The sequence below is a fragment of the Platalea leucorodia genome (genome assembly GCF_965183815.1).
Source record: "Platalea leucorodia genome assembly, chromosome: 1".
Taxonomy (NCBI): Eukaryota; Metazoa; Chordata; class Aves; order Pelecaniformes; family Threskiornithidae; genus Platalea; species Platalea leucorodia.
The window spans coordinates 129,293,678-129,582,035 of NC_138823.1; the positions used below are offsets into that span (position 1 = coordinate 129,293,678).

General features: G+C 41.2%; 5 protein-coding genes across 12 annotated transcripts; 3 read left to right on the forward strand and 2 right to left on the reverse strand.

Annotated features, from left to right (window-relative positions):
- Positions 1–1,083: 1,083 nt before the first annotated feature.
- DAZL (deleted in azoospermia like) lies at positions 1,084–16,424 on the forward strand (the record flags this gene model as incomplete). The annotated part of the gene is made up of 11 exons (XM_082329438.1): positions 1,084–1,233; positions 5,175–5,309; positions 5,573–5,664; positions 7,024–7,075; positions 9,369–9,435; positions 9,772–9,905; positions 11,312–11,389; positions 12,249–12,299; positions 14,679–14,783; positions 15,504–15,602; positions 16,371–16,424. 11 exons carry the CDS (start codon positions 1,084–1,086, stop codon positions 16,422–16,424), a joined length of 1,017 nt encoding a protein of 338 aa, XP_082185564.1.
- A 21,028-nt stretch (positions 16,425–37,452) lies between these two features.
- RFTN1 (raftlin, lipid raft linker 1) lies at positions 37,453–142,284 on the forward strand. Its single transcript, XM_082309545.1, has 10 exons — positions 37,453–37,591; positions 47,981–48,136; positions 77,428–77,614; positions 90,650–90,758; positions 111,494–111,917; positions 115,886–116,089; positions 125,395–125,510; positions 136,285–136,388; positions 137,812–137,893; positions 141,249–142,284. Exons 2-10 carry the CDS (start codon positions 47,992–47,994, stop codon positions 141,684–141,686), a joined length of 1,809 nt encoding a protein of 602 aa, XP_082165671.1. The 5' UTR covers positions 37,453–37,591; positions 47,981–47,991; the 3' UTR covers positions 141,687–142,284.
- A 6,653-nt stretch (positions 142,285–148,937) lies between these two features.
- On the reverse strand, positions 148,938–168,121 carry OXNAD1 (oxidoreductase NAD binding domain containing 1). Of its 8 annotated transcripts, none has more exons than XM_082310584.1 (9): positions 168,028–168,121; positions 164,493–167,322; positions 163,579–163,741; positions 163,237–163,300; positions 159,685–159,791; positions 155,968–156,109; positions 152,884–153,126; positions 150,060–150,168; positions 148,938–149,402 (listed from the first exon to the last, which is right to left on the reverse strand). In XM_082310584.1, exons 3-9 carry the CDS (start codon positions 163,707–163,709, stop codon positions 149,248–149,250), a joined length of 951 nt encoding a protein of 316 aa, XP_082166710.1. In that variant the 5' UTR covers positions 163,710–163,741; positions 164,493–167,322; positions 168,028–168,121; the 3' UTR covers positions 148,938–149,247. The 8 variants fall into 8 exon arrangements, with proteins under 8 accessions (XP_082166710.1, XP_082166712.1, XP_082166711.1 ...); XM_082310586.1 differs by lacking the exon at positions 168,028–168,121 and having other exon boundaries at positions 164,493–165,374; positions 167,242–167,946; XM_082310585.1 differs by lacking the exon at positions 168,028–168,121 and having other exon boundaries at positions 164,493–167,151; positions 167,242–167,946.
- DPH3 (diphthamide biosynthesis 3) lies at positions 168,082–170,388 on the forward strand. Its single transcript, XM_082311312.1, has 3 exons — positions 168,082–168,282; positions 168,436–168,510; positions 169,013–170,388. The coding sequence occupies exons 1-3, from the start codon at positions 168,175–168,177 to the stop codon at positions 169,076–169,078; spliced, it is 249 nt and encodes an 82-aa protein (XP_082167438.1). The 5' UTR covers positions 168,082–168,174; the 3' UTR covers positions 169,079–170,388.
- A 15,255-nt stretch (positions 170,389–185,643) lies between these two features.
- GALNT15 (polypeptide N-acetylgalactosaminyltransferase 15) lies at positions 185,644–214,939 on the reverse strand (the record flags this gene model as incomplete). The annotated part of the gene is made up of 12 exons (XM_082306196.1): positions 185,644–185,926; positions 189,488–189,592; positions 190,546–190,686; positions 191,525–191,626; positions 192,724–192,855; positions 196,556–196,750; positions 197,533–197,650; positions 198,258–198,425; positions 206,984–207,188; positions 207,899–208,065; positions 213,441–213,986; positions 214,914–214,939. The coding sequence occupies 12 exons, from the start codon at positions 214,937–214,939 to the stop codon at positions 185,861–185,863; spliced, it is 1,971 nt and encodes a 656-aa protein (XP_082162322.1). The 3' UTR covers positions 185,644–185,860.
- Between the last annotated feature and the right edge of the window lie 73,419 nt (positions 214,940–288,358).

Sequence of the window (288,358 nt, forward strand, 5' to 3'; positions counted from 1 at the left end):
TGAAAGGCGGGAGGGGGCGAGCCCCCAGAGCGCCCCGCAGACCGCGCCGCTGCCGCTGCCTGAGGGCGGCGAGGGCGGGTGTGGCCTTTCCCCGCCCCTTCCCACTTGGGGCTACTTAAGGAGAAGAGCGGTAACCAAGAGGAGCTGCCTTTCTCCACCGTTTAAAAAAAAAAAAAAAAGAAAAAAAAAAAAAAAAAAAGGACTGTCCGGTGTTTGTGTTCTCAGAAAAGTTCGCGTTGTTTTTGTTCTAAAGGCCTCGTTTATTTTTAAGTCTGTGGGCCCTGCCTCAGCTTCGGTGAATGATGGTGAGTGGAGGAGGGATGAAGGGAGCCATGGTCGGCGCGGTGGGAAGTGGGGTGAAGGGGGTGCGCTTGAACGCCGAGCCACGGGGCGGCTTGCTGCTGGGGCTGTAGTGGCTGGCTTGGGTCTTCCCGAGCAAAGAACTACTTTTGCTTGTGCTTAGGAACGGGGGTGCCCGCGGCTGCGGTAGTGTCGCCTTGTAACGCAGTGAGGGCTGCGCCGCTGCTTGGGCTGAACCCCTGAGGGTGACTGTCATTTTTAAATAACTTTTTTAAAGTCTTAAGAGGAGGTGAGGGATTAAGGTCAGGGAGGGCACACTGCAAGTAAAAGGTCCGGGGCTTCTGTGGGGGGAAAGCGTCAGGGCTGGCAGCCGTCGGCGCCGTGGTGTGGGGAGGACTTCGGGGCAGGAGGCGCTTCACACCATGGGCGGCCATTTTGTGCAGCCCTACCACATGGCGCCGTGCCCCACCGCCGGGCTCTCCCCGCTCTGCGCATGGCCTGCCCCGGCAGGCCGAGCCCACGCAGGCGCCGCGGCTAGGGGCGGTCGGCGCTGGCCGGCTCCGTCGGTCCTCACCTTGCGTGCCCAGCCCCGCTTGCAGTTAGGGTCAGGCTGGAACCTGGGCGTCGGGGACTTGGAAACAGCTTCCGTTGCCCTCGGGGGGGGCGGCTCCCCTCGCCCCCAGATCTCTTGGGAAGCGTGAAGCCCCCTTCCCCCGCGCCTCGTCTGGCGCCGAGGCCGTGAGGCCGGCCAGGTGCGAAGCCCGCAGGACGTGAGGCCGTGAAATGGCTGCGGGGCGGCGGCCCCGTAACGCGCTCGCCTCAGGTTCCCCGTTCGTTTTTCCTACCTGCCGGGAAAAGGCTTCGCGTGGTCCGCTGCGGACTCCATGTGGTCGGTGGGAGTCACTGCCGGCGCTCGCGCCTTGCTCCTTCACCGTGCGAGTTGCTCTTTCTTCCTCGGGAATTTTTTATTTGAAAAATGGGATTTGTGACTGTAACCCAGACATTTAAGCAGCAACATAAAAGCGGGGTATTTTGTTGTTTTTGTTGGCTTGGCTTTTTTGTTTTGTTTTGTGGTTTTTTTTTCGTTTTTTTTTTTGTTAAAGTTAAGCCTTGAAAGTCGCAGCCGTTAGCGTGCGAGTACTTGACTGATGGCTCCACCTGCTGCCGAGTGGGAAGGCGACGTTGTGCTCCCTGCAGCGGGAGCCATGTTCTTTCTCTAGGTGGTGTGCTGTCATGGTAACCGGTGCCTGCCCACAGAGAGTCTGCCCAGCGGGGCATCTGCCAGGAGCTGTACATTTTTAAATTTAAACGTAAAATGTTTAATACTTATTTTAAAGTGTGCGAGGACAGGGAGAAGCCTGAGAAATCAGGGACTTGTACTTCTGTGGCCAAAATGAAAGTGAAGGTTTTCCTCCCCTAGATGTGCACAAGACCGAGTGATGTTTGTAACCCACTTGAGTAGCTAGGTATTTCCACCACCTGGCTTTTTTCCACCTTTTTTATTTTTCTTTTTTTCCAAAAATCTTAAGAAGCCTCATGACTACTGTACTCAAGGGGTTAATGCAGTTTCCTGGCATCAACTTAAACTTGATGCTTGCTGGAATAATGCAAAGAGCAAAATGATGAAATTTAACTTGTGATGAGACAAAGGAAAAAAGCTTTTAATTTCAATAAGCTGAAAAACTTGAATAAGTCCTAAGTTCCCCGACGTCTAGAAATTTGATTTTAAAGATACTACATGAGATGGATAGACAAATCAACCCCACTTAGGGTATTTTTGAAGGGTTGGGTCACTTCAGCTGATGCTGTAGTTTCAGGGTAGCCAATTCATCAACTTTAGGATTTTCCAGATTTTTGAAAACTTCAGGTGGCTTAGACTTTGGACACCGATTCAGCAGCAGTGTGAGTTCTTTGCCCATGCTGTATGTAGAAGTACAATCGTTTACATAATGCTATGTATTAGCATTATGTAATACATAATTACTAGTATTCTTAAGGATCTCCTGTTTGCTAGTAAAATAACTATCGCACGTTGCGCTGGTAAAATAACTTGGCTTTAGATAGGGCAGGACTTTTTTTGAATTGGCAAAAGTTTTGCATTGTAGTACTGAAGATTTGAAAAGTTAACTTTTGAAAGATTTTGTTTCCTGTCCCTGTACTATGAGACTCTTCCACTGCATTTTTCAATAACTGCTCCTTTTCAAGTTCTAAATAAGTGTATTAACAGATTTTAAAGCTTGTTTTTGATGTTGACTAACTTGTCAGAATGCCCAAGTAGCCTGTTTTACTCTCTTTTAGATATTAAATGTGTAAAAGCATTAAATAAGTGTATTTTCATTGAAAATTGTGTTCTGCCTCATTAGTGAAATGAACTCTGCGCTTCCATGGCAGCCAAGGCCATATATGACTTGCATAGGAACAGTATCTGTATGCCTACCTGCTTCCTTGCGCTGGTTCTGGCACTTGTTGGATGCCTCTGCTGTGAGCTGTTTCCTGTTCTGGGTTGCCAGAGAACTTGCACAGCAAAGTGAATGCTTCTCTTTTAGCCTCGTTCACTGAAACAGATCCAGAAAGAAGTAGAAGCCAACCGTTAGGTCAGCTTAAGGTTGCTGTGGAGTTGCAGTCTCAGATTTGCTGGGGGTGCAGCCAAAGAAGTGGTCTCCTGCTCACCTTCTGCTTCATTTTTGCCCTTGTTGTGTTCTTAGGCTAGCACAAGTGTTTCTGTAATGGCAGAATGAGCTTGGATCAGAAGTGGATGTGTCTGAAAAGCACTACAAAAATTTTCTCCTGTGAAATGTAGGATTGACTTCCTTGGGCAGTGGTGTTCTGGGACAGGAGGAGGGAAGGGGGAGAGCTACCCTTCTGTTTACAGCAGAAATGTTCTATTACACAATCTTTACTACCATGGAACAGGGGAAGTTGTGGTCTCCAACTTCACTGGAGGGTAGAGGGAGTTCTTAGAGGATAAAGGGAAAGGAATGACTTGTAACTTTTATTGAGAATTTGCAATAGGAAGCATAGTCAGTGAGTAAGTTGAGTGTAGGCAACGGTGTCTGGAGTGATGAAACCAGATTCTGTCTAAGGTATAGCTTCATGAAATGGTTTTGAACTGAATGGATGCTTCGTGCTTCTCAGAAGAAGCAGCTAAGCCTCCCGCATCTCCATTTCCTCTTCTGCATCCACTGATCCTGAGGTGGATCTGCTGCTTGTCTGATAGTATAGTAAGCTGATTCAGTTCTGTACAATAGCAGAATACTAATTGGGTGAAAAACTGCTCACTTCATGTTAATCTTCCTGCCAAATTGAGTTGAGCCAGCTTAATTTGAACTGACAAGTGTTAGAACTTGTGCAGAGGAGGTGCAGGAAAAGAGATGGGGTAAACCCTTTCTGGCTTTTAGTAATGGTGTGTTGTTAATTAGGTTCAGTCACACTGAAATCATATTTGGAGGGCTGAATTCTAGTTTTGGCTTTGTTTAATTGCTGGGCAAATCATGTGCCACATGTATAGTTTGGTTCTTGTAATTTTCTCATGCCCTTACTGGGTGTCCAGTTTGAATGAGTACTCAACACGCACAGCTGCGGTTTAAATGTTGATTAAAGATGAAAACTGTTACATTGAAAAATTGGATGCTACCTATTGCAAATTATTAGATTTCAAATTGCCAGATAACTTTGACTAAATTGAAGTTTGGAATATCTAAAGTAGGGACAATGCCACACCAGTTGAATTCTAAGGAAAAGCTTATTAATGTTTTGAAGTGCATTAATATAGAGGGATGAGTAGCACTGAACTGCTCAGAGCGGTTCTTACCATCCAGGCAAAGCATGGCACATTAGCTAGTACCATTCATTCAGGAGAGTAGAAGACAAGATGGGCTAGAGTTGGCGATGCCCATGATGCTTATGCTGTATTTTGGTTCTTGTAAATACCTTTGTAAAACACACTTCCACCCTTATGCAGGAACACATCTTTGCTAGCATTAGTAACAAGAAATGGAACTTCATGTGGTCTGTTTATCCGAACAAAATACTGAATTACTGTTTGTTTAAGGAGCATCGTATCTTCCTCTGTGCTGAGTGAACCCATAACTCCCTAGGTTGTGACAAAATGCTTTGGGACCAAAAGGGTGCTTTTGAAGCCTGGGTGTGCAAAGCGCATCATGACTGTAGTTGCTCTATAATCTTAAGATTCTTTGCAGTTCTTCTGTACCTGCAGCGCATGCTTAAGGTCCTGCTTGGTGCAGACAACTCAGAAACAAGTTTGTAGTCGTTCATATTCCTGTTGTAGTTTAATCAACGAAATCTTTTTTCTGAGAAGATTAATAATGTGAATATTCCATCAAGGTCTGATTTCCCTTCTTACTGCTAACTTGCAGTATATCCCTGTTACCTGTGCTCTAAGACTGTTTGTAAGCTTACTCACATCTCAAGTATTTAAAGCTTTTGACAAGGAAGATGATGGAATTTGTTCTATTGGATAATCAATTTACAGTAAATTGTATCTTTAAAGAATTTAATTTCTTGCTTATATATGAAAGGAATTTGGTAAAGTTATGAAATGAATTATTTTGGCGTTCTCACTGGTTGTCTGGTAATAGCAACACTGGTCATGAAGCTTCATATAGTCAGATAGGGCTACTTAAAGTAGCCTAGGTTAGGTGTAGATTTTAATTTTTAAAGCTTCTTAGAATAATTACATCAGCTTTTTTCCAATTAATGGTCTATTTGCAGCAAGTACTTCCTTTAAGTAACTGGAAAGGTGCTATTGAAATTCATTGTCCCATGCTGTATCCATAGGAAGATGCAGGCGTTTTAGTATCTTAGTGTACTATAATAATTTGACTGAAATATGTATTTCTGTTTAAATTTTTCAGTCTGCAAATGTGGAGGCCCAGTGTGCAGGTGTCTCGGAGGATAATACCCGTTTGTCAACAACCAGTCAAGGATATGTTTTACCAGAAGGAAAAATCATGCCAAACACAGTCTTTGTTGGTGGAATTGATATAAGGGTATTTATATACTTTTAATTGTTTAAGATAGGTATAGGGCACTTCAGTGGGAAGGAAATGGAAATTTAACTCCTGTTTTTTTTTTTTAATGTGTGTTTTTACCAATCTTAAGGTATTGCAGTGTCATGAGAGAATTTTCCACAGGTGAATAACTTTAGTTCTTATGGTAGTAGAAGATGGCTTTAAAAATGGTACTGGGTGCTTTAAATCAGTTCTAAACAGTTGAATGTGTTTGAAGAAGTTTAAGACTTTGTTTCTTTTAGATGAATGAAGCAGAAATTCGGAGTTTCTTCGAACGATATGGTACTGTAAAAGAGGTGAAAATAATCACTGACAGAACTGGTGTTTCCAAAGGGTGAGTAGGACATGGATAGTTGTTCTAAGTTGCTGCTTACATCTACATAATACTGTTATAGATGATATGCGCAGCTACTTAGCAACACACTTGTCATGCTTAAGCCTTAACACTAGCTACAGTTTTCTGTTGTGGTGAATTAACACTATGAAACCTGTAAATCTCAATTACCCCTAAATCTGTATTACAAAGAATAGCCTGATTTTTTTACTTCAGTCTATCTCTTCAGGGAGAAGAGAGTTATTGTCACTTAACCAGTGGAAACAAAGCTTGAAACTTGTGTTAGGCTTATGCAGACAGTTCTATCATAGGACTCTTCTGATGGCTAGAGTAGTTAACAGCAACAATATGGAGGGAGTTCAGGGTGGTTAAGAGAAGGGGTTTATTAAAGGCAATGGGACTGCTCTCTTTGACACGTGGTGATAAGTTTTAGAGAAAACAACTAAACTCATTGGGGTGAAAAGTGAAACTAAGTAAGTGAACGAAGTTGAAGCAAGGGAAATTCCCATTGGATATATAGAAAAATTCTGAATTGTCTGTAATGAAATGCTTAAATGTAGGACTGTAGCTTGTTGAGTTCTGGGGAAACTCTCCCAGGATTGAAGTTATCCCTGTTTTGAGAAGGAGGCTTTGCCTTCTGGAGGTTCCTTCAGCCCAATTTTTTCAAAGATCCCATGAGTAGATCCTAAGAAGTCATGTTTTTTACTTGGGCATATGTAGTAATGCAGGAGCTGGAAATATGTTTTATTTACTCATATCCCTTGCTAGTCTTCGTGGTGAATTCTGATGTGCAATTAGCCAGTGTATGTTCTGAGTATTGATAATGAATTGGCATGCTCCATTGATTGACACAACTGTTCCCATAGTGCTCTGAAATTATCTTCATTTTAGAGACTAGATAAACTTGGGGGTCAGTGAAATAAATTGAAAAACCTCTTCAAGGATCACTTCTCCCACTGGTGTTGCTGTTTCTATAATGCTTGCTTTCATCCATCTGTAGTAAATACAGAATTTGATAATTCAGATCTTAACACTTGAAGTCTTTTTTACTTTCTCAGTTAGTAATATCAACAATAGTGCTTATTTTGAGTAGCTGAAATAGAAGAATAGCCCTTAGGTCTATTTCGTATTATTCTAGAATCTGGCTTTGAATTCCTTTCATCGGGCCTAGTAGTATATACTGCCAGTTAGCAGTAAATGTTTTTTCATGCTGAATTATAAACTAATGTCCTGCTTGATACTTTTGATGTGCAACATAATGTACCTGTCATATATGCTGTTAATTGGTCAGTTCAAAATAATTTAACTAACAGGCAAATCAAAATCTGGTTACTGAATAACCTGTTTTTTTCTTTTCAGGTATGGCTTTGTATCTTTCCTGGACAACGTGGATGTTCAAAAAATAGTAGAAGTAAGCTCTTTGTCTAAATTATCTGAAGAAATTGATATATGAAGGCTGGAGACGTGGTCAGGGGAAACCAAGTCATGCATTCTGTAGAGTAAATGAGGACAAGGGAAGTCTAGGGCTACCCAAAAAGTAAACTTGCTAAAATCTCTACTGGTGGTAGAATGTTTGTATATTTACTTAAGTAAGAAACAAAATTAATTTTAGCCTTAGTGTGCTTCAGTATCTCATGTTACTGTATTTCTGGTCCTTCTCATTCATGTGCTTGAAAGCCTCATGTGTGGTTTTGGTTGCTTCTCATTCATATATGTGCTTGAAAGCCTCGTGTATTTTTGGCTGGTTGCTTTCTCTAGCGGATGATTGTCATAGAACCCTTGTGCTTGTGGCAGGTACATAGACCTGTCAGCATTATTATTGGGAATAACAGTAACATAGAAAACAGCATTAGTGGTGTTTTGTTTGGGGTTTTTTTGGTTGTTTTTTTTTTTTTTTTTAACTTAAGTCTTAGGAGTTGAAGTATGTGTTTCTTTCTTGAAGTATTTGTGTGTTTGGATGTTACCTGGAGTGCCAGCCTCCTTGACTATAAGATGATATAAGGCCTTTTCTAAGCCTCCTTGACTATAAGATGCAGCTGTTCACATGTCATATGGTTTTCCTGTAGTGCGCACTGGAGATAAAGGGGTAGAACTGCTACAGCCCTCCTGCTCTTAGAGTTCAGTATCAGAGAAATTGTAAATGTCAGTGCTACAACCAAATCTGTTACTTGGTTTTGGTAGACTTCAGCAGGTCACAAACCACTGACAAAGCTTTTTGTTTCCCCCTCCTTCTCCCAAACCTGAGTGCAGTAAGTGTGAAAATAAAAATGTATTGAAATAGTTCCCTCTCTGAAGTCTTTGCCTCACAAAACTCCTGTGTCTCTGGAGGATGAACAGTCTTTCATTTGTTTCTGAAGCTCTCAGATAGGGAAGTAGATCTGAAAGACAAATACAGGTAAATGTGCCAGGCACAAATTTAGCGTTCTGTGATATGATCAGATGTGTTTACTGGCTGTCCAGCTCCTTAAGGGGGAAGAGAACACGTTTGAACAAAGTGGAGAGCAGTGAAACTCAAGAAGCAGGAGATTCTTGATTCTCGCCAAAAGATTTCAAAAGCTTGCTGTTCTTTAACTGTCAGGGTATGCTGACAAAAATACTGCTGTATTGAGCAACAGACTTTATCTGAAATACTTTCTTTTTTACCATGGGTTACATTTATTGTACTAGATCAGTGCTTGCTGTGAGGCAACAATCTCTGTCACGACCTCTTGAGTGGCACTGTCATTAGAGCCATGTACGTTGCTGATGTTGTGTGCATTTCTTCAAAACTGCAAGCCCTCAGTGTATTAATATAGTACTCACTGATGTGACTTTGTATACCAGAGGTCTTGGAAGACCCAGAGGTATATGGCAGATTTTCTTTTCAGTGCAAATTTCAGGTGTACAGGCAGTAGAAATTACTGAGTTGTCAGGGAGAAGCATATCCAGATAGAAATCATCTTACAAAGCTGTTGGCTTTTGGAGGGGATGGAAAAAGGGAAAAAATGAACATCTGCATTTTAGAGCTCAAGTGATAAGCAGACATCACCTCAGTAAACCATTTCAGGCATTACCTGTACTGAGTGGTTACAATGTTTTCTGTAGTCTGTGTGCTGCATAGATGCTTTGGCCAAAAAAGTTGTGAAATACCAGCATGTTTGTTGGAGATTCTGAAGGAACATAGGCAAAAATTTCTCTAGAGAGAGTACAGTAACATTCAGGTAAACAGTAGTGCTTAGGCAGCCTTCCATTTCCTTTAATATTAAGGTGGACAGCTTCTAGCATGTTATGTGAAGCCTATTAGGAAGTTTGTGAGAAGGAAGGTAAGTGGCGATGTAAATAGGGTTTCAAGGGAACCTAGACTGTGGTCACTCTGCATTCATATCCTTACCGAGGCAAGAATAGTTCTAATCTCTGTATAAAACCAGAAGGCTGACAGTCACCGATATGTAGTTGCAAACTACTAGTAGTGCATGTTGCTATTAAGGCAAGCGATGTATAATAGGTTTGGAGAGTCAATGAGTAGGCAAACTGGGTGTGCTGAGAATGTTGTAGGAAACTAAAGGTAAAAGGCATAAGGTATTGAGGTGGGAGAGGAGAATGGAGGCTGTTGAGCCTGTATGTGAGTTGATACTGTGGTGTAGAAGCAGAGTACAGTCTCTTTAAAATCAAACCAACCACCCACCTCGGTGATTCTGCAGCTTACAGAATAACCTGTCTTTCAGTCACAAATCAACTTCCATGGCAAAAAGCTGAAACTGGGGCCAGCAATTAGAAAGCAACAAAACTTGTGTAAGTATATATAAACAAATCTGTTCATATTACAAGTATATATTACAAATTTGGTTTTTTTCTTAATTATACATTAACATCCTTGCAAGTACTTTTTATCTGATGTAATATATATTTTAGAATTAAACTTCAGTTCTGAATTTTATGACCTCGCTACTTGTGTGATGCTGTACAGTTTTGATAATAAAACTCAGGTTGGTAGCACAATACAACACAGTTAATGCTGAGTTAATTTTAAGAGTCCCAACACGGTTTATTTGCAGCTTGAATTCAGATTACTAATGAAATACATGTGAAAATGTCTTAATACTTTATTTTTCTTTGCTTTAAAACAAGGTTCTTATGTGCATCCCAGGCCATTAGTCTTCAATCCTCCTGCACCACAGTTCCATAGTGTATGGGGTAATCAAAATGCAGAGACGTATATGCAGCCTCCAGCTGTAATGAGCCCAGTAACGCAGTATGTTCAGGTGAGGCTGTTCATGCCACTGATTTTGAATCATAATTAAATACTTTTGAAGGTGCAAGCACATACAACTTCAGGAATATGTATTGAGATTCCGGTCTTCTCTTACCCACTTGTTTTCATATTCCCTTCCCCAGTAAGGAGCACCCAATTTCAAACCACTTTAAAGGAAGGCCAACAACCTTGAAAATTCATTCAGTGATGTGATCTCTTTCTCAAAATAAAAAGTATCTCCCTGTCTTTTGTTTTATAAAAGTTGTTGAAGGTGGAGCTAAGATTTAATTATTTAACAGTTCTTCAGTGATCTTGTTACTTGTCACAGATGCACTTCACAAATCAAATGCATCTGGATATTTACTATACTGCTACCCTGCCTCAGAATAAACCACAAATTTTAGAATGTATTTTTTTAAACAAGTATGGAATGTTCCATACTTTTTTTTTTCCTCCCTGCTCCTAGCCAAACAAATTCTTGTTTCTGAATTGCTGTTGTGTCTTTGTAAGAACACTGTGTTACGGCATCTGCTGTTAACAGCTGTGACCAGTACAGCATGCCTACAGGACATCACTTCAGTACTTCAGATAAGAATTCTTACTGAGGTGTAGGCAGAGTACTTCTGGCCTTGTTATGAGTCCTGTACTGTGAATAGAAGGCTTTTGGGTTATGGTCTCTTGCTGTATTAACCCTATATTATGCAGCAATGCAACAGGGCAGTATTAATTGCAAACTGATTCTGTTTTGTGTATTTTTCTTAAGCAAATGAAGGTGAGCAAACTGCAGTGACTTGCAGAATTTTTTTTTCCCCTAAGGCAGAAAGTTTGATAGTAGTACTCTTGCTGATTCTCTTAAATTTATTGGGAGAGTGAAGTAATGTAGGAGGAACTAATTCTCTTAAATGCTGGAAAGTGCCTTTAACTATTCTCTGAAGAAGCTGAGAAGGTTCCAGGTTAATGTTGTCTTAAAATGCTTGCAGGGAAGAAATTCTGGGAAACTGTCTGAATTGTAATACTTAGCTTGCTTGCCTTTGGCTCCAAGAAACTGATCTTCAGGCTGTAGTCCATTATTTTCTGGTTGGTCTGTTTCAGGTCTCCTTTAGAAAGTTTATGGGATGAGTTGTACTTGTGAAATGACTTAAAGATAAGCTACAAGCAGATGTGGGATTTTTAGACATGTAATACACTTTAGAATCCCACTTTCTTGAGAATTTTAGTGCCTGAAGTGTGGAAGCCCAATGGGAAATCTGTAAAGGTTGCTTTTAAATAATGAAGCTAGTCTGAAACAGGAATTGAAGTAACAATGTGACTATGTATTTCTAAAAATGTGCTCCTGGCTTTATAAATAACCTTTACAAATATCATACTTTTTATCCTGCTTCAAACTTGCATTTTGAAAAAAGCTTTATTTTGCAGACATATCCATATAGTTCACCAGCGTTATTGATCCAGCAGCAAGTTCCTGTAGGATATCAGCCAGCCTACAACTATCAGGTATGTAATTCTTTAGTAGCAGCAAAAAGGCTGTTTGATACCTGATAAAACTGGAATGGGATGAACAGTGTTAATTGGAGTCTGATCTTTCTGTGTTTCTTTCTGTGAATTCTACTTCCTTTCAGCTCCTGCTTCACAGAAATCAAAAGTAAAAACAAAAGTAGTGATATTTTATTCTAGTGCAATGAAAATCGTTGAATAACTTAGCATACTCTTTTTTTGCTTAATTTTTAAAAAATACGCAATGAAAATAACTTCCAAATTAGCAAAAAGTACATGGATCAGTGGTACTTTTCCTTGTAGGAAGGAGTTTTGCATTCGTACATGCTATAGTGTAGGTAGTTGATGTTAGTTACTTAATCACTGAGTCTGATAAGACTATATAAATATAGGACGTATATAGAGAGGGAATGTGCTCTTGAGCTCTAAAAACATCTGGGAAGGCACTTAGCTGATAGTGATTTTTGAACTCATAAGTGAAATGTGTGGGTAAGTCCTCTTATTGAAACTAAACTAAAGTAGTTCAGTAACTGGAAGTAACTAGAAGTTTGAGTGTGGCTGCTGTGATTCCCCTTATTTTCCTCATCTTTAGAGATCTTATTTTTTTAAATTTTTTTTTTTTAAAACTTGGAATGAGAAGAGGAAGGAGGTGGTTTAAATTTGTGGTAAGGATGACCTCATGCTAAACGCTGTGAAGTATATGTGAAAAAGCTATCTTGCTGGACAGAAGACTGTAAACTACTGTTTAATGAAAAATCCAGACATGAAATGTTATAAATGGTGGCTCTTAAAGAGCAGTTACCTGCCTGTGTTGGAAATGAATGAATAAAAGCTGGTTCTTGTCCAATTCTTGTTTAAGGTTCAACCACAATGGCTTGCTGGGGAGCAAAGAAATTATGTTATGCCTCCGGTAAGTCTACAAAGTTAAACTTCTGGAACTTTTGTCTTCTCAATTAGCACACTGTTTTGACAGCTTGATACTTTAAGAAAATCAAACTGTTGTTTGACTGGGTCTGTATGTAATCTGGTCTATACAAATCTGTAGCTGCTGACAGAGTAGGTAATTGTTCAGGATTTCCTGCTGACATGGTGCTTTTTTAGGAGCTGCCTGGCAGAACAGAACTACCTGTTTTATGGTGTTACTTCATACATTCTGGTCATGGAATTCTGGAATTTTAACATTAACAGAATTGGTTTTTATGAAAAATTGAAGGAAAAGTATGTGGTGACCTGATGCACAATCCTGACTTAAGATCTGTGCAATACTACTGCTTATTGTTCCAATTTTTTTTAAACTCAGAAAGCCTCAAAATATTCTGCTTTGCAAATACTCTTTTTTTTTGGCTCCTTTCAACAGCTTTTTTAAATGATTTGCTAGGCTGCTACAGACTGTGGATGGTGCTGATGGCTTCTAAAGAAATTACTTGCTTTCTGTGACTTTACAAAAGTGACACCCGTAAGACAGAAAGAAACATTGTTTATTTCTTTAACGGTGTTGGAACTTAAACTTGCATCCTAGATGCTTTAGTGTTCTTTGTGTATAATCTTGTATTTGTTGAGTACAGTTTCTATGAAGTGTTTAAAAGCTGTAATATTTAATTTTCTTCTGAACGGTATTCTTTCAAGCTGATTCCCAGCAGATGTCTGTAGAACGCGTGGAAGGTAAATGGGGAAAAATGAAGAAAATGGAACTTTGTGCATATATATTGCTGCCTGCATGTGTCTGACAGTTCTGTCTCTCTTCATATTAGAAGAATACTTTATTCCTCACTTCCAGTCATGTGTGCTAAGCTTTACTTTCAGCTTCTCAGCAGAGAAGCAGCCATTCTCTTTTCATGGAAAGTCTGTATTTGTTAGTGAGAATTGCCTTTGCTTTAATGGGGGAAGAAACAGACTCGAAAGAGTTCAGAAGTCACTGAAATACTGAATACCCCGTTGGATTGGAATAATTTTTGTGGAATAACATCCACAAATATGATACAGCCGCAGTATATCACTTAACAATTAAATGGTGGCAAGCCGAAGAGTTTTTAGAGTAAGTGTGCATGGCGGTTTTCATTAGACATTTTAGGCTTGATTATATGAGCAGACAGCTTTTCTAGAACTCTCTCAGTTAAGCAATGTTAAGTATCATTCTTTACAGACTTAAAAGAGGACGGGCACATAAGGAGATAGGAAACTTCATCCTTCAGTCGCTGCTTTATACCTATGTATTTATTTGGTGGATAATGGCAATTTCCATTTACAAATGGAATGCCCCAGTTGTGATGAGGTCAGATATGATACGCCTTTTGATGGTTAGGGATGGTGTTCAGAAAGGAATAGTCTGCTAACACAGTAGGCTTCCGTATCTCCCAGTATTGTCAGCTTGAAATGACAGTTTCAGTGTTCAAGGGCTTTTGGGAGTGTTAGGTGGTACAACGTGTGGTTGCTGCGTATAATCACAAATAACATCCTTAACAATGATGTTGGAAGAAACTGAAAACTACTGTCAAGACTGGGTAAATTTGACTACTTTGAGAGCAGGGGAAAAAAAGAAGCTTTGTCCCTGAAAAGTGAGAATGCTTAACCCTGCTTTTGAGATCCTGGTAAAATTGGCTGTAAAAGCTGCTAATCCTCTCTGGAAGCATCTGGAAGGATGTTTCTATAAAGAGTAACTGCTTAATCAGCTTCTTTGCTATTGTAATTAAACTCTGCACTGGGTTGTCAATTGCAACATTGCACTGTAAGCAGAGGGAAGTGGAGAGAGTTTTAAAAAAGCTGTAAAATGATTTGTGCTTTTCTAGACCTTTTTACGTCTTAAAAAATTTAGTATATTGGCATGAAGGAAGCTTCAAACAAGAAAGGAACTGTATGGAGAAAAGCAGCTTCTTGGAAGGCCAGTGATAGTAGACGTTTTGCTTCCCTTTCTTTTTTCATTTGATTTTTTTAGTGCTTAATCTCTTGAAGTTACCTGCTGGTTGTCTCGAATTCTCAGTGAATGCCTTCATTGCTCAATATGCTTGACAGCAAAAGCCATACATGGAGGAAGTAGGTTGAGGAGCTAACTCTCCAAGAGTGATTACAGTGGGGAGAAAAGACGTTTATTAAATATATCCTTTTTGGAAGGAAGTAAAACTGTCTTAATAAAACAGATCAGGATACGGTATTTCCCCCACTCATGAAACTTTTGATAAAGTGTGAAGATAAAGTCAGCATAGCTTATGGATAGGTGAGGACCAATGACAACACAACTGTGCATGTTTTCCCAGTGTTACTGAAACACTGCAATATTCAAAAAACTATACAGGTTTATACTTCAGTAAGCTATCACTGCACTGAGGATCCAGAATTTGTACAGACAGAATGTGCTGTTCCAGAGCCCACGCAGTCGTCTACCAACAGTCCACAAAAGGTAAGTGCTTTCTCAGAACTTTAATGTTTTTGTCATAAATCCTATTCGCAGAAATCTGCACATGAGGATTATGTGGCTTGATGAAGAGGGCCACTGACCAGTACCGTAGAAATTAAGGTTATAGTTGCTGCTTTAGCCAGATGCTCAATCCACTGTGTCTGATTGCTGTGTACAACTTCGAAAGCCTCACATGTTTCCTTGAAACTATTAGTGCTTGTCTGTAGTGCTGAGGGTGGTATAAAATGTGTGTTCTGCTTCATTAAGTACAACAGTGTTTATAAGTGACACGGCTTTACTTAATCTGCTGAGAATTACAGGGGAAATTGTAGGTACTAAAAAAGCAGGTTAGGTAGCACTGCCTGCTATCTTATGCAGATTTATTTTTAGCTTCAAACATGTGAATTGGTAACGTTTTACTCCCTTCACTTTCTTTTGTGGAAGGTGACCCCAGTTTGGCCAACAGTTGGCTCTGAATTCAGTTTTCTAAAGGAGACTTCAAGAACTGGTATGTCACTGGTCAGAACTGTTATGTTGTAACTAACATCTAAGGGTGATAATGAGTTACCAAGATTTAAAAAAAAGACAAAGAGCTCAGGAAATGTAAGGCAGTTGAGAGGAATCCTGAATGCAAAGTAAACCCTGTGATGTACCCATATTGCTAGTAGTGGGCTAACTGAGAACATTAGTATTGTTATAGATGCACCTATAACTGTATTTCAGAAGTCTGTGGACAGGAGCATACAAACAGTAGTATCCTGTCTGTTTAATCCTGAGAACCGTCTGAGGAACACCTTTGTATCCCAGGAAGACTACTTTAAGGTATGTAGTGAAAGCAAAATTAAATCCCTAAAACACAGCTAACCTACAATTTGTTCACCTGCAGGATACCATAAAGATGAAGAGATTAATATCTGGAATGCCATTTGAATTTTTTTTTCTTGTATGTGCTCTGAGATGTATAGTTGTAGTTGCCTCTCAGTTGCTTAATGCTGGAAACAAGTGCTGAAATTGGATTCAGTGGATTTAATACAAGACTGCATAAAAAACAATTGCTGAACAGTCAGCTCACGGACACTTAGAGCGTAAGACTGGCTAATCATTTCTTAATGACAAATTGCTGAAAGTGCAGTAGGTTACTCCCTAGTTTGGATAGAGGATGTTAAGTTTGAGCATTGGTAGTCTTTACACCAGTTAAGTACCCACTGTGGGTGGTGGCTCTTCATATTTTGTGTAAAATGTCTACGCTTTAACCAATAAACTGTAGTCCAGGTTGGTAGCTGGTCATTGTATTTTTGCTTTATTGTGTTCAGTCTTTGTAGTATTGCAGTTTCGGATTACATTCCATGTGCTGTTTAATTTCTGTTGTTTATTAATGTTATATTTAAGACTTTGCTTCTTTTTTTTTTTTTAAAAACAGACATGAACTAGGCACATGTACTCTGAAGCAGGAATACAGAAGCTGTATTTATCAGTTTTGGAGGGGGGTGGATAGAGTACAGAATGTCTTGAGACACTTTTCATGAAACTTCAGTTGCTTTATTCTGATTATCTAGAAAAAAACCTTTTTTTTTCCCTGTCCTATTTTAGGAGAGGAAGGCGCATCACTTCAGAAAAGGAAGAGCAGTACTCAAAAGTGTTTGATCAACAAAGACTTTAAAGTATCTAAACTCATTAACTTGATGTTGCTGCAGTTCAGTTTAGCACTATATGCAGTGTCACCTTTTTCAAAAAGTTGCTTCAAGTTGAAATTTCTGTTTCTGTTCTACCTGTTCCAATACAGTTGTTTTTGCTTGAGTGGTTTGAAGTTGTAAGAGTTGACAAAGTTCCAGTTTTTAATTGTTTGCATGCTTCCCCTGATAACTAACTGGAATGTTAAAGAGTTAATATGGGAAAAACAGTCTTGATTTGTTCAGTGCATGTGGATTTTCTTCTGAGCTTTAAGGTACAGTTTGCATGTTACACTTAGTTTTTCTTAAACCACAATTTAAGTGACTTAACACTGACCACTTACCTCTTGCAGTTTAAAAATGGAAACAGTTATTTGCCCAAGAGGTTGTATTTTAAAACCGAGCTCTTAATCAGTGGAACAGAAGATGTCAAGTTGTAACTCAGCTGAAGCCCTTTAAGTCCTGCTTGTCTTTAGACTACGTAATCAATGTGGTTATGTTCATTAATGACAGTTTATGTACCTGCAGTCTTGAGCATCACTATTAGTTTTGGGAAAGTAATTAAGAGAATCCTAAAATTCCTATATGTAACTTAAGATGCAAGAATGTAATTAGCTGTATTGGCTACTCAGTAGAGTATGCTTTTTTACTTGGAAAATTTTAGCAATACCTGTATGTTAAAATTGTGACAAAATACTGCATTTCAAATATGCCTTTGTTATGTGATGCAAACTGTTAATCAAAGAGTATCTGTAAGCCTATTTTAATAATTATGTAGATTTTAGTTGTGTGTTTTGAAACAATTAAAATAAATTTTTATTTTGACTTGGCTTCCCAAACTTCTAGTGATGTACTAATATAATACTAGAGTTAATTTTAAGCTACCTTGAGAAAGGCATACAGATTTGTTAAATCTATTGAAGGTATTACCCTATATGAGTATTCCTGTTACTACAAATTCATAGTAACAAACTTCATTTTGTAGTAGTTATTAGCTGCGGTTTTGAAAGAGTAGAATTGAGAACTGTGTTCAGTCTTGTATGTGTGTTGGGTCCTAGTCTGCTTTTCTTCTCCTACTCCCAACACCTCAATCTCTCCAGGCTAAAAAGGAAATTATGCCTCTCTTGTTGAGGATGTATACATGCGTTTGAATAGGATTGCATGTGCTGCTTTAAATTTCCAGAAGGTTTAGAAGTGGTGATGGCTAGCAAAAGGCTTACTTCACTAACATCTACTTGTGGGTATATAAAGACAGGGGAACTGAGTTGCTACAGACCTGGACATTTAAGGTAATATAGCTGCAGCATGAAAAGTGTCCAAGGACTGCTTCTCGGGAGTGGAATTTTATTAATTGGAGGGCGGCGGGGAGGATTAGAAATGATTATAGGTTTTGGAATCACTTTATGCAGAATTGTACCAATGTTCTGATAGCATAAATTGACCTGGAAAAGCAAAGCTGTAAATCTCTTCTTTGCTTAGACTATTCCATGTCACTAAAGATACTGTGTTAAGTGTTCCCGTAATAACAATTTGCTATGTCTTTCTCAGACTACTGTTTTAAAGATAGTAGCTTGATTATACTTCACTTCTGTGTTACCAGCTTCTTTGTGTTTTGTTTGTTGTTGTTTGTTTTTTTTTTTAAATCTTACACAGTTGAACTCATTTTTTTAAAAAAGAAATCCGGAGTTTTCTGAATATCAGGACCCTTTCCTTTGCAACTTTACCTAAACAGCCTACTCGGGCTGTTAAAGCTGTGATGTCAGTTTATTGATAAAGGTAATTGTTTCTTTGCAAATGCAGATTTCATTTTGGCTTAATGTTCTAGTTGGCTTGATTGCCCTGGGACGTATTGGAGGCTTTATGCTGTAGCGATAAGAAAACAGGAAGTGCCTATGTGTAGCTCTCATTGAAGAGTCTCAACACCAAAAGAAGAGATAAAACAAGATATCTACATAGAGTGCATATTTTATGTTTATTTGACCAAGTGTTACCCATAGGACCATCTGGTGAGCGAGTTGATTGTTCAGTATGTTTGAAATGGTGATGCTAGATATGAACTGTTCTTGCAAGCATGCTGAGAAGGCTTATCACAGTGAAATGCATAGCCCAGGCCTTATGAGTGCCATTTATTTTCTCTTCCATTAGATCATGTTGTGCTGGTTTTGTTAGCCATTTCTCACCCGTAGGAAACTAATTTTTTTATTCCCATCTGGGAATTGTACATTTTGTGGCATATGCCAGTAAAAGTAACAAGTTATAACTAAGAACATGCATTTTTAATGTTCTTTTGAAGTACCCTATAAGCATAACACAAAAACAGTAGGTAAATCTTTTTTGTGTTGCATTCAGAAAGTTGAAACATCTGTTTAACATGGCTGTAGCTGAAGGCATTTCCAAAATAGGTGCACAATTGGAGCTTCTTGCAAATTTGTACCTCTTGTATTATCAAATCAAGTGGACCGTGTTAATTGTGAACTAGTAGGCAGTAGTGAGTTCTTGTGGATCTGCCTTCGCTTGCACAGAGTACACACATTCTGTGTGGGACCCAAAAGCATGCAAGTCTCCTTAAATAGTAAGACAGCTTTTTGTCAAAAGAAACAATTGTTTAGACAAGATAGAAAAATACAATGCATTTACTTGGTATTACAGAGCTATGACACTTGCTTGTTCTATGGTTCTTACCTGAAGTGTCCCAGTGAGCTGCTTGGTGCTGTGGCCTTTTCATACTTTTTTACAAGCTTTGCCACCTGACAGACTTATTCTTGGAATGAGACAGCCAGCCAGATGGTATTGTTGGATCTCCATTAGAATCATTGTCTGGCACAGACACTAATTTCCTGTCAAAATGGAAATATTTTTTTTTCCTTCTAGGTATTTGTGTGCTAAACCAAGATGCTAAATTCTGTCTCGCATTAAGGTGATCTGATCCTTGAATGCTACAAAGAAACAAAAGGATTTTCCCTTAATTGTGTTTCACAGGGTTTTCTTTTGCATGCCTTAATAGAACAGATTTTTTTTTAAGTCCTCTAACAGGTATATAGTCTATATTACTTGCAGGAATGACTTGGTAGACCAGTGTTTTAGGATAGGTACTGTATAATTTAAAAGCTTTAATGTCTGCCACTTTCAATGCAGCTGAGAGAGTTTAAAAAAAAAAAAAGATAATCTAGGCTATAAAGAGTAAGCATCAGGGCTTCTTCAGATAAAAAGAAAAAGCTTAAGTAGCTTTACAACCTAGATGGATTCTTACTTTATACTTTTTCATTCCTACTGTGAAGCTTGGGGTGAACTTCACTTTAAACTTTCTTGAAGTAGGGGGAGGGGAAAAATACACTTTCACTGTAACTTTTTTTTTTAAAGAAAGAAGGCACCAGCTGAGTTTACAAAGGCCGTTGTATTGCCCCAGTGACTGTTCTGGCTTCAGCTACTGTGAATAAATTCAAAGGTTGTTTTTGTTAGTTTGTTTTTTTTTCCCAGTAGTGTGGACTTCTGTATACTTGGTGCTCAAGACAAACATGAAAAAGGGTTATTCATTCTTATAGCTTAAAGGAGGCTCTAGTAAGTACAGTAATGAAGAGGACAGGTTTTATATTTAAAAATGTTACTGTAAAATATGATGTCAGAGCTGAAAATAAGTTTATCTACACAGTAACTGTTTTAGGACTAGCAGCACAATTAAAATCACAAAAACTCTCTCATAACCTCTGAATACATAGTCCAGTAAAGATGCATGCTGCAGTCAGTCAATATATTTCTGATATAGTGGAATATCAGAGGTACTGCTTCTAAGACCGTACTCTACCGATGGGTCTGCAACACTCCTCTTACTCTTCTTGGGGGGTGTGTGTGTGTAATTGTGCCCTCTAAGCTTCTAGCTGTTAACCTGTTCCTATTAGTACTTCTGTAAGTCAGATGTTCAAATTTCAGTGTATTGTTTGAACTACCAAGGAGGCTGCTTTCCTTTTCCCCTACCCCGTTCAAGATAAGTCTGGCCTTATCCTCTATATCCACTCTGTCTTAAATTCAGAGGGATAATGTTTTACTGAGTGGTGCCTTTTTTTGGCTAGAACAAACCTAACCAAATGTTCTTCCTCTTTATTTTGTGCTGGTTCCTTTAGTACACTATGAATGAGTATTTAAAGAATTCTTAAAATTCTTGTAAAGTCTTCCTAGAACAATTTAGGACTAGAACCACCAGTTAATAGAGGTCATTCACTTGTTTCTGTGGGAAAAATTGGTGCTTAGAATTGTAAAATCATAGAGTAGTTTGGGTTGGAAGGGACCTTTAAAGGTCATCTGGTCCAACGCCTCCAACTGGCAGGGACATCTACAACTAGATCAGGTTGCTCAGAGCCCCATCCAACCTGACCTTGAATGTTTCCAGGGATGGGGCATCTACCACCTCTCTGGGCAACCTGTTCCAGTATTTCACCACCCTCCATTGTAAAAAATGTCTTCCTTATACCTAGTCTGAATCTCCCCTCTTTTAGTTAAAACCATTACCCCTTGTCCTATCACAACAGGCGCTACTAAAAAGTTTGTCCCCATCTTTCTCGTAAGCCCCCTTTAAGTACTGAAAGGCTGCAATAAGGTCTCCCCAGAGCCTTCTCTTCTCCAGGCTGAACAACCCCAACTCTCTCAGCCTTTCCTCATAAGTGCTCCATCCCTCTGATCGTTTTTGTGTCCCTCCTCTGGACCTGCTCCAACAGGTCCATGTCTTTCCTGTGCTGAGGACTCCAGAGCTGGATGCAGGACTGCAGGTGGGGTCTCACCAGAGCAGGGTAGAGGGGCAGAATCGCCTCATTTGAGGGGAGGGGGGAGTTTTGGCCTGTAGCAGTTCATAGGGTCGTACATAGCTGAGCTGTGCAGCCATCCAGTTCTTGCCATAAGCTGGCTTTAAACTGTAGAAAGCAGTTAAATGATTAAAATGGGATTAATAGCTCCTGTGCATCATAAGCAAGATAAATGATGTCTGTCTTAAAATATGCAAAGGGGATCCTATATGCACATGGTGGAGTAATCTTTTAGGAATGTGCTTGTAATTGGGATGGGCTCACACTTCCACCTCTGGCTCTTAGGAGGATATTGAGGCAGGTCATAGAATATGCATTGGTGTGAGGCTGTATACTAAACCATAGAATCATTTAGGTTGGGAAATAACTTTAAAGATCATCAAGTCTAACTGTTGACCTAGCACTGCCAAGTCCACTGCTAAACCACCCTATCTCCATGTCTTTTTAAATACCTTCAGGGATGGGGACTCAGCCACTTCTGTGGGCAGCCTGTTCTATCCTATCCTAGCCTGACTATCCTTTCAGTGAAGAAGTTTTTCCTAACACGCCATTCTAAACCTCCCCTGGCGCAGCTTGAGGGATGTTTTCTCTTGCCCTATTGCTACTTGGGAGAAGAGACCATCTGCCACCTGGCTACAACCTCCTTTCAGGCAGTTGTAGAGAGCAATAAGGTCTCCCTCCTTTTCTCCAGGCTAAACAACCCCAGCTCCCTCAGCCGCTCCTCCTACGACTTGTGCCCTAGACCCTTCCCCAGCTTTGTTGCCCTTCTCTGGACACGCTCCAGCACCTCAATGTCCTTCTTGGAGTGAGGGGCCCAAACCTGAACACAGTACTTGAGGCGTGGCCTCACCAGTGCTGAGTACAGGGAGACGATCACCTCCCTGGTCCTGCTGGCCACACTATTCCTGATACAAGCCAGGATGCTATTGGCCTTCTTGGCCACCTGGACACACTGCTGGCTCATATTCAGCTGGCTGTTGATCAGCACCCCAGGTCCTTTTCTGCCAGGCAGCTCTCCAGCCACTCCTCCCCCAGCCTGTAGCGTTGCATGGGGTTGTTGTGACCCAAGTGCAGGACGTGGCACTGAGCCTTGTTGAACCTCATACAAGCGGCTTTGGCCTGTCCAAATCCCTCTGTAGAGCCTTCCTACCTTCAGGCAGATCAATGTTCCTGCCCATCTTGGTGTTGTCTGCAAACTTTCTGAGGGTGCACTTGATCCCTTCATCCAGATCATTGATAAAGATATTAAACAGAAATGGCCCCAACACTGAACCCTGGGGAACACCACTGGATTTACCTCTGTTCACCACCACTCTTTGGGCCCGGCCATCCGGCCAGTTTTTTACCCAGCAAAGTGTATGCCTGTCCAAGCCATGAGCAACCAGTTTTTCCAGGAGAATGCTGTGGGAAATGGTGTCAAAGGCTTTAATAAATTCTAGGTAGACAACATCCCCAGCCTTTCCCTCATGTGCTAAGCAGGTCACCTTGTCATAGAAGATCAAGTTAGTCAAGCAGGACCTGCCTTTCATAAACTCATGCTGGCTGAGCCTGATCCCCCGGTTGTCCTACATGCTGTGTGGTGGTACTCAGGATGATCTGCTCCATAACCTTTCCTGGCACTGAGGTCAGACTGACAGGCCTGTAGGTCCCCAGATCCTCTTTCCACATTTGCTAACCTCCAGTCAGCTGGGACCTTCCCAGTTAGCCAGGGCTGCTGATGAATGATGGAAAGTGTCTCAGTCAGCACCCCCACCACCTCCCTTAGTACCCTTGGGTGCATCCCATCCAACCCCACAGACTCTGTGTGTGTCTAAGTGGTGTAGCAGGTTGCTGACCATTTCCCCTTGGATTATGGGGGCTTCATTCTGCTCCCCATCCCTGTCTCCCAGCTCAGGGGGCTGGGTACCTGGAGAACAACTGGTCTGACTTAAAAGACTAAGGCAAAGGTGGCATTAAGGACCTCAGCCTTTTCCTCATGCTTTGTCACTATGTTTCCCCCCACATCCAATGAAGGATGGAGATTCTCCTTACCCCTCCTTTTGTTGCTAATGTATTTGTAGAAACATTTTTCATTGTGTTTTATGGCAGTAGCCAGATGAAGTTCTGGTTGGGCTTTGGCCCTTCTAATTTTCTTCCTGCACAGCTTTGTGACATACCCTTAAAGTATCTTCCTTTCTCTTACACACCTACTAGGGTGGAAATCTCTGAAGGCAGTATCTTTAATTACTGTGAGAAAATGCTCTTCAGACTTCTCAGGATTTGTAGAACAATACCCCGTTAGCACTGAGCAGCTGCCCTGTGATTTGCAGGTGGGTTTCAAGTCCGCTACAGATGGCGTTTTCACTGTAGCCATAAGAGGGCTCTCACGTTCAGTGCTACATGGAAAGATCATCTGTAGTTCAGAGATGTCGAACAGCAATTAAGCTGAAAACATCATTGCTCAATGTATGTATATATAGCATATAGACAAAACCTACATTGTGAATTGGATTTCCCTTACTGTCCCTTAAGTTAAGGCTGTTAATTACCTTTATTTTGAGTAAATATGCAGAATTGATTTGCTTACAATACCAGAGTAAAAATTTTTTTAAAAAGGAAAAAGAAGTATTTTACATTTTTTTGGCTGTTTTGCTTGTGCAGATAAAAGTTACCAATACAGCACCAAATGTTAGGAATGCTAATTGAGGTTGCTTGCTTAGTGCTCCTGATTCTACTCTCATTAGAATAGAGAACTTTATACACAGTTAAGCAACTTATTTGCTAAATCTCTTCTAAGGAAAAGTGTTGCAACAACAGATCTTTATTGAGACACTTCCTGGGAATGCTGGACTTCATCTATTTTTGACAGGGAAATAAGTCTGTGTGGCCTTTCTATTTGAATATTACAATACCTTTCATAAAACGTAACTTGTCAGTTGCGGTTTTCTCACTGTTGCAGTGGCTATTCCCTGACTTAGGAGACAGCCAGATGCAGAAATATTTGTTAGCTTAGGCGGTCTGGTAGTTTCATTAATTGGAAGTGCAATTCTGTTAACAGGTTTTAAAAACAGATTTTTCAAGGTAAGATAAAAAGGATCAATGGTGGTGGAGTTTCAGAAATGGTATTTTAGTGCTGTGTTGCCCGGTAGTAAATTGTGAAGTCTGGGCTGGTTAGTTTTGTTTTGCCGTGGTTTCTGGGGGCTTGGTAAGGTGCAGGGCACTTAAGAGTGCTAGGCTATGAGAGGACGAGGAGCTGCTCTGCTGTGTGATAATTCACACCAAAGCATGCTTTCTAACACTGGACAGTACTAAACATGTCTACTGTGGTGAAGGAAGCCTGAATATGGATTTTTGATTTCTCTTGCTACATGTAACTTGATTGTATTTGTTCAGCTTCTAATAACAGTCTTTTAGGCAGTTGATTCCATGTGGTAATATCTGCAAGAGATTCAGGAGGCTCGAGCTGGGGAGTCAGTGGATTGAAATAGAAGATAATCCTGGAGCTGGCAGCTTGGCAAATCCTTGTATATCCAGGGAGAGAACGTTTTCTAGGTTCCTGTGTAAATTCAGGGCCACTGCAGACACATTTTGTGTCTTGGTATAGCTGAGTAAGTGTCTACTGACTCAGTGTCCCTGAGCTTGGGGAGATGGACATGACAGGCAGGCGTATCTGCTTCTGAAACGTCCCTTTTTAATGCTTTTTCAAATTATTAAGCAGGTCCTAAACTCAGGCCAGCACTAACTGCAAGCAGAGCTCCTTTGACCAAGTGAGGTTTGGTTACTCAGTAAGCAGTAGGCTGTACTCATTCTTTAAAATAAGCTAAACTTTAAAATTGTTCTTTCAAACAGCATTCTCAAATAAATGAGACTGAAATATTTTTACATTATAATCCTTGACTTCTGTCTTTTCTCCTAGACTCTTTGATCCATTTTTGAGAAACTACACCTGAATATAACATAGCCCAGCAGGGTGACTGAGCGGGGTGCAGCTGAAGGCGTAATAGTTCTTACAGACTAAAGATACATGAGGAGTTCACTGTTTTTGTAGTATTTCTTATTCACGTTATGCTTTGTAACATTTCAGTGTGATCAGTCTGGATGGATATTAAAAATCCTAGACAAACGTCTGTTTTATAACCATCGAGGTTCTATTTCTGTATGTTAATCTTCACACTGTGGTGGACCCAGCTGTGCAGTCCGTCTTCTACATAGAATTGTACCAGTTGCCATGACAGCGTATAGCTACCTACTGGTGACAGAATAATAGGCATGTGACTTCTTTGATAACTGTCACAATGTAATTTAGTCATCAGCCAGCAGGTGGGGCATTAAGCTAACAAAAACCCACCAAATATTGTAATTTAAAAAACGTTTCTCTTGTGGAACACTACAGTCTGTCCTTTTTACAATAAAAACTGTCCATCGCAGAATGTAGCAGTTCTTATTGTAGGCTAAGTAATTTCTTCATTAAAAAATACAGCTGTAGGAAATGCGATGAAACCACTTTGTAGATTACCAAAGGTTGTGTTACAGTGCGTGATGGGTTTGGCAGAAAGGCAGGGTTTGTTAGCAGGTTTGACGCTGGTTCTGAGTATATTGTCAGGACAGACCTGGGCACTCCATAGGAAAGCAGCACAGGGAAGTTTAAACCACTGATGTATTCCGTAGCTGAAAAATTCTTGTCAGCTTATTCATAACTCTTTTCAGTTCCTCTTCTCATTTTTACAGTGCTTACAAATCAAATCCTTAAATTAACTTGACAGTATTTCAAAGGGATATAAGTCAGAAAAGGCTTTAGTCCTCCTTTCTGCTTTAAGGTAAGTCTTGTTTATTCTACAATCCCGAGAATTTGAGAAATACAAAATAGTAAAAAGCGTGTAGTGATACTTAAATCTCAGTGTATTCTGAATGTACTCATTTAGCCTTCTTCTCTTTTCCCTTTTTTACAGAGGTAAGGTTGAGATGAATAAGAACGTGGACCACTTCTTTAAACTGAATACTCATTCTGGATCTCTCTGTTCTCGTAAATGGAATGCAGTAATTGGCAATGGATGGGAACTCAGCTATGTGGTTTACCTTTGCTACCAGTGCTTAGTGTTACCTGCTATTTTCAGTATTTCCTAGGACCAGATCCTTCTAGGTTGGTTGGAGGAGGGGAGAGGGTTATGTAGCAGAAATTGTGGATAACTTAATTTTCAGTTGCTGTGTCTGCTTCCCCTAGGGAATTATGAGCTCTCTGAAATGTTTGCTTTCTTGGGTGACATTTTCCAATATAAATGACACTTTATGACAGGATATTATGAAGCCAACATTGAACAGACTAAAAAGAAAAAAAAGAGTTAGGGTTCACTTACATATTTGCTTACCTTGTTATTATAGAAGCACCACTGAAGAAGTGAAAAATAATTAAGTATTATTTTGCCAAGTTCCTACATTTGGTGGTGACCCTTAAACAATCTGAGTTAAGAACTGCTTTACTTGTCCAGATCAAGATTTGTCTAGTTCAGTATTGTAGGTCATTGTTGGAAACCTGTCTGTAAATGGAAAAGTAAAAAGGCAAGAAAATAGGTCCTCAAGAACATGCTCAGCTTCTAGCAGCTTGTGCCTCAGGATTTCTGAGCTAGAGGTTGTCTTTGATCCTTCGTTTATATATATATTGAATGGAGTAACACGGCAGGCTGTACTAGAGTATTTTGCCACAATGTCGTAGAATGCAGTTTTAAATAACAGGAATTATATTTGCTGTATGAGTCCAATATGTTTTCATCCTTGCCTTTATGGACTTGGTAATGCTTTAACCTAAATAACAATCCATTAACTTGTAACAAAGCTGTTACTTTAAAAAAAAAAAATCAAACCATAAAGCAAACTTCTTTCATAGACCATCAGGATTCTTTAACCGATTTTCTGCCATACTTGGTGTTCTGAAAATAATTTAAATTCTGTATAAAAAAAAGAAAACCAACCCTGTGATGGAACTGCCTAAAAAGGAGGCAGTAGTAGATAATACTATGTATTTATACCTAGAGCTCTCCAGAAGTACTCGGTATTCATTGTGAATATGGTAGTTTCAAGTGTGTATACAAGCTGCCTAACCAGCCAAAAATATCCTGTATGCAGAATTAGAAGCAGCTCCTGAGGCCATAGGTTGTGCCCAGACAAGCTAAATTAGGGAAGTTCTAGCGTATATGATAAAGTACTGTCTGAATAAGATTCTTGTAACAAACGTAGGGGACATACATAGCTAATGCTGACTCTCTCTGCATCCTGAAGCTTTGAGATCTTGGTGACAGATCCTGTTACAGCTATTGGTGTGGTCTCTTAATCCAAGTGGCAGGGGTCTGTGTTTTGGCAGCAGATGATGTATTATCTCAAATCAGCCTGTTTGGCTTGTAACGTGCAACTTCAGAAACTATTCATGTTTCTGTGTCTGCTCCTTCACATATGTACAAGCTAAGGATGAAACAGAATTGTATTATAGTACTGTTAATTATTTTGGAAAGAATGCTTTTCAATTTGGAAAGCAGAAATCTCAAACCTAATTTGAGACAGAATTCTGTCTTAGTTTAAGCATAGGAGTGGTTAAGAGGATTGTTGGCTGAAATGTCTCTGTTAAGTGCCCCTTGCAAGGCACTGGGCTAGAAGTGGGAAGCAGACACGATTTTTGTCTTGCCTTATTCAAGAGCAAAGTTCATTTTACTTTGGTCTGAATTAAATAACATGGTGAGTTAAACTTCAGTCTCTTTGGCCTGTTAGGAAAGTTAAGTTTGAAAACTTGATTTTTGTGATATTTAATTTCAAGAATCTTGTTACCTGCTCTTTTATCCTGTGTGCTGCACTTTGTACCTCGTGATCAAGAGAAGGCGGAGCTAGCAGGGCAAATGCAGTTGCTGTGACTAGTCACAAATGCCAAATTCTTACTGTATTTGTTACCTATGACAACAAGGGTATGCTTTAAATACAACGTACTTAACTGTAAGGTCAAGGATGAAACTTAATGTTTTTATTTTTCAATACTGTTCCCTAAGTGCATTGCATAGCAGAATAAGATTTCTAAAGACTTGAAGCAAGTTTTGTACTTTACCATCCTAGAAAACTAAAATAGTGCAGAAAATTCTAGCTTTTGCTGTTACACTAAGTTAGTCAACAAATCTTTGTTCACTAGGATAAGTGTACAGATAACATCAGACAAGCTTATGTTTTATTGTATCTGTATGGAAATGCTATTGAGTGTAGAGTCCACATTTACCTTGTTCTAACACTAGTCACTTTGTTAACAAATTTGTCATGTGTTCAAGCAGCTTTTCTTCAACACTGTTGGCTTTCTGTCTCTGGTGTCAAAGATTATAAAGTTCTGCATGCTGAAATCACTTTCGTAATGGAACTGCCTAGATCAGTATGGTTTTATACTTTTCAAAATCTGAAACTAATGCATAGCTCCTCCACTCACGCTTTTCTCTTGAGAACTGAGTCTCTTTGGAGGAGGCTAGTCCTGTCCTGAACTGATACTTCTAGTTAGATCTAGTATAGAAAGTGCTTTTTGATACTCATTCTTTATGCTGCTGCTTAGGAATCTGGGTTAGATCCTGTACTAGAATACTCATGAACCAGTGGTCCTTGTCCATATTCTCTCTTGACAAGCTTTTATCTTATTAGGTATACCTGATCTAGTTACACAACAAAGATATCTGAGAAGAGGCTTGCCCATTTTACTGTGGAGGGTAAAGCGCTGTCTGAAGACATTTAGGCCTGGGTAGTTTAAAGATTAACTTAGAGGTGGGTAGTTCAGTCCAAGGTGATGATACTTGTGTATAAAACCTATTAATGCACTCAGAATACACAGTTTATGTACAATTCGTCTGAGATCCTAAGTTTGGGAAAAGGATTAATTCATTACAACTTACTTTCTCATTCAGGAAGTGGTGGGCTTTTTTTGATGTGCTTTGCTTTTGCTTTTTTTTGTTGTTGGTTTTTTTTGTTGTTGTTGTCAAACTAGCTTGGAGGTGCATCTACTGTGTAGGCACGAGTTTAGTTTGCCATATTCAGCAATGATTTCCTTAGGTGTGGTAGGGATAAGTTATTTTTCACCTGCAGACAGGAATCTGTACATCTTATTTCTGCTGAGCAGGTGAATTTCTCATTATTGGAGAATCGGCTGTGCATTTTTAACTGTGGTGCAGGATGTACAAATTTTTTCTGCATACTTGCTGATAAAGATCTTGACTTTAAAAGAGGATTTCCAGAGTTTCTGTATTTATCTTTAGGTTCTCTTTTGCCACAAATTGATAAATAGTTGCTTGAGACTCTTCAGTCCTTTATCCTGATTGTATTACATGTGCAGATACTTCCAAGGGTGCTGTATATTAGGGTGTATTCACAGACCACCTAGACTCAAGGCACTTTGCCCCTATTATTATCACTCAGTGTGACATTATGTACCTTGTACTGAATGCATTGGGTGTCTGTGCAGCTGTACAACCTCTTTCCTAAGTTTGGGACTTTGTCAAAGCTTGCTTGAATACATCAACAATTCTGCATTTCTGAGATACTAATTCTAGTGTAAACCGGACTCTACATATCAGTGTCTTGTCATTTTCTTTGTAATACTGTTCCCTGGGAACTAGAGTTGGATTTGAGTTCTGCACATCCATTGAAACTGCTACAGATCTGATCTATGTGTGACGAAGAAGCCTTAAATGTCTTCAGTTAACTTGCAGAGAAGTCCCTGATACCAAACAAATTTGATGTCATTCTCCTTTACCAGAGCTCAGACTGAGGCCTGAGGGGCATGTAAAGGATCACAGCTGCCATGGGATGTATTTTTTTCCAAGGGTCTTAACACTTTTTCCTGTTAGACTAGTAAAGTGACTTTTGAATTGGGGGAACTGATCCTTGACTAGAAAGTCTTAGATTGTGATACAGCTTTTAACTTCATGAACTTAATCTACTTCGATGATACAGATTCTACTGTAAGTTCCCATACCAAGTTGCTATTGCTTCTCTCCTTGCACTACGCAGAAGTGTTTTTTTCTGTAGGTTGGGAAACTGTACTTACCAAATCTACTGATTTTTAGATCATTGCCTTAAGTATGGAACTTCCTGGGATTGTATTTCTGTAGTGTTTATTAAGATGGAAATGAGGCAAACTCTTCCCACAGGTTAATACCAATAGGGCTAGAATCAAGTGCTCATGACTGAGGATGCAGTGACCCATTCTAGTCTTTTGCCTGGTCTAGTCACTGTTTGTGCCATTGGAACAGCTGGGCTGCTGCAAATTTGTGGAATAGTTTTTCTGGGGTGTAGCTTACTTATCCATCTACTAAAAAGGTAATAGTGTTTCATACTTACTAAAAATTTCATTAATCTTTTTGCATTATTTAAAGTGCCTGGGTGTCTAGTCCTTATTCATATTGGTGAAATTTATTCAAATGAGAATCTCAGTTGACCTCATTAGTACAGTAGGGCACCAGGTATCTGGTAGGTGGAAATCTTAAACATCAAAAGTTCTGAGAATTGCTTTCCCTTCTATGTGAATTAGAAATTGAAAAATGCATTGATTGGTTATAGTGCTCTATTGAACTACTGGAATGTTTAAGAAACAGAAATATGTATGAATAGATATCTAACTCCTTACTGATGGTACTGAGTAGTGTTTAGTCTGGATATCCAAAGAAAGGAAGAAGCAGATATTCCAGCTCCTTCAGAAATTCAGCGTTTCTTGTTAACATTAAGTCTTACAACCTTCTGTACTGGCTTATTACTAGCTGACCTTTTATATAGGGTTTTCACTTGCAGGTTGTTGAAGCACCTTACAGAAATGAATAACTATATGCTTTTTTTTGCTTCTGAGAACAGAGATGCAAGAGCAACAGCTTGGGGAATGCCACCTGAAACAGGTCATAGCTTCTCTAATACTTGGTTAGATTGGCCCTTTTGGGGCATCTCCTGTTTCTGAAGGTTCTTCTACAGCTTGGATTTAACAGAAATGATACAGTTTTCACATTCTCATTTCATTAATAATTTTAATCAAATGTGTACTGAAACACTGAAGAAAGGTAAAATAAATAGGGATGAATTAAATAGATTCTCAGTAATTATGTAGCCACAGCTTTCCTCTTACTCCTACAGAGGCATATCCTATCGGATATTGATCGAGTCAAAATTACTTGCACATAATGTTATATAACTATGTCTAGTCTTGAGAAATCTATGGCCGTAAGTGTATTTTAAGTTTCAAGATGATAGAAACCAGCTTTCAGAAAGAGTTTCCAAAATAGAAAATTGATCCTTAATTATACCTAGCCTCTGCAGCTCCCTCGTAGGTGCCTACAGATGGGCAATAGAAGCACTTACATAACAAAAGATAAAAAAAAATAGTCCTGTACCATTAAAACGCTGTAGTGGAAGGACTCATCTTAGTTACTCTTCTTATCTTTACAATCTCATAGAATATGAGCTAGTTTTTATAACTAATTGGGCCAAAATTGTGACCCAGTCTGAGTACATAAGCGTGCATCGGCTGCTGGCTCGCTCTCCCTATTCTGGAACCCTGGGGAGGCAAAACCAGCTGCTGCTTCTGAGCCAAGGTCAGATTATGCCCTGCTGCTGGGGCCGAAGGGGTTACACCACCACCATAACCAGCAACAGGGACTGGTACAATTCTCTCTTTAGCAGCAGTATGGACCTGACTTCTGTCTCCATAGCTTTCTATTCTGTCTTGGTTCCTTCTGTGATTTGGAAGTAGTTTTCTTGTTATTTCTGAGAAGCTGTGGCCTAGTTCTCGGTAACACCTGCTGAAATGAGCAAAGTATGCTAGATGACTCGTCTATCTCAAATGGAGTCAAGTTTTTCTCATTTAGGCTTTTCTTTCATATTTTGTCTTGTTAATAAAAATCTCAGTAGATACTAAACATGCTTTTGTGCATGGTAGGTAAATAACAGCTAATTTTCTTTACTGATATTTTTGTGTCTGTTTCTGATTAAGTTACTTCTGATTAAATTTTTGCTGAATCCTGTTGATTGTGATGTTGCAGGTGTCTGTTGCTTTTTGACAAAAAGGAAACACATGTTGTTCTAAATTAGCTTTAAATATTTTTTTCATACTACTGTGAAAACTAGGAAATTGGGATGTGGTTAACTTGAATGCTGAAGTGAATGTAGTATTTCACTTTGTAGTGAAAATAATGGTAACTGGCATTATACCAAGTTTTATACAAAAAATAAATGGCTTACACTTATGTGGATCTTTCCAATTAGTTGTTCAAAAAGGCTTGGGAAAAACCAAGCAAGGGGTTATCTACTGGCATCACTAGAAACACCTTGCATGAGAGAGAAATGCTGTGCATGTGATTTCTTGCTGCTTTTCACAATGTGTCACCTTCTCTGCTTATGCCAAAGTAAGTACAGATATTTGGCAAAGCAGAATTCGTCAATGCCCTACCAGTAGCAATTTACACCTACTTTGAACTTGCCTTACCCAGCTGCACCCGGCACTACAAAGTGCAAATGGAAAACGTGATCACTCCTGCTTGTGATCTGCAGGTTGTAGAGCTCTGCACTGCTAAATGTGTGGATTTATGAGAGAGATTACACTGGCTAGAAACAGAAATAAAATGTATCAAAGTACTTTTTAACTACTAAGGTAAACTAATATTCCCTAATGGAGTGTCTAAGGGCAACATTGTACTGTTGATTAAAACAGTAAGGTCCTTCAGTTGTTTATACTTAAGTGGTTGTTAGAGCTGTATTTTACTATTTAATTACCAAGTCACTCGTGTTTTGCAGTAGTTTATTGTTCTGAGGGAGGGGGGTGTGTATATGCACGCATTTATATATATGTTTATTATATATGTTTATTGTTTAGGTTTTTTCAAGTTCATCAGATTTCTCTTGGGAAGAATGTTGCTTCTTTGTAGAGTATCACATGAAATACCTGTTAGAATAAGTTCTAGATCTTACCAAATCAAATCTGTACCAAAATGGTTCTGAAAGAGCCAAATAGTCTCCAAATATGGCAACAGTGCATATGTTTGGGTTTTTTTAAAGAATGAACACTAGCGAGCCAGTGTGGAATGCTGCAGTTTCTCACAGTGGTAGTCTAGAAACAATAGTTTAGATGTACAGCATCAACTGAGATTGTATGCTGGGCTTCAGCTTGCATGCCTTGATACTAGGTACTTGAACCATCTTTGTTTTCTTGAATTTCAATGTAGACACACCTAAATAGGTGATAGTAGAGGTATCCTATCCTGGTAATTAAACTGCTGCTTCTGTAATATACTTCTGTAGTCAGAGAAAAACACCTTTATGTCAAAAATCCTATGGAGCAAATTTTTAATTCAAATTTGTCTTTCTTAAAAAGTGCAGAAATGTCTTAATGGGTTATATATTTAACACTGGCGTAGAGGAATGCCAGGTTGAAATTGTTGTGTCAAAACACCTCATATCTGATAGCTCTCAGTTTGCAGACATGTCTGATAGTTACTGGCTGTGAAGTGAGCAGTGGAAAGATGGTTTGTAGGGCCTGGGTCTGTGCTGTGTGACCCACTGTAAAGATTAATTTGAAACACTTTCCATCTGTACAGGACCGTTACTGCATAGCAATCTATGGTCATCCAGGAATGTTGTTTTCTTAGTGTTGATGTCCCCTTCTGTATCCGAGAAGGCTTTGCACCAGCAAAAGTCTTTAATGTTGTCAGACATCCTTTCAGTTCAACCCCTGAGGCGTAGATCTGCAAATCCTATGGTGTCGGCAAGGTCTGGTGCCCAGGATGCTCCTTCTGGAGCCGTCTATGACCCGATGTGTTTATAAGACAGGGAAGGCTGCACTTTCACTTCTTCCCTACACACTTAGCAATCCTTCCCCATATGCTTTAACAGAAGTATCAGAAAAACAGCTCAATTACATGGCACCCTGATGTGACTGCATGCTGCTTTCTCACACAGTTGGAAAGCCAGAGAAACTAATGAGTGGAGGAAAAATGATGGAGGACAAGGAAAGAGGAAAAACTGTGTAAATAATTAAAAGAAATGGAGAGGAAAAATCAAAACACACAAAAGGAAATAGGAAAAAAAAGAGATGCGTAAAGTCACCACAGAAAATGCACTGCTGGTGTTTGCTTCATATTTCAGCACTGGTAAAGAAGTAACTTCATTTCCTCACTTCCAATGTTCTGGTGTTACGCTTTTGGCTACTGACTACTAGCTAATGCTGATAGTTGTGCTTTAAGAGGACTTGAATGCGGACAGAGGCCATTCTGGGGAAATTTTCGTGTTCCCTGGTGGCACTTGAGGGAAAAGTGGAGGGACTACTTTCAAATAGATTCCATCCATCACAATACCAGCCTTAAATACAAAAATATTCTGCAGTTAGGAAGGAATTGAGGTACTAATGTAGTGTTTGCTTATATATTTTTACATCATTTAATTTGGTTTATGTACCTACACAGTAGGGAGAGATTCTTAAGTGGACAAAGGGTAGCAAATGTGGTTGTGTCTGCTGGGCACAAGGGCTTCAAGCAGTTTCAGTATTAATCAAGGGTGTTTTAGCAGTTGCTGAACAGGTTTCTGGCCTAATAGGGGGAAGTACACAATGAAGGTGGCAAGCAAAGTTCCAGACTTGGTCCACAAGCATGACATTTGGGATGGGTACACGTTTTTCTGGAGAGACAGGGAAGATGAGGCTGGAGGGTTGCCCCCTCTAAGAAGAGTACCTGGAATGTGTGGAGCTCTTGGATGGATGACAGGCTGGTTGAGAACAGTAAGGATCAAAGGAGAGGCTACTGAGGGTGACATGTTGGTGGATTACAGACCAGCTACTCATGATGAAGGTTGATTAAATTAGCAAGTCAGTAACATCTATGGGTCACAGATCCTGATTCTTGGAGAGGAGCTAATCTCCCTGAAAACTGGAAGGGTAACATGGTGGGATGCAAGCAGTCCAGCAGATTCCAGGAAGCTTCCTTGGTAGAGATACTGAATGGGCCAACCAGGGGTGTTGCACAAATGGATGTCCACTAACAAGGAAGAATTGTTCAGGAATATGATAATAGCAACCGTGGCTGTAGTCATGATCATACAGTGGAGCTCAAGATCCTGAAGGGAGTGAGGAAGGCAAGTCCTTGGACTTCGGAGAGCAAACTTTGGCTTAGTTGGGGAACTGGTAAATGGGATGCCATGGGAGGCAGCTCTGAAAGGTGGAGGGAGCATAGGAAGGCTGGCAGGTCTTTAAGGCGGACCTTTTCCCTATGCAAGAGTGGCGCATCCAAATAGGATAACAAGTTTATTAATTGGGACACCAGCTAAGCTAAACAGGGAACACCTGAGTGAACTTCCTTAAAAAACTTACCATGGTGGAAGCAAGAACAGGTTATGGCAAAGGAGTTATTAGAAATGTTGCCCAGCTATGTTAACAGTAGGAGGCTGAACAAGGAACGTGTAGGCCTGTTGTTGCATGTGAGCACCGGTAAGGCCAATGTACTCAGAGCTGCCTTTGCCTCAGCCTTCCTGCCTGCTTAGAGGCAAGGTTTGAGCAAGTGAAGAACTACCAGAAATGGATGAGGATCAAGACAGGGAGTCCTGAGAACTTGGCCTGTGCAAATCTGAGACCAGCTGGACTGTGTGAGGGTGCTGGGAAGAGCTGGCTGATGCCTTGAGAGCAGTTGCTCTCTGTACTTTTTAGAGTGGGGTGAGGAGGGTCCACAACAAGTAAAGCAAGGCAAATGTTGCACCCATTTTCTGAAAAGGCCAGAAGGACAATTTGGGGAACCATGAGGAAATCAGTCCCTGGGAAAATCATTGAGTCCCATTGGAACAGACTTGCTTTTGTGCATTTCATGTGTCTGGAAAGGGTGCCATCATGCCTCACCAACTGTTTGCCTTCTATGATAAAATGGCTGCATTTGTAGGCATGGGGATGGTAGTGGATGCCATGGCAACTTTAGTAAGGTGCTTGGCACTGGCTCCCGTGCTATTTTTGTGTGTGCTTAGGATTCTGTAGTCTGGGTGGGTGGACAGCTAGATGGGTAAAAAGCTCATTGAGTGGTTTGGCTCAGACGGTTGCAGTTTAATGGGTCACACTTTGCCTGGAGGGCAGTAGCAAGTGGAGGCCTATTGTATTTAACATCTTTTTCAAGGACCTGGAGGAGATGACGGGATCCACTGTTGCCACGTTTGCACATTGACCCCATCCTGGGGCTGCAGTTGACAAGCTTCAGGGCTGGGCTGCTGTCCAGAAGGACGTGGGCAGGCTCATGGAAGAGGCCAGCATGAACTTTTTAAAATTTAACAAGGACAAACATCCTGCCTCTGGGAAGGGGAGGCACCTTGCACAGATCCAGACTGGCAACTGCCTGTCTGGGTAGCAGCTCTGTTGCAAAGGCTGCGGGCATGTTGGTAGGCAGCAAGCTGACCATAGCCAACAAAGATAACAGCATGCCAGTACCTTGGAAAGAGTGATTATCCTCTTCTATTTAGCACTCATTAGGGCTCTTCTAGACCACATACCCTGTCCATGTGTGTCACCCCCCATCCTGTGACGAGAAACTTGTTGACAAGCTGGAACCAGCTCAGTGGAGGGCCACCAAGGCCAGGGCTGGAGCACGCGTCCTGCAAGGAGAGGCTGAGGCAGCTGAGCTTGTTTGACCTGGAGAAGGGGGGGCTTGCCACCATCTAAGGGAGGATGAGAGGCTGAAAGGAGAGGTTCAGGCTCTGTGTAGGAGGAGGACGGTTCTGCTGCGGGGAGCCCAGGTCTGGCTCGACGGCGTGGGGCTGAAAGCACCGAGGCAGAGCCCTCGCCGGCCTGGGGCGGAGGGGAAGGGCGCAAAGCTGCAGCCCGGGGGAGCGCCGGGTGTGCGGGGCGGGGTGGGGGCCGGGGCGGGCAGTGCGTGAGGGACTTCCAGCCCCGGCCGGCGGGCGGAGCAATCCCCCTTCGGGCCGCGTCGGTAGCGTAGGCGGGAAGCGCCGCTGCCCCTCTCCCTCCCTCGCCGCGGCTCCCGCTGGGCGCGGGGCTCGGCCCCGCAGCTCGGAGGAAGAGGAAGTGGCCGCGGCCCCAGGCCGCCCGGGCGCGGCGCGGCGCGGAGCGGAGCTGCCCGGCGCGGCCCCGCGGAGGCGCCTCCCCGCTCCGTGCCGCCGCCCCCGGGGCTGCGCGGCACAAACTTTCTGCCGGGCAGCGGGGCCGTGTGGCGGCGCGGCGCTGCCCCGGCACCTCCCTGTCGTGGAGCCGAGGGGGGAGCGGCCCCGGAGCGCGGCGGGCGGGCACGGGCGGCAGCCAGAGGAGGAGGAGGAAGCGCTGTCAGCGAGGCCGGCCGTCTCCGCCCGCCGGGCATCCTTCAGCACCGCCGGGCTGCGCTTCGCCCGCCGCCTGTCCCAGGTACCGCCGCGCACTCGCCCGGCCCGGCCCGGCGGGCAAACTTGGCGGGAGGGGGCTCCGGGGCCGGTCGGGGGTCGCTGCCGGGCAGGGTCGGCGCGGCAGAGCGGGGAAAGCGGCTGCGGGGCTCTGACTCCTCTTGATCCTCTGGCTCCTGAAGTTCGGAGCGGGGCCCGGGCTAGCCGGCGCGCCCGGCTTTGGAGGGGCTGCCGGAGGCTTCCACGGGGCCGCGGGGGGAGGCGCTCCCTCCCGCCCTCTCCCCAAGCGGATTTCGGTTTGCGCAGCGCCGATAAACCGCTGCTCCGAAGGGGGCGGCGGTCCCGCCCGCCTCGGTCCTGCCGTTTGCCGAGGGGCCGGTGCGCGGCCGCGCGCGCTGGCCGTTAGGCCTGGGAAGGCGGCGGGGCCGGCGGGCGGCGCCGTCCTGTCAGGCGGTGAGGAGACCCCCGGGCTCCGCCGGGGCGCTGGCGGGGGCCGGGGGCGGCATTGCTGAAAATCGCTTCCAGCCGGCGCGGTTATTCGTGTCCAGCCGACGCCGCGGCGAGGCAGAGCCGGGAAAGGAGGGGAGCTGTGAGGGGAGCCGGGCGGCTGCCTGCCTGCCTGCCTGCGCGCCCAGCCCGTCACATGCCGGGCACCTGGAGGCGGCAGCACCGCGACGTGCCATCGGGCGGCTAGCTGGGGTTTGGGGTTTTACAGTTACTTTCAAAGGCTGGGCTGGATATTGCCTTTTTAAGTCCGCGACGCTGTTGTAGCACGTTTTAATTACAACATAAGGAGAGGTAGCACGACTATGGGTCAGTAGTTAGATATCTGAGCGTGAAATACATCTCTCTTGTCTATTCCTGTCAGAGCAACTACCTCTCACAGCCTGTGTATTTCTGGAAAAGGGGAATTTGGTTGGAGGGACTTTTAGAGCTCTTCTTTGATATTTCCAACTTGGTCAAATAATTAATGGGAGACATTCGTTCTCCGTTGCGATGGAGCCCGCTTCCCTCCGGAGCGCTGCCAGCTGGGAGCAGGTGAAGGAGCTGAGCCAGGGGCTGCGGTGTGGCAGGACAGGGAGCGGTGCCGGAGCCGTCTCCTGGTCCTGGGAGGGGCGGCTGTTGTGCTGAAGTGACTGTTGGATGTAAAATAATAAAACTGTAACTCTACCCGACAAAACGTTCTTTAATGTTTTCAGCCAAAGTTTGGAAGCTACGGTATGATTGTATACCGCTTCTATTTTTATTTCCGTAAAAATAAATAGGAGGATAACTAACATTGTCAAGATATAACTGATCTCCAGTTTACAAGGGGAAATTTTTTTGTACATCTGCTTTTATGTTTTATTTTTAATGAATCCAATCCATTTCAGCTTCTGGTATTGAATAATAAGTTGCTGGCAATAACCCTCTCTTTCACAACACTGGTGGTCACATTGTGTATTTAATTTCTGTTTTTTCTAAGAAAAAAAATAGTCTCAGAATGAAGGGTTATTTCAGGAATCTAACTTAACCTCAAGTTAGTTACATTAGGCAAGGGGCTTTCCGCTGCTTGAATGCTGGCATTCCCCTGGTCTGAGGGCGAGAATGTAGCATGAAATGAGTATATACAGCTGTGATTAAATACCTAGGGGAGTTCTGAGCTGTGGTACCGGGAAACGCAGATACCATATTGGGTATAATGAAGTGGCCTTAGAATCTGTGGTGGAAAAGCTGAAAGGCTGAAGCCATAGCCTTTCGAACAATAAAAATCAAAATCAATGAAATCTGTATTTTTATTTTTTCAAAATAATTTTAAAAACCCACATTACCCTTATTCCATCCCCGTACTTCACGTGAGATCCCACAGCTTCACACCTGGCTCCAATGGTCCACTTTACCTTTTGCCCCAAATCGGTTGGCCAGGGTTTTACTCTATGGCAAACTAGCAAAAGACAGTAAGCATAGGACTGTCAGGTCTGTCTAGCTTTGTGTTTTGCCATGGGTTTACTCACTGTCCTTGAAGCTACTGGGCATACATTGCAATATGCATCTGTTTTTCATGTCTGTTTTCTGTGGGTTCAGAGTGGCGTGGGATAAACTTTAAAGGAAAGTTGCATTCCTATCTGATGTTCTTATATATGCTTCTGTCGGGTCCGTTCAGTCTTTAATTTGCTAGACAATAAATGTTAGCTCCTATAGTTTCCCTTTAAGTTCTTGAGAGTAGTTCTCTAGTCCTTAGCATCTCAGTAATCTCCTGTCTTCACGTAGAGACATCTTGCTTGAACATTTGCAGCCGTGGTATTTCAGAAGAAATTTTACCAGTACTTTGTCCAACAATATTAACGCTTCTTTATCTTGACCAGAAATACCCTGCCTAAGAGTATTTTGTAGAAATGTGTGGTACCATCTGAGTCTTGTGCTGTACTGAAAGACAGCATCACGGTATTACTAAGTACTAAAAATCTTTTGGATGAGCATTATAGGGTGATGTGGGTGGGGTAAGGAACAAGGGTCTCTCACCAGCCTACTGTCGCTCAGATTGCTCCCCAACACCAGCACAACGCTCGCCTTAGTCCTCCACCAGTTCTCTCTGATCCTGTTTGCTTTTCTTCCTCCCGCCCTCTTGCCCACGTGCACACAGACGCGCACCAGCTTTGTTTCCCTAGAGAGGGTTAAGGGCAGCTGGTGGCAGCCCCTGGTTATGGGCAGGGAGCCTGCAGAGGTAGCCCGCCGACCTGCAGGCCCAGGGACAGCGCAGAGGAAAGTAGGAGTGTGTTATGCAGGGCAGCGGCGTTGAGCCCAAGACTAGTGTTGTGAACACCATAATAAAAACAACAGCACCTAATAATACTTCGTTGAAATCATGTTGTCGCTGTGGTGTGCTATTTGATGTACTGCATGCTAGGGCTGTGCCTTCTTTGTGACTTGTGAATAAGACCTATCGGGTTAGTCTGTTCTGACTTTACTGAATCCATATGGTATTTATCCATGTATTATTTTGTTTTCTTCCTAAAGCCTAGCAAACTCTTGAGGCTAGACTAGCAATTGTCTTAATTGGCCAAATTACGTTTTCCTCCTTTTTTCATGTAGGCAGTACATTTTCTTGTCTCCCAGGGAGATGGTACCAAACCCGATGCAATAGTTAGTTTTTTAAATTCTAGCAAATGGATCTGCAGTTCGTCATGACAGGTCTTCCAGAGTTCTTGGTATGAGTCCAAATTAGTCCGCCTGATTTGCGTTCTGCTTCCGTTTAGTTGTGGTATCTTTGGCCTGTCTAACTGGGCTTGACTTCTGGCACATTTCACTCTATGCTGGTGTTTCTTGATCCGAGACTGTAGTTTCCTCTGCTGAGCTTTTTTTTCCCTGTCCCTTGAAAGCTCTCTGCTTATTCTACCTTTCCTTCTTTATTAGGTAATTCATCTCGCTGGGTCTGGAAACCTTCTTATGAATTCTCTTGTCACTTCCTTGGGTTACAAATTCTGCAGATATTCATATTGTAGTTTAAACATGTTCCAGACCTCCCCTGTGCTCACGTCCTCCAACTTTTCATTCCTGTTCATCTCACTAATGAGTTCCCTTAGTTTTTGAGATTTGCCTTTTGAAATTGAAAACCTTAATTGCAGATTTTCTTGGGTTGCTCTACCGTTTAATTTAAATAAAATCAATCATAAAGAATAAATCTGGGATTATTCTTTCATCAACCTTTCTATAAGCAGAGATTTAGTTATCAGCTGCAAGTCTACAATCCTGATGGTGCTAGTCAAATTGGTAAGTATACGGTGAAAAAATTGGTCAGTCATGACATCCAGCAATAGATAGGACTGATTTATGGTAATTGTTCTTTGTATTTTCAAAATAAGTCTTTCAGAATCTTTCCGATTACTTGGTAAACGTTAGTTACTTAAACACCTGATCCCTCCCCACAAATAAAAATTATTGCGGTATTTATTGAATATATGCTTACATAGTTACCTGTATGGCAATACTCTTGGAAAAAGACCAAGCAGGTATCTCTTGGTAAGGAATTTCCCTCTTGATGGTGTAATCTCACAAAAAGCTTTATCAGTGGCAAGCCAGGGTGGGAAAAATGGGGATATGTCAGGAGCACGGCTCTATTCTGGGAACCTATAAAGGATCATCCTAGCATACTATGCTCCTTTGTTTACCTGCACACCCAGTTTCTCAGGTCTGGTGCTTTTAATCCTCTGCTTCGGTTATGCTTCTCTGCCTGATGTTTTTTTTGCCTTGTTATTCCTCTTCTGCTTCATTGCTTTAACTATGCTAGGAAAGGGACTCGTCCGTAATTTGCAAGCTCTCTCAGGGTTTGTTTAGAGCTGAGTAGGGGACTAAACACTCTGGCGTTTTGTAGGCTGGGAAGGATGCAAGAATTAAGTGACCACATGCCAGCAAGTGAACTGAGCTGAGCATGAAGTGCTTATTATTTTGAAAATGGAAAGGTCAGGATTGCAGGAGTGAGGGTTTAAGAAAATAAGTGCGTCTCATTACTGCACAACAAACGTGAAGTCCTGTAATTATTTGTAAAAGCCTTCTAGCATCCCTGTGAGGTAGCTAAGTATTACCCATGGAAGGAAGAACCAGGATGAAAGGACTTAACGAAAATCAAGAGAGAAAACCTATTAATACATTGCAGTTCTCTTGTTTTGCTGCTGCACTCGCCAGTAGGAACACCGTATTCCATAATTTTGTGCAAGGAACTTTAACAGTAACTTATGATATGTATTTTAAGAAATAAATTAATTCATGATAAAGCTTACAAAAGGAGGTCACTAGTTCTGGACAATAAACATTTAAAATGTGTTAATGCAAGCAAGCTTGTTCTCACTAATTGTGCTTAAAAACAAGCTGACAGTAGCATAATCTGCCTGTACAGCACGTTTTCGTTGGATGCCGTTATAAATATTAAAATCACCTTGTTTCTATTTCAGGTGGTAGTGTATTGCACTTACATGTGTATTAGATGATGTTTGAATATTCAGTCTAATGCTATATGCTTAGCAATTGACTCCAGTACTACACGTATTTAAAAGAATTGTTTAGCAAGTCTTTTCAAATCATCCCTGTGAGTAGTCATTGACACAATGCTTTCTGTAATATTGATATAGTTGAAATAAACTGTTTAGCCAATATATACTTAGTTGATAAACATCCCTTAAATTACTTAGCCTAGTAATCTATTCAAGCTTCCATTAGCCATGTGGTTCTGTTATGTTTCAGTGTAATTTTCATTATTATTCCTTGGAGATAAATTGTTATGGAGTTCCATGAAAGGAGGGGGTGATACATCAGAAAATTAGCTCTGTCTGTTCCCAAAAAAGCCCCAAACAAAAAAATCAGATAGAAGGCAGGTTTTTTTTTCTTCTCTTCTTTGTGCCCTTTTCCTGCTGAAAAATAATCCTGGGGCCTGAGCTGCTATTATCAAGAAAATAAGTTGTTAGCTACATGATAATTCTTTTATGCTTGTTGTTGTTCTTTGCAAATTCTGAACTTGTTGTATTTCATGTATTTCGAACACAAGCTAGTGAAGTGAGAAAGCAAACCCAAGCTGCAGAGCGTATTTTAACAAAGCCTAGGTTCAGAGATGATGAGTTGAAAACTTGCTAGATGTCTAAATGAGCTATAAAAATTCCTGTATTTTATTCAAGAAACACTCATTTTCACGGATCACAGAGGTGCTTAAAAATGGAAATGCTGTTTTTTTTTCCTTTGCTGAGTACAACTTGTTGTGATTTTTTGTTTTTCATGGCAAAGGACAGTACCAGTTTCAATAAAACTTGCAGCAGGAAGAAGCATTCAGGGGCAGGTCATTTGCCATGCTGGGGTGGGCTTCTCTCCTGTTCCTCCAGATACGCCCCAGAGCTCCTCTACTCTTAAAATATACGACAAAGGACGGTAACGGGGAGGAGGAGGTGGCTCCAACAGGCTTATTCTGTGGCTTGCAAATTGGGCGTTTGCTTGGGATGTACAAAACCTGGGTTAAATTTTTGAACTCAGTTTGCAGAAGAAAGCTGCTCGTTTCCTAACCAGTGGAGGCCTTTGTTGCCATTCACAAGACAAATGTAGGAATTAATTGACTGTAGGCTTTGCTGTTGTTCTGCAACTCATCACAGCTTCCATTTTTGATGTTTCACAAAATTAAAATGAGATATAGACTAAGAAAAAAACGCATCTATTGTTAGATCTGGGTTTCAGTTCTAGTTTTATCATCACATGGCTGAACACAAGAACAATTTTAGAGATTATGAAGATCACAGAGCACGCATGAGACTAATTCGCAATGTAAGTGCCTTTGTGGACAGAATTAGTTTTTCCAGCACGTGTAGCTGTAAGAGCCCATAGCTAAATCTTAATTTTAGTTCTTCATTAGATGTTACTTTTTCTCTCACTCAAGGTGTTTCTTGTAAGTATGGAACTAGTGAGTTGATAATTTTTACATTAATGAAAAAGGGAAAGCTTGTCTTAGAACCTACTGCAATGCAAAAAATATTTGAAAATTTTGCAGTGTTTCTGAGGAATTGTTTTTTAATTTACTCTGCTAAAAAGTGAGTATTAGTGATAATATCTTGTTTTAATACTGAACTAAAAAAAGTAGAATTCACATGTGGTTATAGAAAGCCAGGATAAATATATGCAGTACAGTAACCTTAAGCATCCTGTATAGCAAAACAATATACCTGCTGAAAAAGAGGATTGAAGTGGGTTTAGATTACTTTGAATGCATCAATGATGAACATTTCTTACAGCACTCTTTGATAACTTTGATGTAGAAAATAAGGAAGGTGAATAATGTCCTGTTGACAACTAGATTTGTAACTGAAAAGCAAGGAGACATTTTCAGACGAGGATGGAAAGACTCTGAACAGCACTAACTTTGCTGCAAAGGAAAGGAAGGAAGAAGGTAGTAACTAATGTTAAAAGTCTTTGGAAGGTTATAAAGCAAGCTGTCCCAGTAGCAGGTTTGGGGGGTAACATTGAGCAGAATTCGGTGACTCAGTGATTACTTGTAATACACACATCATCAGTATCTTTGAGAAGACTTTAAGTATTCATACATCTCTGGAATTTTTTTAATATTTAAACTCCTGTATTAAAGTAGGAACTTTATTTCTTAAGATTTATTTTCTACTGCTGAAGCACTTGCATCCTAATTACTGTGGAAAAGATTGTGATGTTATGAAACGTATTTTTTCTGTTGATGCCTCATTTTTATTCCAGTGAAAACATCCTTTCCCTATGTGCGCTTTAGTAACATAAATATAGTTGTCTATACTTAATGAAATGTGGGGAAATATTTTATCCTCAAGGATACTAATTGAAGTTTTAACCAAGCAGCAGGAAGGTGAAAATCAGTCTTCTGGTAAGCAGTCACTCAGTGAATTAATACAAAAACTGTATGTTTTCAGTCCAGTCCCAAGTGGGTGGGTATCTCCGTGCTGAATGACTTGTGGGTTGGCACTGTTTGTAGAGATCGCTACTTGCATGGGCAATGAGGGTGGACCAGTTTTCTCAAAAGGGCCAAGGAGATGGTTGCTAGAGAAGCACAGGAGAGTGTCCGTGGCTGCCGCTGGAAGAGCAGGCTTGTATTTTCTAGCACTTTCACCCCAATTTAGGAAAGAATGCAAAACTCTCTGTGATGTGAAATACTGAGTCCCCAAGGCCTCCTTCTGCAGTCATCACTGTCTGAAGAGTCCTGTGGATTTCAGACTCTTTGCATAACTAAGGGTTGCAGGCACTGCTGCTTAGTGACCTCTGAAATGGAATTTTTTTCCTTACGAAATGTCGTGCTGTATACTTATGATGTCGAAGAATTACTGGGCCATCGCTGAAACAAGAAATTTGATACACTGGCTAATGCTTATTGCTATCTTAGTTCCTCGCTCTACAATATATTAAAGTACAAGTATACTGCTAGATGTGTTCCACTACAGTCCATGGAAATACTCATAGTATCTTGTTAGGCTCATTAATATACAGTATATATTTATATATTAAAATAAATAACATTTTAGACCTAAGCTAATCATATTGCACGGGCAAAAGAAAGAAGCTACTGTATACATGAAAGAATAATCCTTTTTATTTTTTTTTTTTTTTTTTTTTACTTAATGGTAGTAGTTGTCATTACAAAAAAAAAAAAAAGTAGAAAGTATCATTTTGGGAACAGAAGAAGATCCGGAGGATTTTTAACCTCAAATACCAAAAGAAAAAAAAAACAAAACACCCAAAACCAAGCTTTCATTTATAGAAATTGTTAATATAAAGTAATTTTTACTTTTCTGTCAAAATAAGCAGGGAAAGGTGTTTTCTGTTGGATGAATCCCCCAAATATTTAAAGTTCAGGAACATGTATGACACCTTATCCATTTTTCTTGATGCTGCACGTCTTTCTAGGAAATGTTTTTTCTGCTTCCAGTTTCTGTGTGATCGAGTATTTACTATGGTATTTTTTTTAAGGTTTGATGTGTTGGTCAGTCCTATTTTGATGTATTTATTAGTGGCTTTGCAAAAAGGTGTAGGTGTGCACTTACAGATTCTGCAGATGATATGAAGGTGGGTGGCATTGCTGAGCCTGGAAAGACTTCCAGCTCTTCCAGGGGTGTGGGAGAATGGGGTGAGATTATTACTGAGTAGTAGAAATGCAAAGGAATACAGAAAAGTTACGGGAGATGAGTTGGAAACTCCTCAGCTGTCTTGGATAAAAATAAAAAGAGGTGGGTTCTTTGGCTATGGGGAAGCTGACAGTAAACTGTGAATGTGATTCAGCTGTGACTGATGATTTTAGGTGCAGTAGCCATGTTATTTGCAGCAGAGAGAGGAAAAAGCATCAATGTTATTTTAATAGGCCTTGTTAAGATCTCATTTTGAGCATATGGTCACCTGTGTTCACATAGAGAAATGAAAACAGGAGCGATGCAAATGAGAGTGAGTGGGGTGGTGGAGCAGAGATCCTGTCTTGTAAGTGGCAGGAAAGGACTTGAGTACATTTATTCTAGCAAAATACAGGAAGGGATTTGGTAACTGTTCATAGAAATGATTTCACAAGGAAATATGAGGGAGGGACAAAAGTTACAGCACAATATAAGTATAAACAAATTTCCACAAGTAGATTCTAAATACATTAGGGCTGGAAATTTGACTCACTCCCTGACCGTTTGGAGGCTGGAGCTGTGGCATAAGCTTACAAGCACATCTTTGGAGACAGGGAACCTGAACTAGTCTTTCATTCTCCACTTCAGGTTTATTAATTTTCAAGGTAAAGGCAGCCCTGGTCTGTGACTGAAGTTTTTCAGGTGCTCGTTGCTGTCTGTCAGAGGTTGCAGGGAGGCTGAAACACCCATCTTGGTGATGCTTCATGCAGCGCGTTTACACTGAATGGGTCCTGTGCCTCAAAGTGTCCAGGGTGGCCTGCAGGAGCCCCTCTTCATCACTGGATGTTTATTCTGCATTTTGCTCCCTGTCCCTTAAGCATGAGTTTCTCCGTGTAGGCGGAGGCAGGAAGTTGGGTGGGGTGTAATGAAAAACCTCAGGTGCCTAGCTGGTGTCCCTCTTTATCTTCTCATACTCACTGCTAGCTGAAATAATTTGCCTCAGTCCGAGCAGCATTGTTGAAGAGGAATGAGGGGATTTGGATCATATGAGTATTTTCACCAATTAAGTCTTCCATTCTTTCATACTCAGATGAGCCGTAATGTGGAGGATATTGAGTAACATTTAATGTGTAGCAGAAATGGTTGTTAGGAGTAATCCTTTAAAATGTTGTGGACTGGCAGCTTATTAAGGAGAACTAGATTTACCTAGTCCAGTTCTGTGGTTATGTGCCTCTTCTGGTTTGAAGACGACTTCTATAAAGTGCCATTATTTCTTGTGGATTACCTGAAAACATGAGGTAGAAGGAAATGAGGTAGTTTTCTAAATGCTGGTACTTGTCAGCAAACCTGCTTTTTCCATTGAATTACAAGTCTAGATATTAATTTGAATGTTACAAAGATCTGTGTAAAAGATAATACTATCTGCTCTCACAGTTAACTGCATATGCAGAAATTGTTATTAAGTTGTCAACCCTTATATTAGCAAGTTATTTTGCATTTTCAGCCACTTTTTATGATGGAATATGTGTCTTCCAGAGTATACTACTGAATACATGTGAAAGATGCAAAATACATGCATTAAACTGTCAATTTTCCAATAAAATAACAGCATGCCTGAGGATTGATATGAGTGGTAAATACTTCAGTTACTATCTGAGCATTTATTTAATTATACAATTTCATGTAGTTTGTAGGTAGCTTGTATTTAAAAAACTAAAAATCACCGCAATGTACTATTGTGTTGCATGAAACTGGAAAGAAAAAAACTAAAATTTAATGGTGTTCATGTATTTTCCCTTTTTCCTTCCCTTGCCTTTTTGTATCAGGAGCTGCTGAAATGGGTTGTGGATTGAACAAGCTAGAGAAGCATGATGAAAAACGACCTGGTAATATCTATTCAACTTTGAAGAGGCCCCAGGTAGAAACCAAGATAGATGTTTGCTATGAATATCAATTCCTCGACTTCACAACACTAAATGATAGTAAGTACACAGTATTTTTCTTTAGATTTTTTTTTTCTATTCAAGTTAACATGTTAATTGCTCCATAATGGTTTTTGAATAGTGTGTGTAATAGTTAAGTTTTTAAAATGTCTTTAGTTTCTTTAAGTAAATACTTTATCTTCAGTCATAATGCTGACATGCAGAGATCTTACTGAGAATTTTCCATAAATTTTTAACTTTATTTAACCGTAGAGCTAGTTGTAGGTTCTCAGATGTTTGGTTCTTTTATGCTGCCCCCCCCCCCCCCCCCGCCTTTTTTTTTTTCTTTTGGCTTACTCAAATGTGGACTTTTGTTTCCTTAATTTGCATTTTATCAATGTTTCATATGGTAAAGCAATTCAGGTCTGCCAGGTTATATACTTCACTGCTCTTTTTTCTTCCTCCCCTTCTGCTCCCTGTGCTCCCTCAGGAGTATTTTGAGAGGTTAATGTTTTCAGTTTTGCTAACTTACTTTAAATAACTCTTACATGGTTACAGATACTTATAGGTGCACCCATGTGGGTGGGAACAGGATAGTGGGAGACACTGGAGACCTAAAACATTAAAGGGGTGAAGGTCCAGTCTCATGCAATTTTTACCTTTTTTTTTTTTTTTTTTTTTTTTGGCTATCTGAAATAGTCTTGCTTTAATTCACATGACAATCCACAGACATTCCATTTCTTTCCTTCCTGATTGACACCAAGCGTCTCTGCCAGTATTGCTCACACCATCGCCTGTGCCCTCTTTCACTTCAAAATTAGCCTGTTCTACAAGCAATTACTCCTCACACCATTTGGAAATCTGAAGCTTGAGCAGAAGGCTGGGACCTGCTTCTTGCTATATATAAAACAACACAGTACCAAAATCTGTTACAGCTAGCTGGCAGGATGCCAGGTAGAGCCTCTGTGCTTTTGCCCTGCAGTGTGCTGCAACTTCTCTTGTTTTGCAAGTCAGGTCAAAGGAAAAGCCAAAGCGGTATGTCTCTCGCTGTGTGAGACAAAGAGCTGCTGGTATGTCGCTTGATGTGACACCTCCAGTGCAGTTCGGTATGTTCAGCCCAGAGTAATGTGAATTTGTTGTTTTTTAAAACTTGCTGCACGTGGACTTGAACTTCAAAAAAGGTGGAGGTTTGGAATAGGTGGTTGGACAGGAATGCTCTTTTGTAGGATATCTGGGAGCTGAGAAGTTTTGTCTTTGCAGACTTTTCTTAGTGCTTCTCTCCTGTACTTGTGGATTCTTATGTTTTTTGTTACACTAATTGGGATGTGCTGCAGTGGGAACAAATGAGAGAGGATTTGTTTTCATGTTTACGTATTGCAGTTTTTTCTACGTTTATTTATTTTTATTTCAAAGTGAATTGTTTGTCCTTTGATAGTTTGACAACTTTTACTGACATTGCACATTGTGTCATTAGTAAAAATGAATTAATATTGAGAACACTTCTATGGGCTTTTCTGGGATGCTCATCACTGTTCTGTCTGATTGCCTCATAAGCTTTAGTGTGTGCATTCTTCTGATACCTCATGAAATCTCATCTTTGTCACTGTATGGAGGAACAATCAGTACATGCGATAAAAATGTGACTTGCCTCAGGCACAGAGGATGTCTGGCACAGAGCAAAAAATTCAGCCCAGACTTTCCAAGTCTGATTAAATGGATAGGTTTGTTGTAAAGCATACTTGTACGTTTTTCTTACTCATCATAGATTGTTTTATTATGATTTTAGGAGGCATGATTTAAAGAGACTGTGAGTAGAAGTACTTTCATCAGATTCTTTGGCTTGCCAAAGAGCGTGAGCTATCCAGCTCCCATTGAGTTCTGCTTTGGCATCTTGTATCCCCATCACTCCGGTCTCTGAAGATGGTGGTGGGTAGGCAGATGAGGAGGGGAAGGAGCTCTTGCTCCTGCTCTTTTTCCTTAGTATCCTTAGTATCCCCCATGACTATGTGCTCGCAGGGTTGGCAGGGCAACAGCTTGTGGTAATGCAGCTCCCTCCCTATTCCTGTCACTGCCTGTATGAAGGCTCATGTCCCACTACGCAGTGTTATGACGTTCCAGGTTATTCTCAATGGTGACAGCATCACTGGTTCATTTATATTTTTGCTCAGAAATAACTTCTACAGATAACCAGAGTTAATGATGAGTTTCACCTATGCGGCTTCTAAAAATGAAATGCTCACAGCTGTGTAAAAAGTACATTTAGATTGTGAAGTCTGTCTTCTGTGAATCTACTTTAGCCCTTTCAGTGTGTGTATATATATACTGACATCATTTTTTCCACAGGTTTTCTGCTTCATTAGGTTTTTAGAATAAGCCAGGCTAAATTATGAGTGGCTACAGAGTATTTCATTGTATCCTTATTCTAGGCCTTATTTATAACACTAGTGAGCCTGGCTCTGAAGACAGGTACTCATTTTTCTCTGGGGCTTTTCTATAACGTTTACTGCTCTGGTCATTGTCTCTCTCACAAGTGTTTAATCTTAACAGTGAAAGGGATGTGATTATCTCTGTTTTGCAAGTGGGAGCTAATACACAGATTAGTGCCAGAAGTTTTCCAAGTCCTTAGTGTTTCTTCACGTGTTCCAAAAGCACCTCTTGTTGACTTTAGATGTAAATGTGGATACTGGTCATGTTTGCAGTTAGGAACTGCATGTATTCTCAGATCTGCTATCTAGATGATCAGAGATCACTTCCAGAATGTGATGTATGTTGTAACAGCAGTTTCACAGGCAGCTAGGTGGACGTAAGTTTTCTGCAGCTCTAGGTGGGGAGATATTGCTCCTCTCTCTCACCTCCTGTCAGCTCTATGAATTGATTTAACTCATGGATCTGGCAGAAGGCTATGCAGTCTTTTTGTTTGGTTATTCTCTGCCAGATCAGTGTCTTGTGGAAGGATCTGAAGAATGCTGGAGCTGGTAGAAGTGGTGGGAGTATGCAGTCAGGAAAAGAAAAAGGACCTTTAAATCAGCTTGCGCTGTTATGAACTCATTCCCTTAGCATCGCTCTGTTGAAAACAGGAATAAAATACTGTCCTGCTGGTCATTTCTCTGCTATCTTAGCCAGAAACTTCACTTTTCTTGCTTGCTGTCTTTGGTTACTTTTTCCCTTCTGGCATACACAGCTGAAGGAATGTAAGGCAATATGCTCCTTTATTATAAATTTTTATTCGTTTCCAAACTTGAGCCTTCCTCTGCACTGATGCAGAGGTCCAATGGAAAATAGTGTTTGATCATTTATTTAAGTACTGTATAAATAATGCATAGATGCAAAAGGCAGAATTAAAGTTGCAAGTGTAACCTTCATTATGATGCTTCCCAGTGTTACAGAATTGACGTACTTGGAAATAAAGTGTCTAGAGAAAGATTTCCCAGGCTTTCAAGGAAAGCAGGCTACGAAGAACCCATCAGTTTCCATCGTGTGCCACAACACTGATAAAATGCATGGTTCTTCAGAATTAAATTGGTTAGATTTGCCACTGTCCTTTACTTCTTGAGCAAGTGCGATAATTGATAGTAGCAAAGGGTTACCATCTAGCAGAGAATGGCACTTGAGGAATAAGGAGCACTTTGCTAAAGCATTTCAGAACCTTGAGGTGGGTGTGCTTGTTTTGACTTGTTAACTTTATAATGTCTCCTTATGAGCCTCACTTTTCTTGTTTCTGCTAAGGTGGCCTCTTCCAAGAAATCAGTCTGTCTTCAGTGTTGTCCCTTGATAAAGTCATCATGTACTCTGTTCTTTAGTCATCTGTACTGTCCAAAGCCTGTGGGCTGTGGCTCTTCCTCAGGTAAAATCACAACAGATATCACCTGAATTAAATTGATAAAATCATCACATATTTTTACTTGTCAGGAAGACATTAGTAGGTTTGTAAATTGGATGGCTCACTGCTGGGTCAGCAAAATGCCAGAGGAGGTGCAGAGGAAGAGCAGGGTCTTTCCCCTGTTGGCAGCAGTGAGCTGTTAGGTTGCCCTGACTGCAACATGTAGTGATGAGCACATTCCTGATGTGCTACAACATGTAGGAATACATGTACTACAACATGTAGTAGATGAGCACATTCCTGATGTGCTCATCCAGCTCCTGAACCCTACCTGCCTTGCTGTCAGCTCATTCCTTCACTGAGTCAGTCTCACTTGTCACTGTATGGTCTAGTCCTGCGTCATCTCCATCTTCAGCCAGTTTCCTCTGACAGGTTTCTACCCGCAGTCATTTCTTCTGCTGCTCCCCTGAGTCATTCTGTCTCAGAGTCCTGACGCTCCCAGTGGTGGCATGCAACAGGTGCAGGTAACACCTCCGAGAGGGTGCACACTTCTTTAACAACTTACTCTCAGTAGTTATAGCTGCAGTTTGAATGTTCTTGTAGTTCTCTGCTGGCTAATCCTTGCTTCAGAATTGCTCAACTGGCTGCCTTCTCACTGACTTCAAGACAATACAAATGCTAAGTGGCAATGATTGAACTTTATAACAATAAAAAATTTGAGGACAGTAAAAGGCAGCAGCATTAGATTAATGTTGCAGCAAACCTTTTGCTACAAAGGCAGAAGAGGCAAATTAGGGTCTATGTGTATGTACTTCAGGCCTTTACTGGAAAAAAACACAAAAAGATTATATCACCCCACCCCCCCTCCCCTGCCCCGAAAGTAAAAAAAAATGATGGTTGTCTTGTACCTCTCTTATCTCCAAGTTTTATTGGAAATAAGAGGTAAATGGTGAGTGAACCTGAGGAGGACATGTGCTGACAAATGGAATAGCCTTAATTTAAAGGAACCACGTTTTCAACAATGACTCCGTGGGGCAAGCTGGTTTGTTTTGTTTTGGTATTTCATTTGAAAGAGAAATATTTAGGTAATCTACATTCCTTTCCTGCTGTTATCTGATCTACTTATTTTGGAAAACTTCATTTGCAATGACAGGTCATACAGAAACTGAGCTCTCCTTCTTCATCCTTTGTTTCTTTTCTTCCACCTCTTTTCAGTTATGATGACCTTCTGAAAGAAACTGGGAATCTGATAGTTGTTTCTCTCTTCCCTTCTCCTTAGAATAGTGTAGAGTTTTTTGGTATTTAGTTGTTGTGCTTTTTTTTTTTTTTTGAACTGACTTGATTGGATATTTTTTTCCTTTGCTTTACATTCCTATAGTAATTCATTGGCCTGATGAGTTACGACAGGTTTTGGCCTTGAATAAAGTTGGCATGAAACATATGCTAGCCATGTGATGAGAATGAAATGGGGGTATAAATTTTTTTAAATGGGGAAAGGCTATACTCCGAACAAGCCGTTTGTGCTATAAAACCACTAAAATCCAGATGTTTTGACTGATGGAATGAAAAATAGCAATACTTCACATGTCCCAAAGAAGTTCTTGAGTTATAATGTGAATACAAGGACGTATGGTTTTTATCCTTATTGTCAAGAATTTCATTTGTCAAGATTCATATTGTCAAGAAAATAATTTAAAAAATAAAGTTCTTAGTTACATTTCAACATTTACACTATTTTTTGCTTAAGTGTTGTAAGTGGTGTTGTCTAAGGACATGTATTTTACCAGGACAATACTCCCAGTGTAACAAATGTACCACACGCAAAAAACCTTCTGATTTGAGGCATTTTTTATATGTATGTGTGTATATATATTTATGTGTATGCATATATATATATAGAATTTGAAAGTGTATCTATCTTTCATGTTCTGACAAGCTTCTGGATACTATACAATAATGTTTTGGAACCAGTTATACTGCTCAAAAATATTTGTTACAGTCTTATTACAACTGCTATGGCTGGGCTCTTGATTGATTTTTATTGCTTTTTTTTCTCATAAAGACACAAGTAATGTGTTAATGAACCTTTATAAAGGACATAATTATTATATTACAATCAGTAGGTAAAGAAACATTTCAGTATGGACATATTCTTAATTTGGGATTAAATTTCAGTTGTGTGTAGGCTTAAGTTAATAAAAACCCCTCCGTTTTCCCCTCAGAGGGGGGAAAGAAGTTGTCTAATTGGAACTTGGAAATGTTATGCACTGGGAAGTGTGTGAGTTGAGGATAGAGAGGGCATTTTTCCTATAGAATATATATGCAATTTTTTATGAGGAAATTCTGTTTGCTGCAGAACGTAGTATTTGTTTTTTACTTCAGTGCTTACCGTCTGTTCTCATCAGTAATTTTTATATTACATTAAGCAGTTATTTGTGCCTGGCTTCTGCTTTCTGTTTCTCTTCACCCTTCACTTAAAATAAAAAAAACCAACAACCAAACACCACCATCAAAAACAAACAAAAAACCCCTCAATTTTCTGAGCAAGTGGCTGTACATCTGAAAAAAGAACAAACCTTGCAGCCCTGCATTTGCAGGTGTTGTTATTTGATTTAAGACTAGTAAAAGCAATTGTTTCCCCATTGGTGAAGTTATTTAATTTCCTGTTTTCATTTCTGTAAGCAAAAGGACATAAATGAAATTAGCATTTGAGTTTTGTATTTCCAGTTGACCAGGTCTGTTGCCACCATTTTGTCCTCAGGAGTGATGAAATAAAATTAGCAAGGCAAAATACTGTTAGGTTATTAATGTGATGTGATAGCTTGAACCAGACGGTGTATATAGATCGTGTACAACAGACTAAAACATTGCTTCAGAGGAGATTAATATGTAACAGGTTCACAGCAGTAAGATGATGAGCAGAAGAGGCCAATGGGTTACTTCTGTGTAGCCCAGATTCTGCTAATGCTTCAGCTTTGTTTAAGCTTTGTCGTGTGCATATCCTATTCAACCTAGTTTGATTATATGCACTTGAAAATATACACACGATAAAAAGAATCAGCATAAGGAGTTTGCTGCATCTGGGCTTCAGTTCTCTCCATTAATACAGACATGGAGAAAGGAAATTTTTTGGCTTCTCTTGGTGTTTTGTTTCAAGTGAATTACAGTCTGTAGTAATATGTAACCCTTCAGGACTTGCCACTGTAAGTCGCAGCAAAATGAAACATTCATGCTGTAGCGGTTTATAAAACTTACTTGTGTGCCTTGGGAAACTTGCAGTTTGACATAAAAGGAGCATTCCATATGTTAGTAGTTTAATAAATGCAATAAATTACATCATAAATGTAATTGCTATAAAGAATTGTTAGGAATAATTTGAACTTCTTTACCGTGGTTGGCTTTTTAATAAAGATGCATAGCTTGAGTAAAATCTGTTAGACATATTCTAGTTTCTAAATAACAAGCTTTGCTTTCCATAATTATTGTATATAGATCCTTGTTACGGTTAACTGTATGCACACATTCTCTCTTCTATATGTTTAAGCATATCTGTACATCAGTAATGTGTGTAATAGATACGCACACATGTGTATTGTATATGCAGTTATATCATTGAAGGGGTAATTCATGAGGATATGAACATTCAGTCTCTTATGTTTTGCTTTATGGCTGCGCTGTACAACAAAGTACAAAGAGCTTTATTTAAAGTCCTATCATGACTGTGACAGAACTGGGAATAGGTCCTGGGCAGTCCAGTACTCTAGCAGCTAGATCATGGCCTTCAAAACACCCTTCTCACTGAATCTAAAGCAAGAAGCTGGTCAATATTATGAATTAAATTTCCTAGCCCATATCTTAACAGTTATATACCTGCAAAAAAAGCTGTACCTTTCGCATACTTTCAAATGGAAAAAAAAAATTGCTGGTATCGTCTGTCTTCTCAAGATCCAACTGAACTGTAGCACTGCTATTTTGTGTTAGAATAATACATTATAGGCTAGATGGAAGCTTAGGTACAACATGGTATGTGTATTAGAAGTTGCAAATATGTTAAAGAGCACGTGTATGATGTGTTTTGGAATGGTATTTTCAACCTCTGATTGGAAACAGTTTTCTTTTAGATGCTTTTATGGAATCTCACCCCAAATACATCTAGCAATGTAATAGCCACTTTTTCTACATGGATTCTGCATATGTAGTTGGGCAATGGGTGTGTGCAAATGAAAAATGGGCTAGGGAGGGAAGGAACATCTGCAGGATGTTTTCTATTTATGTGTGTTCCACATTGTGGAAAATATATGCGTGCTGCAACAGTCATGTTTGTGCTAACTTTCTGTCTGTACCCATTCTTAGACTGAAGAATGGGTAACTAATATTCCATTCTTACCATGCAGTCATTGATTGTATTTGCTGTGTTGGCTGAAGCTTCTTCTTAATGTAGTTATTGAATTCTTACAAGAGATGCATAGCATACATCACACGTACATGAGTGTTGTAATTCACTTGCATCATGGAAAAATAGTTACAGATCTGTCTAAAAAGAGCTCTGAACTTCCAAGAAACTTTTTCTTTCTATCAGCAGCTCAGGAATTGCACATGATCTTTCTGAGTGGCCCTGTCTTTTCTTTTGCCTCTGGCTTTGCACGTTTTTCCAGTCTTCATGTGGTTTTTATCCTCCTGATGCTGTTCAAGAGCCAAGGAGCTGAACTTGGCAGTCTGCAAGGCTGGTAGATGGGCATTTCTGATGGAATGGTGAAATTCTTCAAGCCACAGAGGCCTAATCCTGTTTTCTCAGAAACAAAACTTCCCCTGTGTTTAACTGGAACGGGAGATCACACAGTGGCTTGTAACTTTGAATAATAAATGCCTCATGGTTTTATTGTGGGAGAGAGGTGATTAGGAGCCATCTCTGCAGTAATCTACCTAGTCATTTTATGACTTGTGACTACAAATTCCTTGACATCAGCCAGATAAAAGATGATGTACAAAATCTGTGCAATATTTTAATTATAATGGAGTTCTTAATAATTGACTTTGTAAATAAGTGGTGGTGTTTGCCTAAAATCTCATCAAAATGAAAGGTTAATTCTGAGTGGAGGATAAGCCCTTTGACAGAAAATGGGAATTGTTGGTGTCAGCTGCTCTTGACTGTGAGAAGTTGCTTTTCTTAATCCTACTGAAAAGAAAACAGTGCGTAGATGTACCTTGATGGTGTGGGATTTTTTCTGCTTGCATTTGTTTTTCTAATCTTCCTATATGAAGAATAAAGAGTCTATATTGTGATGGAAACAGTGTGGACATTTAGCTATTTCACGTAACCTATAACGGTGTTTTGGTGGGTGAGACCCAAGGGTCCACATAGCTCAGCCCTGGCTGGTATTGGGCTGTGCGTACCTTAAGCCAGTAGCGTGGTGCAAGAGGAGTAGACAGCCAGGTCGGGGCAATTGCTTCTGGGGAGTTCACACTGCATTAAATGCATTTTGAGGGTTTTACTTTGGACAAGAGTTAGTGTCCTCCTGTACGCTGAACATCCCACTACGTGTGGCTCAGAGAAACCCGAAGGAAAGGTATCTAACAAATGTTTGCTTTCTGGCTTGCAAGCCCTTCTGGCAGCCACTTTAGGAGATGCCATTTTGTCCCAATGTCTGTCTCATGCAGATGACTGTAGATTTGCCTCTGCCAGGGATGCTTGTAAACAGATTTCACATGCAGAAACAAGTCTAATTTCTGTTCCTACTTATGTTCCTGGTTTGTTTTCTGTTCCTGCTTTTTCATACGTGCTACCATTGCACCTACTGCCTGACGACTTCTCTTGACTTTTTTGCCACTGGCCAAACAAAGATGGAGTTGAGGATGGAATGGCGAGCATCCTCCTCTAGCTGTGGCAGCTACTGTGTGAGCACACCCCAGGTGAGCTGACTCCCTCCTGCTTCCTCCCTGCTTTTGTCTGAGGGGGAAGACATGGACTGTGCTTTACTTTCTTGAGTTTTCACTCTTCTGTGTGCTCTGCCCTAGATCACTGGAGGGTATTATGGGTGTGGGACAAAAGGTTGGACTGGTAGGGCTAGTGGTTGCCCCTCTGCACTGAGGATAGTGCAGTGGGTCAGAACTTGCTGTTGTTACAAGCTACTGCCATGACTTTGCCATCTCTAGATGAAATTTTGAGAGTCCAAAACTGCTCTCACAGGTGTGGCTGTCACCCTATGGAGTCCCACGATTACAGTACCTGTTGGTTGGTGGCTAACCAGTTTGGGGAGGGAGGGCAAAATTTGCAGTGGGCAAAGTCATGATCGAGGTCTGCAATGCCATCCTCCAAACACTGTTCCAAACACTGCCCTTGCAGAGAGGTACAGCAGAGCTGAGTGTCTAGAAGCGAGGACATTCACTCTTCTCCTGGTGGCATTCGACCATTTATCCTTTTTAGGTGGGCATAGTTACTTTGTCTCTACCCTGACTCTCAATGCCTGTTTTGAATTTTTCTTCCTGTTGGCAGATGCCTTTGGCTGCTGGCTCAATGGCCCTCAGGAAACCTAACAGACTTAGGACTGAATTGTTCGCTAAGGAAAAGCATAGCTGAAAAGTAGCAGCAGCACACCATGCAGGAAAAGGGAGGGTTGAGGGAGAATCTTGTGCCCTGCTCTTCTGAGAAGTGACAAAGGAGGGAGAACTGACAAAGGGAAGAGTGGTGAAGTCTGTTCTGCTCCTGGCTTGGAGAGGAGGGACTTTTAAGGACAAGGAAGGGGGGTGGTACAGGCTGATTAAGTCCTGCAGTATGGAGATCAGCTCTCCCCTTTTCTCAACAAGGAAACAGGCTTCTCTCGTGGGAAGCATCTGTTCCTTCCCTGTTTTCCTTTTAGCTTGCAGAAGAAATGGCCTGCCAGTCCTGTTCCTAGGCTTTTGGCTGAAGCACCCCGTTCAGAGCAGGACCGTGCCCTGTCAGCTACTTGATAGGCTGTCAACACTCAGCTGACATGTCAGCTCATACGAAGTTCCAGAGGGTCTTCGTAGCCAGAATCCTTCAATCCTAGAAACTGCCTCCACACTCTTTCCCACAAAAAAATGCAGCAATCAAGATGTCTGTCAGCCTTGTGATGAGCTATAACATCTCTAGCCCAGGCTCCCTGCCATAGCTTTCCTGCTGCTGCTGCTGCACCCCAGAAAATGTGGGTGCTGTAGGCTTCTCAGCTGAAAAAGTGGAGTGGAAGGCACAGCTGCAGCTAAACAGCTAAAGAGAAATGGATCAGCAAAAGAGTTCAAGTAACACCTTTGCCAGCTTTATTTCTGGAGGAGACCAACATGGCCCAAAAGTCATAAGGAAGTGAAAAGCAAAGGAGGGAAAGTGGGATCTGGAACTTCTGGGGCAGGGGCAAAGACAGGGAAAAAGGGTGATGGGGTGCTGATATGGCCTACACCAGAAACATTCCCCAGTGGACCGGCATGTCCAGAGGATTAACTGGAGCAAAAACTAAACAGCAGAGCCCAGCTTGGGCATCTGGCACTGCATCTACAGTCATGGGAAGAACATGAGAGGTATGCACCCTGTCTGCAGGCTGCGTCCTGAAATGGGGAGAAAAAGCAAGTCTGTACCCAACATCCTTCCAGTAAACACCCCCCCACCCCACCCCCCCCCCCAATACAACGTGACTCATCCATGTTGTGGGCTCTCTGCAGAGGATCACACACACGGCTGAGAGGAGTCCCAGGAGCAGGACCATGTTGCTGCTGCTGCTCCCCTAAGGGGATATGTGACCAGGTGACTTTTCATGAGTGCGGAAGGGAAGGGAAGGGAAGGGCACTGCCCTGACGGCCTTTGCCACCTATTGCTATGTCTTCCACAGAGGTAGAACCATCCCGGCCTGGACCCGTGCTGTTGTAGGTCATGGGCATGGAGAGCCCGAACATTGTGCCTAGTGCCATGGTTGCGATGTTGGCCACTGTGTTCCCCTGTGTTTGGACAGGGAAGGGTCTTCACAGCAGCATCTCTCTGTGTCTGGAAGCCAAAGAGGGCTGTGTTAGTGCGACACTTCATACGCTCTGTTCACTTTGTTGCCAGGATAGATGTGGGCACTGGTGCATGGTGGGAAGAGGAGATAAGGTCTTCAGAAAGGAGGGGGCATCAAGAGAAGTAGAGCAGATAAAATAGGGAAAGAATATCAAGGGACAGGAGGAGCTGAACATACAAACTGAAAAACCTTGAGGGTGATGGGTGACAGTAAAAATGGAGGGACAAACATCATTTGACTTGTTAAGCAGGAAGAGAAGACATGGCATTGCATGAATTTTCAGTGTTTTGGGAGCCTTCCATTGCCAGAGGTGTGCCTTTTTGTTGTCTTGACATCAATGAAGCCCAGCAGGGACTGCACTGTCATTCTGACAAGATTTGCTGTCGAGTTCTGCCTGAATAAAACCCATGGTATTGTGCACGGGCAGGCACATGGTCTTGTACTGAAGAAGACAACTTACATTTCTGGGTTCAGATCCCTTTTGGGTCTTTCATGACAACTTGTTTTGTTTTTTGAATCTGAAAGTGACATGGAAAACCTCCCCTGAGTGCATTATAGACTTATTTCATTACTGAACAGGGAAAGGTTACTTTAAACTTTAAAATGCTATCATTTCTAGGAAAGATCAACATTCGATTTAAATTTTGTCTGAAGAATAACGTGAGAACATTTAGGTAGTTTAAATCTGTCATGTCTATTGTGCATGGAGACTGCAGGTTTTCTCATTTTCTTTGCCCAGTTCTGTAAATAGGTAGAATTGTTGCTTTAGCAACAAGCATAATTGTGACTGCAATTTAAATTAAGGTTATGAATATTGTACTCAGCAAAATAATGTCGTTTGCAAACCTTAATGATTGTGTCTCAAGTGTTAACTGTTCTTCAGGTTAGTCTTCTTACACCGTTTGCATGGGTTTTGTGTGCGAATGCCTGACCTGCATTTTCTTTACCTTGACTTCATATAGAGAGAGGCATTGATCCTATGTCCGTGATAGTGCAGTATCTACATGAGACCTTTGTTTGTGTTTTGTTTTTCAGTGCCCATATGTATGTGCACAAGTGACAGGTAGCCTAATAAGTGTTCTGTCTGCACAAGATATAAATGACTGCCAAGCAAAATCTCAAGTTGGGCCTGGTATAATGTACCTTTTTGCATTAGGTCTCAGTTTAATGCTGCATTCCAGGTGCTTCTGACACCTGCTTGCTGGTTCATGGCCAGTCTGCAGCAATTTCAGCACTCTTCAATGTAATTTCTTGGTGAAATACTGTTTGAATGTTACTGTCTTACAGCCATAACATATTACAAAACTGATACTGATTGATCCACGCCGCCAGATTGTGGCCTTCTCTTCAAGTGATGAGGCAGTCTGAAAAAATGTTCATGGCTCATGTGGAGGACAAGAACTTACTAGCATTTGCTGACCTCTGTGCTAGTCTTGCTTCCAGTTCCCAAGCTAGCTCCTTTGGCACTCGTGCAGGTATCTTGGCGAACCCCTGGCATGTGTTGTATATTTTTGCCCTGTATCTTAAACACTAAACACAAGTCTCAGTGACTTGGTTTCATCTTATTGCAGTCATACAAATGTGATATCCTGGACTTAAGAGGATTCCGGGTGACATAATTACTGCATGAAATTGCAGTTTGCTTTCTGTGACATAACTTGCACACCCAGCAAACTCTTGTTTTGTGTGCAGTCATGCTTTTGCAAATGATTTGATACTTGTGACACACTGTACTATATGATAAACTTAGGATCAGTAGCAGTGTGAGGGGGTTTCCCAGATATGAGGTGGCACATGAGAAATTTCAGCTGAGTCCGATGCTTACTCAGCTGCTGTAGCTAACTGGTATGGTTCTTACTGGTAAATGGTAACCCATGCATTGTGATAAGGTCTTGTACAAGAACTGCAAGTTTAAGGCTTTCCGGCCAGTTGATTTTTGCAAACCTTGCTTATTTCATATAAATGGAGCTTTGTTTAGTTGAAATTGTAAAGAACTCTCAGCTTCCTTCCTTTCCTTCTCCCCCCAAATAATCATCCTCTCAACTTGAGACTTGCGCTGATTAGCTACAGATTCTTCTTGAAAGAAACAGTCCTTTCAAGGGGAAGAGAATCTCATTAAGCCTTTGCTGTGAGCTGCAGCTCTTGATCAACACACGAAAGACAAGCTTGACAGTCATCAGGTGAGTTAAGAACTGCAAAAATATTGCCTGTCTCTGTTAAACAGTCATCAGTTGAAAGAGTTCATCTCAGTCTGATAATACAGAGGCTTTCGCGTACTACGTGGCACATAAAAAATTAAAGGCATCAAGGATGTGAGAAGTCCTAAAGATGCCGTGTGTTTCCAAATGAATTGATAAAAGGCCTTAAATCTGAAAGAGAATGAGGTATGAGGTTTACAAATAAATAAATGGAATTTTGAGAAAGTTAGAGATAAGCCGAGACGTGGTTACTGATGAAATATAAGTAAACAGCAGTCTACTGCTGTAGTTCCTTGGTTGCTAAGCCCTCTATTGGTGTTCTTTTATTTGAACAATTGTTTGCTGAATTTCTTAATAACAACTGATACAAGAATTGACAAATAGTGCTAAATTGCGTGGGTTAATTCACTAGTAATTATTGTATAGATTATTAGTAAGCAAAAAAAAATAGCATCTACTTTTATCTCAAATCACAAAACAAAAGAATGAAAAGAGAGTGACAGAATAAATGGTCTTTTGTTAAGTTATTGTCTCACAAAGTTTGGAACTGTGTCAGAATCGCTTTTTTGTTTTGGTTTGATTTTGTTGTTTATTTACTAAGGAATGCTCAGCTCAGATGCAGCATCTGTCTTTCTCTGCAGTCCTTCTTCTACCCGATTTTTCCAGCTGGGTTGAATGCCTTGATGAAGCCTTTCAAATGATCAAATAGATAAAATTGTACATATTCTGTGGGATTATTTTCATTGTTCTTCACCACATGTTCACTGAATAAAATACTTTATAATTCTAAGACTTTGTTGTCAAGCTGCACTCTTGCACTATTCGTTGGCTTTGTTTTTTGTTTAGTTTTTTTATTATAGTAAATTTGGGGGAAAAATTGGTCTGCTCGTCAACAGATACTTCCAGGGAACCCTTCCGGAACCATTGGTGGAAACTCAGACTATTTTATCAGTGATATTTCATTATTAGCCAGTAGCAGGTCTGGCCCTTCTTGACCTAAAAGGACTTAGAAATGATTCTCTGTTTTGCAGAATATGCTTGGGAATGGAGAAAAGTGAAAGTGTCTTGAACATGAGCTGTCATATGATTATGTCATGTGAGGCTGCTTGTGACCTCTCTTTGGGTTGCATTAGTAGGAACAGTGAGAAAACAGTATCAGCCAAGGCATAGAGGCACTGTGCTTTGCACGCTTTCTTGGGTTTGCTCCTGAGGTATTGCCCATGCTATCAGTGGCTGACAAGAATAATAGTGAGCAGTTCTGTTACTGTATGTTGGCTATGAATATGCATCATCGTACACCACTGTGCCACCTGTAACATTAATTTTATATTCCTTGTAAAGGGAACTAAGAAATCGAGCTGTTTATTTGCTTCTGTATTTTATTATTTAATCAGTAAGAATGCGCATTTATGAAACTAATTTTTTGATGTCACCAACCCGAAAGGGATCCTATCCAGGGGGTAGGGAATGGCTTAGGTCTTAAGATTGTCTGCATAATGCTTTTTAATTATCACCTTCATACCATGAAAGAATTCTGTCCCTGTTGGACAGGACATCTGTTACATCTTTATTGCATATACTTACTACTTTGGGATTAGATTATAACTTCCTTAACTCATTCTTTGGCAGCTTTGAAGGTAAGGTGTCTCTGCTTCTTGCCTTTTAATTTCCAATAAATGTTTTAGAGGCAGCAATTTTTCTGACAGAACTACACTGAGAAATAAAGGTAAAATTATGTCTTCTCATAAACATTTGGAGAAATACTCTGCTACTTTTTGCAAATGAAATTGCAACAACAACCATTTTATTGCAAAATAAAAAAAATATAATTTGACTTTGGTCATTCCGTTCTAATGATGCTTGAATTTGTGTCCATTTTCCCATGACCCATATTAAATAATACACTTGTATGCTATCAGTATTACTGTGTGGGAATTCTTCGCTTGAAAACAGAAACTGGCCACATTTTTCTGAAACGAGGGAGTTGGAGTTCAAATTCTGGAGAGTGACAGGAAAATTTGCTCTAAGCAAAAAAAGCAGCGTGTTTTGCCAAGGAAAACTTTTTTCTTTAGTAAATCCATCACCCATGCTCTAGCAGACTTGCTTAAAAAAACAAAACAGTACTTTTGGGAAGTGCTTTGTTAACTTTTAACAGCCTTTTCCACTACTCTTTGGCTTTCTATCAAGCGTTCTTGCCAAGTTGAAGTGATGTGGTGTGTTTGGCAGTGACATACTTCTTTTAGGTGCCAGTGGTGAGCTATTGCTTGCTAGTCGTTTTCAATATTCTGTGAAAGCCTTATCGCTGTTAAATACACCATTAGAGGTGTTACAGAAGGCAATATCCCATAGTACCTTTTGCAGGATTTTCTTTTAAGGTCTGTATTTTTGAAGGATTTTTTTTTTTTTTTTTTTTTCAGAGAGTTTGGAGGTGGTAGAGCAATGGGTTTTTCTGTTTTGTTTCTGAACTGGTTTCCTAGGGAAACGAGAGTTAAAAAAGGCTCACAGTCTGCCTGTTTCATTGCTCCAAATAATTATAACCGGACAGTTTCAAACCAATTTGCTAGAAATGTTTAAAGGCAATTAGGCTGCTTCTAATTTTGTGAAAGCTGGCAGTTGGGTAGAAGACGGAGACCTGCGTTGCTCAGGGAAAGGTGAGAAGAACTAAGCCACACGCACTCTCCTCAGTGACAGCTTGCTGGCCAGCGAGCCAGTGCATTGCTCCAACATAGCCACAGAATCGCTGTTTCTCATCGGTTTGAGGAATCCAAGGAGTGGGAAGAAAAGAGAAGGGAAATTTGAGGCTGTGGCAGCAGTGAGGTTGGAAAACAAAAGCCTCATCAGTGGGAATCACTCTTCGTTAGCTATGCTAATGGAAAAAAACTTGAGTAGGAATTTATATAATAGCACTATATATAGTGATACAGGTAGTAAAAAGTCAGCAAGAAGTGTTTTATCTAGTACTGATTTTAATCAGACCTTTAACCACCTTCGTGTACCAATAGAGCTGTCAAATTCAATAACATATTGACTGTAAAGTAGGTCCTCTTTGGTATTGCTGTAACTCTCCCTTACCTCATTTCTAAAGAACGTAATTGCCTAATTCATTGCAAAGATCCATTTGGTGGTTCTAGCTTCATATGTTCCAGAATTAGTTTTAGTTTATGTTGTCATTCTAAAAATCATATATGGGGCAATACATGGCTCTTCCACGTGCCAAATTGATCAGGAACTGTTGGGGAAATTGCTTGGTAGGGATTACTGCCACCTGTATTTTCGTACATTCCCACGCAAATCTTCGCATGTTAAGTATGTGTTTGCTCTGACAGTTGTAAGCAGTGAGGATTTGGATCACAAGATCTTCCTCTTCAGGCCTGTTTTGCCGCAAATATCAGAAAAGTTTTAGTTCCAACTGGATCTCTCCTTTCCATGGTACGGGGTAGCTGAGATCTCCAAGTACAACTCAACGGTGGCGTTGAGAGCGAGTCTTGTGAAGGTGGTACGAGATCTGCTGCAACAGTGAAACTTAAATCCTGCTTTTGTACAGACACAGACTCTTCAGATGAAATTCACATACCGTAACAGAGGTATTCTTACGATTTGCAATGTTGGGAATATATTCCCATTATCAATGCCGCTGAACAAAAAGTAGAAGTGTGGGGCAGGAGAGCTGAGAGGAATGGTAAATACTTTCTGGAGAATGTTTTGCATTTCGTTTTTCATTGCAGTTCCCCAAGCAGGCCTAAAAATTGGAAACAAAGACAGATCTAATTTACTTTTTATTCCTTTTTAAAACTTGGAGTTTTCCTGGATAGTTCGATGGAGTTAGGTGGATTGGTTTTGTTTCTGTTTATAATCTAACAGCTATTGTGTGTTCTGGGTCTTGTATAGGTGCCCATGGAAGTGTTTGCCTTAGGATCACTACAGGGTAACGTGTTTAAAAAAAATCCAAATGCATTGTCTTCCTTTCCTCTGAATTTAATTTACCTGCCCCTGAATATCTCCTGTTTATATTGAATTTCATCATGTAGCATTCTCTTACCCAACTTTCCGTTTCAAACATAACCAAACCTGGGGCCAAAGTCTAATTGAGAATATACCTTCAAGTAACACTGCTTGCCTAGGTATACAATACATGTTACATTTTTGGCTGCTTTAACATTTATTTAGTTTTGCCAGTAAAGCTGAAAACAATTTAACAGACATTTATGAAAAATTACAAGGTTTCCCAAATAGGGGAATTTGATTTAAAGGAGCACCAAAAGAACACGGAAACTTACACTTTATGTTCTCTTCCAAATGAAAAACACGCATAGTTTGGAAATGTCTTCTCTTTATCTAAAAAATAAAATATTTAAAGCCAGGAAAAAGATAAAAAGATGAAAGTCACTATGATACTTTATTTATTCTAATTTAAAATATTGTGTTTAGTATGTACCGTTGCCTTTTGAAGAAAAGGAATGTTATTGGTTGATGCAGTCAAGAAATGAGAACATCTGAACTAGGGCAATACATGGACTTTAGTGACAGGATTGGAAAAAAATCCATTTCTAGCTTTTAAAAAAAATCAAACAAAGTTGGCACACAGTATCATCCTAAATAAGATTTTACAAGAAGACTGAAAACACCTATTACAACAGAAGGGGAAAATGCATGTGAAACACTGGAGATTTAAAGTGAAAAGAAACAGAAACCAGCAGGTAACATTTGAATAAAGCCTTCAAGCGTTTATAAAGCTATCTGTCCTTTTCTGTATAGATACTGTAAAGTGCTATGTATAAAATACATACAGGCATGACCTGCCAGGAGGATTTTGGTTTCCCTGGAGACTATCAGTTCTCTGTTGCACAGGTTGGCTTGGGGAATAAGAGCTATCTTGATAAATCCAAACCTTTTCTTCCAGAGGTTATTGGATATGCCAGTGAATTTAGATCTTTGTGTTGAAAGCTGAATTTATAAAATGCAAACTTTTAAATGTTCTCTCTAATTTCCAGTTATTTCTCCTGGTGTATACTTATGATATGCAGCAATTATTTTCTGAATTGGGGGGAAAAAAACCTTTATTGTAATACTTGCATGGCAGTTTTACCTTCTTGTTTGTTTAAGTTGTGCCAAGTCTTTGATTTTAATCACAATTTTCAGTGTATCATGAAAAACGTGCATCAGATCATGGTGCATGTGTTCAGCCACAGTTACTACTGTTGAATTCTTTCTCCTCCCTTTTCCTTAAATGTTTTGAAATCCTCTTGACATTTTTCAGTTTGGAAACTAGGTTTCAATCAGTTTTATACTTACTAACTGTCTTGTGAATATGGAAAAAAAATCCTAATGTAATGCACGCAACCTATTTTGTTCATCTGTGCTTGATTAAGAATAAAAACAGTAATCTCAAGATTGTTCTCAGTTGGTTTGGATGGAAACTTGTAGATTGATATATGAACCTTTCTACTTTTTGACTCGAAGAGTCAGCACATGCAGCATTTTATTGACAATAGGATATAGTGATTTGGACAGCTTAGAAATGCTACAAATTCAATTTCAGAGGAGACTTTTCTCATACCATAAAATGAATAAATTCTGCATAATTTGGAACTTACTAAAGTAGGCAATTTTTTGTACTCTTCTGAGGATATTATGTGTGCTTTTCACAGTTCTTTTACTGCAGTCCAAGTTTGCTTATTGTAAAATTTGCAAAGAATCCAGTGTTACTTCTTTGTTATATTCTGGAGTTCTAAAATCTGAAATGAAAATTTGCCAGAAATATGGAAAGAACATCAAGATGAAGCATAAAACAGAGAGGAGCAGAGGAAAGGGAAAAGGAGGGGGTTATGCCAGGAAGAAAAGACATATATGTATTAAAAAGTAGGAGAGGGAGAGAATGAGAATATTCTGTAAGCTGCAGAGTTAGCTGTGACACTGCTCATGTTCATTAGTGTTGCTGCTAAGAAAAATGGCGAGCATATTAGCTAGAGGGGGGTCAAAGCAAAAAAGATGCATCAGCCCTCCAAATTTTATGATGCCACCAACTTCTAAGATATCAGAAGATCTCTTCAGTAAGTTTTACTTTTTTTTCCTCCTTGGGTAGCTCCTCCTTCCCTCCCTTTCAAAGTATTTGATTACTGGCTACTTGCTGTGAGAGGACATAACTTGCTGTGCCACTGGTGGAAGTGATGGGAAGTCCTATTTCACTACTACTTAAGCTGTTAAAATAAACAGCATACAGTGTTTGACTGTGGCAGCTAAAGTATTGCCATCAGGAGATTAACTTGGTGTCTAAAGGCTTTAGGGCAGGGAACCAGTACTATTTTGGGGGTTGGAAATAGATGTGAATTAACATTCTGGCCTTTCCTGTAGTTCGGAATTAACCCCTTCTCTCCTCTGTAATTCAATGTAATAATTGCCTTTTGGAGCTTGTACAGATAGCAAGTCTGTATAAATAAAATATTGCAACTTTGAACACTTTCTCCTTTTGGTTAGACATAATTGGAGTTTTCTTGGATTTGTGAAATGTAAATTATCTTTCTTGTCTGTGTTTGGTCTGCATCAGTTTAGGAAGTAGAACCAAGCAGGAGGGAGGGACAAATAAAAAAAATACCATTTTAAAGAGCTGCTCAAGTACAGAAGGGATAGGATTTGGTTCTTTTTTCTGTGCACAGTTTAAATGAGAAGTCCCTCCCCTTTTTAATATGTTTTCATTTTGCTTTTTGCACAGTCATTAACCCTTCTTGTGTCTAGTAGGTGGTCTTAATTTTGCCCATTTTGCATAATTCTGCCCACAAGCTAATATATGTAAGCTGTGAGTCATTTAAGAAGTGCTTGTCAATTTATTTAGGTAACTAAACTTCTGTTTAGTGCTTGTTTTTTCACTTAGTGGAGGTGATAGCCTGGGTATTTCCTTTTTTCTGAAATGCCAAAAATGAAACTATCCCATGTATCATCACATCATGTTTGTGGCAAACGTACCCACTTAAAATATCTATCGTATGCTTGCAAGATACAGAAATGAAACTTTGGACAACAAACAAGATAACTCAAAGATGCAATGAGATTAGACAATACTATTAGATGATGTTGTCTAATCTCATTGCATCTGTGAGTTATCTTAGTACTTTCTTGATTTGACTGAATACACATATCTACTATTTCCTAGAGGAAAGAAAAGAATGTTGGTGTATGTCTGTGTGTACATATACATATACGCACAAATGCATACATATCTATTTACATATCTATATACACATATTTATATACATACTTGCAAAGGGTATATATGCAGTTTCACAGTCTTTCTGTGTTTTTTCCCCTCTCTACCTTTGTAAGATACAGTGCTTTGCTTTTGAATATTTTTAAGTTCCATTATTACATTTTCACTAAAAGTAAACATTAGGACCTTATTGAACAGTCATGCTTCATTTAAAGTCCTGATTTCTCTTCCATATTTGTTCTTACTGTCTTTGATGGGGACATTTATTGTAGTCGTCTAGAAGATTGAAAGAAAAAACACTGAGAATGTCATTTAGCATAACCAAAAAAGCAATGTGATATATTAACATCCAGTGTCTTGCCTCTCCCGATGGCCTGAACAGTAATGCACCCCAACTGTCCATCTCATCTTCAAAATTAAGGGACCTCTGTATACACCTCATGGAAGCTCAAGCTCTATTAGAAAGGAAAAGAGACTATAGTACAGCTTGTATAGTTGTTACTCGAAATGCTTGAGCTTTTAACTCATTAAATTCTAGCATTAGTGTGTTTCAGGTAATTAAAGCTGTGTGATAGTGTCACAAGCACCATATATTTTCTGCTAGGTTAGTCGTACTGCTGTAGCGTTTGTTTGGTAGGTTTTAGTTCAGAAACAATTATTTGGAAGTCACAAAACTCTCCAAAATTCTGTTTACTGTTTTGTGTTCTTTAAGTTATGTTAATAGTGGGTTTGCCTTTATTTTCGTTGGAAGTACTCTGATTCTCTGATACGTTTTCGTTGTTGTTGACAAGAAACTATTTGTGGGTTGAATGAGGAAAGACCAGTTATAGTTAAGTGAGAGTAACATGACTGCATTATTTTGCCATGCAAACAATTTGTGCTGCGTAAAAGAGAGTTCCTTGGTGTTTGTAACAAAGAATGAAAATTTGCAATAAATGCCTTAGTATTTTTTTGTTTGAGATTGACACTGATTGGAAGTAACCGTTTTCTCCTAGGATCAGTCAACGAGTGTTTTGATAATATTCAAGTAACAGTTTGCTTTCTGCTCCTCAGAGAAACTATTCAGCCTTACCAAACCTTAATAGTTGGAAAGGATGATGATCTGGATTCCTTCAGCTGTTCCAAACCAACTGCTAAATAAGTCAGTGAAAAGTGCCTGAAAAACGTTCTTATTTATAGTACAGAGAGGGGATCTTTTCCAGACTGTGCTGCATCATTAGACAAAAGCCCACACTTCCCAATAGATTTTCACCCTGCACCTTCCTCTGGGTGAATTCTGATGTTCACCTGCCTCTCTGCAAGGAGTTGTGGTACCATTCAGCCCTCAGGGCTGGCACAGATAAACCCGATGACTTTGGCGAACCAAAGAGAGACCTGACAGGATGGTCCTTCATTTAGCAGTCAGTGTTCAGCTTCCAGAAACTAGCTGCTCGGAGCTGCACAGGTTTGTTTGTGCATCCTAATTGTCGTGAGTGTGCACCTTCTGTTGCTGCGATTGTACCATGTTTTAATGTAGGTGAAACTGCATCTTCTGACAGTAAACTTCCTAGTTAAATTTTTTTGACTGGCCCTAATGCAAAGACAATGTTTTGCTCTACCAGAACTTAGTCTGCTGTAGATTTGATTTCTTTAAATTAAATTAAATTTGCTGGAAAGGAATTAATATTAAATTAAGAAACAGCAGTCCTCATACTAAATAGAAGTGTGCTTGCTTTGGTATTCTACAAAATTATCAGGGCTGTTAATAAACAATTATAAACATGCTTGGGAAGTGCCCTGTGTGAAAGCATGGGAAATTTTGTGGACTCGTGCCAGATTTATGCGTTTGCTCACACACGTGCTCAGTGATATACTCTCTTCCCACATTATTGTCTCCATTCCTTGTTGCTGTTTAGTTTCCTGCCAGCAGACATGCAATTACGACCACCTTGGTGGGATGCGTGAGGCACGACAGAGCGAGCTAATGCCATTTTCCACAAGGCAGTCCCTAAAGGCGGGAGGTAAATAGCCAGATCTATTATAAAGCCCTGCAGGATGTCAGTGGGTGGTGTTAGGGTAATGGCTGTATTACCATATGACCATAATTTTGCTTGTACCTTGTTTTCATCTTACATGCTCGTCGCTATATCTGTTAAGGACTGTAGATGCTAATGCCTGGCCACTGTCCATATTCTTTCAGGTGGTCTCCTGCGTGCTCTGCAGAGTGCAGGAGGGAGATCGGAGTGCTTTAGAAGGACAGCAGCAAAAAATTCATGCTGGGTAGGGAGCTGTGTGGAAGTAGAGAGTAGGAGTGACTAAGTGTGTAGCGTGCCTGAATGTTTGCTCCTTTCTAGCTCACAGGCACGACCCTGCTCAGGGGCAGCTGCCTACCTTTGAGCCCACAGCAGGGAGAGGGAGAGCTGCGCTGCCGTTGCCCTTGCGGCCCTTCTGTTGGCCGCCTCCCTCTTCTGAGGGCTCTATAAGCCCTGAGCTCTTCTGGGGAGGAGACGTGGGGACATCGTCCTTCCCGTGGGTCACCTGGAGGAGCTGTAGCTTTGCAGAAGGGCCTGCAAGGTTTGTGGTGCTGGAAGGAGGAGGTGCGAGGAGGGGAACAAGTGACTGTAGCTCGCTGGCTCTGGATGACTTGAATGGGAATGGCTCACAGGAATGACCATGGGCTTGGGAATGGCCTCATCCTGTGCTTTGGAAAAAAAAAAAAAAAACCAACCCAGTTACGACTGTATTTCTTGCAGGATCTGAGCCTGCTGACGTGTGTTAGGTCTGATCAAATAGGAGTATTGTGCTTGCAGCTACCAGGGAACTGAGTTGCTGCATCACTTAATAGTCTGGGTCTGGTGAGTTTGCTGGTCTTCCTTTTTTTGTTTCAGACACCATTATACACCACATTTTGAGCATGTATTGACGGGAAGTGCCTTCTTCTGTACCCGGTATAGACAGAGAGCGCATACGATCCATGTACACACCAATTTGATCTTTGGTTGTTTTAATGGAAAGGAAAAAGGCTTACTTAATGTTTTATAATAAATTGGTGAACATTACTTTGAAAATGCAGATGAACGTGAAAAGTTTAAAAGGAGATGGAAACTAGTTAAAAGGAGTCCAATATTTTTGTGGAACACTTTCATGTGTAATGTGAACTGTCATTAAGGGCTCCATCAGTCTTAACAGCTGTGACTGGAGTAAGAGCATAAAAGCTTAATCGGGAAAACATGTTAAAAATGAAACCCAATAAATCCCAACTTTTAATTTGCTTTTTTTGAGTAAGCAAACTAAGTAAACACCTAACACAGGATAATAGAAATTCAGAGTAGAACTGTATGCTTATTCTTTTAAATAAAATATTAAGGGTAAGCACTGAGAAACTGGCCTAAATTTGACCGTGAATTTGACCATTTCAGTAACGAGAAATTAAATAAATGCCATTTTGGCATTTAACATTTTATTTTTCTTGGAGCGTAGCTATCATTCAAGTAGAAAGAAATTAAAAACCAATGAAGTTTGTTTTAGCTTTGTCATAAACGTAACTAGCAGGAAGGGAAAATTACTGCTTATCAAATAGGGTTAAAAGCATCTGATTCTGTTGAGTGTATATATTATAGAAAGACGTACTGTAGTTGATGCTTGTCTTTATTAAGCATGGGCTAATAGATGAATCCGTGCTTTATTTTATAAAGCATAATATACCTTTCTTATTTAAAAGTGTTGGGTTATAGCGTCTCAAAGGTACCCAAATCTACTGTTTTAATATAGAAAAATTAGCCTACTTGTTGTAGACAGTTGCTCTAACTGTCTTTTCTCTTAATATTTGATTGGGATACATCTACCTCTTTAGCATGGACCATAGCGCGGTTGTCGGAGGTCATACGAGATGCTTCAGTTTGAAGCTGGTCGGTGGCTGTTTGATCTCTGTGGTAGCGGTCCTGGATGATCCATTGGGAGCGAAAGCGGAGCTCCTTAACATAGGAGGAACCAGTTCTCCTAAATACCTGTCTCCCCGACCATATTTCTCAGCCTGCTTTCAGTCCCTCAGGATCCTTGTGGCAGACTGCACCACCTTCCTCTGTTTCCCATAAATTGCTTTTTGGAGCTGCAGAGATGACTCTTTTCAAATATACATGACTCAACCTGTAGATTTTTATGTCAACTCAATCCTTTCATTGATTTTTCTGTGGCAAGATGGGGACAGTGTGAGTGTTTGGTCAGGTTTTTCCATTAGCAGCAAAGAATGCACAAGTCCCTAGACCCAGGAAAGTCACCTTACAGGTCTCAGTTGTCTAACACAAACTTTCTTTTCTTTTTGAAAGATCTCTAAGCTGTAGTTTTCTGCATGTGTCTGAGCATTGCTGGAAGTGTTTTTAGCTTCAATTATCAGTCAGGCAACAAACTAATTTTCCTGGTAATCAATTCCAAAAGCAGCCAGCACTTCTATTTCCACTTTCAGTGTTAGCAAAATTGAAAAACACAGCATATGTCATTTACAAGTTTCTTACATGCTGGTCTAGATGCAGACAGAATAAACAAAGGAATCTTTTGAGGTCAGGTTGTGAAGTGCAACAATAAATAAGGAAACACAGAGCAGAATATAAAACTTAGAGCTAACTGCATTTCAAGAGCAACATGGAGACTGCTAAAAGAATTCAGCTTTATCTTTTGGCAAAATAGAGGCTTATAATAAGCACTAAAGTTACAGAAGATTTTTTTTTTTCATTTGCTCTTTTACCTTACACAAGTCCCTGTTGTACACAATTTTGATTTTCCTTTTTCTTTTGAAAGTGGCATGATTAGGTTTCTCTTTAACAAGTAAATCAAAAGTTTTAATGGATTTTATTGGCAGTTGTGTAGGGTTTTCTGAAAATGTTAGCGTTTTCCTAAGGTAAAGTAAGGAAAGATGAGATCAACAACTGGTTTTGTAAATTAGGCATTTTCAAGTAGGTTGAACTTGCAGATATGCACCTTAGAGGAATTAGCTGAAGAAATAATTCAAGTCTTACCATATAAGTTTGAAGACCGTTGAATGATGAATGTGACTCTTCAGAAAGGTGTGATGTCCTTTTTCAACCTACTTTTAAAGAGAACTGTGTGACTGTTAGTCTAACTTAATGCCCACAAAGATACTGGAGCAAATAACTTATAAAATATCCAGAGGATGATAAGTAGCAGGGATTTCTGGGGAGGAATTTGCGTCACACGAACCAGTCTGTCGGTGGGAGAGTAAGAACGCACAGCACAGGTCTGTAGACCCAGAAAGCTCATGTAGACCTTGTGGGCATCAGTTGTGTAACAGGAACTGTCCTGTCTTTTTGAAGGATCTCCAGTCCAAGGAGAAATTAGCAGTAGTTCAGCATCAAACTGAAAAGATGTATTGACTGTAAGGCTTAAAATGGTTCTGTCCAGAGTCTGTTAAAATTCACCATTTTCATTAACTGTTCCAGCAACAGACTGCTGAGTATGGTTATTGAGGCTTGCCAATCTGAACAGTGCTGTTTGCACTGTGGAGGTCAGACTCCAGAATGGCCCTTGAAAACTGAAAGAAAAAAACCCTAAAATTCACTAAGAGCAGGGACATTTGGCCCCTGTTAATTGTGGTGAAAAGAATATCTTTTTTTTATCCCCCCCCCCCCAAGTAACGTAAACTGACATGGAATGTATAATAAGCATGAAGGAGCTTTTCCATTCTACAAAGCAGTGATGAGGCTTGTGCTGGATCACTGTGGTGAGGGTTAGGTACTAGAAGAAAGATGTGGACCAATTGAAGAGAATCAGGAGAGAACCATCAAAAATTATTTTGAAATCCAGAAAACACAAGGGAACAAGAAACATGGAAAGGACTGAGTTTATACAGTCTAAAGAAGGTAAGATTAAGGCATGATGGGTATTGGGAATTGTAAAATGCTGATGCAGAAAAGAAATATTCTAGTGAGGAAGTAGCAATCTTGAATTTCAGAGAGGGAAATTTAGGCCAGGTGCTAGGAAAAGGTTTTTAATAGTAAGAATAGAGAAGTACTTAAACATGACTTACGGGGCTTGCGGAATCTCCATTACTAAAGGTTTTTAAAAATAGATGAGAAAACCTGTGAGAAATAGCTAAACTAGAACTGATCCTGCCTGTAGGTAATAGGGTGGACTAGCTGGATGATCCCTCCCAGCTCTGTTTTCTATTTCCTTTCTTTTTTAATCATCATGTGTACATCCCAAGGCTCCAATTACATGCGTTTTCACACCTTCCCCTCGTGCTTAGCTTTCAGGAGGAAGCAATCACTCTCCCATGTTAATGACTAGACTTTCTACTAGTTTTACCAAGGCATCCTCAGAAGAATCCAGATAGACAAGCATCATGTTTCGTAGATGATTGTTAAAAATTGGAGCACCATTACCAGAATTAACATTACCGAATACTGTTTAGTCATTCCATTGTATTCAAGTAAAACCCTCATTTAGAAGGATATTCTGGCTTTCATATTCTTTTAATTAATTAAACTATTTGCTGTGTCGTCTAAAATTTTTGGAGTCTCTGAGCCACAAGAGGGGAAAAGTAGTTCTGACATCTGGGCTTCTTTCCCCATTTTGATCCCCAGTAGGGTCCAGTATGTAACAGTCAGTTTTATTATTTATTATGCATTATTCCTTGGGGCATTTCTTTTTATGACTCTGAAGTGATTTGTATGCTGTTGTAGAAGGTAGAGCCCTATTGTCTGTCAATGTACACGTTGCTTGGGCTTGGATTTCTCATTTTATTTGCAAAAATAATAAAAATTCTGCATCTTATAGTTCTTGGTCAAAAAGTTCCATTATCCTCTTCTGGAACATGGTCTTATATGAAGAAAAAGCATACCAAGCACAGCTATTCTATTATTATTTAAATTATTCCTCTATATTATTGGTTTTGAATATTTATTAGTTTCTTGATAACCTCTTTCATTATTCATAAAGGGTAGCCATGCAGTTTGATGAAAAAAGCAGTACAATGAAACCTTATTTTGCATAGCTGGCGTCTTTCATAGAAACTATTCTCCAGTACTTTTTTTTTAACAAAGGCCTGCAAGGTGCTGGGAAGCTCCATCGTGTTTCTTGCAGCATCCCCTCCCTATTGGTTTCAGTGGGAGGGTAAACCATCCAGCACCTCACCAGCCTATATGCTCTAGCGTGGTTAGGGATGAAATAATAAATATCCCCCAAGAGAGATGGAAATGAAGAGGCAAAGGTCAGGAAAGAAAGATGCCTTTTCACATAAGATATGAAAAACATATGAAGAATTACTGACGTAGAGAGAAAGAGAATGGAAGGTTCTTTTCCGTGATTTATGGGATTTTCTTTTGAAGGCCACAAGACTCCAAGGAAATAAGGGCAATTGCTGTACTAACTGCAGTATCTGTGTGTATGGTGAGTGTCTGACAGGAGTCAGCATCCAGTGCTTCACAGGAAGGCATAAAACCCCACAGTAAGCAGATTGGGGAAGGATGAAGGTCTCATCCTTATCTCTAATATGTATAGGTTTGCTTAAACCCTGAGGTATAGCGTTTAGTGTCTGTTCTAAAAGGTTTCTCATCACTACAGGTATGCATTGCTCTTAGTGTTGTTGTTATCAGTAAACCTACAAATTACGCTTTAGACATATTGGTAGATATTTGGTCTCAACAGCATTTTGCATCAGTGATCTCTTAGTCTGATAATACAACTTTTGTGTAGATGGATGCTTCTGTGTTTTGCTTTTGAATTTGACATGTTCTACCTTCATTGACTACCCCTTTCTCTTGTTTTATATTTTTGACTCATGGCTTGCTCTCCTCAACTTGCATTACTATGACGGCTACTAAAACTTAGAATATCTTTTGACCGACTGCCTTGTTTTTATTAAATTCTTCACTTCATCTCTGCCAGACTATGTAGTGAATTTGGCATTTTAATTTATCTGACTTCTTGTTTAATTGCACCAGTCTCTTGTGTGATACAAGTCCTTCACCAAGACAGCCTACTTAAAATCTGAAATACAAAATAGGCCTCAGGAAAGGTCATTTTTTTTTCTTAATATTGTAGATCAGCGTGAAGCTTGCTTGACTCTGAAGAGCCTGGATTTTAAAAAACATGATAGTCTGGTGTAGGATTATTGACCAATTTCTTTTTGTTTCCAGCTGAGCTGCCAGGATCATCTGCAATCAAGCTCTCCTCTTTACGTGATCTTCCAGCTCAGCTGCAAGAATTGTACCAGCAGGGCTTCGTCTTGGCTGCTGTCCACCCTTTCGTGCAACCAACTGATGAAAAAGAGAAAACTCCCCAGGAACAAATTTTCAGGGCTGTGCTTATCAAGAAAACAGAAAGGTAAAGCACTTCCAGTGAACTGGGATAAAAATAGACAATGTGATTTCCTGCTGAGTTTTGACCTACATCAGGAAATTATAGCAGAGTTTACTGTGCAAGACTTGATTTTTTTATTTTTTATTTTTTTTTTTTTTGGTGGGCTTGAATAGGCTTAACATGTTCTTCATGTTTACAATTCATCTGCAGTTTGGCAGACGACTCGCAGAATAACAAGTTGAAATGTGCTCTGTATTTTGGGATGTGTTGTCATTAGAGGGAAACAAACAAGCCCTATGCCTGACAATTTGTGAGGATGATCCCATTGGTACCCTTCAAGAATTTATTAGATTAAATTAAGACAGAAATGTTTGCTTAGAAAAGGCATATTTAGATGGTTACAGTTAACGCAATTAATTCGAGAACTGTAGTACTAATGCATACTTAAATTTATCTGTAGACTTTAGGCCCTTCTTTCCTCTAAACAATACAAGTTCTTTTAATTTTTCAGTCAGTGCAAACTCTTTAAATAAAAAGATGACTCTCCTGCTTTATTCAGTCTCTTAAAATGTATTAAGAATATTTTACATAATCAAAGTCTGAAGATGAATAAACAAACAGGAATACTGTTCTTTTATGTTTTAATCTGATTAAAAAAAAAAAATCAATAGAATGTGCTGTTAAGTAGTCCAGAAGGAAATGAAAATCTGAATACTTAGGACATATATTTATGATTTTTAGTGATTTTAATGATTTAAAGCATAATTTAACATTATCTGACCACCCACAACTCTGCAGCTACCTGTGTTGTTGCAGCCGTTCTGTGCAGTTTTCCTACATTAGTTGCATTCCCCAGCCTGCCCCTTTTTACAGTGACCTGTACTGAAAGCTGGGGAATAATTAAACCTGATTTGCTGATCCTAGTCCCTCTCTTTGTGCTGATACTTGAAAGAAAGGGTGTAACTGTTTTAGACACCAGTTTAAAACTAAAGTAAAACAACCATTCAATTTGCTACAGCCTGGTACTCAATTGGTAGCAATTACAGACAGGGTTGAACTTCAGTTTGTGACCTAAGGAAAAAGTTTTGTGTGTCATTACCAAATATATGTAGGCATTAGGTGTCGCAGGCAATTTTAGCTTTTAAAATAACTCTCAATTTACCTTGACTTGCTTTTGGTTTTATTAATACAGAACTTCATACTAGCTTGCCTGATATTATTGTTTCAAGGGTTTCCGGTTTTATGGTCAAAACATAAGAAGTTTGGCTGAACAGTGGACTTCTTGAGTGATATTGGGCTGAGCTTGCCTGGTTTTGGGGTCTTGCTTTCCCTGCCTACAAAATACCCTGCTGCAAATAATGAAAGTATTTACATGCTTGAGTTTGCAACGTTAAGTAAGCGCTTAAGCACTTCTGCTGGTTTGGGGACCAAGGGTTCAGCATCTTCCAGGACTGAGCTGTAAGGCATGTCAGCGAAAAGCAGCATCCTTCTCAGCAGAACGACATGGTCTTCAAGCCAGAGTGCTCAGTGTGTCGCTGCTGTCTCGTACCGTATCCAGTAGTTTACATCTGTGCAGAATGATTGTGAAAGAGTACAAAATCTTAATTGCCTACTCACTCACTTGGGTGCCAGTGTTTCACACACTTTAGACAGCTGTAAATGACTGTACAAAATTGAAGACAGTAGAGAGTCTTGAACCAATTATATTTCCTTTTACATTCACACCCCATTTCTTTGCATTCCCTTATCTGTCATTTCTGACTGCCTAGGGAAGTGGAAGAGACTTGGTGCAGCGGTTAAAAACAGACAACTACCAGAAAGGGAAATGACATCAGTTTGGTGTTTCATGTAGTTTAAATGTTCCCGAGTTTGGCTGAGAGTATGGGAGAAGCTGCTTCCATAGCGTGTGGATGCAACGAATGTTTGCATTGCCAAGCGCAATGAAGAGGGATGGGTGTTGCACAGATTTCAGATGACCATGGCCTGCACAGAGCCCAGCTGTATTTGAACCGTGAGTTTATCCAATTCCACTAACAGCTGGGGAGAAAAAAATATGCAACAGTAGGAGAAAAAAAAGACATACTGTTTATTTTTTTAATTAACCTTTCTCATTACACTGCTGATAAAGAATAAATGATACTTTCTTCACTGAGGACTGTCAGGTCTCTGGCATCTGTAGGCTATCTCTGTATAAAACAGTTGAACTCTTGGGTAGAAGTTAAGGTCTGCTTAGGATACTTGTTGATCAGATGAGCGTTTATTTCTGTCGTAAGATTTTAGGAGTATAAGTAGTCCAGCTACAGTTGTAGGATCACTAGTAACACCATTTATGCTCTGAAGTACGAAGTGGTCCCTGCTGTTTTCTGTAACAGTGGTGCCAGGCGTTCATGGGGAGCCAAGGAGTCATAAAAAGCTCTGAACCTTGGTGTGGGGCCCACGCTTGGGCTTCCCGGGCACTTTCTGCAAAACACCTGAGGCTGTAGCTCCTTTCTTACTGCAGGTGTTTCAGCGCAGATGGCTCCAATGCTATACACTTCATCTGTCAGTTGTCTGGCAGGTACCAGGTATGTTTTTTCACTTTGCTATTTTTGCTACCTGAGTGGAACAGAAATAAAATTGTTGTATTAGTGCCTTTTTGGTACAGTAATGTCAATTCTGTGTGTGCAGAGACAGAACCGAACACTTGAATTAGTCTTTAATCAGTGTTGCACCTTTATATGTCAGTGTTACGTTTTAAAATGAATATCATTGACTCACATTTTGAGGGCTTAGTTTTATAGCACTGCCTCTCCAAAGGTAAGAAGAGCCTATACTAGCTGCAGCAGATGATGTGCGTCAGGAACTACAGGCTGCTGCTATTGCTGAGATTTGCAGTGCCTTAATTTGTTCAAGAATGAAATGGAAAAGGTAGTGCTTAGACATGTTATGCATTAAAACTCATGGGAAAAGTACCTATTAGTGTTATTCCTCCTATTTTGCCATTATCCTGGAGTTTTAAAATACTCAGTGTGAATTTGCAATGTCATTGTACATTTAAGGTGACTTTTAAAGTCAGTATGATAGTTTTGTGTTTAATCTCTACTGGTATCTCTGTGGCTTCATTAGCTATCTAATAATTTCTAGTAAATAAGGAAGTAGGAGTCATTCCTGGTCTAGGACATTTGTGGAAACGCATTCCTAACATATGGAAGCTGTAAATGTTGAAAAGCAAGTTTTGTCCCTTGGAAATGTTAGGGAGAATATGAAAGTAAAGGACAGATTTATTTTTTTTAAATCAACAATACAATTGTTTGCACTGCAAAGAGTGTCGTGTTCAGTTAAAGAAAATGGAGTAAATATAGGAGTGTTTAATTCTTTAGAGCCACTGGGCATGACGGTAGTCTACCAAGTAGCTGAAGGACTCTGCTCTCATTAAATTTAATATAATAAATTTGAGTATTTCTGTAGCACCTAATTGCATTGTGCACATTAACCAGTGAATTGGAAGTGGTTTGGAAGTTGAATAGCATAGAGTTGGATAAAGGAATAATAATTTTAATGCTCCTGTGAATTCTTTCTCTCTAAATTCCAATGGACTTCTTAATTAAAAAACAATTTACTGTTTTACTGTCTGTGCTGAGTTCTGAGATACTTGGGTTTCTCGGAGAAGGTATCTCCTAAAAAAAAAAAAAAATGCAGAGAAAAGTCTTCAAGCTCAGGTTTTTACAAGTTTTTTTGGTGGAAGTAGGGAAGGCTCCGGGTGTGAAGTGTAGCCCCTGGCCTGCTGGTTCACGTTGATTCACGCTTGAGAAAAGTTGATTCACACTGATTTACACTGGAAAACAAGAATCTCAGGAAAAGGGATATATGGTGGTACCCTGGAAAGCGCGAATGTGTGACAGCGGATCTCTCCTGGCGGGGAGAGACAGGGGAAGGTCTGTGCATTTGGGAGGTTCTGGCTAACCAAGATAAGGAGAGTAGCATGTATGTCACATTCCCCTGAGGAACAGAGATCATTAGTTCTTCGTATGTGTAATAACCTTTCTCTCTTTGCCCTTTTATTTCCATACGTGCTAGTTTTTAATATAGCAATCTCTGTTTAAGTGTCTTGTGTGCGTTACTATTTCAGACAGCTTGTCGCTGTTGCAGATAACCTGTTCCCTGCAAAGAAATCACGAAGTCAGCCCCTGAACAAAATTGTAACAAAATCATAGCACAAAGCTGCTTTAATTTATTCCCAGCTCCCTGTAGTGTGACACCCCTGTCTGGTATCTTAAAGTTTTGAAATTAAATGTCAATTAAAATGTTTCAGTTTCCCTTTCTAAATACTGTGCACCAGAAAGCAAGCTCCATTCTCTTCCACTAGGAAAGATACATGGTCTGGGCTCATAAATTGTCTGCTTACAATAGTTTTGACATGCTTGCAGATGCTCCCTTTCACCACAGTAGAGTGAAGCAGGGGATATAAATTGAATTCCAGAGAGGTCTTTCTCTCCATTGTTCCATCTATGTCTTAGGACATACCCGTCTACAGGTTTTGCCTCCCATCAGTAAAGCAATCAGCAGGGAAACGTTGCCATGCAGAAGGAGACTAAGTAGTATAATTTAAGAAAAATTTTTTGAGAGTAGACTTCTATGTTTACCTCAAACAACTTTGCAGCTGTTTTCCCTTTCTGTAAAATAATGAGGTGTCGGGTGTTTCAGTGATTCACTTGATGAAATGATTCTGATTCTATTTCTATAATTTCCCTATATCCATTAATCCTGATGAAATACAAACTTTCATCGCTTGGCCAAAAATAATTCTGTTTATCTGTAAAGGAATTCGACAGACTGAGTTCAAAAGTTTAATAGTAAACCAGGATTTTTACAGTTTCTTTTTTTTGCTGGTATGCAATGTTAATTCCAAGTTATTTCAATTAAAGGCATCTTCTGAGATATAGCTAAATTTTTGTGTTCTCTGTGTCATTTAAAGTCTGGGTTTACAGAAAATGTAGAAAATAGATCTATAGAAAGTCTGGATTTCTAGAAAATGTACAGTAGCGTGATGTAAATGCAAAAGATTGAAATGGCTTAAACATGCAATGTGAAATGACTTTAGCAAGACAGTAGTTGTTGTGTTGTTTCGTTGATGTTATGTTTGCATTTCCAGTTGTCAGTGTCCACTTGGTATTTGCTTAATTATGTTGACTGAAGGGGAAATTCTGATTTTTCACACCTGAAAGACCAACTTTTTCACTCTGTTTTTTTCCAGTCATACTAAACTCCCCTTTTAATAGCAGTCAACAGCCCTTCCCATGAAAGAAAGGAAAACTGTATTATACCAAGGAACTCATGAAGTATGAAAAGACATACTTGTGGGAAGAAGCAGCAGCCCCTGGAAGCATTACGCTTTGTGAAGTCTTGGTTTTATCCTCTGGCATTTGGATTTGCACATTTGCCTTCCGAAGGCAAAGGGAAATGTTTCTAAAAACATCCAGACAATTCATCAAATTTCCGATTCTTAGCTGTTTGAGACACCCTCTAGCCCCCAAAAGCTTTTCTTCTCTTCAAGCTTTTTTGATAGGCATTTAAAACAGGGGGTTCTTGCTCTGACTTTGTGTGGAATTCAGTGGAGAGAGCCTTGAGCCGTGACTAGTGCCTCTGTCCGGCAAGCCTGACTTTGACTTTCTGTGGATTTTTTTTCATTTTCCATGTGCAAATTTTTCATGCCAGATTTGACCTTCAGTGGCACATCACTGTATAAAACATGCGCAGTGGTCTTGAGCTTTCTTGGAGCACGCGCTCTGCCACATCAGCTGCATTCCCCACTCCGATGTCATTTGCAAACTTGACAAGAGCACAACTGGTCCCTTCCTCTGTGTCATCGATGAAGATGTTAAACATGACACGTCCCAGGTTGCAGGCCCCTGGGTGAGGACTCCAGTTGTCACTGGCCTCCAGACAGAGTGTCACCATTAACCATGGAACTGTTTTTTACTCATCTGGTTTTCCAGACTGTAGTACCCTAACTTGCATACAAGTATAGCGCAGGAGCCAGTGCCAAACCTCTTGCTAAAATTGCAATCAATGATAGCCACTGCCCTCCCTCCACACGTCCACAAATCCACTCATTTTAACAGCAGAGGCAATCAGGTTGGTCAAGTATGATTTTCCCTTGCTACATCCATGCTGACTGTTCCCAACCCTCTTCTCCTTCACGGGCCCTGAAATGTGCTACAAAAGATCTCTGCAGAAATATAGGAACTCCAGGCAAAGGTGTCTCACAATGATACAGTCTGACAAAAAATATCAGTAATCTTCTCCAGTGCTTCTGTGCTTGCTTGAGTTCTGGAAAGTAGATACTTTACATTGGTACAATATATTTTTAATTTAAATGTAAATGCATCTCTGTGTGTGTGTGTATCTGTTTGGTTTTCATGTAGGATTTAGGCTTGAAGATGGCAAATGTCTGACCTTGCCTTCATGAACATTAGGATCAAACATGTTTTGTGTGCAAATGCAGTGTGTGTTGCTCTCAGCAGGCTGATTTCAGCTTGCTGAAAAAATAATATTTATTCCATACTCAAGAGTCAACAGATATCTTCCTTTAGCTCAAGGGACAATGGCTTGAGTTTTTAAAGCTTGTTATTTGTTTCAAGTTCAAAGAAATACATATTTCCTCACAATAACTTTTAACATTGACCCAAAATAAATGTTCTTTCATCTGTATTCTCAAAATTATAAACACTTTACATTAAAGATGCCTATGTATCCATACATGCCTGAACTTTTCCCAAGAAGCTCTACATGCTGTCATTAAAAAGGTTTCTAAATTTTACTAGCAAATAATATATATTCCAGTGATAAGGTTTCCTATATAAGAAAATTCCAAGTAAATAAAATGCTTATGTAATAAGTTAAAAAGTTAAAACAGTTAAAAAAGTTTAAAAACAGTTTAAAAAGTTAAAACTGTTTTAACAGTTAAAAGTTAAAACAGTGTCACGTGGGTTAGAGATGAGGTTGTTATGATAGAATATACCTGCTTTTATTTTTATAAAAAATGGTGTGTTTGTTGGGTGGGCATCATAAAACCTGTGGGTTTTAATTGCTGCCTTCTTAGTTTTCAAATACTCTAGTTTTGCTAGATTTTTAACCTGGAATTATCCAGATACCAACTGCTCATGTTAATCACCTTGATGTGGTTGTATTTTTTTGTAACGTAGGTCAGTTTGTTATAAACGTACAGTTATATTTTGAATCTGCAATTTTAATCTTAAAACTGCACTTCTGTTCCTAGCATCATCTTAATCAAATGGTCATTTTAGAGCGTCTGCGCAGCTTACAAGTGTGCTTTTGGCTTTCTGAATTTACGGGCATGGAGAACTTCAGGAAGATTAAGACCAAATGTTGGCTCCCTCATTTCCTTCTTGTATCTGAAAAGGACTGGAAATCCAGTTTGTAACAGACACCAAGTTGTCAGCTTTAATAGTTACTGTGTAAGTTACTGGTACTCCACAGCTGGTAATGGTTTATCTACCATGAAATGGTGCTTAACTGCAAACAGCTGTACAGGAAATGACAACCTACTGAAACAACCATCGTAAAATATTTTTGGCCAGTGAACTTCCAATTATAAGTGAAAATCTTATTTGTTCTATGTATTTTCTTCTTCTTTAGGGGCACTAGGGCTCCCATTTAGGATTCAAGACATCACTCTTTTTAAGTCTGTGGTCCTCAGCCTTTTACGTATCAGTAACGCTTGAGGGTACCCTCTGCCCCTGCCCCGACGGGCCTGCAAATGCCGTCCCTCTGCACAGCACCAGGTAGACCTCTCAGCTCTTTGCCACCCCCTGGTAAGGTTAATCAATAAAGATAAATAAACAATGAGGTATATAACAAAGGAAGAAAAACAAATGAAAGCCCAGGGTCTGTAAGATACAGTGAAATTTTCTGTTGTGTCCACGATTAACCAGTGGTTATCCTCTCCTGGGGCAGTGGGCAGGAGGCTGCCCTTCCCCACTGTAGGTGAAGCGATGGCGTCGTTCGTGCTGTCCCTTCTATGCCCTGTTAGGTATGACAGAATGCGTTATAGTGAGTACAGGGTGTTGTGATGAATCGGGGTGTACCAGCTTCTCTGGTTCATCTTAGCTTCCAAGAAGGGTACAGCCTTACTGTGTCCAGGTGTGCTTCTTTCAGGGATGGGCCATTTTTAATTAACCCAGGGATTTTTTATTAGAGGAACAAAGGTAATAAGAAAACCTTGAAGGTTTGCAGCCAATGAAGGGAGGAAAATTCAGTTTTCCAACCTAAGAGGAGGAAGAGAAGAGGAAGAAATTGCTGACCGTACTTGCAGAGGAAAAGGAAGATATTTCAAACTGTCGGGGCTTACACATTTTTTGACTAAACTGGTCTCAGCATTTCTCTTTCTGTTGAGAAATACTTTATGATGGGAAAGTGGAAATTAACTTCACATAAAACCATTGCTTTAATTTTAAAGTATGTTATACATTGGAATCCCAGTAACTTCCTGTGCTATAAACCCGATAAGAAACTCCAGAGTATGGATTATTGGGTTATTTCTCGAACAACTGACATCAGCCCTTCTTCAGAAGAGAACAGGGGAATGCAAGTGCAAGGACAAGACTGAAGTCAGGAGACCTGAGGTCTGCTTTTGACTTTTCCTCTGACTTCTGTGATCCTGATAGATGTGCGTATTTTGGGGGTTCTAATTCAGCGTCTCTAATGAAAGTGGTCCTAAAAGTAGTCCCATTACAAGAATAAAACAAAAAATGTAATAATTTCTGTTCAGTGTAGAATTTACCTGTACCTATATTTAGCTACTACTCTATGGCTATACTAATAATATTCAAAGAGTTTAATGAGAGACTTTTATGATATTTATGAAATGCATTGTTTATTGTATAGAGGCTGGAAATAATTTCTTGCCCACCTGGATTTGCTCAGAAAATTATTTTTGCGGTCTGTGAAATCCACAGCTATTGATTATTTTCATGTGAAAAGCTATGGCTTTTGTTTTGTTTGTTTGGTTTTGACAGAATAATAGGCTCTTAAATGTTTCCTAAAAAGGTGAAAACTACCAGTATACACAAAGACTTGCCTTTAACATATATGGACATATTTTACTTGAAAGCATGGAAAAATATTTTTTGGTAATACAGAGTACTTCTGTTGGAAGATTTTAACTAAAGATTTTATGGCCTTTAGCAGGATCTGTTATGTGTGTTCTGTAAAATAATGTTCCTAACAGTGTGCAATGGTATTTGATGCGATTTCTTTCATGAGCCTTACTGCAGAGGTAGCTCTGAGACTCTTAGAGGAAGAATTCAGTGTCTCCTGTTTGCTTAAATATTTACAAGCAGCAAGTGTATTTCAAAGTAAGTGCTTGTTAAAGGAGGAAAAATAAACAGGTCATTTTAAAGAGTTGCAGTAAGAATCACTATATTTTTATGGATATAGTCTGTATCTCAGATAACTCGTACTCCTTTCAAAGAAGTTGGAAGTAGGTCCTCCAAAAACTGCACAAAATCAAAGTCCGGGGAGCTGTTGAGGGGGAGGAGAGGAATTAGGAGAGAATGGTTCAAGGGCCAACTTCCCTATTTCTTATACCTGTGTATAAACCTCACCAATATAGGGTGAAAAGAGTTTGTTTTTACAGAGAGCTAGTAGGTTTAAACATGAAAATGCAGTGTTTCTCATTCTTTTGGAGCTAGCAAGGTTTTATGGTTGTCACAGCAAAGTCTTTACAGCAGTGCTACGGTTCGCATGGAGACTTGAACACTATGTGAAGAACAGGGTTTGGTGAAAGAGTGGGCACAGGAAGGATTGCACCTCTGGGTTTGTCCCATTTTTTCCTGTTCATGGGCCTCATGTTAAATCATAGAATAGTTTGGGCTGGAAGGGACCTTTAAAGGTCATCTGGTCCAACACCTCTGCAACTGGCAGGGACATCTACAACTAGATCAGGTTGCTCAGAGCCCCATCCAACCTGACCTTGAATGTTTCCAGGGATGGGGCATCTACCACCTCTCTGGGCAACCCGTCCCAGTGTTTCACCACCCTCATTGTAAAAAATGTCTTCCTTATACCTAGTCTGAATCTCTCCTCTTTTAGTTTAAAACCATTACCCCTTGTCCTATCACAACAGGCGCTACTAAAAAGTTTGTCCCCATCGTTCTTGTAAGCCCCCTTTAAGTACTGAAAGGCTGCAGTAAGGTCTCCTCAGAGCCTTCTCTTCTCCAGGCTGAACAACCCCAACTCTCTCAGCCTTTCCTCATCGGAGAGGTGCTCCATCCCTCTGGTCGTTTTTGTGGCCTCCTCTGGACGCGCTTCAACAGGTCCCTGTTTTTCCTGTGCTGAGGACCCCAGAGCTGAAGGCAGTACTCCAGGTGGGGTCTCACCAGAGCAGAGTAGAGGGGCAGAATCACGTCCCTCGACCTGCTGACCACGCTTCTTTTGATGCAACCCAGGATACGGTTGGCTTTCTGGGCTGTGAGCGCCCATTGCTGGCTTGTGTCCAGCTTTTCATCTACCAGTACCCCCGAGTCCTTCTCCTCAGGGCTTCTCTCAATCCCTTCATCCCCCAGCCTGTCCTGATACCGGGGGTTGCCCTGACACAGATGCAGGACCTTGCCCTTGGCCTTGTTGAACCTCATGAGGTTCACACAGGCCCACTTCTCAAGCTTGTCCGGGTCCCTCTGGATGGCATCCTGTCCCTCAGGCGTGTCGACCGAACCGCTCAGCTTGGTGTCATCTGCATGTAAATAAGCATGGATAGTGTGGCACATTTCATTTTGGGGATTTGGTATCTTAACTTTGAATTTGAGCTGTATTATTTCAAAGTCTCCAGGCTGGGAGTATCGCTTCCTCAGCCAGGCTGGAAGGGGGCTGTGGTGAGGGCGGTGTGTTGCCCCGGCGAGGGAAGCATTTGGTCCTCACATTTGTAGAGGCTTGGTGTTGTCCCCCCCCAAAAATGGTATTGATTGTCTAAAAAGGGCTTGGTTCCTTACTGCCCATTTCTAGTAACCCACTTCTGGTTTGTTATTATACAACAACCAAAGCACTGGAGAATTGTGTTTGCTCTGTTTGATGTTGTATGGACTTAGCATTGCAATATCAAGTGGCAGTTTTGGTGGTTTATTGATTGCTAGAGCATTAGAGAGCTCATACTTACTTCTCTCTGGAACATGGCTAGATAACATCAGGGCTACATTTCCAGTTAGTCATATTCAGATTTTAGAAAAAAATGTAGGTGTAGCAGTACATACTCTAGCAGGGAGACTTTCTTAAGTTTATTTTCATTTTCTTGAATTCATTGAGTTCATCTGTGGCAGAAAATCTGCACAGAATAGATTATCTTATCTGGGACTTTATCTAGAAGAGCAAAAATGGTTGCCTGGAGCTCATGTGTTGTCCCTCACAAGATGATTTTTTTTTCCCCTCCACAAAGTTGTTCTTTGCTGCTTAAATGAATTTCTGTACGCCTGTTACAGAGGGGTGGTGGTAGATCACTTTTAGTCCCCCAATAATGATTTCTGTAAATCCTGTAAAGATCTTTGGAGAGTTTCCATGGACACCAATGTTTTGTTAAATTTTTTCTCTGGAGTCAAGAATCTGGACCACAAGTTATGAGAAGAACCCAGAAAGGAGGGGAAAAACAAGTAGGGAAAGGGCTTCAGTGTTCCCAAACCATCGTCTGGTACCGCCTGTCCCACGTATAAGTGAGATAAGAGAAATGAAGTGAGAGTATAGCCTGTGTGAAGGTGGGAGGATCAGACACAAAATACAATGTCATGTGATGCTTCAGAAAACTTCTGCAGTATTGCCTAGGAAACACACTGCCAGTTTGCAGTCAGCAGCCTACGCATCTCATGGCTCCGAGTAACTGTTAGCATCTCGGGAAAGCCCCTGGGACCATCTGTAGCTGAAACGTGTTTTACGTGTCACATAATCTCAGTCCCCAGAACAGGGCTTTTACACAGACTTGCTATTGCAAGCATGGCAAGCCTGCAAAGCCCTTGTTTTGTTGTTTTGCTGCTTCCTCAGCACTCTCGGTTCAAACTTCTGCACCTTTCTTCTTGTCCTGTAGGTACCCAGTGCATCAAGTGACTTCTGGCCAGGGTTAGTTCTTTGCTTCAAACTGGATCTTCTGATTCTCCTTATGGGATAACTTAACTACTCTGTTACTAATACCAAGAATTATAGGCCAGCTTTTATTTTTGTATATACTTCCATGTGTTCTCCTAAAGAACTGATAAAATAAATGATTCTCTAGATCTCCTCTATTCATCAGGCATATCAGTTTCCTTTCATGGGATTCTGGAGGAGAAGAAAACTGCCTTCAGTAGCACTGCTTTGCAGTGCGCACCTACGGACTGTTTCTCAAGATCCTTCAGGATAACTTCCAAACTTTCCCTTGGCATATTTTGACCGATATCATGTTTCCACAGCACTGATTCGTTCAGCAATGTATATGGCAGATGCCATATGCTTTGAATTATTTTAGGAGTTAGTGTCTTCTGAAAGAGAAGGGATTTCACACATAGCTTTATGTTTCTCAAAAACAAAGCATAAGGTAAGGCTGAAGGATAGACTACTTTGATTAGCCCTACATTTTAAAATGTTGAATTAGAATGCTGATAGATAAGAAAAGGGATTCCTTTAGTTACTGTCCATGAAACACACCCTACATCAGGCTGCCCTGTGGGGCCCAGAGCATCTGCAACCCACTGCATTGGAACCTGCTTTCTGCATATTCTGAGTTAGATCACCTGTGCATCTCCTTGGCGTTGGCCGTAGATGCCAGGCTGACAAAGTGTTTCTTGGACAGATGAAGAAATCTGCAAGTCCCCGAGGCATTCCACCATCCACAGTCATTGGTGTGATTTCCTTCCCTAGCAAATAGGTGAGATGCTGTAGCTGCCGCTTGTCAGAACTGTGTTGAGCTCAATGGAGTGAATGTGCTGGAACTGAATTTTTATCTGAAGGTTAGCTTTCCATGGGAAATATTTATAAAGGGGCTGTCTGAGTATCCAGTGTTAAGAACAGAAACTGATTCTTTTTTTCTGTCTGTCTCTTTAGGTCTCCCAAAGGTGATGTCCATAGTGAAGGATATGTCTTGGAGGTAGAGTGCTGCTCCTCTCTAAACCAACTTTCAGACAAAAAGGAGATACCTGATTTTATTAAGAAAGTGAGTAAAAAAAAAACCAAAACAAACCCCAAAACACAGTATGCTTTTATTTGCAGTATAATTACTGCTTCTAGTTCTGTCAGTCTGACGATAGAAATATGTATACATTTTGTGCAGTTGAAACACTGCACTAGAATCTGGTGTTTTGTAATTTTAAGTATCTGAAGAGAAATTATACTTACTGAGAGAAACAAGCTTTATCATATTATTATGAGAAAATTATTTGTAGTATCACAGGAGCATGGCCTCTCACAGATGATATCAACTAAGTTACCAACGTAGAAGACTCCTATAATGGTGTAAACATTTTAAGCTGAAACAATTTATATAATTTCCATTTTAGTGTCAAAATATCCTGTTGGATAGTACTGTAGCTAAAAGGCGTATTAACTCCTAGAATCCCCCAGATTAATCTAAGTTTGTTTCAGTATCGCATAATGTTAGCAGTTAGAGATAGTACTGGTAACCTAAATGCCTTTGTCATCCAGAATAGCATTGCTTTCAATAAACTTTTACATATACTGGGGAATTTGAAAAGAACCCTGCAAGTCTTAGTTTGTTGCCTCCTTTTTAAAATTATTTTTGGTGCTGTAATATTCTGCCAGACTGGAAATTAGCAGGTTATGTCCATTTTTGTGAAGACAGATTCATTGTGCATGTTTCAAATTTTGCAGCATCTGTTGTGTCCAATTGCACGTTATAAAACCTAGCATTAAATACTATATTTACTTAGCTACGTGGTATAAGAATAGTATGAGTAGGCATACTCCCCTAGCTTTAATCCATCTTGCAGTGATAATAGTTAAGAAAATCTTGTAGAAAAAAATTTTAGCACAGGCTATATGAGCTTGATAGGGACTCAGCTTGACAGACTGCACTCATGTTTGATCTTTCCTTTTTACAATGCATTGTAAAAACGATTACAAATAATGCAGCTATGACTATCTCATCATCGTCATCACACTTAAAGATATGTAAATTTTGGTATCAGAATAAACTGAAGTTTTCTGAACACTTAATAATCAAAAGTTTGAGTCTGAATTTTGTTTCAGGGTTTATTGTGTTATTGTACTTCCATTCTGATGCTATCTTCGATTATTTCAATATATTCACACTTAGGCAAAAACTGGTGTAGTTCTTGTGTATCAGTTTCAACATGTTTGATTTTGTTCTTCAGTTCTTTGAGTAAGAGTAGAAATATAGGCTTATCTGTCACAACTGGTAGCAAAATTTTACATCATTGCAACAGAAAATTTCTTTGCATTTGTAACTTCAGAAACAGTGTGGCTAACATGAAAACAAAATGACAATCCAGGAGTCAGCTTATTTCCATAAATATCCAATTCTGAGACTCTTTAGAATGCTTTTCTAGACATGGAAATGTTTCTGTTGGTAGAAGCCATTTGATTATGGGGTTATGAAGGTGCCTTTTTGAAATATAATAATTTAAATTTTAATAGCTAAAATGTATATTTACTGTTTCTCTGTAGGCTGAATATGTCGCTTATCCTCAGATGTTATTTGATGTAGAGGAATTTGAAGTTCTTTGAAGCTGTTGCTGTCAAGTGTGTGCTGTGTCACTGTCTATATCTGATGAAACACATTGTGAAAGTCTCAAGACTTTTATGTAAATCTAACTCAGGAAACAGGACTTGTTTGGGAGTAGGAATTAATTGTCATATTAACTAATTTGTCTGAGCAACAAAAATGTCCATTGCTTTTAAGGGCATATAAAACAGATGTTTACAAACAAAATAAATGAAAAATAAAGGATGTTCTTCAAAGAAAGTAGTTACAAAAAGCTGTTAGAGAGGGCAATTGCTTGCTTTCAAAAAAGAACAACCCTATAATTCTTCTCAAACTGTGGAATACAGTTGAAGTTAATAGAGTGTTGTAATTGAATAGGCAAATCCTTGATCACAGAGCTTTTCATAACAGAGGCTTTTAGCACAGGTTTACCATCTTACTGCATTTCAAATTACTATATTTTAAAAAAAAAAAAAAGATACCAAATAGAGTAGCCATATTTTCAAAACAAAATAACAAGTCAAAATTTTCTCCAACTGTGAATTTACTAGAAAAAATTTCTGTACCCTGAGAAAATGAATTTTATTATGCACTGCTGAGCAAGTATTGTTTACATGGAGTTTGAACAAGGGCGCAATTTTAATAACTTCTTTTCTCAATTGACGACTTGTTGCATTGAATATGTATGTCATATTGAATATTAACTGCTTGCTCCTGGCAAACACAAAACAATTTTGCAATGGCATACAGCATAGGTAATATCTTTTTTCTTTTTCTATAACTCCATATAAATGTTTAAGAGTAATGAAGTAGAAACAAGGAAGTTATTTCACCTGGAGAATGCTTCTTGCTCAGTGAAACAGAGTGCCTCAGTACAATGTTGGCTATAAAACATTTAAGAAATGCCAAAGACGACTCTTTGGTCAAACCTGTGTTCTGTTGCTGAGATCCTTCTGGGCTTTGGGAGTCTGTCCCAATTCTCCACTCTCTTCTGCACATTTTTGCCACCACCGTGGTTTCCGACCATGGTAAGAGCCGTGGAAGACAGGAGATAGTTAAGTATTGGGGACATAATGTTGTATGGGATACACCCTTCCTGTACCTTAAAATCACAATGTTCTGTTTGTTCTTTAACCAGTGTGGATCTAACACGGCTCAACGTGTCCTAAGGAGCTCAAAGTCCCATGGTGTCTTTGTCATGTAATTCCTAGGCAATGAAAGAAGTAACTTAGCTATTGTATATGTACTTTACTGCTGTATTGGTATTAGCACTCCTGTCTTTAGCTCTCAGGCAAAACAGAGATTAAAGATTTGCTCATCTGCTTTTTAATGAGCAAAGCTAACTTCTGATCACCGTGGCTCAGATCATTCTGAAGTTGTTGCAAGTCAGAGATGTTACTTCTAAGATGCTGTAGTTTGTAATACTTTGCCTTGTGTCTCATGTAAAATAGGATAGCCTTTAATTGCTTCCTTAGTTGCTCTTTATTTCTGTGTATCATGTTATCGTTTTTTTTTTTTCATCTGAGAGTGTTCTCCTGAATATGCTGAGACAAGTAAGGGAGGAGAAGCAAGGCTGACATCCCAAGAAGAGTTATTTTGGATATGTAGTTGTATATGAATGCCAAATGACCTTTGTTTTCCACATCAATCTGAGTTACGTGCTCTAGAAGAACTGTAACAGGCAGAAAGTTTTACTCCTATGTTCACATCTTTGCAGTGTTGGTGAAAGGTTAGGAAATGGAGGATAGTTTTTGTACCGTTTCTGCCCAGTTCTGACTTTTTAAAATTTAGGAATCACATCATTGTATCCTTGGTTGCCTGCTTAAGGCTCTGTCAGAAGGAAATTCTTGTATGTTAACTTTTTTCAGTTTGACTCCATTGCAGAGTTCATATTTCTTGTCCCTGTGGACTCATCCTTCCCTAGGGAAGTATGATAAGCACGGAAAAGCATGGTTTAAAAATGCAGCAGCTGAACTGAAATGCAAATGTAGGCATCTTCCTTTTGTGTTTTTTTACTAGTCAAGGACCTCTCCTTGTTGGTCTGTCCTTACTTGACTCAGAAATGAGGCTAATTTCTTCCAACAAACCTAAGGCCATACAGATGAATAATTGGTCTTGTGTTTTCAGAAGTGGGCCCATTCAGCTTGGAACACCGCTGTAATGCCTACCTTGTGACGAAATCTGCCGTATGAGACAGTGTCAGATCCGCTCATTGCTGTTCCCTCTGTTCATAGTCTTGGTGAACTTCAGTGAGCATACAGATGCCATCACCAGCACTAGCTCAAAAGCTGCCCATAACATGTCAGTCCCTTAAGTGGTCCTCTGAACAACTTCTGTAGTCCAGAGTACCCTAGAAATAATCTTGACTCCTGCAGGTGCAGTGACTTTGCCCTAAGTTTGTTGACATTTACTTTCTAGTAAGAGCATTGCTGGGTAAAGGAAATGATGGTACTTCTCAGACTTAAGTGAATGGGACCCCAGGGAGGAATATGCCAACAAAACACGTTGCAAAGACACTGCCACCCATGCACTTGTTCTCAAGTTGGCATCTGAAACAGTGACCACCAGTTCTCCCTGGTACAAAGGCAAGTTGCGTAAGGAATTGGACTGTTCTGAAAGAAAGGCCATACAATACTAGCACTTGTATGAAGAACTCACATTGTACATTGCTGAAAGGATCTACCATATTTGAGCCCTCTTGCCAGTTTTATGGAATATATGGTATCAACTGGTATTTACTGGATTTTTTTCTAAATGTCTTTCAAAAAAGAAAATGTTATCAGGAATAGAACTGGCACAAGGACTTAGTATGTTTCACGTGTTAGTTTATGCACTGGAAATTAGTACAGATTACTACCAACAAGTTTAAACTGTAGTTGAACTTACTCAGTGTACTCCTTAAAGGTGAGACATTTCTCGAGGGGTTCGAGAAATCTGCCCTCACTCCTTTGGAGGGAGCTGCAGGCAGGAGACTGGCTGAGTGGCTGGGTAGGGAACAGCTACACGCCCCAACCAACCACAGGTCAGTCTCACTGCATGTTTCTCCATATCAATGTTTTTTATCAAACTACTGAGATACTTCTTTTCCTGCTCTCTTGGTTTTTTCCCCTCCATTCATCTGTATCTGTTTTGGTGTTATCAAGATAACTGCTTAGTTCATGTGCATCATTTTCTGGAGAGTCATCTGGGTTATGGCTTGAATTGGTGAAGAATTTTTGTATTAGTATTGCTGTTAAAAAAACAGGTTAATTCTCCAGCTTCTTTTATGTTGCTAGGTGGAAGCAGGGTTGAGGTATTTAGGAGGACTTCAGTCTCCCATAAAATAAAAACTGAATGCCTATATGAATTTTCAAGAGCTTTTAAAATCTTTTCCATAGATGTTCCCAGTCAAGGGAGTGATTCAGCCCAGATTTGGCTCTTCACTTATTTCCTACATATTTACTCACATCAGAATGAGCATTTGTCTTACATGGTCAAAACAAGGGACTTCACATACCCATATAGTGTGTGAAAGCAATATTAAATGGTTTTGAGCTCTCAACTTCTGAGTTTTAGAACTCTCTTCAGCATCTAACAATGAAATGGCAAGAAGATGTGGAAGATGAGAAATGTGTCATAGGACAAATTTGTCCATAGTAGTATGTATTTTTTATATATATAATTATTTGTGTGTTTAACAGTATGACAAGCAAAGGAGAAGACAGAAGTCTGCAATTTCCTAGAAAAAATGAATGTGAAAATTACTAATCTTGTGATTTTTTTTTTTTTTTTTACTTTTATTTGTAATTGCTAAGAAAAATACTGGTTTTTATATAGCTGTTCCAGTATTCCTCACATTCTTGTCCCTTCTTGTTTGTCATTTCTTATTCATATCTTAATCTCTGCATTGAGATTTCTTTTTTAGAAGGAACAAAGAGATGCAGCTTATGTGTTCTGAAGAGCACTAGATTGTTGCTGGATTTCTTGACTCTGTTGCTGCAGTCTTAGAAGGATCTCTTCTGTGAAGCCTCTGATGGCTCTGTTGGTGCCAGGGTTCCTTAGATGGTTATTGAAATCCTAAGCATTGTTCTTTACTTTAGGTAAGTTTTAGCTGGCCTGTTCAGAAATTTCCTGCAGGGTATCCAGTCAGAGCAGGTGGCAGTAAAAGATAGAAGAGGGGAAAAATTGAGTCTTTAATATTGCTCAGAGGATCATTCTTCAAATGAATAAGCAGTTCAAATTTACTTATGTGGCTAGAAAATGACCCCTCCGGAGTACTGTTTATTACCTAGAATTACTTATCTAGATGTGATCTCAACCTCTTCTAAAATCATTTCCATCCTTAAAACAAACCCAAAAAATGCCACCCCAAAACCTTCACTCTCCAGGGTATTTGGAAAAGAACAATACAACATTTATTTCTTCAGCACATTGTAATGAAAACCATTGCTGAGCACTTAGCCGACTGCTTTGTTTTCTGCATGTTTTCAGTGCAAACAGAGCCCCTATTTTATTTTGAAGTATTTGGATCTTAGAAGTAGATACGGTCACGAAGCAGAAGTTGAAACTCAACATCAATGGTTCAGCTGTTTGTGATCTGCTGTGATAATATTTATTAAAGTTCATTTTGTTAATGTTTTGTAAGTGTACATATAACAAGAGATGGTAAAAAATAGCATATACTGTATTTTAAACAGCCTGGTGTGAAGGGAAACATCTGTTCCTGGTTAAGTTTCTTTCAACTTGTGTTCTTTTGACTAAGCCCTGTAAGAGTGCTGTTGATATATATCTTCCATGAACATTGCAAAACTATTTTCAGGACTCTCCCAGGAGCCTGGTTGTGCTTTTATAATCCTTTGCCCACAGCAGCTTTCAGATACCAAGATATCAGACAAAGATAAAAATAGATGTTCTAAAGTATGTAGTTGATGTTTTTAATGATCCCACTTCTGTCTGGTGGGAAAAATAACTTTTTTTTAAAAAATAACAATAAATATGATAATATTTTATACTGTGCTAAAATAAAATATGAGCAAATTGTTCAAATTGTAATTTTGGCTACAAGTAACAGATGGCTTGATGAAACAATGTGATTTTAAAAAAACACTCTTGGGTTTATATAAAGATAAAAGAACGTGTTCCCTGCAAATTAAATGTAAAGTCTGTTGAATTCTTAGTTTTTAAAATATTCCTGTTGTTCTGAACCTTTTGGATTTTTGTTTTCATTGCTTAGGACAGAGATGGACTAAACCAGTGTCCCAGTTTTGAGTCACATTAGTGGTAGTTGATCACAAATAAGTGACTTCTTTTCTCACGTTCTACAAAGAACACTGAATTGTGTTCATCCAGCTAAAATGGTTCTTAGATACAACACTCAACCATCCATTTCTATTTTCCCCTTGCTTATGTTCACTCATTAGTGTAGGACTTTCTCTCAAAAGATTCATGCACAAGACATGGTCTGCATTTTGAAAATGCCTGTTCTCTAGAGCAAGCACTTGGGACAGAGTTTCTACTGAGGTTTTTTTGACCGTGTATATCAAGTGTTTGGGTTGAGTGAGCATAGCTGGCTGCTCTGCAGCAGTTTATCCCAGGTCTAAAACAATTTTTAGGGAATATATCTTAAATGACATGGATAAATTCAGGATTTCTTTTCACAGTTTAGGGCAAGGATGGGAGGGCGCAGGTATGTTACATGGCTTTTGGGCAGATACCACAGTCACTGAACCTTTGTAGCCTGTGTCCAACAATGTTCGTACTTTGCCAGCTCTGTGAAGGAACAGATGCTAAAATAAGATAATAATTCGAGAAGAATCTTCGCACCCAAGACCACAGGGGATGAGACAGTGTGGTTTCAAGAGCTGTCATCTAGTGAGATGTGTTGAAGGGAACAAGTGTACTTGCACCACGCTGCACTACATGTTTAGTATGGTTATATTGTTTTCAGGAATGAATGTACAGCTAATGCAAGCTGAAGAGGAATTTCAAGTTGTTACTCTCATCCCTGCCTTGGCTCCAGTAGCAGGAGACATACAGCTTGCTGTAACTTAATATCTCTTGGCAGCACTGTCTTAAGAGCCTATCTTCTGTTTTATTCAGCATAGCAGTAAGTTGCAGTAGCAACTTGCTTCACCACATTTCTCCCTGTTCTGTTTGTAGCTTTCCGTTCCCTTTTGCAGAGGCTACTACCAACGAGCACGTTGTAAAACTGCAAAGCTTGCTTTCTTTTCCCTGTTCAGTGCCTTGTTATGCTCTACCACAAATGCAACAAGAGCTCACAGTGTCAAGTCAATGGTTCTGGTGAATGGACAGTGTACTGCAAAGGTGGAAAGGCAGCGTACATCTGTTTCTTCAAGAAACTGATTAGGTTTTAGTTTTTGGATTTGTTTTTGGACTCTTATTATCTTCTCTTGGATCTGTCAACTTCATTCTAATAGTCTTATCTAAAGTTTCCGAATGGTAAAATTCTGGTCAAGGTTTTCATTGGAAGTATTAATATAAACACTGTCAACAGCACTGCTTAAAGGACAGCTGTGGTTTGGGATTATGGTAACATTTTTCAAGGCATCGCCCCAGTGTTTTATCCCTGATGGCCTATTTTGTTGTAATTAACAGTGAAAATACTTGGTAATTTGAAAGCCTAAATGCAGACTGGGATTTGACTTTCTAAAAGCTATATTTATATTTACTTATATGAACATGAACTATCTATCTCAAATTCAGAATTGGTGAGTGTAAACTGGAAAAGGTTAAAAATGCATGGGAAGTACAGGCTTAAATGACAGAGCATCCTAGTCAGATAGGTTGCGTGGTTTGGAAATCTGCAAGTAGTGAAAAAGAGTCTCAGAGTAACAGGACAGAGAAATGATTAGCAGTTGCTGCTTTGCTGTTTGATTAGTAGAATTATCTTTTTTTGTAATGTAGTATTAGAGATGAAAAAATGCCAAAGTCAGAAAAGTTTTGAGTCGTTTAGAAAGAATTAAACCCCTCCTTCAGAACATTAGTTAAGGTCAGTTGGTTTTAAAATAAGCAGTAAACTCCTGATGACTATTGCTGTCGTCTCAGGAAGGAGCATGTGAGACCTACAGAAGATATCAGAGGCAAACTAGAAGCCTGTCTTCATTTTAAACATCTGTTTTCAGAAATGAAGAAGCTAGAAGGGGGATGTGCAGTATTTGTGATGAAACATGTACTACTAAATATTAATGAAGGAGGACACAGTTGGAAGACTGTAGTCTCGAACATCCTTTTCCAGTTCCAGCTCCTGGCATGCAGTACATAGCGCTCTCCTCAGACCACAAGGTCATGTTCTTTGCATGAAGATCCCTGGTCCTATGTCTGTTTTCAAAGGAGATTTGCTTGAATCTTTAAAAGAAGGTAGAAAAATACAGTGATCTTGTTTCTGGTGCGCATTATGAGATCTAATGCCTCCAACATTGTTCTTTTAAAAAGAACAACCAAATAGACAGACAGACAGACAAGCATTTCTTTTATTGGCTAAGACAGTTCATGCTTGGTTTAAATAGCTCTGAGCAAAATTAACCAGCTATTGTTTCAAAGGCCATATGTTTGGCCATCAGTAGGACTAAGTCGCGGTCTTTCCTTTAGTTCACTGCGGAGCTAACTAAATGCATCTGACCATCGAAAAATCAGCTCATTGCTACTAGAGAATGTTGTCCTTTCTCCAAGCGCATTTTTGCTATGTGTGCTCTTTGTAAATTGTTTCTGGTGTTTGTTTTTGTATTAGCAGCAGTCCCCTTTACTGGGTTGTTAAAACTTTGTTTCAGTACCTTGTTATATCATGGACCGTATAGCAAACCTGTTAATGAAATGTTCAGTCCTAATGCCTAGGTTTTGAAGGTGGTTTTTTTCCAGACCATCAGGAAGTGTAAGCTTTGAGACCATTTAGGACTGCTATAAACTGTAGTGCCCCGATGACATTAGTAAAACTGCTTTTCGTCTGGATGCATCCCAACAATGTCCAGCTCCTGCCATATAAGAGTCAAGAGAAATTCCTAACACTTGTCTTATTAAATAATTTGTTTGAAAATCCTTATCCAAGAGAGACGTCCTCATTAAATTGTTGTGCATTATTTCCCATGTTTATTGATGTGGGTGGAATACTGTCCTGAGCTTGTGGGAAGTGTTTGATTTGCTGTGTGCCATCCCATGGGAGAAATGTACAGAATCTCCCTGTAAGCAATTACCAAGGCTGACAAAAGTGTATGATTCTGTTCAGCATGGGATGTATATCCTTGAGCTTTTGTATTTATAAGTAGTACCATCATGCTTGCTATGAATAGGAGATTATTACGGAGCTGATAATGCAACGAGAAATGCAGAATCACAAACAATACGTGGACTGTGCAATGAACTTGCCAAGTGTATTTATTCTAAATAGGTTTGAAAAGAAAACCTGTATGTGGCTGTCCAAAATGAGCTTTCAAACCTGGAATCTCTGCACTTCTTTCATGGCTGTGAGGCCTATAGTTTAAAAACAAGTAGTTTCCAGAAAAGAGGATTGCATCATTCAGCCATACTGTTGCCAGGTGTGGTTTTACAGATCTTTAAATTAGACTGTCAGCCATTTTCTAATTAGGTAGGGAGCCTTCAAGAGAACCAGAAGTATTTAAAAAGATGGGACATAAATTTGCTACATCAGCATGATATTTAGTGACGCCGCTTTGTGCTGCTGCTGATTCCTTTTTTCCAAATGTGATATAAAAATAGCAGTCAGTCAGTTCTGAAATAAACAATAACACTTCACAAATGTTAAGAAATGTTAACACAAGTGCCCCAGCTAAAATTCAATTAAGGTAGTGACATCGGGGTTAGACGCGGTGCTTGTTCCTATTCCTGCTAGAGTTAGTGGGAGATTTGATATTTATTTCACAGATAGCAAATGCTAAATCTGTCATTTTTTTCCCCTCAGGGAAAATGCCAGGTTTCTAATCAAGCAAATTATAGGGATGACATTAAATTCTTTAACTGCCTCGGCCCTCTGTACACATGAATTTTCACTCCTTTAAGCAGGTTCTATTTTTAAACTGGCGTAAATCCAATTTGTTGCAAGCCAGTTATAAATGAATTTGGATATACCCACTTGGGGGTTTATCCAGATTGAAATAAATGAGTTAAGTTCTGCTTTTGTTGTTGAACAATAACGTCTTTTGTGATGGAGACCTGTTCTTGTATTTGTGGTTAATATCATCCAAGCAGCACTTTATGAGGCATCAAAAATGTTTCTGTTCCTATCTGGGGAAAGAACCAAAGAATTTTTTTTATTTTATTTTAAATTTTGTTGGAATTTCCCTTTTAAAAATTTCCCAAGATGTAAAGAGCAAGTATGTAGCATATTTAAAATACAAAAAAGGTCAGTAAAACAATTGAAATTAGTATGGCTCACCTAATGTAAGGGCATTTTTAATCTAGCTTTTTTTCTGATGTGGTAAGTGGTGGAGATGCAGTTGTTCTGCTTTTTATGCTTTTTCCTCTCATTTAGTCGTACAACGTAGCATGACAAGGACCTTTGTTAGTACTCTTTGTTAGTACTCTAAACTGGCACATAAAGACAAGTAATTGTAGTATTTTTCTGATCTGGAATATGTCCTGGGTGATCCTGTCAGAGTAGCATCGTGTTCTTCCCATTCAGTTGAGCTTTACCCCTGCTTTCTCCCATGGTGTTGCCCGCTTACTGATTCCCAGCACAGCATCTGCTAAGATATTTTCCCAAACGGCTGGAGCAGACATATCTGTCTGTGTGTACCAGCGCAGGGTGCCTCAAAGGGTCCAAAAACTGCAGGTGGCTGGTAGAAACAGCCCTTCTGCCCTGGGTACCTCCTGAGCATGACCTGTCTGGGTACTGAGGTTTGGGCTTGCTTAAGTCTGGGTTTGTGTTTTTTATAATTCAAATATTCAATATTTCAAATACAGGAAACAGGAAATGTGAATGCATACTGGATAGCATAATTCATTCTGGATGTGAAGGCAACTAAAGTTTTGTACGATTTAAGCTGTCAACAGGATGCTGAAAAAATCAAATTGTCTTTGTAGCTTGAAAATGTTCAGGCTTTATACTTTATTTATGATGAGAGCTAGCCTTTTCATGGTTTTGTGAAAAGTTGGACGGAAAGACTGTTTGTGTCTGCTGATACATCCCTTTGCTGTTCTGCAGCTTACGTTGCACTGTTGATATAACATTTCCTGCTAAATTGGCTTTATTGAAAATAATGAGATGCTTGGTTCTCCCTTATGGAATTGGGAAAAATTGAAGTATAGGTTTAAATAAGATTTTGTATTCTGTATACTACTGATTAACTTTTTGGGAAAGGGCCTTGAAGATACAGTCTTTTCCCAGTCTTTCTGCTAAACTATGAAGCTAATATGGCTTAGGCTATCGTTAAGTCTTTAGTTCCTCTTATTTCCATTGTAAGAACAAGAGCCTCAGAAGAAAAACCTCAGCATCAGGTATACCTTAGAACAAACATGTTTTTTTTGAGTGAGCCAAGGCTGTAAAACATTGCTACAATAGCTGTAAAAGATGCTCTCATCCAAATCACAACGTGGGAGAGTCTGGTATAGATTTACAAGCGGTCGTTATTGACCAGGACCAATAAAATTACTACATATGTACTATCCTCAAACTCTTTAACAGTTGCATACTACTTAAATTTCTATAATTACCTGCCCTGCAACCTACTAAACAAATGTAGTCATGTTTCTGTAGATTAGCAATAAGACATGAACTGAATTTGTAGCTCTATCGTTGACTGTATAAAAAAGTGTTTGCAAAGTTACAGCAGGGAGTCAGGACCATTAAGCATATTACGAATGCATCTATCATTGACATTCACTTAAACCTTTCTGAGCAAGCTAGTTACATGCTAACTTTCTTTCTAGGCAGATATTCATTTGATCAGGTGTCCTGGTTTTGGCTGGGATAGAGTTAGTTTTCTTCCTAGGAGCTGGTATAGTGCTGGGGTTTGGATTTAGTATGAGAATAATGTTGATACCACACAGATGTTGTAGTTGTTGCTAAGTAGTGCTTATGCTAGTCAAGGACTTTTCGGCTTCCCCTGCCCTGCCAGCGAGAAGCTGGGAGGGGGCACAGCCAGGACAGCTGACCCCGACTGGCCCAAGGGCTATTCCGTACCATATGACGTCATGTTCGGCATATAAACTGGGGGGAGTTGGCCGGGGGGCAGCGACCGCTGCTTGGGAACTGGCTGGGCATTGGTCACCAGGTGTTGACCAATAGCATTGTGCATCACTTATTTTGTATATTCTTTTATTATTATTGTTGTTGTTGTTATTTTCCCTTCCTTTGTGTCCTATTAAGCTGTCTTTATGTCAACCCACAAATTTTACTTTTTTTTCCCCGATTCTGTCCCCCATCTCAGTGGGGTGGGAGGGATGAGCAAATGGCAGTGTGGTGTTTAGCTGCCTGCTGAGATAAACAATAGTCCATTTGGCGCTCAGCGTGGGGCACAGAGGGTTGAAACAATGACAGATCTGACCGTGTTAAGGCAAATTTGTTACAAGCATTCATTATATTGGTTTAATAGTCGCTGGTCACGGTGTTGATTTATTTGCTGTCAGAATTGTCGTGCTTGCTCTCAGGGCCGAGTTATGTAATACCTTACCTGCAGTATATGTTCCCTGTTGTGCTGTTTATCACCCCTGGGAGCTGGATCAAGGTTGTCATTTTGCTGCATTGTGTAGCACTGGCTTATGATACGTTAAAATTACTGGTCGTGAGAGTAATCTGGTATTTATACTTGGCATTGCCATCATCTCCGTACCTCGGGAGCCACCTCTCAGAAAATATCAATAATAACACTCTACCTTTTCTCCTCGGAGAACCAGTCTATGGCGGAGACAGAGGAAGACACTTCCCCCCGCTCCTTCACCTTCCCTTTCTCCTTAAGGCTAGTTACAACAGCTCTTGAATATAATATCCTTGGGATGTTCAAACCAGCACGGTCCGATTGCTATTTCTCCTGAATGTGGTTCAGGTCTTGTTTAGGGCTAACCAACTATTTAAGAGTACCATCCAGAGATCTACCCCTGTGACGGGCACTGCGGGTACTCCAGCCCCCGCAACCGACACTGCGGCTACTCCAACCCTGGCATCAGGCACTGCGGCTGAACCTGAGAACCAACCCGTGCCAGTATCAGTTGCCCCTATACACAAGAAAGTCAGCTCGTTTAGTAAGTGATGAAGATGAACCAGGGCCATCATGAGAACAGGAGGAGGAAGAGGCGGAACCCATAAATGAGATGGTAACCACCCGATCCCTGTCCCTGAGTGAGCTGCAAGATATGCAAAAAGATTTCAGCCATCATCCAGGCAAGCACGTCATCACCTGGCTGCTCCAATGCTGGGATAACGGAGCCGGTAGCCTGGAATTAGAGGGTAGGGAAGCCAAGCAGCTGGGATCCCTTTCTAGGGAAGGGGGCATTGACAAAGCAATTGGAAAAGGGGCACAAGCCCTCAGTCTCTGGAGGCGACTCCGGTCAGGCGTGAAGGAAAGGTGTCCCTTCAAGGAAGGTGTTTATGTCATCCAGGCAAGTGGACCACCATGGAGAGAGGTATCCAGTACCTGAGGGAATTAGTCATGCTGGAGGTGATTTATGATGACCTGAACAATGAGCAGTTATCCAAAGATCCAGATGAAGTCGAGTGCACACAACCCATGTGGCGGAAGTTTGTACGGAGCGCACCATCATCCTATGCAAACTCATTGGCACTAATGACCTGGAAGGACGGAGAGGAACAAATGGTGGATGAATTGGCTGGCCAGCTCTGGCAATACAAAGACAGTCTCTCTTCCTCCCTATGGGCCTGCACCTTGGCTGTGGAAAAACTGTCCCGTGAAGTCCAGCAACTCAAAGAAGATATGCCCTACTCCCCACCTGTATGGACCAGTATCTCAGCTATTAGGAGTAAGCGTTTCTCTGCTTGAGAGAGAGGATATAGTAGGTACACACCATGGGCCACCCTGTGGTTTTCCCTGTGTGACCACAGAGAGGACACGAGGAGGTGGGATGCAAAATCTACCTCAACCCTAGAGGCACGGGTACGTGAGTTGCAAGGAAAAACAATCACAAAAGGGAGGTCTTCCAGGAAAGTTGCTGCTCCAGTTTCCAGTGAGCAGTTCCCCAGACAGAGTAGAAGGGCTGATTTTACTTCCAGTCTTAATAAAGGGACTTTTGATTTGCATTTACAAGAAGCAAGTAACGAATACTATGACCAGGACTAGAGGGGCCCTGCCTCCAGCCAGGTGGAGGAAAGGGACAACCGGGTTTACTGGACTGTGTGGATTTGATGGCCTGGCATGTCAGACCCCCAGGAGTATAAGGGTCTAGTGGACACCAGTGCATAGTGTACCCTCATGCCATCAAGCTATGAAGGGGCAGAACCCACCTGTATTTCTGGAGTGACAGGAGGATCCCAACAGCTGACTATTGGAGGCTGAAGTGAGCCTAACTGGGAATGAGTGGCAAAAGCACCCCATTGTGACTGGCCCAGAGGCTCCGTGCATCCGTGGCATAGACTACTTCAGGAAGAGGGTATTTCAAGGTCCCAAAGGGGTACTGGTGGGCTTTTGGCACAGCTGCCTTGGAGACAGAGGAAATTAAACAGCTGTCTACCCTGCCTGGTCTCTCGAAAGACCCTTCTGTTGTGGGGTTGCTGAGGGTCAAAGAACAACAGGTGCCAATCACTACCACAACGGTGCACCGGCAGCAATATTGCACCAAATGAGACTCCCTGATTCCCATCCATAAGCTGATTCGTTGACTGGAGAGCCAAGGAGTGATCAGCAAGACTTGCTCACCCCTAACAGTCCGGTATGGCCAGTGTGAAAGTCTAATGGAGAGTGGAGACTAACAGTAGACTATCGCGGTCTGAATGAAGTCACACGACCGCTGAGTGCTGGCATGCTGAACATGCTAAAAATTCAATATGAATTGGGAGTCAAAGGCAGCTAAGTGGTATGCCAAAATTGATATCGCTAATGCGTTTTTCTCAATCCCTTTGGCAGTGGAGTGCAGGCCACAGTTTGCTTTCACTTGGAGAGGCATCCAATACACCTGGAATCGACTGCCCCAGGGGTGGAAACACAGCCCCACCATTTGTCATGGTCCGATCCAGACGGCACTGGAACAGGGTAGGGCTCCGAACACCTGCAATACATTGATGACATCATCGTGTGGGGCAACACAGCAGAAGAGTCTTTTGAGAAAGGGAAGAAAATAGTCCAAATCCTCCTGAAAGCTGGTTTTACCATAAACCAAAGTAAGGTCAAGGGACCTGCACAGGAGATCCAGTTTTTCGGAATAAAATGGCAAGATGGAGGTAGTCAGATCCCAATGGATGTGATCAACAAAACAACAGCCATGTCTCCACCAACCAGCAAAAAGGAAACACAAGCTTTCTTAGGCATTGTGGGTTTTTGCAGAATGCATATTCCAAATTACAGCCTGATTGTAAGCCCTCTCTATCAAGTGACCCGGAAGAAGAACGATTTCAAATGGGGCCCTGAGCAACGACAAACCTTTGAACAAATTAAAGAGGAGATAGTTCATGCAGTAGCCCTTGGGCCAGTCCAGGCAGGACAAGATGTAAAAAATGCGCTCTACACCGCAGCCGGGGAGAATGGCCCTACCTGGAGCCTCTGGCAGAAACCAACAGGGGAGACTCAAGGTTGACCCCTAGGGTTTTGGAGTCGGGGATACAGAGGATCCGAAGCCCGCTATACTCCTACTGAAAAAGATATTGGCAGCATATGAAGGGGTTCGAACTGCTTTGGAAGGGGTTGGTACTGAAGCACAGCTCCTCTTGGCACCCTGACTGCCGGTGCTGGGCTGGATGTTCAAAGGGAGAGTCCCTGTACACAGCCTGCAACTGATGCTACATGGAGTAAGTGGGTCATGCTGACCACACAATGGGCTCAAATAGGAAACCCCAGTCACCCGGGAATCTTGGAATTGATTATGGACTGGCCAGAAGGCAAAGATGTAGGAATATCGCCAGAGGAGGAGGTGATGTGTGCTGAGGAGGCCCCACTGTATAATAAACTACCAGCAAATGAGAAGCAATATGCCCTGTTCGCTGATGGATCCTGTCATCTTGTGGGAAACCATCGGAGGTGGAAGGCTGCTCTGTGGAGTCCTGTACAAGTCGCAGAAACTGCTGAAGGAGAAGGTGTATCGAGTCAGTTTGCAGAGGTGAAAGCCATCCAGCTGGCTTTAGATATTGCTGAACGAGAAAAATGGCCAGTGCTTTATTTCTGTACTGACTCATGGATGGTGGCAAATGCCTTGTGGCGGTGGTTGCAGCAATGAAAGCAGAAGAACTGGCAGCACAGAGGCAAACCCATCTGGGCTGCCACATTGTGGCAAGATATTGCTTCCTGGGTAGAGAACCTGGTTATAAAAGTACATCACATAAATGATCACGTACCCAAGAGTCGGGCCACTGAAGAACATCAAAACAACCAGCAGGTGAATCAGGCTGGTAATACTGAAATGGCTCAGGTGGATCTGGACTGGCAACGTAAGGGTGAATTATTTAGAGCTCAGTGGGCCCATGACGCCTCAGGCCATCAAGGAAGTGATGCAACATATAGATGGGCTTGTGATCAAGGGGTGGACTTGACCATGGACACTATTGCACAGGTTTTCCGTGAATGCAAAACATGTGCTGCAATCCAGCAAGCCAAGGGGTTAAAGCCTCTCTGGTGTGGAGGACAATGGCTGAAATAAAATATGGGGAGGCCTGGCAGATTGATTATATTGCACGCCCACAAACCTGCCAAGGCAAGTGCTATGTGCTCACCATGGTGGAAGCAACCACTGGATGGCTGGAAACATATCCCGTGCCACCTCCAGGAACACTATCCTGGGCCTTGAAAAGCAAGTCCTATGGTGACATGGCACCCCAGAAAGAATTGAGTCAGACAACAGGACTCATTTCCAAAACAACCTCATAGACACCTGGGCCAAAGAGCATGGCATTGAGTAGGTATATCACATCCCGTATTGTGCACCAGCCTCTGGGAAAATCAAATGATACAGTGGACTGTTAAAGACTACACTGAGAGCAACAGGTGGTGGGATGTTCAAACACTGGGATACACATTTAGCAAAAGCCACCTGGTTAGTCAACAGTAGAGGATCTGCCAATAGAGCTGGCCCTGCCCAGTCAAAACTTTTATGTACTGTAGAAGGGGATAAAGTCCCTGTAGTGCACGTCAAAAATACGCTGGGGAAGACAGTCTGGGTTATTCCTGCCTCGGGCAAAGGCAAACCCATCCGTGGGATTGCTTTTGCTCAAGGACCTGGGTATACTTGGTGGGTGATGCGGGAGGATGGGGAATTCCGATGTGTATCTCAAGGGGATTTGATTTTGGGTGAGAATGGCCAATGAATTAAATTGTATGATGTTAATTGATATACAATACAGTCTATCATCCCTTCTGTGGTTGCTATGTGCCATATCAATGGTATTACTGTAAGAATCACCTAGATTAATGAAGGATGAACTTTGATGAAACTGAGCAAAGTGCAGCGATGATAGAAGCGGACAAGCGCAGCGATAATGGAACCAGAACTGGCTTCAGCTTGCAACAGTCCACCACCACACACCATCTCTCCTGCCCTGAAGGACTGTTATGACAGATGGACCCCAAAGTCATGGACTAAATGAACTCAATGAACATTGTATAGGCATGGCCCATAGACTAAGGGAATGATACCTGTGTGTATATATCAAAAGACAGGAAAGGTGGTGGTGATTAATTGGCATGTATTGAAAAGTGTGGGACCTGGGCATGACGTAGATGGTATTGAATAAGGGGTGGATATTGTCCTGGTTTTGGCTGGGATAGAGTTAATTTTCGTATCGTTAACTGTATAAAAAAGTGTTTACAAAGTTACAGCAGGGAGTCAGGACCATTAAGCATATTACGAATGCATCTATCATTGACATTCACTTAAACCTTTCTGAGCAAGCTAGTTACATGCTAACTTTCTTTCTAGGCAGATATTCATTTGATCAGGTGTCCTGGTTTTGGCTGGGATAGAGTTAGTTTTCTTCCTAGGAGCTGGTATAGTGCTGGGGTTTGGATTTAGTATGAGAATAATGTTGATACCACACAGATGTTGTAGTTGTTGCTAAGTAGTGCTTATGCTAGTCAAGGACTTTTCGGCTTCCCCTGCCCTGCCAGCGAGAAGCTGGGAGGGGGCACAGCCAGGACAGCTGACCCCGACTGGCCCAAGGGCTATTCCGTACCATATGACGTCATGTTCGGCATATAAACTGGGGGGAGTTGGCCGGGGGGCAGCGACCGCTGCTTGGGAACTGGCTGGGCATTGGTCACCAGGTGTTGACCAATTGCATTGTGATTCACTTATTTTGTATATTCTTTTATCATCCTCCTCCTCCTCATATTTTTCCCCCCCCTTCATTTTCTGTCCTATTAAATTGTCTTTATCTCAACCCATGAATTTTACCCTTTTCCCCGATTCTCTCTCCCATTCCACTGGGGCGGGGGGAGTAAGCGAACGGCATGGGGTGTTCAGCTGCCTGCCCGGTTAAACCACAACATCAGGATACTGCTAGTAGCATTTTTATTTGGAGGTTATTGTCCTTTTTAGCAATGAGCTTTAGTTAAGTCAGCATCTCATGTTCACCAGGCTAAACACCTGTGAAGACCGTTGCCTTGTTTACTGGAGAGCTCTGTTTAAGTTCCTGTGATCATGAAATCGAGGGTTAATTTAAGATGGAAAATATAATAGTGGTTTGAAAGAGGAAGTTCTTGTTGTTGATCAGGTATCATCTGTAGATTTGTGTGTTCAGAACAGCAACACGTTACCAGGAAGCAGATGATTCATTTAAAAAAAAAAAAAAAAAAATTCTGGGTAGGGAAGATGCAGAAATGAGCTTCCTATTAAATTTAAAAAAGAAAAAAAAAAGTTGTACCAAATTCTTCCTATTTACTTGCTATTGGGGAAAAAAAACGCCTGAACTGTTTCACGTAAGTTCATACTAAATTGAGCCTCGGAGAATAATTAAGACGCTTTAACTGTCTGGAATTACATGGTATGCAGAGAAAGTGAAATTATTTCTCCATTCTCAAGGCATTTATTTTTGAAATATTTATACATGTTTAGACTTTATTATATGAAGAGTGTACATTACATGGAAACCTTTCCTTTTCGGTGGGTGATTTTGGTAAATAAATCAGCAGACACTCATGTTTTTCACAGAAGTCTGGCTCTCGCTGCCGCTTCTCCTGGGTTTGAGGAGTGTGAGGCTGGTGACTGGAATGGAAGGTGCATCCGTAGTGCTTAGTCTGCCTGAAAGAGATTTCTGTTTCTGCTTCGTCTCAAACCTTCCTTAGTTAATTCTGGCTTTATCTAATTGTCATTACTACTAGCCCAATGCTTTTTTCTTAGGATCTTTTGTGATTTGATTCCTTCATTTTCCTCCTTTACCTAAAGTGTACAGGATTAATAATAGTGCCCCTTAGTTTCCATTCTTCTTCTTAGCTCATCTGTCTTCTCTCTTCTTAGAAGACGACTTCTTAAGAAGTCTCTCTTCTTAGCTCATCGTCGATGCCTTTTTCTATTCTGAGTTCTGTATCTTCCCAAAAGTGATACATTAAAATAGCTTTGCTTTTATGTACTCATTATGTGAAAGTTTGCCATTTGTGTTTCAATCCAAAATAGGACAAACAACAACTGTTGTTATAATGGTGCATGTAACAGAGAGAATTAATAAACTCCCTTGCATAAATGTCATAATCACACAGCTAATACAGCAGAAGATGTAATTTTAAGTCCCTGACTTCATAAGGTTGATACTAAAACTTTGTGTGAGTAATCTGACTTCTCATAATTTAGCATAAATAAAGGTTTCAAACAGATGCTTTATCCCTTGTGAAGAAATATGTAGGCGCACTCTTTCTCTCTCTCTCTCTCTCTTTCTCTCTCCCGCCCCCCCTTTTTTCCCTCCACTTTCACATTATTTCAGACGGTTTAGGGAACTTTTCATCCTGCTTCTCTAGAATGAAATTTTTAATGTAAATGTAACATGACAATTTCTTGTGGTAGTGGACAAAAGAAGCAAAATGACATGCTAGCTGCCTTGAAGGGTGCTATTTTCTGTATTTTTATTTAGCTAAGACAGCTTGACAGTTAAAAATCTAATCTTTGAATCGTAGATTCAAGATGCTGCAAGTCAAGGCTTGAAATTTGTTGGAATTATACCTCAGTACCATTCCCAAAAGAACTGTCTTGTCAGCGCTTCCCTGACACCCGCCAGTAACAACACTGTGCAATCAAGAGATGATAAAAATGTTTCAAATTACCCCAAGGATCATGCTTCACCGGATGGCGAGAAAATAGATGGCATTAACGGATGCAGTACTCCAGCACCAAGTGAGGAAAGTGCTGACCAATGTGTCACATCCAGGGAGGGCTGGAGAGGTGAAGGGCAGGCTACTGAAGAGCTGAATCTCAAGTCTGCGAAGCGAAACGAAGAACAGTTTCAACATGAGAACCCAAGTGTAAGAGAAGCAGCAGACAAGCCAAACGGACTTGCAGAGAACGAAACGCCAACACGATGCTTAAAACCACTTACTGGCAGTAAGTATTGTAGTGACCTCTCATATGTAAAAGCCAAGTTAAAATTGCCTCAATTATGTTCCCAGCTCCTTTGGGGGGTGGGGATGCGGGGGGTGCCTTACCACTGTAATAGTGAAGAAAAGATGCACCAAATGAGCCACTTAACCTGATTTCAACATGGTTACACAGTTCACGACGGCTAAGCTAAGTCAGATGGCAAATGAAGAGATGATATAAACGGGTGCAACTTCGTTATGGCCTGTTTGTATGCCTGAGTGTAAAGACTTATTTTTGTCTGCTGTTCAGCTGAATTGGTTCGTTTCTGTATTTGTTGCGATACCCTGAGAGCTCTTGATCTTTGTATCCTTTTTGTCCATTTGAATGAAAAGCCCTGCTAATCTGCTTGACAAGGTTTTGCAGCAATAGGAGGAGTGAGTCACAAAGCCTTATCGTAGTTAGCCCCTTTGTAGCAGGTGAACAGATAGCTGAAATTAAACCACATCAGGAATATATGTGGTCTGGACTCTGAAGTCTCCTGGTATCCTATAGTCAGGCTGGGGTCAGTGCAACAGTCTGAATTGTAATTACTGGAAAGCAGCAGTTATTTTTGTTAATGGCTCATGTTTGCCAGTTCATAATAAAGGTCCTCTTGCTAATGGAGCTCCTAATAATTTGCCTTCCAATTCTCATTTTTTTGTAAGATTATTCTTCATATACCAGTTTTCTTTCTTTCATTTCTTTGACATATTTCTCCTTAGGTGTGCTTTCCACTTTTAAATGTCATTTTATGCCATCAAAAACCAAAAGTCTCAGATGAGGTCTCAAAGTACCCTCCTTAAGGTGTTTGTTGCTCAGAAGTTACTTCATTAACAAGAATTGTACTTCAAAGTAGGGTGTAGGCCAGAGTAATTCAGAAAATGAAAAGTCATCAGAAAAAAATATTCTTGCCCCATTTCCAGTTCTTCCAAATATACTTCTTTCCTATATTTGCTTAAATCCTAGAAAACGGTGTGTATACTCATTTCTCTTACCACTTTGCTTACTTTCCTTACAAGCTACAAATCTACGTAAGGAAATTCCATCTACATTCCTTTCAGCTGGTACTGTCCTTGACTTTAATTTATCCCTGTTCTTTTTCTCTTACATAGATGCGGTCAAACAATCCTACCCCTTTGGGGATTTTGTATGTAGGACTGAGAATGACAGCATTGTACCCTCCTTGGACTATTGTCTTGGTTTCCGTTGCATTTTGGTGTAATTAGCTTCTTGCCATCAGATTTGAGTCACACTCTAGCAACCTTTCACCATACTTTCTTCAATTTTTATTGGGCAAGGGGGCAGCCAGATGTGGTCAAAGCATAGCTATTATTTGAAAAATTTGTTCTGGTTTACACTGGAATCTTACACATTATAAAACCTCTCTTAGTTTTATAGTTCTCAATTAGTTATCTCCAAGTCTAAGCAGACCAGTTCTTTCTCTTTTTATATACACTGTCTTTGAGAGAGTTAACCTAGCAAGTTTAATAAACTTTTTGATGCTATTCTTCTCCATACTGAAAAGTGGAAATCTTTTACTACAAGTAACCATGTTCTTAATATTTCTGCGTAATGTGAAGCTGATCACTTTCAATCTTCCCAACTTCTGTCTGCAACATCCCAGGATTTTATTACAGCTGCTGATTTGCCAGATAAGAGGTTTTATTTTAAAAATTCCTTTAGTTTCCTTATTTATCTTTCTTTATCTCAGTGCTTTTTGGCTGTATTTATTTCTCATACAGTTTTTTAATTGGTGAGTTATGCAAATACTTTCCAAGACTGAAGGTCTGAGAAGGCAGTTTTATGTGACAGTTCACCTACAGTAGGATTTTCCCCAATCTATTGCCTGTACAACATTGCTGATGTCGTTATTACTCTTGTATGAATTTTTGTTATTACAGCACTCCCTTTTCCTCCCATGGAAAATGTATTTCAGTCTTTGGCACCAGTTCTCCATCCTTCCTTGGGAACATGAAGATAGAAAGCATCAGGTGGTTTTTTTTTTTCCAGTTAGCCTACTTATTCCATAGGAAGTTACCACTCTTGAACTCCTCCTTCCCTACATAAACCTTCTGAAAAAAATATATTTCTTACTCTTTATGGAACCTTAATTTTGTTCTTTATTTCAGGCTTTATACTATTCAAGTGTTACTTTTATGCTGCTTCTTTTTTTTTTCTCTGAGTATTTTGTAGTGCTCATTCGCTTTCCCTTTTATTAATGGGCTCTTCAAAGAAGTGTTGAAAATTATTTGCCTGTGAACAAGGCACAGGTATTCCAATGGTATGTCCAAAAGTGCTGTGTTACCTAGAACCAAACTGAAGGTGTCTTTGTCCATGCTTGAGCCGTCAGGCTTGCTGGTGAAAACTGTTGTCAATAGTGACTTGAACAGTGGTTAGGACTGGTGTATTATACACTCAGTAATGGTGACAAACCAAGTCAACCACACGTTTTAAATGTGTGTTGTCAACAGCATGTTTTCACATACACCAAAAAGATCTCCATTTCCAACATGAGTATATTTTGGGGGTCAGAATCAAAACGACCATAGAAGTTTTCTGTGTGTGCTCTTCCTTCTAAACAAGTGATAAACAGCAAGAGGATTCATGTTAACAATTTATTCCTTTCTACGCTATTTGAATCATGGTTCATGTCTGAGATCATTAGATCTCTTTTTCATGTTTGGTTATATTGTGAGCTTCCTGCTCTCCAAGTGCTGCCAGTCTGTCTCTGAGCATCTCCCTTCTAATATTTTTTTCAATTTACACACTACTTCTTGCTCAGTGATGTTTGTTAGAGAGCAATCTTAACTTTTCTCTTGACATTTCTTTAATACTTGAGATTAGAATATACTAACTTGGAAACAAGAAGAGCTTATTGAATGAACGAGTTTCATATAATGACTTTACCTTTTATATTAATTTATTTTGGGAGAATTTTTGGCATTTGGAAGTAAATAGAAATTTTACCATTGATTTCCATGTCCATTAATAAGTAAAATAATAATGTCCAAAAATTTGTTATTGGTAATTTTACTGATGGTTGTACCCTTCTGAGAATTTGGAAGGTGTATCTGCACTTAGACTTGCTTCCAATTTTAGGGCTGTGAAAGCTCAGCTTTGCTGTCAACAATGACTTTTTTGTAATGGTAAGCTTACGTGAGCTGCTCCTATGATATACTAGAGGAGATACAGAGTCTAGAAAATGTTCTTATTTGTAAGACCCTTCACAATTCCACTTTCAAAATCCATTTGGTGTTGTGTTAATGTCTCACCTTGGCTCAGACCCAGAGTAAATCAATGAACCAGCTAGTATAGTCTCTACATTAATGGTTCATTGCGTTTTCTTTAGACGAGACTACTACTTGCTGGTTCCATGCCATTGTATTATCAGTATATCATTGATAATCAATATCATTGTATTACTAAGTTATTTAATACTTTAGTTTAATGGCCATGATCTACAAAATGCAGTTCCTCCTAAATTTGCAGTAAGATTTCATATTTGAACTGTCCTCAGTGTCATAGCTCTGGTAATAATTCATTCAGTAGAAAAATAAAGGTACGCTGTGCCTTAATTTTTAGTGATTTTGTGACTGCTACAGCACTTAAAGCAGTTTGTGGAGCATGTTTTCCTGTCTTGGTTTAGGCTGGTAACTCCAATAGGGGAGTTGTCCGTTAGTACTCAGGTATTACTGTCTTTAAATGTTTTATTATCAACAGTCAAGCCATTATTAGTAACAAATATTGTAACAGCAATCAAAATATCATATTGGGTTTTGGGACCCTACTGCGCTGGACACTGCAGAAATGTATTAAGGAGATAACCACATCGCAAAGTATTTTTTGGAGTTGCACAGTGTAATCAGGCAAGGGCAAACAGTGGGTTATACATTGTTTTAGCTGAAATATTATAATATGGTTGTTGCATTACTCCATTTTTTACTTTTTGGTAGAAGCAGAGATCTTCGCTCTCTTCAACAAGCCAAAAACCCCACAAAGATGCAGCCAATATTATACAGTCACTATCCCTATGAGGATCTCCAAGAATGGGCAGACTGTCAACAGCTTAGAAGCAAATTGGCTGGAGCACATGACAGATCACTTCAGGAAAGGAGGCTCATTGGTAAACGCCATCTTCAGCCTTGGAATGGTAAATGGTATGGAAATTACAGAAAGCATTATGCTGTGATTATTTTCCTTTCTCCTTTAATAGAGGTCATTATCTTTGAAGAGAAGACGTTTGGGAGGTGATTTAATATAGGCTTGGGGCAGATTTGGTTTAGATCAGCCTATTTCAGTGAAATGGAATGAAAGCACAGGAAATATTGTGGCATTTGAATAAGGAAAACAGATAATGTATTGTATTTTATAAACATACTAGAGATGTCCTGTAATTGCAGAAATACACAGAGTTAATAAACAGTACCAAGTAAAATGAATTAAACTAATAAGATTGTAAAGCAGATGACATAATTGGAAGAGTGGCTTTCCTTTTAGCTGTCCGGCGACACACTGCATCTGAGTGATTGCAGGTCAGTGTAAGGGCCCTCCAGTTTCATCTGGCCAACATGTAGCCAGTTACTCCCAGTTCTTGCAGAGACCCTTTCCACCTTGATGGTACAGTGTTTTACAAAATTGTCTTCTATGTTTGTTTAATCCTAGCTAATATGTTCATGTGAGTGATGGATAAATGTTGGTCTTAATTTAAGAAGAGAAGATTAAAAAACAGATTTTTGCATGTTGTGAAAATGTGGCACTGAATCCAGCTTAATACTGTAACCAGTCTGTACTACAGTTGTGGCCACCATGGTGTCTCTGAAGAGAAGCCTGCTGTACAAAGAAAGACTTTGGTGCATAGTAGGTATCTGAGAGACATAACCAAGGGACCATGGGAACAAACCAAGGGAAGTACTTGAACATAAAAATGTTGAAGTTACAGCCGGATTAATTTTACTGGAAAATTATGTGACTAGTATACTTCATGGTTAAAGTGCTTATGGATGAAGCTTTCACCTAATTTTGGTTTGTTTTGCATTCTTCAAAAGGAATGTGGTAACCCATAGATTGGCCACTGCTACTAAGAATAGTGGGTTTGTGCCTCAAAATTATACGGCAACTGCTTCCAGAGCATCTTCTTCCCATTTTGCTGCTGGTCAGAATTCCAGGACCCATGATAAAACACAGTAATATGAGCCAGTTCTGGTAGAAGTCAATCAGGAAATTAACAGGCAGTCCTAATTTTTCATTTTGCAGGCACGTAGCAAAAAAGGAAGGTCTAAAGTTCAGCTGATGGAATGCTTTTGCACAGCTTCCTGGAAGGCCTTGTAATTGCTAGTTAACTTGCTTAAAAACAAATGGTCATTTACTTTATGTGTATAAATTGCAACTCATAGAGGCAAATCTAATTGGCTCTATCAGGCTTAGTGCTTTCTTTAATAAAAACTGCTTATCAGTGCACTCTAAAATGCTTTAAACACAGCATTTTTCTGTTATTTAAACTTCTGAAGTTCATTTATGTAACAGAGGCCTGGACGAAGTTCATGTACTTGGATACCAGAGTGAGGAGTGCTGGATAACTGCCTGCAGACATAGATAAAGTAGACTAGAATGATGACAGCAAAGTTTCAACGCAAACAGAACAACGAATTGTATAAAAGTGGACAGATTCAGGATTACGTTAGATTAGAGATTGAAGATGAACAATTAATAATCATTTCTATTAGCATTTTGCAGTTAGAGGAAGAACACGTTTAGAAGTCAAAAAGCTCGGTTAAGGTTTCTAGAAGTGTGTTAATTAGAACACTTACGTTGAAACGCTGTGAACATGCCCATGTTATTAGAAGAACATTTGCTAAGAACATTTGCAAGTTGCTGTCAGTTGCAGTTAAATGTTTATGATTTAAATCCTAAAATTTTCCTATGCTGCAGGAAAATGGAACAGCTTTTTCACTCATACGCCAACCAGTATGAAACAACCCAGGGTAGGGAGGAGGGAGGAAAGAGGGGGCTGAGGGCTTTTCAGCTCCTTACTTTTTTCTAGTCTTTTATGGCAGCCTATGCAGCTCTTCATAGCTGGTCTGCTTATTCACTGATTAATCCTCTTCCAAATTAAGGTAATATTAGCATACTTTCTTTAATTGGTTATATCACATTTCTTTGTTCTGGGGGCTGGTTTTCTCTTTGGCTTAAAGTACAAATTCATTATTTTGCTTATTAGACTTAAAAGCAAGACTTCTTTTCCCCCTTGTCCTTGGAATGCCCAATGAAGTGAAGATTTCCAGATTGTCAGTAGTCATAAATCTGTTTCTTCCTTCTGCCAACAGTTTAATAATTAGTCTGTAAAAGAGTTTTAAAGTTCATTGATAACAATTGTTTCTTTTTGCTTATTGACCAGATAATTATAAACAGAAATATAACACAATTGCAAATTACAATATGTAAACCACGCAGAGTTACACCATACATTAAATGTATTCAGATTTTGCTAGTAAGTTAGAAACAGCGGCTTGCTCGGTCCTTGAATGTTCGTATGTTGACAAATAACAGTTATTTAAATCTGTAACTTGCTGGTGTTTTTCATCCAACTCATGTCACTGCTAATTCTGCCTGTAGTCCCAGGTGTAAACTGATCCTGCCTAGTGATCTAAAGTGATCATAGGACTTCACCCTTGCCTTCTTCTAGTGAGACGTGGAGACTGTAGCAGCAAGCTACAGATTAATACCACTGCAAATGGAAAGGATGTAACAGGTGGGGTCCCTTTCTTTCCTAGAACAGCAAGTCTCCAATCAGCAGTGTGAGAAGGGAGGAAAAGTCAAAGCTAAGGTTATATTTTGATGGCTTAACAGAGTAATCACAAGCCTGTGCATCTTTAGTTGTTTTGAGCTGCAGGTCTTTAAATGCCTGGCACTCTTGTATTTGTTTTACCTTTCTGCCTGTGAATTTTCCTGCCTTTCAAACTTAGAAAAAGCCAGCCAACCAACCAGAAGACATTGGCAGTACTTAAAGCAAATGAAACAAAATGTGAGTTGCTTGAAAGAGGAAAATAGGCAGGTTTTTAGAGGGTCAGATTGATTGTCTGTGTTATAATCACACTGCCTCTGACAGAGATGAACCAGTGGTGCATTTGACCAATTATAGTCACCTTATCCACTTCAGTGGCTGGGATTTTTATCATCCATATGGAATTATTTTTCTCTGTGTGTACTGAAGGTGAAAAGATTCAGGAGGAGGGAGGAATACACAAATGAAGCAAAGGCCAACATTCAGGTCGCATGCCACTTATGTGACAGCCACAGATAGCTCGTTTTCCTCATTGAGAGCAACAGCAGCCTAAAGGTTAGTTTCCTAGATAAGGGGGATTTGTAGTTCAAAGACAACAAGGGGAAAATTGTTGCCCACTAGGAAAGCTGTCATGGTAAAGTAAGAAATCTTTTCCCATATACTTCTTGTAAATCAGAAGCAAGAACATCAAAATAGCTTTTTGTCAACTGAGCTACATCAAATATTTATACAACCCAGTGAAAATAGCTTTTTGTGCACAGTAGGATGCCTTAATAAAAATGCAGTGGTAATGGAACATTTTCAGAGGAAGGACAGTGATTGTAACCTTTATGTTCAGAGCCCTTTCTTTAAGAAAGAGTGAAGTTATGTCCATTCAAGAATAGAGATTGGGAAATGATACCACAAACAGCAAAGTCAGAATGGTTTGTTTTATTGGCATTCCTTACTGCCCTGGTGCAAATGAACTAATGTTTGGAATTACTAAAGACCTTTTTAATGTAGGCTAAGTTCCAGAAGCTAAATCTGGTTAAACAAGAGATTACCAAAAGAGAATACAACTGCATCAGAATCAGTAAATACCTTGCATGAGAAACAGCAGAAACTGGAAAGACCAACTCACCATCTAAAGCTTTAGATGGCTGATATTTGTAGATAGGTTAGGTAAGATTCAGCTGAATAAATGTAGGCAGGGCAGACCCTGCAGGTATCTGCATATGAGTTGTCACCCAAAAGTGCTGTTGTAATCAATGGAGATCTACGCCTAGACCAACGTAGTCAGTAGGATTTGTGTTGTGATCCACCTCATCCTACATCAGATATCTGAAAGAGATCAGATAGATTGGAGTGTGTGATTTAGTGACAGCAGACCTAGATAAGACTGAAATACTCAGTGCCTCCTTTGCCTTAGTCTTCACTGACAAAGTCTTCAAGGCCTCTGAGCTTAGAGGCAAGGTTCAAAGAAGTGCAGGACTAGCAGCAGCGGATGAAGATGAAGACAGGGATTGCTTGAGTTCCTGAGACCAGATGGCCTGCATCCAAGGATGCTGGGAGCACTGGCTGATGTCATAAGAAGGCCACTTGTAGTCATCTTTGAAAGGTCATGGAGATCAGGGGAGTTTTCCAACACTTGAGAAAGGCAAAGGTTGTACCCGTCTTTAAAAAAAGGCCAAAAGGACAATCCAGGGACCCTACAGGGTGGTCAGGCTCACTTCATTCCCGGGTAAATCACTGAGTGAGTCCTCTTGGAACACATTTCTGGACACATGAAGGAGAAGAAAGTGATTGGGAACAGTCAGCATGGATTTAACAAGAGTAAAGCATACAGCTTCCTCACAAGGGGAAGAGGAGGGGCAGACACAGATCTCTTCTCCCTGGCAACCAATGATAGAATCCAAAGGAACAGCAGGAAGCTATGCCAGGGGAGGTTTAGGTTGGACATTAGGAAAATGTTCTTCACCCAGAGGGTGGTGGAGCACTGGAACAGGCTCCCCTGGGAGGCAGTCACAGCGCCAAGCCTGACAATATTCAAGAAGGATTTGGACAATGCCCTCAGACATATGGTGTGAATTTTGGGGTTGTCCTATGCAGGGACAGGAGTTGGACTGGGTGATCCATGTGGGTCCCTTCCAACTCAGGACATTCTGTGATTCTATGATTGATTGTCTTCTGTGATAAAATGACTGGATTTGTGGATGAAGGGAAAGCAGCAGATGTCATTTTGGGTAAATTCATCAAGGAAGTTTGACAGTGGCTCCCACAATATTTTTGTATCCAAGTTAGGACCCTGCACCCTAGATGGGAGGATAAGTAGACGAGTAAAAAACTGGTTGCGTGGCTAGGCTCAGAGGGTCATGGTTAATAGGTCACACTTTACCTGGAGTAACAAGTGGAGTACCACATAGGTCTGTCCTGGGACCTGTTGTGTTTAATAGCTTTATCAATGATGCAGAAGAGGCAACAGGGCTTGCTTTTGTCAAATTTGCAGATGATCCCATACTCAGGAGTGCAGTTGATGTGCTTCAGAACTGGGCTGCTGTCCAGAGGGACGTGGGCAGGCTGGAAGAACGTGCCAGCAGGAGCTTTTTGAAATTCCATGAGGACAAATGTCCTGCCTCTGGGAAGGGAGAGGCTTTTTCACTAATCCAGGCTGGGGACTGCCTGGCTGGATAGCAGCTCTGTTGAAAAGGTCCTGGGGGATGTTAGTAAGCTGAAGATGAACCAGCAGTATGCCCTGGCAGCGTACCAGGCTGTAACGACAAGAATATAGCCAGTAGATAAAAGACAGTGATTATCCTCCTCTACCTGGTGCTCATTAGATTGCATCTAGGCCACATACTGTGTCCAGTTTTGGGCCCTGCCCCAAAGGGGGCAAGGAAGATGTTGACAAACTGGAGCTAGTTTAGCAGAGGGCCAACAAAATAGTCAGTGGCTGGAGCACTTGTCCTGTAAGGAAAGACTGAAGGAGCTGGATTGGTTCAGCCTGGAGAAGGGACAGCTTTGGGGGACTTAACAGTGCCTGGCAGTGCCTATGAGGAGACCACCAAGAAGATGGATCCAGGCTCTTGACTGAAGTGTATGGTAGGAGGATGAGAAAAAATGTGCATAAATTGTAACGAGAGTTCCTGGTTGGATATAAAGAAAAACTTTTTCATCATGAAAACAGTCACGTTCTGGAAGAGGCTGCCCAGGAAGTTGTGCAGCCTCCATCCTTGGAGATTTTCAAGATGCAACTAGATAAGGCCCTGAGCAATTTGGTCTGCACTTGTATTGAACCTGCTTTGAGCAGGAGATTGGACTGGAGACCTCATGAGGTCCCCATCCACCTGCATTATTCTGTGATTCTATGAAACTGGGTACTGAATGAAATAATGCTTATTTCTCTCCATCAATTGTAAAGAGATCCTTGGATGACTAACTCAGCTGTAGACCTCTATATCGTAAATATCTAATGTTAGATTATGTGAATCTCACCTGGTGGGCCAGCTCTAGAACATGTGACTGTAGACCGAAGTTGCTGTAGACTCTAGAGCATCTGTGTGATAAAGGTATTGCAGATAGACTCAGTGCATCGGTCCATCTCCTTGCCCTTGCACACCGCGGTGTAAGCGTTTCCCTGAAATTCCTGCTGATCCTGACACCATAGTATGGGTTATGTGTGCCTTTTCTCCAAAATATGACCCTGTTAGCTCTGTTCGTGCTGCTTTCTCCTTTCCCCCAATTATTGTCAGCATCATAAATGCTTCACCTGCGAAGGAATTAATGATCCAATTATTCTTTCCTTTACCTCCCCCTTTCACCTGGAAGAGTAGTAGATGACCTGTAAAAAGGAAGATGTACAGCCAAGCTGTGAGAATTGGCAGACGTGCATTCATGGAACGAAAGTTTAAATGTTGTGGCACAGCAGGTAGAGAGGAGACTTGGTTATGGTTAAAGGGGAAAATCTTAATAAGCATCATCAACCAGTTTCTCCTACAGAGTTTTTCACAAGCATCACTTTCTTGAGCAGACACCAGTATGCAGCAGCTGTCTCTCCCTCGTCATTTTTCCCCTTTCCAGTTTTCTCCTTTTCTGTAGGTGTCTTTCCTGGCCAAAAAAGTAATGGATCTTAGGATTGACTGGATGTAGCCTTCAACAGTAATCATTGTACATCCAACAAGGAAGCACAATCAAGCTTATCTGCTGCCTGTAGGGTCTCACGAGCTCAGCTATTAGTTTCTAAAAGATTACATATGTGCCGTAGTGTTCACATATGTGGAAGCTGTGAACTGCATGAGTGGAATGCGCAGCAGAGTGAAACATAAAGGATGATTTACGAGTGAGTGTAAACACACGCATGCTGATTGTGTTTTGATCGCTTATTAATTAGCTGGCAAACGCGTGGGGCGAGCTCAAGCTGCAGTTGTGCCAACAGTGAGACACTGAATTTCATTAAGAGAATTCACGATACAGGAGGAGCGCGCCGGCGCTATATAAAGCTTCCTGGCAAGACCTGTGTGTCTCTGTCTAGTAGGGATCTATGGGTTTCTGCTTTCAGCCTTAGGTGCTGTCCTGTCATCCCTGCTTTGGAAAATTAAAGGGTCGTTTATACGTTGCGTATCCTGAAACAGATTTGGGTATGGGTTTGGGTGTTGGAATGTGATATATTGCACAGAACTTGAGGTGGTTCCTGCTTTGAAATGTAGTATCTAACAAAGTGCCATTTCTGAATTAAATATGATAATTAAATCCTGTAGCCATTTGTGTGTGGCAAGCTTGTTCTCTCTCTTTCTAACCTGTAACCCAGGTACTTAGTGATGTGGCCTGTTATTTCACAACAAAAATGTCTGTTCTCCTCACTTGGATGAGAAATCTATCTAGATGACAGGAGTTACTGCGTTGTAGTCCAGCTCATCCTCCTTGGAGCAATGTGTAATACTGGCTTGCTGTAGTGGTGAGGAGTCGTCTTCTCTCTTTATTCTAAACGGAGTTACAGGAAACCTGCCTGGGCAGACAGTCAGTGTGAAAGTAGACAGTGTATTTTTCTACTTTGAGTCTCCCAACAGAATCCCAAGGAGAGCCCCTAGTAAGTGGTTTACAACTTTTTTCCTTCACAACCGAACTAAAAAAAAAAAATTGCTGTGTTAGTTTAGATAGGAGTATTTGCATGTGCTCACTTACAACTTAATGACTTGATTGAAACTGCAGCAAGAGAGAGTGGTGGACTGTGCAAATAGAAGCAAAGGGGTGTGCAAATGCTTGACACCTGCAGCAACAGTCTTGCTACAGTGTGTTTGTAGACATAAGCCTCCAACTGCAGGAGTCTGGTTTGTTGTGGGCTTTGCCCACAACAAATTTATCATTTCCAGATAATAAATTTAATTTAGATCATATAATAACATCAAAAGATGTTGACTGAGATTGTGTCTGCAAGAGGTAAGCAGCCTCTTAATCCTCTTCACTGCCTCTTTTGTGAAAATTGGTTCTGAGTTTGATACATGTTTTCCCTTGGAGGCAGCAATGCGTTCCTGCTGGCATTTCTTGACTTCGTAACATCCACCAGGGAAAGCAGGAGGACCTGGTGAAACAGCTAAACAGACATCCAGAAGACTCTCCTGTCAGTTCAGTAATCTGTTGGTTTGGCATGTCTGGCTGCATTTCAAAAACATGTATCATACCAGTGCAAGGAACATAGTTTTCCTAAAAATGTAAAGAAACTACCATGCAAAATACAAGACTTCGGGAGGGGATGGGCGAGGTCTTTATAATAATCAGTCATACAGGGTAAATGTATTATTTAAACTAGAAAGGCTGAAAAACATGCTTTGTGACAATGTGAGAGGAGTTTTCTGTGTTCATAAAGAGTACAGTACTGCTTATTTACAGTTTTTCTAAATATAATTCTATTGCTTCATCATTCAGCTTATTTTAGCAAAGAAAGGTAAGTAATTTTTTTTCAGTTATTCTGATTCTGTTCTGTCATGGAGCTGACAAAACTTGAGTTCTTACGTTGGGAGTGATTGCTGATTATGGAGTATACGGCTAAGTTGAAGGAGAAAGTGCTGCTCAAGTAACTTTAATAGTATGTGTTGTCTGAAAAAAGGCTGAACGTGCTGGCAATGCAAATCAGAATAGAGAGCCACTAAACCAGATGGTCAAAATGCCTTCATACATTGATTAAATAGTTATGAATGTGTCTTTTCTTTCACACTGTTCAGATATGCCAGATCATCCTTAGTCCATGTAGATCACTGTAACTGCAACAGCTGATCCGTATGTGGGGTTCTGACTTGTGTGAATGAATGGGTAAAGTCATTAATATCAGCGTGCCTTCAAAAGCCCTTGAAAAGTTGACATAATGCACGGTCTTTAGCCCCCAAAGTGTGCATATAATTTGCAGTAGGTGAGCAGTACTGCTGAACTGAGGACTGAATTGCCTGCTCAGAATGGGAGAGCTGCATTTTTTGAGGACAAACTCTGGAATAACAGAGTGGACAGTAAGGTTTGCTATTAGAGAGTAGGATTGCTCTTAAAAACTGCTAGAGACATTAGTCTCATTCACTTAATAGAGCTGGACTATCAGAGGAAGGTCTGTGCCCTTTTTTATTAACATGCTTGGAAGAATTTGTTATTAATAAATTCAGATGCCTCACTACGTATGGGGTGTCTTCCATAAAGCTTACAGATAACCCTGTGTTTTCACAGATTCTTTACATGGGACAATGGATGGAGTATTTCTGTTTGAAGATGTTGCTGTGGAAGACAGTAAAACCATGCAGGGCTATGATGCAATTGTTGTAGAGCAGTGGACTGTCCTGAAGGTATGTGTGCAGTTTTTCTTCTTCGATTTTTTTGTAAATCGAAACACTCTAAGACCGTGAGGCAGACTCTCATGTACTGATCTGTGCTTGAACAGTGCCAGACAGCCAACTGAGGTAAAGGGATGCAATGTAACAGTTCACACCAGTTAACCACACTCTAGGTTTGTACGATGGACTTTTGATTTTGATAACCTCCATGCTTTGGGGGGGGGGGGGGGGGGTAGGAAATGTGAGTGATGGTGAGCAGTGAAACTCAAGGCTATCTGTCCCAAAAATACAGATGTCTGCTAGATTAACTATAAAGACGATCTCCATTGGTTGTCAGGGCAACATGATCACACAAGTCACTGTAGCATCGCAGTTCTAAAGAAGGCAGCCCTTTGGGTAGGCTTAGCTGCAGTAGGAACGCACAGATAATTTCATTTGCTTCTGTCTGACCTCCTTCATATGCTGAAAGAACTGTATATTCTGGATAGGTCCCTGTAAGCAAACCATGTGTGTCATAGATTGGCTTTTTACTGATTCAGTTTCTACTGATCCGAGCGTGCACTTAGATCAGTAGAAACTCTGTTTAGATCAGTCAGCACCGATCTTCCACAGCAAATTTGATACACAGGTGTTTGAAAAGCTGGGCTTTAAATTCTTTGTCACTTGAAGCAAAAAGATCATAGGGGAAAAAGAAGATACCATTGTGTAACTCTTAGAAGGTTTTTTGTTTGTTTGTTTTATTTGATTACTGTAGTCTGCCAGAAATAGATGTTGGAATATATTGTAAATGGTGTAAAATCCTAAGAAAGACAAGCAAGGCACACACATGCCAAAAGGATGGATTAAGGGAAAATGGGACAGATGCTGGACTAAATGTGTAAAATTCCAGGAGACTAGGATCAAGGATTTGCTTATTAGATGATGACTTTGTAGTGTAGCAAGAAATGGCCATATAATAATGGCTAGAAACTTCTTGAAGAACTTCTGAAGTGTCATGCGTTAATGGCAACTTTTCTTCCGCTAATGTGCATCTGAACAAACGGTTCCTATATTACATTTAATGTTACTTCAGTTATTACAGACTTGACTGTAAGTTCTTCATTTTTAGGGTCAAATTGTGGTGTTGCCACTCAGGAGCAAGGTTTTGGGATAATGACAGATGGTTTCATGAGTGCATTAGGTCAGTGCTGATCACGAAGGCAAATGTTAAGAAGCTTTAATGTTAACCATATGTTAAATACTGCTAGGAAAGAAATCGAGGGTGAAACAGCAAGCATATACTACTACATACTACTGTATAAGCCGTGGTTTGACAGCACCTTCTTTCAGAAGGTTATGTTAGCACTGTAAATGTTCAGAGAAGAGCAGCGAGGATGACCAGTGATACAGACAGCTTCCATATTAGGAAGACTTTACATGGTGTGTCCTTTCGGCCTGGAAAAGAGGAGAGTTGGAGGGAATGGAATAGGTAGAGGTCTCCTAAATCATGGGAGGCATGTAAATAGGGATTGACTGCCAGCTCTTCCAGTATAAGAACTAAGGGTTGTCAAATGGCACTAGTCAGGGCCAGGTGCAAAACAAACAAAAAGGAGATAATTCGGGTAATTCTTTATGCAGCTGGCAGCAGATCTGGGGAACTCCTTTCTGGAGAATGCTGTGGTTTCAAGAAGTTTAGATGGGTTCAGGTGGAAGCGATGTTGTTTTTTCCTCTAGTTTATCTGTCTCTGTGTTTTACAAGCATTTTAATTCAGATCAGGAGTGCATTTTTGAAGTGAACCCCCAGATCCTCCCCACTTAATATGCCTCACATCACGGAATGCTCTCATATTGCCCAGACTGGATTCCTTTCAGCAGAAACTAAACCAGATGTGCTGAGAGGAAGTACACAAAATATTTGGGGCAGGTATCCTGCATGCTTGCCTTGATATATATTACTCTTCCTTAGCTGTCACTTATAGCCCTGTTGGAGACAGCTTTCTGCGTTAAATGGATTCTTAGTCTGAACCAGTTTGGCTCTTAGACAACCAGTGAAAGGTTCTCTGTCTCAGTAGGGTATTGCAACAAAGTTATGCATAATGGCCCCTATGCACCTCTTAGTTTGCTCTGTGCGGACAGAAGAAGGTTTGTCTCAAGCTACATGACAAGGACAGCATCTGATAATGGGGATCTTGTGATGGCAGAGTGGTGACCACAACACTAGGACACAGCAGAAGAATATCTTCTAGAAGGGCCCCTTGAAGCATTAGAGCCCTGGTAGGTGGAGTATCATTTGCCTTCAGTTCTAGCAATTCTGTGCTGGAGACACAGCTGGTCAACAGATTAAGGAATCAACCTCCATCTGGTGTGTCAAGAGATGCCGAGTGCTGCACACCGTGTCTGTGTGAGGGCTAACATGGAGAATCTCTTGTTCCAGAGATAAGATTTGGTATGTGCAATTTCAGAAACTGACTGATAGCATATACACAGCTCGTCAGTATGATCAGATTATTCTCTGCTGTAATTTAAAATTTGAATGCTGTGTGTTCCCTGGCAATTTTGCTCTTCTGAGATCGAGTGCCCCTCTTTTGGGGATGTTATGACCATGTTACCCACCAACCTGAAAGTGGAAGCATATGGAGAAGAAAAAGCCTGCTGAAGGAAGGAGATTGAGGCATTGGGGAACTCTTGCAAGGGTCTTATGCATTTAGAGGAAGAGCAGAGCTGACCACCTCTGTTTTCTTCTCCTGACATTTAAATAACTGCCTGGGTATTTCATGCCTCATACTTTCTAAGACATAATAGGCATAGGTAGGTAGAGTCATCGAATGAAAGAAATACTGGAAGCCAGGGGATCTGTAGGCACTGGCCCAGTGTTGCACCCAGAAGACCAAGTTGCCTCTCTGTTAAACCCTGCCGGAATTCATCTTTATTTACCATAAACATGGAATAATGCAGTGGCAGAGGAAGGGACTGTAAAATGGGGGATGTAGAGGGAAGGAGAAAGAGTTCAGTAGTGACAGAAGATGTCCGAAAGCCAGTAAGGGCTTTGTTTCCATTATGCGTACTTCAAAATATAATTATCACAGACAGAGATCATTATGGAGCAGTGGAATGACTTATTAATATAGACTTACTTTTTTTTTTTCTTCTATAGGTTCAGCTCTGATCTAGAGTAACCTTTTCCATTTGTCCTTTTCATTGGTACCAAGGCAGTGGAAGAAGCCCTGATGGGCAGCATGACATAAATGTGTATAATAGATCCTTATTTTAAATTTGTGTTAGATTTGATTATCTGGATGGGCTACGGACTTGTTCAGATGTGGTCTGAGCTGAATGTAAATTTATGGTGCTGTATCCCAATTAAGAAGAAGAAACAAACAAAAGAATCCTAGCCACAGCAAAAGAAAGCTGCTTTAAAAAGGAAGGCATGCAACACATATCGATGCTCTTAGTAATAAAAAGAGAACCTTTCTAAATGAAAAGGTAAAGTTCTGCTGTTTAGCCATAAAGGCAAAAGAGAGGGGTTAGCACACCTTTTAACAGAGAAAGTGCTGCCTTTGTAATTGCTAAGGCTAATAGAGAAAACAAGCTGAACAGTGTGATGCACTCTCTGTGTGTGTAAAATGTCAGTTTGTAGAGGATGTAAAGCTCACAGCTGTCACAGTACGTGGTCCCGCCAAGCAGCAGACAGGATGTAATAGCTCTGAGTAATTTAACTCTTTCTTCTCAAAGTAGAGCTGTGGCATCCTCTGCAAATGACCACAGGACTTCTAATGACAAAATGCTGCTCTCATCCCTGTCACTTTAACTCTAAAAGTGTCAGGGCACATTATTTCGACCGCAGCCTCTGAGATCTAGCACTGAAACTTGTTTGATGGTTTTAATTCTGCTTGTGTAGGCAAATGTGGGTAGACAGCTCTGATTAATCAGAGCCTGCATGATTTCCCTCTCCCCAACTCTAATCTGTCACCTTCTCTTCCCCATTACCCAAGACAAAATAGCTAATGCTGTCTTTAAAGTTCAGTGCTATAACATTTATTTTAGATTTCTGCATTGTTCTGCTTCTGAAGCCTTGTTCATTCTGAAAATATTATCCTTAATTTACAGGTGTTTTCTCATTGAAAATTTTCAGCTGGTGATTCATCACTTTTTTATTTTCTGCTGTATCATACCTTTGGTGTATTGACATGAGTGAAAATCTCTAATACATCATGGTGTTGCCATTTCCCTGGCAGAACTGAATGGGGTCAGTGTCCACTGTAGACATGGTAAACCTTTAAAGTGCAACATATCAAAAGATTTAAAAAATTATCTCTGCTGAGCCTAGGTTGCAAGTTGCTTTAATGTAAGCCTTGAGACAAATTCCCTGGAAATGAGGATTTGATTTGTCTGTAAATCTGATTTAGGTCATACGTCAGTTAAGCTACGTTCCGCTGTCTCTAGCCATGGGAGAAAGGCCTGACCAGGTCAGCAAAGGAGCTGATGGCGATGGGCATGAAATGCAGTTGTGTATGTGACCCTCGGTACCACCCAAAGGACATATATGTTGCCTGGGTGTAATACTTCAGCATTTTGCCCCTTGTTGCTTTTCAGGAAAAGCTGAACAAAAACCTTCAGGAGCCTGTTATCTTCAACAAGTTTTCATTTCTTTCTTTTAAGTAAGATACAGAAGCAGCATGTATACATATATATTTGTCTACCGAATGCAGTAGACATATGCTTTATATAGGATTAAAATGCACAGGCTAATCTTTCTTTGGTTTTGTTGATAAATTCAGTAATAAAATCTAGCAATATGAATTTGGAACTTTCCTGGTAATTGCAGTATTGAACGTCTAGCAAAGCGAACACTTCTTCCATGTGAGTAAAGGGCACTTCAACTAAACAGGCAGAAAAGCACAGGATTTAAACCAGTCTGAATAAAAAAAAATCAATTCCTATCTGTCACGGTTTGCTTAGGTTTGTGACAAGATCAGAGATAAGAATTAGTTCTCTGCTCACCCGTAAAATCTTTCAGGAAAAAGCGAGCATACAAGATCTGAACTCTCCACTTAAGAACAAGCTGAGGAAAAGTATTTCAGTCCTCTTTTGCACTTCCTAAAAAACCACACAGGGCACAAGTCATGTTTCTTTTCCGCAGCAGGTCACCTTTAGCCATGCAGTAGTGCCCTGGCTAATGCGCCTCTTTGACGCCGTGCTGCTGCCAGGCAGGTTTGGGAGGGGCCTCAGCATTTTGGGGCACACGGGAAGCAGGCGCTGGGACCCTGTAAATCGCATACGCAGCCTGCACGTAAGTGAAGGGCAGTGCCAACGTTTGCTCTCCTACTGCCTGAACCGGTGGCAGTAGGCGGGCTGTGCTTCAGCTGCGTTTCTCTCATGGAAATAGATTATTAGTTCCATAGCAGTGGAGTGGTGCACAAAGCTATTTTGCAAAAGCCAACTTTTGTTTGAGAATAAATTATAACCAAAGGAAATTATGCTGGGGAAGCTGCGTGGAGGTGATTAAGCTGTGTGTGGTAAGGCACCCGGCAGTATACAAGTTCTCAGGTAGTGTTTTTCTATGTTGATTTTTTTCCCAAAAACAGTCGATGGACAAACAGTAGAATCAGTGCTCACCTTAAGGTACAGCGCACAAGTGTTGCAGGAATTGTGAAACTAAAGATGCCAGAGTTACTTAAGAAATTGTACTGATGGATTGCTAGATCACATTTATTTCTTGTGCTCCATGGCCAATTATGTGGAGTTGTCCTATCATGTGCACGTTGCCTGTGCAATAGTAAGTTTAACCCATTTCATAAGATGTTTCCATGCCTCCTTTGTGGAGAACCCTCCATGTCAACATGTTCACTTTGTGGAGCTTTTGCTACCTATCTTGTGCTTCTATAAATGCAAAATTGCAAATGTGCAAATGTGCTTCTGTGTTACAGGTGCAGGCGATAGCAGGAGCACTCAAATGTTTTTGTTAGTTTATATATATGCTAGAAAGTAGGATTTGCATGCACAGAATTCACTGAGAGAAGTGGGCTTTGTGGGCACAGGAGGGTTTTTTGGTTGTTTTTTATTTTACCCTAGACGTGGAGACAGGTGTGAATGCTACTCAGCAGCCTATGTGTGTATTGAAATTGTGACTGGATAAATCTGAATTGCAGAAGAACCATCTTAGCAGGATGCTACCCCGTATAGTGTTACAGCCTTATTATATTCTCAAAATATTTCACAGTGCATGAATTCACATATATTAAGTAATCATAAATAACTCCAAATTACATATGCCCAGAATAATGAGCAAAAAGCCTGTCTGTGGATTTATTTATTACTTTTTTTTCTACCAACTTTCCACTAGGGTCCCAATTTGGCAGCTAGTCTGTGTTGGTGAGTGACCCATCTGCTGTCAAAAGCCACTGGTGGTTTCTAAGGGTGCAGGAGCCGTCCCACACCCCTCAGCGAGACATCTAATGGGTGTGTAGCAAGTGTCTGCCAGCAAGGTGCTGTGGTGTATTGCACATGGAAATTTAGGAGCAGCTCAATACTAGAGGAGCATAGTCCAACTTTTATTGCTGAAACAGTCACGAAACTTCTCTTTTGCTTTCAAAAGTGTTTTTAATGGATCGATAACGTTATATTATTAGCAGAAAATACCTTTTGGAAGAAGTCTGAAAAGGAAAAAGGCGAATAATTCACAAATTTAGAGCTTGGATTTAGTCTCCTTGTCAGCTGTGTTACTGCAAACATAAAATATTTGCAGCGTGCTTTTCCCGGGTCATTCTCAGGCAGCCCATATATTCAGTTTCCCTCTTTTCCGCTGAGGTGCAAGTCCTGCCTTCGCCGCTTCCTCCTCCTCCCTTCAGTGCCCTCGGAGAAAGCTCTGGCTTCGGCAGCGGTGGGGACTGGTGACCAGCCCTGGCTGGGGGTGCACGTTGCCGCCCTCGCGGGCTCTCCCCTCTCTTTTTCGTAAGGAGCTGGGTTTGAACACACTGCTCCTTTTCCCCCACAAACAGTAGGTAACACTTTCAAAGCGACTCGTGTTTTTTACTTCCCCTCCTCTTTGCCATCTGTCTGTAGATCTTAGTACACAGTCTGTTAGGATTTGCCGATAAAGGTTTTATTAAGATGTATTTAATGGGATTTTCAATCTTCCACTCTTTAATCCATGTTGGAAAAAAATATTAAATAGTGACAATCCATAGCTGCCTTGTAACTAAATCACATTCGCTTAACCCAGGAAAGAATGATTTCTAAAGAACTTCTTTCTGTCTCACAAGAGCTTAGTAGTTGTCTTATTTATTATCTTGCTGTGGTTAAAATTGCCACAGTAGGAGGAAAAAAGAAAAGAAAAATTGTTAGTGTAGTTGTTTGTGTGGCTTGCCCTAGATATTATCATTATCATTTTTTAATCTTTTTTTTTTTTCCTAATGAGCAGAAGCAACTGTGAAAGGAGAAAATGCTGAAAACAAACAGTACAACTATAAATAAAATTAATTCTTTTCATGTGATGCAAGTCAAGGGAAAAACCTAGCTCAATATGCTCTGGCTTCTTGACACTCAAGGTGTGATCAGAGATTACTTATCATCCACAGGAGAGTGGGAAGCGAGTTAATTAAAATTTTCCACCCTTTCACTGAATGAAATGTCTCCCGGTTTGAGATGCATTATTTGAACACTTCTTTTTCAGTAGAGCTCTGGCACATACTTTCTACTGGTGTTCAAATCCAATATTTGCTAGCTAGAAAGAGCATTGCAATTTCATCTTATGGAACTCTTATGTTTGAAATTTTATTTCCATTGTCTCAAATAATAGTACATAAAATAATTTTAATTATTGTATTAAATATTAAAAGAACACAAGATGGCACTTTTCCTCTGCCCACATCCCCCAGCGTGTTGTTTGTTTAGAAGCATTTTTGCTTTGGAAAGCATTTAATATGACACCAATTAAAGGTCTGCATAACCGTGACTCCTGCTGGCACACAAATTCCAGTCGTGGGATAGGATTACAACCGATGATTCAGGAGGGGGAGGGAGAAGTAATTTCTTGTGGTCTTAAAGAAAGCTTCAATTATCTGTATTTGCAAGTAAAGCTTGAAGCCCATATGAATTACACCTGTTTATTCAGGAGTGACTCCTTTCTCTTGTCTATCATCTTCAAACGCAGCCAATTATTAGTAGTTCATTCCCCCCGGGACCCGGGGCAGAGGCGCGGTGTCTGACTCCAGCGAAGCGTCGTGCAGAGGCAGAGAGAGCTTGTTCAAGAGCATGTGGAGCTCGGGGGAGGCGTGCGCCTCTGCGTAATGTACACGCTTCCTTCCTCCAAACAGCCCAACACGCAGATTGTGGTGTCAGGTCCCAGCACATACGAAAAATAAGAGGTCACCTTTTTGTAACAGTTATACAGCACTCTTTCAGCAGTTTTTTACATTTCCAGGTTTTTTTTTTTTAATTTTTCTCTAAGCTTAATGGACTTCAATCTTAAATTTAATTTCTGATAACTTTACACTTTTGAACGTGCTTTACCTGCTCTTTTCCCTTCTGCCCACTGGAATTGTGAAATACATCATCCGCTGCAGATGGTGCTTAATCCTGACAAGTCAGACAGGTCCAAAGCCAGCCGTGTCTCGCCACTCGGAGCCTGCAGGGACGGTGGGCTGTGGCAGGAGTGACGGCGCATCCCTGAAACAATTTGGCTTCTGCAGCAGTCAAATGAGCTCTGCGTGGTATTGATGTCCTTCCTCATTGCCGTAATCTCCCTCGTGATTTTTGACGTTTGTTGCACATCCTGATGCACGGAGAAGGTTATCCTTGCTAATCGCCAACCTTAGGCAATGAATTCAAAATAGAAATCCTCTTTGCAACATAAGATGTCGCTTGGGGCACAAACAAGGTCTGCTGTGCCAGTCTTTCCTGACCTGCTAGTCTTCCACCCTCTAAATGAGTGAGCTCCTTCTGGTTTTCCCTCTACAAACACTGTTTGATGGAGGGAATGTTTTGGTCAGATCCTTTTATGTGTTCTTCCAGGCGCCTCACGGCAGGCTTGTGATGGTGGATGCTCCGACCTTATTCTTAATGCTCAAGTTGCATATTTTCATCTTTGTTTTTGGAAGGCATTGTTGACCAATCTCATAAATCTCAGTGTGTTATTAATGTGTTTTCTTGAGACATTAGCTCTTAAAGGCATCTAGATAATGTCACAATTATTGCATTACCCTTGGACACTCTATTTTAAAAACTGGAAAGAGGGTGGAAATATCCGTCTTGTGGAGGGAAAGGGGCGTCTGAGGAGACTCTGAATCTACCGTGATCACAGCTGTAGGGTAAGCCCTGATCGCTTCAGAGGACACGAGTCAAAGGCCACACGGTATCGCTCCCCCTCTTGCAGGGCATCTCTTTCCTCTCCTGGGGACAGCAGTTCTGGTCTGTACATGGTGATGTTGTAAAGTAGCAGTATCTCTCTAAGTCCCTGAAAGCCTCTGTACAGAAGTCAGAAGTGACATTAGTAGAGGAGCTGCTCTCTTGCGTGCATTTTCCGGAGTAGAGTTTTTAAACGTTCTCCTTTTTAAGCAGGAGTGATACAGCTTCTTCAGCTCTTTGCATTTGTAGTCATGATCAGGTTTTTAATAGGTATAGTCAGGCAGTCATTCAGTTATGAAGATATCAAGTGACCTAAATTACATTCGTTAGCAAAAAGGAATAGCCGAGACTGGATTTCACTAAAATACCTTGAAATAACTACAGCAGGATTTGGATTAGTTCTGATCAAATGACTATTTTATTACTGCGGAATAAATGGATTTTTTTGGAGCTGCGGAACTATTGTGCCTTACCCAGTGTTGAGAATTGGCAGTTAAAACTCCTCGCGTGCAAATGAAACCAGTATAAGTGCCTGAGCTTTTTGGCAGATATAATTGTTATTCCAAAGGGAGACAGCTATATTTGTAGAGACTAGTAGTTACCATTTGCCTGCTTTGTGTTTATTAGAATTAAAAACTAGTAAATATGCTCTAGCATCTATTTGTCAGATTACTGAAAGTCTTGGCAATTAGACACCTCACTGGAGCAATCTTTGTTAAAATCACCAGTGGTTCTTTCTGGGCGAATTACAGGGTTTGCCGTCCAGCAGAAAGGGCAGCAGCAGGGCTCTGCTGGGTAGATCGGCAGCTGGAGCCAGACTTCTGCACTGAAAAGCAACATGTTCGGTCTGGCCCACAGATTTCCTGATTCAAAGTAGCAAGGAAACGCTGCATATTTATGGTGATAAACGCAAGAGACCTGTACTTAGATTTTATTTTTGTTCTTGTTGGCTATTTTGCTTTTGATCCATCACGGCAGAGTAACCCGACTGATTTCAGTACAGATCTTCACAATTTACTCTGGCCTAGGCAAGAGCAGAATCCAAGCAAAGCAATGTTGTTGTTTTTTAACTACTTGAATATCATTTTACTTGGGAGGAGATAATTGATAAAATACAATGAATTTGTCCTGTCCTGGAATTATCTAAAGCTAGATGGATGACTCAGGCAGTGTAAAAAACAAGATCACAGATGTTTACCGTTTTAAACAAACTCATTTAACAGTTTGGGATGTAGGGGCGATCGGTCCTGCATCTCATGTTTTCAAACGTTTTCCTTCCTGCCTAGCTGAACATACAAAACGACCCACTTCACTACAAAACCCCTTTCTCCCTCCCAGAAAACCCACACATGTATTTTTTCTTGGGTTTTTTTTTGTTTGTTTGGGTTTTTGGGGTTTTTTTTTTTGTGTCAGACTGAATGTCGCGCTCCAAGTGATGATGCTGTTGATTTTCCTTTCCTAGGGAGTTGAAGTGCAGACAGATTATGTTCCGCTGCTGAATTCCCTTGCCGTGTATGGCTGGCAGCTGACGTGTGTCCTTCCTACTCCGATTGTGAAGACAAACAGGTAGGGAGGGGATGGGCACTGCCTTTCGGCCAGGGAAGTCGCATACGAGCACCACAGTCCCTACAAGCAATTCTCCGTGCAGTTAGCGTGGATTGCCTTGCATGCGCGCCGTAGCTGCCCTTGCAAACCCTGCTGCAGCCGTTCTCTCGGTTTTCGGAGCATCACGAGCTGCGTGGGGCAGGAAGCACGTGTCTGGCGGGCAAAACACTGCAAGGTGGCAGTGTGGTTTCAGCATAAATATTCTGGGTATTGTCTTCACCTCTCTGTAAACTCCTTGATTGTAAAATTCCTGCTCTGGATCTCCCAGTAACTCCTCTTAGACCAAAGACAAAACCTGTGATAACATTTAGAGTGAGATGCTGCCTATGTGAAGACAAGTAATTTTATTCTTAATCGATGTTTCTCTAATGCCGCTGGTATACATGGTCTAGCTGAGCAGAACCATGTGAGATTGGTGTATCGTTACTCTAGTAGCCTTATTTGCATATATAATCATTCTGCGGTCTACTTTGCTATTATTAAAATTCCGAGTTTTTAAATATAAATGCAAATCATATAAAAATACTCTTCATAACTGTGGTGAAAAATAATCATCCCACTTGTTAATCATGAAGATGGCGCATTCTGGATTTTCACTGGTCAGGAATATATTTATATCTACACCAATATAATCAGTCATGATTTTTTATCTTAAAAGAGTAAAAATACGCCCAGTTCTTTATGAGGTCTAGATGAAGACTACTCCTACACATAAAAGCCTAAAAAGTAAAGGCCATCTGTGCTGGGGGAAAAATGGTATTTAAGTTTTTCATATATGTTTAAATATAGGAATGAATGCAAAATCATAATTATGATTTGTAAGCCCTGTCTCTTAAAGGTAAATATAGTTTTCTTTCTCTCCTAGCTTTCTGTATCCCATTTTTAACTTCAGTAACACAGGTCAGGCTGATGTTGCAGAAGGGCACCCACCCACTCTAACCGCTGGTGACATTTGGTTGTGCCTCCTGCCATGCTGCAGGCCTGTATGGAGCACCCAGCCCCATTCCGGATCGGTGCCCCGGACGGGAGCGGGAGCGGGAGCACGCCGGTGTTGCTGAGACGCTGCTACACACAGGCACCAGGGCATTTGGGTTTCTTGCTTTTTTGTTCCAAACAATGTGTTCTGTGTTTACACACTAATGCTAAAACATTCAGCAAAAGTATGTCACAGGCTGACGGGCTCAATCAGGCCGAAGAGTTGCTCTTTTCCCTCCCCCAAATACCAGGCTGCTCAGAGACACTGGGGACAGGCAATGTTCAGGTCATTCTTCATTTTGTTCTTCTTTGACCTGCAGAAATAAATGACTGAGATGGATTTTCGCTTTGAATGATGCTGGATGTGAATTTAATTCATTCTCAGGAGTGTGCATTTGTTTCTTTTCAGGGAGGGGAATTTATCTACAAAGCAAATTGTATTTCTTCAGAGACCTTCTTTGCCCCAGAAAGCAAAGAAGAAAGAATCTAAGGTAAATAACCTTGAGTTCCTGGTTTCTTTGTTTTTTGTTGGCGGTATTTTAATATTGTAATTGATTTCCCATAGAAGTAAAAATGGCCTATGCAACATCTCTGTGCCACAGCAGCAAGACACAACGGAACTGTTCAAATGAAAGAAACAAAAAATGCTCAAATGATGTGAAAGCTCTTATATTTCATTCTCTGTTGAACTCACGGCAGCAGAAAAGACGTAGATTTCTTTTTACAGCCCAGCCATAAACCTCCACACATGACCTAAAGTTCTCTGCCCATACTCACTGCCTGCAAGGTGGAACCAATACTATTTTCTCTCACCCATTGCCTGTCTTTTCTATTTAAATTGCTCGCTCTTTCTTGCTACGTGTTTTGGTAAAGCCTAGCACAATGTAGGCCTGGTCTCGGCTGGTGTTTGTATCTGTTGTGTGAATGTTAATGATTTCTGCGAGAATTTAACCAAAAAAAGCCCCCTGAATCCAGCTAAATTATCCGAGAATGTAGCTGACAGCTAATGATGTACATACGTGGATACACATGTATTCCCATTTCCATTTTTAAATGTGTAGCTGTGGGAATCCCTGCCCAAACCTGTCACACCGTACAGCCGAGAGGGAAATACAAGGACTGGAAACTGGGAAAGTGCTGACCTTCCTATAGTACTCGAATTTGCCTTGCCCTTTCAGTATGCAGAGGGATCAGAAAAGCCAAGTGAAGTATGGAAAGGATCCCTGAAACCACATGATGAAGAGGTTGCTCATTAATACAGTCTCATTTTTGTTCTAGCTCCATGCACTTACATGAGTGCTGGCTAGCCAGATGTCACCTGAAGGAGTGGTGCGCCTGAGGCCCTGGAGAAGCTGAGCTAGAGTAGGAGATTGGAAATGCTAAGCAGAGCTGAGCACCAGGAGCATTTTACCCAACATTTTGGATAATTACAGATAGTTTTCATCTATACACCCCTCACTGGTTTGGAGCCAGGTTCTGTGAATGTTGTCTTTTAGATCCAGTGGAGACCAGAACAGTGTTTGAACTGACTGAAGTAGGAGAGAACCGCTGGGAGCACGACTGTGATTTAGGATTTACCCTCTCTCATTAGCAAAGCTGGAGCCCGGAGTATTCTGTGAACGTGTTACAAAGCCCATCTTTCTTGTTTTTTCTCTTTGTTGTCAGGTGATTAAAGGGATCTTGGGATGAGGGTTGGAGTGCCTGTATTTGGTCATTCTTTTCCTACCACTGTGTGTGGTTTTAATGGAAAGGGTGGGAACCAACAAGCAATTGTGTGACTTCAAATAGAGAAATTAGTGTGATACTGCGTTCTTGTATTATAATAACAAACGCATACCATCCAGATGACTCAAAACTTTGTTTAAATTTTTCATTCGGGGATATAAAAACTTACTTGACAATGTCTGGTTGACAAAACAAAGGATTTACTCGTTGGCAGTATTAAATATACAGACATATTTGAGGGCAAAAATTACTACAGCACATTTTCATACCAAAGGTCAAGGAAAAATGGGGTGCATTGTTTATAGTTATATGAAGAAATGTAAGACCAGTTCAACGTCTGTAAGTGGTGGCTGTGAGTCACTTCAAAGATGCCAAACCCGGCATTTGATTAAGTTGCTGAATATTCTGCACATACAAAGTCACAGGCTCTCAGGGGTTTTTTAACTTGTGACACGGCATGTCTAAAATGTTTACAGGTAACCCTCAGAGGAGGGAGATCGGCTGATAGGATTAAAAGGCCATTGCAGTGTTGGAAACTGATCCATCCTATCTGTGCACACCAACCAACTGCTGTTCAGTTTAGCCAGAGCAGAAAAGGAAACATGCAAGGAGTGGTACAACTTATTTTTCTCTTCAGTAAGACAGAAGTACTCTTATTAGTGCAATATTCAGTCAGTGATAGGTAATCGTGTTCATTCACTTTCTACAAAAGTGATGCTTATTTCAGCAGAAACTGGCTGTATGCATTTTTGTGAAACAATATAAACACCTGATTAAATATACATACATTTGCACATAACACACAGTCTCCTACAGTTTGATCTTTATCACATTTAGGGCCCTGATCTTACTTTCCATCAGAGAGCTTTGAGCTAAAGGGGAGTTGTGGGTGACCAGCACTTCTGCAAATGAAAGAGGAAAATATTCAGGTGTCTCTGAATTTTAAACAGTTGGGCTCTAGAACGGAGATGTTATCTTTCCTCTTTCTCTAAATTGTAGTATCTAAGTGAAAGATAGCTTCCTTTAAGTAAGACCAAGAAGAATTTTGTGAAAGTCAGTTTCTTTTTTTTTTTTTTTTTAGCAGGAGGAAAGAGCATTGCTCCATCTTTGTAATCTAATAAACTTAATAGGTTTCGAATGGCTTTTTGATTAAGGAATAAATAGCTAGATCAAAAATTAATGAACACGAGTCCTTCTTTTGACCACTTCAGCACAGACCTGGTTGCACTGGAAAAAATGACTTTTGGACCAGAGCTGAATTTGCTGAATGTCCTGGTGAGATTATTTATGCCATCCATACGTCGCCTCCTAACCCATCCCTGAGTTTCCATCAGCGTGGACACTGCCGACGAAATGGTTGTGCACATTCACATGTACTTAGCAAACTTGCGTAGGATGGCCCAGCAGCGGCTTGGAACATGGTCTGGCTTTCCTTGGGAAGGTCCATTTATTTTTTGAGAAATGAAGCAGATATATTAGTGGCATATTTGTCAGCCTTTATATACGTTCCACCTGTCGAGTCAGTATTTCAAGGTACTGCTAGTTCTCCTTTTTTTTTAAAATAGTAGTTAAAACAGTTCTTCTGAAATGGCAGCTGTGGTAAGTCTTGTGGCGAGTGCTGCAAGAGCCAGCTTCATGCTTTCTTATCAAAAAACATTCATACAAATGGTTTTGAATATTGTACTGTTTGGGTGTAGTCTTGGGTGCCGTGTTAGTTCTGCTGCTAACCTGGTGGAAAACGTTGGCATAGCGCCATAGGGTTGCTTCCTCCGTCTGCACTTGTGCTGCTTTGCACGTTCTTGCGTCGCGCACAGCGCAGGTTGGCTGCCAGGGTGCTGTAGGCCAGCGTAGCCTGTGGAGGGGAGCCTACGAGGCATGTGAACTAGCAGAAGCAGAGTGCGTCGCGGTCTCTTTTCTCTGTGTAATAGATAGATACGTGTAGGCACAAATGATCTGAAGCCGTCTGATTTAGTCACGCAATTTTTTTTAATCTTAGGTCTTTTTGGTCAAAGTAGTCTTTGAATTAAAATTAAATAATAAAAACATTTCTACTCAGGAAAGTAAATGTCCATGTGAAGGTTGTCTCTAATGGTCTTTAACATTTGGATCTCTTATTTGTAGTTTCACTGGAGGTTCTCCAAAGACGACATGCACAACAAACAAGTGAAGAAATCCACAAAGGCTAAATTAAGTACTAGGGAGAAGCAAATGGCAGAGGAGAAGCAGGAATTTGAAGTCACAGAGAACACAAGAAACTTGGAAGCGCAGCTCTCAACAGCAGCCAAGCCTGATCCAGAACAGCAGCTGGGTGATGTCATAGACTTGGGAGACGAGGTAGCTGGCACCAACGACAGAGGTACCCATCACGACGGGGCGTCAGAGGAAAAGTGTCCTGCCAGTTACGATATCGCTGCCAATGGCGCGCAGGTCTGCCTCGGCCAGAGTCCGCCTGGCTGCTGTGTGGATCAGGTAACGCAGGGGGCAGACGGTGCTCCGGTGTCGGACGGCTGCAATGGCAGCGACGGGGCAGGGCTGGACACGGGCTGCTCCTGCGAATAAGACCAACGCTTCAGGAATCCTGGGAGTCGCTGATACTTTGCCAAGACAAACGAACGGATTTTGCTAATCACCATCGCTAACTCCAGTGCTCAGTTCAGCATTTCTTTGGCATTGTACTTACTTTGCTCCTTAGCACACCGATACCGTGATGTTTTAAGTAACTACAGGGCCAGGGCTTTTTAACCCACAGAAATTCCATCCATTTTCCAGAGTGGGAAATGCCCTACGCTATCTCCTAGAGCTACACTTTAAATTAAAAAGTAGGGAAAGAAAACATACTTGGGTTTTTCTGGGACCGACTGTACCAAACTAGGTTTGTATCTAGGTCAGGGCAGACGTTCCACTTGGTCAGATTTTACTCTCTAATACTTTCTTGTCCACATATCTTTGCTGGAGAAGTTATTGTGCCATATGTTATTTTGTCATTAAGCGTGTAGTGACATGAAAATGGTATTTGGGCTTAAACAGGCTGAAATGGGAAAGCTTAGATAAGATGGCTGTTATCTGTATTTATCTCAAATAGCATACTTACTGAGGATACGCTCTTCTGAGTTTTATTAACTCTTGCAGATCTTTAAGCAATAAGCAAATCATGTGCCTATTTTAGGCACACCGGGTAAACGAACCCCATGGTAAATCTGTGTGAAGCAGCTGATTCCAATATAAAATGCGATTTCCTATTCACTCACATGTATGGTCTCTTGGCCAATCAACAGTTCCTCAATAGCTGGGGGGGCTTCAGAAGATAGAAAAATGGGCGGGGGGGGGGGGGGGGAGCAGGTAAAATTCATGTCTTTCAGTGGCTGTCTTCACTGAAATTGGAATTAGATGTTATCTCCTGACCCTTCTAAGTGATTTTGCATCACCTCCTCACTGGTAGAAATTACATTGTGGGAAAGAACTGAAATTGTACCCAAATAGCAGGGGTCAGTGGCCAACAAATGTCACTAAATGACCTTACAAAATGAAAATACCTTAATAGAGGGGCTTTTTTTATACAAGTAACCATATTTTGGGACTGGTACCTAATGGAATTCTGTAAAATTACCAACATTTTAATGTTTGGAGCTACATTAAAATATTTACAGGTGAATGTACATGTGTAATATAGTTTCTGTGCCGATGTTCTCCAAGTACTTCGGTGTTCTTAAAAATGTAGGAAGTAGTTGTTTCTCTCTTCTTAGCCGCCTTCATCCTTATTTAGAAATGGTCAAGTAGTCTGGCCACAAGGTGAGAAATACATGCTAAATTCCCCTGGTTTAGAAAAAGGAAGAGCTCCGTAAGTGATCTGCTGTTTTTTCCCTTGACTGATTTGTGCCTGATAATCTTCCTTAGTCTTCACATCAAAATGCTGTGCAAAGAACTATGTTCTGTATCAGATGTGCACCTAGGGTGGCTCGGAAGCATCTTCCATGCCTAAAAATTATACATGTGGCAGAACACTGCAGAGAAGGGAAAAATCATACCACTTTGAATATTCATCTAACTGGGACAACGGCACTCAAGTTTAAACCATTCGACTTCACGCACACAAAGCACGGTGGGATTTTTTTTCATTGATGAAAGAGTTTTTTATTTTGCATTCAGTGGTTTAACCACAGGACTAGAAGTGACTTCAATTTCTGGTGGTATTTTTCAATTCTTTCATTCTGTCTCTTGAAATGAGACTGACGTTCCAATAGCCTGGAAGATCTGTTGTTTCAATTGTTCGACTTAAATACGAGGTCTCTGCTCTGTACAGTTTTAAGTACTTGTTTGCAAATTTTATTAGCATAAGATCCTTCTACTGGTGGTTTCTATTTCAAGGACTAGCTTTGCATTAATCTTGTTTAAAAATATACTGTATTGAATGAACATTTTACTAGTAGAAAGTGTTGCAGTAGAAAGAACTCTCCAAATACTTTTGAACAGAAAGTGTTTATTGGCTTGCAATTTGACCTTGTTTAACTGGATCCCAACTGCTTACAAAACTAAAGAAAAATAAAAGGTCATGAGGAGATTTCTTATTTGTGGTACTTGCACAGCTGCCAGTAATTTGTCCCCGAAAGGAGGAACTCGGGGTCTCCAAGTGGCGATGAAGGGAAGCTCCTTACTACTGAATTAGCAGGAGTTACTAGTGCTAGAGAGCTGCTACGTGGTTTTCCGTCACCGGTCTGACAGAGCACGTAAGGGCCTGCGAGGAAGCTGCGCTTGGTTAAGTGAAAGCTTGATTTCAGGCTTTGTTCCTGTCAATGCTGGGGCGGCTCAGGGTGGGGAAGATTCGAAGAGAACACTCGTGTGTTTTCAGTTTACAAGGGGCAAACGGTTTTGGCCGTATGGTCACACAATCAGTTCCAGCTCGTGACTTTGAATTACTCCGGGTGAGTTCAGCCGCCTGCGGGCGCGCTTTCCCCGCGCCCCCGCCGCAGGTGAACTGGGAGAGCTGGCGGCGGCCCGCAGGCGGGTGATGGAGGGGCGAGGGCGGGGGAGGGCAGGCGCGGGGCGCAGCGGCAGGGCTCCCCCGCCGCTGCGCGCGTTGTGGGTCTCGGCTGCGTCGGCCACGCGGGGCTTGAAAAAGCGCGGCCACCAGAGCGGCCGAGGAGATCGCAGAAAGCCCTTGTCACCTGATTTGAAGCCTGAATGGAGACGAGAAGGGGCTGGGCCAGAGCTGAACTCCCGCGTCTGAAAGCCTGACCAACGCGGGAAGCAGGCCAGCAGCGGAGGGGCTGTCGGTGGGAGACGCTGAAGCGGGAGTCTGGCTGCAGGGGTGCGGCCCCCCTGTCCCCCCGAGAAGCCCCCGCGACTCTGAGCCCCCAGCTCCAGAGCAGGGTGCGTCACCCCCAGCAGAAGGTGGAGAGAGAAGCCAGGCCCTCTCCTTTCCCATGGAGAGCCGCCATTTTAAGCCCAACCTATTTTTTTTCCCAAAGCAGACGGAGTCTCCTGGTAAGGCTGCAAGCTAATGTTACTTCGCCTCTCTTGTAAGGGAAGGAGGGACCGGCAAGCATTGCCGGGAAGGAGCCGCTGCTCGGCGCTACCGCGTGTTACCGATGCCGGCTGGTGACAACGAAGCACTGCAGCACCCGCACGCGGCACTTTGGTGTATTTGAACGTGCAGGTGTCCTTGTTAGACCAACAGACCCCAGGTGCGTACGTCAGCCCCAAAAGTCTCCTCTCCCTGAGGGAGGAGCACGCGGGCTGCTCTGTCGGGAGCAGGAGTTACGCTGCTGGTGTTGGGAGCAGGGGGTTGCCTGAGCAAGACAAGAGTCGTTAAATGGGATGAGTTCCAAGGAGAAAATCCAGCTCAGGCAAGTAAGGAAATGTCAAAGGCTGAAGGAAGATGGCAGAGAGGAGCGGCTGAATTAAATGAAGGGATGGAAAAGGGGTTTTATATTGAAACAAACAGCGGGGGGCGGGGGTAGAGGGGTAGAGCTAAGATGGGTAGGAATTCCAAAATGTTGAAGCATCGTAATGAAAATAGTTTATGTAGAGTTTAGGATGGGTTAAATGCACAAACGATTTGACTGGCACTTCACCTTGCATAATTTCTTTGATTATTGGATCTGTGCACTTGAAAACAGTATAGTTGAAATAGCTCAAAGTAGCTTTACCATACGCATGGAAATGAAGCCAAGTACCAAACAATATACTACTTTCTTTTTTTTTTCTTTTCCCTAATTTGGCTCCTCTATCAGCCTCCGTTCCGGAGGTGAGCAGAGGAAGGGCTCTGCCTTTGGATACCCTGCTTGTTCTTTGTAGTGGCCGTGACTCCGTGCGCCTGCCTCAGGGAGCCAATTACAGGGCAGACATAAAGCACCAGCAGCTTTTCACGCAGGAATTTCATCCTCCCGGAACTGAAGAGCGTAAGAAGAGCAGATACTAATTTCTTGCTGATAGATGCCTCTCAAAAGTATGAGGAATGCCGGCTAACAACAGCAACGCACCTATGAATTAGGAGTTGTAGCTGCAGTTCCTGCGTCTCGGAGGCCGTTAGTGGAGATGTGCTTCTGGCTTTAAAAGGCGAGCCTCGCAAAAGCCTCCATCAGCAGAAGGGGGCCTGTGGCGCTGAACGCGGCAGCTGACTCTCATCAGTGCCTTACCTGTGCGCTGACGGGGGGAAAAAAGGCTTTAAGTGCTTTCTCTTATTCGCTCTAAAAGCACCCTACTAACTAAAATGATGTAATGATGATGGAATTGCCACTCTTTTCCAGTTAACCAATGCAAATCCTATAGGAATACTTCATTGTACCAGATGAGCACACAGCAAACTGGTAAAATACATGTCACAGGAAGAAGAAAAAGCTTCAGTCTAACGAGGCTGTAACACCGGGTAACTCACAAACCATCTCACCACGTTTAAATATAAATGTATATGTGGACACATATCTCACTCCTCATGTTTTGTTGCCAAAGAAAAGTAACTGTCAGTCTGCCTTTTCTCAAGTCGCTCCTTAGCTGATGGCACAAATGTAAGAGGAATAAACATTTTCTAAGATTACGCGTTAGGATTCGACAACGTGACGAGAATGTTTCTCCAACTCGGTAGCTGCTGAACAGCAGGGGTTGCTCGCTGTTCCCGCCAGCGTAGGCCAATACCACATTTATTTAATTACTTGTAGAGCATGTTTATATACGTTAATTTTCCTGGGTGTTTTTTTTCCCTCTTCACTTGTGGTGGTGTCGGATCCAATAACAGACTTTAAGGTGAAGCTGATGTTTCACTACAAGCCCACTAAACTCTAGAAAGAAGAGACTTCCAAAAGATTCTTAAGCGTCAGCGGGGAAAGGCTACGGAGGAAGGGGCTGGTACCGCCTTTCCCGGCGTCCTGGCTCAGGGACGGCCTTTACTGCCAGGCTCGGCATTACGGAGCGAAGGCGTTCTGAGCCCCGTGCCAGGAGAACTGTTCAAGGGAAGCAAGAACTTCTCGTTACCAGTAAGAGGTTACTGGTATTTGGGGGAGGGGAGGGAGGGGGTATGAAATTTTTTTTTTCCCCTCCATCTTTTGATGCAGCGTGCGCGTGTTTAATATTCCTCTTTAGGCGGGTGAGCCCATACAATGCGAGAGATGCGTCCTTGCCCCACAGTGCTCAAGCTGAGTGTAACAGGGGATGACAGAAAGAGGTTAGAGGGAAAGGGGACGACTGCAGAAGCAAAGGGGTTTGAAATGCCTTTTGTGAAATGGACGTTTTGGTGCGAGCCTGAGGAGCGGTTTGTGAAAGAGAGGTCATCTGGGCTGCAGAAAGCATGTGCGTTAAGGGAAAAAAAGGGTAAACCAGTTTATAATCCACTTAACGATTTAAAAGGCGTAAGGAAAACAACATTTAAAGGCTTCTCAGAATCTTCCTATCATTACACTCTTAAAACACGCAGGACCCTAGTGCGTAGCTTTTATTTTAGGGCACCCGTGCTTCCTGATAGCAATTTAGTGCATGTTTCTAGGAAAAAAAAAACCCTGCTTCCTTCAAGCATCAAACTCGGACATGTCAACTGCGATCTTTGCGAACACAAAACGCCCTTGGTTTTATTTTTTGTGACAAGCACGCTGCCCTATTTACATTCTGGAGTGAACAAACAAGGAACCATTCCTTGAAACAGGGGTACTCAGAAAGAATCCTCCTCTCGTTCCAGTAGGAGGGAATTTGATGCGACATCCCCTCTGGGTCTGCCCTGACAGCCGAGGCGGCCCCGCCAGCTTGCCTATAGAGCCGCACAGCCCAGAAGCACAAGCACCAGCCGAAGCGGATGAGGCTGCAGGCACCAGATGAAAACTTAGGGGCAAACCCTCCTCCTGGCACTGTCCCCAAAAGGCAACTCTTTAAGGTCCATCCTTCAGCGTTCTCCCCCTCCCGATGCAAAGCACAGCCCCTGTCCTCAAGTTCTGTTTGTGCTAAGCTGCAGTAGGTACGGATTTTTGTCTTTGAAGCTCAGTTTGCTGAAAAGCCCTCGGATTATTGCAGTTAGTTGTTCAATCAGCTTCTGCAACACAGTAGTGTTCTTGTGCTGCGCTCAAAGCAAGGGCTTGGAGTGTCCTAGTTAGACTGTCTCACTGGGTTTTTGAAGATGAGGTGAACGTGGATGTGGCCGCAGCCGCAGGTATCCTACAAGCTGTAAAACATACCAGAGACTCTGAGAAAAGGAGGTTAAGACTAGAGGCTAAACTCGGCATACTGAAGCTGAAATGATTTCTTGGGAGAGAACGACAGCTGGGCCGGAGGCCTTTTTATCCAAGCATGGGATGTAATCCTTGAGAAATGCAGTGCTTCACACCAACAAACAGTACTGTTGTGGGCTGGAGGCCAGGTGATGGGATTGGTATCTTTGCAGCCTCTGTTTAAGGCAGAGCAGAGGGATGCTGGTGGGAAGACACTTGCGGCATTACCTATTTGACTATTGTCTGAAACACTGAACTCCAGGAAAAGAGCCACTAACAAAGAGAAGGCCTTATCTAGTTAACATTTTTAATAATTCAATAATAATTTAGTATTTTTAATAATTTAAATGTTCCTTATTGAGGTCTTCAAATGTACAATTTGAAGTACAAGTCCTACCACTTAAGGACTTGAACTGTCCATACAGATAATGAACTAACTCCTTATGGCTTTTTGTTATTCCCAACATTTATATGAGTTTTTCTACAAGCTGGGGGAAGAAGCTTCATTCAAGACGGGCTTCGGTCCCAGCCCTTACACCTACAGGTACACTCATACCTTAAAGGAGCGAACTTTCCAGAGGCTTTTTCCCAAACAGAACAGGTCTGTCCTGGAGCCTTCCAAAACTCCCTACTGCAGCAGGATTACAGAGATTTCCTGTCTCGGCTGTTGCTGGCCATCGCTGCTTTTGAGGACGTGGCGCGAGCTGGATGGGCTATCTCAGCACCAGGGAGGGCTACCAGTTCAGGTGAATAACCCTGTACGGCTCTGTCAGAGGCTAACAGATTTTTAACACATCAGTATTTCAAACTCAGGTCTGAATATGATTATGAAAAAATGTCTTTTACTGTCAACACCGTGGACTTATTTAAATAAACCACATGAAAGGTTTTTTTTTTTTCTTTTAACAAGAAGTGGCAAGAGAAGGAAGTCGCAACACAGCAACTCTGCTTCTATAAAAATATTAATTTATTATCTAGAACTGGGGAAGGCAGTGCATTGACTCATTAGCACAACGATTTGGAGCAGATTCAGAAGTTGTGGCGCGAATTGTTATGTGTTATAAACTGACCTGCCATTGCTGCACAACTGATTCTCTGCGACTGCTGAATCAGGCACTGAAAGGCTTTTAAAAGCTGGCTAACAAAACAAGCGTAAAAAGTGAAAATACGCTGCCACCCAGAAGAAGGAAGCAAACCACCAAAAAAACCCAGAACAGTGAATGGCTTTAATATAAAATCATTTTTTCCCCAAAAGCAGCAGCACTGTTATTACAAGTGTATTATAGTTAAAATAAAGGAACACCATCACGATTGAGGACATCTTCGTGTATGAAGTAAAATCTTCCAAATAATTCATAGTCCATTTTCTGTACATTTCAGCTTATCAAAATACGCTGGAAACAAATACTGTATTTTCCGTTCAGCAGGTGTCACTACCACCATTTCTCAAAGAAAACGCAGTTTCTAGGAACACCAATGTTGGACAGTAGTTTGGATATAGATTCTATCATTGGAGGTGGACCGCAGATGTACCATAAAGTATCCTTAGATACATGTTTTTCTAGATCCTTTTCAGATATTCTTCCCTCTGACAATGAAAAAAGTAGGAATGAGAACAGAAATATTAATCATGAAGTAATTTAAAAAAAGAATGACTGGTTAGAGGTATTTCAAGCACTCATTTCTTAAAAATGCCAGGCCTGTTTAAGGATAATAGGTATCAAGACTTGAGGCTTCCAAAACCATTTGTTCTTCTGGGGATTTTGATCAGTCGTTCCAGTTGGAATGCATGGGATATTAGTCACTGAAGAGGAACATGGCTTACATACAACTAAAAATCCCACATTCAGATGAAAAAAATAGCCAAGTATCTCTAACACAAATACAAGAGAAATGGAAACATGATGAAGTATCTCTTGCAAGCAGCCAGCTTATCCTTCATCAATCCTGCCTTAAGCAAAGTAAATACTTTGCTTAATAGTTTCTGGAATAAAGTTTGCAGTGGGAAATACCAGTATAAAGTTTAGAATTAACAGAGGAGGTTTACTAGAAATGAAAACAAAAACTGCAAAGGGAAAATTTTCCTCCAAAGCCTAATATGTACAGTGAAATTATTTAGGTTTAACTCACATCTCATTTTGAATCTTTAAATGTAAAAATACCAAATTATGCATAACTTCATCCTCTTGGATGTAATCAAACTCAGACTTTAGAAGTCATCTCTCTGCATTACCATTATATTTACCTGTAACATGCGGCTGAAGTTCTTTACAGATCTGTGAACGCTGTTGGGTAACGTGGAAACGACACGTGATCTTTCCAGGAAATGCGTTCATCAAACTGAGAATATTTTTCTGTAATGTTAAACACACTTGCTTATACCGCAGGCCATTAAATCAAAGCAGATGTATGCGTACAGTCCCACACCACCAGTGATTATTACAAAGACTCTCGCATTTTAGCGCTGAGAACTTGATGGACTTGATTTCAAAGGGCTGACCCGCACAAGTACACAGAATTTCCCTACCTGGAATGTGAATATGCTACCAGCTACAGTGTTAGTGCTTTCCTCCTTTTTCAGAATAGGTTGCAATTCGTAAGATTGGGACCTAAGAACCAGTTACGTCCTTTCTTGGTTTCTTCCCCATATAAATTCTCATTATTTCCTCCTTCCACTTCCATATGGGTTTTCGTTTTAAAAAAACCCTGCAGTTTGTATTTACCATTTGTTAGGAACTTTTTGAGTCTTGTCTGGTTCATCTGGTAAGATTACTACACCCTTTACTCTCGTGTTCTCCAAGTAAAACCAACTACAGTGTAATGCTAGTGCTATTTTTACCAGAGTAGAAACTCTATAATTTTCGGTTCCCTAAGTCACAGCTGTGATAGTTACCACCAAAAACCCAATGGCTTCAGTTCAAATCAAAGTAAAAAAAATCTGTCAGTCAGATGCTGTAGTTAGTTTCGAAACTAAGCTTTATTTATCGCCTAGATTCTGCACTACTTAGAATTTCCAGTGTCCGTTCCAGCGGTGAAAATCCCTTCTTAAAATATTCTGAAATAGTTTCTATTCTGTGAACAGGTAAATTAGCTCATTTTGTTATGTTTTGTTAAGCCGTGGGTGGCTCAAGAAAAAAAACAGACAGATTCTACTTAATAGGCAAATCTGTTTCTGATTCCCTAAAAAGACATGGAATAAAGACCAGCACAGCTAGACACAGCCGTACGCTGCCCCACTAGTGCCCCTAACACTGGCCTGCTCTCACTGTTCTGGGTGTGACTCTCAACTTCTGTCCCCTTCATATGGAACCACGTACAATTTGATAGCACTTTTGAAACTAATCACGTCCTGTTGAGCTGAAGACCAAGCCAGAAAGCGTGCCTAAGGTAGGACTTAGCCGGCTGAAATTATCCTGCAGTCCTTCACAACACCTACTCGTAACCTATCACTCTGTAATTCCGTGACACGGACAGAACGTGGCGAGTATCACACATGCGACACGAACCACCACAGTACCATTTGCTAGTGTCCTAGCACAAGAGACAGGCTCTCTTGAACAGAGCACAGGAGAATGTGAACAGCTCAGCAGGTTCTTCGCAACCTAGTAAGTTAGCGTACAAAATGAAGCAGGCAGCTGAGCAATGCAGACCTAAGGGAAAAGACCTATCCCCAGTGTCCCAGCCACAATAAGGAAATGAGGGTCACGTGCAGTCCTCATGAAATCATGGCACCTTGAAGTAGCAAAGTTAGTATGCTATCTTTTGTAATTCTAACGCTACCATTTTAAATAACGAGATTTTCAGAAGCAGTGCATCTGCCTGTGAAATGCGAGCAAGGGGGAAGGGGGACGCTACACATAGCTGCTTCTTCAGGGAACAGGTCCTCCCAAACATGAGCGACAACCAAGCAGTTCCTCATGGAGATTTGTACAGATGTATCTCACAACAACGTAAAGACTCTAGTCTCTATTTCCTCAATCCTCTGCACAGAAGTAAAGCATTTTCATATACATGTTCTGGATTTAAGGGACATGTGAAGAATGAAGGGAAAGATATATTTAAGCACTGCAATGTATCATTGTGTTCTCTTCTGTCCCAGAAGCTCTAATGCAAAAGCTCCGCTGTTATAACACTGCTGAAGTGAAACTCGGGAAATGCTAGCTCCTGCACTGGAAAAAAATGCATGTGTTTACACAGACTGGGAGATTACCAGGTGGCCAAATGGAAGAATAGATAGGTTCCAGTTTATTATTCTGCTTCTAGCAACAAACAAATGACTTTTCAAAGAAAGCAAACATATGGTAGAAGTACAGAAGAAAAACTAGTGATGGATCCCAACACAATGTCTGGAATCATGATAAATTTTCACCTTTATCTTACACAATCAAAAGCTTTCAATGCTTCAAAGAAACATAAATCATTAAGGATGCTTCTTTACAGAAGCTGTTCTAATTTGACCCTAAAATGTTATCAGTGACCCTTAATGGCTGCGTGCGATAACTGATCTTTACCTGCTAAGTAAATGTTGATGAAGTCCTATTACAAGCATTTTTACAAGAAGTGCTTATAAATCCTTCATTCATAGACTAGTACCCAATAATACCTAATGCATTATCAATAAACGCCCCCTATTATTTTAGAAATTATTTCCTTTGGATAGAATTGCTCTTGCTGTCTTTAAATTCAATACAATCTGTACAGAGATGATGTGGTTACAGTATTATAGAACACAGCATTATGCATACTACTAGTGTATATATACATGTATATGTTATAGTATATATAATCTTTAGTATACTACAGTGCTCTTATGAGATTATAAATATAGACATTTAAGGTTAATTGACTTATCAGTGAAGTCAGTGAGACCAGGTATGTCCAATAACATCCTTAATTTGTACACTGGCATAATTAATTAAACAGACGTGGGATTTGAGGCAGGAAGTGACTTTGGTCTCTATTTGTACAGTGTCTTACACAGAGGGGCTCTCTGGAACTTGGCAACAGAACGATACAGACACTAATAGCTGAATATCTGCGACCTATTTATTTTTAAGCTTTTTATTTACCTTAAACAAGAGTTCGCTTGTATTTTTTGCGCTGTAGTACAGCTTCACTGTTCCCATTTTGTATCCATTTCCTTTACCCTCTTGGTATCCATGAAGATCTGCTATATGCAGCAGTATAGAAAACAATGGGTTAATTCCAACGCCCCCTGCTATCAGCACTAGTTCTACAGGGGAGTCACCAGGCTGAGGATCAAAGAAGAAATCACCTCCCACTCGCAGAGCCACTTCTGAGTCAAGAGTACACTAGGATGGAAAAGAAGATATTTAATTTTCAAAACTAAAAGCAAAAGTTGAAATATTATTCTTCTTGCACCACAGTCACAAGACTTGCTGGGCTGTGATTTTTTATTTTTATTGACCAGTGAGGGAACACTGCAGTACTTTAAAATCAACGCACAGTTTCCAGCTATCTGAAGTAATCTGTTTCGGTGTCTCTAGGGATCTAGTTCTGCTTTCAGAAGTTTCAGTCTTCTGATAAGGCAGGATGGTGACTCCCCCTCCCACCCCCATAAGAGCTGAAAGAGGAATGATTCATGCAGGAGTTTTTCGACAGAGCATGTGGTTGTGAAAACCCGATGTTGACATGTAAGATCACACTTTTACCCAAACCCAGAAAGCAGAACTCTTTTCAGACCATATATAGGGTTTAAAAAATAAAATAGAGAGGATAAGGAACCCAAGGAAGATGGGAGAGAAAAAAAAAAAAAAGCAAAGCTACAAGAATTGCTGAAAAATTAGCAGTTAATAATTTACAGAATAAAAACACTTCCTCCAAAAAATCCTTTTAATATCAGGAAACAGTAATTGAAACAAAAGGACTTCCATTAATGGCACCTGTATAGTAAGCAAAGGTCTAAACACGTAACAATTTCACCATGAGGAGGAAGGAGGCCCTTTGACACAGGGACTGCGCAGAACACAGAGGTTCCTACAGTAGCGAGCATGACCACTAAAAAAAAAAAACAACCCAACGTTTTTTGCTTTTTTGCCTTTCTTAATTATTGGATAAAGTATTATCTCTCAATTATAGTGTGAGACAATCAGCATTTACTATCTGAAACTAATTTCTCTCTCCCTTTTCTATGTACACTGCCAGGCTTTCCCACCGTGTTTTAGTTTGTTTTGGAGATGCATGAATCCAGAAGCGTTGCAGATTCATGTGGCAGGAGGAGGACATAGAATATGGTATCCTTTGTGGAAATAAGCATTTTTAGGGAGAAACAGTCTCATTCTTGTCTAATCTGCCTCCTTAACTAGCTGTAGCTCATCAAGATGGGACACAGGACATCGGAAGACTCTCTCTTAACCAGCAGTCTCCCACATATTCCAGTGCATTAGCCATGGCAATGATAACAGTAAGTCAGTTTTCAAAAAAAAAACCCCAATAAATTCTGGAGTAATACGGTGAGAAAGTGTTGACTTTTAGCCTAGTCTGTAAATACAGCATTGAAACGGCTTAGGGAATTGAAGCAATCAATACATTACACATACATTTTTCCACATAAAAGGCTGTATTTTCCTAAGCTATGAAGTACACTGTGCTGAATTTTATGATTTTATATACAGTAATATTAAAGAATAAATATAAATGCCTCTAAAAAAAGCAGTGAGTACTAACTATTCCCATAACATCTTTTACCCTAAGGTAACAACTTCATTTATAACTTTCAAATAATGAAGTACCAGAGTTTTTTCACCATATATACAACCCTTTCAAATTCTAGGTTGCTGGTTTTTTTCTTCTTCTTTCCTAAGCAAAAGCATGCATTTTTATTTAGCTAGAAGAGTCCATATATACCCAGGAAGTTTCTCCACAGCATCAGGTTTGATCTAGCTTACCCACTAACTAAAGATTTTCCTATAAATTCAACCAGAAAACTCAGCAACAGCAAACTGATTTACAACATCAAAAATCCTAAAAGAGCCTTCAGAGACTGGGAATTATGAAGTTAGGCCTTCATATTCTCTAAAGAGCAACACCAAAACCCAGGCAATCCTCGTAGCTATTATGTGGTCTGCTGGCACATGCACTACAAGTTCTACACAACATCTCAAAAAGGTTATTTTGTTTATGTTCCAGTGGAGATAACCTGCTACAACATCAATTAAAATCTGTGGATGGTCACATGCTAACTACTAGATTAGCACCACTTTGAATATTCTCAATTCTAGTAAATTTGCATCAGTCTTCACTCTAACTCTGCTGGCCACTGAACAAAACTGCAGTGTTTGTAAACCTGGAAGAGTATGTCAACTTAAGCCTTGCAGCCACATGTAAGAAATACAAATGCCAGGCAGAGAACAGTAAATAGGACAGATCACAGGGGCTTGTGAAAAGAACAAAAGTTGATAGGGCAGGTCATCTATGAAATGTGATCAGCAGCAGAAATAGGACTCTTCTGACTATAACTAAATGGGGTAAACAGATGAACAAAACACCGCAAGATGCCAAAGTGCCAGACTTTACTTCTAATATAGCAAAAATCAAGACTTGGGTTATGCCAATATTACAAAAATATTGCATATCTAAAAGAATACTATAGAAATTCTGAAGTGTTCTCTTGTTTTACCATTTCAGAAAAACTGATCTAAATATCTCCCTTTGCTCCCCCTTAATAATCTATACTTATATTTATCTGACAATGATACCCAGTTTGCATTTGTAGAAACGTCCAGGAATGATGGCAAGTTATCAGATGTAACTTTGTCACGTCTAACACAGCCTGTTCTCAGGGACACAAGTTAGAACAGAGGTTTTTCAACATTTTTCAGTTCATGAATTCCAAAGCGAGAACCCTTATACGCACAAAGTACAGTATCACTGTAAGTCCACCAAGCACAAATGAAGTCAAAAGATCACAATAACCATATTACCACATAAACATCCAATTTCAGTCCCTTACTGAACAAAAGGTTTTAAGATTTACGTTGTATTAAAAATGGTTGAGCAGGTCAACAGGAATTTTGCAGTCAATAGCAAAAAAGGGATCTGAAATCACACACATCACCCTCCCTGCCACCAAAAAAAAGAAAAAGATAATAAAAAAAATGCAAATCTCACAATCATCAGTTAATCTGATTTACCTCAGTGTGAATCCAATAAGCAGGAGGATGAACAGTGTGCTTTACTGCCAGCTCTAATATTCCTTCTCGTTCCAGCAGGCCAGGGCTCGAACATATTGAGAATCCCCCAACTACAGGTACTCCAGGAATAAAGAAATCAACCCTAAAAACAGACCAGATACAAAGGTTTAAAAAAAAGCCAACAACCCCAAACATGGAAAACAATAACCAAAACAAAATGGCTGCCTTTGTTTCAATGATCGTTCCTTTACAAAGACATCTTCATTTCCATAACATAACTTTTCCAAAAAAGGACTTAATCTTGAGTAATGCCATTCCTTAGAATTATTTTAATCTAGAAGCATGTCATCACCTTTATTAAACTAGCAGGCTTTTAAACCATTCTACTTTTAGCATTAGATGCCACATCTTGCAACAGACTAGAATTCTAAGTGTTTAAATAAGTTATTTACATATTAAAACAAAGATACAATATGGTCCGACACAGTGGCTTAAATCTCACTCTTTTTGGTCCCTTTGATGGGCTCTTCAATTTTCAAACATAAGAAGATTGGAAACTAATTCTAGGGAAATGACTTTTCATTAAGCACTTTCTTTTCTTGGGAAGATGAAATATCTGAAGTAAAACCACAGTCCGTAAAAAATTTCTGATGTGAAAAATCAGTTACCAGAAGCAGAATTGCTTTACCTATTGAACTGCAGTGCCCTCTGCTGGCAGATATCTTTTTCTAGTTGACAGAAAATTGAACTGGAATAAATTATTACCATTTCTTTTATAAAGTAAACCACACAGGAGTTTCTACAGATTGGATGGTAACATATAGCTAAGTTTTTGCGACACCAGCAATTAGAAAGTATGGAAGGCAAGCCAATACTACATATGAGCTCTAATTCATTTTCATAAAAGGCTTTGATATTCCAAATAGTATCAGAAAAAGTTAGAAGTTAGTTTATGATCTAACATTTAAACTCCTCTGTGTTGCATAAATCTTTAAATACTTCAATTTTTCTACAGCACATAACAAAATCCCTGTATTTCAAAATAAAACTGATGTTTAAAACTAATTGTGGTGCTCTACTTAGGAAACAACCACACTGGTAAGCAACGCCAAGTACTAGAGAATCATTATTCAATTCAAGCCTGAGTTAGGCTGGCTCAGTATCAGTTAAATGAGAATGCAGCAGGAAATACAGACTGGCTTCCACTGCACAGATATTTTCTTTAAACAGCAAGGCCGTATTCTTCATGGAGATCACAAATTCTTGAGGGAGGAGAGAAGCACTTTGAATAATTCACTACTTTTTAAAGTAAAAAATCTTGCCTGCTTACTCCCCACAAAGCTTCACCCTTCAAAGAAAAATATCCTCTCTTCCTCTCGAAGAATGCACAAAGTGTGATATATACAATACTATGGTGATATAATTTTTAAATTTATGCTAATAAATTTGATGGTGTATAAAGGTATCTGACTGCAAATGAAAGGTCAACGACCAAAAGAAGTTGAGAAGGCTTATTTCACTGTCCTCAGCCTCTGCAGCCCCACTGGCCATGGGGCTCAGCTTTCCTGGCAGTAAGGATCTAAGAGATTAGAAAGGACGACTCTTGTACTGCAGCATTTATTGTATCAAAGAACACCTCAAGATGCTACTAAAGCTCTTTACCACCCTCTGGTGGAAAATAATCTTACTACTTACATTAACAACAACAACAAAAAAAAGAAATTACATTTATGCTGTAAAGTAACAATTTACATTCAAGTCAAAATGTTCTGCTTGACATATAAGGGAAACATTATTCTGCCTGGTGGGGAAACATACATACAAAACCAAACATTGCTGTAAAACCTAAATCAAACATAGTTTTAACCCTTCTAAAGTACTAACGGAGGCGTATGTTTCTTTCTATATTAGTATTTCTTTCCCAATTACATAATTATGACAGATTTCAGTGCATAGTATATTACATTATAGTGGACTAGCTTGTATTTCTGATGGCTTGTCTCATCTTAGCCACGTGTAAGAAGGATAAGAGAACTCCTGAAGAAATGCCGTCTGTGACAGCTTAAGCGAAAAGAGTAATTGTAGGGAAAAGAAGGAAAAAAAAAAAACAAACCGATATAAACCCACAACAAGGAGAGGCACAAAAAGCTGTAAAACGAAGATCTTATGGTGGTTTTTCATTTCCCTCCTTTTAAAGGCTACCTAAGCCAAATCTTTAAGAAAAGAATAACCATTAGCAATTGCTGGAGGAAGAGATCAGAGACATTAAAACCATAAAGCTACTTCTTCAAAGTATTTAGAACATGCATATACCTCAATGCATGTTTTAGGAAATCAAAACGGGTAACAGCAACAAGTCTTTTCGTTATTACTTGAAGTCAGATAAAAATCAGTATCTGCCAGCATGCTTGCAAAACAAATTCACTTTTGCCTCTGAAAAACTTGGTAATTAGAACACCTTCAAAAAATATATACATTTTAGTGACAATCTTTGGCTGTAACATCTTCCTATAGCAAATTCTAACAAGTTAGCCTTTTCTACTCAGGAAATTGTGGCCTGGTGTTTTGTACTGCTCATCAAAAAAATGCAACCACAGTTTATAGCTACAAGTATAGAAAACTTGTTGTATCCCTTACAATAGCATTAGAATACTTTCAAGGAAGAAGAAAATGAAAAAGAGCAATTATAATTAAAGCTTTCAGTTTTCAGCATGATAATTTCTAAAACATTTTTGGAGGGTAAATGCACTTTCCAAGTACTGGCAAGCAAGAATTTAATATGAGTCACTGCACATGTGCAAAAACTGCAGCAAATTACTCCACAAACAAATTATTGCAATCAACATCTTGTGTTCTGGTTCTAAATTTAAAAGCCAGCATATTAACACTACATGAGTAACATATGCTGTTAATACCCTAGCAGCTATACTTTGATTCTAGCAAAACCACTTTCAGATGGCCTAAGCCAATAAAAAGTTTAGGAACATTTAAACGACCAATGCCAAAAGCAACTACTCATAGTTTTAAATTAATTTTTAAGAGGGAAAAGAAAAAAGCGATTGACTGGGAGTATTTTTAACAAGGAAGGAAGACAAACATGAAAATCCACTATTTCCCTGGAAAAAAAGTTGTAAGGTTGCTTCAACAAACAGCTAATTATTTCAAAGGCTTAATAATTCAAGTTTTTTGATTTTCAAGTTTGTCTATCTACATTTATATATTAATCTGACCCAACAGGCTTAATTTTCAGAGTGGAAACTTCTAGGGGAAGAAACAAAAGTTATCAGGCAATTCCGATTTAATTATAAACCAAAACTAAGTAACTTCCAAATCAGCAGCACTCTCAGCTCCACTGTAAAGATAACTAGTAAGTAAAGACAGCAAAGACAGCTTGCAGAATAAAGGACAGTGTACTTCAAAGTACTCTTGAAGAAACAATGTAATATACATAAACCAGTGGAAAATACCAAAACAATCAAACTCAACATTTAAAGAATATCGATTTTTGCCCTTTTAAAATTAATATTAGTATATTTAATAATAGCTATTTAAAAATTATGCTAAATATCAGCTATTTCACAGAGCATCCTATAATAAAACATCATATTATATAAATTAACGATTTTTTTTCAAGGCTCAAGTATCAGAGACCTTTTAACATTTTGTTATAGTGGACTTCTGCTAGTAATTTTCCCCTCAAATATAGGAAGATCTTACCACTGTCCTGCTTTGAAAGTAAAATCTTTATTTGCAACAGCCAAACGAAGTCTTTTGACTGTCTCCGATTCATTGGTGATTCCACAGACTTTTGCTTGTGAAATTACCTAACAAAAGGAAAATAAGCTGTTGTGTTATGTAGATATTTGCGGCAAAAGTACTCAAGAATCTGCGTATGAGGTATCTTATTGTTTCACATGTTATCTGCGGCATTTCATTACCTAAAGCACCAACATTTTTTCACTGGGGTAGAGAAACAAAAATGGATTCTGTTACATAGTCACTGAATGGAGAACCGGTTTTCTACTTACAGTCCACCATGTCTGTCACTTGTCAGGGTTATTCTAAGATTATATACAAACTTATTTTATTTCAGTTGAAGAGAACATAATGATAAAGAGAAGTGATTGCTAGTTACCACTTTTCAGATTCTTTTGACATCTATACAAGGCAAACACTCCTGTATCTTTTCAGCAACAAAGTAAAAAGATCTCTGATATAAAGACTGACAAAGGAAACTCATAAAAGATCAGCGGCTACTGAAGTCCCAGGGAGAATTCTGGGTCTGCATCTAGTTTTAATTAAGTAATTAAATGCATTACTGAAAGATTAAGCATTAATGAAATAAAAGCAACAAGCCTTGTGTTACTGCTTTTAGACACATACCCATTTGACCACATATGTGATCTATGAACACAGGGAAACGGCGACACGAGCATTCATCGCTAGTTAACAGAAGAGGTTTTGTTTGGCAACCAGATGGGAAGGGATGTAAGAGCCATAGTTGATACCACTTTTAAAGAGATTAAAAAAAAAAAGAAAAGAAAAGAAAAGAAAAATAATGCTTTTCTACATGAAAAGTAGATTCTGCAACAGGACCATTGGGGAGGAGCTCCCAAACTCTTTGATGCCCATCAGTACAACATGGATTTTCATCCCCTCCCCTCCCTGCCCTTCCTCTTCAGGTATTCTGGAGTTATAATTATTAACCTTTTTCCTCTACAATGAAAGTAGTGCCCTAAATAGTTTCTACTCAGGCCAATATCCATATTTCACTCTGTTAAAAAATGCTGATGTCATTTACCACACTAGGAAATACTAATAATACCATCACAACTCTACCATTTCTCATTTATATAAGATCAAACAGATCAAAAAAATTTAAACTTTAAGCAACTATGCTCTAATTTAAAACACATGGCAGGAAATTAACTTATTCATAAAGCAACATCTGAACACGTCCACTGTCCCATTAAACAGCAGGACACTTGCCAATTTAAAATAAAGTAGCATACGTTTCTTTTCCACTTTAGCAGACAGTATTAAATGAGGAATGCAATCACTCTAAGTTAACAAGAGAAATGTCAGATACATGACTTAAATGTTTGTTGTGATGGAGAAACCTTAAGTGCAGGAAATGGACATTAACTTTCGATCTTCTTCATTCCCTTCTTTACTCTTCAGTACACTCCCTAATTTGTTCTTTGGTTGATACAGCTGATGGGGCACTGGAAATTTAGTTCTTAATCAGTATAAAGTTATTACAAAAACTGAATTTGAGTCAGGGTAATCAAAGACATTCAACCAGTATTTTGGACCATCACAAGAGTATCCAACTGACCCAGAGCAAGGCTGCAGGGAGAGGGAGGAGGACACAGGACTCCAGATTTTGCCGTTGGATTTCAAGAGAGTGCTAGGCACTTTTTCTTGCCCTGGTGCTTCACATTACCACTCTTCAACAGGCGATATTGTGTAGCACGCACACCAATGCAACACAGACATAGGATTCTTTCATCTATCTACAGGACTGAAATGGCCAAATAAGGCAATACAGACTGAGGGAAGCCAACTGCTGATTGTATGGAATTTAAAACCAAGCAGAGGATTTAAAATAAACTTATTTTAAAGTGGTCAGAAATAATGTAACAAAGAATAAATCAAGCATTTAAAAAAGAAACAGCACAATCCTCTGACATGCAGAGAATTTGCAGCAGCAAAACGGAGCCCTGATCATTCACCCATCCCATACAGCTTCCTTCTCTTCCTCAGACCTTACACAGTTCCCTGTACCACCTCAGAGCTTCCAACACCTCATACGGATTCACTTTCCACATATTTTCCAGCTACCCAGCGTTTATCTTGGGCAGAAAAAGTAAGCAAGCCAAGCAATCAGAAATATCCAAGATAAAAAAACATGGTGGCAAAACTCAAAAGTGCAATCATTTTTTTCATGTCAGAAGCAAACAAGAACGTGCATCTGTCTGTACCTGTTGCTACACTCATTCTGTCCATGTACTGAGTTAAATTGGCATAAATAGGATCTGAGCAGCTGTATGTCCACAAGCAACACTAGTCTGTACTCAAGTAATAGCTGACATTAGGTGCGAGTAGCTGAGGCACAGCTCTGACACACGTGGTTCCCAAAGCTCGCTCACACCCTGACAGCTCTGGTAACAGGCAGAACGAACTTGCATTTGTCTCATCCATCTGCAGCCTATGTCACAAGTGCTGAATCTTCAGTTTTGGGGGTTACCTATATAACCCCTCCACCCAGCTTCCTTCCGAGAATTCACTTGGCCTGTGACTTATTCTCAACTATAATTAGGGAAAAACCTAGCAGAGAAGGACTTAATTATGTACACATACGCACATTAACATCTATGTAGTGTGTTTGAGAACACACAGCTTTCTCCTGTGGTGTGACACAGGCAGGACCAGCCTGCCACGAACGGCTACTCAAGACTGAGAGAAGCTAACTAAGCAATGGAGAAAAATTGGGCACTGTTTCCCACCTCCTGGGAATTAAAGATGGGGTTTTTTAGTCAAAAAAGTGCCCTTCTTCTGAAAAGTCTAAGAAAAATGCAAATTGTTTCACTAGTGAAACGTTTTTGAGAATTGAAGTCATATTCTCCCAGTATTTAAAAATTTCAGAACATCTGCTTTAGCTAATTACAGAAGTACAAGAGTATATCCACCTCTGAACGTTACGAAAAACAATGCTTGCTGCACAAAACTGAGATCCAGAATAAGCATTTCTGGATTTTGATGGAGAACCATGTTCTATCTTCCTTGTACTTGTCAATTAAGAGAGATACAAACTAAGATCCTTTTTAAAACTGTCTATCATCTCTCCCTTCAAAATTCCTACACTTCTTATCTTGCCTCCTGTGTTATAAAAGGCCATTTTCCACATTTTTTAATGTCAAATTTGAATCAGAATTGTAGAAACCCACAAAAATCTGAGAAGCCTGTGTAGAGATGATGGGTATCGGTGTGCTTTCATTACTTATCATAATCCATACCAAAATTCTATTAAATTTCTTGTCCAACATAAACAGCATCACATGTCACCAACACATTTTACAACTCATTACATTTCACCCATTGACCACAAAATATCCCTACTTTACAACAATATCAAATATGAAAAATAAGGAGAAAAAGAAGTAAAACAGACTCCAGTAGAAGAGAAAATGAAGCCTAAGAATCAAATACAATTATCCAGTTTCTTCACGCCAAAAAAAATTACATCCTAAAGAACAGAACACTAACCTCCTGGCGAAAATTATTTGCCGTCCTCTCTAAATGATCCATTTTCCTCTTTGGTTTTATTGTGCTGCAACAAAAAGCAAACAAAAAGAATTGCCATTTTGAAAACTGTGCTACTGTCCCTTACTGATATGAATTTCTATTAACATAACAATTTGCCAGTGTGGCCCAGTCTACATCCCAGGTCACATAAATCTAAATAAAAATTAAATACACATATACAATTGGGAGTTAAGTAAGTATTTACAGCCCTATAATAATTTGTCAGCTTCATTTTGACAGTGTTATCATGACATTCTCTTAAAAAAAAGAAGAGCAGCATTTGTAGACAGATAGATAACCTACCTGTTCACTGTGCAGTAACAAAAAGCAGAGTGCCTCAACACCACCAATGCAGAATGAGTGGGAAAAATTCTGCTAGCACTTCTCAGTAATTGAGGAACAGTAAAGCCCACATAAACAGTAGCGTGAGCCATGATGACTGGGCCGTCTTCAGAATCAGCAGCTCCTGAAAAATCCATGTAAGTATTTGTTAAATAGAATACTCACTGTTCCACACGGCTTGTTTTCATCCTTTATTTCCATTAAATCAGAAAGGCCAAATCTCAGCTGGAGCTAAAACTAGCAATAGACATACAAGGTAACAAGAAGGAATTTTAAAAGTACAAAAGTATCATAAAGAAGTTAAGTGAAAATGTGCATCCATCAATTGAAGGGGAAGACAACCTTGTCACAGATGATATGGAAGAGGCTGAAGTACTCAACACTTTTTTTGCCTCTGTCTTCACAGGCAAAGCCTGCACCCAGACCTCTGTTCGTACCAGTAGTGTTTGGGAAGGAGAGGGATAAGTAGGAGTGGGGCCAGCAACTGCTTAGGGAAGCTGGATGTATTCAAATGCACAGAGCCAGATGGGTTACACTCAAGGTTGCTAAGAAACACAGCTGACATGCTTGTGAGGCAACTGTCTATTACAGATGAAAAACAGTTATCAGAGAAAGTCTCCAATTGACTGGAAAAAGACTAATGCACAGTCATTTTTAAGAGAGGCAAGAAGCAGTGCCTATTTGCAGTCAGCACCACCTCTGTCTCTGGAAAAATGCTCAGAGCTTGTCCCCTCAGCTGTGTGAAAGCTAAGAAAGTAATCAGGGAGATTCAACACAGATTTACCAAGGGCAAATTATGTTTGACAAATCTGAACACCTATTGTGATGAAATGTCTGGTCACACAGCTAAGGGGACAGCAGTGGATACAATATACCTTGACTCTCCTGTGGCTTTTGACACCGTCTCCCATAGCACACACATTAGGAAGCTGAGGCCAGATGGACCGCTGGAGCGGTTGAAAACTGGTTGGGCATGCAGAGAGACTTGAAGGCTTAATGGCTTCAAGTCGCTTCAGTTGCTGGCTAGCAACAGTAAGAGTATCCTGGGGCTGACATAGTTCAATAAATTTATCAATAACTTGGATGATGAGACAGAATGTACCATCAGCAAACTTGCGGATGATACTAAATTAGAGGGATGGCTGACATGCTGAATGGTAGAGCTTCACTTCAAAGCGGCGCTGAGAAACTGCAGGACTGGAAACCAGAAACCTCATGAACTTAAAGAAGTACAAAGGCCTACGCCTGGGACTGGCTTAATCGAGTGCTAGCAACTCTCCTGCTCCAGGCAGGAGCTTTGACTAGGTGACCCTCAGAAGTCCCTTCCAGCCAACAGATCTGTGATTCTAAACGCTCAAACAATATTTATGTTTGAAAGAAGATCAGACAAACACTGAATATGCATTCACTTTCTATTGGCAAAGAAATTCTTCTGGTTGGAAGATTTTATAAACATTAAACTGTTTGTTTACAGGTTTATTTAAAAACACGTAAATTCCTCATACTTCCATATATCCTACATAATACCTACATCTCTAAACAGGTAAGCAAGCAGCAGACACTTGCATGCACTACAGTGGAAACATGGTGTGAAGCCTCAAAACTGCATACTCAAACGGAGCTATGGCAGAGAAAGACAAACTGACATGTACAATATTCAAAATAACTCAGAAATCCTTCACTTACAAAGTGTAGGAACAGGTTCATAGTGAGCCAAGAGATGTTTCTCATTGCTTGTAAATCTGCCTTTGTTCTTCCTAAAATGGATTAGCATAATTCTCTATCGTATTATCATCACCTACCAAATTATATTATTTCTACGATGCAGTCCATTGCTTCTTTAAAGAATTCTTAATCTTTTACTTCCATTTAAATTTCTTTTCCTGCATTCTTTTAAAGCATGTGATTTATTTTCAAATGTTTTTGTTTTTCATTTTGAATCCTTTGAAATGGCAACGATCCAGCTTGTTTAACTAATCAGGCCTATACTCTCTAGGCTTTCACTAACGGCTGCATTGGCTGGTCACTTAGTAACTTGTCCTGTTTGTTATCTTGTACAAACGGGTGGCAGAGCTTTCATAAATTAGGCTGCTCAGAAACAGAATACATTTACTGTAACTACTCAAAACTCCCACTTTCAAGCATAAGAAATACTTCCTGCAGCTTTTAATTGTCCATAATTTTTAAGAGCTTTTTAGCAATTAATTCCACAGCAGCTTGCAACTTTTCAAAGTGGAACTATTTAAAACTCGTCTACCACCAGTGAGCAAAATTACTTTAACATTTTTTTGCCATAGCATATACAGAGTATTGTATTTAAACAAGATGCTTTAGCACTTTCTACATGCAAATGTGGAGAAGCTATTGATAACAAAAGTATTAACATTCTTAAATGATTTTAGCAAGAAAAAGTACACATCTAATGAAGAAGACACATTCCTCTACATCACCATGTTCAGCCTGTAAACCCTGAGTGCTCAAAAAATCACCGAGTTACTCAAATTAATGAGATCATTCTATGATCTGGAGTCTTTTAGATAGCAGATCTTGGTTATATCCATCTACATCTCCTTTTTTTTAGGCTTCCAAGTGCTTTTGGAGTCACATTTCCAAGCTTTTCACTCTACTGCATTAACGAATTCAAAGTGAAAATGAAGGAAGTTTGAAAGTGGACATTCGTATTTAAGCTGTTTATGCCAATAGCTGTGACTAATTAAATCACCACAACATCACAATGAACCACATAAAGTCCAACGCTTTGCTTCAGAGGCTTCATATTTTTTTTTAAATCACCTCACATCCTTCAAAACTCTTTCTGCAATTCATTGCTACTAAACACAGCGACATCTGCTGGTAAAATAAGTGGCCTGACCTTAAAATCCAATACAAATATAAGGTAAGGTTGAGAGTCACTTAAAGCTGGCTTCATTTTCACTGCTACCTCCTTAGGAAGCAAGTATGTTCAGTTCTACACGCAAAAATGTGATTAAAAAAAAAAAGGAGCTAAATATCCATACATAATGCTGAAAACAAAATAAATGTCAGCCTTATTTTATTGTAGCAGCTACAATTTTGAAGTCAGGGCTGAAAGATCCTACTGATACAGACTATTTTAAGACTAAGACCCTACTCTAAATTAAAAATAACTCTTGAACAGTAGTTCAAGCTACTTGTTCCATTTACACTATCATCAATCACTTTCCAATCCTGAAAATAACAATAAAAATCAATTGTAATTTTTACTCTGTAACTAATAAATTCTAAAATCTCTTTTAACGAGTCCTAGTTCTCCTCTACCATACACAAGCCTCAGTCATGCCTTCACAAAACGTGAGCAGCCTGTCCCCCATCTGTCATCTCTGCAACTTTCTTGGCTCATCCAGCTCCTTGGCAATTCCCTGCCCTCCACGAAGCACAGTGCTTCAGCCTCCCAAGCTCTTGTCTGGTTGGATGTTCTGCCTTTATTTTGTCTTGTCTTCTTACCCAAGCCCTTATGGAAATAGCCATTCCAATTACGCTCTTTCTTCCTTTGCTCTGAGGAGAGAAATGAGTGCTTCTTGTGTATACGACTCCTTCCTCTCCTCACTTAAAATTAAAATCAAGCAATTCATTCATTCTCCTTACCCTCTGACCCACTGGCCCTGGGTTAATATCGCTTGAGATCTATGACCGCATCTCTTCTTCTCCTCAATCCTACATCAGTATCTGAAGGGAGAGAGTTACTTTTAGTTAACCTGTACCACACTGAAGAGCAAACTACTACATAAGCTAACCCAAGAGAGTGTCGAGGGGGAAGCAAAGATACTTAAGGGAGCAGGATAGAAAATCTTTTACCAAAAGCAAGTGTATAGATCGCTAAGAGATACCCCTGTAGGTAAACTGTCCCTCCTACAAAAGTCACCACCGAAAAAAGCTTTTCCCCTTGACCTAGCTATTAAGGAGCACACGGCGGGTGGAAGCACGGGAGAAGCCTGCGCTCGACTGAAGCGAGGCAGCATTAAGGAGGCTGGAAGGCTGCGCCCCCGCCGCCCGGGCCGAGGCGGGAGGGCGGCGGGGAAGGACAAGGTCGCGGCCGTACCCTGCCGCCGCCCCCCGCCCCCCCCAGCCGCTAGGGATCACGGCTCCGCGCCGCCTCGCAGGCAGGAAGGGGGAACCGGCGGGGCCGGGGAGCGGAGGGCATCGGTCGGAGGGGGCGGCCGGGCCGTCGAACGGCTGAGGGGCCCGGACACCGCTTCCCACCGGCTGCGGGGCTCCCGCTGTGAGGCGGGGGGAACCGGCGAGACCCCCGCGGCCCCGCCCCTCCCCGCGCTCTCGCGCGCTGGCCCTCACCCTCCTCTCCCCCCCCCGCCCCAGTCCCTAACGGACCCCCGCGGCGCGCGCCCCCCTCCCCACCCGCCCCCGCCGCGGCACCTCTACCCGGCGCCGCATCACGTGACGGGAGGCGCTCGCGCCCCGCCCCCGTCCCGTCACGAGACGGGGTGCGCGCGCGGCTGCGGCGCGTGCGCCCCTGCGCCCCTCCCGCCTCCTCCCGTCTCTCCTCCCGCCGCTACCGGCGCCATGTCGGTCTTCCACGATGAGGTGGAGATCGAGGACTTCGAGTACGACGAGGAGACCGAGACCTACAGCTACCCGTGCCCTTGCGGAGACCGCTTCCTCATCACGCGGGTAACGGCCGGCGTGCAGGGGGGAGGCGGCGGCGGGGAAGGGGGGGGGGGCGGAACAGCGTTGGGCCGCGGTCCCGCCTCCGCCGGCCGCGGGTGTCTGTGGGTCGGAGAGGCGGCGAGTCGGTGACTGGCTCTTTGCCGGTGGCTGTTGTAGGAGGACCTGGAGAACGGCGAGGATGTGGCCACCTGCCCGAGCTGCTCCCTGATCCTGCGCGTCATTTATGACCAGGTGGGTGCGGGGAGAGGGCTGCCGGGCACGGCCGCGGCCTGCTTCCCTCGGCACTGCGTCGGCCAAGTCGAGTTTTGCTTTGCCATCCCCTGAGGAGGGCGCCGTGGCCGTTTTTAAAAGTCCCTGGTAAACGTGGGATAGGGTTGTGTGAGCGAGAGGCCCTTTTGCTTGTGTCTGCGGTTCCTGCCTCATCTCTTGTCTTTCTGGTCTCCTTCTCCTGCCGTGTTTGGGGTTTAAAGCATGCTTGTTTGGGTGAGCGTGGGGTGGAACACTGACAAAACACTATCAGTGGTGTTAAAATCTATCTATGACTCTAGCAGCCCAACTAGCCTAATCGTTTGTGTCGTATCTAGTAGGCATGTTACGGGTTTCATGTTTTGCGAGACAGATTCATACCAGTTATACCCAGGCTAGACAACAAAACGGTTATCTGGTGTTTTTTTGAGGGAGAGGAGATGCAAAAATCATGAAAATCAACTAAAACTTTGCTTGCTGTCTTTAGGAACAGTTCATGCGTGATGAAGTCATTGCGGAACCTTTGACAAACAAGGAGTTGGTTAAGTGCTGATGAATACATCATGAACTGTTGCTGCTTTAGAATAAGAAAGTATGGGGATGGCAAATGCGGAAAGAGACGTGGTCCGCCTCCTGAAAGTGCTCGCTGCTGTGAGATACAAGTGCAATAACTGCCTGTCTGCGTAATTTGAATGAGAGTTTGCTGGGACTTCAACACATGAATGGGCTTTGTTCAAAAGGGTTATACATTTTAAAAATTATATGAGTTGCCATATGTATTCCAGAAGACTCGAAAAGTATGATCCTAGTTGGCAGGAAGTCAATATACAGAAGAAGTGTGCGGAGCTGTGAAATTAAAACATTTATCTAGCAGTGGCTTCTTAGCCTGTGGAGAAAAGCAGGCAACCTGTGGGCATATATCAGTGTGAAATGGCATAGGGAGCTGAAATGTTGGGAGATAAAATTTAGATGTCCGTATGACATGATGCCATACAGAATTACAGCTTTGACAGAGTGTGGTATCACCTAGGATGTGGGCTCGCGTACTTCCAGCCCGTACTGAATGTGGGGAAAAATAAGAGACCCAGGACCAACGCTGCTGGTAAATTGTTTTTACTACTGTAAGCACAAAGAAGGTGCAGTTGTATTTATATCTGCAGTGGGGCAACACCAGAGTTGGGGAAAATTTGTTTCTTAAATTGTAGTTGCTTTAAAACAGCTTTGGTAGCTGTTACCAAATGACTCTCTGACATAATAGCGATGTACTTTTGTGGGCGTTGTGTGAAATGAAACAAAAGGAGGCAAACTTTTTTTTTCCCTGCAAAGCTAATAATGTGCAAATGGACTTGAAGTGGATTGTACTTTACCCATATTTTCTCAACAACTTTGAGATTTGACTGTTGCAGCAAATATAAAATGGGCTGCAGTTCTTTGTGCCATTTTTAGTACATTTGCTGAATTTCTCAGTCTTCCTTTGTTAGGATCTGTCACTTCTTGGACAGGAGATGCACACATTTCACTTAATAAACAGGGATATTTTAGGGTAGAAAAAGAGTTGGAAGAATATACTCCAAAGTACATTGATTCCAAGACTACTTCTTGTATTACAAGCCACTGCATTTAAATATTTATTTAAAATTATTGTCATTCATGTGTTTTAGTAGGACTTGACATCTGTGAAGTTAAATTTGGGGAAAAATACTTGTGCAGCATTTATATAGTTATTTTGCTTGAGGCACTAAAGATAAGCAAGTCTTAATGAATTCTTGCGTTTAACTATTTTTGTTCTTACAACGTTCTGTGAATGTTGAAGGTGAACATCCTCATTATTTTTCAAAAAAAAAAAAATAAAAAAAAAGGGGGGGGGGGAGGGAGGGAACAAAAAAAAAAAAAAAAAGGGAAAAAACCTACACCGTTCGGTTAGAAGTTTTGTATGCAAGATGCACAACCCAAAGTGTTTTCATGCCTAAACCAGAAGGTGGCACTCATGTTACTTCGATAATCTGCTTCAAAAAAAATGCTGTGGTACTTTGGTTAGCTATATCTTATCAAGTATTTATTTTGACTATTTAAATAAAGGTATTTAAAACTGCACCAGTGGTTATAACGGGCCATTGCTTATTCTGTTTGTGCACCAGCTACAATGATTTCCAAAGGTGTTGAGTTGCTGCTGTGGTGATGATACTGGAATTTCTTCAGGTTAGGTAATAAAAAGTGTTTCAGTCTATCGACAGATGCTATAAAGCAAATTTACAGGAACCCTATTTAAGCTCCTATTCAAATTTCTACTGCATAAATATCTTAAGGATTTTTCCACAAGTCTGCTACGTAAAACTAAGTAGAGCAAGTTTCAAATGGAACACCAGGGAATGTATACTCAGAAGTAATTACATCAAAGTAAATTGCCAGGTGTAGCATCTCTAAAGGTGCATAGATTTTACAGAAGTAATTTGACCATATTTCATTTTATAATGAAGGTAAGGCACTGTCATAAAGACTCCTATGAAGCTGGCATAGAAAATTATTTATACTCCATATGGTTGAATTCCTACATGGTAGTACAAAGTGTTTATCAATTGAATTTTACTTGGCATGTGCTAATACAAGCTTTGAAGTGATTCTCTGTGGTGTTCCCCGCTCATGTAAGGTTCAGGTAATGGCTTTTTTAACAGTAATTTCGGCAAAATTAATTACTTTATTACATCAGTTGGGACTGTCAGTGCTTAAGGTTTCATGATAAGCATATTCTTACCAAGTAGGAATAGGATCCAAGGTGTAGAATGCAATTTACATGCACATTCAAATTATTTGGTTACACAGTGTATATCAAAGCTTTAATGAAGTGTGCATTATGTTTGCTTTTCTGGAGCTTTTTTACAGCGTAACAACAGTAAAGTGTTGTCGCTGGCTATTAGAAAAGGATGTGGCCACATCAGTTGCTGTCAACTAAGTCTCATTGCAGTGTCTTGAGGATCTCAAGACAGTAGTTGCTGTCCCCCAAAAAAAGGAGACAAAACAAGGATGGCTGTCATGTGTCTCTCTTCTGTTGCCTTTTGGGAATCTGAGAGAGGCGTTGAAAAGCCGTTGCTGGTTTCTTGCTTTCCCCTCTGCTCTGCAGGGAGGAGTGGAGTTCTGTAGCAACCGAGTTAATCCTTCATAAAAGCTCAGTGACGCTAAAGCCAAAGAGCTGCCCGCTTTTGTGTTTTGTTAACTTGTAAGAAGCTTTTGACTCCAGTGATTGCAGACAGCTTTTTAAAAATTCTTCTGTGCTGTGTAACTCCAAAACACCAGGCAGGGCAGTCCGAGTAACCCATCAGAAATGTTCCTCTTCAGGAATTCAGTCACAAGGTTTCTTCACAGCACCGCAGGCTCTTGCGCAACGTGCAGGCCCCTTACGCGTTACTTGTGTGTTACATATTCTTAGAAACCAATGGTTCACTTGTCTTCTAAAAAGGCAATTGTGTAGGACACAAAGAAGCCTTTTGCTTGCTGTTTGTATCTGACCAGCAGATTGATTGATTACGTATTTGATTAGGTCCTTGACTTGGCACAGAGGAGTCCAATGTGATGAAACAGCATCCCGTGAACGCTAATGCAGTAAGTCATATTTACTAGAGATTAGAGGGTGGAACAACATCAGCTTCAGATATTCAAGCTCTGAAATTGCTAACGCTGTTAAACACCGCTAAACTCCCATATAATACGGAAAACAAGCAATACCCTCTGATGTCACAATTTTATGGGAAGAAAAGGAAGACAATTTGTTCTTCGTTTAACTCAAGAGGCTCAGCTTCTCCGAGCAGTGAGATCCTTGTTTGCATTTCAAAGAAACTTGCTGAGAAGGTCGTGTACTTTTGGCTCGTTGTGCCTGTGTATCAGTGGCATACATGATTAGTTTTGAATAGCTGCTCTGGAAGTCCATGACAAGAGACCCTGGACCTCGAAGAGCTGAGGTCGTTAGGCCACCAATTTCAGCCGTTGCACTTGTGCCGTTTGTCTGTATGTCGGGGAAGTTGTAATGTCATAAAGGACCCTTATGTAAATACTTCAGCATTTCTTCCCTCCATCACGGTTTTTAATTTAGGTGCTCAGCACCAGTCAAAAAAAATGACCTTTGCAGAACATCAGTTTAATAAACATCATTACCTAGATTACCAAGTCTATCTGCCAAGAAGCGGATGTTGTTTAATTTCAAATAAACCTTCAAAATCTCAGTTAAGAAAGTGAACTGACAACTATGTATTGTCACTAAGAAAAACGGTTTCTGCATATCCCATTTCCATCTCTCCTCTATTCCGGTTTAATGTTCAGGTCAGGCTAACTGTAGGGGTAGGTATTTGTTACACTGAAAACTTCTTGAAATGTTTGTACAAATAGGATTTATCAAGATATTTAGCATAGTAACGAATGTTTGCCATGATTTTCTCCTAGCGCAGTTCCTTGTGGATTGCTTTCTCCTCAGGTAGGACATGCCTTTGATTCTGATTCATGGTAACTTAAAACGTTAACTTCTTTATGTCTCTCCATCGTAGCCGTGGCACGGAGGAGACAGGAAGGACAGGGAGGATCCGGAGGATCCTGTGTAACCGCGGAGATGCTGGGCTCATCAGCCCTGAAACTGGTCAAACCTCCTGGGTGACGGAGGCAACAACTGACAGAAGCTGTGCCAGGCTGGAAAACAGCTGCCACAATGTCACCGGCTGTCGGGGGGGAAGTGGGTCAAAAGGGACTAACCGAAAGGGTAGACGCTTGAGCGACCTGTCATCGCTCCTTCCCACCCCTTGCCGTCACCGTTTCGATCTGTTTGCGTACCAGGTCACCTCTCTAAAATTCTTGGCAGATCACCAGCCCAGCACAGGCTTCCCGTCATGTCGTGGAAGATCATTGCCGTGCCGTTTACCCTGCCGCTGAGCACAGCCAGCCACAAGCAGCTCGCTCCGAAGGCTGGGTGGTGCACGAAGGTCAGCGGCAGAGCTGCCCCGTCCGGCACTGCTGTCGGCCCGCCGGGCAGGCAGTCACCACAGCTACTGCAAGAGTTCTCTCTCTAAAAAAAACCCCAACTGAACAACAAATTGGTATTTTCTGCATGAGGTTGTGTGCTGCAACATGCAAATCTAGCCCTTTAACCAGGTCAAGCAGAAAGTGGGGCTCTTAGAGAGTTCTTTAGAGCTCTGCCTCTGTGGATTATTTTTTTTTGAGCCAAAACCTTGATCACAGTGTCCACCAATATGCTCTGAGGCAGGAACAGCCCTGTGAGCCCTTGCTCTTCGCTTCCAATGTCCACCCTCATTCTTGGCGCTCTTTCTCTTTCCTCTGCATAGAGAAGGGAGGAGCTCTGCCGGTATATGGCAATCTAAGGGAATAATTCAAAATATGTGTGATATTGCTGTTGGCAGCTGTGTAATTGAGAAGGAAACTTTTGGGACCCCCAAATAACATGTCATTGTGAAACATTTCTGAAGGAAGCAACTAGACTAACTCATGAGTATTATGATCTTATGCCCGTTCTCTTCCTTGTAGTGGAAAAGTAATTTAATTTGCATTCACGGAGTAGTAATTAATTCATTAATATTTGCCCCATATATATACCGTTAACTAAGCATCTTTTCTTTTTATTTGTCGTGGTTTAACCCCACCTAGCAATTAAGCACCACACAGCTACTCATTCACTACCCCCCCAGCGGGATGGGGGAGAGAATCGGAAGAGTAAAAGTGAGAAAACTCATGGGTTGAGGTAAGGGCAGTTTAATAGGTAAAGCAAAAGCTGCGCACGCAAGCAAAGCAAGGAATTAATTCACTACTTCCCATCCGCAGGCAGGTGTTCAGCCATCCCCAGGAAAGCAGGGCTCCATCACGCATAACGGTTACTTGGGAAGACAAAATGCCATAACCCCAAATGTCTCCTTCCTTCTTCTTCCCCCAGCTTTATACGCTAAGCATGACGTCATATGGTATGGAATAGCCCTTTGGTCACCTGGGGTCAGCTGTCCCAGCTGTGTCCCCTCCCAGCTTCTTGTGCACCCCCAGCCTGCTCACTGGTGGGGTGGGGTGAGAAGCAGAAAAGGCCTTGACTCTGTGTAAGCGCTGCTCAGCAATAATGAAACCATCCCTGTATTCTCAACACTGTTTCCAGCACAAATCCAAAACATAGCCCCATACTAGCTACTGTGAAGAAAATTAACTCTATCCCAGCCAAAACCAGCACAGTACTCTTTTCATTCAGTTGTTATGTCGTTAATACAGTGTAACTTTCAGTGTCCCATTTTCTTCCCAGAGGCCCTTCCCTGACAGGTTTTCAGTGAGCTCATTGATGTTGCTGAAACCAAGCTTTCAAAATTTTAGTTGGACGCCTGAAGATCCTAAGTTTGTTGTATAATTGTAGTATTAAAAAAGTATTTTAAATTTATTCTTTCATATTGAAGCTTTTAGGGATCATATTTTCATTTTGTTACCAAGATTCTCTTTTTTCTTGTGTGGTGGTCGTTTTTTATTTTTAAGTCAAAGCTAAGATCCTTATCATGCTCTTTGAATGCTGAAGCTGTTGCTTTAGGGAAAGATCCAACTATCACAAGGCTCAGGGTAAAATCAACAGGAGCTGGCGATACACTGACCCGTAAGTCACTCTTCCAGTGCTCTCTTCAGGCTTTCTGCTCCATGGCAAATGGTTTTACTTTGGTCTCAGTTGTCGTCCTTTTGGACAAGTCAGAAAACAACTTTTTGACATGTTCCTTATTTCAAGTAAAAGTCATTCCAGTCCATCAGAACACTAAATAGCTGCAACATTTCTGAGCATGACCTTTTGTGTGTAGTCCTACAGTGTTTACACAAAATACAAGTTTCTGATATAATTTAGGAAGAATAACTATTTCACATGCCATAGGAAAAGAATACATTTTTTAAGGGAGGTTTTTTTGTTTTGGTTTTTTTTTTAATGTATTGGAATAGATACTGCCTAACAGTTGTCATTTCTGATCATAGGCCTGTTGCTCCTTCTCTCTGTGGAAATTGTGCACCTATGCAAAGCCAATGCAAATGTCTTCTGGCATTTATTTTATCTTTCAGACGATAGTGAGACTGGTGAACTCCAACTGAGTTAGGTATACTGCAGCATAAATTTATCAGTTTGTATCGCTCCATAACAGAGATTAGAACTGATTTTGTAGCTTGTGACAGGTTTTATGATTAACATTTCATTTAATTCAATATAGAAAAAAGTAGGTAAAATATGAACCCTACATTATCCTACCGTTTTCCCTCCTTATGGTAGAATACATTTTACCTTTTATATTATGCAGAGGCTTCTGTGACCCCCAGTGCATTGCATGGGTGTTACCACCTTGGTGGATTCTGGTGTACATCCCTGAGCTTGATAATGAGAACCAGACTTGGAATTTAGACTGCAAACAGTCTGGACGCAGAGATACAGACAAATCACCCGTCAGAGTGCCACTTCAGAGCCAGTAACAAGAGCTGCTCTCCTAGAGGCTGAGATGAGCTGTGGCAGCAAAACAGGTAAGTGCATCCAAGCAGAAGCACTGGCTGTCCCGGGTCAGACCAAGGGTCTGCTTCGCCCAGCGTCCCATCTCCAGCACTGCCCTGCAGCTAATGGAGAGTCTGATAACGACCAGGGCAAGCATTTGGGGATGCTTCCCCAGAACACCCCACTGCACAATTTGTAAGCCATAGACTTCTTGAGACTGACACATTTGTGTTCAACAGCATAAATAAGTATGTATTTCCATGAAATTGTCTAATCACTTTTTGAATCCACGTCACAACTTAAAACCCACTGCATCCCATGGAAAGGAATTACACAATTTAAGTACACGTTGTGGAGAGAGAGAACTCTTTTTGTTTGTTTTGAACCCGTTGCTCTCTAGTTCATTTGAAGACACTTTTTGGATCGGAAGAGACAGTTTTCTGCTCTCTCCTCTCTGTCCTGCTGATGACTGTTAATTCTTATCTCTCCTCAGTTATTTCTTCTTCCAACCTGTGAAGTCCTTGTCTAGTCAGCCACTCTCCACACAGGATCTGCTCCATACCTGCGACTGCCCTTCTCTGAACCTTGCCCAGTTCTCCTGCACCATTTTTGAGAGGAAGGGAGATAAGAACTGTGCACAGTTCTAGACACAGGTGCCTCACGCATACATCGGTATAATGATATTTGTCCTCTGTTCTGCTCTCCATTTTCCAAAAATTCTTAACATTTGATGTGCTTTTTTGACACTTGCTGAGCACTAGGCCAACATTATCTCAGAACTAATGTTTAATTAAGGGAAAAACCTTTTAGAATCTGAGCCTCAGAGTAACCATGCCTTTCTCCTACTTACTCTTGCTCATGGCTTAGGTGTCTTTTAGAAGACAAGGTGATCTGAGTCAGGTATCACCAGCTCAGGTGGTCTTTCTGCTAGTCCCACCCAGTACCTCTTCTACCACAACCTTCTAACGGCAGCTGATGAAGGTGTGCAGACTCCATGTATTTTGGTAGGACTGTCCCAGACTGGTTAATGCTCCTCTCCTCCCATCATTTAGCTGGCTTTATTTGTTTAGTTTTGTAATGTCTTACTTCCCTTCCATGTTCTTTTTAATTAGCCATATTGCACTTCTTATACGGCTTCATCTCTTTCTTCAAAGACACATCTGTGCGCCTCTTGTATTTCTTTGTCTTTGTTACAGTGGCTTTCCTGATGGGTATCTGAGTTTTCCAGGCAGCGAAGCCTTTGACTGGAGTTGGTGGTGTGTTTCAATGTGAGATTTCTTTTAAATTTGAATACGCTGTATTACTTTTCTAATGGGAGCGTGGATACTGCCCAAGATGCACATGTAAAATAGTGCCCTTTTTGAAACGGTAAAGAATATTTTTTTTCATCCAAATCTACTATTTCCTTGTAACTTTAGTTTCTAATACTGGCCGGGGGGGGGGGGGAAGTCTTATCCTGAATAAATCATGAGTGATGAATGTGATAGAGTGAAGAATTCTTGCTTCTCCTTTTGAAGAAGGGGTTAATTGTAACTCACAGTCTCTCTCCTCTTGTAGAACTACTCAAGATAAAGCTATTTCTTGGAAGAATACCCTTAGGAAGTTAGTGACCTAGAATGAGCTTGGCATAGAATTGCCTTTTAGCCTTAACTGCGATATTCGCTGCTGTGATCTCCATACACAAATGGTTTTTGACAGGCTTTGCAAACAGCCTGTGGTCAGAGCCTACGAGCTTTCCTTGGGCAAGTAAAAGCTGTGGAGTCGGGAACTTAATCCGTTTCCCGCTGAGACAAACAGCAAAATTCCCAAACCCTGGGATGGTGCACAGTGGGACACGGATGGGCAAATGCAAGCCCTCGTTGTAGGACTGTGAAAAGGACATGGCAAGCAGCAAAACGTGCTCCCTGCCAGGGATGGTTCATGAAGTTCAAGCACTGCTGTTAACTGGAACCAAGACTGGTTTTTTAATATCCCTTGACATAAGGCCCAAGGGAGAGCAGGTGATGGCACACCAAGCTGGCATCCTGCCTTGGGCATCAAAATGTGTTTCTGTGGCCTCTACACCTCCACTGCAAGCTGCTTAGCAATCTAGAGATGTGATTTTGCTGTGGAAGCAAGGGTGAGCCAGAGAGAGGGCTGATACCTAAGCCTTTCCTATGAGGATTTCCTTTATATGCACACCGAGAGCGCATGGTAGTGGGGCACTTTGGGGGGATGCACTGACACAGGGCCCACCTCCTCCTGCTTATGAGAGGGAGGAGTTTTTCCCCATCCCAGCTATTTGTTCCAGGCACTAATCTCAGAATTTGTTTCTTGCTTGGTAAACCTAGGAAGTAACCGAGCGGTTAGGGCTGCGTGGTTATCCCCTGTGCATACAGCAAGTGAGGGATGGTGTACAGAAGATAAGATACCCACTGGAAGAATTTAATCTGGTCCCTACAAAACACTCTGATCCTTGCAAATAGGGTTGGTTTTTTTTTCCCTTGATAGTTTTTTCAAGTCTGGGATTTTCATAACTGAAGGAGAATTCAAATAAATCAGCAACTGGAGAAAACGCCAAACAACCGCAGTCAAACTTTCTCAGTGTTTTAAACTAATAGACCCCCTTCTCAAGATATTACGCCTAACAGGATTTGATTGCTCTTTCTCAGCCAGAGAATTTCTGTCAGTACCTCTGCCAAATGCACGGTCTCATGGAGGGAGGATTTGATAGCGATCCAGGTTAAGCCAGCCTCTTCATTCAGAGACAATGACTGCCAGCCCCACACAGGCTGCAGCGGGGCCACCCAAATGTCGAGTTTCCATTGAAGAAGGCCAAGTTCCCCATACTCTTTTTATTTTTGCAACCATAGCAGGGCCGTGTCCTTGGTTTCTTTCCATGCCAAATAAAGCGTCTGCACATTTTGTCTAGTTCGTTTTTGTACAGTTGAGGCGTTTATACCAGGAGCACCTGCAAAAATAGAAGTCTCAAGAAAGAGATTCGTTTCTGACAGGTTAATCAACCCAAGGAATAAGAAATTATCGTGCTAGGTCTGTAAACACACTTGCAGGTTGCCTTGCAAGGGCAGCTTGTGAAGATTAAACTGGCTGGGGATACTCTGAGCTCTAGGCACAGAACCCTGTGAGACACGGCTAATATAAAATGCTCCGAGGCAGATCCTGCCTTCCACCACAGCCACGTAAATCTGGAGTAACTGAGGCTGCATCGGGGATGTTACTCCAGATCCACTTCACCCCCCAGAAGGGCAGAATTTAAATGAATTACCCATGAACAGAGAATAAAGGACACGTGCAGTAAATAATAAATTTCTGGGTTTTCTGCCCTTCATGACAATCTCTCATAAATATTTCAGACTCAATTGCTGCTTCACCATGTCAGCCAAAAGATCAGACTGGGCAAGTGCATTTTGGTGTCATTCACGTCTGAGGCTGTTATGGCTCAGGGTGAGGCAGAACGACAGAACAAACCCCATTTCTAAGATCGAGACGCTGTCCTGACCAGTGCTGTATTTGAAGTGGCACTGGGCACATTCTGTGACTGCTCTTGATCAGCTCCGGCTCCCGGTTTGTTTTATCTCTTGCTGAACTGAAAAATAGGGAGGAGAGAGGGGAAGTAATTTTAAATGCATAAAAATCAGTTTGGTCCAAAAGTGTTAACTGAAAAATTTCAGCATTTATTAAATGAATAATTTCATTCTGAAGAAGTCAATATAAAATATCACAGTATTTCTCAACCTGCACAATCCCTCCATGCAGGCTGCAACTTGACATCAATCTGTGGGTCGTTTTTGATTCCCCAAAACTTAATTTTTCAGGGGACTTCACTCAGTAAGTAATGAGTCTGATTCTCTTTTTTGTACATTACTGCTGGGTTGTTTCTATTCACTTATTTTGTTCGGCAGCTATACAATGTCTGTTACAATACCCCCCGAGATGTAAGGTATCTGATTACCTCAGTCGCCCTAACTTGCTTCATGAGGTCGGGCTGTCGGCCTCACCATCAGATGCACCTGAACACACCCCCGCTGTGTTCCGCACACTCTCGGTGCTCCTGACCGGTTGTGCAACACCAACTGAGGAGCAAAATGCCTTCGTGAGATTGGAAGAGCTACGGCCGTGCCTGGAGGCATAATGCCTGTTAAGAAACATCCTCTGCAGAAAATCTGAAACTACTCAGTTTTAATATTCTGCTTTCTGAGTTGACTGTGGTATTTTAAACCTGTCAAGTGTGTTTTATCAATGTGAAATACTGTTTACTTTTGCTCATTCTTGCACTATCCAGATCTTTACCATGCAGACTCTTTCCGGTATTTTCTCCCAGATGTAGCATATTCTAATTCATTGCTCCTGACTGCCAAGAAATGACAATTCCAAGACTGTCCATAGTTCACAATGTAGTTATTTTGCTGGTGGAAATTTCATCATTTTTTTCACTATAGCCAGTCCAGCAGAAAGCAACCAGAAAGTTAAGCGAGATGAGCCTCTCGATTAGGGCAGGGAGGAAACCTCAAGTATGGATTTGTGCGTATTTCTGACATGTCCAGCCAGAAAACGAGAAATCTTGATCTCTGTAGAACAAATGCCCACCTGCACATTCTCATAGTCTGAGAAATAACCTCCTCCGTCCTGCCACTTCTCCTGCTGTTATTTGCTCTCCTGTGTTCTCCATTAGGATTGTCTTTCTACTGCCAAAAAAAAAAAAGAATGATATGTCTCTCCTATGTTCTTGCTGGATGTAGACTTTGTCCACATGTAGGGGTTTTACTCATTTTACTGTTTATTCTGCAGGTGTATTTTAAACATTTTTAATAATGTAATTGCACTGATGAGACCTAGTATAGGAGCAGGTATAAATTGCTCTTGCCCTTTTTGCAGTTTAATATTCTCCTCAGCTCAGAGGTGGAAATCGCTGGCCTGGCAGAACTAGATCCACACAGGGTGGGGGGTTTTAATGGTACCGGCACAGCTGGAATGATCTGGCTAAGGGCTGCAGACAAAAACTAACAGGTTTTTGTTGTCAAGGGTAAAAACGAGGGTTACCTGGAGGACGGAGTTTCATGGCCTGCTGTACATTTCCAGTGTTCATCATGCCAAGAGTATTCCCATTGAGAAACAGAAAATTAGGGGTTAACCTGTCATCTACAGAGTCACCTTGAAACCCCATAATGAAATATCAATAATTGAGGATGGCTGTTTGCTAAAAAGATTACTGACAGGCATAAAATAACAATCACCAGTAGCTATAAATGTGTTTTATGTCTTGGATATTTTCCTGGCAGACTTTAGTCTTTCATTGAGTTATGCAGTAGCAGCCCTGGATTTGGACAACTTGTGCTCAGAAGAATAGTAGGATGTTTTTTGGGGTGCCAGAGGGGAGAAAGGATAGATTTTTTGTAAATCAGTGTACCGTAATTTTCCTTGGTTAGCACAAAAGCATACTTCCCTCCACAAACGGAGAGGTCCATTTCGGTTTATTTTTTCACAGTATCCTGTATAACAAGGAAGAAGATGAGATAACTCTTCCTGGAGAAAATCCAGAATGTTAATTAAAGAAATGGCATTTTGACATTCATTCCTTACTGGCTGGAGTTCATGGCCCTACTGGTATTTCATGTCTTGCTTTCATGTTAAGAGTTTTCCAAGATGATCTTCTCTACAAACGCCTTTTTTTCTGCCACTAGAGGTCCTAAAAATAATAAGGAAAGGAGGCACAACGTACCCATGTATTTGACACTATAGCATTCTCACAAGGTGGACCTGAGTGTCAGGTCACCGAAACCCCCAGTGGGCTGGCTGACAGCATGGGTTAGCGCTAAGCAGACTGGAGCAACAGCATCGGACTGTTGGACACAAGAGATTAGCTTTCCCTCTGATCCGGAGTGATTTTCATGCGTTCCTGCTACATCCCAGAGGAGTGGGAGGCAGGCTTTTCTTACACTTGGGCGATGCTCAGGTAATTTGTCATGCCACCCAAGTTAGAGCAGGGAGGGCTGAGCTGTGGAGGAAGGCTCTGAGGCTGCTCGGATCTACCTGACAAGTGAAATGCTAGGGGCGACCAAGAGTGAATCAAATGCCGAGATATTAAACAGCAGGGCAGCTACCACCAGCTGAAACAGCTTTGAGGACTTGGTGCTGGGTCCCTCGTCCCCCGCCCCCTGCTCTGTCCTCTCCCCTCCAGAGCCTGCTTTTGTAGGTAGGGAGAGATGAAAATCCCCCCAGGTGCTGCGGAGAGCAGAGAGAGAGCAAATGGCCCAAATGCACGAAAACGTAGAGAAGAGCTTTCCCTGCCAGGCACGCCATTAGGAGCTAGTGCTTGCAACATAAACCTGAGGCTGCTGTTATTGTTGTAGCCCTGTTGGGTTGTTCTACAGTGCTCCAGTGCTGTGAAAAGAAATGGACGGACGTACTTGGGAATTGAAATTAAATTCAGCTTTCCCGTTTGCCACTCTTCTCCGTTCTTTCTGTCTGCTAAAAACTGAATATTGATTTTCCTAATTCTGCTGTGTCTGCAGTCTTTGCTAGCTTGTGATTGTTATAAACACTTTCACTAGAGCTGGCAAATTCCAGCAAAACAATTTTTTTATCAAAATTTGCTTGTTAAAAGCAAGATATCCCAGAGGAAAGCGTTCTTTCTTATGATGGGGCGACAAGGGAGTGGGGCCTGGCCCCTTGCCATGGGCAGCCCGGCCTGGGGACCTCTCTCGTCGTGCCTCCAGTGAGAAGCCCAGCTCTGTTTCAGAGAGCAAAGACTGGGTCTCGTTGCTCACTGAAACCAAACCGAACTCAGAAACCTTGGAAATTCTGCAAAATGGAATCACCACTCTCTGCCAAGCCTGAGCATCATGTTACAATGCCTAATGTTGAATTAAAGTGTACAAAAGACTATATTTTTCAGAAAAGATGGGCGTTTTCTTGTAATTAGCAAATTATGGTCTCATTGTACTTACTTTGCTTATCAAGTTATTTTTCAGTGTCAAGACCTATTTTGTTTCGCCCTTCCCTGTCATCACTGATTTAAGAGTTGTTCTTGGCACTAGGCAACCTTGGGAGTGCTGTCACGGGCTGCACGCAGGAGGTTGTTCCAACAGCAGGAACTGGAGCTGAAACCGCTCGTTGTTTATGTAAAACTAAAAGTTATTTCCCTAGCATCAGCACCAGGCTCCGTTCCTGAGGCTGTACGTGTGCGTATCTACACAGACACCGCAGACTGACCGGTGTTTGTTACGCTAGGAAATTAATGTTTCCTTTGCTTCTGCAAATAAAGGAATCAACAGCAAACTGCCCTGGAGAAGCGGCTCTTGCCACCGTCCGGGAGCTTGCTACGGCAGCTGGTGATCCATCAAATGAACTGCATGCACTCGGGAAGCATTCATTGCTCAGTCAGACTAAGCGGTCTTCCAGGCTATATGATTTCTTGACTGATTTGTAAGTTAAAACAGCTCTTGGCACCACAGATGATGAGTTTTCGATGGGTATGACACATACACAAATTAGATAAGAAGACAAAAAGCCAGTGTTTTAGATAGGCAACTTGGCCAATGAGAATTTTACTGCAAGGCTTAGTTTTAATTGACGTGATGAGTTTTATGCATCTGCCCACTTGAAATATTCTGATTATGAAACTGTCTCTTTGTTCACTGTTTGGCTCTTGATTTCTGAGCAGGCAAAGCAGGCAGTGTGTGCTAATAAAAGGGACAGAAAAAAAAGGAAGAAGATGCTAATGCAATGAACTATCATCTTCTTCATAGGACTGTTTCGCATTAAAGATTTTGCCTTGGCTTTTGCTTACAGCTTTTGACCACTTTTGGTTTGCTCAGTAATCCCAAACCATATGTATAAAGAGTGATTGACAGAATACACTGTGTTTGAAGCAGCCTCCCAATGGCTTGTACTCAGATATAGATATCTGATGTTCAAAATCGTTAGAGATGAACTCCTGATGCATCAAAGTACAAGTTGATTTTCTTTCATATCTGCGATTACATTTTTCATGTAAATGTCTGATGAAAAAGACTGTAAAAAAACCCAGTTTTCACCTAATAGGATATCAACTCAAGAAGTTAAGAAAAAATACTGTGAAAAACATAATACCAAAGGATGTAATCCTTTAAAGCTCATTTATGCCTACAACAATATAAGTGACATTATTAGATTATTTTTTATTAGTCTGTAAGACTGAGAGACTAATAAATATATGGCAAAGAATGGCGATTTGTGGCAGCAATCTTTTGAAAAATTGCACAAAATAGTTCAGATTATTTTAAAATATATTTAGTATTTTTATATAATGTGTATTTTAAAGAATGGATTATTTTCACTATCATCTTCTCAATTTGTAACACCAAATCACTGTTAGTGTAAATAAACATCATGATAGTATTACCATAGGTCATGGACTTTAACCAAGGTAATTGTGTAGCTACTTAGAAACTGAATAACATATTCAGCCTTTAGTCTGGTCTGTATGTAACTTAGGTTCAAGCTAAAAAGAAGAACCTTGCTAACAATCCTGATACCTGTATCTGTTCCGCATCACGGAAATTCTGCTGTAACTTTCTAGCCTACTCAGCAGAATGATATAGAAGATTTATCATTAATATTAGAATTACAGAGACTTTTCTGAAAATTTAAATTCTTATTCTGTTGGGCCCAGATCATGCTGTAACACAGCATCCTACACAGTGGGGTCTCTCAGTTCGTGAACAAAGAAGCTATCTTGAAAAAAAATGTGCTGTTGGATGTAAGCTTATTTGAGGAAACTGCAGATGGTAGCAAGGGAGTTTGTTCTCGGCTGCCATCTCTGTGCCTAAAGCCAGATCTAGGGGAAATGGAAAGAGCTGGGCACTGGGGTTGGGCTCCTGGAAGGGATTTTAGCCTGGGTACCCTTCGGATGACATTCCTTCTACTTAATTCCAGCTTAAAAGCTACACATGCCATCTAAATTAATCATTAAGATTCCCTCTCTAATCAGTAGAGAAAGCAAGCACTTCTAGATAGCAATTCACCCATCTTGTTTAAATACTTGTCTTTGGAAAGAAAGTTGTTGCCTCTGGAAGTGTTCTCTGCTGACCAGTAGAAGAAGCCTAGACTGTTAGCTTAGTCGTGACTACTGTTTAGGTGGCTGCAGTTAACAGAGGTGAATCCCGTCCCACGTGGCTAATGCATAATAATTCCCAAGCGGGATAGCTGTTTTACAAAAAAACACCATTTGCCGCTAGAAAGACAGCAAAAATGCTATGCCTACTATCCCAAGTCATGTAGCCAGATTGTTTTTCTAGTACATCCCTCCAAGCCACCTGGGGAAGAAACAGCTGTGAGCTGTCTGAAGGGTGTGCCAGGGATCAGGCTTTCCAGGGACTCCACTTCTGTAGTCCCTATTCAGACCTTTCCGCTGAAACCGATAGAAAGTATGGCAAAGGACTATAAAATCAAACCCCCTCTAAGATGTTAGTGGAGGCAGAGTCCTCCTGTACATTTCTGTAAGACCATTAGGTGACAGCTAAATGAAGGTATGGCCACTGGAGGCTTTGCGACAGGGTTCTTTGCGGACCAGCTATTCTGCAGCATGAGGAAAAAGAGGCATTAGCCGATCATATCACAATGAAGAGGAATAAAAATACAACATTTCACTGTGCACTCGTATACTTTATTCAGGGCAGAAGTGTGCAGTTTGCATAGCTTAAAAACATGAGCCAAGAAGTCACCAATATTTGCAAAACACTCCTTTTTTACTCTCTTCTAATATGTTCAGTAATTTGAATCAAACTACTGGAGATAAAACGAGATGATACAAAGGCAGAATCTGAAAGCTCTCACTCACGTGTCACCTTCCAGCTGTTAAGAAAATCCAGGCTGTTACTGTTCTTGTCTTGGTTGCCTCAGCATAGCCCCATTCCTTCCTAGGGAAATCTGTAATGGAAGCTATTGCATTTTAGTAAGCAGACAGCATTACAGCTCACTCAGCGTCTCAAAGGGAGGACCTGGAGGCACCTACACGTGGACTGAGAGATACCCTGAATGTTTCTGTGCTACAGGTTTTAGCTAAAGGTTGCTCTAACCTTCCCCCTGTTCAAATGTCAGGTTAACACAAGGAGAAAAATGCTGCCATTCTGTTTCTCTGCATTAATGATAACACCTCACCTAACAGGACAAACCCCAAACTATGGCCAATACCAACTGCATCAACTGGGTCTAGGTTTAAAAGTAAGTTGGACAATACTTCAAGCCTTTATGTTCCTCTGTTTCCAGTTAGCTGGAAGAGGAATAAACCAGGCTATTTAGTAAGTGTTGTCAACCGAAAGGTGACCTGTTCTTGAATCTGACCTTTTAGCTCGGCTTCATGGGTGGGTTTGGCTCAAAGCATTCATTATGCTTGGGTTGCCAAATTCAAAGAAACAGGTGGAGTTAGACTATAAGATGTTTACTCATGTTATGCTGGAATTCCTTGGCTCTTGCCCGAGGCCCTACTTCGGAGGCCTTCAAAGGTAAAACTGCTACTCCGTTCTTGCCTGAAACATTTTGTTCTTACATTTCTCTCCTGTCAATGGGAATTAGAGGAACCTGAAATATTGTTCCTGTCTAAACACAGAGCTAAAAGTAATTCCATGTTTTTGTGATGCTCAAAGCATCGTTGTCTGCTAGTGTTGTGTGAAAGATGGGCAAAAATGAGGAAAACGAACCAGCACCCTTAGCAGAGACCCTTTATTGAGCCCCCTGTACAACCGACGTGAGGAGAAGGGTCTAGTTGACATATCTAGCCGCAGGAGCAAAGTGGAAACAACCACAATGGGGAAACAGCATTGGTACAACCAACCAGTCCTTTTAAAAGGCACACAGGAAGGAAACTAGGAAAAATGGGGGATAGATGTTTTCCCTTTGGGTTTTTTTTGTGTAATTACAAGTTATGTTTATATTGGAGGGAAGTGTGCTCCACGGTATGGCCCACAATCCGTGTCCCCTGGCTGTCCCTGTACAGAGACCTCCTAGACCACACTGCAGCTCCCTTCTGGCCTGTGCTCTGGCGTTTAGTTCCCTTGGAAACCACACACACATTTACTCTGTTACTAAAAGCAACAAGTATAATCATTATTTTTTAAATGGTACTGAATCATATATTTTCATTTTATTGTTGGAAGAGGTATCATGTAACATGTTTTTTCCATTGTACATATATCTACAGCAAACTTTGTCTTCTAGGTTTTTATCATTATGTTAAAAAGCAGTATAAGATGAGGATGTCCACATCTCTTAAGGTTAATTCCAAACATTTTCTCTCTAAACCAAAAATATTTTCATTCTTCTTTGTGATAAATCCCACTTGTGATCAATTATCATATTTGTATACACATTTTTTTAACATTAAGCTAAATGCTGAAGGAATGATATTCCCAGTGTAGAGTCCAAAATATAATAAATATTACATAATTAAAAAATACGGCATACTTATAATTTAAAATAAAGGAATCACATGTCATTAAAACAGCATTTCACTCAGCTTTTATGCAATTTTAGAAATTCTCTTTTCTCACCCTAGATTTGGGCAATGCTCAGGGATCACTTGGTGTTCTGGAGGAAGGTGCTACCATCCTTTCAGCTGAAAGTTGAAGCATTTTCAAGAATGTCAGAGGAAATTTTAAATGACACAGCAGCAAATCGTATTAGATTCTGATGCTATCAAAGAAAGAGCAAGTGGTAATTAGGGTGATTGGAGTGATGCCTGAACATGGCGTGGAATCCGCAGCACTCAAAGCAAACAGAGACCCCACTGGGAAATGTTTTGGACAACACAACACAGAATGCTGTTTGTGTCTTCTGTTGTAACCAATTTTATATGCTTGAAACCAATTTATTATGATTTACCAAGAGTAGGTGACTGGAAGGCTCTGAGCAGAATATTCTGTTACTCCTTCCTTTCTCTAAAGTTCCAACAATGATGTGCTGCACATTTTACAAAAAAAAAAAATTGTCTGTCTCTTGAAAAAAATCTCAAAACCAAATTAAGTTTCATTAATGATGCCTTTCCCCTTTAATAAATACATATGGTCATGACTGATTTATACTATAAATCAGGTGTGGTGCTGATGTGGGAAGACTCCCAAATCTTTGTTCTTCTCTCTTAGCAGGCTCTTGGAAAGTGTCATCATTATTGGTTTTACCTCCAAAATTGAAAGTACCCTAACAAAATACTGACAGAAGTTTGCTTTGCTCGTGCATACTGTATGAGACCATTCTCATTACCTAACATCGACTCTCATTCACTTCTTTGAAAGACAGGAGGTCAGCAGGAATGCAGGCTCTGCAGAAGAAGCTTGTTTAGAAAATTTTGTATGCTACTGTCTTTTGAGGATCAGCTTGGAGACCCATGAATCTAAAAGATCTTCTTGGCTAAAACTGACACTGTGAAAGACTTACTCACTTTCATAGTGTCAAAGACTTAATTCAGGCTGCAAGCAAGTAGAAGTAGGCACCAGTAGTTTCTTCCTAGGTAGCCACTGTTGAAACCTGCCATTTCCCTTCATTTGCTGTTTTCAGCCAGCACTTCTGTCACTGGAATAATAATAAGTTCATCCCATGGTTTTATAAGAGCAAACGTATGCCACTCATACTTTCCATTTCAAAATAAGCAGGGAAGTTGTTACCCTTCTTTCTAACCTAGTTCAATCTTCTTCCATATTCCACAAGTTTCCTGAAGAGTTGTTCTTAAATTTCACTAAAACAAAAAAAAGTTGTTCATATTTCAGTCTCATTCTCCCATCCCAATTAGACTGTGGACAAAGAATTTAAGAAAGGGTGTGCCAAACGCTGAGGACTGTTGGTATTCCAAGTCAATTAGAGCAGTTAGTACCTAATTAAGTGCTAATTTATGCTCTGTGCAATCTCATAGAGGGTAGAAATTTGGCTCGGGTTGGTTGGAAAACAAAATTTTAGCTATTACACGTGAAAACATCTACTACTTTTATGCATACAAAACCTACTTTGTTTTATATGAGTTGAGTGCACTGTAAAATGAGGCTAAACTCTTATTCTGGTTTGGCTGGCTTCCTCTTGCAGTTCCAAAAGTTTCACAAACATTCATTTTCCTGTATCCTCAGAAGTCACAGAATATGCTAAAGACAAGCTGTCTGGCAGCCAGTTTTCCGTGTTTCCTTCAAAGGGCAAACTTAACTGTCTTCTGCAATAGCAGAGTTGAGAAGCTATTGACACTCACAGTATCTTTATTCCCTGCTTCACAGAATAAATAGAAATTTTAGCTAGAGCTGAATAAACGAGGAACTGGCGGCAACTATTTGAGCCAGGCTTTCAAAGGAGAGACCTTCCTAACTTCCCTGCATGCTACAGCAAACACAAACGTCTGTCTTGTCCGTGCAGGAAATGTAGCTTAAATCCCAAACTGAAGTAATGTTAAATTTTGGAGACTTGACCTCCACAGAGAGCTGTCAGTCATCTCTGATGTAGCAAATGGGAACGTTCAAATCGCCAGACCTGATTTGCATTCTTGTTACATACACACAAAACCAAGTCCTTCTCATCTTCACTCTTCGCTGCCTCTATGCATTTGCCAGAAAGGACATGGACAATCATTCCATTCTACAAGATGAGAAAAGAAGAGAAAGAAAGAACAAATGAAAAATAAGGGATTTCCAGTAAAAGCTAGGCCATATTTCTGAAACTTTTTACATACAGATCATCAGTAATGACTGGTTGTTCAAAATTTTTTTAAGTATTGCTCCAAACATAATGACTAGGTTTAGCTTTGAGCCCAGGGCATGGTGAGTATTCGTAATTCCATTTGAAGCTGACAGGAGTGGTAGGTGCAGAATTCAATAAATCTCTTTTCCACCACTATTTGTTTCCTATGGGCACAGGTTGTCATCAGCATCAACTACAGTACTACAGGCCACAAAATTTCAAAAGGACCAGTGCTTCCTTTAGGAATCAAAACAAATTACAGTAGGAACTGTACCAGAGCATTGAAACATCCCTACAACTACAGTAACTGCTATTTTCCCAGGCTGTCCTAGAGCATGACATTTTTCAGTCTTGTAGAGGAGTTCCTGCTCTGCTGGCTGAAGTCCACTTAATAATACCAAATTCCTCTACTAGGAAGTTTGCTCTTCTCTTACAATGCAGGAAGAATTTTAATGTTTCTCCTACTCCCAAAGGGCTCTCATCTGGGAGGGTTCAAGATTCCCAGACCATTCCTCTATCCAAAAGAAGTGGGCAAGGATTTGCCCTGATCTTATTTTCACAACCACTGATTCTGATTCTATTCCTATAACGCCAGTAAGACAAACAGTTAAAACAAGGACATATGAATTTAGGTAGGATTCCTGTAATTTGTATTTTTCAACCAAATTTATTTCACATAGACAGTGTAAATGGGCAAGAAGCATCCTAAATTTCCTGGGTGAAAATGGTACAGAAGTGAAACTTGCCTTTCAAATACCTCATCCCTTCCCCACACATGAATCCTGTCAATCGCCCAGGGATCCCACAGTCACCATCAGCTGCTTTCCCCTTACGGCAGAGTCACTACTGACCTCCTGGATATCCCAGTGCTGGTGGCTGTTGTCTGTCTCCTTTGTACAGTTTTGAGGGATAACCTTCCCGTGTCTGACGTCAAAGCAAAACAGCGGAGCAGAACCAAGCCGGATTTCCTTCATGCTGTTATATTCAAAGTGCTGGAAAAGGGAGGGTTTGTTTGAACAACGATGGAAGGACATCCCAATTAATTTTTAAATGCTATTTCCAAAAATAATTTCCTGTACATGTTTGTTAAGATGCAACCCAAACATGAGTGCTGGAGACGCAACAGCCTTGACCCTGCAAAGCAATCCCCCTTGCCAGCCAATTCTGGCATAACTATTTACCTAAGGAAAGGCTTTGTGGACTGTAATTATGTATAAAGTAAACTCATCCTATAATAAAATTTTCTAGTTTAATAAATATTTGAACAGAAGGGTGTTTCTGACAGGGTCCACACACACAGCAGTTAGAAATGTGCCTGCAGCTCACCCTGAGCTCAGTGGGAGCAGCAAAACATGTTTGGGACTGGGAGTAAGTATCTATAGTCGGTCTGTATTGGTTTGGCTTCTCTTAATGCATGAACTTGCTAGTCTAATGCCAGCTTGGGAGTCTACATGAATTTCCCTCCCGTCTTTGACTGTTTTAGGCACTAATGGGGAAACCCATCCCCATTATTCTAGAATGATTATATATTTTTTCCTCCCAGGCTTTCTGTTCTCCAGACATTACCAAATATATTAACAAACAGGCACTTAATGATGTCTGCTGGAGCAAAGTGTGGGGATCTGGCCTCAGTGACACATGGAACAATGCCATTTTCCAAATGACACTCAGCTGCAAAAGAGTGGGCATTGTTGCCTTAGCACATGCCTAATTTTGAACACATCAGTATTTCCACTAATGTCAACCCAGCCATTTGCATGTTGGAGTGCCCATCTTCTGGATGGTTCCCTAGATCTGATACAGTGCCTATATACTTAAAGTATACAGTACCTGGGTGAGACTGTCACTGCAAGGGGAGAGTTCGATAGAGCCTTCTGCAGTGGCTCTTCCAGGTCTGTAATCTGCACAGAAGCCAACACCAGTATTGTAAAGCTGTAAGTAAAGGTTTATACTGAAATAAAGCACAATCAGATACAAACAAAATATCCTTCAGCTAAGTTTTTTGTGAGTGTATCCCTTTATGATATATGGTTTTGCTCATAATTCAGGCAATATTTTTTTCTTTCAGACTAGATCTTGCATATTGATCTTGCAAACTGATCTGATATAAAAGATGGAGTCTCACCAAAGGTCGGTGTTACCCAGTGAGTTTTAAGTTACTCACTTCTGTTTTTAACCATTACGATAGTTAAAAAGAAATCTGTCAAATTTTTTATGCTAATGGAAAATTGCACTTCAACTGGACACTGTAGTCAGAAAAAACCCAAGATATTCCAGAAGAAAAAAACGTGGCAATTCCTGTGATCCACACTCAGTTCTTACACTCTTCTCAAGCAAGCTTTGATAATAAAGAACAGACAAAATAAATAGTAAAAGTACAAAGTAAAATCTGGCTACAGATAGCAGAGTGTGACTTAATTAGTGGACCTTGTTGCTTTGTTGGGGGAAAATCCTTTCCAGTAAGGCTGCCTGGAATAAATTAATATTTTAATGAATTATAATTATCAGCTTTAAAACTTACGTTTTAAAAAAACCATTGAGAATATTGCCTCCTGTACGCAGTCAGCCAAGGAGCTGCCATTGCTACCACCTCTGACCTTGAGGGAAGTGCAGGACTGAAGAAATGCTTTTTTCTCTTTATGCATATGGGTCAGCATAGAGATATCTCAGCTGCTGTTGCAACTGCCAGCTGCACAAGGCAACACAATTCTTTTCCTTTACTAAGGGCACCTAAAGAACCTCAGGTTAGGATCCTCTGAGCTGTGACACTGAACTGAGTCAGACAATCTGGGTTCAGCTCCCGGCTGGCTTTCAACATTTATGTAAGAATTTGGACCAGCTGTTTGTCTCCTTTGTCCTTTTCTTTCTCCTCCCATCCTTGTTGCATTGTCTGTTTGGACAATAAACATTTCAAAGCAGGAACAGCCTCTTACTGTATGCTCACTGAGTACTTAGTACATGGAAGTTATACTGCGGTCTTTGAACAATGCAAAAACTCTAATCATGCTTTATAGCGTGTTTTCTCTTACCTTGCCAGAGAATCTTGGCGTGTCTTCAGGCTGGGAGAGTTCAGGGTACACATTTGATACAAACCATTGGAAACTTCTACAGCCCAGTCTCTTCTGTAGCTGAAGGCGCTCACTGCAGTCTGGCTTCTCTGCCTTTATGGAGGAAGCATAGGGTCAACAAGGTTACTAGTGGTTTTGTGTTAGAGATGCTAGAAGTGAAAATGACTACATAGGAATTATTTCTACCACCTCTTCTATCCTGCATGTTATCGATATTGATACATATCTTTCATGAGCACACAGGGGAGGAGCACCAGCCTTCCTCCAACTTTGTGCTACAACAGCATTTAGTCTGGCATTGTGATGGGAGTAAATGTTTCAGAAGTAGCATACACTGTGAAAATAAATATTTCCTGTAAAAAATATTATTATACTTCAAGATAAGTCAGTCTTTGTCACCTTTTTAATTAAGAAAATCAGGACCAAGTTTGATACTCGTTGCACTGAAATCAGTGAGATTGTATTAGATGATTGTCATTCAGTATAGAATTTGCCCCGCTGATTAAAATTCAATTTCCTGGCCTTTAGCAGCCCAAGTTACCCAGTTATTGTTAGTCCTCCAAGATCAGAGGGTGTAAGTGATGACAGAATTTAGCCCAAAATATAGTCTATCACATTATTATCTGACAGTTACTAAATCTAGTAAGTGAATGTGTTTTGTGGCTATAAAGGCATAAAACCTTTCCTATGATTTATGTGTTTTCTTGAATTATATACACACAATATCAACTCTCACCCTTCCTGGTAGCAACTCTGTTCTGAAAAAAGACAAGTGCCTTAACCCTTAGTGCAGCTACGGACATCTGCACTGCAAAGGCCTGCCTGTCTGAATATTTGAGGGTATTTATTTAGCACTGAAGATGACTAACAGGGTTCTGAAAACCTCTAAGGAGGTAAGTGTCTAATCCTTCAGTTTCAAAACCACACAAAACACTTTTCTAAATCTCTCAGTGCCCAAATCCTAAAAATATCTCACCACCCTTAAAAGTCTCTCTCCTCTTTCTTGCCAGCAGTAGATCTCCCCCTTCACATTTCTACTTTTTAAAAATGCAGTTTTGGATTCCAGGAAACTGGTCTGGATTCCTACATCAGAAATTAAAAATGGTAACATAAGCAAAGAATTGCCTGTAAATAACCTTTCCTCAGACCAGCTATTTCTCTGCATCCATAAGAAAGAAAAAAGGACTTTGTGACATGCCTGGAAAACACTGACAAATGAAGGGCCTTGGAGATCAAGGGAGAGGTATCAGTTTCTAAAGGCAGGGATCAAGCATGCCATGTGGCACTGTTTGCAAGCCCCTGTAAGCTGCACAGGCAAAGCTCAACAGTTGCCATACGTTAAAGAGAATCTCACAGTTTAGTACCAGTCTTAGATTCAATAAGCATAACAACAAAGTTCAGCAATTCAGCACCACACAAACCTGTCCCCAAGAGGTTTTCTTGGAAAAGGGAAATAGAGAAGTAAAATGCTTCTCATAAAAAGCAATGTTTCTCATGAGACTCTGCTTTGGCTGAAGAAGGCGACGGCAGTAAATCTCATTTTGTCGTACTAGTTACAGTCCGCATTTGATGCCGAATAAATGGTGTAAATAATGTAAAGAAAGTCCTTATTGCTGTAAACCAATCTGAAAGGGAACTGTGCTTGTAAATTAAATAAACAAACCACACAAGAAAAGGAGAAAAAGAGACGGCGGCTGAAATGGTAGAGAGCTGGAAAGAGCCTTATTCATCTGCATTAACGCTCACACCACAGGCATCCTGGGCAGGATGCAATTCAGACCATAAAATGGGAAGACTTATAAAGCAACCTAAACGGGGGTCACCCGTTATTTTCAGCAGCGGGCAATGTCGGCGGCCAAGGCTCACGGAGATTTTTGTAGTGGCCAATAGGTGGCTCCGCTCACCCTCTCAGTGCAATAAATCCCCGCAGGGCCCGTCTGCAGCTGAGCGGCAATAATGCAATGGCTTGCTCGTGTCTTTTCAGTAACATCCCGCTGCACTGACATACTGAAAATATTGGCTGTGAAAGAAAGGAACAGAGAAAAGGGCCTTTTATGTTATGGTATGCTGAGCACAGAGATCGTAAAATTGATCATTTGAAGAAGCATCATACTCAGAAGTACTAAAAGTATTCTGGCTAGAACAAACTCTCAGGCAAAAGGTCACAGTGCTTACAGCTAGTAAACTGTGTCACTGGTGGCTGTAGTTCTTCGTACAGAAAATTGCTTCTGAGTTGACAAGAAAGGCCTTCAGGAAATTATTAAATGATTTAAGGACCTAACTGCCCATCTTAAAAGCCTTGGCCTAGTGTCCTCCTTTCAATTACATGGCTGTAACCCTTGTGAGTCAATTCACTGGCCAGCGGAGTTCAAACCTACAACACAGATGAGGACAGAGAAGCTTTTTAAAAAATGTGAAAACAGAATAAAAAAAGACACGCAATAGTCTCAGACTGTAGGATTAGCACAGCAGGCTGACTGGAGAGGCAGATTCACTGGTAGAACGTAAGGAGGTCAGAGTAGGTGACAGGAGAGGAGCCACCCCGACGCACAGCCCTTTTCCTCTCCCCGCTACAGTGCAGCTCCTGCTGCATCTGGCTTTCTTAGACGATGGCCAGCCCTGCAATGACTGAGGCATGCAGGACTGAAATGCAAGAGCAAAACTGAATGGGAAACTTTGCACAGCACCGACCCATGCTCTGCCTGTTTTCAGTGAATCTTTTTCTTCTTAAAAGCACGGCATTGTTAAATGAACAAGAAGATGAATGACACGTTTTCATTCACAACTGCTCACAAGTTTGTCCACTGCCTTGTAGGAGAGGATATCGTTACAAGAAAAGGTACTGGAGCCAGAGAATGCCTGAGAACTGCAGCAACATTAACAACTTCACATTGTTAACAACTTAACATTAAAAACATTAACAACATTAACTACAGCGGCATGACTCCCAATAAACAAACATCCACTGGTTTGTAATACATGAGAGATACAGTCCCTTGACTGATCCCGATCTGCAATGCATTATACAGTGGCTTAAAAACAAGTGTGGCTGTTCTGTAGTTGTTGGATGGTGTGTAGCCTGTAGACGGTTCCAGTGTGGCTACGCCACACACCTGGCTGCAAGCTTGTCTCAGCCTACAGGCTGCTGGGAATCCGAATCCCTGGAGACTGGACTGCTGTCTGTGCGATGCTTCTAATGAAAAAGTAACTTGTAAATAGTGGCTATGTTGAGATCTGACTTTCTCAGTTACACAGTTGCTCCTGGACATCTGCCAGTTCAGGAAAAAAAATCGCCTTTTTTGTCACTAGACCACTCAGATACATTCCCTTCCAGTAGGAGAGACACCACAGTTTGCCACTTGCCTGTGAATATTACTGAATATCCTCATGAATCACATGAGGAAGACCTTCAGTAACGAAGAATGAATCCTCTAGGAGGGCCCTCTGAGCATGCAGGGCTACTAGCTTCCACTTCAGATGCACTGCAACCCTCCACGTACTATTGGTGGAAAAATAAATCACAGCTTGTTGGGCAAGCTGAAGAAGGAGTAATTTGGAGAAGGAGTCATACTCTAAGAATAACTTCAGCAAACAACTCCCAGGCACAAGTTTCTCTCTTTCCTTCCTAATCTGACAGCTCTTCCACGGGAAGGTTTCATAAAAAGGCTATCTCCAGCACCACGCACGTTGAATGTTTGACTGCATACAGACACCCCCACTCCTATTCCACCCCCTTCAACTACCTCAACACACACTCCTTCCCTCAGAAACAAACCACTACAGATGTCTTTACCTTGCTGATTAAGAAAGCCACTGTGTCGTGCTTGTAGAAGTTCTCTTTAAAAGAGCCCAGCCAGGTCTCTGCTATTCGGATTTTGTTCCTCACAATGGCGTCTTCATAGGAGAAAGCATGGGGAAAGTGATTTCGATAGACATGCCCAACTCGGGAGCAAGGAATAATTTCTACAGAGCCACCACAGAGCCAGGTCTGAAACACAGGTGAAAGCACAAAAAAAGATTACCTTATTTAGATTATCTAAAAAGGAGAAACTCCTTTACTCTAGGCTCTGCCTCAGGAAATCCTCATCTGCACATTGCTGGAAACAGCAAGAGCATTATTATGTGCTTCTTCATACACTGTTCCCCACAGACACAAAGACACAGAGAAGATACTGGGCAAGACAGACCTTTGATTTGACCCAGTATGTCTATTTATATGCTTTTATGTTTTTCTGTGCACAAACAGTGCAGTGTAGCGAAGAGACCTGGGGGCATACCTTCTTTTGTCTGGGACATTAAAGACCCTATATGCTTTGTGTCTGCAATTTTCATTGCTTTTTAATATCAGTTACTCTGCAGTATTCAGCAAAAATCAATGCAAACAATTTAATATAAAAAATTTGGTATTAAAAATACAGGTTGGCAAAGAAATAAAGCTACTCTCCCTTTGGTGCATGTTACATGCCAAAAAAAGAAGAGGCAGCTTTCAGAAGGTGCCAAACTCAGTGACTCTGCCCTCAGGCAGATGGTGATGGCCAGTGAAACTTCCTTCTCCTGACATAATGCTCCTAACTCACAGCAGCTGCATGTTCTTGTATAGTCCACAGATCACAGAGCATGGCGATAGATTTCTGTGAGGAAAGTGATATTCTCCATACTCCAAGATGTTCTGCATGTAACTGCTTTTATAATTTGCTTCTTGCCTTTTCATTCAGGTTCCTTAAAAGCCCAATAGTTACCACAGCTTGATGTTTTAATTAAAGTTCGTACCCTTATAGATAGCTCCAGATTTTCTGCTCCCCACATGGTCATGTCAGAATCATAAGCTCCTGTGTTTTGGAAGTAATGTCGATCCATGGCCACAACTGCACCAGCTACCACAGGACTCCTGTGTAGAAAACAGTTTGGAAGTGAACACCTTGAGTTTTAGATAGGGAATTATGTGAAGGCTGAAAACCCCACCATTTCCACAGAGATAGTATTACAAAATGATTGAATACTACTCCATATAAGCTTGAATGAATTGATTATCTAACCAAAAGAAAGAACAACTGGAACATAATTCTAGGATTTGCTTGGGGAAGGGAGCCAAGAGCTGAATTATATAAGGCAGCTCAGAACAGTGGGAAACGTTACATGCATGTACACCCAAAACAACAGACAAACAGATCATGATTAAGACATCTCTTTTAACTCTCTATGATCCATCTTTTGCTTTCCCTACAAACCTCCACACCTTGTCTGGTCAGGTTGTATACTAGTTGTGTCAATGTGTGGAAAATAACTTGTCATGTTGAAAGTATGACTGCAATCTAGTTAGAATGACTACTAAAGACCAAACAAACTCAGTGTAAACCAAAACCCTATCCCTTCAAAAAACGTTAACTGAGCATATGCAAGTAACCGTGACTCTCTTCTGGTAGCTGGAAGATGACCCAAATTGTACAGTTTTGCTGCTGAGCTGAGTGGAGGCATATTGGCTGATGGACTGTTACCTGATAGGGCTGATGGGAGACTGTCGTACCTTCTCTTCACGCTCTGGCACTGGTTCCCAATGAAAATCTAGTTTCCAATCAAAAACACCTCGATGCAGGCGCACAGAGTGATAGTACTGAAAAGTCTTCCAGTCTATGACATCTATGACAGGGGAGACGACACTGTTTCTGAAAAAGACAATATAATTTATTTTCAAACCCAAAGCACAAATTAAGTTCGCTATTCTGTTAGTAAACAGTGGTTCCTCCCTTTGACACTGTTAAGCACAAGCACTCCTCTAGCTGTTGAGTGCCCTTATTTTCCCTGCTGACAGAAGCTCAGGTGCTCAGTGCATGGGAATACTGAGCTTGCAGTGAGAAATCTAAAGATCAATAATTTATTGATAACCCGTACCTTGCATTGTCATTTAAAACTATTCAGGATTCTGCTATGAGTTAACCATTAGGATTCTTATAAAGCTATTTCACACAGAGGTACCAACCTCTGATGTTATAGGATCGACGTGGATGCAAAGTTTACAGCAAAAGACGATTTTGGCCTCACACACTTCACCATCCTTTGATTTTCTTGTAGATGTTCCACACACTTCATGACTTTGTCGCTTCAGGCCAATGAAGAGCGCACTTATCCTTATTTTGTTCTGCCGGTTGTTTTGCTAAAACATTTACCACCAAGTTCATAAACCAGTTTCTGTTTGTATTTTATCACAAGCTTAAAATGCTCTTGCAAATGCACTGTCACAGTGTGGAATCTACTTTTAAGAGCCAGAACAGAGCCATTGCACCATAAGCAGCAATCCTCCAATTCATGTCTAACTTGAGTTAAATTTGGGTTAGTCTAAGAAGAGGTATTAGACATTTCCCCATGGCAAACATTTCACAGTATTTCACAGTGTGCTTGTACATCATCTTGGAATTAACTGGTAGTTCAGAAGAGCCACCAGTGTTGCTTGTTCCCAGGTCAATGACGTATCACATTTGGAAATTTTCAGATTATTAATGCAATGGTATTAGGGACTGCAGGAAAAAAAGTGTTGAAGAAGATGATTATCCATTTCTTCTCTGTTATGCAAAAAGGATAGCCTCTTGTCTCAGTGTAAGGGCTTGCCTATATACAGAAGGTCCTCTTCAGTAACATTTACTAGGGATTAAAGTACACTGGAAAAAATTACTCTTGTTCTAGAGAACTACCATATAGGAAATTATTCTGGAGTAGCTCTTTCCCTAGAAAATAACTTCCTGTTAAAACTGAGAGAGAGAAATTTGGGGGTATTTTGGTCAATTTTGGGGCAAAAAGTAGGTGGTTTTATCTCCTCTTTTGAAGATTTATATGTTGGTCAGAGATCAATCCTGAGAGAAATATGCTTAAAACATAATACTATCAATGAAGAAAGGACATCTCAGAACTGTCTCCAACGCAGTGAGCCCTTTGTACTTTTCCATGGCACCGACCAGAACCAGCTGAGGAAGATGGTCGCTCTGGGTGATGTTAACGTAATCTTGACCTATCTATCTTCTCTGCCTGTCCAATCACTAGAGTAATGTTTTTTCAGTATCAGGGTGGGGGGAAGCTCCAAACTTTGTTTTATCACAGTTGCCATTTCCTGTAGAGAATTTTAGAAGCCCATGGAGAAACAGAGACTACTGATCGTCAGTGAATTGTATGAAGATGAACTTTGCAGCGGATAGCATTAAAATGACTCAGTTATTCCTTTGTTTCCTAATAAAAGCAGACTGCCCTATGATGAGCTAAAGGCAGAAAGATTTAAAATGGAGAAGTGATTATATTTCTCCATTCAGGTGTAAAACCAGCCTTTGTAATATGTAATAATAGGCACTCTCAGAAACAAGCATTGGGTCTATAAATAGACGAGAAAAGTTTTATGGTCACCTCCAACATTTGTAGGCATATACATTAAGGCAATGATTTACTGTCATTCTCCCACAGGACTCAAGAAGAAATGGAAAGAAATGATACTAAAAATAATAAAGCTGATATCCTCCCCTGATTCTCTTGATGATACCCCTGTGATATAGTTTTATATCCAGGACAGGAGCAACCACCTCAAACTCAAGTCAGCAGGAGCCGTTCTATTGAAAGCTGTATTTAACCTTTCTTCACTAACAGCATGAAAAGGAAACTAACTGCTTCCAGAAGTTACTAAAAGGTAGTGTCCTGATGGACTCACACAAGCAGGTGTTTTTTCTTTGATATCCTGAGAAAAATCCATCTAACAAGTTAAATGGATTTTATATGACTAAACTTTAAAAAATGAAAAGTCACTGTAATTATAATTTCTACAGCCTGCTGCATTCTCCAGTGTGCGAGTATCTCTGACAACTGTCTGGTTAGGAGTGTAGTTGGAGTTGTACACTTCCCACCAGGGTTTGTTGCTACTTGCTGAAATGCATGCTATCTATTGCTACTTGTTTATCCATTCTCATCCAGACAGGACTGAGGAACTAATGACCTTGGGGTAGTGTAGTTTACAATTTTGGAGTCAGGAGAGAAATATCAGGAGGGCATATTTGAGTGGAAGCCAGAGGAGGCAATGTAGACTAAACCATTCAAAAAACCTTGACCATGAAGACTAGACCACATGTGCATATCCAAGATAGTTCAGACAGAGACAATGCGGATACTCAGTTATGCTCAGATATATTCTGGATCAGATATATTCTGGATCAGATGACCCAAACATTTCAGACTATCCTACACTTTCATATAATTTAATCCATTTAAAACCCATCCTTCTATTTGGATCCACCTTAAATTTGTTGCCACTACAAAACTCCAAACTCCAATGATGCTTCTAGCATCAGTGCAATTGCTCATAAGAGTAAGCACCACAGTAGCAGTTCTTGTCGAAATAATCCTTTATTTTTAATGCATGCTTTTGCTTTGCTTGTTATTGGGCATTGATTCTTCAATGCCATTGAAGAAAAATACCTGCAGTGATGTAATGGATTCTGATGGTTTGGAGACCAAGCAATTATCCAAACTATCTGCAAATTATGACATGGAAAATTACAGTATTTAAGACAGCTGAAAATAACTCACCGGATAGGTCACATTCTATGCTGGCTAAATTCAACAATAAACCAGAACAAGATAAAATCTAATCTCCTTTCCCACAAAATTATACAGTACAAACTGATAACTGTGTTTTAGAGCTATTACTCTAGTAGCTCTTTCAGAATGCCAAGATTAACAGTTTTCAAGAATATGTTTGTAAGTGTAATGCTAGATCTTTACCTAGTATAAACTGGTGTAGCTCTGCTGAAATCAATAGAAACACACCTTCTTAAGACTTTAAATATTGGGAGTGTCTTTCTGATCTGAAATACAGGAATCCAGTAACTTTATCTTGTGTGAAAACAGGTCAATGTCCAATTTTAATCTTAATCAAGCAGTGCTTTACCTATCTTTTGGTATTAATGCTTTTTTTTATAGAAGATCTGTTTTCTGCATATGCAGTGATGGTTTGATGTTTGTGCAGTTCTAAACGCAAATTTGCAGCCGAAGGTAATTGGAAGTTGTAAGATGTTCGTAGTTATTGTTTTTGGTTTTAACTGGGTAACTGGCAGACAGTCAGCAGCTTCTCGGCACTTTGAAATGAAACATAAACTGGCAAACTACTGCTAATTTTACCCTGTGGAATCCAAGGAAAGGAAAAAACAGGAAATTCAAATACAACTAGCAGTGAGGCTTTGAACTGTTTGACTAATTTGTGAATATTTCAAATGCTTGGAACACACATGAACTACAAAAGGTCACAATTCCATGAAAAAGAGCAACCCAAACAAGAACAATTTCCTGGTTTGGGATTTCTCAACCAAATACAATTGCAAATGAAATGTCTTCCCATGACCCTTTACAGTAACCATGGACATTATGTTCTTTTCTATTTTTAGAATAAGTAACATGAGGAGAGGAAGATTTAATTAACACATCTGTTTTGAAGTTTTAGATACACTGTTTTTTGAAAGTGCTTTTTATTGATTTATGCTTTCTTTTGCTAGGAAGGGAACAGATTTTAATCTGTTTAAATCCCCCTTTAAATAAGGAGGAACAAAAAAACCCCAAACATGAAAATGATCTATTTTCCTCAGCCAGTTTCAGAGTAGATCATTCCCTGCAAAAATTAGATAGCTAGGAAATCCAGGCAGTCCAAGTTCTCTGGCTCTGCACGTAGTCAAAACTTCAGTAAGTAACTGAGAACCCAAGCTGGTTCCGCAGCACGCTGCATTTTCACTGAAAGCACCTGGCTGGCTGGCTGGCTGAAGTCGTCAGGGAAACAGTAATGCAAAACATTTAAAATGAGATAGGGTTAATAAAAAGATAAAATGCAGTGATCAGGAAAGGTAAAGCTATGATATAAAGGATTACTTAAACACTGCCTTACAGACCACCTCCAGACTAACTTAGGGCATATGAACAGTCTCCTTGAATTGATGGACTACTCACATGCTAAGCACTAAACATATACTTCAAATCTCTGCTAGGTAGAGTGCTAAGGGAATGCTTTATTTAAAAAAAAAAAATCTTTTGAACCTGCCTTTTTTGTTAAAATATTGAAATTTGTGGGGGGTACGAAAATCTGTAGGAGCAAGCGACACTTTTTTACACTGGACATTCAGGGCACTGTGCCACGAATCATGCTTAAATCCTCATCGCTCCCACTTTTGGCAGTAATATTTCTTTTGGCTTTAGATTCTCATCTTCAGTTTCTTTACCTCAACTTCTTTAAAACAGGTTGCCTACTGATCCTGATCAACTGTGAAACACTGTAAACAGCATATCTTCACATAACATACCACGTAAATGCAGAACATTAAATTACTGAATTTGAAATAAGTGTTATTGACAAATGGAGGATATAAAAGGATCAGACAAAAAGAGAAGTCCCAGGAAGCAGGCTGTTATATGTGAAGTTATATTTTTGTTTATATTTTTATATTTTATTTTTAAATAAAAATTTAATATAAATATTTTTATATAACATATAAAATATATATTTTATATTTTTTTTTATTTTTTATTTTTTTTTTTTTTTATATTTGGAAGGTTTTCAAAACAAGGAGAGTAGCACGGAAGTGCATGCTCAGGTGCTGGGGTTGTGTGGGCCCTGGATGGATAACATCATGCTTTCCTGAGCTTGTGAGAAGGCAGAAAACAGATGGCTTATGTATTTGGTAGCTCAAAGAGCTGGGGTATGGGCCACTGAGAAGTGGGGAATCAGATGAAAAGAGATGAAGGACCTGTTATGCAAAATATTTCCCTTCTCTCCAGTGTATTACCATAAAACTAGAACCACACAGAAATTTTCTGGACAGCAGAACTCTGTTTCTATTCCTGTGTCTACAAGCAGAGGCTTCCATTCACTCCTGAATGGGAGCAAAGAGCAGATGAGATACCTTTCCACTGCTATGTTAATTTCTTATTCTGTTTAACAGCTTTGTCATTAAAGATTAGTGACCTAGAATCACAGTGCTAAGGAGAGGCACTTTGCATTTTCGAAACTAGATAGGCTTCTTTTAATAATATCACAGGCTTCTGTTTCCTAACATAATATTTGAGCCATGGTATAGGCAGTGCACCAGCACAGAGGGAAACAGCCCTTGCAATGAGGAGCAGGGGAAAGGTCCTAAGGGCAAGCTACCCCTTTGCAAGCCACCCCCCTGCCACAGTTATGGTGCCCATACCTTTTTTAGAGGTGGAATTCCTTGTCAAGGATATCATCAAGGCTCATTTTGCTTTCATGCAGTATTCTCAGGAACCACACGTTGGATCTTTTGTTTAAAAGTCATTCTGCTTCAGCATAGTGGTCACTGGTTTTAGGTTAAAGGAACAACCCTTTCAAGGCTTCACGGCACAGTTCGTTATATGTCCCCTCTGCCTTTCACTGCCTTTGGAGCAAATACAAAATAGCAGCTGTCTCCTGCAGTCTCCTGGAAAAGGCAAACCCCTCAAAAGACGACTGCAATAATTGCACAGCTGCATTACTATGCACCATGCTACTCACCTGGAATTATCCGGGAACACAAACAGTTGTCAAATGAAATGATTTGTGGGGCATCTCATCTAGTTTTCTAATGTTGTCCAGGTGCCTACAGTATTCATCCTTGAACAATCAAAATGTCAAGGGATGCTTTACAAACCGCTGAACCATTCTCTAGGCGATACACTAAGCTGATGCACAGCTTCCCAGTCAATTTGTTAGGTATGGTTCACAGAACGAGTCCCAATCAAGGTGCCCATAAATGCATGTGTAATGATTTTAGAAAGACTCAATACTTTTTCAGAAAATAATTTTGACTGGGTTAGTGAATAAAACCATCACGTAGGGAGATGAAATGTCATCACCCAGAGCAAGTCAAATATCTGTCAAATATTTCCATACCTGTAAAACTGGGATAATTTTTCTCGTGTTTGTCCTGTCTGTCATTACCACAGGGTACTCAGAACTGGAGGTATCTCCCTTTTTGTGAGTATGTTCAACTCACAGTGAGGTCTCAGTTTGGGCAAGGATCTCTCGGCATCGCTCTAAGACAGGTCACAATAATAGTGGTAGATCTGATCAGGAGTCTAGAAAGTTGGGCTTAATCACAATTTTCAAAGTTAAAATCTCCCTCCAGCTCCGCTAAGCTCCTGCAAAGGTCTGAGCTTTGGAAAGGCTGCATTTTTTCTTGCCAGAAAACAACTCATTCACTCTAGGTGATTAAGTGTTTTCCCATCCTGTCTCTCCAGCAAAAGTGCGTGAGTTGCAGCTCGACTGGTACATTAAGAAGAGGAATAATGGATATTTCACCAGTCCCTGTAAGCTTTTTTTCGCTGTACTTTCCTCATTTGGGTAGTCTCGGGGAGTGCACATGATTCAATTTAACAGCTCCTCAACTGCTAAATGAAGCCAAGTTGACTATGCTAATGCTTTATATTTCCATACTGATCTCCATGCAAGCATTACAAGCAATTTCGGAAAAATCATGAATTACCTTCCTTATCAGGTCAGTGTTATTATCACCATTCTTCAGCTGGGGAAAGAAGGACAGTGAGGGGAAGTGATTGCCAGATGCCTTAGAGCATGTCTTCCCTGTGCACTAGAGAATGGCACAGGTTCTCCACGCTAGCAGTGACAAAGCTTCCAGGGTCAGACACAGTGACTGATACAGCATGCAGAAAGGGATGGTTTAGACCATACCATTACCCAAACATCCTTCTACCTTTGCTCCATGGATCCAATTAGCCATTAGCTAACTCAGTGTTAAATTCTGCTCTCCTGGAGGAATGAATGAGCATATGAGCCCTACAGGGGAAGAGAATCCCTTTCTCACCCCCTGGTGATAGTGCTACATAAATCTCAGAGCTATAGTAGGCTTGGTGGCCTTGCATTCCCTTAGCAGGGATAATTTTTGACAGTGAATCACTACAATTGTGGTGGGGTCCTAACTTCTCTCTTGCCATTGTAATTCCCCCTTCACTATAGCTCTTATCTGAGACTTTGTAACTCTCTTAATTTCAGCAATACAACCTTGAATAAGGACTGGCCAATTGATATGCATAGGAGTTTTGCAGGAACATCAACAATAGACCACACCTCAAGGCAGAAGAATCATGAAGTATATTCATAATAAACCATCTAATAAGTCAGCAGACAAAAAATAATCTGCTTTTCCAAGGAGGATCTTTTAGAAAAGAATGGTCCTGACATCCTAGGGCAGCATTACTCTTGCTTGCAGTATTTTTAATGTTTTCATCTGAATGATGTAATCATTTCTAAAAATTCAAATTAATTCTCTTATAAGCAAACATAATCAGCCATAAAAGCAGCTTGTTCCAGTGCCTGGGAACAGCCTTTGAAGGTCTTTGGTATGACTATTTAACGGTCTGGTAAGAGTTTTAAAGATGTATTTTTTCTTTTACCCCCTCAAGCAATTATTCATTTATTTCCCAAGTGGCTTATGGGTAATCATAGACAAGTTAATGTACAATTTTTTCTTTCACAGAAGTCCCTTTAATAAAGGATTTACTGCCATGTAATTCTTGAAACATTTTCAGTTATTTAATCTCTTCGAAGGACTTGGGGACTGCATAGATGAGCTCAGCTGTACATTACAGAGCAGACCCAAACACCAACCTAAACATGAAAGACTCAGAAAATACGAATCTGTATCTTCCTCTGTCAGTTTGATGTCAGTGAAAGTAGCTGTGATTAGCTAGAACTGCCTAGAACTGCCCAGAAAGTCTATTTTTTCTGTGGAACAGAGACAGTACAGGTGACATCGATACGCAGCCAAACTGGCTCAGGAGGACAAAGCATTTTATCCTTGGCTTCATGACTGAGACAGCTAAAAAGTAAAAATAATGGAGTCTTGCAGTAGTTTCTCTGGTGGATGTTTGCCAATTTCCAAACAGCTTGAGACTGCAACCTTTTTAATTCAGACCACCAGGAAGCCTTCTTATAACTCTAACTGGATACAAACTCTGACAGTTCAGTGATACTGTGTGAGAAGTGCGGGTTATCAATCATCAGCTGTGTGACCTATCCTGCTTCCCACGCATCAGAGTGATGCATGTGGTGATAAGGTAGAAAATAAAAGCAATGTGATCAGAAGGAAGAAGGTAACAAAGAGAGGACAAAAAAAATACCCAAATCTTTCCAAGTACATGTCTCTCAGTCGAAATTAGCATATGCAGGGAGCCCAGAGGTCGCGGGGATATTTACCGGTTGCTGGACAGCCTGGCTAGGAGGGGTTCCAGCCAGCCCTTCTGACACTCGCAGTGTGAATCCATGAAGATGAGCACGTCCCCCGTCGCCCGTGCAGCTCCTAGCATCCGACCTCGGATGACTCCAAGCCTCTTGTTGCTCCGGATGAGTTTCACACCGTCTAGCTTAGAGATGTATTCACTCAGAGCTGACTTTAGGGGCCCTGTCAGAAACAGAATGGTCACAGAAATGTTTTAGCCTTGATTCAAGCTGTTACAGAAAAGCAACAGGTAGCAGGAGATGCTACTTCTTGCTGGTAAAATGTTTTGGGGACATTTGTTTTACACGGCCAAGTGGGCCATGTTCCAAATATTCCCACAGAAGCGTAATGTCAAAGAGAAGTAGAGACTAACGGAAACTGAGATTCACTAGGTGTGAAGCTATTCCTGTGGGAAACTTAATAGCCTCCTCTCCTGTTTTCAGCAAAAGGTGGATGCTCTCATCATCTCATAAAAGGCGCAGATCAGAGTGAGCTACTACAGGTGTTTGGCTTTCCCAAGTGCTTTCGATGACTTTAGCAATGTGGAGTTTTCCACTCTATACTTCAGCCAAAGTCCAAGTCTGGAAATTATTACAGCAGATCTGGTCCAGTGGGAAGGCTAAGATTTGCATACTGTGATCTTATTTTAACATAAGAAAGTTCAGAGTGATTGGAAATGATGGGGAAAAAAGAAACATATTTCAAAGTTGAAAGGCTAAGCTGAATTCTAGGGATGGAAGAGTGAAACCTGGCAGCCAGCTCAAGACTTTGTTTAGCTCTCTTCCTCAGGGTCCTCTTTGCCTTCTGCTCTCCTCACACACTTCTTGGAGGCAGACAGTTTCTTCCCTGAAGCTTTGGACGAAAGAGCTCACATACAGAGAAATGAGGACTACCTTGCTGGCTGAGATCATCGACTAGGATGATATCCTTGAGGGAGGCCTTCGGAGCTGTGTCCATAATGCTGTGCACGGTTCTCAGCAGAGTAGACCAGGCTTCGTCATGGAAACAGATGATGACACTAGCAGTAGGCAGACTGGAGTCATATTCTTGCTGTAGGCACCTGCATGGGATCAAATGAGGGGGACGCTAGAAACACGGATACAACTGGCTACTTATCTCTCAAAGTTGTAAGCTACACCTAAACCTTCTAGGATGGAATGCAGTTTAAGATATTGGCTCACTTCTAACGAAGCAAAGGAAGTATTAAGGTGTCCAAGACTGGAATACAAAGTGAAAATATAGGAATGATATTATAAAAATTAAAACGCAAAAATAGGAATGTGTTGCTGTAGTCTGGCATACTTTCTTCTGCTATGGCGGCTTGAAAACACACAGCTCAACAGAAATGGCCCAGAAGGCAAAGAAAGAGAAACTGAAGACAATTAAGAGCACAGCAAAGAGGGGGATAAAGCAGGTCAGTCAGCCTCCACCAATTTCCACCTTTTCTCAAGTAACACAGAAAAGAGTAAACTGAAATGCACTACCTTTAAGACTAACAGGTAAAATAATTCATCTGCACAACACATCAGTATACCTGTGGACTGCCTGACCAATGAATGAAGCCAACATCTCAGTTCTGTACAGGAAAGAAAGGGATACTTACATGGCCAATGAAAACAAACAAACATACATATATTCAAGAAAATAAACATATTTTCCCTATAAATTTACTTTGTACAGATTGCTTTTTTTGAAGAAAATGAATCACGCATAAATGAGGCTCCCAGTTGGGTAGATTGTGCCATTTTCTGCTATTTACAACTCCAGGTACTGACACAATCTACTGTAAGACACCTGACTGCATGGGTCACTCTATGGCATTTCTAGAGATGCTCCAGAGTGCCAGCTGGGGCCCATGGCTCCTCAGTTTTCCATGGTGCCAAGATTTCACACATGACATCAAAAAAATTTCCATCAAAATTACTATGAATTAGATGTTGCTTTGACAACTCAAGCGTTTAAGAACGAAAAACACTTCCTATTCATCCTCACAGAAACTGTATATGAAAACCATAAACCCTCGTCAAACAATGGCTGTTTCATAAATGTAAGTAAAGGATCTACAAATCATATTCACAACAGTAAGTGTTTTCTGATGTACCAGTCTTGGTTCAGAGAGACAGGGCACACTATACTGGCATGATGAGGCACATTTTCCAGAAAAGGCCTTCAAATGTTCATTGTAGAGATGCAAAGACTGTGCCTATATATCTGATTTGCTTACATTAGAAAACACATTTTAGAATTTTTCCTTTCCTGAGGCGCAGTCATCCAGTTTCCTAACTCATTTAATCTCTAGCAACAAGAACTTCTTCAAGGAATTACAGAATTGGCTGAATGTGGCCCATTGCTATTTCAGCATTTTTGTATTGCCAAGCAAATCATCATACAGATTTTACAGTGGTTGCTAGGTTTATTACCAATTTACTTGGTGCTTCTGTTATGAACGGAAGCCCTATGATGCTAGACACTACCCAGACACAAAGCTGCTTATCATTTAAGAGAATCCATAGTCTGAATGATTTAATAACAAATACAAATAAATGAATACTATAGATACACTTCTGGGAATATACATTTAAAATGAGCGCAATCATAATAATTTATTATAGTTTATAATATTTCACATGAATATCTTTTTGTATAGGGAGGCAAATTTTCTTCATGATTTTTAAATGGTAATGAATCTATGTTGTCCTTGGTTTACTAATTTTCTGTAATCAACAATGCTGTTATTTCACAATTTCATATGGGATAATTCTTTCCATTTTCAGCAGGATGGAGAAAAGGATACTCTCACAACCTGGCAGTGTTTGTATTTTCAGGCAGAAGAATCTAGAGGTGATTAAGAAAAGTGAAGATCTGATGCAGTCCTTTTACTACCAGGCAGCTTCCAACCAGGAACTATACACTAATACAGCTATAAGCACCTATATTTTGGACCATAATACTACAGTGCCTTGTTGCTAGTACTGTGGTTATAGCAAGAAAATAGGGCTGTTGTGGAATCTTAATTGCAAAAGAATTGAAAATAACTGTACTTGAATACATAACCTGGGTGGCGAGTGTTTAGTTGCCATGGAGATTGGCAAAGACTTGCAATATAGATATCTAATCTTCAGAAAAACGTGAAAGGGTACTGGTATACAGAAATACCTTCCCTGTAATTTGGAGCAGTTTCACAGACTGTCCATCATAAATCGGCATTTCAGAAAGTCAGGGCTGTGACTGATGTGAGACATAGTGATTTAATCCAATTTGTGAAAAATAAGGAATCGTCACAAGCAGCAATGAACAGGAGAGCAATTCTGACATGGCAAAGGCACTGCCGATGGGGTCTCCCACCCACCTTCAGGAAAATGTCTCATTGAGATTTAGCTCTGAACAGCACTCAACTGGAAGCTATGCTTTTGTAATGAAACTTAAGAACCTTTTTAGACAGCTTGTGAGTTTCTGTTTGCCTGGATACGTTTGACACTCAAGCCCAAAAGAGGAAAACAGACCTTTTTTCAGGCAGAACCCCATCATAAAAGTCACAATGGCAGGCTTGATTTGGGTCCACTGTCCCACGAGGGTGTCAACAGCAGCTGGACTAACTGATAGCAGCAAAAAGCCCTCTGAGGGACAAAGGTACCTCAGAGGATGAATCTTGAAGTGGAAGAACAACTTTATATTACAACTGTACGAGTTATTAGGCCGTTTCACCCAGAGACCCTGGCTGTTTCAAAACGGGTAGTCCAAGTAAATGGGGCAAAACAAGGTACCTGATTCGTCCATTGGGGTATGTTTTCCTGTGGGATCAGTAGGTGTGCTGGACGAGATACAGTTTTATGCATCTACTTTCTGAAAATTAGCATTAAACATTCACCTGGAAAGGCATGCAAAGAGATGTGCGTTATGTTAGAAGCTGGCGTCTGGTGAGAGAGGTCTAAAGTATCGCTTTCCAGGTAAGGAAGTTGGATCCCGGGCTGTCAAGGCACAGCCCAGCCCACAGGCTCTGGTTTATTTCCAGCAGAGCTCTGTACTCTTCACATAAAAAGAAACTGTTGTTATGCTGCTCATTGCTCCAATGCAAAGCACAACAGACCTCTTTATGTAAATTTCTAAGGAACAGCAGCTAAGTATATCTTATGGCATTTACCTTACATCTTACATTCTGGTTTAAGAGTAAAACTGAAGTATGTAAGTAAGTGTGAAGTTTGGCCAGCCTTATTTTACAGTATCTGGAAGTGCTTCACAATTAGTAGGCGTAGCTTCTGGTACCAAGAATTCGCCATCTAATTTCAAGCGAAATGAGAGAGATTGAGTCCATGGAGCTAACTCACTAAAATATCTCTAACTGGTTGGGTTCTCTCTAACTAAATAATAACAGACATTATTAGGAACAACGTGATTCAAACAGAAAAGAGGAATAGACAACCTGGTTCATTACTGGTTCACTCTCATTTTACACTGGTATAAAACTGGACTGATATAGTTGCGAGCTATGCTGCCAGAGTAACTTACGCCTAAAAAATATCATTGTGGTTTGTGTGTTGTGCCATAAAGGACAGGACTGGCTTAGAGGTAGACCTCTGCTGCAGGTTTATGATCTGGATTTAGATCTGAACAACTGCAAAGCCTCAGATGTTCAGATCTGCGGTTTCAATCTGGGCTCTATAAGCTGTGGTGTTGATAGCTCTTTAGGCTGTACCTAGTCAGACAGGAAAACCCATCCAAGCGCTCTGAGACCATGGCTTAAATCTTACCAAGATTAGTATTAACTAAACCTGTCTTGTTGGATGGCCCTTCAGCTGCCAAAACTGTTTTTTGGCTGACATCACAGGCAGTAAACCAGGGTCATCATTCCTCCTTTGAACATTACATAGTTCAAAGAGCTGCCAGTGAAGCATGGTGAAAAATAACTGAAATAGTATTAGCTTCTCATTATTCAATGGAATTACCCAAATTAACACTGAACCTAGTCAGCAAGTGTAGAAAACACTCCATTTCATGTCTCTCTCCTTAAGATTGTCCCCTTAAATTAAAGCCACCAGCGGTCTTTAAACATGTGAAAATGACCACTGGAAAAATTATTATATATATATTCTGCATCTTAAAATGTTTTCTGGCACATCTTTCCACCGTGTCCTGGGGGAAAGCTACGATAGCTTTCATTACAGGAGGCAAGAAAAAAAAAGATACCTAACCACATCCCTTTCCCTCTCCCCTGGGCAGGTGAGCATAGATACACCTCGGCCCCCTTCTAAGAAGTGTAATAAATTGCCCCTCCCGGGCTGTTGGAGTTACTGGATCTCAAGTCTCCAGGCTTCAAACGCAATACGTGGGGCTCCAAACGCAATATGTGGGGCTCTAAACGCAACACTTGCTCGACGTGGCCTTACCGCCCGGCTGCTGCTAGCCACGGTGGTGTTGGCAGACCCGACCAGAGGCACCGACCTCCGCCTTCCTTCCTCCCGCGAGTTTCCTTTCAACGTTCTTCGGGTCACTTGCTGTACTACAAAAGCTGAAAGGCCCAACTCCTGACTCCTTTATCACCCCGCAATCCCGGCGACCCCACAGCCCTGGCGGCGGCCCACCGTGAGGTGACCCCTGGGGCCTTCGAGCGAGTCGTAGCGGCGGGAAGCGGAGGGGCGGCCGCTCGCTCCCCTCTGCAGCCGCCTTTCCCGCTCGCCCACCCCGCACGCCCCCGCCGGGCGGACCCCCTTCCCGGCCCCAGCAGACGGACAGACAGAAAATCGGGGGACGCGGCGGGGGGCCGGCTCACACCGAGCGCTCCCCCGCCGCCGCCCGGCACCTGCTGCGGCCCGGGCGGCGCCCTCCCGGGGCCCCCGGCAGGGGGCGCTGCCGCCCGCCCACAGGCGCCGCGTTGCCGTGGGGCCGGGCCGGGCCGGGGGGGGTGGCGGTGGCCCGGCCGCCCTGTGGCCGCGGGGAGGCGGGGAGGGGGTGCGGGCGGCGCCGGTAGCAGCGTTCATCAGCCGTCAGCTGGGTGGCGGGGCGCTCCTTCGTCCTCCCCTTTCTGTCCCGGCGCCCCTAGGAAGCCGTAGCTGCCCCCCCCCCGCACCCTCCGCTTTTGCCGCCTGTCGGCCCCCGAGGGCTTGGAGCACCGTCGGTGTTCGGTGCGGCCCCTGCAGGCTCCGGCAGCGCCCGCCGCCGCCTCGGGGTGCGCGGGGGCTGCGGCCCAGGGCGGGGGCGGCCGTGGCTGGGCAGCCGCGGGGCGGCTGTGGGAGCCGGCTGCGGGGCCGGGGCCGGCGGCGGGGGGCTGGGGCGTAGCTGGCTGTGAGGCGGGGGTGTTCCTCACCCAGCGCGGGGAAGGGCGCGATCCCGGGCGGCGGGGAGAGCTCGGCAGGCAAGGCGCGGGGTTTAGAGGGGGGCAGGTTCGCGGCGGGGCGAGGGAAGTTTTGTCCCGGAGATGAAAGAGGCTGTTTTACTTACAACGGGTGTCGTACCTCAGGCAGCTCCCGGCGCAGAGAGAGCCGCTCGCTGAGCGCTTCGTTAAAGCCGTGGGTTTCCAGGCCGAGCGGGCGCTGCCCCGCAGCAGCCCCCTCCCCAGCCTGCAGAGGACGGGGCAGGAGCTGGGGCGCCGGGCCCCCCTCTGCCCTCGCCTCCGGCCGCCGGCTCTGCTGCTTCACCACCCGGTAGCCCTTCCTGGCCTTGCTGTGGTTCCTTTTGCCGGTGGGCGACACCACGGCCACGATCAACTCATCCTCCCGCAGGGAGATGAAAGGTGATAGCCCATCCAAAGGGTAGTACTGCTGGCTCTCCTCCTGGGTCTCCAGCATCTCTTGGGTCTCCGCAAAGTCCACCTGATACCCTTCCCGCGGGTTGAACTCCACAGGCTGGAAAGTCCCTTCCTTGCTCTGGTTGCCGGGTGGTGGATTCAGCGTTGTAACCATCAGGAGCAAAAAGCCCAGCATCAGCAACAACAAGAGAAACTGCAGCTTGCATGATCCATATCTGCACTTCTTCCTCAAGAACATACTGTTGGTGACAAAACGATACAGATGGTCATGTTAAATATCACTTGGATCTTTCTCAGACTCCAGTCCTCGGGTTGCAGCAAAGCCCTGGTTTTCACTATCTGCCAAGAGGATTTTTTTGCTCCCCTCGCATTTCACTGATGCCGTTTCATACTCTCCTCTCTATTTACAGACAAAATATAACATTCCTGTTAATATTGCACTTACTGTAGTAAAAGGTAGCATGGATCCAGCGAGATAAAGTAAGTCCTTTATCATACAGAGTCCCAGCTTAGTTAGGAAAGCGCCTGTTTAGCTGATGAAGAGAGTAGCTAAAGTTTTTTAAATTCTAAGTAAAAAGAAATTCCATTTCTTATAGTTTCCTTCCAGAGCAGTTTCTCCTTCTTCAAAGTTTCCAGTTGCTGCCTGGATTGAAGCGCCTTATCTCTGAAAGCAGATCTGACAGCTCTCCCCCGTTCAGAGGCTTCAAGTTAGCTGTGATCAACAGATGAGAACTAGTCGGTCCCTGACTTTGTTTCACACTTAACTACGGCACTCAGTCAGGAAGCACTTTGCCAGACATAATACAGAGCAATGTGTGCGTCTTTCTCTTGGTCCTAATGCCCTCACTGTTCTTGTCCTATCAAATCAAAACTTTGCAAAGCTGCAAGAGGTGAAATATAAGAAGCAAAACGTTGTATTATAAAAGAAATCAAGGCACGCCACGAATCACTCTACTTCTGAATAGCCATATTAAGCTAAGAAATGCTCACAGCAAGAAGCAAGAATTTTATAAACGGAATAAAAGATGGAGTGCACATGATTTATTTAAGGTTAGATTTATTCATATGGTAATGTGCTAGCTGAAGTATTTGAGTATATTTCATTTTCAATAAATATTTACAGCTGTAGAGATTTTAACACTGACAAAAGGGTGCCAAATTATCACCTGGCAGACTGAAGTTGTCTCCTCATCCATAAATTTGGTGTTGCAGGGGAAGCAGCACTTCAAGTTTTCAATAGTCCAGGAATAACATGCAGAAAGCCTGGGCTGGAACAACAGCTACTGACACTGAGAGAAAACGACGACTTCTGTGATTAAAAGGGGAGCTCAGTCCCTGAGGTCTGTTTGCTAATATTGTTGGCACGGGTGCTAGTGGGCACGGACTGTGGCATTTTTTGCTGCGAGATGGATGCTTGTCCAATGGGAAAAGGGGTGAGACAGTCCACATGCTTCAGCGTCACATGCCTCTTGGTCTGGCAGAGATCAGGTATGGATGTAACTCAGGTGTTACCAACCCTTTGGATGCTGGGGGTATAGGATGTTGTTTTTTACATATCTTGTAATATTCGATGAGCAGAAAGCTCCAGCTCCAGGAGGCATGTGATTACTGGAGAACTTCCACGTTCACCTTTTGTTAAAAAGTACATTTCTAGATATTATAGGTAAAAGAAAAGCCTGAAGACGTGAATGCAGTGTACTCTAAAGGGAACCAAGGTTTTGTTCTTTTTTTCTTTCCTCCCCATTACTTCCCTGTAAGATTTCTGTAAGTTCAGCCTATGGTTCCTGGTAAACAGCTTCCAAAAAATTAAAAATGAGAGGACACCTACTTTCAGACTAAAATGAGTCATGGCCTTCAAAAGGAAGGACGGGATAGAGCACCTTAAAATTGCTGGAGGCACGTAGTGTCTCTCACTTCTGTGTGTACTCCCCTAACCGTCTTCTTACACAGAATGCCTTGAGGTAGTGTGACCAGTCTGCTGTGTCTTGGCACCTTCCCTACCTCAGCTGTTCTTTAAAAGATATAATACTGCTTTAATCATATCTTGGGTAGAAGGAAGATTTAGAGAATATTTTTATACTTCACCACTGTGTCTCTTCCTTTTTTAACTTAAATTCACAGAAAAGCAACATCCCAACCCACCTTCAGCCTTGAGAATATTGCTCTTTATCCTGCTTTTCATAGGGAAAAAAAAGTGTTGATGTTTTCAATTCAACAGGGAAGCAGCACACATTTGCATTAAAAAAATCTGAGTTCAAAAGCATTCATTTAAATAACAATATGTGTCAGCCATAGAAAGACAAAATGAAATGGAAATGGAGAGACCTGTCCGAGGCACTCTGCAAAAAGCTGGCACCAGCAACTTGCAAAAGGTTCAGTTCCACAGAGTCTCATTATCAGGCATGTGGAATAAAAGAAAATAAAAGAAAAGAAAAGGAGAAACTTAAGAGTGTGTGGAATAAATGGGAGAAAGTATTACTGGCTTTTTTTTCTTTATTTATTTTTCTGATCTACCCAAGTATTTTGATTTAATTTAATTAATATTTTTGCCCTGGCTAAAATATTTTAACAGGATGCTGTTAACAACTCTGATCAAGATAATTCTAGCCTGCAGTGGTAACTGCTGTGTAAATTCTGTCCTGGTGTGTTCTGTGTTGCTGAGCAAATCCACCTGGGTCTCTTGTGCAGCTATGTTTCAGCTACAGATGAAAAGAGACCCAATTAACAAATTTATAGCAATTTTTGCTACTTTGGCAACAGAGCTGATAGGTAACATTATCACTGAAACACATACATATGGAATCTGGCCTTTGAATATATCCTGACCATTTTAACAATGATGAAATGAACGATTACAGAAGATGTTTGGAGGTCAGTCTAATCAATTAAATGTGCAAGTATAAAACACTGGGTGGCACACTTCCAGCAGCCTCTGTTCCCTGTCCAGCATGGACCTCTCTGTTGAAGCTTTCTCACAAGCATCCCCAGTTCTGCACAACGAGCCTTCCTGAACCATCATGCGCCAAACAGTCTGTTTTCCAACCTCGTCTCTTAAACGTGAGCCAGGAAAGCACTGTGATTTTCCACTGCCAGCATACAAAAGAGAGATTGTCTTTCCAGTGGATGAGCCCTTCAGTGTCTGAGAGGACATATCTTGTTTCCAAAATGCACTTGAAGAATAACATCACTTTCTTATCATCTGCCCACCTGGAAGTCAAGAAGACCACGTCCATGGTATTTTATTTCTACCCATGGTTACTAAAAAGCATGCTATAAAGTAGGCCCTTCACTGACACACAGAACGGGTTGCTCCCTGCTGCCTAGCTGTGGGGGAGTCCCTCTCCCCAGGCATCTTAGGACACGTTCCTCTGCATCCTTTGATGGAAGAGGAAGGAGCACTGCATCTCCCAGGCTCCGTCCTCAGGCCCAGAGGCACCGCCTTCTTCCGCGCTCCCAGTCTCTTAAGTGCTGCTTCGTGCAGGTAGCCCACAAAAGTGGCTGCCCCCAAAAGGTATTGTTGTCCTTGGACTGCTGTTCATACAGCAGACCCTAGAGCTCCTCGGCCAGTGGGAGAGGAACATGTTACAAGCTGTGCCAAATACATCAGCGATTGCTCCAGAAAGGGCCAACCTCTGGTGCCAGTATTCACCAGTGCCAATATTGTGTTGTCTTTCCTGCTGGTCAGCCCATGAAAGTGCTGAAAGACTTAGGCTCCTACCAGTCCTGCTCAGGCAGACCTGGTTGTGGAAGATGTACATACCTTCAGTAAATACAAAGTCAAGCCCTATTGACTACTCCATTCTTTAATGCTTGCTCATGCCTCCGATTGATGAGGAAGAAAATATTCACCATCCTTCACTGTTGTAAATGTTGCTCGCTAATTGCCAAGAGCTAGAACATGAAATCAAATCTAGGTCTTATTATTCATTTGAAAAGCATTAGGAAACACAATTGCCTTGTCCAGAGTAATAAACATTTCAGTCGCTGTGGTGTAGCTGTTTGTACTTACCCTTTCCTCCCCACCTCATTTTGGCTTGCGTTTTTGTCCAAACTATTCCCCATCACATACTTGTTAAATATTATGTGACATGTTATGTTATCCGTACATGAAGAAACAACATACACTTTCAGTGTGCAGAGCCCATATTTAACTGCCAGGAAAATAACAAAGAAAGAACAAAAACAAGGCTAGAGGGAGGAAAGAGCGTGTGAACAGGTTGTTACTTACTCTTTAATAAACATCTTGGATTGATTTACACTTCTATGCCAAAAGCAGGTGTGCCACCTTCCATTTAAAGACTCAATACGTAGCAGCATTCAAGGCTTCATAGCTGCATGTACTATATGCCACAGCTCTTTGTACGTTGTAACAATGGCTTTATTTGCACAGATATGAAGAATGTCAGTGCATAAAATGAGACTGATTACATGGTGCATGGGATTTGTGGTCGTTTTATAATCAAGTTACTTTCCCCATTCTTCCCAGGATACAATAAGAAATAAGTATTTTTAGATTATAACAAGATATAATTTATTTGCAGGTGTTGCAGATGCTTTGTGTACTTGGCATTGCACCAAATATTGTTCGTGCAAACGACATTTTCTGATAGCAAGTTAATAATAAATTAGAACAAGATTCTGTGGAACCTGGTTTTGGAGGCTATGAGAGCTTGATAAAATCTGTTGATCACTGGCAGGAATTTTGATGATAGCATTGTGATTTATACAATGTTTGCCAACCTGTCAGTGAAGGAAATGCAGCTGAAATTCCATTTTTACAAGATTTCTGCTCATAAATCACGTGGCCAATGTAAAATGGAGCATGGAAGCCATGGACCTCTGTGCTGCTTTGCAAAAGCAGTCCTGTGGGCATGAAGGTCAGCAGCACTTGATGGGAACCTATCACAGGAGTGACAGCTTCTGAATTTACTGCACCACAGCCTCTGGCTAACTCAGAAATGGTAGCTCTCAGGACTTAAAGGGCAGTAGTATGTACTCCGTGCCTGAAACCTAGCCTTTAACACAGCCTTAGACAGTTACCAGCTATCTGGGAGGGGTGAGACCTTCAATCATTATTAGCCAACCTAGAAATGACACATCTCAAGCACTATGGGCAATACACATACCGTCACAACCTCCTGTCTCTTATACTCAACCGTTATTAATATCCTTAAGCTGGAGAGGGTTCTGTATACCTTCAACCCCCAGTAACCCAACCCAGGTAACCTGAATCCAGCTCTAAACTGGTTGGGACTATTTGTTGACTATTGTCAACATCCTTCACTAGAAAATCATCCCATGGTGACCATAAAATCTAACCCACCATTAGAGATAGTGGGACAGGTTCTTAGCTGGCTCTAAATTGCTGTAGCTGCACAGGTGGAAACAGAAATAAGGTGGGTTACTCTTTTGGAGTGACTGGCCTGGCCTTTTTGGCTTTAAAAATGAAACAAATGAGGTAAGGGAAATTGATCCCTCATGTGATATTAACAACATCAGTAGAGTTACTTCAGGGATAAATTCATCCCTACGGGTAGAGGCTCACAAGGAGGAAATCACCACAGGTTTCCCCTGGGGACCTCTGCCTGTAGAGTTTCATCTGTGGTCAGAAGTTTACTTTACTTCCACAGAACAGGCCATGAAACCATTGGCAAACAGAGCATGTCTAGAAATCTGGGATACTAAAGACACCCACAGCAAAGCCTTTTTTTCCCTACCAAGTACGCTTTCCCTGGTGGGCAGCTCTAACTTCACATCTACTCTATTTTTTTCTGCATGTACAGAAGATACATAAACAGCACGTGCTTCCCAGAAACTTTAAATGCAGACAGCATTTAAAAGTCACAATATTCATATGGAGAGGCTGTCCCCATAATAAGTATTTTTAGTTAAAATGGTGTTTAGGCTAAGTGAAAAGTAAAAGAAAAAGCTTTCAATGGTTCTTGCATCTCTTGACAAACTAAAGTATTAAATGACATGCAGTTACACAACTGATGGCACCTGTTTCAACACAATGGTCATCCACATCACCTAAGCTGGAAATTACTTTTTTTTTTTTCTAAATAAGTTACATATCTGTCTATACTTGGTATAGTAAATAGGTGCTCTTCAGATACCTGCTGAATATTAGGGGTTTGATTTATCAGGGAAGTTGGCAGAGAGTATCATAGTTGTGAAAAACCTGATGAGAAGATGATATTTAATAGTAGTGTGAAGAGCAAACAATTTCACTGTTGCTGGGGTGGATTAAGAGCTGAATAAAGCCCAAGTTAAGTCACTCCAGGTGTGCAGCTTAACGAGCTGCAGTTAGGGAGCAGGTGAGCATAAACTGAGAGCACAGAGGGCATAGTTGGGAATGCTGTTACGATGGAAGAGCTGGAGTGAATGTGGGATGGATATTTGAGGTAAGGCTACAGTAGATACTATTTTTGTATGTTTTCATTTTTAATATGAGGAAAATACAGAGAAAATGAAAGTAAGCTATGTTAATATAGCAGGTGTGTGAGTGGGGCATATGACTTCTCTCCATGTCTCCCAAACAAGACTTATATTCTTTAACTATTTGTTAGGAGGAATGTGGAAAATACTCATTTTTGCAAGCCTGTTGCCTTTGTTAGTTTGTTTTTTTTTTTTTTTAAAATATCAATTTAAAAAATATACTACATTCATAATAATTAACACTGAAGTTATGATGCAGTTCAGCTGTGGGTATGTAGAAGTTAACTTTCAAGAATAAAGGCCTAGATTCCTTCTCCCCCCCCCTTGAAGTGCAGCTCATGATGGGATGGATGTTCTATAAAATATGAAACATCGTATACCAATGTAGATCTTGGAAATGTTTGTTCAAGAATCCAAAACAAACCCTGCGCTTTTCTTTACATTTGTTTGGGATCATTGATGTTCATGTAGAGTGAATAAAAGTTAAATGTAAAGTAGTATTAAAAAATGAACTTGGGTTTCAAGCCTAAGACATTCTGGATAAACTAGGTTTAGCCCAAAGATGCACATATGCACCACCACTGATATTTGTGGGAGCTGTGTGTGTGGCCTACATAGTTAAGAGCAGGATTGAATTTAAGGAGAAAGACAGAAAGGAAATGTGTGTATGTATAAAACTTCAGTCTGTGTATATACTCTACATATATATGTGCGTGGGTATATATATGACAATATAAATGTATAAAGTAAAAACAACCTGGTCTACTCTTATGGCTCACGCATCCATTCCCACCTGGATTAGCCTACCATCCTGTCCTATGTGCTCTATCTGGTTTGTGGCAGGGTGACTAAAGGAAGGAGTAAACCAACTGCTAAAGATACTTCCTTCCTTGACTTTTTTTTTTTTTTTAACTGGAATAGATAAAAACTCTTATTCTCATCCCTCTAGCAGTATAGAACTGAATTCTGCAAGCTGGATTAAGTATATGGTTTTAATTTGTTAATATACTTTTAAGGCTTGCTATCTATATACATTTTTGGTTAACACTGACGCTCTGGAAGTTGCTCAGTAATGGCTGAAACTTAGAGAAGAATTTAAAGCAAATTCTCTAGAAGAAGCAGCCCTGCTTTCATGTTGTGACTGTCACTGTGAGTCTTGGTTTGGATAAGCTCTTTTCTCCTGTCTTAAAATAGGAGGCCCAATAACCTTACTTCAGGAAATCTGCTGAGGGACATGAGACCTCTTTGTTTACTGTCTCATGAAAATATCTTCATGTTGGCAAGCCATTAAAAAGAATAACAGGGTGGAAGGAAGTGGCAAGATAACGGAGATATGTGTTAATTTACTACATTCCCTATACAAGTTTGCGTTTCCAAAGGAACCCATCTGGTAGAAAGGAAAAGAGTGTCCTTTCCAAACATAGCCTTTGAAGGAGGTAAGGCATGCAGCTATCAGGGACACTTGCTACAAGAAAAGCCTCCTCATGTCTGTAGTTTGCAAGAGTTGTCTGCATGATTTTCTGAGTTTTCTTCTAAACAGAAACTTAGGCAGGAACGGGGATTTTGGAAACTAAGCTATAAGAAATAGGATTGTCATAACAATAGGTTAAATCTCCAAAACTTCTGGCTTCTTGGCAGTTTAGGAAAAGGGCAGAGGTGGTGGAAGGTACAGGCTGTGGTCACTTCTGACTGCCAAACAAGAAGCAATAGGAATAGACGCAAATGGTTTTATTGCTCTGATCACAAGCAAGACAGATTGTTAATAGACATTGATTAATCTTTTAAAAGATATGCCTGCAAAAATATCATCTGGGTTGTAAAGGTCATTGAGGCAGGGATTTCTGACTGTCAAATGCCAAGAACGCTAGTGCCATTCACCAGACTCTGGACGTGCTTTGAGCTGCACAAGAACACAAACTGAGATATGTGACTGGTTATTCCAGTTCGTTTTCTCTGTGTTTGTGAGTGAAGTAAAAGTTTGTTTCTCTTCTCTTACTTAATTGCTGCGTATCGCACAAGGCAATCAAGATTTTTTCACTGGCTCCTTTCCTCTTCATGTTAAGTCTTGATTTTTTTTTTTTTTTTAAACTTTTTTCTGTTTAGGGAAAAAAGCTTTTTGGGCATAGATGGGATGCTTGGTTTGTGAAGGTGGTTAGCAGATGTAGTCCGAGAAGCTGGCTGGCTGGTTAATGGTCACAGAAACTGAAACAAATGAGAGAGCTGTTAAATGGGGAGAAAAGGAAAGTTCAGGAGGCAGGCTTGCAGTTAGTCATTTGAAAAAAGCCTTTGTTCAAGGTTCTTGAGTGCTTCTCAGAAATCAAGCTTTTGCACATCCATACAACAGAGCTTGCAAATGCTAAGCAGTTTTGGTAGGAAGAGTACTACTTTTAAAGGTGCATACATGGAGATGGCATCCTTTTTGGAAGAGCCTGGTGACTGTAGATTTATATCATGGTGTGGGTATTAGGAACCTGGGCTGTTCTTTTGCTAGCACTAACATTTCTGTCAACAGCCTCAAAAGAATAAGCTCATGTGAGTTTTGGGATGCTGTTTTGGGAAATGGTGATTCAGAGATTCTGCACCAAAAGGGAATGAGAGGGAGGGAATTTTTCAGAAGTTAAAAAATAGTTCTGCAGGCTTCTCAGGATTTTTCCTATGTAAGAAAGTCATCATGCAGAGGAAGAAATTATGGCTAGAATCATTGTGGGAGATTTCTGATTGGGGTCAAAGATGGTGAGAATTTGGCACTGCCCCATCTGAACCCAAACCTACTGGTCCATGGCCTGGACAAGAGTCCAGATCAGCATCTGACTCTGAACCTGGTTGGCTGGATCATCTCCATCTATTAAGATGCTGTATTGCTTCTACGTTACAGTAAAGCTGTGTTCCCACACGGCTGTCTGGTTTATAGAAAGGCTGATCTGCAGTCCTGAAACATACAAGAAGCTGTACACCAAAAGCTGGAAAAGTGGCCTACAATTTTAAGAGGAATTCTCCAGGCCAGAAAGTAAAGTGAGTGCGCATGTTCAGGGAGTGCCCTTAAACTTCTGGAAACCATCACTCAGCAGGTATATGAGCAAAAATAACAAGTCTTTATAGTGGTTTTAATAAAGTGCACGTTATAGCACCTTTCATCTTCAAAGAATGAACCAAATTTATTGTTGGTATAAGCCCACTGGGACCAATGAAGCTGAAGAGGGGGGTGCAGTTACCCCTTTACTAATCAGGGTCATGATTTCACAGGACTATAATTTTGTACCTTGTCAGTAACTATTACAAAATCTGGGAGGCTGCAGTACAAATTTAGCAGCAAAAGGCAAACTGAATCTTGTGACTGCAGGCTTAATGGCCATCATTAAGTATAATATATATGCATAGCTGCAGTACACTTCTTTTGCCAAGTTTCTGGAAAGATCGGCTAAGTAACTGACTACAGGAGTGTAAAATTTATACTTCATCTCACTAATGACTACTTTTATTCCTACTGCATGCAGTAGGAAAGTCTGTAGATCATATTACATACAAAACTGCACCTCGTTCTCTCTCTCTCTCTCTCTCACCCTCTTGCACAGCATCACTTTTGCTGCATTCCTTGATAGTATGGAAGCTGTCAAACTTCAAGTTATGGAAGGTGAAGCACTGGACGTCATACAGGCACCCAAAAAGAAGCAATGCATTTGTGCCTGTTACTAAAGCAAAGGCCTTTGGAAACGAGGATACAAGCAAGCTGGCCTGTACGTTTCAGCAGGGTACAGAGAACATTTCTTCCATGTTGCCTCAGTCATTTTATGGTGTGGAAAGGGCACAGGGCCAATAAGTGAGGCTAGCTCTCTGTTTTCCCCTTGGCCCTACATACTGGGAGTGCAAGCTAATGCATTTTGCTTGGCTCCTGCAAAGCAGTTCAAGGATCCCCTCTTTATCTGAGCAAGCTTTGGCAAAATCTGTCTGCGTTTTGCTTTCTTAGTGGGAGCTTTACACAGAACTCCATTCAGATTGCTAATGACTGGCAAACTAATGTGCTGGAATATCTCAGATGTGACTAATCTGTGTTATACCTCTGATGTTTGCGGGGGGGGGGGGGGGGGGGAGAAAAAAAAGCAACACTAGCAAAGTAAAGCAATAAACTTACATTGAGTGCTTAAATGCAATATGCAGAATCAACACCATTCAAGCTAGATGTGAAACTGTCATTACTACCAGTATTTCAATACTTTGTGGATGAGTCTTTAAGAAACATATTGGCCTCATTTCACTTGACTTGCATGAATTCTTGGTGGAACAACTATTGTCTATGTAAAAGTAGCTGGTTAGTGTGGGGCTTCTTGCAAATACTTTGCAGAGCTCTATCTTAATTACAGAATTGTGGAGTAAGGACAGATTCCAGCCTTATCTTTCAAATTACCTTCTCAGAGTTTAATTTAAAAAAGAATGGGTGGACATTGTCCAACGTGGAAAAAATTGTGTTCCTACAAATAAATATCAGCTTGCATATATTTCTTAAATTCTTAAAATGCTTCAAGAATTTAACCTACTCTGTAAGTGTAATGCACCAAGTTTTTTGCTCTACTGCAAATTGTCTCTGCACTTGGTTAGGCTTTTTCGTTTCTATGAAATGATCATCTGTTCTTGGCGTATAAACATTGCAAAGAGAAGTAACCAGGAAACACATACTGGTATTATGATAACTGCAGAGTAAGCAACGAGGAATTCCTTTGGAAGCTGTACAGACTACTCTGTTACTTGCTGTTCTGTAAACAACACTAGAGCATATGCCTTGTGGTACTATCTATGCATGGAGGAAGGTGGAGGGAATTAGTAAACTCCCTGAAAGTTGCTTCAGAAAGATATAGCTAATGGTGGCAGTGCCCTGGAAACTGCACAAAGGGGGGATATGGAGAGATGTGGATTCTCCCCTTGTTTAGCCATTGTTGGTGGATCACTTTATTTCCTACATTTCTGTCTGTTTAGATTTCCACCTTCTCCAGATGGTACCTGTGTTATGTCAACTGTTGGCACAGCATCTCTGCAATGTTGGCCTTACCGTAATGGTAGTCATGTAAAGGCTGGAGTTACTGTGGACAGCAAATTGAGGAAATGCTTAAGTTCAGGGGAAGCTGCTCTTAGCTTGGATCAGGATATCATACCTTGAGTCCCCACTTACAGTAGTGTAGCATCAGACATATTAATAGATATAATGAGGCTCTTTTACATAGCTGTAAAAGAAAGTAACCTAATAACTAGATGTAGGTGGAACTGACTGGTGTAAACACCTGTAGCTCTGCATGACAGATCCCTCATAAGAGAAAATTTACCAGTGGAATGGGATTGCAGCCAGAACATCTTTTCTACAAAGAGCCTCCAAATGGCTCTACATAGTAGGATAAGAGATTTGTCTCTACTAATCCTCCATTGGTTCTTCCAAATGTGGGTTCACTAACTGGAGCTTTCGAAGTGCTGCAGAAAGAGCTTGTGATGTGCTGATACCCTCAGCTCAGTGTGACTGTTAACATCTGCAAAAAATTACTTGTTCTTCTGCAATATTTAATTATTTACTTGCTGTCCACTGTATATATATTTTTTTTAAGCATTTGCATGGATGAAAGAGATGTTCACAAGGAATCTGTATCCTTCAGACTTGCTAACAGACTTGTTCATCTCTTACAACAGGACAATCTATGCTGTTGCTTAAAGAGTATCCTTCTAACAGTACAGCACTAGATAATATAAGGGGAAATCGCATTGCTTATACAGAGCTTGTAATAAAATTTCCTAGGTCTATGTCATCACAGGTATTATTCCTGCAAACGATTAGAGGACTGTGCAGTTTGCTTCTCTTTCCTGCAGATAGCAATCACTACCACAGGACTCTGTCATCTCCCCTGTCTCCTGACAGATTTTTGTATTTGTGTGCTAAAACAGACTGTCCCATGCTATCTTCTGGTTCCACTGAACTTAAAGCAGATTCCCGGGTTCCCAGGCTACCTCAACGGCTCAGCTGCTCCACACTCCTGGCACGGTGTGGAGAGATGAGGGACCTGGGATATGTAAAGATCTTGCCATTGTTTCACAATACTCAGTGTTTGCTGTGGAAAAAATGTCTGACATGGCTAAGAGGCCAGCCTTAAAATCAGGAGAACCTTGATGAGTGGTAATAAATAATGCTGGATATTTTGTAGTTCTTGATGCATGGGCTGCCTGCTAGTCAGCGAGACATCTATTCATAGACTGAGGAATTGCAGCCCGTTCTTGCAGAGGTTTGCACCCATGATACATCTGTCTGTGTGATTTGTGCTCTGTGTTGAACCTGTGGTAGTGGAAATATGAGATCCATGCACTATTGCTCAATTATTGCTTAGTGCCAAGGGTGGAATGAGGCAGAAGACTGAGTTGGAAACAAAGTAATAAGAAGCAGTAAATTTATTTGGCCGAACCTGTTGCCTCAGTTGATGTGAGGGGTGTGTCTAGTGACAGGATGCCAGGCCAAGTGACTGAGGCCTACAGCTGTGGTGATGTGGTAAATAGGAAATGCAGGGTTTTTTTGTGGAGGCGACTTTAGGCTCACAGAGAGAGATTCTTGATTACTATTGACTGGGGGCAATGTGCAAAGTGAGGGGCAAACTGGTTAATCCTGGTGAGAATCATAATTCTCAGTGCCTTCTCAGGACCCTCAGCCCATTGAGATGCTCTATATCCTTGCTGCCTTCTGCTCCTATATGCCCTCACCATCCCACGCTGGCCTGCACTTGCTCCATTTGCTCTTTGTCCCCAGCCAGCAATCTTCAGCTCTGTACATGGCTGCACAATTTGCCTCCCTTTTTATCTACAGTTGCTCCATCCATGTAGGCGCCTGGGCAGCAGTGTAGGCAGTAGCTGGCACACATCTTCAGCACATGAGTAGTAGTGGCATTGGCTTATCAGGCCACTGGGGAGATGATTCCTACCTGCCCTATGATGGGGCATGGCTGGATGTAGCTGGAATCTGGAAGCTGGAGAGTTGAGTGCTGCCTGGAGAGCTGGACATCGCCAGCCACATGCAAAGCCAGGCTGCTCTCTTCTTCCTCGCTTGGTGAATATGGAAAGCGGGTGCTGGCGTGGCCTCTCCTAGCGCTGTCGTCAGTGTGGCTTGTTATGCTAGGCAGCAACAGTGTTTGGTTTGGTTTTTTTCCTTTGACCCAGCAGTGGCCTTCTTTCTTGTGTTTAATGCAAGTGCACACACTAGTGGTTACAGCAGTGGGGAAGGAGGGGGGCCTGTAAGGGGTGGCTTCTCCAAAACCTGGATGGAGCTGTGTTTCCGTCAGATATGGACCTCTGCAAATGCTAATGTCAGGTCAGAGATGGTAAGCTGGCAGTTTGGAGAGTGCTTCTATCTGGCCCTTGTATTGTGCTGAAGGCTTTCTGTTGTGGGCACAGTGCATAGATTATGGGCACTTAACTTGTGTCCACATGTCTTCAGAGAGCTGTTTAGTACATCAGTGTTGATGGAGAGTCTTGGGCTGAGTGCGTCATTTAACATAAGTCTAACAACCTTTCATACTTCTCTACCCAAACAGACCATGTTGCAACAATATCGTAGTTACGTATGAGTAGGACTTAATCTCTTGCAAGTTGTTAATATATTAATTTCATGTGGTCACTTAAGTCAAACATAATTTGAAGTTTTCTTCTTGACAAAGAAGTCTTGCACGCCATCCTGCATCCTTCTTTAGCTTGACTTCTAACCTCTTCTTCCTAGAAGGTAATTTTTACATAGGTATAGTTTTGTTGCACTGAACCCAGTAGCTATCTGACCCTACTTTATCCAGGCAGTGCCGACAGCCAATAACCATTCAGCTTCTTTTCAAGCTTTTTCTGGGACTTGTCATGTTTAAATAGTAACTTACTACGGGATCAAATTTAGTGCTTTTGATTGTAAAGCAAATCTAGGAGCTGCCACTATCTCTTTGGAGACAACAGCAAAGACTCAGACAAACACAACTAAACTGTATCCCACCTACAAACCTAATTAGAAGTCCAGATTTATTCAGGCAAATGCTGTTTGGAATGGTACTTACTACAAACGGTGCAACTGTGTAAAGTCACTGATTTTAAAAAGAGAAAAGGGTGGTGGAGGGGAACAATTTTGAAGCTTTCTCTCATCTAGCAATAAGTAACTAGCTAGAGGAACATGTGTTTCATGGTATGTGTTCTGTTCACCCAGAGGTGTATTGACGTGCCTTCATTAAAGTGCCTTTAATGTTAATCTAATGGCAAATGAAGTCAAAATAAAATTATAATGGTGAAGAAAAGTGTTTTCCTGTGACAGGGATTCCTCCTTTTAGGGAACTTTTCCTGGAAATGCTTGTTTCAAACAAATATTAAACTCCCTGAAAACAATCACCCAAGTTGTTCCACACTTGCGTTGGTTAAGGATTTAGTCTGCATCTCACCTAGATTAGTCTCTGGAAGTTTTTCCATTGATTTCAATGGATGTGAGATCAGGTTTCTAACCGGGAACTCCAAGGTTTCAGCCAAATCGTGTTCTGTGCATCACCATGGGCTTGTCTGCTCTTATGCCAGGCAAAATGCACCTTTATTCCTTCTGCTTGTGCCAACCTCATCTCAGCCTTACAGTGAGGGGGTTTTTCTTATTTTTTTTTCTGGAATTGTCCTGATGCTCTTCCTAGAGCAGGAGACTATCAACATGTCTCTGAGATGCTTTTTGACGGCTCTGAGAATTAAGTTATCTTAACAACAAGGCAACTGGCCCTGCATGTTTTGTTCTAATTGATGTTGTGCAGAATTTGTCAGAATTTGTCAGATTGTCAATACTGGAGAATACCCCTGTGTACTTTGCCCTGTGGAAATGGACAGGGAAATTTGTCTCCCATCACCTGCTGCCCAGCAGGGCTCTCCCTCAGGGGAGACCTGGGGCTCTTGTGCAGCTTGAAGATGGCTCCTGCAGTGGGGCTGTGCCCTGCGTCACAGTCCCAGCTAATGAACGTTGCCCAACAGGAGATCTGCTCCTGCCAGGTCTTCCTCTTCAGACTGAAAATGTACTTACTTGTATGGTGCTTCTTGAGACAAACATTCAAATGAGAGTAATTTACAGTCCACATTGATGTGATGCAGAACTCCAGATGCGTTAGAACAACCTAAGATCCTGTTATGCTCAATTAGTCTCTGGGGTGTGCTCTGCTATTTATTATACGATCTTTTGGTCTCCCTAGGATCATCAGCTGTGTTGCTGCTGGATAAAGTAAGACCGTTTTTGCCCTGCCATGCCAGGGTGGCTGGCTGCCACAGCCTGCTGCCTTATTGCCCATCTTGCAGAATGAATGGCTTCATGCCCAATGATCTCGCACCTTTTCTGGAACAAGAAAAAAACTCTTAGTTTTTCCACACACCAAGTTCACTTGCAGTGGTGATTTTTGTATGACCAGTGTGTTATATCTTGTGAAAAAAAGATGCTTGGATCTTATTGTGGATGATATGTACAGAATCATTCCCAGGACACTGAAGGGTCTTGGGGTTCCTAATCAGATGCAGGGCTTCATTTTGGCTGTTTATATCTCTTTAAATCCTCATCAACTCTAACATGAATTTGTAACAGTGCAGATATTCTTGTTTTCAACCTTCTAGCAAACGAAGTGTCCTCAGGCAACCATCCATTCTCCACTGGTGTCTTTTAATTTAAGAGTATTAAATGTGGATCACAGTTTCACTCTATAGTTTTTACAGTAGGCATTTTATTTTGACATTGTTTTCAACCAACCCCTTAATTGGGGCTAATGGGAATTCCTTGTTAAACTTCTAAATTCACACTTTATTGCAAATGATTTAAACTCACACTTGCTAAGCTGTAGCCTACTGTCACACATAGTCTCAGTTGTGCCATTCCTAATGAAAATTTTTTTATGCTGTCTGCTGTAGTGTGGTCATTTTGTTAATGCTTTGCACAAAGGTGTAAAACAAGTACATTTTTTTTTCTCTGCTAATATAAAAAACATCTTTGCTCATGTTGCTCTTGAAGCAAAGATGGGCTCGTTAACCTGAGCTGCTCTCTGTTTTTTGGAAGAAGTCTTGCCAGGTTTCCTCTGTGTCAGTAAGTCTAAAAGAAGTCTGCTTCATTTGTGGTCTGGGCTCTGGCTGATTAACTCTCTCTGTAATGAGAGAGTGGGTACAGTGCATCAACTGGTTCTTAACAGTATGATCTTCTACATTTACTTGCTGGTGACTCACCTAGGCTTAGAGACATCCATACTATTTCTAGTCTTTTAGCTCAACCAATTTGCCTTATTCCTAACCACATTTAAGAGATACGCTTGCCTCTTTGGGCATGGAGTTCTTAGCCTTGTTTCTTCTGCAAGCTTCAGGAGGGGAGCTTAGAAAAATCAAATCTGGCTCCTCTGCACGCCCGTGTGTTGTGCCAGGAGCTTGCTAGCTTAGGTAGAGTTTCCTCATTAAAGCTGGGAGGTCTGAAGACCCACTGCCAAGTATGGAGTGAGGGAGGATTAGAAAAAGCAACTATAGTTCAGGTTAAAGTTTTTATTATGTCATGTTCTCTGTATGTTCAAGAAAAACATTCTGTACAAAATCGTCATTAGAGCACCCATCTTCCACCATCCCATGAGGTTGCAGAGCACATTCATGGGACTTCATTTGTTCTGTGTCATTTTCCTATGGAAGATGCCATCCTTGCAGTCCACTCAATGGGTTGTCCCAGCAGCTGCTCTCTCTTCTCAGATAATTATTCCTCCTGGAAGATGGTAGCTTTCTCTAGCAAAAGATGTTATACTTTGAACGCAAGCAATTATCTCTGGCCACTATATTGTCTATTCCTTAAAGACATTCATATAAACTCTTTCACTTAGCAATCAAAGCCCCAAATTTAGGAGCACGGACAATCTTGTGATGCAGGGTTCATGCTACTGTTTTTATGCAGGGCTGCTACTTAACCAGTTTTGCATATTGACATGCAGTCTTAGTGGGATTTTTTGTTTGTTTTGTAATCTTGGCAAAATCTTCCTTATATTTTGCTGCCTTGGGGAATATGACAGTGATACTTGTTTTAGGTGCATGTCTTACATGGGTGATTTTGAGCTGTGGGAGACAATCAGTGAAAAAAACACCCTGCAGGGCATCTTTAGACCTTAGTAAAAAGCAGCATAGGAAAATGTTTCTCCTGTCTGGAGGTTTCCCTATTACATCATCAGGGTGATGGATTGTCTGGAAGAGGGAAGGCTGTTGAAATGCTGGGATATAACCTGCTCGATTCTGTTTATGTAAAACATCATCATTAGCTGTATCTAATCTTTGTTGCTGCTGGCCTAAACTGCTCAGTGCTTCATCCCACTACAAAAGCCTGCTTTTGCTCAAACGTGGTGTGCCAACATCTTCTTTATTTCAAGGGCAATTTTGCAGGAGTTGGGAGTTCTGTACCTCAGCTTGCTTGGCTATATTCCAGTTTTTAAAAATCATTCAAGAGTTCAGAATGCCTCAGTAACACTGTGAGGTTGTGGGACCTGCTTCTATCTTTTTATATGCGGTTCCTGTAGCTGAAGAAGCTAGGTTTGGCTTCTCCTGCAGAACCAACATGGCTTTAAATTATGACTTTCCTCCATTTTATTGTAGCCACTATGCCATTTATCAGATCTGACTCCTCTGTGGATACAGCCATGTCTGGTTTTGGTACTTAATTTTACTAACCATTTCTTCCTGGATGAATTTATGCTGCTTGGAGACATTCAGCTGGGTATTTATCTTGTCTACTGAGTTCTTAGTTGCAGATGTTTAAGTTGTGTAAACCCACTGCAGTTTGCACGGCTATCAGAAGGCACAATATGAGATGCCAGGGTCTGTACAGCTGCAGTATAGCTGTTCTGATGCTTGAGAAGAACTACAAGCTATGATAAGTTAGGTTTATTTTCACATTTCAAAGAGTGTTTATAGGGACTGTAATCTAAAAAAAAAAAAAAAAAAAGAAAGGCTTAAAGAGTTAATGGTTGACATGGAAATGACAAAAAGAAATGGAACTTTGCAGTGCTACATTAATAGAGTTAAAGTAGAGTTGGCAATCACATTTCATATGGAAAATAGTATTTCAGGCTGATCTACCATATAAATCATGAGCTGGAAAATAACACTCTTGCATGATGATACAGGACGCTTAGTAGGAGAGCCAGCTGGGGCAGTGCAGTATGGCTTGCTTGCTGCTTTAGTCTTTGTTTAAATTGCCTGCCTGCGTTTGTTGTTACCATTCAGAGTAGCTATTTACTGAACTCTTTAAAAGATATTTGATATCTCTGTATTTGACAACTGAGAGATACTTAGCATATCTGCTGACACTTTTTATCTGTGCTTTTATTAATATGTGTTTATCTCTTTTTGTTCCATTTAAGACTGGATTACTTCATCCAAATCCATCACAAATAGATAGTGTTATTGTAGCCACAATCATCTAGGGTATAAGAGAAACAAGCCTCACCTCCTCCTATAAATTGGAGCTTTCTTATACAATTGTTAAATGGCTTGATTTGCTTCCATCAGATTTTTGATTATTTTGACAGCTGAAATAGTTTGAGATTGTATTTTTCTGAATAATGTATCTCTGATTATTTTAAGAGGGTGTTTTCTTGCACATAAATGAAATCCCATCACAGCAGCTGTAGTTCTCCTTAAAATGCTAGCTACATAGCAACATGTTCAATGTTTAATTAGCCTTGCCGTGTTATTAACATCTCTTTAATATTCACTCAGAAATACTCTGCTGTTAAAATGTAGAAAAGCTAATGTATACATATAGCTTATTTATATGCATAAATTAGTATAAACATGAAAAATACGAATGAAAAATGTAGGCTAAATGCCCAGATAATCCTCTTTGACAGCCAGCTTAGCTAGACTGTGGAATCAAGCCTCCTCGCAGGCAGACTTGAACACCAGAAGATACCCTATGGCATACAAGGGGCAGAGATCTGGGTTTGCCAAGCTCTGGATCTGACACTATTTGATTGCCTCTGTAGTGGCCTCCCTGCTGATGGCAGTGCTCAGGCGCTTGCTTTATGAAAGGGTCAAGGCTTGCTGCCTCCAGTATCGGGGTGATTTACGCTTTGCTTGACAGTCTCTGTCTTCTGAGTTCAGGGTTGAGAAGAGGGACATGTAGCACTCACTGGGGGTAGAGAGTGGCAAACTCTCTGGTGTCTGTGCAAGTGAGCAAAAGTGGAAGTAGTGGCTGTGGGAGGTTCTGCTGCTGCCCCAGGTGTGCTACAGGGCACAGTACACTACTCACCGTGGTGGTACCAGCAATCATGCTGGATGCATTGCCTGAGGTGTACTTGTGTCCTCTGGATCTCCAGACAAGGTGCCACTTTGGAAAAAAAAATCTCACCCCAAAGTATCTTTCTGGAGCAGAAGGACTCGTGGCTTCTTCTCATTATAGGACAGACCATTTGCAAGATCTGGCATCTAATTCATATCAGAAGTGGTGGTTTGTAATGAGATGTAGATCTACTGACTTACAGCTGTGACTTTTCCACCTATATTTGTTTCTGAAATCTTTGAGCTATTTTCAAGTGGACCATGGAAGGCAACTTAAAAAAAAAAAAAAAAAAAAAAAAGTACTGCCTGTTGGTTTAACACTACTGCAAAGGGTCAGTATCTCCCCTGGAGTTTTTTTAGGAGTCTAGGGGAAAAGGGCAAAAAACCAACACCCTCCCCTACAACAAGCTTTTCAACTGCCAGCATCGTCATGCCAAGAATGCCATGGAGTACATGTTTCATGGCTCCTTTGAGGATTCATTATGCTGCATTACTCGCTAATAAGCCCTGCTCTCTGGGAGCAGTTCTCAGTTTTTGTATATCTGGTAGAATTCCTGTCCAGAGGCTTTCAGGTACGTCTATACTAGTAAATCTCATGAGCCAGCCTGAGGGCAGGGAGGGGGGGAGGTATGGCCCAGCTTCCAGCTGCATGGCTAAACAGCCTCGACCCCAGGTGCTGGGTACCTCTGGCCGTCTTCTCTAAAAGGACCGCTCCCTGGCCTATGCTGTCTGAGCACAGTTTGAGTTCAGAAAGGCCAAATCTATGGCAGGCACTATGCTAGCCAGTTAAATGCTACAGGATTATCTTGTGCCCGTGGTTAAGGCTTATGTCCTGGTCATGTCTTGTTTATTACTACAGAGTAAGTTACTATAAAGGCTTCTAGATGTTTCAGAATTAATTTTCATGGCTTTTTGTGAATGTCCAGACAGAGAATCTTCATAAGACATCTTGCCCTGCCAAAGTCATGTTCAAATTCAGTTTGCCAAAGCTCTTGACACTCAGTCAACAACTGTTGTTTGCAATGTGCCTTTATCTCATTCACTTTCCTTGGATCAATTGGAGATCAAAGGAAAGGAGAGTGACTGATGCTAGTGGTGCGTGAAGTGCACACGTGGTATTTGGATATGGCCACAAGTGGACACCTCTGGAGAATCAATGGAGAAAAACACTTCCCCAAAACTTGATGTAGAGTGGATTGGGGATAACGGTGCCTTGTAAGCACTGAAGTGGGAGAAGGAAGTAGCTGGGCTTTACATTACAACTCCCAATTTGCTGAGAGAGGAAACCTTTCTGACCTTTCAGACACTGCCAGGTCTCCTACTGCAGCTGCTTATGGTGTACCTCTTGCTGCCTTCAGCCAATTACCGTCTCCTCTCATTTGGAGTGGTTGAGACTGGAGGAGGGAAATGAATTGGAAATAGTTATCCTTCTTTCTTGGCAAGTTAAAGGTATGAGGACATGCTTGAGATGTTCACATTTTTTTTTCTCCTTCTGCTCTTCGTATATTCTCCTTCCTCCCTCTAATAGGAGCTGCAGGGGAAGAAGGATAGGAAAATTTACTTAATTTCTTTCCAAAGCAAAAATTAAAGGACACAGGAACTGAAAAAAACCCCTTTGTTTCTCACTGCATAAATAGACAAAACATGGTGGCAGGCAGTCAGAATGGCAGCTAAGGTCCTCAGAGGCAGATGACTGTAAAGCTATCTGATTTATAATACAGCTTAACATAAAGGTAAATTATGCACCATTCATATTGGGCAGGGGCTAATTGAATCCATATATCTCAGTTAACTCATATTCCGAGAAGAAAGCTTCATCCATTTGGATTCTGGCAAGGCAGCAAGTTCACTGCCCTAATTTTGTAACTTTTGCTTTGTCCACATTCATAACTGCTTAACTGTAACAGAAAACAAAATGTCAGTGGTGGGTCTTACCTTTTACTCAGCTGCCCTGACTCTCATGAGGCACATTACAATATGTTGAGGAGTTGTATTACTTAACACAAGAAGCGTATTCAAAGATCCTGTTTTGAGCAGGATGGAAAGGTTTTGTCAGCAAAGTGCAAGGCTAATCGGTGTCCGTTTAGAGAAACAAGAACAATAAATACTATTACTATGTGAGTTTATTAGTGTAACCTTGGAATGTCTCCGACAATTGCATGCAATTATTTGCTTCCTTCCCTCTGGAGGCAAAACTCTGCAAACTTTCCCACACTACTGTTTGACAAGGCATAAACGTGGCACCCGCAAGGCAGAGATACAAACTGTTATCTTTGCAGGCTCAAGTTGTACTAAAGCCAAGGCTTGCTGCCATCTCACTGATATATTTAAATGCCAAGGAGTTGAGAAGAAGCTGTTACTTCATCCATCTTTGTGACTGAATGCCCTTGCTTCTCTTACATCTTGTTTATTCATGAGCATTTGGAGACATTCCTCAGTGTGGGCTGTGTAGCTGCAACATTGTCGTCTTGGAGTTTGCCTTGTGTCCATTTAGTTCATTAAACATTGTCTTTGCATTTAAGGCAATGTTGCTCATTACTTGGTTCAGGCCAGCCTGTTTCAGGAAAAAGTGTAGGAACTATATCTAGAGGAACAAGCATAAAGAGGTGGGTGTACAAGAGGCAAGGGGAAAAGGATGGCAAGAGCCTCCATTGAAATAAGCTCAAAGAACCGGGAAGAGAAAAATAGGGACAAGTATTGCTGGAAAGGGGGGTGGGGGGAAAAGCCAAAACCAACCTCCCAAAATAAGAGGCTAGAGATGATGGAAAAATATGAATTCTTTTATTAGCATGTAACATCTTTGTTGGGCAGTTTCATTCTTGGGTGGTGAGACATGGTTACCAGTTAGAGAGAATGAAAGCGGGAATGGACTGGAATGGCTAAAGCTGCAGAGTAAAGGAGTTTGGCTCCCTTTCTGGTTAGCCCCATGATAACACTGGGAGCTCTCTGGTTTTCCATCCCTACCCGTTCCCCAGTGTAATCAGAGTGGCCCCAGTTGATCAAGCATGGAAAGGACTAATAAGCTTTGTTTTGCTTCAGACTTGTGATTTCCTCTAGAATTGTTACCAAATGTTGTAGTCCGTAAGTCTGGATATTTATTCATTGTCTTACATCTAAGATTAATTTAGTTCTTATTTCCAGCTATTTTGGAAAAGCTAAATACACTTAAATAGACAAAATAGCCAAAATACCACATGCAATTTGTAGCATAGTTAGCAGAGGCCTAAGGGCTCAGTATTGAAAAACTATAGGAGTGGTCCAAGAGTGTCAGGCAGACAAGAAATTAAAAATGTGTTAAATCTGGGTATTTTAAGTTATTTGCATCCAAAGTTTAAAATCAGCTTACAAGTAAATGGTAGTATTTAGTGCCCATTTCTGATAAAAGATACTGAGGTAAGTTGGCCTCCTGGCTGAAGTGAAGAACAGCAATTGTCCTCCTCTTCCTCTGTGCTCTATAATCATGCCACAAGTATTTAAAGAGAATATTAGGTTAAAAAAAACCTGCAGAATAAAGTGTGCCCATTGAAGGGCAGAGCTGTCTGCTCCCATTATCTGCCTCAGCATGCAGAGCTGACCAGGCGACAAGCTGCACCCCCTCAAGCGAAGTCAAACGCAGGCAGTGAACTACGTTTCAAAAGCAACCTCAAACTATGCAGTGGGGCAAGGGAAGACATGGATACCTGTAGCATGTCTTCATGGCACAGTGAGGAGTAGATGATACCTGCAGCTTTTAAATGCTTTGTGCCAGAGCTGGAAATGCAAGTGCTGGTGCATCACATAAAGTTAGTGCCAGGTGACTACAGAAGGTGGAATAGAGCTCCTGGGTAATGTGGAACATAAAGGATGCAAAAATCAGTGAAACGGCTCCAGTTCTCATTTCCCTGTGCAAACTAACAGATCCTTCACAATGTGAGTGTGGGCTGGACCGTTTCCCATAAGGACGCCATCCTTTGGTGTCTGTATTGCTGCCACTTTTCAGACTCTCCCACGTGATGGTGAGTAGCAGGATTTGTCAAAGAGGGGCAAGAAATGACCTTTAGCTTTCCCAGGCCAGGCATTGCCCTGGTCTTTGTGTTGGCGCTTGAGCAGAGCAAGGTGGAGGGCCAGATCAGGTCAGCTGAGGGCCTCTGTCCCATCTCACCTGTGTGGGCTGCTGTGAGCAATGTGCTGCTGCCTGCAATGGGTGTGGAGGAGGCTTTTGGGACAATGGAGCTGTCAGGCCCCATGTCTGCATGGATATCCCAGGCTGTGCCCCAGTGAGGGCATTCAGTCTTGTTGGATGAGCCTAGCCTCATACGGAGGCTGACCTTCTAACCATACGCTTTGTGTGCCGTATCTCTTCATTTGTATATGCCAAGCCCCATCAAAGCAGCACGAAGTGGAAAGTCTTTACCTACTTGCAGGTTCTGTCCCACTACATTTGTCATTTTAGTATGTTATAATGATGCTGTCCTTGGCACATCAAATACTAGCATGGTAGTTTTATGTTCCTTTCCTGAATTAACTGTCTGGGCTGGATTCTGATCGTGGTTACAAGGAGCTGTTCTGGATTTAGGTGGTGTATATTGTAAGTGAGATCCAGCTGAAAGGCAGGATGAATATTATGCTTAGCTGAAAAGCATGTGCTTAACTGTACCCATAGAATAAGCCACAACTTGTCAGCTCTAGAATCATGAGAAATTGGGCTGATTAGTTCTGGGAAAACAGTTTTTTGGGGTTTTTTTTTTGTTGTTGTTGTTGTTACCAAAAATGTGAAAACAAAACTTGCCATGAAAATAGCAACCACTGTTATTCTGGTGCAGACAGAAACAATGCCAAATCAACATCAGCAAGTAGGAAAAAGATAATGAAATGCATGTTCAGAAAACAGTTTAATAGAAATGAAAGTTTATGCAACCAATAAAAAGCATGACTCATCTGTACTTCTTCCACCCCAACTGCAGACTGATGTTCCAAAAATCTTTCCCAGAATTAGTATGTGGAGCGTGTTTATAAGTTGAAGTCTGTTTATAAGTTTAAAACTCAAGAGCAGGCAGCTAGTGCACAGAGGGTTTTATTCTTTCATCCTACTTGAGGTGTTATCCATAAAAAGAATGACCACTCAGATCAAATGGTCTATAAATGGTCCATGAATGTTTCTGGCCTGTAACCTGACTGAAGTCATTCTCTCTTTCCTAATGGCATTGGATTCACTGGTGTCTATGGAAAGTAATGGCTGTGTAGCGTATTTGCAGGCTGATTGCGCCCTATGGCCCTGCCCACCACCAGAATAAACCACGTAGCCTGCCAGGCTGGAAAGGGTTGTACATTGCTGGGCTACAGCTCTCTGAGCAGTGTTTCTGTCTTCTTCTGGCTGTTGTCCTTGGAGCCGGTGTATTTGTGGCTCTGTGCAGCCATCGGTAGTGATGCGTTGATTGTTCAAAGCTGCCTTTTGTCTCTCTTATCCTTCCATCTCCTAAAACAAACAGCTAGTGTGAGTCTACTCCCCCAGCTCCTCATAAATTGCAGTCACTCATTAACAGCCTTTTCAGGGTCTGTTCCAAAAACATTGTTAGAAAACTTTAAATTATTTTTATTTAGTATTATTTAGCATCATTAGGCAATTATTATGTTAGTCATGGAATATTATTTTTTTGAATAGCTAAACCACCAGGTGTTACAGTGAAAAAGATAAAGATCACACTCTTAACACCATGCTTCTAGGACACTTCTGTTGTTGTTCTAATGCAGTGATGCGTATAAGTGTTTTCTTTGTTGGAAACAAATGTGAAATATCAGAGGTTAAAAGATGTTCACTTCACTGATTCAGATGATAACAAAAGGATACCAAAGTCATCAGTCCTAACAGATCAGTTCAGCAAGAAGTACTGATAAGTTCTTGGCTGATGGAAATTCTTCATGATTACATGAAGTGGACAAACCAAGTGATCATTTTTTTTTTTTATGAGCAAAACTGTTTTCAATTGGTGAAGCTTCTAGTTTTTCACTTTCTAGAAGGAGCAAAAGCAATGCATCAGCGTAATGGAATGATAACTGCACAGTTGTTCCCCTTTGGGAGCAGTGATATGCAGAGATGAAACTTGGGTCTGGCAAAACTCACTCATTTATGTCATTAGCTCATGGTGTCCTTGCACTCAATGACGTAGTTTGTTTGTTTATTTAATATTGGCCTTTTTACAAAGAGAAGACATCAAATTAAATAATTTTGGGTCCATTTTAAGGGCTGGTTTTTTTCTTTCAGTGCAAGCAAGAAGAAAACATTTCTCCTTTTCTTCTTTGATATGTGCTCTTTACTGTCCAAGTAATCCCCTCCAAAACCATTAGTACAATGGGTTAGGCACGCTCATGCCGTCTGGCTCTGGTCAGATTAGGATTTGTGATCTATGAGTATCTGGAAGGGTAAAATCAGTAAAAGTGAAAGCTTTGAACAGGCTTTGTTGACATTAGTTTCTTAACTTCCTTGGTTAGAAGATTGTGTGGCTTGAAAGAGTGGGAAAGGTTAGGAAACTTTATGAAAACAGAGCCAAAATAAATAAATCTAGTCCAACTGAGGTAACACTTCATAGGTAATGCATCCACACAGCAGGTGTATTTTATCTAAACCTCATAAATATTTTATATGATCCTTTGTAGAATTACTGCATACTCTTTAAAAAAAAAAACACAAAACAAACAAACAAAAAACAACAAAAAACCCAACAACAAACCCTCATGAATCATTTATATAAAATAGATAATACAGAATGGGAAAAGAACTGGCTTTACAATTTCACATGCAGAACACAGCAGGCCAGCTACTGATTTATTGAAAAGTGACTTTTTCTGCTGGTGTAGAATACTACTTCTCCCATAAACAAGATTCAACCAGTGCTCAGCAAGCACCAAAAAGGCGGCACCAGGAGGGGTTGAAATGGGAGTCAAAGTGCAGCCGAAGGGGCTATACCAAGTGTCACCTCTAAAGATCTAGAGAAACGTGTCTGTCTTTTTTTTTTAATAATATGTGATTGAACTGATATCTCAGCATCAGGCCCACTACAGTTGTATGTAAGAGAGTAACTCTGTGAAGAAGCCAAGTAAACAGTCGTCTTCTGACTCCACTGGCTTGAAATTTCCTGGCAAGCATGTTCTGGTAAATAGGCCAACAGCAAACTGATAAAATCATGGTGTTTGGTTTTGTTTGGTTTTTTTTGTTTGTTTGTTTTAAATATATAAATTTTCCAATCTTAGTGACTTCATTTTCTATTTGTGTTCATTCTAGGTGGTGGAATTTCATTAAATGAGTATTGAATTTCTAGCTTTTTGTACCAAATTCTTATGTGGCTTTTGGCATTGATTAGTCCTGGTGTGACTGTGATCCTGAACTTTAACCTGACGTTATGCCAGATTTGCTATGTCTTTAAAACCTTTCTAATAATTGAGTGGATGAGTGGTTGTGGAGCACTCTCTGAAGAGACCTCTGCGTGATATGGAGAGCATCTACTCTCCTTCCACCCCAAACAAGAAAATCCTAGGCGTGAACATGTGTGATGCATAGTATTAGGAAATGTTTTGTGTTGAGTCACCACAGCAACTAATTATCTTAATATTTTGCTTCTGAGTTTGTCTTAACTTGATACTTCAGTTATGCCTTGCACCAAAATCGACTTAACTGATGGTGCAGCAGAACAAGTTGATCCATCCCAGTGGTTGATCCATCCAGCTGGATGGATCCCAGTCCATCTCTGAGGTTGCATTTAATTGGTCCTAAGTGCAGTATGTGAAAGAAGTTCTCAAACTGTGATATAATACTACTGTTGTAATGCAGTGCAACTTCTCTGGGTCATCAAAACAATAATGTTTCCTGCAATGGTTAGGAACTGGATAGATACCTCAAAATATTTTAGGAATCCTCTAATGGACCTCTTTGCTTCTCATTGCAGAAGCCATCTCACAGAGACATAATATATATAGGTAGCCAGGACCTTTCCTTGGGATATTAAAGTTGCCCGGGGCAGCAGAGAAAGAAGAAAAAAAAAAAAAAAAAAAAGGCCATAATCCTAGTTGGTTTGCTTGGGAGCCCTCAAAGGCCAGGGTGCTTGTGCTGAGGGAAGGGCAATGGAGTATCTGAGGTGTGACTCAGAGTTATGGACCACCAACTTTTCCCTTCTCTCCTTAGGACAGGAGGTAACCTAATTTCAAAGGTTCACAGGTCTTTTTCTCTGGCTCTGCATCCCACCTGTGGCCCCTTTTTCCTTTGTCCTTCCTGGGGGTATGAGCAGCTCAACCTCTGGTTCAAGTTCCTTATTCCAGGAGGCAACATCCAATTTTGCCTACCTTGCTGAGAAGTCCTGAGATAGCCCTGTTTATAGCCATGATTCTACAAAGCTAGAGAGCATCTTATGGGTCTTGCTGTCTCTCTGTGGGTTCTCCATGTTTCTGATGATAATTTGACAACAAAAGCTTGATGGTTCCTCTTAGCTGAAGTAACATCTGGAGCTTGCCCCTGAATATTTTTACAGGCATTGCTAATCAGCTCTCAACACTTTTCCTCGTAGGGGTTCCTTTGGAGCTATTTCTTGGGTATAAATGATCAAGTTTGCAGAAGACCTTGTAATTGGAAAGGAAGTGAACAGAATCAGACTTTATAGGAAGTCTGATTCTTTTCTATAAAGACCTGAAAAGAACAGAGTTTTGAGACTGTGAGTGAGAAGAATAGTCAATTATTTGAAATCTTACTCCTGGGGAGAAAAAGTAGTAAGCACTGTTACGCAAATGGGGGTAGGAATATAAGCACTGACTGCACCGTTACAGCCTGGAGTTGTTTTTAACTTGTTGCATTTCATTGAGGCAATAGTATTCTAACTTCTAGTGGTGCCTGTCCAGGGAAGTGTAACCCAATAGCATCTGGTCCTTTGCTGCATACAGTCAGTGATCACTTTATACCCATTATTTCCTGGAACAAATATTCAGCTGTGAGCCACGTAAAACCAAACCAAAATAAAGGAGGCCTTTCCCATAGTCATGCTCACATCACAACTGACTTCTGTTTAGCCTCTCATAGCAGAGCATCTACGCATATGAGTTGCAATCTAATTTTATGTTCCTGATAAGTTTTTGTCTAGATTGGAGGGGGGTATGAAATCTAAGCTTCCTGGGAACATGAGATGCTCTCGTAGGGAAACAAATAGCAACCCTGAAACTGTGGCGTGCACAGGCTATTGTAACCAAGACATTTTCTGTGGATTTTTTTTTTTCTCTTACCTTGCTGCTCTGGATCAGAGCACAGGGCTTGTGTTCAAAGACAGCACCATCACTACCCTGCTTTAACTTTCCTTGCCCTCTTTCTTCCCTTCGTCTCTCGTTTATTTGGATTGGAGCTTGTTTGAAGCAAAAACTGTGTTGATGCAAAATCTAGCCCACAGGTCTCAAACTTTACAGGAGACTCAAGAGGCTGTTTGTAATTATAATTCTCATTTCTACATAATTCCATTTCCTTTAAACTTCTTTCACTTTCATTTGCGAAGTCCTTGGAGAAATAAAACCAGAAAGCTGAACCATGACTTTTTTTTCTTGTTTGGACTTTGGCTGAATTTGTTCTGGCAGGCCACTGGTAGGCTCTTAACTACTTTAGTAACCCCAAACCAGTTTAAAGCCATTTGAGATGGAAAATGGACCATCTCAGAAGGGAAAGCAGCCAGTGATAGCACACAGCATGAGAGTCCTCATAGGGAGCAGATGCCAGGTGGGACCCTGAGCAGCACTGAGCATCCCTGTGGGCAGTGCAGGGGCTGGTGCTGCACACACTGGGGAGCCCTATGGGTGTTGAGGATATAGGCTATGAGGATATAGGATATAACACAGCATTGCAGACCTGCACAGGTGCAGACAGTCCTGGTGCTCGGCAGGTGCCTATCTGGAGACACTGGGAATAGCTGAGCTGTTACTCTGATTAGCAGAAACACATTTGGAAGGCTGGTGTGAGTTTAACAAGACCTTAAAAACATTGCTTTGAATGGATTTCTGTTAGGGTTAGGTCTGATTCAGTCCCCCTTTTGCAGTCCCATCAGGGAGGCATAGAGACTGCTCTCTGACCCTGGGTGTTAGCAAATAGCACGTGCTCTGGGACCAAATTCCCCTGAGGGAAGATCTGAACATGAGGCCCGAGGACAGGGTTTGTACGTCGTCATGGCTCCACGTGCCAGGAGAGCTCTGGCTATCCACAGTCTGTCTGCTCCATGTTTCCCTGATCACCTCGATGCTGCCAGCCCTTGTTATGGCTTTGAAATAGGGTAAGCCTTTGGCTCTTCTTGGCTCTTCAGCTTGGGCTGGTGAGCCCAGCATACCCATTAGCTTCATTAAACAATATTAATTGGAGACAAGGGTTTAACCCTTCATAGCAAGCCTCAGTCCTGTGGCACAAAGAGCAGCCAGACAAGTGAGCTTTTCAACAGTAAACAAGATTATCCTCGTCTCTGCAGGACAGGGTAACGCAGCAGGAGAGCCATGATTCAGTTAGCAGAAGTCTGGCTCAGACTTGCACCACATCTCAGTTCCTGAGCTGGTTTTCGAAGATGCAATGTCTCTGGTATCTGCAGTTTTCCGATTCCCTGAGAAACTCTGTGGTTCCTCAGACTTGCTGTCAACCTTTTTTTAAGAACCTGGAGTCTTTCAGGTTCCCTGCAGGAGCCTTCCTGAGAAGGTAACACATTGCTGGGGGGGCTCCCCCTTGTTTCAGCCTCAGTCTCAAGACTCTGGAAATAGGCCACTACTTTTTAGCAATACTTTTTGCCAATTTTCATTGTTGTCAGATCCATGGAAGAAGTAACCTAATTCATTCTCCTTTAGGTTGCACCAGTCATTTCAAGCACTTCTGATCAGTAGAGATGGGGATGACTGTCTAGCAGAATTAAACCCAGAAAAGATGCCCTTGTTTTTATTCATTACTTTAATCACACCTCTTAGAAGTAGTCTGCAAGCCTCCAGAGTCCACTGAACTGTTTATCACTATACGCACAATTATGGGAACTGTGGGAAATGCATTATAACAACTTTCATATTTCCCATATAGCTATTGAAATCCCTTTCTCTAGTCAAGATCAGCATGTCCACAAATTTAAGTTGGAAGGTTTTTTTTTTAAATGTATAGGCATTAATGTGTTCAGTGATGCTGCAAAGCCTGTGCAAGGTGCTGCATATTCTACTTCTGTCACTTGTCAGCCTTATCAGACCTATATTGATTTACAATCCCTAGTTCATGACCTGGGGACCTATTTTCCACTGAATGAAGCACATTTAAAAATATATAGAAGATCCTCAGTCTCTTTGTTATTGTGAACTCTGAAAATAAAAGTTCACCTTTGAACTCCAACTGGAACACTCGGTGATGCTCCACATTAAATTCCCATCTAGAAAAATATTAAATTTATGCTCATTGGAGCTTCCACTAAATGCAGGTTCTATTTCCCTGGATTTGAAGCAAATAATGTTGTTTTGGTTCATAGTAAAGGAATTCTTCTGTTGACATTCATACAACATATTTTGTGGTGAGCTGGAAATATGAGCAAACAACAAAGGCTGCAGGGTGGACAAAATAAATGATAGAAAAAGCTGAATAGGAAAAAGTTGTGCCATTGAAAAGCAGTAAGTTTGAGATGTTTATTAACATCTGGATGCTGTTTGTGAAGAGATGGAATGATGGCTGATGGGAGTTTGGAAGTGAAAGAAGCTAGAAAGGCATTGAATTTCTCATGCCTGTTTTCATGCAGACTGAAGCAGCACTTGACTGAACTGGTGCATTTTACAATATCTGAAGCAGCAACAGAACAACTGTAAAAATGCATAGTGATGAAAAAAGGTGAGGTGGTTTTACGCTGCTTCTCTCTTAAAGTGAGATGGGAACGTGTTACTTGGCAAAAGAATGTGCTAGAGATTACGCAGTCTGTCTTATGGGAGGACAACACCTGACCCTTTCACAGGTTTCTTTGGACTTAGGGATCTATTTTAGTCCGTGAGTCAATATTTTGTTTTGCTTCTTACTTGCCAGAAAATAAATAAATAAATAAATAAAAGATAGTAAGAAGTGAGGTCACTACAAGCAGAATGTTTGCTGATATTCCTTCTAGCCAAAGCTCAGGAGCAAGGTGAGATACCAGTAGAGATGCATGGATGTCAGTACTTGAGTGCAAAATACAGAGGAGGAGAAAGCTTGGCAAGATTAAATCCTTAGGGAGTATCTCATGTCTGTTACTGTCTACTTCTCTACAAAGTCAAGTCAGAAAATGTTTGACATCTCTAGAGTTGTTGGACACTTTGGTAATCAGGGACATGTTAAAATGTTATAGGAGAAGAAGAGATCACAAAGCGCTGGCTTTAATGACATCTAATTCTGTATATCTACATAGTTACAGGAGAGCTCATAAAGCTTGACTTCGGAAATGCATTTAATGTGCCTTCACTGCCAGCCCCTCAAACAGCAAAACTATATGAACATCAAATTCTTCTGTCTAAGCACCATTTGACGTTAACTAGTATGTTTTTACGCTGACTGCCTCATCTGACCATTTAGAAATACCTCCAGTTGATGGCTGAATTCCTGTCCCTATTCAACTCCATGATAGACTCCTGTGCATTCCAGAAGGGACAGGATTTCACTCCTCATACTTTTGCAATGGAGATTAAGCTGTGATGCTACCTGTATAATAGATTTGTTGTTCCTTGAATCAGCCATAATTTTTTTTTTTGCCTATGAATCATCACCAGATCAAAATAGAAATGCAGTATGCATAAAGCAAATAGTAGGGAAAAACATGAACTTTAAAAGAAAAATCCAAAAGATTTCTGTATGCTAATTATCCACAGGGCTTGTCTTCTCTTTATTTATGACTGTAGTTTAGATCAGTGTTTTTTAACTGTTTCCTTTCCCAGACTACTACTACCATCTGTACTGATGGAGTAGGTTCCTTTTTGTACCTAGCACAGTGATCAGGATATAACAGCAGTCACCTTGACATCAGTGTACAATATCAAGGCTGCAAAGCTCTGTTGCCCTGTTTTGATAGACAAAACCTGGAGGAAAGGGGAGAGTATTTTTCCAGCTCAGAACATGGTGTCTGTCTTGTATGTAACATGACGCGTTGGTTCTGTTTTTCAAAGATGCAGGTTTGTGCCAAAAATGACAATTTAAAGGGCAACACTGAAGGAGACATTACTTTCCAGATACATACATGCCTACAAGCAACACTTTGTTTACAAAAGATGGTTGCAGACTTTGCTTTATATTATGAGCAGTTCACTGGCATGTTGCTGAGAAAGAAGCATTTCATCCAGTAGACTTGATAAACTGCATAGCATTGTACAGGGGAGGGAGGAAAGAGGATGTTCCTTCTGAAGGAGAGGTGCTTTAACTCTGAAGGTTTCTGTTGCTTTAAGTGAAGCCATCCTTTCCCCTTTTCTGTATTTCCTTTTCCCAGATTTAAGTAGACCATACTAATGTCTTGTGAATAGTCTGTGCTCTTGTCCTTCATAGTTTTCCTTCTGTTCCTAGTCAACAGTCCCTACAGGATAGAAATAAAATGCATAACAAGCAGAAGGAGTTACCACAGAGGCAAAAATAGCAACCTCATTGCCCAAGATGTGGTACACATCTACCCCCTACCATTTCTCTCTCCTTTTGGGTTTAAGATATGCAGATAGCTTGTATTGAACACTTCACTGTGCAGTGTGTACAGCTTGTTTGTTTTTCTTCAGAGCATGATTCATTTGGTGCTTTATGAGGTTTTGGTGCATGCCTTGTGCATGCAGCCCCATGAATTATTTCCCTGTAGGAATGTTGTCTATTATTAGCTCTGCGGAGTAGACACTGTGACTCTCTGGGAGGCTGCTGTGATAAAGAGCCTTATCAGAGAAAGGTCATGCGCTATTTCTATTAACTCTGTTGATGCAATTGAGAAAAGGTTATAGCCTAATAAACTGAGGATGAGACTGGAGCTGGGACTTCTTAATCCTGTCCCTGAGAGTAATGCCTCCAATAGCCTTGCAAAGATACACAGGACCAGATCCTGTAAAGTGTTTTGGTAGCTAAATCCCACCAAACTTGGCCTAAATGAAATCAGGAAGCATTTGGGTACTTGAATCACTTTGTGTATCCGGTCTTCTGAGCCTGTATCTACTTGTTAAGTGGGATGTGTAATACTCATAGTAACGTTGGAATCAACCTATAAATATGGTTTAGTTGTTTTTTAAAGATATTTTAAAGAGAAAGTTGCTTTCAGTGACAGACATTGGTGTTAAGATTTAATTCCCCTGTCATATTTACTGAAATTTCCTAAAAATCTACCTAAAAAAAAAAAAAAAAAATTATTTGATCTGTTAGGAGACAGTGAAGTGCAAGCACAAATAGTCCAGAAACACACAGAAAATGGTGGTCCTCTGGACTCCAGTGTTGGTTTCTCTGACTCAGGCTAATGTATGCCAAGTTTACTTTAGATCTTTTATTTAAATATGTATTTGTGTCTACAGTTATATGGAGCTCTGCTTGTCAGTTTAGAAACTCTGCAATTTAATGTTACAGAATCCACATCACTTTCACAGCAGTTGGTGGCAAGAATCCCTTGATAAATGGTTGAGAGCATAAGTTTGTTGCCAAATAATAATGTTTAGTGACTCAGAAACTGCCATCTGTTATATAGACTTTTAACTCGAGCTCTGCATATTGAAATAGGCCCTGAAACATCTGCAGGTTTCCTCTTGATGGCTGAGCAAAGCATCCACCTAGCTGGAATCTCCCACCCTGTCCACAACCCTTCCCCCAGAGATATTTACTTATCTGTTTGGGTTTTTTAACCTATCGTAGCATACTCTCAACCACATCCACTGATTTCATGCTCTTAAACTTATGATTCATTCCAGCCACTATAGCCCAATATTTCTATGGTCTTCCCAAGGTGAAAATTACGCTCTTAAAGACTTTTGAAATCCTAAGGGGGAATGAGAGTTGTACCACCTGTGTGGGTAATACCTGAAGCACCATATGGTCCTGTCCAAATTGCAATGTTTGTCAAGTGGAAGTGGGAGAGCAGCTGTGCAGCCCTGTATGGAGCTGCTGTCTGTTCACTTGATGTTGGCCACCTGCTCTGTACCTTGCTCTCTGGATGCACCTTTGAAGATTGTGTGTACCCCTAAAAATGTGTTGCAGGAGTGGAGTAAGACACAAAGGGTCTTGTAAACTTGCTGCTTTTCATCAATCCGACTCAGAAGTCTTCCCATGCTTTGTAGTCAAAATTCAGTCTGGTCTCTCTTAATCTTCCCACCCTCCCTGCTGCTTGCCACTTTGCATACCACAGAATTAACCCTAATCCCAGCATTTGAGAAATTCTGAAGGAGCCTACCGAATAGCATGGCTTGACTTTCATCTTAGATTTTCCTTCCTTTGGGGAAGGTGGAGAAGGAAGAAGGCAAGGGACAAAGGCTGGAAGCTGAAAATAGCATTAGATCTGATGGAGATCTGTGCAACATAGCTATGAAATACAGGATAGATGTATTGATGCATGGGTGTTTGTGAAGGCATGTTACACACTATATTCCTTTCAGATAAGTAGCCATAGATGAGCATTAGAGGAAGCGACAGTTGTATAGTTTTGATGCTTGGGCTTATTTTTATACACTGAAAGTTAAGCTCAAGGAATTGAGAGAGAACTCCAAATCACAGGTCAGCCATAGGGAATGCCTTTCCATTTGTTTATTCTGTAGTTGTTCCAGTACATATAAAGACATCGTAGTCCAGGAAAATGTCCTAATGCATTTATGTGATATGATACTGGCTAAGGATAGGAATAATCTCCAGCAACACATTCGTTTTAGCTAGAAACTGAACTCATCTAAATATTACCACAAGATTCAAGTATCTTACCAGAAGAGTAGCTATGAATAAATCTCTTCAGAAGCACAGAATAGAGAGATTTTGTATCTGATGTTACAGAGAAATAAGATCCCTATAAAGGACTAAATTCCATCTGGAGATAGATTCCCTTGTGGACAAGAGCAATTATTTCCCTAAAAGAGCTTTACATGACAGTATACTCACATGGATACAAATTTTTTTTTAATACTCATTACACAAAAGGAGACCTCGCTTAATTAATGCAATCAGTTATTCACATTTTGAATTCACAGGAAGATTTGAATTCTTAATGATGGTGATGACGCATGGATTAAACATCCCTGAGAAGCTTTCACCTGTCTCACCAGTGAAACTCCAGATATATGATCCATACCCCACTGTCTTTCCCTTATTTGCTAGTGGCATGTGTCCAGTGTGGACACAGTGGGAGACAGATGTTTAAGCAGCTGGGGCTGGTTTCCTTTGAAAGCACAGGTAGAGGGAAAGATGCAGGATGAGGACTGAAACTGGGTGCAGGGCCACAGAGCTGTGGAGAGCCGAGATTTTTGCTGTGGCCCTTGGGGCAGCCATGGGAAAGTACTAAAACATAGGTCCAGCCTATACTTTAAAAATATTGCTGGCATAGAAATGTCAGTAAGGAATGAGAGCCTGTTGCTGATGTGGCAATAGCAGTATTTCCCCAGTGCAAATGCTGGCCAAAAAATCCATTTGCTACCATAGCATGTTCTGCTTAAAGACTAGATACAAACCACATGGACAGAAGAACTTTTTTTGGCCAGCTCCTAATTGTGCTTACCCTAGGAGGAGTTGCTAGTATGGCTATAGCTTTTAAAAGCTTTTTGCCATAGACCAAGAATTAGATGCATGTCCTCTCATTTTTGTCAAGGGCTTATCATGGCACATGGATTACAGGTTAATTCATGGATTAATTTATGCTGAGCCAACGCTCAGATTTCTTTGCATCAACATTTAGTGTGGAGAAGAACAACTGTTTCGGTCTATAATGTAGCACCTAAAACTTCCTTGGTACCAGATGATTAAAAAGTGGCAAATGTGACTTCAAGATATAAAATAGATTTTCAGGAGGGTCTGGGAATTAGCCACCAATAAGTCTAATGTCTGTATCAGGAGAACTGTGCAAAGTGTAGCAAAAAGTAGACACATAAGGAGGCACCTAAACAAACAGGGTATGATAGGAAGGAGTTATCATTGCTATTCTAGAAGGATCTCACCCCTTGCAAATTTATTAGAGGTTTTTCTGGAGTAGTTACTAGCATGTGTGAAAAGTTGATATGGTAGGTCTGAATTTCCAAAGCAGCTTTTGCCAAACACTTGAAAAGGAAAAAAAACTACTAAGCAATGCAATTGTCCTTATATGAGTCTGTAACTCATTAAGAAACAGGAAACAAAGAGTTGGATTCAGTGGCCTAAAAACAGGCGCTTTGTGCCAGCTGGGACGCTCTGCGATATCCAAGACATCTGCATGGAGCTGACAGACGTGACCTGGGATTTAAGGGAAACATGTGCTTGTCGACACCATACAGGCTATGCATTACATGAGATGTTTTTCTTTATACACTGAATCTCACTCAAACTGTAGGAATAGATAATGAGTTTTCACAGGGAAGGAGATCACTGGAGTCTCCTGGAGATCAACACTAGAGCCAGCACTGCCCAAATTGTTCATGGGTGATCTGGCAAAGGAGGATAGAGAATGATGAAAGGAAGTTTCAGAGGAGAAACAGAGCTTGCTTCAAAATGGTGTAGAAAGATTGCATTTCATAACTAGGTGATAAAATGCCATCTGACACTTACTGTTGATAAAAGCAAAGTAGTGCGCTTTGGAGAACAGCCTTAATTTCACATATACAGTGATAGGCTGTGAAGTAACTATTAGTAATCACAAAAGATCTTGGAGTCATTTTGGATGGTTCTGTGAAAACGTCAGTTGAGTGCTAGTGCTCAGTGAGGGTCAAAGAGGTAAAAAGAATATTAGAATCATAAAGGTTGGAAAAGACCCTTAAGATCATCGAGTCCAACTGTTAACCTACCACTGCCAAGTCCACCACTAAACCATGTCCTCAAGCACCACGTCTACCCGTCTTTTAAATACCTCCAGGGATGGGGACTCAACCGCTTCCCTGGGCAGCCTGTTCCAGTGCCTGACTACCCTTTCAGTGAAGAAGTTTTTCCTAATATCCAACCTAAACTTCCCCTGGTGCAGCTTGAGGCCGTTTCCTCTTGTCCTATTGCTTATTACTTGGGAGAAGAGTCCAAACCGCACCTCGCTACAGCCTCCTTTCAGGTAGTTGTAGAGAGCAATAAGGTCTCTCCTCAGCCTCCTCTTCTCCAGACTAAACAATCCCAGCTTCCTCACCCACTCCTCATAAGACTTGTTCTTAGGTGGTGGTAGAAAAGGAATAGAGTAGAAAAAACAGAAACAGTTGTGCTGCTCTAAGTGCTGATGGTGTGCCCACCTCATGAATCCTCCATTCTCAAAAAGGATGAGTAAAGAGAAAGCATACAAAGAGGGAAGGCAGCGATGATCAGAGATACAGAATGGCTTCCTTTCAAGGCATGACTAAATAGATTGCAGCTCTCCAGCATGAAAAAGAAATTACTAGGAGGGAGGAATATGATAGAGAGCTATCAAATAAAGAGTAGCAGCGAAGGTAGACAGGGAACAGTCATTCACTGTTTTCTCTACTTCTTCTGTTACATGATGCCAAGTAAAGTAACAGGTTCAAAAGTTCAGAATAGGCTGAGGAGTTTTCTTCCATGATCCATAGTTAAGCTCTGGCAACCTTTGCCACAGAGCGCTGTGGGGACCAAAACTCTACCCAGGTTCAAAAAGCAACCAGACAAGCTCATAGAAGAAAATTTCATTAGCAGCTAGGATACGTGAGTGTATGCTTCTGGTTTGAGAAGTCCTAAAGCTGCTGATTGCTGGGAGTGCATTCTGGCAAGGCATTGCTGTGTGCTTAGCTTGTTCTTATAGTCGGACTTCAACATCTCTTACTGGTCCCTGTCCAAGAAAGGATATTGAGCTGGAGGATACAGCACCCTGGCCTAGTATATCTATTCTTACCTTTCTAACCCATGTTTTTTTCCCTGTGAGGAAAGTGCCTATTTGATTCAACAGCTCCCCTGAGACACAGGTGATAATAACTTGCTGCATCTGGATGTGAATTAAGCTTAAATCAGCAGTGTCCCAGTTTTCCATTATGCAAACCTGGTCATATTGCAAAGTGCTGTGAGACTGTGAGCAAGTAATACAAGCAGTACAGGGTATTGATGCTAATTCTTACCTACTGATACCTTTTTTGAATGCTGCATTTCTCTAAAAAGCTTCAGTCTTCCCATCCTCTAGTGATCCTCAGAAGACTCTTGAGCTACTTGTGTTTTAGCTTGGTGTGAAAGTGAGCTCATCAACCAGAAGTGAAAGAAAATGAACAACATCTTTTAGACTTAATTTGGAGCTTTGTTAACCCAGTTGAGAGAAATGCTCCCTTATTATATAAATTTTAAAAAGGGGGAAGGGTGGATAAAACCATCATCTTTTTCATTTTTTTGCTTTTCTGCAATGTGAGCTTCATAATCCCCATAGTGTTAACCTTGCTAGCAGCTATTAACTTCAGACATTATACTTCAAAATAATTTTTCTCCAGTTGTGTTTCCTGACCCTCCAATTCTTCAGTTTCTGGTGCCTTTATGGTATGGCACAAAGCTCTCCGACTTCTCACTTGCTAAAAAACAAGCTGGCAATTATTAATCCACTTCAGAATAAAATTCTAGCTTGCATAGGTTTGTACAGTTACCATAATCTTTCTCAACCAGCAAACATACTGTAGAGTCTAAATGCTAAAGGAAGATACAACTACTAAGACGTAGATAAGATGTTATCGAGAAACTAATGGTTTCTTCATATAGGTGTTGCTTGGACTAGCTAAATGGGGAAGTTCTTGGGGAAAATTGTTAACAAAATACTCACTGTTGTTGTCTGGTTCCCTTTCTTTGCCATAAGCAGACAACGTGCAAAACAATCAGTTAGGAAGCGGCTGTACGCCCACCAAATTTCCATAGGCATAAATGACAACAAGTCCACCCTGTCCTCCCTGGTTTGTTTTTTGTTTTAGGGGTTTTGGGGTTGTTTGTTTGTGGGGTTTCTTTTTGTCTGTTTGGGGTGATTTTTGGTTTTTGTTGGTTTTTTTTTTTTTTCTAAGTGCAGGTAATTTTAATGAGTTAGAAATGTTTTCTTAGATGAAGTTAAAATCTAGATTAAAGCAGTTGTCACATAAGCCACAAGTAAGTACAAAGCCAAGTTAAAATACTTTGAGTGGGTTTTTGGTTGTTTTTCTGTTTTGTTTTGTTTTTTTTCACGCTTCTACAGTATTTCTCTTGATCCTGGAAGGCTGATGTAGCAGAGATTTAATGGTAGCGTGAACTCAGTGATCCTCACTTATCTGAGTTCAGAGCCCTGCAGAAGTAGATGCATTCGTTCCCTGGGACCATGAGGCCCAGAGCCTCTTATTGTGGGTTTGTATTATCCATATGTTTTGGGGGAACCTTCTGCCTTTCTCCTATTTCTATTAATGCACTTAAAAGAGAAGAGACAGGAACTCTCACAGGATTGGCTTCTTTGAAAAGAAGCAATCTTCTTGTCTTTAGTTACTGTTTAAGGATATTGAGTATTTTGGGGAAAAAACAAACAAACCTACCTCAAAACTATGAATTTATTTGGAAGAAAAGAAACCACTGAGTAGGAGTATTCACTCTTAAGTCAATCATCTCGAGAAGAACAACTGAGGTTTTGGGGACAGAATTGCATTATTGTTATCACAAACTTGTAGATGGCAAAATAAATAGAATTGTTCATTTGATGCTTTTTTCTCCCTCACTTTCCAGAGTAACAGAGAAAGTTTCTTGAGAATCTAGATAATAGGTCTTGAATTTACATGGCCTCAGGAAAGGTATGAGTTAACTGTCCTCTTTTATGTCTGTCATGGATGGGAGAAGAGGGGTTGGAAAATCGAATGGAAATAAAATATCTGCTCTGCTGAAGATGGAAAATATAAGCATGGACAATCAAAGTTTTATTTGCTACTTGACTGCTGTGGTTAGACGGGACTGTTCACTAGGGAAGGTATATATTGAATAGTTTCACAGTGGCAAGAGGGCTAATTATGTGGGAAGTGTCTTGGAGCAGAACAAAATGCTGCAAACACCCTTGCTGTGCCATCACCGTCACCAAAGACGAAACCAAAAATCCTGCCTGTTTCTCAGCATTTCTTCCTCTTCTTGATTAAAAGTTGCTTTTGTTTGCAAATGTGGAGTGAAAAACAAAGCAGCCATCAGTATAACGAACTAACACCTGCAGGCACTGCTTGCCATTGTGGTCTTGTCTTCAAGGTAAGGGCTGGGACTGTCACGGCCCCAGTGGCACCAGCAGGGCATCACTGGCCATGACCAGCCCCCCTGCCAGGGCCTCCCCATGCCCTGTCTGGTTTTATTCAGATTTGTTAACTTTTCTTTGAGAGAGGAATGGTAATTTAGAAGAGAGGAAGGGTTTTGGCTTGCATGCTGGGAGAAGAGTTCCAGTGGTTAAAGAACTGGGGAGCAGCCCTGAGCTGGTTCTATGCCATCCCCACCACGTTGCCGCCACCCCAAAGGATGTTCCTACATGGTGACAGCAGCTGTGGGCCCTGTGGCATCAGGAGGCCCCAGGTCCCACCGGAGCGTGCACCAAGGGACTTGGGCCAGCAGACCAGGTGCTGCAATGGCAAGAAGATCTAGGTGGACACTAAGGCTGGATGGGGATGAAAGCAAACGCAGAGTCTGAATGATTCTGTCGTAGCTGTGTCCCGTTGTGGCTACATCTGCTTCTAACAAAAGCATTACGTTTTCTCCCCCCTCTTTCTTTTGTTCTGTGCTTGCCCAGGGCACGGGGCATCTCTACCCTCCTTCTCTTGCAATTGTGGTGGAAACAGCACACCAGACACCTTGGGCCTCTTCCTTAGCGTTTGTCCCTGCCCAGGTTTGTCCTTTCCTCTGGCTTGGGACATTCAGCCCTGGGATGTTCTGGCCTCTCCTTGGGCAGGTGTCATGGTTTAACCCCAGCCAGCAACTAAGCACCACACAGCCGTTCACTCACTCCCCCCACCCCAGTGGGATGGGGGAGAGAATTGGAAGGGTGAAAGTCAGAAAACTTGTGGGTTGAGATAAGAACAGTTTAATAACTGAAGTAAATTGAAATAGAATAGTAGTAGTAGTAATAATAATAATATAATAATACAATAATAATATACAAAGCAAGTGATACACTATGCAATTGCTCACCACCCACCGACTGATGCCCAGCCCATCCCTGAGCAGTGATCGCTGCCTCCCGGCCAACTCCCCCAGTTTATATACTGGGCATGACGTCATACGGTATGGAATAGCCCTTGGGCCAGTCTGGGTCAGCTGTCCTGGCTGTGCTCCCTCCCAGCTTCTTGTGCACCAGGCAGAGCATGGGAAGCTGAAAAGTCTTTGACTAGTGTAAGCAACAACTAAAACATCAGTGTGTTATCAACATTATTCTCATCCTAAATCCAAAACACAGCACTATATCAGCTACTGGGAAGAAAAATCAACTCTATCCCAGCTGAAACCAGGACAGCAGGTAAAAGTCAGTTCAGGTGGTCTTAGTAAGACTTTGTTTCAGGTTCTTTTCTCTTCAAAGTGCTTTAGAAGAAACGGGTGATGCATCTTCTCTGAGCTTTGCTTTAGTACTGACAAGTTAAAATTCCCACAGGAGGAAAGTTGGATAACAAGTCCCCGGATTCATCCCTGGTATCTCCATGGCACATCTAATAAGGTCCTGGTGTGTTAGGATGTACTGTGTTTCAGCCTGAATCTGGATAAAATGTCCTTGATAAAGGAAGTCCAAGTATTTGTTGTTGAGGGTAGCCAGCAGATTGACAGATCATACTGTGCTGGCACAGCCATCAGTAAATCTCTATATTGAGGCTGGATATGGCAGCTGTTCATTAACTTTATTATTTCCCAGAAAGTTCACATGGGAGGGCTTAAACCTATTTTCCTTCTGTCCCAAAGGCTCCCAATAACTTACAGCTCTGGCTTTAGTCTTGTATTTTTCTCCTGTTTACCCCTCCACCAGTTTGGACAGTGAGAGAAAGTTATTGGTTTATGGTGCCTTTATAGCCCAATGCTATTTTTGTGATTCTATAGCAACTAAAACCCTTGAAGAGGATGTGGGAATTTTCTGTCCAATTTTTTTGACAAATATCTGTCACTTGGTTTGCCTACTCATTCCCTTGTTACTGCCTACGTAGCCTTCAGTTCTGCCCTGGAAAGAAATGGAAAACTCGCAGAGGCAGGAGAAAACCTACTCATTAGTGCTGACATTTGGAAGCTGGGGGTGTATTACACAATTCGGCGGCTTTGTGGGGAGCAGCTTATGACATTTCTGCTTCCTCCTGCCCCTCACTCCTGTCCCTGCCCTGTGCTTCATTGTTGCTCCTCAGTTTTACTGGTAAGATTGTTAAAAAAATAACTTTTTCTTGATGCTCTACTTCTGAAAGAGATGGCAGATAGAGAATAGCTTATATCTGCTAGGCCAAACAAGCTCAAGCATATGGATCCAGTGGTGCAAGGCAAGATAGCAAACTGCTTTGTCTGCTCCAGGCTGGATTACCTCCCTTAAGCTATGGAGGGCCCATCGTGCCAAGCCCTGTCCATACACACACATCCCTGGTGATCCCTGACCAAAACACGTGCAGTAACTAACTGCACATAACCAGAGACAACCTACTATCAGATGAGAAGGTGATAGGAGAAATGGTCAGTTAGTTAGGCTGGTTGGACAGTCACTGCGTACTGACTGCATGTCACCCAGTAGCTAGATGTCCCGCTGCCCGTGCAATGATGTTGATGGTGTTGTCCTTAGGTAGGCATTAGTTGAAGCCAGATATTGCTAGGATGTCAAAAGGAAACAATGTACGGTGAGAATGATATCTGTCACTTCAGGCGCAGGTATGTGGGTGTTATTCTGTACCCATGTTCTCAGGCTGAGGATATTATTGGTAATTGTATGGCACTAGTGACAGAGATAGTTATTTTTGCCTACATCTGAGTAAGTCTTTCTGATGAAGACCTCTCTGTGGTGACATATGGTGTCATTGTTTGGCAGGTTGCAGAGCCCACCACTTTGGGGCAGGAAAACATAAAATCTGCTTGTAACTGAAGATAGTGCAGACTGTGTTGGATTGCTTGGGTAGCCTTACATGGAAAAATGTCATTTCGTGTCTGCGAGACCATCTCCTTGTGTGTTCACAGGCGAGGCTGGGTGTGTTGCTCTTAGTAGACCTGCTTTACATTCAGGTGGGTGTCAGGCAGCCATCCGCTGTGACTGCTGCCTCAGCAGCTCACTGCTCTGCCTGTGGCTGTGCTCCCTGACTCGGCTCCAGACAGTCTCTCTAGACTTCTTTCTCATCTCTGTGAGAGGCTGAGTAGCTCTTGATCACAGTTCTCCACTTTAGCGTTAGGTTATACCGACTGCATGACGGAGGATGAATATGATCACGGTAGAGCAGAGTATAGCTACAGGACTTCCTTTGGGTTGACTTGAAGGTGGAATTCATGGAGATGGCTTGAGCAATTACTGCCCTTACTTCATGCCACAAACCTTTTTCTAAAGGTCTTTATCAGTGCTGGAGGCACAGCCAAGCAGAAATAAATGTGACCATGGGCTGCAGCTTGTAACGAGTGCATAAATTTGCAGTCAGTCATTTTATTTCATGCTAATGTGTCAGGCTGTAAACTGTGGCAGGTAGATACTCCACCTGGCAAGCTCTTCTGCAGGGGTGGCGACATTTGGAGCAGGGTAAAAAGGGCAACTGAAGCTCAGCAAAATGCACTTCATGTTATGAATCGGAAGCTTTTGTTCTGAAGAGAGGTGGATGAAAAGGTCTTGATTGTGGCTCAGGTTTTAAGCTCGCATAATGGGGTCCTCTTTTTCCAGAGAAGTTGACATTGAACTTGATGCAATCTTCTGATAAAATACTGAAAACTGAGGTCTTTGACCTGGCAAACTGACGGCCTGTAGGAGTATCCCATGACAGCCAGCGTTCAAGCAAATAGGCCTTGCAAGATCACGCAGCAGTTGTGAATTTCAGTACGTCTGGTGAGACTGCCTTTAAGCTACTCCTCATTTACTAGTAACTCCAGGCCTGAGGTAAGTTATGCAGCCTCATATCCTTGTATCTGCTGGCATTATAAGAGTGCCCTCTACTTGGTGATGGGTTACATTCCCGGAGTGCTCAGGACTCTCATCTGGATGGTCCTGCCTCAGGCTATAGACATCAAAGCAGGATCTCTCTGTACATGCATTTGGCATGATTTTGTTGGCTATAGGAAGGTTACATGCTCACATATGAGACTCTTACAGGCTTTGTTGGAAAAGTCTTCACAGAATGTTTCCAGCCAGGTCTTGCTTTGAAAACTGCTGCAGAGCAGTGGCTTTCACAGGTTTATACTGCTTTGAGTCATTTGCCTGTTTAAATATTGCATCCAGTGCAATGCTGTAAACAAGTGAGCAATCAGCCACATAACTATGGTTCCCAGGAGAGAATGATCTGTTAAAAGGGAAAAGTGCTTGCTTGGTCACAGCTGAATTACTAATATTCCTATAAATTTCTTCTTTAGGATTGTGTAACATGTTTGGGAATGTGGCAATAAGAGATGTTGAAATGGGGAACAGACTTAGAGGAGTAGAAATGGAAGGAAGCCAAGCCAAAATACACAGCGAGCCTTTTCCAGAGACAGGTCAGCAGTGATCCAAGTGTATTCCCGCAAAATGGAAGTTCAGAAGGGAACCGTAAGCAGTGGAAAATATTACATGCTCAACTTTTGTTACGAACCTCAGTCACTCTGAGTTCACTGCAGAAAAAATGTTCCTAGAGCTTAAAACCCCTTCTTACTCTTTTCTTTTCCCCTTTTCTTCTCCTATGTTTAAACACTTTTGGGTTAGGTACGCTAAAACTAGGAGAAAGAATTAACTGTTTTTCTAACATAGGAAACTTTAACAATAAAAATAGTTCAGAGCTTTTCATTTATAGCATTTGTCAGGATAAACCATTCATTCCTCCTTAGGAGGAAGGCAGCTCGAAGGAGAAAAGTTTTGTGGACTATGTTTCCGCTTGGCTTTTATCTTTTGTTTTGGGCTTGAAAATTACCTGCTGCCTTGCTGCTTTCTACCATCGTTGCTGATATAGACACCGTCCCTCTTTAAAAACAGTTGCCCAGGCAGGGGCAGGCAGCACCTCTGCGAGTGGCGGTGGGGGAAACACCTGGCCTGAATTCACTATTTGTTCTCGGCTGAACATTTTCACTGGGGGGCCATCATGCAAACAGTAAGACAGCCTAGGTGTAGCTGTTACACTCACAACCAAGACTAGCTGTTCCCACATACACTTGGCCTGGCGGTTGCTGTTTCTATTTCAGACCTGGAGAAGGGCATATGTACCTCAAAAAGCTCAACCACTGCATCAGATGTGCATGCTGACCTAATAAAAACTATTATAGCCTTGCCTCTTCTTATTATATCTTGCTTGTTTGAGATGGGCTACCTCTTGTCAGCCAGCCAACCATCTGGTGATAATCTTTCAGCAGAAGGTGGGATGTTTTTGTTTGCTTTATTTGTGTGTGTGTATATATATATATATAGCCTGTCTGTTATCTTTATTTTGAGTTCTTTAGTGTCCTAGCAGCTACGCATTAACCCAGCTAGGGGATAGTACCAGTGACCACTTACAGTGATCCCCTGGGCTTGCACAGTCCTCTAAGCTGTTTTCTGCAAGTAGGTCCCTATGAAGAAGACTTTGTGATGTTTATTAATATTTAGTTTGTCTTTCATTGTAAAACTATTGTTTGCTGTGTGCATGCCAGTGTGTTGGTATCTAATCACAAACTAGATACAAACTGTGCTTTTCTTCTGTTTGGAAGCAGGCAGAAACCATTAGGAAAGATCAGAGAACAGCCTGCTCTACAGCTCTGACACTACAAAGAGAAAAGACAACCTGGTAGTACTAACAGCACCAAACTTCTGGCACTGATATTAAGTCAGGAACTAGACTCTTTAACATTATTAATGGAGAGAGACAGCGATGCTTCCTCTATTGAGAAGGGGATTTATAGCAGGAGTGTAATTTAGATAAACTGGCTGACCCTAGTGATGACCCTAGGGAGGTGCATCTGTCTCTCCTTCTCACTATTACCTACAGAGAACCTGAAAGACTTAGGGTAGGTATCCACAGTTAGGTCATATGAATATCCACCTCTGCCTCAATTTCTCAGTTAAGGAAATCCTGTATCACACTTGTTTGTGGGGTTTTTATTACTGCTCTTCAGAAAGCAGACTAGACTTCTTTGTGGGTTGTCCCTGCTCATGATCTCCCAAAAAGAAATAGGTCAGAAAGCCTCTTCTGCTTTCTGCCATCTGTGGCTGGTCAGGTTGCCCATCTCTGTTTTTTTTATCCCAGTGATCAATTATTCTGTTGGCCCAGACAGACCATTGCATGTTGTACACTTGTTAAAGTGCTTCCAGGCTGGAAGCTTCTGTGCTTACTTTATATTGAAATTGAAGTAAAAGAGGGGAAGAAACATCTTCCTAAGGCTGATCTGAACAATCCTGGAAATTCAGCTGATTTGAAACTTGAGACAGGAAAATTCCCTTTGCAGGCCAGTTGTATCGAGATGGTCAGCCATGTTAGTGCTCTGGTCCCTATTCTGCTACCACGGGAGATCTGACATCAAACTCAGTCTCCTGGTTCATAAAGGCCTAAATAACTGGGGATTTTACAACTGCCAAATTCATCCTGCCGCAGAGTTAACCAAGCCCTTTCCCACCCTGCCCTTTAGTGGTTATTGTACAACTCCTCTCTGTGGGCTTTTTCCTCCTGGAATGAGGTGTGTGATGCCCCGTTGCTTGGGTGGCTGCTCAGCCACACTGAGGACGTGGGAACGGTGACTCCTTGCAGTGTCATCTCTTTCCCAGCTGCTGCCACAAGGAACGTGTTTTTAACCTTGGTAGAAAGCTCCCCTTCTCCCAGCTGTGGGAATTCAACTTTTTACTGATGTAGCTGGTTTACAGTTACTGCTTTCTATATCTTTTGGCTGTGCTTTTTTTCACCGTTCCTTAAAATTTGATCTATTCCTGCTTTTAAATGACGTTGCTAGTGTTCAGTGTGTGATGTGACCATAGGGATTAGAGGTGCGTTTTCCTGAAAGACATATACTAAGAAGGGCTCGTTATTTGCTTATTCGAATTACACGCATTGAGGTCTCCAGCTACTCTGGAGAGCAGCTTTCCAGCTGCACGCTGAGTCCATCATCCTACCACCTCTTCCAAGGAGAGAGATGAGTTACCCTTATCAGAGCTCATGGAGAAGTGAACTCTGTCTGTTGGAGAGCCCAGATTATTTTAAAAGCAAAAATGTCCAGTTAGGGTGAAAAGCCTGAAATTCTATTTCATAGAATGGCAAGTGAAGAAAAGCATTAATTCAGATTCGTTTTTATGGTGCTGATCAAAATATTTTGGAGTCGTATGTTGTACAGGAATACTTTGTTCTAGCTCAGGTCAAAGCGAGCCTTTGTCCCCTCTGCTGTTGCAGTGCCTCATGAAATTTACAGTTTGACAGTCTCATGCTTCAATTCTATATAAGCATGCCTCCCCAGCTGACCTGCATTTCTTGTGCTAACCTATGATCAGAATTCCCATGAAACACAGCATTGATCTGACCAAAGTTTGTTGGTAAAATGCATTAGAGTAAAATGGGAACTAATGCCTCAATCTGCAGCTTCCCAAGCCTTAAAAACCAGAAAGACTAAACAGTTTAATTCAAAAACTCAGAGATGTATGTAAGTCAGCTTACCTGTTAGATTTTTTTTTTTTTTTCAGTTTTCCCACAGATAAAAGAAAAACAGAAAAAGGAAGGTATCTTTTGTATGGTGGGAATTATTTTAGCTGAAAAACTGTTGATGAAATAATCTTTTTCCAGCTATACAACCACTCATCAAGCATCTTGTGTCTAAAATGCCTTCAGTTTGCAATTCAGACCCACTTCCAGCTCACAGGTGCTTGTTTCTTCAGACAGTCTAGAGCCTTGCTAACCTCCTCCTTGTTGCGGGGGATCTGAAAATGGCTGTTTGTGGCAGAACAGGCTACCAAAAGAGATCACAAGAAATCGACTGCAGCTGACCTTTTTTTTTTCTTTATTTTTTTTGTTTTGTTTTGTTTTTGTGAGTTGGGGAAGAACTTCAAAAAGTAGCAGCTTCCTGAAATCTTTCTCATAGACCTTAAAAAAACAAAACAAAACAGCTCTTAAGAGTCAAAAAACCCCCAACCCCACAGGTGTGCATGAGTATGTATAATATGGAAAAAGAATTAAGTATGCTCTCCAAGGTCATGTTAAAAGCAGCAGTGGGTAAAAACTAGTTGACATGTGGGTTCACCTTTTCCTTTTTTTTTTGTCTGTGGATCCCACCTCTGCTAACACATACAGCTCATGGAGTACAAATTATATGTACCGGCTGTTCATGTGGAAAATCTGTATGGCCAAAGCATCCCAACAAACCACAGTTCCTGCTGAGTGAGTTAAGAGTCTGTCTTGAGGGAATGAGGGATTCAAAACTCCCCGTGCAGGTGAGTGTAAATCTCTTCCTCCTTTCATGGTTTTAGCTTTGCTGGTGGTTTTAATTTCCATTTACAGCCATTCACTGGAATGAAATGAGAGTCTTGAGGTGCTGCTGCATGGTTCATTAACCTCAGGGTTTTTGACAGGCTCTTTACTTGCTGTGGTTTCTCTGGCTAGCTCTGCTCACTGGAGCGATCCTGAACCTGCTTCTAGTCTTGCCTGCATCCACGGTGTAAAGGAAAGGTGCAGCAGGTGTCAGTTTGCATTGGGAGCAATATCTCATGGCTTCTGAGTCATGCTCTAAAGCCCAAAGGGGCTTTTCTTGCATCGCTTTCCCCTGTACCAAGCCTTTTCCCAAAGCAAGAACTCTGGACACGTTAAACTTGAGATTTTTATTTACTTTTTCATAATAGTAATGAGTTGAAAGTGTTTCTGCATTATGTAATCGTATAATTCTGGGTGTTTGGTTTTGTTTTTTTTTTTAAAAAAAAAAAAGCCTAGAAACTAGAACCCTGAGTACTGTGGTAAATTTATCCCTTGAAAATTAGTACAGCCCATAAGGAGAAGATGGGATGATGATTGGTTAAAATTAGTCTCCCTCTGAGCTTCTGGCAAAGGATTGCAAAGTGTAATTTATGCAGCAGGCTTTCTAATCCACCAGGCTTCAATAATGTAGTAAAAATATATTAGTAATGTAGATACATGTGGCTGAGGTTAACTGCCTCTGTTGAATTTTTCCAAAGGAAAAAAATCCCTTTTGCTTCGGCAAGCTATGAAGGTTGTCTTAAGGATGAAGTCCAAAACAGGTATTTCAGCTTGATCAACTGATCCTTTGGGTAAAAGCTTTTGTCTTCAAGAGCCAACAGAAAACTGCCACAAGCACCTTGAATGTCTACTGAAGGCAAAACCCAAATCTGGTCTGAGATGCTGGAGTATTGTTGCCCGCAGTCAGCGGGCCTCATGTCTTTGTTATTGTAGGCTGTAAAACACAAACATCTGGCCTGCATAGGTAGACATGGAACAGCTCTGGTGCCAGCAGTGCTCTATGGTTTGTGGGACCGTGCCTGACCTAGTGAGGAGATGTATTACCTCACTGTGCTGGGCAGCCAGGTACAGTCCAAAATTACAAACTTCAACCCACATAAGGCTTCTAATAATTCACAAAAATGGCTTTGTCTCTCGCCCAGAATGGTTGAAATTGCCTCAGTGCACTTTGTCTTGCAAAGCATAAAATCCCCAGCAGTTGGTGCTGGGTTGCACTGCCAGGTCCCGTGGCTGGTAGAGGAAGGGACCCCCTCAAGACTCCTCCGCGGTCCCCTTAGTACGGCCTCGCAGGCTGAGCTGCTCCTTGGTTTGCTCACCTGCGGTGAATCCACATGGTTGCCCAGAGCCCATCTGCCTGATAACATGGCAGCCACTGCCAGGGCAGTTTGCCCGCATTTCTGCAGGCTTGGGGCCATCTGAGGATGGACAGCATAACTCTGCATAAAGCCCTTCCTGTGGGGCAGGGATGCCATATGTGGTTGCTAGCAACCACTTCACATGCCAAATAAAATTCCTCAGCAGCAGAAAACAGAAAGTTATCACAGCAGGCCAGCTATATATCCAGATAGACAGGAATATGTACTTTGTCAGCCTCGTGTAGGGCTTGTGGAGTGAAGTTTTGGTGTTGTGAGGTGTTCCTGTTAGCCGAAACAAGAGGCAAACTTGTATTCTGTGCAAGGCTTCTATTTTTGGAGGGCAATCATTCATTTTAGTTAAAAAAATTTTTGTCTTAACCCCGTGTTTTGCTTTCTGGAAATAGCTCAGCAATCTGAACATTATCCATGCAAACTTCCACAGAAGTAAAACTTGCTAACTATGAAGGCTCAAGGCTCTGCTCTACTCAGAGTAAGTTGTCTTTGTGCTGTACGCTTGCTCATGTGCCGAGCATCTTGTTCACAAGTATTTGCAATAAGCTGGCAGTGACATTTATTTTGTAGAACAAGATTTTTTTTTTTTATTCCTCTTCATATCATCTCAGATACAGACTTCAAGAACTGCTTCTCATCCTCTGTGTCTGAGTCTGTGCTCACATGAGAACTGTCTGTGAATGTGACCAGAGAATTGGGCTTCTGTCCAATAAATCTAATATTTTATAAAAGGACATATCAGGCAATGTAAACTGCCCTCACAAGGATAGTTTACATGTCTAAAATGTCTAATGCTTTTTAATCTTCTGCCTCCCTATGTACTGCCAACTTTCTCCAAGACAGTCGAGCTTCCTAAGCTGTCCTTTCCGACTGTAAATTATTCTTACGTATCTAGCCAGGAGACAGACTATGTAGTTGCTGGCCTCTCTCAAATGGATATATTGGGTAATTATTAGTCTCTGTAAACAATTCACAATCAGCTAAAGGATTTTTGTGTTAATTGCATGCATGATAAATGAATACATTAAACTTTAATCTATTTCTAGCAGTTTCATAAGCAGCAGAGGAGCTAACATTAAATACATTATGAATTACTCTAAATCCTCTAATCCTGGAGTTTGTGAAGAACTCCATTTTCCTTTACTTCCTATATCCTGCTCTTTCTAGACCTGAATGAAACATCACACACCAAGGTGGTTGTGCTCAGTTGGGAAGCAATGCTAAAAGAGTGTGCTAGATTTTCGTCGTTCCACCTACATTCACTGCCATTCCCAGATATATTTTTGTCTCCTCCTTTGGCTCACACTGCCTCTCCACTGGGGTTTGTGGAGTTCTTTTAGAAATTAGCCCATGCTGCAGTTGCCAGAGAAATGCTCTTTCTCTCTGGATCATGGTTTGCTATTTTTTTTTTTTTTTTAGCATGTAATAATATGTGCATGCCTGGGGACTCACAAAAAAACAGAGGCCTCTCATTATATGTTCCTCTGCTCCTGTCACTGATACACAGAATTTAAATGCTGGCTATATATTTTTTACACTTGTGAAACCTTTAGTGCCACACTGACTTTCACCTCAATCTCATCTAAGTGGGGTTTTTTTTCTGCAACATCTCTAGCTCAAGTCCTTGTTTAGTTTACTCTGAAAAGCTGCTCCAATTCCCACAGTACCTTCTGGAAGCTAAAACCCAGTGCCATGCAGGAGTTAAAATACAGAGCTCTGCGTTGTATTCGGGACCATAGCAATCAGCTCACAGAAGCAGCTTCATTAGAGACAGATGCCTCTGGGATGAGGACTACGGTATGTGCGTAGGCCTATGCCTGTAACACTTTTCTTTGTCTCACCTTCTCATTGTATTTGCAAAAACTTGGAATACTCTTATTTTTAACATTAGTGGCCTATTTCTAAGACTTCTATTATACAGGATTTCAACAGGTGATAGTCCCAGGTGTGTTGCTCTGCAGGTTAATACTCTCTAGCTATGCAAACTTAACTTTTTAGGTTTTTAAAATGTCATCTTAACAATATTGACACTGTTTTCCGTAAGACAGCTTAATTGTAATTCCTTGGTTATGAAGTAATGTCATTCAAATCACAGCTGTCGCAAAACATAATAATCAAATTGTGATCCAATGTCTGTCATTACCCTCAGCTAGTTTGCTATAGGTATTAAATACAGAGGTTATACATGAGATCATATATTATATTCTTTAAGGAGATCTGGATAGTGACAAGAGTAATGCAGAACCACTACCCAGAGTCAACATCAACAAATACTCTCACGCTAAACTTGTACTGTGGATTTAATGTATTTGTGTGTGCAATTCCAGACTGTTTTCATTCTGCCTTTTCTGTCATAAGTTTTAAACAATGTTTATTTTTTTAAGAAGTTTTCTAATATTAAAAACAGTAATGGAGCATCTATGATATTTCTTTACTTGCTGGCAATTTGTCTCTTCCTTTGGTGTACTTTTGCTTACACTGAGTTTTACATCATGTGGAACTTGGTCTAGCTGCAGGTTGCCACCAGAAGAGGCAGTCCTGCTCCCGGCTCCGTTCCCTGTCATGCACAGTCTGGTTATGGTAAACGGCTGTAAATGTCTGCTCAAGGCAGGAACTGGTTCAGGCCACAGCCAAAGGGTGGTGGTAAATAGCTCTTTTTCAAACTGGCAACCCGTCACAAGTCGGGTCCCCCAGGGATCGATATTGGGCCCAACGTTATTCAATATCTTCATAAGTGATCTGGATAACGGGATCAAGTGTAGCCTGATGAGTGAAGTTCGCAGATGATACCAACCTGAGTGGGGAAGTAGACACTCTGGAAGGGAGAGCCACCCTGCAGGAAGATCTGGATAGGCTGGAAGAGTGGGCTAACAAGAACCTTATGAAGTTTAACAAGGACAAGTGTAAGTTCTTATACCTGGGAAAACATAATCCGGGAGTGCAGCACAGACTGGGATCCACCTGGCTAGAGAGCAGCTCCATGGAAAGGGACCTGGGGGTCCTGGTGGACAGGAAGCTCAACATGAGTGAACAGCGTGCTGCTGCGGCCAAGGAGGCCAACTGGATGCTGGGCTGCATCAAAAAGGGCATCACCGGCAGAGATAAAGAAGTCATTATCCCACTCTACTCGGTGCTTGTCAGGCCACACCTGGAATACTGTGTACAGTTCTGGTCCCCATTATACAAAAAAGATGTGGACAGGCTGGAGGGGGTCCAGAGAAGGGCTACCAAGATGATCAAGGGTCTGGAAAGCCTGCCGTATCAGGACAGGCTGAGAGCTGGGCTTGTTCAGCCTTGAGAAAAGGAGGCTTAGAGGTGATCTCATCACCATGCATCAGTACTTAAAGCGAAGCTACAAAGAAGATGGAGACTCCCTTTTTACAAGGAGTCACATGGTGAGGACAAGGGGTAACGGGTACAAGTTACTCCCAGGGAGACTCAGATTGGACAGGAGAGGTTAATTTTTCAAAAGGAGAACAGTCAATCATTGGAATAATCTCCCCAGGGAAGTGGTTGACTATGCTACACTGGACACTTTTAAGACTCAGTTGGACAGGGTGCTGGGCCATCTCGTCTAGACTGTGCTCTTGCCTAGAAAGGTTGGACCAGATGATCCTTGAGGTCCTTTCCAACCTGGTATTCTATGATTCTATGATGATTCAGTCAATGGATTCAACATCAGACTAATGCTCCGCAACAGCAAGTCACTCTGTGGGAGATGAGCAAGCTGGACTGATGCATGGGAGGATGGCAGATGCTGTAGCCCCGAAGGAGGACGGGGAAGGAGCTGGCCTTCCCCTCTTGGTGGCTGCCCACAATTACAGCATGCCAGCTTTCATGCAGAGCTGTGCTCTATTTTCTTCCTCTTTATAGAAATATTTCCCATTTTCAAGGTTTTCTCATCCTCTGCACTATAAACTCTTTAAATGAAATATATGCTACGATGTGTTTTCAACCCAAGAACAGGTATTCCATTTCCATAGGTAATTGCAAACTTTATTTCTTCTTATAGGGAATAATCTGCCCTGCGTACACTTTAAGTCTTACGCATCTGTATTCCACGAGTCAACTTTCTCTGCAAAATCTTTATTTTAGATTCAGATGTCACATTAATCAGTGTAGTCATGTCCTGTTCGTAATAATCATCTCATCTAAATCCAACGTAATATTCCACTCAGTGGATGTATCTAGCTCTTGAGTTCTGATATTTTTTCCTTTCCCTAGATGAAATTTCTTTTATTCGGAATATGTGCGCTTTGGACTGGTCTTGGGTATATTCTTTTCCTTTTCACAGACTGATGTAAAAATGTCTGGTTTTCCTGCAGACAGAGAAGTTTTTTCCAACAGCTGGACACTCTGCATGTCTGTGCTTGCTCTCATGTGTGCTGCTTACCTCCTGCAAGGCTGGGCTGTTCACAGACTTTGTAGAAGCAGCACACTGAGTTGCCTGTGCTACTTGCTGTCTGAGGGTCTTCCCACCAAGATCTGATGGGTACATTCTGTGCACTTAATTAATCTTTATATTTCTTCTAAGTTTAAATCCAGGAAGTTTTAAAAAGTTTTGGATTTCTGATCCCAATTAAAATACTGACATGACTAAAAAACTTCATAAGCAGTTCAGAACAAAGTGTTTGACTGCACAACTGACATCCTTCATTTCTCTGTGAAGTTATACCTACTAAACGTCTCTCAAATGCCTAAGAGACAGAACAATTACAAAACTATGGCTACTTTATGCTTTTTTTGTTTGGTTGGTTGGTTGTGGGGTGTTTTATTTCAGGGGTTTTTTGGAAGTGTGTACCCTGTCATGAAAAGAATATGTCCCTGTTCAAAGCTTCTTTATTTGTTGCATTCCCAGAAAGTTCAGGATGCAAAAGAGTCCATGTTCCTTGCACATTGGGTTTTTTCCTTCGGTTTCTCTCTTTTAAAAGGCTTTTTTTGTTCTCTACCCCAACTCTGCTAACTAGGCAGCATGGTTAGGTGCCAGCTAACGAGAAGTGAGCACCAGAACTTATGACTCGATATAACTAAGAAACATCAGAAGAAAGTGCCTAAAAGGGAAAGAAAGTAGAGCGTGTCTGCTTTCAAAGGCTCCAGGTCAAAGCTTTGTGTGACTAACTAAACTGGTTCTTCTAGACTGCTGCGTTTCAGCCCGAGCCTTAAAGGATAGCCTTACAACTTCTAAAAGAGTTTGGTAGCTCTGCTATTGATTTGTGGAGGCAAAAAGCCAAAAATTTGCTTATGTTTGCCTCTAAACTTGCAGGCATCTGATTAGCTTTCTAGGAATGGGTGTCATGGCTTTTCTTAAGGAACAAATAAAAACTAAGCAAAGATTTCATTGTTCAGCTCCCTGTACCAGCACTCACATGGCTGGTGCTCATGTCTATTACTCTACATTATGACTTTAAAAAGTGACTTGAAACTAATAAAAATAGGGGTAGTTTCCATAAAGTGGTGCTCTCTTGCTTTTCCACTGAACAGACCCAAAAATACTTTGGCTCATGTTAGATAACGCAGTGAAAGAGAAAATGCTTTGTCTTTGATCCGTGGAGTTTGAACTGCAATGTAAACCAGATGGAAAAATCCCAGCAGATAATTTTCCCTTCTTTTGACCATTGAGGGCCATCAATCCAATCACATGAGCTCAGAAAGCCCTTGAACAGCTATAGCATATTTACAAAATGAGTTGGACTGAGAATTTTATTGTTTGAACACAGTGGCTGCATGGAAATAATTTAATGATATACCTATCATATTGTCTAAGGAAAGGCTGAATTGCATAAAAGACCTTTCACTCTAACATGGATCTGAGACAAAGTGACTGGGGCCAGGAAATCAGGAAATTTGTGGAATTCGTAGTTTGACATGCTTTATTTTTAGTTGCCCTAAACACTATAGGCAGCTCAGTGCTTCAATGTCTGCCGTACTTCATAATTTTGTCTTACCCTACTGCAAACAATTTTAATAAAATGTGTATTAAATTAATCCCAGTTTTACCGAAACAGTTTCAAAAGAACATAAAACAAATTGTAAACTGAAGTGGAACAATCCTGAAATACAATAAGCTTGTAACAGGCTGTTTATCAGACACATATGTTCTACCTTTAGGTTTTATGTGCTGAATAGATTTCATACAGATACATCTATGCTGCAGGAAAAATACTGGTAGAGAAGCAAAAACATACTGATATGTAAACAGGCTATGTAAATGCTTAAAATCACCTAATGAATGTTCTTTAAAACGTCTCCATTTAAGACTGGTGTACACTGGCATTTACTTTTTACTTTCTTAGCACTTTGGTTATTTAGGTATACTTTTACTGCACTGATGCTAAAATCTGTAGTAGTGTTCTCGTTGTCAGTCTCCAGTCAACAATGAAGAGCAAAGTCTCAGATTGCTTTGGCTGTGTCCAGGATCTCTCATACACCCCTTCCACCTCAGCAGACACCAGCATCTTAAAATCAGGCCCTGCTGAGGTATTTACACAGAATGGCACATCATGAGACTCACAAGGAAAGTTTAGGAAAGATAATTTTACGGAAAACTTTTATATAAAGGGATACTTGCTCCAGAGCTGTTGCTGTCTGTCTCTGCTGCAGTTGTCTAGCCACACCTGTAATTTTCTGATTAAAGATTCAGCCAGTAAAGGCGTTGGCTTCATTTCAGTAACAGGTATGGATTTCTGTTGGTCTCAGTAGTGACTGTCAAAGGGAGATGACCTCTGCTTTAACAGATGAGTCCACTGGAGGTAGGGAGACTATAGGCTTATGCTGCTGCAACTCCGCTGTTTTTAATGGATTTATTGCAGTACTGGCATGAACCAGCGCTGGAAAAGATTCAGGGCCAGACACAATCCTGCATAGTGAAAATAATTCAGTTTGATCAAATGTTTTCTGTGGTACAGCTGTTTGTTGGCAGCACATAGACTTCAAATCTTGAAGAGGTGATCACAGGCAGGCAGATGTATTACGTTATAGAAACTGCCATGCTTGGCACTTCAGGGTGGCATCTATTGTCTTTGCAGGAAGAAAACATCTTTGCTTTGATAAAGCTTTCTGATTCAAATTCTGTAGAAAGCTGGTTCACCTGGAATGGCTGCTGCATGCTCTGGTGCTAAACTTGTCAGTGAAGGGAGAGCTGCGTTCCTACATACAAACATGTTAGATAACTCATCTGCCTTTAAAGTGATCTTGGTATTTATTTTGGAGACTCATTTAATTATGTGAACAGGTGTTCTTAATGCTGTCTTTCTTAGCTCTTCAAAATTCTTGTTAGCGTGTGGATTGCAGAATTTGACCTTTTTCATTAAAAAATTAAATTTGTCCTGACTAAATCCTAATAGATATTTAAGAAAGCAGTCTGTATTCCAGTAAACCCTGTTCTGCTTAAGTAATGCAAATGACTCTCTAGCAGGTGGCTTAGTGATCCAGTACAGCCAACATTTGCATACCTATTTTGAGCTAAGTTACTGCTTCGTGACTGCTCTTGTCCTTGCAAGCGAGTTACAGTTTTAAAGATGCTGCATATGAATGCAGGACTTTGTTCTTAAATTGTGCCAGGCAACTGGTTTATTAGCTTGAGCAAACACTTTAGCAACTTGCTCAGTCCTTTGGAGCACAAAAACTGAGATTGAAATGGAATTTTCCAGAGAAAACCATGGATAAAGCTTAGAGCTTAAAAAAATAGTTTAGGCCCGTATTTGTTATTGAATAGATGAATGATACCACCAGCCCACTGGAAGAGAAGGCAACTGCATTGTGTCTAGTTATATTATGAAAGATAAATGCTCATATGTCTCCTTGGCAAGACAAAGTAAGTTTTGAACAATAAGAAAGGATTCAGAATAAGGATAATTTCAATTTCAGTCACTGTTTCTGCAATTGTTACTATAAGACTGAATTACAAATTGGGAAGTGCTTTGCCCAGCTGTTTAAATGAAAAAACATGTTAAGCCTGCCAGTAGATTTTCCATGCTGGGATTACATGGAAAATCTCGCTTTGTTGGTTTATTTTTCTCTTGCAAAATCCAGGTATTCCCAGGTTTGCTGCGAAGAAAACCAGGTAGCAGTTCAACTGGGCCAAAAGAACAGCTTCAAGCATTTCAACTGGACTGCCAAAGAGGGCAAAGAGAAGAGACAGATGTGCAGCCTGAGCAAAACATGTAAGGTTTCTCATACTCTCTCACATTTTTTTCAGAAAATGTTTCCTTCTGTTGTTCTCCTATTCTTCTTGTTCAGACCTGCATGATTTAAACACTGCTGCAGGTGAGGTTTGGTACTCAACAAGGTTATGAACATCATGATCAGACAGTGGTTTTGAGGTTTGTCAAAAAGCTTTTGGTGGCTTTTCTCTTCAAGGTTATAAAGCTATAGTACATGAGAATTCATTGGAGACTGAGGTTTTTGCCAAAGTCCCAGAGTATATTGCAATTCAGCCTCGGGAGGTTTTGAGATTAGTCACCACGTCTTTGCTACTTTCCTTCTGCCAACACCGAGTTCCTAAACTGCAGTTCATTTCTTACCCTTCCCATTGCTGCAGTTGTTGGGCACCAAAATCAATGGACAACTATAAGGGGACAGCTTAATGAGGAGTAGTGGTCACTGCAAGCTCCTCTCCATTGCATTTCAGTTTGCTCACTTGTTTGCGTAAGGATAAAGGCATTGAAGTACGGTAAAGAGATCTGGATTCTGCTTCCATCTCTGTCACGGAACTGCCCCGTGGTTTTGGGGAAGTCACTCCACTCTCTGTGCTGCCCTCTTATTGCTTACAAGGAGGGAATGCTGGGATTCACTTTCCTTTGGGGAGTGCATTGAAAACCACAGACTTTGGTTTCTGTGTGAGAGCCCTGGATGAACAGATTTTCTGCTTTGTATTGTGTAATGTGATGATCTTAATAATTCTGCTTATTAAGAAAAAAATTAAAAGAAGAAAGGAAGGTAAAGGTAGGTCATGCTTCACAGCAGCCTTCTCCACTGAAGCGTCTGCTCTCCAAGGTCTACCTCCAGCACACTACAACCACCTATAAAAAAGATCCAGCCAGTGTAATTTGAAATTCTCATTTGTTTTGAAACAACTGGAATGTATGATGTTAATATGTGGGTAGCTCTAACCAGTCTCAGAGTATTTATATACTCCCAAAGTGGGTGTGCTTTTGCGTAGTTATAGTGTACTTACGGGAAGGATTTGTCATCCAGGGAGATCTGTTTGTAAAAGTGGTGCTTGAAATTAATGTCTTCCAAATCGTGATTCAAATTATGGTCCTTCTGCCACAAAGAATTTGTGTTGTCCCTCTACTCCCTGACCCATCCCCTGCTGAAACTTCTGAATTTGACCTGTTCAACACCGAGATGATCTCTCAAACCTTGTCAAGGATAGGACATAAAAGTGTGTTAAATACTTTGTAAGGCAGCTCAATTTAGCTAACAACTTCTAATAGAGTAGCTGAGGCAAAATCAGTGTATAGAATAATTTTAGCAAACATGAAGATAGTGAAGTTCGAAGTTAGGCTTCCAAAAGGCACTTAGTGGTGGGAAGGTGGGCTCAGGCTGTGGCTCTGTTGAAGAATTCTTCCTCTCACTGAAGTCCTAGAAGAAATAGAGAGAATTTCTTTTTCTATTTGAGGATCCATTTGTGTTTTGCTGCAGCGTAAACAGTGAGAAAATACTTATGCCACTGATACTTTGAAAACATTGGTCATACTGCTGAATAGTAACGTATTTTTCATATTTCACCTGGTCTCTTCCATTGTATACATGGCCTTTTTTAGTCTGTCGTGGTTTAACCCCAGCCAGCAACTAAGCACCATGCAGCCGCTCGCTCACTCCCCACCAGTGGGATGGGGGAGAGAATCAGAAGGGTAAAAGGGAGAAAACTCGTGGGTTGAGATAAGAACAGTTTAATAATTGAAGTAAAATAAATTAGAACAGTTAAATAGGCAAAGCAAAAACCGTGCACGCAAACAAAGCAAAACAAGGAATTCATTCACTACTTCCCATCGTCAGGCAGGTGTTCAGCCATCCCCAGGAAAGCAGGGCTCCATCACGCGTAACGGTTACTTGGGAGGACAAACGCCATCACGCCCAATGCCCCCCCCCTTCCTCCTTCTTCCCCCAGCTTATATACTGAGCATGACGTCATATGGTATGGAATAGCCCTTGGGCCAGTCTGGGCCAGCCCTCCCCCTGGCTGTGCCCCCTCCCAGCTTCTTGTGCCCCCGGCAGAGCAGGGGAAGCTGAAAAGTCCTTGACCAGTGTGAGCGCCACTTAGCACCTATTTAGAGACAGCTTAGCACTACTTAGCAAGAACCAAAGCATCAGTGTATCATCGACATTGTTCTCATCCTAAACCCAAAACACAGCCCCATACCGGCTACCAAGACGAAAATTAACTCTATCCCAGCTGAAACCAGGACATAGTCTTTAAGCAACCGCAAATAGAGAGCTTTTATTTTTCCCTATATTCTTTGATTCCCAGATTCCTACACAAGTTTGCCAAGTGTTCAAGAAAACAATTCACTGCTTAGGCATTTGGTGTATTTTATTCCTGCTTCGGTTTCTCTTGGTCTTCTTCTCTCCTTCCTCAGGATTGAAGTTAGCTCTCCCCTTTTTTTTTTTCCCTTTCACCTTTTTTTTTTTCTTTCCTTTTTTTTTTTTCTTTCTCTTTTTCAACCCTAATGTGCATTTTATGATTTCGTCCTTTCTTTTTGCAAGTTAGCGGTAGATGGATTTTGGAACACTTTTGCTTGAGTGTTAATTGTCCTTCACAAATTACCCAAGGTCACTGGCTTTTGAATCAGTGCAATCTGCAGAAACAAGCACAGGGCCAGGAGTAAAAATGAAAGCAAAATATTCCCTTGGCCTGGTAATTGTCTAATATACAAGCAGGTGTAATATTTGGAGTATAAGTCAGTGGTGTGGCCTATTAGATATTGATTCAAGAGAAGACTTAGAAATGTATAAAGATTTAAATATTTCTTGGAAAAAACACAGTTTTCTTTGGTATTCAATTACCTGTATTTCAATTCTCAAGCGTATCTTGGTCTATCCTGTAGCTTATTTGTAACATAATTGGAACATAAAGGCCAAGTCTTTGAGCTGGATTGTAGTGCTGGTCAAAAACAGAACAAAAAATCTTCTTGCATCAAAAATTTCAAAATCTATTCTCTTCAAAAGTGGTATAATGAATTACTGGGTTTTTTTCCCATAAAGTACAGTGCAAGTGGTGAAGAAACAACAGACGGGCATCTGTAGTGAGTGCTGAGAGGCAAGAAAATTGCATATGACAGGGTGTTCCAGCCTCTATGGGTATAAGCCTACCACTCCAAGCAGTTCCTTTAAAATCCGTGCAGTTCATGAGTATAGATCTACACATCTGGGTGTTAAACAGCACAGTTTTCTCAGCAGATCTCTTTCTACCAAAAAAATACTCTCATTTTGAAAGCTAATTTTTTGGAATAACATTTTTTCAGAGTAATTTTTTAACAGTGCTTGGATAACGTTAGAAAATAGCTGAAAGTGCATAATTTTTCCTCTCTATGGTAAGTGTTATTGTAATTTTGAGCAAACAGGAGAGTTTATCCTAAGAAGAAAGTTACAAGAAGCTGAAGACAAGGAAATTCCAAATCGATGTCTTAGCTCAGTCCTAGCCACAAATAGAGGAAGCAGATAGCATGCAAAAGCCACCTTAAAATTAAATTAAATACATGTGAAAATGCATGTCCATTAAGTATTTATACACGTTTATAATGTTATTTTTGTACATGCTTTAATGATTTAAGCATGTAATTAAAAGCTGTGCATAAGACTTTCTAAGACCTAAGTGACTTTGATCTCATTTTCCATAATAATATTGGCACTCATGAGCGTTTATTTCCTTGAAAGTTAATGGAGCATACAGTCCTAGATGTTTGGAGCATTCACATTTGCAAAGGGAATTTTTTATTCGTGCTTGTTTAAATGCTATGTAAAAATGAATGATGTATCAAAATATACATGCATGAAGCAGCAACATTAAGAACATCTTTTACCTGAGCATTTTTTTCTGCCTTGCTGCCTCCTCCATATATCAGTGGCACAAAGCAACCTGAACACAGCAGAGATTGGGGGGCTTCATCTCTTGGGTCCATCCCTTAGGCTGGAGGCAGATTAGATGCTGGGAGCCACAGATCTCCCGGAACCCGGTGGAAATGCTGCAGCTGCGTGATGGCGACATCTTTGCTGGCATACTCGGTCCTTTGTCAGGTCAAAGCGATTCAGGAAATATTATGGGAGGGACTGTGAGCCAGAGTTCGTTTGGCTGTTCCTGCTCCAGTGACTTTGCTGAGAGCTCCTTAAAGAACAAGCCAGTGGAGGGGGACTGCCTGGTGCTCTCTGTTCCATTTCCAAACTGTACTATGCCCTGCTTATAGTTTCCATTTACTTTCACTGAATAAGTATGAAGGGCATATCCCATCCTTGACTTCTATGAGAAATGTTAGACATAAGGTTTAGAAAATACGGGTGCTAAGTCCCTTAACACATCATCCGCTAATCACCGGGTTCATTTGGGAAACAAGAGCATGGAAACCCTGCTCAGGAATACCTACTGCTGCATGGCTTGCTCTGCAAAGTGCACCCAGTCAAGCGGCGATACGCTTTCTGTGGGAGGACAGCCAGCCGTGGAAGGTCACGCAGAAGGCCAGTTCTCTGAAGGAGCTAGTCACAAATATTCCCACTGCACAAAAGGCCTGTGATCCCACTGTGCACCAGCAAAGACTGGGGCAGGGTTGATATCAATGCAATTTAAAATACCAGCATGCTGCGCCCACAGCAACATTTGATAAAATTATTGTGATGTGCATCCTCCCCAATTATACAGACAGGGTTGTGGCAATAACACAGATGAGATGGTTCAGACATGTCTGCCTGGTGACTTGGGAACGCAGAGCTCCTCTACCACTGCAGCACTGACCACAACATCAGCCTAAAAGATATTTTGGCACAGTGCACGCCACATTGTCTCTCTCCCGCATGGCACGAGAACCCCACACAGTCCCTTCTGAACAGCACCAGGCTTGCCAGCGCCTGGGATGTGTGCGGCAGGATCTGCATCAACAACAGAGTAACTGAGAACTGATCAAACTCAACCGTGCACGCAGGAGGGGCAGGCATTGGTACCTTGCTCATCAAGTCCACATCAACGGAATCAACAAGAACCATCAGCGAGATGGTGTGGCACGCCTTTCTAACTTCACTGTTGTCTTTCTGCCAAATTTCAACTTCCTCCTCTGAACCTTCACAGTGATCCTCGTGAGCGGGTGGGGAAACCTGCCTTTGTCCCTAGTTTTTGTTCTGGAAAGCATCTGATCTTTTGGGGATGTTTCCTAATTGACCTCAGGCAGAGAAAGAGCATGGAAGATTTCAGATCTTAAAGGTCTGACAAAGTTACAAGCAACTGGAAACGGTGGGTATGATGGAAAGTATTAGCCTGGTGTAACAATGGATGGAGCAGTAGCAACACCTATAATTATAACTGTAAGTGACAAAACAGAAAGGAAAACTCAGTTCCAAGGGATTTAAAAGGATTTTTTTAAACCTGGGCCAGATTGTCCCCTCCCATGGTAAAACCCACAGGAGGGGATTTCTGCTTGGAAACTTGCTACATGGTGAACTGCAGACCTCTCCCAGACCGACTCATCCCAGAGGCAGAATATCTTTTTCTGCTTTCTAAAGGGTGCAGATTTTCCCCTACCAGTGGGCGCACAGATGCCTGAGCTGACTTTTTTCAGGTCCTGCCCTAAGGGTCTTTCTCACCCCTCACCTCACCCCTACCCCCAGTTAGCCTGTTTTCTTTGGAGACACCCTCGTAGCTGTCTTGGTTTGTTGGGAACAGTCTCCAGAATGGAAAATGGAGAGATATGGAAACTATGCAGCCTCTGGCCCCTGGGCTGCACAGGTTATACAGAGCAGGAAAGGGACAACAGAGATGGGTAAAAAGCAGATTTTGCTTGGATGCAAGGAAGCATCTGCGCAGTGTGAAGAATGCTAATACCTGGCTGCTGGCTTGCTGCTTTCTTAAAATGTTACAATTGCCCTTCTGAGGTTGCTAAAAAACCTAAATAAAACAGCACTATGCTATATTAACATTTTTTCTTTTTTATAGTATGATATTTTTAATATAACTTCTGGCAGTATGTGCTGAGAAGCAGAGATTTTCACTGAAATGTGGGGCCTCAGAAGAAAGTCTGTTTGTCCCAAAGTGGCATGTTGTTTCATGACCTTTCACAGATGTTTCATGAATTTGTCATCCCGAGCTACAGAATAGCTTTTGTTAGGATGTAGAAATAACTCTGTACTTGTAGAGCTGTTGGTGACATGACTCACAGTCCCACTGCATAGACTTGGACTAGTGAAGTAGCTGGATAGAGGGATGGATTTTTTTTTTTTTTTTCCTTCAGTCTGCTGTGGTAACAGAGCAGAGAAATTGCACTAACCTTTTCTTTCTTCTCCTCCAACCAGTGGTAAAAAGTTTTAAATATATTCATAAGAAAAATGAGTGATGATCTGTAGTAAGGATTTATTACTTTACCAGTTACTTGAATTTCTCCCTTAAGATTACACAAAGGGCAGTTAGAGGGTTTTTTCTCATTCATATAGAAGGGTTTAGGCAAAACCAGGTAACAAAGAGCAAAGCTCAAAACAAATGACGACACTGTAAAAGAATCTGCCTTCAGTCACTGAAGAGTCCTCACAAAATCATCTAGTTTATCAAGAAAGCATAGTCTGGATTTATTATCTAACAAATGTTTATTATTTTTAATATCCAGTGAGTGTTTTTCAGATACATGTCCTAGAAAATGAGGGAAACATTCCTTCAAGCACTTGCTGAAACTCTCTTTGGACATTATGGAGCCACCTCTATCCTCTCCTTAATGACAGGAGGCACCCTTTAAAGCAGCCAGCTGAGATACTTAGAAGTGTCTCTTTTGGCTGTCCAGGTTGCAGGACAGAAAAAAAGAGCAGGTCAAACCACTCTTCTGGACTGCAGAAACCTAGCCAAGGACAGAGAGTTGGGTACGAGGGTGGAGGGACATCTTTGAACAAAACTGAATGGTCCTCAGTGCCTGAAGGCCGCTGCAGATGCAGTGACAGTACATCGAGGGAGAGACAAGCTTCCCTCCAGGGGAAAAGTTACCCCATCCTTGCTGTGACAGACACTTACAGCTGTAGTCCTACCTGGGGGCAAGGCAGCTCTGATGCTAACAGCTCCACCACCTTCCCAGCTGCGTCCTTTTGTATCACCCCTGGGTCCCTACTGGCTCCCCCTTTTCTCTCAGCCTGCATTTTGGGGAGGGCTGGGGGTCTGGCAGTCATTGACACCCCCAGGATGAGGAAACACCTACAGCAATAGGCCTACGGAGTCTTCCTGTAGCTACCCTCCATGCTTTTGTTGTTTTGAGCTAGGAAGGTATATTAACTAGTTGATGCTCCCAATGAGAAGAAATATGTCTTTTTTTGCTCCTACATATTACTGAGAGAAAGGAATGATCGTGGAGTTGCTGGACTGTAAGGGGGGGGGGGGGGGGGCGGGCAAAGCTTTCCCTGAGGACCTCTGCAGCAGCAATGCACATGGCAGGAGGTGCTCAGCTCAGCCCTTGCAGTCCTGGCCAAGTTTGCAGGGTTGTCATCAGAAGTTGTGCCTGATGTCAGGAGGCTTACAAAGCCTGATGTAAGGCTGGCCTACAAAGTGCTCTGCCTCCACAGCCACTAGTAACAGCCCACCTGTGTTCAGTGGCCCAAAATTTATGTGGCGCGGATGGTGGGTGGCATGTTGGTGCTCTTACTTTTGTAGCCAAGTACATGGTGTATTTTGCAGTTCATTTACAGTCTCTGAGGCAACTAATGCTGATTTATGTCCTTCCACTGTGAAATCCTAGTCTTATGGTGTCAAAATGGCAGGCCTGCTCCCAGGATGCTATTAGGACCAGACATAAGCACAGTCAGCTCGCCACAATGCACATCTCGCTCGCCTTTACAATATCCCTACAGGGCAAAGAATAAAGCCTATTCGTAGCCTGTCCCTCAAACCTTTTAAATCCTTCCTAACAGAGGCAGCAAGGAAAGCGATGGGTGTAGGAACCCCATCAAGGACTGTCGGACTCTCAGTTGTAAACTCCAGCCTCTCTGATATCACTAGTCAGTAGAAATCAGAGTGCAGTGTCAAGCCTGGTGGCCTTTTTGGGAGAGAGGCCTCCTGAGAGCAGGATGGACCCTATTCACCCCTGCTGCCCATAAGGACTCCCCACTCAGTCCTTGGAGCTGCTTGTTCAGCAGCCACACCAGATGACCGAGGCTCCTAGTCTGGGGAACTTGGGTGGGGGATGTCTGGGACCATTTTTAGCTGCTTTGCTATGTTACATTCCCCTTGCATCACAGCCATGAGCACTTGGGCAGCATCGCGCTTGAAGGAATTTTTAATCCAGTCCAGCTAAGATAAATCTCTGGGGCTTTCCCCCTTGGCAGTTAGTGTTGCTGTGCGAATAGGCGGTTAAGAAAACATAAAAACATAAAACAAGCCATAGGAACTGCCACGGTAGGTCAGACAAAATTCCTTCTGTTGCAAGCAAAGCAAAGATACCGAGAGGCGTGCGGCGGCGTTTCTCGTGGTATGTGCTCCCAGCCTTCTGGCCACCGGCTGCTTAGGGACATTCTCTTCCAGTCACACTGCAGCCTGCACCTCCTGGCACTGCTTTGGTCGCACATAACATTGCCATTACAGCGACTCCTGGGACTGCAAGGATGGATGAGTGCTTTGCTGTGTTTATCAGCAGAAAGATCGTTGAAGGCAGTTTTGCCTGTGAGCTTCGCATGCAGGTGTCATTCTCTGCAGCAGGGAAAAGATGGGAAGAGTCAGAGTTTAGCAGAAAAACTAGAAAAGTCATAGGGAAAGAAACCGGAAAAAAATGTATCTGATTAATTTTGCATCTGTTCTTACTTATGGACTACACTCTTGTGTTGACTGGTTACCTCAGATTCAACATTCAAATGTAACACGTGAATTATTTTTAACTCCAGCCTGGTAAATATCAACTATCTGCTGCCCAAACTGCATTAGCAGATAAGTTGCCAGGCTAAAGTGAATTCATTAACCAGCAACGGTAAAAACATTTACAGGACAGGAATCATCAGAGGAGGAGGGAATTAAGACATCCCAAAGTGTAAGTAAACACACCCTGACATTTCCCCAGTAGAAAAATTAGTCAACAGGACTATGAACTCCTGAACTGATCTGTGTCCCCTCCACTTGACCTCCCTGATTGTAAGCTGGAAGAAGCCTCCATCTGAGCAGGCTGAAAACATCTGCTGCACAACAGAAGCTTTTCCCTGCACATCCACCCACCTCCATTTTCCCGATTGCTGTGCTTATATGAACGAGCTGTCATTGCAGCTCCCTCTCAGGCAGGCTCTGCCCATCGATACGGCTGTGTTGACAAAGTATCTGCATGTCCTACATGCCCAGACATTTTGGTGAATGTCATGTGGCGGGTGTGACTCTAAGTCACTGAGTCTTTTGCCCGTAGTACATCCTTCACACTCAAGAGCATCCCGCAAGACAAAATAGGCAGTCCCACAGACATGGCCCTTTTCATAGTCTAAATGTTCTCTAAGGTGCTTTTTTAATTAGATGGTAAAGAAAACTAAATGATTCCTTCCTTCCCGCTCATATGTTTCTCCTCAGAGCCACCTTCTTCCCACCATCCCTCCTCCTCCTCCTCCTCTTCCTCCAAAACAAAGAAACATTCCTCATTTTGCTCATGATGCCATTTCCAGGAGTGCTGCCTGCTTCCAGAAAGCAGCATTGCCCTTCTATTCCTGTATTTCAGATTCGAGAGATGGACTAGCTGGGTGAGACCTTTCAAACCGAAAATTTTTCCAGTACTCTTTAGCAGCATTTGCGTTGTTCCTTGTACTTGCTGCTGCCAGTGGGCTTTGCAGGGCCCCCAAGAGGTGTGACAGGAGGCCAGGGCCCCCCAAAGAGCCGGTGGTTTCATTTGCATCTCGCTACAAGTGCGACGGTACCGATTCCGAGTCGCTTCCTTTGCCCACCCTGCCATCTCAGCTGTACTTCATAGGGACGTTATCAGGGATTTTTCTACCAACTACACAAGGTGTTGCTATAATTTGTTTTTCTTAGGGCAAAAGTACTGCTGAAGATCCTAGCAGAGAAATATATTGTTTCTTAGTTACCTTAGGTGGGCCCAGTGGTTCAGAGTTGGTTCCCCAGTTGATGGTTTTTCTCAATTAGATTTGTTTTAAAATGAATGGCTTAAGGTCAGTTACCATCTGGCAACTAAAGCCCTTGGGGGAGTCCACTCCTGTAATCGATGAGAAAGCTGGTCCAGAATTAAAAAATGGGAGTGGGACTGTGCACGTAAATGTAAGAAAAGGGACAGGCGGACAAACAGAAAATAAACGCCTCTTGCTAAAAGACAGAATTTCACTTCCCCTGAGAAAACCTAGAGAGGTGGGATAGATGTGCTTGGGCTCAGCCTCACACGGATGGATACGTGGCCTTTGGCGCAGCTGGGAGCGGGGCAGGATGGCAGCACCGTCCTTGCGCCTCGACAAGGATGCTGCTCTGCACAGCCAGGTAGGAGGGAAATCTCACCAAACGATGAGATATGGGCTTCTGTCTGGCCAGAGCTGTCACTCCTGACTTGGAGCACTTGGATCTGGAGGCATATGGTCCAAAAGCAGGCTGAAAGACATTTAGATCTGTGAGTGGGGTGGTTCAAGGCTTCCTGCGTGTAAGAAATAAGACCTTGAATATGTTTTTACATAGAGGGAGTTACTCTGAGAATGTCTCAGTCCACCTCCAGTTATCCTTCTGGCTGGAATAGACAAGATCCTGAATTTCAGCTGGTCAGATCAAAAGGGATAACTCCAGTCACAGCATTGCAGCTGAGGGCCGAGTCATGTGAAGACCCGAGGAAACAGCAGAGCCAGAGCTGTGCTGTACCACGTTTTTTTCTCCATCTTGAAACACATTATTAGGGACTTGGGTGATGATGTAGTCTCCATCTGTAACTTCGGAAACTGCTATAATCTGCTATATACTGCTGTAACCTCTTCTCCCCCAAAATCTGCACATCTTGTCAGGTGCTGGCAATCCTCTTTAAACAGAAATGTTCCTCTGCTGCAGGATCTTTTGACAGGTTTTTGCCGCTAATAGGTCAGACGTTAAGGAAACTTGGTTAAGTGCTTGTATTTCACATGTAAGGTCTGTTCCTACTAAAAAATACTTGATTTGTATGTAATAAAATATATGGAAATAAACGGGGATGGTGGTGGAGCAGCGAAATTCTTTGAGTCAGGAAAATAAATTATCCATTCAATTTTCAAGGGATCTATATGAAGATATGGTCTTTTCTGGAGACAAAGTGGTAATATGGAGTGTTCATTCAAAATGAAAACGGCTAACTTGCCAAAAGATTTTGATTAGCCAAAATTTTATGCTTGGAAATTTACATCATTTCTTAATCCTGTTCCATAAAAATATACTGCCATACGTAAGTGTTTAACATCACATTTGTAGGAATTTGATCCAGTTTAACACATAGTAAATTAGTTACATGAAGGTTGCTTGCTTTATGCTACTCTGTCTGTTCCTAATACTCTGCCTGTCTGACATTCCACTCTGCCCATATGTTCCATCCCTGATATATAAGAATATAAATTCAAGATGAGAAGATTAGGACCACCCTGGAGTATTCTGCCTCTACTCTTTTTTTTTTTTTTTTAAAGAATCCTGTATTTCACCTTCCAAATAAATCAAGAAAAAAGAAAGATTATAAGAATTAATTTGCAGATGATACGGAATATGTACCTGCACGGCTTTAGAACATGAGTCTCTTCATTTGTGTGAAGTTACAAGGCTCATGTCATGTTTCCAGGGTCAGGTCAAAGAGAAGAGCAATGAGTTTGTTTTTAACGCAGACAAGTTTCCCAGGTGATCAAAGTACATTTTAAACCAGCTGACTTAGGGAGCTAATATTAATTTTGGGGGCATTTGGGTCAGATATGAAAGGATTTAATCCCCACATAGCTAATCCTCCCAAGAGTTAATCTAAATGGAAACTGATCTGTCAATTACAGCATTGCTTCACTACACAGTAGATCTTCTGAATTACTGAGGCTTAATTTAGCTTGAAAATTTGTTAAAGTACCCTGTTACTAGTTCAAATAAAATGGAAGCAAATGACTAAATTGAGAAAGGAGAAGTCTATTTTTTACTCCTATCATTGAGGATGGATCCCTTTGACTTAAATTCTGTTTGGGGAGCTTGCTTAAGGGTGGATCTTGGTGATGTTTTTGAATTTTTTGGTCAAATGTGACCAAAAATGCAGATTCAAGGCAAAGAAAATTATCTTTGAATTTGTGAATTTATAGAATCAGCTTTTTAAGCTGGCTGAAAAAGAAATCTAGATATTTAGTGGCAGTATTTTCTCCTGAAATTCATTTGTTATTTTGAAACAAAAATTATTTTTTATACCTGAAGAACATTTTGAAGAACCTACCACCTCCTGCACTCCCAAACAGAAACATTCACATCAGGTTGACCAAAACATTCTGTTTGACCAAAGACAGAACATTATGGCTATTAATTTCTATGTGAAAATTTAACATGGTTCATTTCAGGTTACTCTAGAACAATGCCTTTGATTTGAGGGTTCACTCATCAGCCCCAAGTGTCTGATATTTGCACAGCTCTTCTCCGGGCGTCTGACAAGCCAAACAGCGAGACGAGATCTCGGTAAGAGCTGAGCTATGGAACCGGCCTGACAGATCACAAAAACCAGTCTAATTCAGTTATGAAAAATATTCTCCTTACATCCAAATTTGGTTGAAGTTCATGACTTTTGAGTCCTGTTCCACGCAACAAATGTTTTGTCAGACTCTATAGTGATAAGGTAGCAGTGTTTTAATAGCATTAGAGAAGCGAATGGCATAAGCAGCCTCCTTAAATTGCCAGAAGTTTTGTGCTCACTAATAAATACAGCTCAGTCTTGGCTGATTAAGTGTGGAAGTAATTAATCCAATTTAAATGCTCCATCTTTTGCCAAGGTTTTGTGTGTGTGTGTGCTGGATTGATCAAGAGTATAAGGCATGCTAAGAGGGGAATCCCTCCTAGGTTTGGGATAATGTTTCTCTTTTCTGACCCCTACTTGCTCCCCTAGTTTGCTGCCACTCAGCATAAGGACATTTTCAAAAGAGAAGAGTAGGGTGCAGGGTTGCTTTCTCAACCTTTTGGTGTATTCAGCTTCCTGAGTCCTTATTGTCTTCTGCTTCTGCATCACACTTTGTAGCATTCATTTTCTCTGAAAAAAAAACTGTCTGCCACACTTCATTTCTCCTTGGTCAGCTTCACGTTGGGCATTTATCAAATCCCCCTTCGAAGCGGTGTTAAGGTTCCTATTGATTTCAGTAAGCACTGGAGCAGATCTTTGTGCTATACTACCCCCTTTGTTTTATGTTGGCAGGTTAGTCGGGGTCTTTGCATTTTTCTCTCTGAAAGCTTTTGAAGGATGTCTGCCCCTCTCTCAGCGTCTGTTCTCCTCTTTCCTCCCCACAACCAGCTGCAAGTGCCCCACTGGCACCAAAAGGTCTCGAAAACATACCTAAAGCATTGCTCAGTGACAGGGGGCATTTGCTCCCCTGCCTCTCTGGTTGTGTAGCAGAGAGGGGACCAGGGTGCACAAGGGCCACTGAGCTCTTTGGGGTGAAGCTGGTGGAGGCACCAGGAGGTTTTTGCTGCTAACAGGAAGCAGCAACGCGGCAACTGTCACAAGCAGGCCAGAAAAGTGATCAGCTGCCTTAGGATCCCAGTGAATAAGTTCACCAGGCAAAGCTAATGAAGTTTTCTCCCCAGCCTGGGATAGCTGAACACCCTGCTCTCCGCTAAGCTTGACCATGGGATGAGGCCACGCCATCTCTTCTCTGCCAAATCAGGGCACCTGGCCACTGCGCATTGCCTCGCAGGGCAGCGCTCACCTTGGGGCATGAGGTGCCTCTCCTCGGGGCCATCAGGAGGGGCAGGCATTACTAAGATTTGCTCCATGCATCCCTCAGCTGAATACACCCTTCTGGCCAAGTACTTGCTATTTGTGTGCAAGAACATAAAATTTGCTGTGTCAGTCCTTTTTTCCCTCTTCCTCCGCCCTGTATTTATTTGTCTTTTCTGAAGTTTAATGCGCTGTAGTCAGTTTAATAAAATATGGCAGTAAAGATCCAGGCTTGCTTATGCTGTAAGTCATTCCTTTTACTTAGCACTAGAAACTTCCTGTGGCTGCTAGACAGATAAAGGATGGAGTGGCTCCGGAGCCAAAGGCGTTGTTCTGTATTATCCAGTTATTTTTTAAGCTTTTTTGCTAGACATAATTGCCGAAAATAGCACTGCTGGTAAAAGCAACCATAACGTTTATACCAATGTAAAACACTGCTAATAAGGGCCTTTGTTCTACAGGAATAAACAAAGTTGGTTTTCTTTATTTTGTTCCACTTCCTCCAAGAGCCTTTAGATAATTTGGGGATGGAGGTTAAGAAAAGCTCAGAACATTACTTTCCCTTTAATCCTTAGATCCCTCAGCTGACTCTACACTTTGTTTTCATGCTGAAGGGGAAAAAATATTTTCCTGGCAGGTTGAGAATGATTTTTCCATTAATCTTTTCTTTTGGAGCCAAGATACATTTTTTCACAGAGATCTGATGTGACATAATACTGTACCTGGAATTTCACACTAAAGAGAGTGGAAAAACATTCTCACCACAGCAAGCACTCACAACTGGGTTACAACCCCTCCAGCAAACCCAAGAAGCCAAAAGAGCAATTTAAAAAGGGGACAGGAAGGGAATATGGGGCACAGTCATTTCCCATAGGGAGGAAAGCTCTGAAATGTCATGCTATTTATTAAAGCCTTTCAAAGATAAACCGATAGAATATGGTATGTAGTGGCACAGGCCAACAATTATCTTGCTTGAAAGTTATCTCAGCAGTTTGAAATCCTATTAATTAAAAAAAGCGCACATCAGGGCAGAATCTCAAAGTGTAAATGCGAGGAGCAATAAAAATGTTTCAGATTAATGCAATTCAAAGCAGAACAGAAACTGCTTCTGCAATTAAATACATATGTACATGATCTTGGATTTATGGAAGTTGATAGAATCCACCCACCTCCCTATTTTTGGCTTATCAGTGTTTTCTTTCAACATTTAAAGTGTTTTCTTCAAAGCCCAGAGCTGGATCATCTCCAGGCAGTTTAATTGTCCAGATGTGGAGTGGATTTCCTAAACACTTGCAGCATGGGGAAGACATGATAGTTTTTGCTTGGAAGCCAATGAAAAGAAGAGAAATATTTTCAAATTCTGACTTGGTTTTCGAAAGGATTCACTGGAATGTGTCTTGAAAAATTCCCAGGCCTCAACAGACAAATACATCTGTCTCGATATACGTCCAATCATGGTTCTGCTGCTGAATTTGTCCGTGGCTGCCTGTGCATTCACAAGACACAGCCACTCCTGAGTTGTTTTTTACCCATGGTAAAGCACGGTATTCAGAGGACTTTTGTTAGAGTACTAGATGGCTGAATTTCTCCTTAAACCTGATAGAGGTCTACATTGTGTTTCTGGGTACTGGAAATCCCCAAACAATACTGGAATGGGAGATAGATTCAACAAAAAAGGTCCTTGTGTCAAATATTTTTCCACCACGAGGAAATTTCTTGGTTGCAATACACTACAGCTTAGTGCTTACCTTAAGTGCAGTTACCCAAACTCTGCTTTGTCCTCCATGGCCGTCAGATTTGTCGTCTCCCGAGAGCAAGCTAGATGTAGTGCACTTCATGCTCTTGTGCCGCATT

Bases quoted from the DNA above. Each gene is read 5' to 3' on its own strand.
- RFTN1 (XM_082309545.1), top strand. From the start codon at position 47,992: ATGGGTTGTGGATTGAACAAGCTAGAGAAGCATGATGAAAAACGACCT. The intron at 111,918-115,885 runs GTAAGTATTGTA...ACTTTTTGGTAG, and splicing joins CTTAAAACCACTTACTGGCA to AAGCAGAGATCTTCGCTCTC. The intron at 137,894-141,248 runs GTAAATAACCTT...TCTTATTTGTAG, and splicing joins CAAAGAAGAAAGAATCTAAG to TTTCACTGGAGGTTCTCCAA.
- OXNAD1 (XM_082310584.1), bottom strand. From the start codon at position 163,709: ATGGCTCACGCTACTGTTTATGTGGGCTTTACTGTTCCTCAATTACTG. The intron at 159,792-163,236 runs GTTAGTGTTCTG...TCCTTTTGTTAG, and splicing joins CAAATAATTTTCGCCAGGAG to GTAATTTCACAAGCAAAAGT. The intron at 153,127-155,967 runs GTAAATCAGATT...TTTCCATCCTAG, and splicing joins CTTATTGGATTCACACTGAG to TGTACTCTTGACTCAGAAGT.
- DPH3 (XM_082311312.1), top strand. From the start codon at position 168,175: ATGTCGGTCTTCCACGATGAGGTGGAGATCGAGGACTTCGAGTACGAC. The intron at 168,283-168,435 runs GTAACGGCCGGC...TGGCTGTTGTAG, and splicing joins ACCGCTTCCTCATCACGCGG to GAGGACCTGGAGAACGGCGA. The intron at 168,511-169,012 runs GTGGGTGCGGGG...TGCTGTCTTTAG, and splicing joins TGCGCGTCATTTATGACCAG to GAACAGTTCATGCGTGATGA.